The sequence below is a fragment of the Heteronotia binoei genome, chromosome 5 (assembly GCF_032191835.1).
Source record: "Heteronotia binoei isolate CCM8104 ecotype False Entrance Well chromosome 5, APGP_CSIRO_Hbin_v1, whole genome shotgun sequence".
In the NCBI taxonomy this organism is placed as follows: domain Eukaryota; kingdom Metazoa; phylum Chordata; class Lepidosauria; order Squamata; family Gekkonidae; genus Heteronotia; species Heteronotia binoei.
In genome coordinates, this window is record NC_083227.1 from 171,332,033 (window position 1) to 171,601,812 (window position 269,780).

Genomic DNA, 269,780 nt, shown 5'->3' on the forward strand with positions numbered 1-269,780 from the left:
TTGTTTAACTTCAGGGTTTGTGCCTGTCGCACTGTAACATGGAAATCTATGACTTTAGGGGCTAAGAACCCCAGCCTGAGAACCAAGCTGATACTTGACTAAGAAATTGTTCCAGGCTGCAGCTGAGAAAAAGGAACATTTCCAGCTAAAGGAAAGGAAGCCTTATGTGTGAAAACGGTGATTTGTTCAATTGTAGTTAAGAACTGAATAGAGGCAGAATCTGGATTCAGAGGCCAGGTCTACTACCACCCAGTTGTCCACTGAAAAAAATGGGGTGGGAGACCTGGCCTCTGAATCCAGATTCTGCCTCTATTCAGTCTGCTGGGACTGGCCTTATAAACGTGAAAGGGCCATTATATTCTACGAGGGACTCTGGAGCAAGGGCCAGTGCAGACTTCCTCTCTCTGCCTCCCTAACATCATTCCCAAGACCAACATTATCAGGAGTGGAAATATCAGAATTAGCAATTGTTGTGGGAGGGTCTTTCACAAAATTAGATATTGCTAATCCTATCCAATACAGGGAATATTCAGCATTTTATCTAGTTGGCAATATCTGATTTCATATCTCTAGTACCAGCTTTTCCTTGCCATCCCAGTTTCTTCTTTGCCATCCCTGAGAAGACCAGACATATTTTTTACATTTGGCCATCCTGTACTTTCAGTCAGTATCCTTAGTATAAGGTAGTATTTGCTGTTGGTAGTACAGTGTGCTATTGTGTTTAAGAAATGAGTTTGATTAGTAAGCATAACCAATTGTGTGTGTCATGCTATCATGAGAATTCTGAAAATTTATTTATTTATATATATCTCCTTTGGATCCTGCCTTTCCCCTCAGTGGACAGCCAAAGTAGTTTATGATGTCATTCTCTCTTCCATGTTATTCTCACAACAAGGTGTAGGTGAAGCTGAGATTCTGTGGCTTTTCCAAAGTCACCCAGCAAGAGTCCATGGCAGAGTGGGGATTTGAACCTGGGTCTCCCAAGTTGGTTTATTTAAAATATTTATTAGCTGCCTTTCTTCCTACAGAGTTCAAGGTGGCTTACAATATTAATAAAATACATTTTAAAATTTAAAAACTTAACATAAAAATTTAAAACCATAATTTTTAATTATGCCTCAATTAAACATCATCATAAATAAAACAATCTTCAGCTGCCTCCTAAAGATCAGAAGTAAGGATGTGAGGCCCCCTTCTCCTCTTACTGAGACCCCTCAGATCTGATTCTCAGGCTCCTCTTAGATGTTTTTGAAGGGCACTTCCCCCCAAAGCCTAAGCAGTGGTGATCCTGAGAATGAATGCTAAGTGTACACCTGTTCTGCCATGACCGAGGTAAATTTTATCACAGGGTGTCACTGGAATGCATAAAGCATTTACATTCCCCCAGCTCCAAGGCATGCCAACACAATCATATCCCTTGCTCCAAGACAGGCTTTATGAAGGCAATATGAACCATTCCCAGCTAAGCAGTTGGGCAACATTTAAGTATTGCTAATCCAACCCAAGCCATTAATAAAGACAGCCTAATATCCAATCCACCCAGGATGCTCCATCAAAAGAATTATTCGCTCCTGATCCTTTATCAGTTATGCTAGAACTGTCCATGAGTCACCCCACTATGGAATGTCAGGTATTTCCCTCCTAATCTTCCTGCTAGATTTTGACAGCAGTTACATTCAAGCTGCCCAGTTAAATTCAAACGTCATATCTTGGACCAATCCCAACCCTTAGAAAGTGGGGTCTTGTGTCTAGCTATGAGATCCTTCTCCAAAAAAGACCTTCCCAAGTCAGCGGAAAGCGCGTCAGGTCTTGCCATTGTCAGGATACCTCACAGCCACTTTGCTGGCCCCTCTTCTCGATGCTTTATTCCTGGTCTGAAGTGTTTGTTGTTTTGGTTTGCTTCTAGTATTGTGTGTATGTTAGTAAATAAAATTTTCCATTGAATAAGTTGGTCTTTGTCTCTTTGGGAATATTGCTCTGGAATAGGGTTGCCAGGTCCAACTCAGGAAATATCTGGAGACTTTTGGGATGGAACCAGTGTAGGGATAAAGACCCTCCAATATCTCTGCCCAGAGACCAATAATGGACAGGAGCTGAAATCTCAGTCAAAGCAGACATTAGGTTTATTATTGCAATAATAGGAACAGCCTCCCGTATTTTCAGGTGAATAGACTGTTAAAAAAACAGGTTTCCTACCTGTAACTGATGATCTTCGAGTGGTCATCTGTGCATTCACACTCATGGGATGAAGCGCCAGCTCCAATCCCCAATCGGTAACTTCAAAGTCCGGGATTTTTCGCAGCCCTACCCCGGTGGCCATGCGCAACAGCCCCAGTGCACATGCTCACCTGGTGGGCATGAATATCCTGCCAGTTCCTTCCCGCTGTCACCTATCTAGCATACCATGATCGGTAGCAGAGGGGAAGGAGTAGTAGATGACCACTCGAAGATCATCAGTTACAGGTAGAAAACCTGTTTATCTTCTTCGTAGTCTCTGTGCTTCACATTCATGGGAGATTAGCAAGCTAGGCTTACCTGGAGGAGGGAGCTGGCGGTTATGCAGAAGTAGCGGCTTGAAGGACAACGGTACCCAGCTGTGCTCTGGAATGCTTCCGGACATCCAAGGCATAATGTCGCATGAAGACATGAGGAGATGCCCAGGTTGCACCCAACAGATGTCCGCCAAGGAAGCACCCTTCAGAAATGCTGTGGACATAGCCATAGCCGTAGTGGAATGCGAACAGAGCGGCCCTGGCAAGGGACGCTTAGCCAACAGGTAGCAGAGTCTAGTGGCTTCCGTGATCCACTTAGAAAGTCTCTGTGCAGAGGTCTTGAAACCCAACCTTGGGGTCGCATAGGAGACAAACAGATTGGGATTCTTTTGAAACAGCTTGGTGCAATGCACAAAAAACAACAATGCCCTCTTAACATCCAGGGCATGCAGACGCCTCTCTTCCGCAGAAGAAGGAGAAGGGTAAAATGTAGGCAGAACAACTTCCAAATAGAGGTGGAAACTAGACACCACTTTAGGGAGGAACGAGATGTCCGGGGCCAAGGATACCCCATCATCCTGAAAAGAGATGGATGGAGCATCACACCGCAGAGCCACTAACTCACCTGCCCTCCTGGCCATAGTGATGGCCACTAAGAAGGCAGTCTTCCAGGCGAGAAGATGCAGTGGGCAGGTAGCCAAGGGTTCAAAGGGCTGCTTCGATAGCCTTTCTAGGACCAACGGCAGATCCCAAGCAGGAGGAGGAACCTTAGACAGCGGGTGGAGCCGTAGAAGACCTTTTAAAAAACGCTTTGTATGCTGGTGCGTGAAAATTGATGCGCCATCCACGGGATCGTGATGAGCTGAGATTGCAGCCAGATACACTTGAATCGAGGAGTGATTAAGCCCAGCATCAACAAGAGTCAGTAAGAACTCAAACACAAGTTCAAGACTAGCAGTATGGGCACTGATGCCCTTGTCCCCCAGAAAAGTCAGGAACTTAGACCACTTCCCCTCATAGGAGCGGCGAGTTGGCAGCATTCTAGTGTTCAACATCACATGCTTCACTCTGTCAGAGAATTCCAGAAGCTGACCCTCCAAGCTGTCAGTTTGAGATGAGGGATGTCGTGGTGAAACAGGCGACCTCCTTGAGCCAATAGGAGATCCGGCTCCGCAGGAAACTTGTGGTGATACCCCCCTGCCATGGGTAGGAGGATAGGAAACTAGTTCTGCCTCGGCCACCACGGAGCAATTAGGATGCACTCCGTGCGCTCCTGGACCAGTTTGTGAAGCACTCTGGTGAGAAGAGGCAAGGGCAGAAACAAGAAGAGGAACTTGTTCACCCACGGGAGTATAAGACCATCCCCTAGGGACCTTGGGTCCATCCCTCCTCTGGAACAGAATTGTTCGCATTTCCGATTGTCCGCCGTGGCAAATACGTATATTCTGGCATGACCCCAATCCAGGAACAGGGGTTCAAGGTATATCCAGTTCACTTCCCATTTGTGATGGGAAACTGCCCCCCTGCTCAGGGAGTCCGCTTGTACATTGAGTTCTCCCGGCTGGTGGGTGGCTACAACGAAGGTCGAGGAGGCTATGCAGGCCTCCCAAAGCTGCATCACCAATGCACAGTTTCCTGGACACAGTTCCCCCTTGATGGTTTATATAACTTACAGCTGTTGTGTTGTCTGACATCACAGCTACAGTCTGACCGTTGATCAGGGGTAGGAACGACCTCAAGGCTAAGTGAACTGCCATGAGCTCCAAGAAATTGATGTGATGGTGAGCCATTGATGGGGGCCGTGGGCCGCCTATGCAAAGATTGCCTAGGTGCGCTCCCCATCCCCACAGCGAGGCATCTGTTGTTATCCTTACTGAAGGGAGTGGAACATGAAATGGAGCTCCTTCACAGAGATTGGACTTCATCCTCCATCAACCCAGAGAGCGGAGTACCAGTGAAGGAATCTGCAGAATCTTGGATGGGAGATCTCTCACAGGATTGTAATTCCTGATGAACCAGAGCTGAAGGATTCGCATCCTCAGTCTTGCGAAATGCAGGTCATTGGTAGTAGATGCCATGAGGCCCAAGAGACGTTGGATCTGCAGAACAGAAGCGCATCCCACCGCCTGAAGGAGTTGAACCAGGGAGATGATATCCAGTGCTCGCGACTCTGGTAAAAACGCTAGGTGCCAGGTAGTGTCCAGAATCGCTCCTATAAACTGAACTCTTTGTGCTGGGACCAAATGTTCACCAGAAGCCCCAGTGTGCTCAAGAGGTCGAGAATCACTTGTAGATGAGCTCTTAGAGAAGCTTCAGACACAGCAACCACCAACCAATTGTCTATATAAGGAAAAAGGATGATACCCTGGAGACGAAGGTAAGCCACCACAACTACCATGGTCTTTGTGAAGACCCTGGCTTTTTGTCCCAATGGCAAAAAGAAGAAACCTTCTGTGAAGATGCTTATGTGGAAATAGGCATCCTTCAAGATCAGGGTAGCCATTGAATCCCCTTTGTTGATGAGTGGAAGGATGCTCTGTAGAGTCAGCATTCTGAACTTCTGATAAGCGATGAATTCGTTCAGTCCCCTCAGATCCATAATCGGATGAAGTCCCCCGGCCCACATGGGAACCGTGAAGTATTTGGAGTAAAAACCCTGACCCCTGAGATGGTCGGGAACAGGTTCTATTACTTGCGTGCTGAAAAGATTTTGAACTTCCTCCAGTAGAACAGCTGTTGGGTGTGTAATCACAAATCTGGAATGAGAAGGGGGCTGAACAAATTCTATCGCATAACCCTCCTGTATGATGGACAAGAACCACTTATTGGTGGTAATCCGCTGCCATGCTTGCAAAAATCTGTGGAGGCGGGTGGGCCCAGAGGAGGGGGGGAAGGGGGGGTACCAGAGTCAAAGTCCCTGCTTAGGGTTCCTGTTGGTCTTGGACTTTACCATGTGAGAGGAGAAGGAAGAAAACTTGGCTTTTCCTCCTGCAGCTAAAGAGCTTTTGGCATCATGCTGTCCTGCACGCGGCTTCCATGAACTCTCAGGGGATTTGGTCTGGTAGGACTTCTTAGGCCATTGCTTGGACCATGGACGAGACCTGCCTGAGCGAGAGGAAGATGCAGGTACTCCCAGGTTACGAGACGTCTTAATGCTCTTGTCCATTTCTTGTAGGATTGCATCCATAGTAGAGCTAAAGAGACTTTCACCTTCAAAAGGGAGATCCTCAACCCAAGATCTGGTGTCTAACTGGAGGGCGGTGGCACGAAGCCAGGAATGACGAAGCAACGTAATAGCCGAGGTAAGTGTCTTAGCTGCAGTGTCCACCATATGCTTTGAGGCTTGTAGCTGTTGTTTTGCTAGAAGCATCCCCTCCCTCTGAGCCTTTCTGGCCAGTTTACGTTTATCCTCAAGCAGAGTGGCTAACAACGGTGAGAGTTGCTCCCAGAGGGAATACTGGTATCTAGCCATGCAAGCAGAGCAGTTTGAAATTTTTATTCCAAGTGTGCCCACAGAATAAAAGCGCCTGCTGTAAGTATCAATCTTCTTCCCCTCCTTATCTGGAGGTGAGGAGTTGGTCTTCTTAGCCTTGGAAGAGGATGACACCACCACAGAGTTGGGGTATGGATGGTTAAAAAGAAACTCTGCGCCTTGTTCCTGGACTCTATACATATGGTCCATATGCTTGGAAGAAATTGGGGTTGAGGCAGGCTTGGACCAAGAGTCTTTGATGGCTTGCAAGATCACCTTAGTGATAGGAAGGGCTGCAGCTGTAGAAGTGTCCTTCTGCATAATGTCAAAGACTGTGTCATCGATGACCGGTTGAGGCTGGACCACTGGCAGGGGCAAGGAGTCCTTTTAATCAGCTCCCCATAGGATTTTAAATCTTCAGAAGGAGAGATTGGGAGATCTTCAGCTATCCTGGATTCCGATGAGGACCCTTCTTGCTGTTGACCTGATTTGTCCTCCTCCTCGTCATCGGAGGTCGACAGAGAGGATGGGGCGCTCTCCGCAGATAGTAAGCCTGGGGCGTCTGCAGTAAGCCTAGTCGAGGGAGTCTGCTCAATGTTGGGAATGCTGGAACGTGCTGGCTTCCTGACTAACTTCGAAGTCGGCATTGATGAATCCTGTCAACCCGGTGGAGAATGTGCCAAAACTCTGGAGCGGTGCGAGGCTTCAGAACGCCGATCCCAGTCTGGGTCATGAGGAGGGTATCAAGGTAGGGATGGTACCAAGGTAGCGAATGGTACCTTGGTAGGGATTGTACCAAGGTAGCAAATGGTAGGGATAGTCCCCAAACGGATAAGCCCACGAGCGTGGGTCCCAGTTGGACAGAGGATGTGGACGTCGAAAAGGGTCCGAAGTCTCCCCAAACCGATCAGGCTGAAGCATCAGTGGTATTTTCAGCGTCAAGCAGTCCTTCAGTTGCAAAACTTCTAAGTCCGATGCTGAACTCAGATCACCGCCCTCCTTCAAGCATGCCGACCACTCTGTAAGGTCAACCTCCTGATCAGAGCCGGAGAGGGAGGTGTGCGGAACATCCGTCAGACCCGAGGGGTTTTTTGGTCATGTCGGTGAAGCAAGGATCTTTTCTGGAGGCTCCCCCTAAACGATTGCTGGTGGCGGAGAAGGGGTCTGCCGATCTTGGTGCCTCTTCTTCTCCTTCTTATGCTTCCTGGGCTCAGTGGAGCGAGAGTCCCAGATCCCTCTGGCCTTCTTGGCCAGTCGAGGGTTCTGACTGGGATACCGAACCTGCACGCTTGTGGGGGCGGTCGGCTCCCTGGAGTAGTTGAGTCCATTGGCTTGATAATGAGGCCAGAACTGATGTCGATGCCGGAGTGGCCATCGAAGCGCTGGTCAACGCCAATGTCAATATCTGTGGTGCGAGACCCGATTTTAACAGCGCTGCTGATAGTCTTGCCGCTTAGTTTTTTCTGGTCTGTTTAGAAAATTTTGAGCAGTGATGGCAGGATTCCACCCGGTGACCTTCCCTAAAACACAGCAAGCAAAGAGAATGTCTGTCCACACTTAAGGCACCGCTTGAAAAACCCCCAACGCTTTTCCATAGACAAGGAATAGTGGGAGGTGTGGGGAAAACCCCGAAAGGTAATGACAACTAAACTAACAGTCTCCCTCTCTCTCTCTCTCTTTTTTTTTTTTTACAAAGAACAAGAATGAAAGAAAAAACGAGAAACCCGGAGAAGAAAAGGTAAGTAAACTACCAACTGGAGCAACCACGAATGTGTCTATCTGATGCGGCGGTAAAGAAGGAACTGGTGGGATATTCGCACCCACCGGGTGAGCATGTGCACTGGGGCTGTTGCGCATGCCCACCAGGGTCAAATTGCGAAAAATCCCGGACTTTGGAGTTACCGATTGGGGATCGGTGCTGGCGCTTCATCCCATGAGTGTGAAGCACAGAGACCACGAAGATCTTCCTCTTTCCATAGAACATTGTTATAGCATTTCAAGCGCATGTGTTACAAGGTTATTGGCCCATTTTTGCTGTAGTGCAGATAACATGTGTGCACATAACATGCTCTAGGGTCAGTGATTCCCCTTAAATGGTAATTTTCCTGTCGCCTGACCTGTAGGTCCCATCTCTCCTTTGACCCACTTGGGTCTTTTTCCCTTATGTCAGCTTGACCTCTTGCTGGCCTTACTGCATGTTGCCTTCTCAGACATTGTCGTTCACTTTGTGCTAGTCTAGAAGACAAACAAGAGGAAGCATCTGCCCCCTAGACTGGCTACTTGATCTTCTTCTGCTCTCTTGGGTTCAAGTGGAAACTACTTGCCTCAGCAGAAAATACTAATGCAGAGCAAGGCCATAGAATTATTATTTCAGGTTCCAATGACTTTTACTAGGACATTATAGTTTTATTAAGGCATCCATATTGAACCGGTGGTCGGAGTATTTTCAGGTTCTCTTCAGTGCCAACCGCGTAGTTCAAGATTCAGCAATTCACCTCACCCCACTTCAACCAGTGAAAACAGAGTTGGATGAGATCCCCACTCTAGAAGAGACTGTTAAAGCCATCAAGCAACTGAAAAGTGGCAAGGCAGCAGGAGTTGATGGAATTCCACCAGAGATCTGGAAGCATGGGGGCACAGTACTACATAGCTCACTTCACAAAGTACTTGTCACCTGCTGGGAACAAGGCAAATTACCACAGGACTTTCGTGATGCAATCATCATCACCCTATACAAGAACAAAGGGGAAAAGTCAGACTGCTCCAACTACCGGGGGATAACCCTGCTCTCCATCGCAGGCAAAATCCTTGCCAGAATACTCCTGAACAGACTGGTGCCCGCCATTGCAGAAGAACTCCTCCCAGAGAGCCAGTGCGGCTTCAGAGCTAACAGGAGCACCACCGACATGGTATTTGTTCTCAGGCAGCTCCAAGAGAAATGCAGGGAACAGAACAAGGCTCTGTATGTGACTTTTGTCGACCTTACCAAAGCTTTCGATACCGTTAGCAGGAAAGGCCTGTGGCAAATCTTGGAACGTTTAGGATGTCCCCCAAGGTTCCTCAGCATGATCATCCAGCTACACGAAGACCAGCGAGGCCAAGTCAGACACTGCAACAACCTCTCGGAGACCTTCCCAATAGGCACAGGTGTAAAGCAAGGCTGCGTTCTCACGCCAACTCTCTTTACGATCTTCTTTAGCATGATGCTTCAAAGAGCCGCAGTAGATCTAGATGATGACGATGGTGTCTACATCCGCTATCGCACCGATGGCAGCCTGTTCAACCTGAGGCGACTAAAGGCCCACTCCAAGACAATGGAAAAACTCATCCGAGAGCTACTGTTTGCTGATGATGCTGCACTCGTCTCCCACTCGGTATCAGCTCTGCAGCATATGACGTCCTGCTTTGCAGAGGCTGCCAAGCTATTCGGCCTAGAAGTTAGTCTGAAGAAGACAGAAGTTCTCCACCAGCCTGCACCCCAGGAAGATTATCACCCTCCCTGCATCACTGTGGGTGAATCAGTTCTGAAGACAGTCCAGCAGTTCAGCTACCTGGGGTGCATCATCTCCTCAGATGCTAAGATCGACAAGGAGATTGACAACAGGCTGGCAAAGGCAAACCGTGCCTTTGGCCGACTGCACAAAAGAGTGTGGAGCAACAAGCATCTGAAAAAAGGCACAAACATCAATGTTTACAAAGCGGTTGTGATGACAACCCTCATCTACGGCTCTGAATCGTGGGTTTTATACCGTCATCACCTGCGACTCCTTGAGCGCTTTCATCAGCGCTGCCTTCGCACCATCCTCAACATCCACTGGAGTGACTTTGTGACCAACACTGAAGTTCTCAAGAGGGCGGAGGTTACCAGCATCGAGGCACTGCTGTTGAAGACGCAGCTGCGCTGGGCAGGGCATATCTCCAGGATGGAAAACCACCGCCTTCCCAAGATTGCCCTGTATGGCGAACTCTCCACTGGCCATCGAAATAGAGGGGCACCAAAGAAGAGGTACAAGGACTCCTTGAAGAAATCCCTTGGCACCTGTCGCATCAACCATCACCAGTGGTCTGACCTAGCCTCAGATCGCAAAGCATGGAGGCACACCATCCACCAGGCTGTTTCTTCTTTTGAGAACGCACGCATAGCTGGTCTTGAGGACAAAAGGAGATTGAGGAAGAATCGCACTGCTACAGCACCAACCCTATATCAGACTTTTCCCTGCAGCCACTGTGGCCGGACCTGCCTGTCCCGCATTGGTCTTGTCAGCCACCAGCGAGCCTGCAGCAGACGTGGACTATTGCACCCTTCTTAAATCTTCGTTCGTGAAGCCAAGCCGAGAGAGAGAATGGCTTCAGCCTTCTCCCTCACCAGAAGCAAGGTTGTGACAAGCATGATTGAACTCCGAAAGGACTTCTGGCCATCACATTTAAAGGGACTGCACTTTTTTTAATGCTTTCCCTTCATTGGATATAATGGAGGATGGGCTCATAGAATTGGACCCCCTAGTCCAATCATTTTGAAACTTGGGGTGGGGATTGAGGAGAGGCACCAGATGGTGTGTTGAAAAACACACACACATACCCCAGATACTCACAAATTGATTCTCCATTATACCTTATGGAGATGAGTTTCCACAGGGTATAATGGAGTGCCCAGGGGACATTCAAAAACCCCACCCCTGCTTTTTGATCACCCTGAAGTGGGGGGAGGGCCTCCAAACCAGGGGATCCCCTGCCCCTGACTGGGGAATCAAACCTCTGAACACCTCGACAAAAGATCCTTTGTTAACCCTTCTGGAGACCCTTTAACAGCTAATTTCCCCCTCTCGATCCATTTCAGATAATGAGAATGTCAGGCACTCCTCCTTGGGGAGGCTGTTCTATGATTATGAGGCTGGTGTGGGGGGGGAATCCCTACTAAACAAGCATCTTTTATTGCAGGGGTGGCCAACGGTAACTCTCCAGATGTTTTTTGCCTACAACTCCCATCAGCCCCAGCCATTGACAGTCAAGAGGCCCTCTCCCTGTGATCTTAATTCCTGGGCAGGAACATATGAAGGAAAACGGTCCCAAACCATACAGGGCTTTAAAAGTCAAAACCAACATCTTGAATTTAGCTCAGGAGCAGATCGGTAGCCACTGTAATGCTTGTAATATCAGGGTCCTGATAGCTGATCCCAACCAGCAGTCTAACTGCAGCATTCAGCACCAGCTGCAGTTTCTGAACACTCTTCAAAAGTAGAGTGCATGGCACTAGTCCAGTCTGGATATACTGTAACTAAGGCTTGGGATTGCTGTGGCTACATTTGACTGGCCCAGGAACAGATGCAGCTTATACGCCAGCCAAAGCTGGGCCAAGTGCTCCAGGCCGCCACAGCCACCTGGTTTTCTAAGGTGACAACTGTGTCCAGCAGCACTCCCAAGCTGCGAACACAGCTTTTCAGCAACAGCCACCTCATACTTTGCTAGGTCTGTCTATCTGTGGTACTGGTAACTTTGCCTTGGCCAAGATAGATATTCCCCAAAAGATCAAGAAAACTAAAAACCATTTCCTTATCTGCAGCCTCTTTCAGACAATTCCATTTTCAGTTAGGCCAGTGCCTCCGGTGGGAAAACACCTGACTGCACTGTTGAAAAGCTGGGATCACAGTCCCATCTTGCCATTATAACACCCACTTGGTTCCTATCAACAGGTCTAAGTTGAAACTCAACTCACTAAGATGTTCCTGTCACAGGAGGAGCTTGCAGCTAGGTCAGTATCCAAACACAATGCAGGTGGTCTTCACTTCCAGTTCTCACTTGGTGAGCCTCATTGATGGAAACTAGAAAGATGGGACATTTATTGGGAACTCAATTCAGACCCAATTAGAGGGATGCTAATTGGATTGCTCAACTTTTCAAATTGGCCCGTCTTTGGCAGTTGGAAGGTGAGGAAGGTCATTTGTCGATGCTGGTTTCAGGCATAAGACAGAATCTTCTTGGTCTCTGTGCTTCACCCTGATGGGACATAGTGCTTCTATGCCAATCCCAATTGGTACTTCAAAGCTTAGGAAAAAGGATTTTCACGCCCTTCCCAATTGCCATGAGTCTGTTTCAAATCAATTTTGTTTTGAGCAAAAGAGAAATTTGGACAGGAAGAGTCAATGGCACACCTTTTCTCAATAGATTATGTCCTGTGCAAGTCATGCCATCAACAGTATCCCATGTGCTATATTAGAATGCTGTTACTACATCAATGTATGGCATAGCATTTTATCACCAATCCTTGGTAGTATTCCAGATTTACCTGATACACACAAATTGCTTTTTCTGCTAAATAATACTGCAGATTATATTACTGAAACTGTGGCAAAGTTCCTCCAAGCAGCTCTACTTATACGTAGTACTATGGTAATCTAAGCTATTTTATGATAATTTAACTCATAATTTATTTTAGAATGGAACTGAAATATGGATTTTTTTTACACGGGTATGCTTTATTTCTGCATTTCCTTTTATCTATGCTAACACTTTCCAATAAAGGAAACTGCTGTGTGTGAAATTTGACGAGTGTCAGGAAGGTTTTCCTTAGTGTCACTTCCATTCATTAATCACAAGAATTCCATGACAATCCAGCAGAATCTAATGGGATTATGAAATGGAAGGCTGCTGCTGTAGCATCATGCCAAGGGAACCTTGAACTTCTCCACTACCTTGGAGGACAAGAGAAAATTTGGAATGGACTGTGCTTTCATGCAGTAAAGCTACTCTCATGCTAGCTATTATTTGGATCATTTTGTCAACAACCTCAGGAAAAAGCACAGGGGAATGGCTGCTTTTGAAGTCTTCTGAGTACCCCCTCAAAAAAACAACCCTTCCTTCTGATTCCATTTGACAGTTTAGAACACACAGCACTTTGGGCTGTTTCCCAGGCCCTTTCAATAGGGTCTTAGGGATCAGCACAATCTTAAACCATTAATTTCACTGTCCTCTCTCTTCAGATAACCCTCTGTCTCAAGCACTGGACAGTTAAAAGTGGAAGACTGCTTCATCAAGGAATTTGCAGGATCTACTTGCACAGGGAGAATAAGGGGGTGATTCCATCTCCTAGGCCTTTTAGGTAGATCTATTGAGTCCTAAAATGGAGTTGTTATCGGGAGTGGAATTTACTGGTTCCTAAGATGGAGTTGTTATTGGGAGTGGAAGAAGGGCTCTCCTTTGGAGGTTTTAACACAGAGGCTAGATGGCCATCTGACAGTAATGAAGATCCTGTGAATTTAGGGGGCGGTATTTGTGAATTTCCTGCATTGTGCAGGGGGTTGGACTAGATGACCCTGGAGGTCCCTTCCTACTCTGAGATTCTTCTTCTAAAAGCCACTTTTATTAGATCCATTTTATTCTTTTTCTTAAGAATTTTCCTTTCATTTCTCTATGTGTTTTTGTTGCATTTTGTAACTTCAGCTCTTGCACGTTTTTTTTTTTTAAATGTTACACACCACAATGTATAGTTCTAGCAGGATGGCAGAAAGGTTTGGGAAGATGTTGCTTGCCTCTGAGGATTTGCTGAATGAAACTGACATTTTATAGTACTTTCCTTCCTGTCGTTCTTTTCTTCAAATTTCTCTTTTGATCAAAACAAAATTGATTTGAAACAGACTCTGCATTCTAAAGAAGAGGAAAAGAAACAGATTGTTAGGTTTCAGGGAGAAACTGGATAAAGAAGATAATTCCTCTTAAGCAAGGTTGTCCTGAAGGGACAGAGTGTAGTGTATTCTGGCCTGGGAAAGATAGGAGCCCAGGCTAAGTTTAGGAAAATAATCTCTTTCCCTGCTCTTCCCACATTTTACTAAGCTACTGCTAAAACACCTGGGATTACTTACCTTACACTGAGCCCTGCACCGCTTTGGGAATCATCTTAAATGCACCCTTGGGGAGGGACGATGGCTCAGTGGTAGAGCATCTGCTTGGTAAACAGAAGGTCCCAGGTTCAATCCCTGGCATCTCCCAACTATAAAAGGGTCCAGGCAAATAGGCGTGAAAAACCTCAGCTTTAGACCCTAGAGAGCTGCTGCCAGTCTGAGTAGACAATACTGACTTTGATGGACTAAGGGTCTGATTCAGGATAAAGCAGCTTAATAGGTTCATGTGCTCTTCAGGGAAGACATGTGGGCAAGCCATTTTCATGCTCAAATCTGAGAATATGGGGAAATCACTCTCCCTAGGATTCCGAGTTACCAGCTGAAATCTTTTAAGAATCAGTTCCACTCTGGGCTTGGGAGAAGTGAACCCTCCTGCTGATTCCTGCTTTCTGCTTCAAAATGGCAGCTGCAGAACTGCCAAGGAAAGCCATGAACTAGGCCAAGTAACACTAAGGCTGGGTAGCTGTGGAGAAATTGCCACTGGGCATTGTCTCTGGCCTGAACAGGGAGAGAAGAGGCTTGGTCAAGTTTTGCTTCTGGCCTTGTACCCTGCAGTGTGTGTGGGAGGGAAGGAGGACAAAGCACAAGACTGCAGGTGGGGAGGACATGTCCACTAAGCCATGGTTCCCATGCTTCACTTCAGGGTCATTGGTTATTTTTTTCTCTAAAGCATATTAATGAACCCTGATTGGAGAAGGGGAAGGGGATTTAAAACTGAAACTAGAATAGCTGCACTCCAGTAGGATTGAAGCCATATCATACCTCTGCTGTCTGTAAAGGAGGCAGGATTGAGTGGAAGCACTAGTCATTGCCAGTGTTTGCATGAGGACCCTGTGACCAAAAGGATATTTTTCTAGAGGTAAATATTGCCCCAACTGAAGAATAAACAAACAACCAGTTTTGCAGTAAGAACAACTGCATTCTATGACCTGTAACTTTGCAAAATATCTGGTAGATACTAGTTTCTAACGGCCTCATGGCTGCCATTGTATACAACACAACCTGATCTGCATAGCACCAAGGTGTCTGTGTGACACCAACTGCAGAGGGAGATACAAGGGGGAACCAAATAATTACATGGGTTTGACTCTGCCTCCATTTATCAAGTTTCTAGAAACAGGACAGCCGGCAGAAGCAACAGTAGCTTCGAGGGCAGGCAACACTGCTGCCTTGAAGAGAGGCCAACAGGCTGATGTCTTGCTTTGCTCCTCTTCTGATAGTCCCCATAGATCATGGGTGGGGAACTTTTTTTCTGCAAAGGGCCATATGGATATTTTCAACATCATTCGCGGGCCATTAAAAATTATCAACTTAAAAGACAGTGCTCTGCCTGAATACAAATTCAGACCAGCAAAATTAATGCAAATAATGGTTGTTCTATTTGAAGTCATGTGGGGAGAGCCTAATCTGGCCCACACACACACACACACACACATGGCCCGCAGCATAAGTCCAAGGCTTTTTTGTTGAAAAAGCCCAGCAGGAACTCAGTAGCATATTAGACCGCATCCCCTAATATTAGCATATTAGGTCACACACTCATTAGCATATTAGGCCACACCATCTGGGATAATCAAATGCAAACTGAACTGTGACAGTAACTTTTCTAGGCCCTGCAGCAATTCTGGCTGGCCAGCCTGGCCCTGGGGAGGCTGCCGCACAGTACACCTGGGCCCTGTGATCCCTGCCTGGCCCTGGGGAGAATGCTGCACAGCGCAGCTGGGCCCCACGATCCTCGCTGGCCAGCCAGGCCCCAGGGAGGCTGCCACATGGCTCAGTTCAGTCCAGCAATTCCTGAGGGCCACACCTAGTGACCTCGAGGGCCGTATACAGCCCTCAGGGCAGAGGTTCCCCACCCCTGCCACATGTGAAGAATGAAAAATAGGAGGCAATAAGAGCAGTAGCACTGAGTAGCAACTATTACCAGTTTTGACTGATGCTAAACATGCTAGAGGCAAAACCTGCTGCAGGAAGAGCTGCACTGAAAAAACACGTTTTAAAATCAGATAAAGAGCAAAAAATAATAAATCTAGTTTTTTAAAGCATTGTTGGAAAGCGTCCATCTGAGTGCTTTTATACCATTGTGAACAGGGCTGGTCATACATACAGAACAGAGGTCTGAACTTTAAAAGTAGTTTTTCCTTCCAGTTGTTTTGTAGATGCTATTGGTCTTTGTGCAACTTATTTAATCACTTTTTCCATCTGTATTTTGGCGAATGTAGGCCATGCAACCTTTTAAACAAAGACTCCGTACTGCAAAATGGTATGGACAATACACTAGTAATTTGTGCTAGCAGGAGTCAACAATTATTTTCGGATTGTTTGATCTTCTGTAATCAGCCAGGCACTAATTTAGCTACACAACATCAGTGTTAATCATTTCCAAGGTACTTTGCAATGCTCAAGTTGATTTACAGCAACTTTCTCATTCATCTTCCAAATAGCAACATATGTGTTGGCTGTTGAGAAGCCTCAAGACTAAGAAAATGTTAGTAGCCCCCTGGTCAATGTGTGTCTCAGCATCTCAACTTGGTGTCTTTGGGGCAGAATTCAGGATGTAGGTTTTGGTCACAAAGCTCAAGACAACTTGTGCATCTTTTATGATATACAAGCTTCCTTCCTTTAGATAAAAATATGGAGCAGAGGTCCATCAGTGGCTATTAGCCACAGTGTGTGTGTGTGTGTGTATATACGGTATATAATTTTTTTTTGGCCACTGTGTGACACAGAGTGTTGGACTGGATGGGCCATTGGCCTGATCTAACATGGCTTCTCTTATGTTCTTATGTTCTCAATGTCACAGCTTCCTTCTCAATGTCTTCAATTTCAGCTGATAGCACTGGCTTTAGATCTCCATCTGTGTGCAAGGTTTACGTGGAAAGAACAGCCCTGGGAGTGGAAAGCTCCCTTACCCTGAAGATCCAATAGAGCCTTCAGAAGTGCTGCAAATGAAGCTTTTTGTTTGGACTGGCTTTCAGCTGTCATAGGTAAGCTGGTAGGGTGACAAGTTTTAGGTAGGCTAGGGGTTTTATGTCATCAGTACAGTTAGACCATATTGTACCAATCACCAAATTGCTGCCTTTGTAATCTAGCGGAAGACACTGTACCATACTGGCTTCACAGTGATTCAGTCTTCACAGGTGGTAATTATCACTTGGTGATGCATAGGTGCTTACATCAGCTTCCTGGTTTCAGCAGTTTGGAGGATGCACATTTTGATTCTTTGCCTTTAATTTTAGTGCACATTATAGCTTCTTGAACAGGGCAAAAATGGAAAGGGGAAGCGGGGGAACCCAAAATAATTTTTTACAAAAAATTGTTGAAGTAATGGGAATTTAAGTAGATAGGGAGAATGAACTTCAGGATTACAGAAAATGTTTCTAAGATACTAAAAGGGCAATCCTGAGAAGTATTACAGCTCTCCACATGTACTGAAGCCCATGATCTTAGGTGTAACTCTGCTTAGGAAGACATTCTAAATGTGCCAGAAGGGAGCTGATCCTGCTGATGTGCCTGGGCTTCTCGTTCAGCTGCCCTCGCTGCCCCTCCCTGCACGAGAACGGAAGAGTTAACAGAAAAAGGAGGTTACTTCATGGATTCAGTACAAATATTTATTTTTGCAATGAGAACTGCACAAAAAAACCTTTAGTATATAAGTGAAAACTCTATGAATTCCCTTCTACAAATGTCTAAAGTGTTTAATACAAGTTTCAAATTCACTGACATAATTATTTGCCAAGCGTTCCGTGCATTAAGTACAGTGGGATTGTACATTTCTCTTATTTATTTTTACAGGACTGAAGAAGGGGAAAAAGTAACCAAGATTACATCGTTTAGGCCAGGCTCCTACATCTAATGTCCTATAACTGTTAAAATCACACATGGAGGGAAGAAGGGAAAATTAAATATGTCTCAGTTGGAATAACAACCGAATTATAAACACACAAACATTTTGTAAAAACAGAAAAATAAAACACAATAGTAAAAAAAAATCCTTTGGCAGGACCCCCCCCCCCAAATCATTTCTCCAGCTTACAAGACCACTCTATGTTCATCATTCAGAAATGCATAAAAACAAAAGCCCAAGTACAGCTTAACAACAACAAAACAAAACAATATAGGTGCAAGCCTGTAAACATTTCAAGAAGTTTGCAAAAGATAGACATGAGCAGAAGAGGGGACTGATGAAGAGGAACAAGACAGTTATGTAAGCCACCAATCTAAAAAACTCTTATCGCTACATGAAACTCTCAAGTATTGACAAGAAAAGTTTGGCATATGGCAAATGCAAAAGAGGGCTAAACATTAAAAAAAGGACTAACCACACTAGTGACCAGATACAGGGGGTAATTGTTCTCTGCATACATATAAATTATATATTTTTAAAATTGTACAACTGAGGGTGCTCTCTTGGTAGAAGTTTCAGCATCTCCATTTTGTTATGCCTTTATTTTTTGTCAGTGTGGTGTAGGTTTTTCTTTAAATGTACAATTGTGATGACTTCGTGTGTGATCAACTTGTACAGTGGATGTGCACTGAAAGTACCCCAAAAACCCTGAGCTTAAAATTAAAGGAGGGAGATGATCATCCAAAGTGCTTTGTAAAAAGGGGGGGAGGAGACCTTGGGAGCAAGGAATACTGTGAGAAAGGACTGGTGATCGAAGGACATGCTCAGAGAAGCCAAAGCCTCAACTTCCCCATAATGGATCTGAACAGAAAACCAAGAAGAGAAGATTAAGGGCAGTTTATGGACCTGTGGTAAAGAGGACGTGCCAGTGGCACAGGGAAGAGAAAGGGATGCAGAGGGCTCTTTCAACTCAAGCTATGAGGATATGTGAGCCCCCTTTTCTCTCGGCAATTCCTGGGATCCCATTCAAAATCAAAGGCTACTCCATCAACTAAGTCTGCCACAAAGAATCTGTGTGAGCTGGAGAGCCAACATTTCATGCATTTTAGGGGTGATAAGGCCACACACACCAGTAGTTAAAGGGTGGAAGTTAGTTTTGTATACAGTGGAGCTGACTGTAGCTACCTTTCCATTGGTCCTAAAAGAGCAGGGTCATGTTCCTAAGCATACAATGCCTCAAAACCTGAGTGCCACCCTCAGGAACCCAACATCCTTCAGACTGCACCATTGTATTTTAAAGCTAAGGGCAATTATTGGCCTCAGCCAATTATACAAATCCGCTAGGTTTAGAAATTAAGTGCAGGTACTCTTAACTCTCTTAAGACTAGTGCCAGGGAGAATATGAGAGCACAGCAAGATTTTTTTTAGTTCCAGTAACTCTTAGCTGTAGAAAGAAAGCCTCATGAAACACCTGCACAAACATTTTTTTCGAGGGGGAGGTAGGTGACAATCAAGCTATCTTGGGTTCATCCTTTGATCTCCTTCACCACCTCAAAATACCCAGCTCTCTCTCTCTCTCTGCGTAGAAATGCACAAAAGTCTCCTAACAATGTAAAGTTAAAAAGGCACCTTAAGGTAAAACTTCATCATGAAGGCCTGCTGCTTGAAAGAATGCCAAAAATCCTGACCCCTAGATCTAATCAATGTCCTGTCCGTGCATGGCTAGTGCATGGAGTTCCAATGGGGATATATGACCAAGAGAACAGATATCTGACTGTACAATGAAAGGCTGAATCTAAAGTCAAAAGGTCGTTTGCCACACTAACTGACAGTGGCAGTCCACAGTTTGGTCATGGTGCTGTGCAGTAAGCTGAATTACAGACCTGCTGCAAGAGAGTGATGCAAAGACTGAAAGATGCAAGGGTGTGCTACTAACAGTAGAGAACTACCTCCATGTGTCCCCTTTCTAACAACCCTCAGGACATGAAGGGTATGCACATGAGGAATGGGAAGAGTATAGTTCTTTTTGCCCAGGCTGGAAGATAGCTTGGCACAAACTGCATACATTTAGGCCACTTGGGGCCCTGCCCTTTTCATAACATGTGCCCTGTATAGCTCATACTTTACATGGCTCAGTTTATATCCAAACTGGGCTAACAATAATTGAGGTGGATGGGCAGATTCTTTATCAGAATCTGTGTTCTAACATCAAATGAGTGAAGAGATTGTAGTAGGTTGCAAGTGGTCTTTCCAAAATCTAGTTAACAGGGATCTCTCTTTAGCTGAATGTGCACAAGTGTGGCTGACTGAGATGTTCACATACATAGTGAAAGCATCCTCTACAGCAGCTAGCCTGGGAAATCTGAGCCAACAGGAACAAGTACACTGAATAACAGTGCTTGTTTGATTGCCCAGCCCCACCAACCAAGCCAAGTACAGTATCCACTAAAACAGCTGCATTTTGTCAAGAGAAGAGGAAAAGCAAAGGCAATTTTGCAGGTCTGCACTGTCAAATCCTGTGGCCTACAGCCCCTGTAACACAATTTGTTGGCAAAAAGCACAGCAAGGTGATGTGAAGGCCCATTTTCCCTCTCTGTTTTTACAGAATCCTCATAGAGAAAGTTGCAACTGCAGTTAGACCAAATACTGCTAACCTAGCATCTCTAAGGCAGTTTTAACACAATGGCTTTTGATGCCAACATGGTGGGGTCACGACTCACAAGATGAAGGGCAAATTTTTCCTCCTCCTCACTCCAGAAATGAATCAGTTCTTGCTTCTAGAAACAGCATTGCGCTCTCTCTGAAACGTGTCCTCCACAGAGAAAAGTCACTGGGTACTCTGCCCTTACTTTCACAGTTTAGAACTGTGGAATTAAACCAGCCATGGTGGAAATTGCCCTCTGGGTCAGTCTTTGCTGAGAAGGGACCAACTGTTTGCTCCTTGGTCTCAATACTATGGAATTCTGCTGCACTTTTATTGCTGCTTCTATGGTAAGCCTCCCAGGTTGGTAACAAGAAGGAAACCCTGTGGCTTGAGATCTCTTCTCCTCCCTGCTGGAATAAGACAGGTGAGAGGGAGCAAACTGCTGAGTCCTTACTTCCTTTTTACTGGAAGTAGGACTTAAAAGAAATGTCAGTACAACACCAGCTTTTTTTAAAAAAAGAGATGATTTTATTCCATGATCAGTACAGACCAAATGTATATTCACCATATTAAAGTAAAACCAATTTATTACTTCAGAGCTTGGCGAATACTGACACATCAGTATTGTACTGTATAGTGGGTATTTATGGCACATAAACTTGGAACAATGCAATGAATAAAATGAAAAACACGCTAAAGGTGCTGGGACCGCTGCGAAGTGTGAGAGAGAAGGCTCAGCTTGAAGGCAGCAGGAGCACGGCTTCTGTCCTTCTGACCCAAGTTCACTCCCGCCACCTGCCCTCCTGGGAGCTGCTCCTTTGCAGTATAAAAACTAATTTTAACAGACATCATGACATTAAAAAACCCAAAATGTAGCTTTCTGCTATTACAGTTAAAAATATAGACTAAAAGTCTGGAACTGAGCAAAATATAAGCAGTGTCTTTACAGAGTTTGGTGGGCTCACCAGTTAAAACTCAAACAAATATATGCCAACTATATTCACTATACAATACAGCCACAGTCAAACACTATTGACAGGGTGGGAGCTTCCTCTGGTGCTAATGTTTTCCCCACCCACTCTACTCTGCCATGAAGAGACATGAAGACCCACTCAGGAGCTGAGCAGTGCCCATTTGTCTGGAGGAAAAGAAACAGATTAAAAGAAACCGACTTTGGTTGGTAGTCTAGCTCAGATTCCTGGACCTCCACACAATGCTAAAAACAGAAAAACCTCACTCAAATCGCCAGTTACACTTGACACCTCCACTAAATTATTCCCTTTTCACAAGCAAACACTTTACAGAGAATGGCTCCCAGCTAAAGGCTTGTGGGAAGTTTAGTTAAAGGCAAAGCCAGTGACTAAAGGACCAGAAGCAGCTTGTGTCTTCCCTGCTGAAGCCCAGGCAGGGTCTTCATGTACAGAGATTCTTAATGCAGAGTGTCTTGTGCTGCCAGCACAAAGCATTGTAGGGTCACAAACATTCTGCAGCTCAGAACTCTTATGAAGAGAAAAGGGGTGAACAGCATAAAGTCCTGGATATACTGCAAGTAAGTTTGGCATAGAGAATATCAAGTGTTCGGGGGCCCCCTTCCCAGCAACTGCATGTCCACCAACTCAAGCCTAGTATGAAGCTGGTTTGCGTCTTGGTCTCTCTTTCTTCAGTGAGGTGGGGGTGGGGGGTAAGGAAGAAAGTCAAATTGTAAGGCAGACTCTGCTGATTCTTCTGAGGCCGCAACTGTCATGCATGCAGAAGGCTGCAGGAATGCTCTCCTCCCAGCCGCCAACATCACTATGGAGAGCCAAAGATTTGCCGGGAAATTAAGAGTCAAGAGAAGAAAACCAGGTGTTATTAGAAAAGATTCTCTTCAAATATTGCCAACAAATCACTCTGGAAATTCATGTCGATAGTAGCTGCCATCTGGAGGAGAGAAAAGAATGTAACAGTCATCTGAATAATCATATAATGAACAGCTAGAAAAAGGAAGCTTCCACTGTATCTCTCAACCTGGTCTGGAAGGATCAACCACTGCTTCTGTCAACCTTGGCTGGGCTTACTGACCCTTCCGCAAGATGGCAGGCTGGATTCTCAAGTCAATCACAAGAATGACTGTGGGCTCTGTTAAGGAAATCACAGCAGGCTTCCTTAACTAGAATTGCTTTTCAGCATTCTGAGTTACAAGACTCTCTTCCCTGTCTTAATACACTCAGAGGAGAAGGGGAGAAGGCAAAAGACAACTAGGAAGCCATGGGATGCTGAAGTGAATGTACAGACAGAGGTACAGAGAGAAGGGGGAAGGTGAGACAAAAGAGAAAGGGGAATAAGTGAGTAGTGGCCCATGGCGCAGGACAGTGGGGAGCTGGTTGTATGTGGAAGAGTGCTAATGTGGGAAGAGTTGGTTCACAGAGTTTAAAACTTCAGTGGCTGTATGGAGAGTGTTTCTATGTGCTTACAGAAAGTAAACTTTGTGTATCTTTATGCAAAGAATACATTTAAAAAGGCAGGAAGAAGCAAAGGAAAAACAGGGAAGTCACAGAGGTTCAGGAGAAGAACCAAGAGAGCTAGAAAAGTGTAAGGAAAAAAACTTTCTGTGAACTGGCCACAGTTTCTAGGAAAGCTCTGTCAGTGCCATGTGTCTTGCTTCACAGTGGTGGCTCTTCCCTGGTTCAATAATTGGCTTTGTCTCATTTATAGCTTGGGAAACTCAAATGCTTCTTGTCTGGTGTATGGTGATGTTCTGACTTGGACTAATTTGCCAGTCAAGTGAGCTTCTGTCCTTTGTGATCCAAACATCTCCCTCCACCTCCATATCCCCAAAGCAGTTTTGCCCTCTCACTTACTGCCTCCCTCCGCCTTCGTTCCTGCTCTCGTTTTCTGGCCATCTCTCTTTGTTGGTCCAGCATGGACTGAGAAGACTGCGGCTGAGAGCTCTGTGCCTGTGGAGCAGAGACTGCAGCTGGCAGCGGGGGTGGCTGTTGCTGCGGCTGCTGCTGCTGCTGCTCCTGGCGCCTCCGGATGTCTTCATGAGCTCGGCGAGCCTGCTCGAGGGCCTCCTCATCTTCACGACTCCTGTCCACCAAGGCGAGAAGCACCATCAGAACAAGGCGGTTCTTTGCATCCCTTTGACAGCACATCAGTGAAATCACCCACATCACTCAGAAACTGGGTACTGATTTGGAGGCACTGCTGGTTACTATATTATAGGGATGCCTTAATAAAATACAGAACAGTTGAGAAATGGGTTGGAGGAGTGGGTTCTCCTGTATTTCCACTTCTCACGTAGTTTAGATCAGATCTGCATGGGCAACCCAACAAAGTTATTAAGTTATTGTTTGTGCCCTATTATTTTATTGGTTTACTGCTGCTGAGCTAACATGCACACCGTGCTTTCACAGGTTCATGACTTTACAATGAAGGTCCTACTGCTACTAATTCTAGCTTCTGAATGTTAAATTGCAGCATCTCACATTAAAAACAATGGATTCTACTTTGCCTTCCTACTGCCAATTCTCCCTCCCACCAAAAGCTGCTGCAGATTTTAAAAAAGAGGTCCAAACAAATGTTCAGGGACTTCTCCCTCATAGAAGCACCATTTCATCAAATCTAAAACCAAAGTAATGGCCTTTGGCAAAAGGACACCCAGATCACACCATTGGTACATAAATTCTATTCCCATTGAGCAAGTTTCATGCTTTAAGTACCTGCGCGTCATGTTTCAAGCGAATGGAAGAAGAACCACCAATATAAACATGATTACCTCCAAAGCCAAAAGGAGTGCTGGGGTTATCCAAAATTCTACTCAGGCAAAGGGGGTAAATGTGTAATTGCTTAAGGCTGAATCCCTCTTGCCAGCTAACATTTGCCCCAATCAATATCACTACAACTTACAAAAAACTGGAGAGTGTTCAATCAGAAATTTTCAAGAACAGTCCTCCAGGCACCCACGGGCATTCTGAAAGCATTGTTTAGGATAGAAAGTGGCATGAGCATGGGGGATCATGGGTCCTTGTCTCCTGAACATCGTGATTACATGAATTGGTTCCTACATAGAATACAGTGCTGAGATCGGGGTGAGCCTTTCATACACTGTGTGATTTGTGTAAATTTGTATACTGTGTCATATTCCTTGCCGCTGTTACTGTATGCTTTTTGTTTTTGTATTCAGTCCCGTCATCAGCCTAACAGGTTTGAAAAAGAGTCACTCAAAACGCGACATTTCTCATCTGGAGAATGCGTCATTTCCAAGACTCTACATAGCCCACTTTTCTCAGAAGCGCACATCAAGTTGGACATTAGCACATCAGAAATCATTGAAGTGAGACTATTGGAAGTTGGGACTGTCCCTTATTGTGCTTTCATATATTGGATTACTTTAATACTTTTTTTGGTTCTGACCACAAACTATACAAGACAAGGATTGGATTTCTGTATGGAATAAATTGTCTCCTTATGTTCTTAAGGTACATGAGTGACACTCAGTGGTCATAGTCAGCGGTTCTATTCACTTTTCATGCCTGTGCCCACATGCTGGCTTCCCCCTTTTTCTTCCAAACTCTAAGATGTGACAAAAGTTCTACTATTTTTCCCCACAAAAAAATGGGAAAATAACCAAAACATAAAGCAGACAGATGGAAATCATCACACCACTGTGGCCACGCAGGAGAAAGAAATTTAAAAGTATGATGGGAGTAAGGTTTTATTATGACAATTATAATTCAAGAAGCGTTTTCAGGCAATGTTGAGCTGATAAAATTTAGTACACCTTCCGGTGATGTCATGCCTGCGTGGCATATGCAAATCAGTTACACAAATGAGTTGTGCTAATGAGCTCTGGCACCTCTTTTTCTAACTGCTCTCACCTCATTCTCTCTTGCTCTCGCCTCTGCCTCTCCTTCTCTTTCTCTGCTTGTTCTGCCTGAGCTTTCAAAGCCTTCTCACGCTCTTCTTTTTCCCGGGCTGCTCTCTTGAACTGTTCAAAGCTGTCACTACTAGCCTTTACTGTAGAGGACGGCGCAGCGGGATGCTTCTGCACTAAGCTGGCCCAGGAGCCCATATTCTTTATTTTTAGATCCTGTGGAGGGAAAAAAAGATGATCAAAACACAGTAGAGAAGTCTCTGTAATCACCAAGTTAAATGCGAGTAGTCAGCAGACAGAACTGTGGGCTTTTTCCCCTTTTCTTTGTGGATTGTTCAGGTTTCGCTTGAAAAAAAGTATGGCCTCAGCACTGAAAGTGTAACACAATTTGCACAGGAAGTCCAAACTGCACACCGAGGAGTTTAAAAAAAAAAAATGCATGCAGGTCATAGGCTTTAGAATAAGACTGTAAAAAGGGAACTGTCAAATAACTCCGTCTAATTAAGCCTGGAAATAACTATGGTCCATTGTGACCATTCAAGCCTTGTTCAAAAACATCTGTGGTACTTTGAGGACTGTGTGTTGCTTCAAATGGTCTAGAGCAGAGGAACCCAATCTCTCTACCCCTGGGAAACACTTCCGGGATTTTGAGAAATGGTGGTGGGCACCACAAGACAGGGGCAGCCATAAAAATGGCTGCCACAGAACTGGGTGGATCACAAAAAGACTACAAATGGGGGAAAAGCCAATCATGAAATGATGGGAGGGTTCCACAAAATGTTGACAGGTTCCAAGCCAGGTATCCTCACAGGTAACTATTTCCAAATGGGTGGTCCTAAAGAAGACAAAAACGAAGAATAAGGGATTTTTCCCTATCTTATGTCAGGATGTGCTCGATGGTGCGGTCTCATTTGGAGTACTGTGTGCAGTTCTGGTCGCTGCACCTCAAAAAGGATATTATAGCATTGAAGAAAGTCCAGAAAAGGGCAACTAGAATGATTAAAGGGCTGGAACACCTTCCCTATGAAGAAAGGTTGAAACGCTTGGGACTCTTAAGCTTGGAGAAACGTCGACTGCGGGGTGACATGATAGAGGTTTACAAGATAATGCATGGGGTGGAGAAAGTAGAGAAAGAGGTACTTTTCTCCCTTTCTCACAATACAAGAACTCGTGGGCATTCGATGAAATTGCTGAGCAGACAGGTTAAAACGGATAAAAGGAAGTACTTCTTCACCCAAAAGGTGATTAACACGTGGAATTCACTGCCACAGGAGGTGGTGGCGGCCACAAGCATGGCTACCTTGAAGAGGGGTTTAGATAAAAATATGGAGCAGAGATCCATCAGTGGCTATTAGCCACAGTCTGTGTGTGTGTGTGTGTGTGTGTATATATATATAAAAAAATTTTGGCCACTGTGTGACACAGAGTGTTGGACTGGATGGGCCATTGGCCTGATCCAACATGGCTTCTCTTATGTTCTTATGTGACACAGAGTGTTGGACTGGATGGGCCATTGGCCTGATCCAACAGGGCTTCTCTTATGTGACACAGAGTGTTGGACTGGATGGGCCATTGGCCTGATCCAACAGGGCTTCTCTTATGTGACACAGAGTGTTGGACTGGATGGGCCATTGGCCTGATCCAACATGGCTTCTCTTATGTTCTTATGTGACACAGAGTGTTGGACTGGATGGGCCATTGGCCTGATCCAACAGGGCTTCTCTTATGTTCTTATGACAAGGGTTTTCAATGCTAACAGAGAACTTGTACCTGTTTGTTTGACTGATTATTTTCAGTAGTGTTTTCATTGCTTATGAAACATATTCTTAGTTATATTTTATTTGCTTATGAATTATTCATATGCTGTACCTTTTACATAATAGTACACTGTATATCATGAACACCTGGTGTATTTATAATATTTGTATTTAACCAACTGTTAGATTTTATATTTTATCTGTTTATGCAACTAACTTGGAGACTGCTTGGAAGAAGAGGCCCCCAAAAGGGGAAGCTGACAGTGAGAGAAACTGCCTTTTAACACCTCTTGTTGGAAACAGGAGACAGAGGAGGACAACCCAGGAACGGAATGTGTAACCTTGATTTAACCTAAACATCGGGGACCTGAGAACTTTAAAAAATATATTTGGTGCTAGATTTCAATGCCCAGAATTCTGGCACATAAATCTGAGTCCATTAGATATATCTATCTATATATAAATAAGTTAAATTTCATTTTTGCTTTAGTTTTGGCAAAGAAGGCCTCTTTGCCATAAGTGTATGCTTTGCTGATTGATCTCAATAAACACTGTTTCTGCATTCACCTAAAACATCTACTTAAGTGATACTCAGAGCCAAACCTTACACCTTAAGGAGTCTCAAAGTGGCTTACAAGCTCCTTCGCTTCCCTTCACAACAGTCACCTTTTGAGACAGGGAGGCCTGAGAGAGCTCTTAAAGAGAACCGTGACTGACCCAAGGTCACCCAGCAGGCTTCATGTGGAGGAGTGGGGAATCAAACCAGGTTCTCCAGATTAGAGTTTGCCACTTTTAACCACTACACCATGCTTGCTCTTTCATAGAAACTTCTGCAGAGAGGAGATGAAGGACAGCAGGAATGGATCTTTGCTTTGGGGAAGAGATGCTGTTTAATTTCGGTTTTCAAAGCAAAGGGAGGGCCTGGGCCTTAAATAGCCAGAGAAAGAGGTTGTAAAGCTTAGATACACAAGGAAGTCTGTGTCCAAGCCAAGGATGCATGGCTGCGATGCATTTGCCTGAGACAAGCACAATGCTTTTGCTGGTCAGTCAGGTAAAAGAAAGCCTTTGTAACTGTTCTCAGAGGAAAATTAGTACTTTAATGCATATTTCGTTGGGATGTCCTCTTTATATTAGCTTTAGAAGTAGGTTTCTAACAGTACCTAGATAATTCTTTATCTTTGTCCCATCACAAGCTAGTTTTACTTGTAACTGATTTTCTTAGTATCAATATCTGCATTTTGTTTTGATGTTGTACATCACCCAGAGCCAGGCTGGGATGGGGCCAGTCATCAAGATAAACAAACAAACAAACAAAGTTAAATCCCTTAACCTTATCCTTGCTGAAGAAAACTTTCCATTGGTTTAGTACTGTGTGCAAAGCTTTGCCCAGGAACTACCATAAGGCTCCTTGAGAATATGCAGAAGCAGCTTCATTGATAGCTCAGACAGCAACCATTATAAGCATGCTATTCGCAAGGCTGTGTCCTGTCAGACTAATGAGGACAGTTGGCTCCCCCCAAATTATACCTCCCAGAATCACAGTTGCTCCCTTTTCCCAAACTCGCCAAAGTTATTTGAATTGGTTATTATAAAGTCTTTTCTCAGGCCTCGGTGTTGGCTTTCTTCAAAGTTATGTTCCCACAGACTCAACCCAGAAAGACCAGGTTAGAGTTGTCTCCTGTGCTCCCCATTTCACCTGCAAACTGGGAAATCCCCCTACACACCAAGCTCTGAATGTTTAAGAAACACAATGGATGTTAGTAGTCGTGAATACATTTGTAATATGGAGTTAGTACATATGCAAAATGATGAGTTGTTAATGAGCAACGCTTATTGTACCAGCAAAGAGATAACAGTGTCATTCCCAGCTATACTTCTCAGGGGCCTGCTCCTGACATTGTGTCCAGGTGATGCTATTTAACAGAAGGGCTTCTGACTTCTAGTTAAGCAGATTTGGATTTTTTAAAAAAGGAACGCCACCTGAAGTGTCATTTTTTTTTTTGTTCCATTCAAACCCCCAAGACTCAATAAGTAAGCAGGCCCCGTGGCACCCGAGTGTCATGTTGGGGACACCGGCCTGGAGAAAGAGAGTCTGTAGAGCACAAGAGATCCCCTTACAGAGCACCCTTGAGCTGAATGCTGGTTGGGGGTGCTGGGTTTTGCCCATCTACAGGAGGAGGTTTTTGTGAAAAGAACAGCTTCTCATAAGCACACACTCATTTAAAAATTGAGACCAAACTCAGAAGGAGCCATGAAAGCCAGTTTAATGGTTAGAGTGCTGCACTAGGATTTATAAGATCTATTGTCAAATCCGTATTATCTTTTAGCACAGGGTTGCTGTAACAATTAAAAGGAAATGGTGAATCATGTATGCCACCCTGAGATCCTCTGATGAAAGACTATAGAAAAACGTACTAAAAGAAAGAAGAGCAATTACCCAACATTTCCTGTGTCCTAAAGGTGAGTCTGGGGATGGGGGCATTCTGTGTTCCACTTTGTAAGCTAATTAGCATCTTATGTAGAAAACTAGTTTCCTGTAGTTCAGTGCCAAAATGAAGCATGCCCTTGCTTTTCCCTTTCTTCTTCTTCTTTTCTTCTTCTTCTTCTTCCATTCCCTGTTGGACAGTCAGGTGAGCTTAATTTCTAAGGCCTGTAGCAGGCTCTCAAACTTGAAATTTGTACAATAGGAACAAATACAGGTTTGCATTCCTCTCCAAAGGGATTTAAACACAAAACTGAGGAGTATCTAATCTGTTTCAGTGATTCCCAGGGCAAAGCATAATTCTGAGAAATTTATGTGCTATGGAAAAATAGAATCTAGGGCACCTAAGTACATACTCCAGGGAGACACCACAACTGCCAACAAATAGCTAGGAGAGATTAAATAATGAGATTTAAAAAAAACCAAGCCACTTTGGACTGCTACTTCAGTTTACTCAGTTAAGTTAGAAGATACCTCCCCCTAAATTCACAGGATCCTCATTGCTGTCAGATGGCCATCTAGCCTCTGTTTAAAAACTTCCAAAGGAGAGCCCACCTCCTCCTGAGGAAGCCTGTTCCATTGAGGAACCACGCTAACAGTCAGAAACTCTTTTGATTTAAATTCAACCCATTGGTTCTGGTCCTACCTTCTGGGCCCACAAAAATAATACCACACCATCCTCTCTATGACAGCCCTTCAAGTACTTGAAGATGGTGATCATATCACCTCTCAGCCGCCTCTTCTCCAGGCTAAACATGCCTAGCTCCTTCAACCTTTCTTTGTAGGACTTGGTCTCCAGGCACTTCACCATCTTTGTTGTCCTCTGGACCCATTCCAGCTTGTCTGTATCCTTCTTAAAATGTGGTGCCCAAAACTTAACACAGTGCTCCAGATGAGATCTTACCATAGTAGAGTGAAGCGATACCATGATTTCACATGATCTGGACACTACTTCTATTGATAAAGTCCAAAACTGCATTTGCCTTTTTAGCCACCACATCACACTGTTGACTCATGTTCAGCATATGGTTCACTAAGACCCCTAGATCCTTTTTGCATGTACTACTGCTAAGACAAGTCTCCCCCAACCTATAACCATGCATTGGATTCCTATGAGAAGGAAAAATGGGAGGGGCCTAAAGAAGGTTCCATAAACAGCTTTCAAAGGACTTGTGAAATTAAAAAAAAAATCATTTAGGAAATGGAAGGAGGGCCTTATAATCAAGGATGAATATGAACAAATAACCAGAGCTTGTTGAGAGAGAGAGAGAGGGTTAGAGTGGCATGCTAAAAACAACAAAAAAGGGTTCTTTTCTAAGGTTCTAAGAAAGAAAAGGAGCAAGAACATGGTAGGCCCATCGTAGGGAGAGGAAATTAAACTGTAACAGATGATGAAGAGAGAGCCGCCCTGAACTGTGAGCCGCCCTGAGCCTGCTTCGGTGGGAAGGGCGGGATATAAATCAAATAAATAAATAAAAATAAACTGCTCAATTCCTACTTTTCCTCACTCTTCTTTTCTGAGGGAAATGGTTCTCTCAACCTGACAAAACCAGAACACATGATGAGGGAAGGGAGTTGCAGCCAACGATCGGTTTAGCTGCAGTACATCAACACGTAATTTCTTTAAATGAAATGAATTCCTGAGGGCCAGATGAACTGCATCCAAGGGTACTAAAAGAACTTGTGGATGTAATTTCTGAGTCTCTGTCCATTATTGTTGAGAATTCTTGGAGGACAGCTGAAGTGCCCGAAGGCTGGAGGAAAGCAAATATCCCCATCTTCAAGATGGTGCCCTAGTGATAACGTCAGTTGAGGCAGAAAGGTCAGGCAGAATTGATGATACTGTGATGGATCGGACAGTGACTGCCTGAACCCATATAGAAGAATCAGTGTTGATGAGTCTTTTTCGGTCTCTTAGGAGCCGTGGAGGAATCTGTTTCAAAGATTTATCAGCCTTACACTTTTAAACTGCTAAGGCAGATGATGCTACTGAGCCTACCAAACCCCTTTTTTTCTGATGGGGGAGGTGCAGATGGGTGAGATCCTGAGGAGTGAAACATAGCTGGTTTGAGAGAGGGTTCAACAAGATGGTTTCTGAGTCTTGCGGCACAATTTTTCCATGCCTGTTTGGTAAATGCTAGGCAATGGGTGCAGGATTCAGGAGTTTTTTTATTCTTCCAAATAAAAACTGAATAAAATAAATAACTAAATAAATAAAAAACAGTAGGAATGTCCATCTGATGAAGGGATTTTACCCCCACACCTATGACAATGTTTAAACAACTGAGTCCCTTCCATCTAGTTCTCCAAGGGGAGAGGGACTGGGGGGGGGGGGTGTCCACAAGGAAAAGACGAATGAACAGTCAGATTTTGGTGGTGGTGTTATTTCGATAAATAAAGAAAATGGAGGGAACAATACCACAATGAAAAACAATGATAAGAAGATGAGACTGCTGAGAAGAACGAGGAATGCAGCAAGGTAGGTCTTTCCAGTTCAGCCATTAAGAAGAAACTGAGTGGGAGGGAGTGCTTTCCCCCCTTACTCCAGGAATGTGTGGTCGATGCCTGCTCCCAGAGCAAGGAGGAAAGCTTGGTAAAAAGACTGAGGCTAGCTCTTCAATTTCTCTGAGGTTGGGTTTGTGCTACAGAGCAGAATCCTTGTGTGAGACTGCACAGAGACCACGAAGAAGATAAGAGGATCTGGGTAACTACTGGCCTATCAGCTTGACGTCTTGAGAATTTAGAAAGGATGGCTGTAATTACTAAGAACGGAGGCTTTGTTTCACTTACTGTGAAGCTTCTTTCTTAGTGGTCCTGGAATGGGTCAGTCCTTACTACTAGGAATGTAGCTCCTCCTCTCCCAGGACAGGGCCAGTTTAAACGTGATCCTGGAGGGGAGGGGCATATCTCCTGGTTTCCCATTCGTATCTAAGTCTCACCTCACCTCCAATCTCCACTATTTAAAACATGGAAGGAAAAAACATACTCCCCCCCCCCCCCAATGCTTTCCTACATCAGATTATCCCTCTGTAGTCAAAGACCTACATTAGGGGAGCTCTAAAAAGAACCTAGAAAAACAGAGAACTCTGCTCTCAGGAAGAAGAAACTTGCAGGGGGGAAAACACAGCATAATGATCTGTCTGAACCTGGATAGATCTTAAGCAAATTGTCCATATTTGGAAGCTGCCCCATGTCAAAGGTGGGTAGGACTGACCCACTCCAGAATCACCAAGAATAAAGCTTCACAGTAAGTGAAACAAAAGACAGGTTGCTTACCTGTAACTGTAGATCTTCGAGTGGTCATCTGTGCATTCACACTCACTTTCCTAACTTGTGGTATGTATTTTATCTGAGCTTCTAGGATTATAGTTTTAAATAGTCTCCAAGCTTCCCCAAGGGTTTTGACCGTATTTACGTTTCCTTTCAGTTTCCTCCTCACATGCCTCCTCATCTCAGAGAATTTACCCCTTTTAAAGTTAAATGTGGTTGTGGCGGTCTTTTTGGGCAACTCCCTATTTATACAAATGGTGAAATCAATAACATTATGGTCACTGTTCCCAAGCGGCGCAATCACTTTTACATCTCTCACAAAGTCTTGGGCATTACTTAGGACCAGATCCAGGATCGCCCCACCCCTGGTAGGTTCTGAGACCATCTGCTCCATAGCACAGTCATTGAGAGCATCAAGAAACTCAGTCTCTTTCTCTCGACCAGAACACATATTGACCCAATCAATCTGCGGGTAGTTAAAATCACCTATTACGACACAGTTTTTACGTTTAGCCGCTATCTTTAATCCTTCCATCATATTATAATCGTCCTCTCTCTTTTGATTTGGTGGGCGATAACAAACTCCCATAGTTAAATTTCCTTTTGGGCCCTCTATTTCAACCCAAAGCATTTCTAAAAGGGAATCTAATTCTCTGACCTCAGTCTTACTGGACCGTATATCCTCTCTGACATACAGAGCCACCCCACCTCCAACCCTTCCCTCCCTATCCTTCCGATATAACTTATATCCAGGAATAACCGTGTCCCACTGATTCTCCTCATTCCACCAAGTTTCTGAAATTCCCACAATGTCTATGTTTTCTCCCAACACTAAACATTCCAATTCACCAATTTTACTTCGGACACTTCTAGCATTTGCATACAAACATTTATAATTTCCCAGGCAAGCTAGGCCCGCCACCTCCCTCCTGCCGCCTCGAGACTCTGGCAGATAGTCCATACTGTTTGTCACCATCACAGTGGACAACTCTGATCCGTTACCCGGTAGAAAAATAGCAGCCAACCCTTCATCTCTTTGAGACGAGTCCTTCCGAACCAGAGACATTCCATCTCCTGTCGGCTTTCCCCCAAGATTTAGTTTAAAAACTGCTCTGCCACCTTTTTGATTTTAAGCACCAGCAGCCTGGTTCCATCCGGAGACAAGTGGAGACCGTCTCTTTTGTACAGCTCCCGCTTGTTCCAGAAAGCATCCCAGTGCCTAACAAACTTAAACCCTTCCTCCTTACACCATCGTCTCATCCACACATTGAGACTTCTAATTTGCGCCTGTCTCTCCTGCCCTGCACGTGGAACAGGTAGCACTTCCGAGAAGGCTACCTTGGAGGTCCTGGCCTTAAGTCTCCCGCCTAGCAGCCTAAATTTTTCCTCCAGGACCTCACGACTGCATTTCCCCACATCGTTGGTGCCAACATGCACCACGACCACAGGCTCCTCCCCAGCACTGTCTATCAGCCTATCTACTACACGCGTAATGTCACACTGAGTTTGTTTCTTAGTTTCTGAGTTTGTTTCTTAGTTTCTGAGTTTGTTTCTTAGACTCCCCACAAGTGTAGCTTGACCCTGTTTGAGGAGAACAAAGATGACCTATTCTCTCTGGATTTGTGCTGCCACTTCCCTTTAAAGGGTTTGTTGTAACCTGGCCTGAGATCACGTCTGTAAAAAAAAAATCACAAAAAATGGTTAACACCATTGAAACAGACTGTTGCCACTGTAGTTCTTGTTGCTGGGACTGCATCGCCGTATCTGGTGCTGTTCACATTGGCCAGGTCAGAAGCCCAGGAGATGACTGCTCTAGTGAAGGGAGAACATGTGACTGAAGCACTATAGGAATTGCCCAAAGTCTCTCATATCTTTTGGCAAGCCATCTGTGCCTATGGGGAGCACTGAGAAGGATACAAAACAACTGATAGGATCATCCACTGCTGGAAGTCTGATTTTTTTGGAAGCTCCTGGTATGAGAGAATAAAACTTAGCAAAAAGAAGATTTAGCTTTCGCCAGCTGTTCCCATTCGGCTTCATCACTGAGTAAAACCCCTACTGATAGAGGTACCCAAGGTAGATTTACTCCCCGACTTTGGCAGTGATTTTATCAGAGTCCTTGGGAAATTCAGCATCCTCATCTATTATCCCATTTGGGGTATAGGAGAGGTCCAGGGTTGCCAAGAAAGACTTCAATGAGAGTCTAATATAAAGTTCTTTGGGAAGCAGCCTGGCTATTAGGGCAGTAGACAAAATCTCTGCCTCTTCCTCATATAATTCATATAACTTCTTCTTTAATAGAAGAGAAGGCTGAGGACTCAGAACCCCCATTTTGGTCACTAAACAGAGGACTGCAATCTCTGGGGTGCCTGCAATTTGTTTTGTTCAACTCTCACCTTTTCTTAATGGGTGACATGATAGAGGTTTACAAGATAATGCATGGGATGGAGAAAGTAGAGAAAGAAGTCCTTTTCTCCCTTTCACACAATTCAAGAACTCGTGGGCATTCAATGAAATTGCTGAGCAGTCAGGTTAAAATGGATAAAAGGAAGTACTTCTTCACCCAAAGGGTGATTAACATGTGGAATTCACTGCCACAGGAGGTGTGTGTGTGTGCGTATATATATATATATATATTTTGGCCACTGTGTGACTCAGAGTGTTGGACTGGATGGGCCATTGGCCTGATCCATCATGGCTTCTCTTATGTTCTTATGAGTAAAACTGGGGCCCAGGCAGAAGAAAAGAGAAAATGCTGGATCAGTGCTCAGGGCACAACCCTACCTTATTGGCAGGGTGCAGCCAGCTTGGACCTCCACCGGCTCTGAACAAATCATCTACGCTGGGACTGATGAGGTCGCTGCCTTCTGGGCTAGCGCGCTTGGACAATGCAGCTCCAGAGACTGCTGCTGACTCCACCGCTCACTTCTGACTCCCCACAAGTGTAAAATCATGAAGGAACCAGCCAGGAGGGATACTGGTGGCAAAAGTGGGAGTCAGTGAAGCTCCAAGACCACTGAGGGACCAGCTTGTGGTTTCAGTGTCAAAGGAGCCATGCAGCTGGCTGCCACAACAAAGAATGGGATACCAGAGAGGCTTGGATGCCTTCCTGTCTGGTTCCCTGGTTGCCTCAATTTCTTTCTTATCAGGATCTTCAAGTTCAACAGAGCTCAAGCTGACACATCCTGCTTCAAGGGCAGGGCTGGTAGGACTGGGAAACCAGGGGATAAGCCCATTCCCTTCAGGATCAAGTTTAAACTGCTCCTATCCAGGGAGAGGAGGAGCTACATTGCCAGTAGTAAGGACTGACCCACTACCAGGACCACTGGAGAACCAGCATGGGTTTCTCAAGAACAAGCCCTTTCAAACTAACCTCATCTTTTTTTTTTTTTTTTAGAACGTTACTACCTTGCTGGATAAGGAGAATGCTGTAGATATAGATAAAATGTGGTTTGGATCCTGTTACTGTTAGATGGATCTGTTACTGGTAGACAGATCACACCCAAAGAGTGCTTGTGAATGGTTCCTCATCCTCTTGGAGAGGAGTGACAAGTGGAGTAGCTCAAAGTTCTGTTCTGGGGCCTGTTTTATTTAGTATTTTTATAAATGATTTGGATGAAGGAATAAAGGGAATGCTTATTAAATTTGCAGATGATACTACTTGGAAGGGGTAGCAAACACAGTAGAAGACAGGATACAGGATGATCTTGACAGGCTGGAAAACTGGGCTAAAAGAAATAAGATAAATCTTAATGGAGATAAATGTAAAGTTCTGCATTTAGGCAGGAAGTTAAATGCATAATTACAGGACGGGGAGACTTGTCTTGGCAGTAGTATGTGTAAAGGATCTAGGGATCTTAGTGGACCATGCTCTGAAGATGAGTCAGCAGTGCGATGCAGTAACTTAAAAGGCAAATGCGATTTTGAGATGCGTCAATAGAAGTATAGTGTCCAGATCCCATGAAGCGATGGTATCACTTTACTTTGCTCTGGTTAGACTTTACTAGAGTATTGTATTCAGTTTTGGGCACCACAGTTTAAGAAGGATATAGCCAACTGGAACGGGTCCAGAAGAGGGCAATAAAGATGATGAGGGGTATGGAGACTAAGTCCTTTGAGGAAAGGCTGAAGGAGCTGGGTATGTTTAGCCTGGAGAGGAGACAGCTGAGAGGTGATAGGATCACCAACTTCAGATACTGAAGGGCTGTCATATGGTGCAGAATTGTCTTCTGTGGCCCCAGAAGGTTGGACCAGGACAGGTAAATCAAAAGAGTTTCTGGCTCAACATTAGGAAGAACTTCCTGAAAGTTAAGAGTGGTTTCTCAGTGGTACAGGCTTCCTCAGGAGGTGGTGGTCTCTCCTTCTTTGGACATTTTTAAACAAAGGTTAATTGAGCAAACAAAATTTTTTAAATACTTGGGGATCACTTTTAACCACAAGCTAAGCTGGGTACCACATCTTAATAAGACCATCAACTTGGCTAACTGTTCAGTTGCTCAAATCAAACAATTTTTCTTTGCAAGAGGCAACCAATTAGTCCCGACAGCAATTAAAGTGTTCAAAGCTAAAACACTAGCCCAAATACTCTATGGCAGGGGTGGCCAACAGTAGCTCTCCAGATGTTTTTTGCCTACAACTCCCATCAGCCCCAGCCATTGGCCATGCTGGCTGTGGCTGATGGGAGTTGTAGGCAAAAAACATCTGGAGAGCAACTGTTGGCCACACCTGCTCTATGGTATTCCTATATGGATCTCTGCATTTAATAGGAAAGTGGAAGACACTCAAGCCTCATTCTTCAGACAAATTCTTGGTTTGCCAAAATGCATGTCCCACTTTGCTCTCTGCTCTGAAGTGGGCTCAATCTTTGGTGGAGACAATAGCCTGGATTGCAACGTTTATATTCTGGCTCAAAATTCATTTTAATACGTAATTTTTTAAATTAATTTTTCAAAAATATACAACACAATTACAACAACTATCTTCTTCACAGTTATTTGTCACAGTGGTAATAAACATTTTTATAATAAAATAAAAATATAAACTAACTCACAAAGCACTACCATATCTTAACATTATCATTGTTTACCATACACAGAAATGAAACACATATCAATGTCATAGAAGGCGATGTCAGTAAAATGAAAAATTGAGATTTTTTTTAGGGATAGAAGATTTAAATTCCGTACTGGTGTCAATATATTAAAAAAAAGGGGGCCCATTTTTCTACAAAGTTATTCTTTTTAGTAGGGGTTTCTGTTACATAGATCTGTGTTTCTATTTTGTCCATGGCCGCAATTTCCCAAACCTTTGCCTGCCATTGCTGTATCGTGGGATATGACATTGTCTTCCATTGTTTGCCCTTTCAAGGACAACCTCTGCCAGAGCTATGGCTGACCCAAGGCCATGCAAGCAGGTGCAAGTGGAGGAGTAGGGAATCAAACCTGGCTCTCCCAGATAAGAGTCTGCACACTTAACCACTACACCAAACTGGCTCTCCCCTGTTCCCCCCTCTCTTCCGTAGAGAATGTCCCTGCTTTGAAATGGTGATGTGTGAAAAGTCTTATCTGAACCTTCTCAGCTCAGGCTCGGGGGAGACAGGAAGCCTGGGAGTACCAAGGCCGTGGGCCTCTAATCAACATGAGAATGTATTAGTAACATCTATGTGTGAATGTTCCCTTTGCTAGATTCCCCGGCCCGTAGGAATCCCTTTGAAGTGTTCCTTATATGTAATGTATCTATTATATGGTCTTCAGTCTTTTCAAGCTCTGGCCAAGGCCGCAAGTAACCAGCATCAATAAACTAGTTCTTTGTATCTACATCGACTCATTATTGAATCTGCAGACTTGACAGGAAGTACTTGTAAATTTCCTGTTTTGTGAGGGGGGGGGGTTGGACGAGATGACCCTGGAGATCCAACTCTATGATTCTATGATTATTGTAAAGATGCATAGACTGCCTTGGATCCACTGGAAATTTTTGTTGACAGAGGTATGCAGTGGGAGTGGGGGAATTGGCAAAACTCACCACCTTTTTGTCCACAGAAATCTTCCATGGGACCCAAGCCACTGACTGCTAGTTCAGCTCTCAGATGTCTTATACATTTAACCAATAAAACTGACAACACCATGTGGGGACAAAACAGTCTTCTGGGACCCCATAAGCCAAGGGGCTGAGCAACTGTCCCCCAGCACTCCCTTATTACTAATTAATTAACTTAATTTCTATCCCGGCTCAGGGGTAAAAAGGCTCAGGGCAGGTTACAGGATAAAACTGTAACAACAATCACATTAAAACATCAATTCCAATCAGAAAAGCAATAAAGATGGCAATGTAAGAATCGTGTGATACCAGTACTTTTTCAGAGTTTGTTGGTATTCTGACAACGGCAGATCTAGGGCTCCAAGTTTTCTAACTCCGTGCCCGCAACAACCGGAAAACAGTTCGACAGTGTGGTAGGGAGTCTGAGCAGGAGCGGCCAAATAGTATTAGACATCCATAGCCTCAACTAAAAGCTGGGTGGAATAGCTCATTTTACAGGCCCTGCAGAATTGTAAAAGATCCTGTAGGGCCCTGTTCTCTATTGGGAACTCATTCCACCAGGTCAGGGCCAGGGTTGAGAAAGCACTGGCCAGAGTTGAAGATGTCTTTTGGGTGAGAAACTACCAGCAGATGTTGATCAACCGAACTTAAGGCCGTTTGGGGGACATAGGGGTAGAGGCAGTCTCTCAGGTATGTTGGTCCCTGAGCATTCAGGGCCTTAAACACCTTGAAATGGATCTGGAACTCTATTGGCAGCCAGTGCTGGCTGAATGCTTGCACGCAACAACGTTGCAGACAGCAGGCACACTGCTACATTTTGCACTAGCTGCAGTTTCCGGATCAGGTACAAAGGCAAGCCCATGTAGAGTGAGTTACAATAGTATAAACTGGAAGAGACCGCTGCATGGATCAATGTAGCCAAGTTGAAAGTGGAAAAGTAAGGAACGCGATTCCAAATCTACTGAAGATGAAAAAAAGTTGATTTGGCAACCACTGTGACTTGGACCTCCATCAATAGAGAGGCAACCAATATCACTCCTAGGCTACGAACCCTGGGCAACAGTGCCACTAATGCCCCACCCAAGGCTAGGAGCTGGATTTCCCCTGCGGCTGAGGTACAGGACCTACATCTTTGATGGATTCAACTTCAGCTAACTCTGCTGCAACCAGCCACAGGCCTCAGCACCCAGTTCAAACTATCTGGGGCGAAGTCCATCCATTAACAAGATACAGCTGGTGATAATCAAGCCCAAACTCCCAGATCAGTAGGGAGAGAGGGTGCATATAGATATTAAATAACATCAGGGAGAGAATCACTCCCTGAGTGGCCCCGCAATCTAGTGGGAATCAGAGAGACCCTCTCTCGTAGCACCACTCTCTATCCCCAACTCTGGAGGAAGGAGGAGAGCCCTTGCAGGGCAATCCCCCGAATCCCCACATTGGCGAGGCGGTGGGTCAAAAGATCGTGGACAACTGTGTTGAATGCTGCTGTCAAATCAAGAAGCAGCAGCACCGTCACCCAACCTCAATCCAGCTGCCTCTGGAGGTCATCTGCAAGAGTGACTAGCACCGTCTTGGTCCCATGGCTGGGGTGAAAGCCAGACTGGAAGGGGTCCAGGATGGCGGCATCATCCAGAAAAACCTACAGCAGTTTGGCCACCACTGTTTCAACTACCTTTCCCAGGAATTGAAGGTTCAGAATTGGGAGGTAGTTGGCCAGGACTGTGAGGTTCAAAGATGGTTTCTTTAAAAGTTGGACACAACACTGTCTCCTTCAGTCCCCTTGGGAAAACCCCTGGTATCAGGGATAAGTTAATTCCACAGATAGGCATCCATACTCCTTCTCTGCAGGCCTTAACCAACCATGATGGGCACAGAGTGAGGAGGCGGATGGTGGGTCTCACAGCTGCAAGAAGCCTGTCAACTTTCTCCTGGAGAGACAGCTGAATTCATCCATAATAGGGACAGAAGACAGTCAATGAGCTTTTTACGCAATCAATGTGGTAAGAATTATTCAGCAGTGGAATCAGGTACTGAAGGGGGTGGGGAGCTCCCCCTCACTGGCAGTCTTTAAAGCAGCAGCCGGACAAGCACTTGTCAGGGATGCTCTAAGCTGACTGAGCAGGTGGTTGTACTAGATGGCCTGTATAGTCCCTTCCAACTCAGTGATACTATGATTCAAGCTTGAAATCAAACTGGAAAAGATTCTTAACAATGTGCTTCATACTGAAGTTGTCCAGCCATCAGCCATTCAGTCTGGTACTAAACACTGTATTTCAGAAACCATGCCAAATGTAACATTCCAGTAACATACAAGAAGATTATGGTTGAGGCACTTGTTATAATCTGATAAAATGCACTGCAGAATGAGCTGATGAAGAAGCATATGGGATGCTTAGGGAACAAAAGAGCACAGGCTTAGATATCACGGAGTTCAACTTCTTCTGGTTTCCACGGTCACTTGAAATATTACACAATGCAAGTAACACAATTCAGACCAGACCACTAAAACTTTTTCTAGTGTTAGCTACAATGGACTGTTACCTTTTTAGGAGCAACTGGTGTTTTTGGTTCCTGCTTTTGTCTTTCTTTGTCCTGAACTCCAGGTGGTGCATTTTCCTCAGGGGGTCTTATAACAGGCCGTCCACTGTCCACTGGCTTTAATTCTGTTCCTGAAAGAACAATCATTACTGTGTACACAGCTTACACAGCTATGAAAAACTGAGAAGTAGGTAGGCATTGCCCATCATCAATTTCTGTAGACAAATTTCCCAAGAAACACACAAGCTTGACCAACACTGATCAGCTGCCACTCACGTTGTTGGATATGCGCAGGGGGCTTGATACTTTCTGGATGCTTGGGGGGGTCCTGCCGCAAAGTTGGGCTAAATGTCTCATTTCGGATGACTGGGGACTGCATCTTCTCCTCTTTCGCCATAGGCTGTGACTGAACCACAGATGCTGCTCTCAGTTCCTGCCAGTGTAGGCCATCAAAAACCATTAGTTGTGATTTCCTCACATAGCTTTCCTAGAGTAAACCCAGCCCTCCTCCACTTCACCCAGGCCCAACACAAATGTGCAGAAAGGAATGGCTTTTCTATTACGAAAGTGGAGAATGTTGGCAGCCCTCTGAAAGGTGCCTGGCCAAAGTGTGAACTCTGGGAGATCCTTTACACATTAACAATGTACCTTTACCTGTTTTTTTGGCTGGACATTTGGTTGTGGTGGAGAGTGGTGTGGCAGCCCCTGGAACTGTTGCATCTGTGGGGAATGCATCATGAGAGGGGAAGGTGCTTCTCTCAAATGACCTGGAACAGTTCACCATCAGTCAGTTAGCTTCCTGTCGTATTTTAACTTATTTATTGATTTGATTTGATTTATATCCCGCCCTCCCCGCCGAAGCAGGCTCAGGGCAGCTCATAGCATAAAATTCCAACAGCAATTAAAATTAATATTAACTAAAAGCATTAACCAAACATTTGAAAAGAATAATTCCAGAGGAGTAGCCATGTTAGGCTATTTTAGCAACACAAAGCAGACACCTAGTGACACCTTAAATGTTAACAACATTTATTCCAGTATGAGCTCTCATGAGATCATTGATACTACATCTTAGGAAGAGGGTTTAGACCAGGGGTCCTCAAACTTTTTAAATAGGGGGCCAGTTCATTGTCCCTCAGACTGTTGGAGGGCCGGACTGCCGTTACTGTACAAGGCCGCGGGCCGTCAGTTCTCCGTCTTCTGCATCTCTCTCCCTTCCCCACACCACACACCCCGGCCTGGGAACTCACCTCACCTCGGTATCACCTCACACTGTCTCCACCGCCTCAGCCCAGTGCCGGAAGTGTGCGTTGCTAACGCGAGTTTAGGTCGAACGTCACTTCCGGTCTGATTTTGCCATAACCCGGCGGGCCGCATAAACGTCCTCAGTGGGCCGCATCTGGCCCGCGGGCCGTAGTTTGAGGACCCCTGGTTTAGACTCACTGAAAGCTCATGCCGGAATAAATGTTGTTAGCATCTTGATTGTTTGGGGAGAATTAAGCCTGTGATTTGCAGGTCATATCTTATCTAGAGCATGCTACAATGGAAGGAGGTCTAATTTGGGTGCATTTGTACCAAAGCTCTCCACTGTTTGCTACCCAATATGCTAATTTAAGAGCCTCATTGCACTTTAAATTGTTATTTATTAAAATTTATAGCACACCTTTCCTCATGATTCAAGGCAGCTTACATTAATAGTAGTAACATTTTCAGTCTAAAAGCAAAAATAAAATAACAAACCTCTTCCACTTTTTAAAAGATGCCTGCTGATTCAGATTCCCTCAAAAGCTCCAGCTAACGGGCAGGCCTTGCAGCACCTCCCGATGGTCTCTAAATGGAGGGGGGGGGGAGAATCTCTCCAGGAAGCTATTCCACAGAGTTGGAGCCACAATGAAAACAGATGCTGGACTGGCCACTGTAAGTGGCGGGACAGCCAATCAACTGGCTGCCTGATTACCATACTTGGTGCACAAGGGCATATGGAAGGAGATAGTTCTTCAGATATGCAGGTCCCGGGTCATTAAAGGCTTTAAAGGCCATAAAGAGTGTATCAACACAGATCAAATGAATGGAGAAGAGAAACATTTTGCTTCAAACCCTGGTTGGAATTCAGTCCAATGAAGTAATGATCAGACCAGAAGTCAGGTCAAATGAAGGAATTGCATTGTTTGCAGGCAGCACTATGTGGCACAGCTAAAAGCCCAAATATTCTAATCCCAGCTGCGTCTTACAACAGCTTCACTAGTCTGGTCCCTATTTTGCACATACTTCATCTCCTTCCTCTTTCCCCATGTGCTCTTATTTTGCTGATAGAACTTAAGCTTGTTTTAACCTGTCTGCTCAGCAATTTCATCGAATGTCCATGAGTTCTTGTCACAATACAAGAACTCGTGGGCATTCGATGAAATTGCTGAGCAGACAGGTTAAAACGGATAAAAGGAAGTACTTCTTCACTCAAAGGGTGATTAACATGTGGAATTCACTGCCACAGGAGGTGGTGGCGGCCACAAGTATAGCCACCTATAGAGGGGTTTAGATAAAAATATGGAGCACAGGTCCATCAGTGGCTATTAGCCATAGTGTGTGTGTGTATATATATAACATTTTTTGCCACTGTGTGACACAGAGTGTTGGACTGGATGGGACTGGATGGGCCGTTGGCCTGATCCAACATGGCTTCTCTTATGTTCTTAAGCTTCTTTCTCAGCTTGTGAGTAATGCCTTCTATGATGTCTGAAAAGCATCCCTAAAGTCTTTGGTGGCCTTGTTTTCTTCATTTCTTTAAGAAAGCATCCCCAAACAATTCCAGGCTCAGCCTTCTTATTTTTCCATTGCCACTCTGCTTTACCCTATATAATACTGGCAAGTAGCGATGAATGAACCCCTAAAAAGAAACACCATTAGAAAAGCCTTTTTTCCTTCCTGCTTGCCAAGCATGATTCAAAACCTCAACAGATTCTTGTGAGCCACCAATGAAAGGCCAAAGATGGTTACCCACTCATTCAGTGTTCATTTGCTGTGGCAAATTTTGGCAGTCCATCCTTCCACCCCTTATGAAGTTAAGCTCCGTTCATGTCAGGCTACTCACCAGCTGAATATAGGTCTGGCTTGTGATGCCGTGGTGATGGGTGGTGTTGGATGACTTGCTGGGGCTTTGATGACTGCTGAGACGGCTGTGGCTGCTGCTGCGGGGGTAGGTGCTGCTGTGGAGGTGGCTGAGGCGGAGGGACGTGGGAAGGGTACTGCATGGGCTGCATATGTACCGGCCTCTGCTGTGGCTGATGCTGCAACTGTTGCACTGTAGGATGAGTAGGAGGCTGCAGGGATGGCTGAGGTTGCGACTGGACCTTCACTGAAGGGAGGAGAGAAGTCTGTGGCTGCGCTTTCTGCAGCTGCTGTAGGTATAGCTGCATCTGGCTGTTACTCAGAGGCAGGTTGTGGTGAGGGGCGGAAGGTTCTTCATCCTCCAGCAGAACCTGGGGAGGCTGGGGGGGTGGAGGTTGGGGGAGCATGGGTTGTTGGTTCAGAGCTGGTGACACTGCTGGAGGCCGAGAGGGTTTTGGGGGGAGAGCTGCAGCTCGATTACTGGGTCGGGAAGGTTGCTGAGGCAGGGCATTGTGCAAAGCTAGGGAAGAAAAAAGAGCAATCAAAGACTGTGTCACAGAAAGAGAGACCTAAAATGAGTGAAGCCTTTGACTGGGCTTCCATTTGTGAGAGCAAAACAGGTAACTTTTGAGTAAAAGATTGTCTTGGAAGGCTGAATTGCCCCTATATGCACAGAACGTGTAATACTGCCTTGCCATTCTAACATCAAGGGAAATAAACACAGAGTCCAAAGTACACAATCCAGAGATCTTACATTGCTTCCCCTGCCCAACAGGACAATAAAAGAAGCTCCTGTATATCTATCAGGAGCACGGCAGCTCAAACATATAGCTAAAGGCCACAATCCACACAAGAGACTTGGGGTCTGCTCACCTGGAGGGGACACCACTGTATGCTGATTCAAGTGAGGAGGAGTGCTGTGCTCAGGCTGCTGTGGTAGGTGGGGCGGCATCTCTGATTGAGAAAGATGCATCATAGGCTGACTGAAATGTGAGATAGTGTCAAACATGTTCCCTGGGAGCGGATGCTCCAAAACTGGAATCTGCGCTGGAGCAAAAGCTGGAGGAGAGGACTTGATTGGAGGTGCTGCTTGCTGAGGGACAGGGGGTGGGGGCGGCGGCAGCTGCTGGGGTTGCAACTGCTGCTGTTGCACCTGTTGATGGTGGTGATGGTGATGCTGTGGGAAAGAAATGGATCACAAAAGTCAACAGAAAGATTTTTGGGCAGCCAATCGTATTTCTAAGCGGGAAGCTACAGGTTACATATATAGTCCTAAAAATGAAAGCATCTTTGAAGGGGGATTTTTGCATGGAGAAAAACAGGGGCTAGAGATGCCACAGTATCCTCTCCCCACCCAGGATTCTTCAAAAGTTCTTACCCTACAACTGTTGCCCATCTGCTGGTGCAGCTGCCTGTTTGCAGTTCAGAACACTGAACTGGATCTTCATGGGTGGAAAAACAATGACTGGAAAAGAGGTTATGTGCCCCTTTCCTCCCACGGAAACTCTCCTACAGTGGTGTTTGATTAGAATACAACTGGGTGCTAGGACTCCATCATACATGTATGCGTGTAGCTTTCCCGCTGACAAGTGTCACAGAACACTGAACCTCGGGTCTGGGATGGGAAAATTCACGAAGAAGAAAAAACAACTGACCAGTGTTGGCCCTCTAAATCAGGGGTTCCCAACCCCTGGTCCGCGGACCGGTACTGGGAAGGGGTGGTGAAGCGCCTCCTGGGCTCTTTAAAGGCTGACCCCCCCCACTGATCAGCTGATCGACGGGGGAAACCTTGGCAGCAGCGGTGAGTGACCTGCTGAAAAAGTGGTGCTGCCCTTGCCTCCTCCCGATTTCCTTCCATGTGGAAGGAAGTGGGGAGGAGGCAAGGGCAGCGCCGCCTTTTCAGCGGGTTGCTTACTGCTGCTGCTGTGGTTTTCCCTGCCGATCAGGGGTGTCGGCCTTTAAAGAACCTGGGAGGCGCTTCACTGCCCTTTCCCAGGCCTTAACATTGTGAAAAGGGAGGGGGAAGAATGTGCTGCAGGAGGGGCGGGGGGGGGAGGCCAAATTTGGTGCCCCCACGCTGCCGGCCCTGGTGCCAGAAAGTTTCGGGGCCACTGCTATAAATAATCACTGGTTTCAGCAGTCAAAGAGTTGCAAATATATATAAAGACTCATCCAGGAAACAGTAGTACAGAGTAAGGGGAAGGCACAGTTTGCTGCTCAGCTTTCACCCCCAGACAGCTGCAAATTAGTGACTACATTAGCTGAAGAATTTTATGGACTTAGCAGCAGCAGGATTTCTAAGGGCAACTCGGAGAGGAAAAATCTCTAGAGGCAAAAGTCTTTCTCTTTTTTGAACTATTCTTTTCTATTTTCCACCACTTCCAACTGGAAAGAATCATATCTAGGATCAGGGGTCGTTTTGTAGAAAAAAAGGGTGATGGAGCTCATCCAGGGATTGTTATGCAGTCGCACCTACTATTGCATAGACAAGGTGGGAAGGAAGAGGTGGAACTGCCAGGAAGGTTCAGGAGCTGTGCTCCTGTGAGCTCCCACTGAATCTGAGGCCTGTCTAGGATACTAGCTACATCGTGCTTCTCCATGGCCAGGGAAGCAGCCTAACCACTCAAGATGAAAAAAACGAAGTTCAGCTTTTATCTCTCGAACTCAAAGGATTAGGCTTCCGAGTTGAAAGATCTACCTAATGCTAAAGAGATGTACTGTATTTTTCGGTCCATTAGACGCTCCGGACCATTAGACGCAGGTGCCTGGCTGGGAGACAAGTGGCGAGATCGCTCCCTCCGCCCCCACCGCAAACCCAGCACTTCGCAGGGAGCGATCTCGCCGCTTGTCTCCCAGCCAGGCACGCAGGCGCGGGGGAAGCACGCCACCCCCCCCACAGCCAGTACTTGCGAAGCGCTGGGTTTGCGAAGGGGGCGGCTGCTTCCTCTGTGCCTGTCTGCCTGGCTTCAGCTGATGTTTACAGCAAGCACCAGGATCGCTCCCTCCGCCCTCCGATCCCAGCGCTTGCTTTAAGCATCAGCTGAAGCCAGGCAGACAGGCACGGAGGAAGCACCCACCCCCTCTGCAAACCCAGCGCTTCGCGAGTGCCGGCTGTGGAGGGGGCAGTGTGCTTTCTCCGTGCCTGTCTGCCTGGCTTCAGCTCTGATGCTTAAAGCAAGCGCTGGGATCGGAGGGCGGAGGGAGCGATCCTGGCGCTTGCTGTAAGCGTCAGAGCTGGAGCCAGGCAGGCAGGCGTGGGGGAAGCGCTGGGATCAGAGGCGGATGCAGCGGATCGCCCCCCCCCGGAGGAAGGTACATACCTTCGCTCCATAAGATGCACACACTTCCCCCCCACACTTTTTTTTTTGGGGGGGGGGGGAAGTGCGTCTTATGGTGCGAAAAATACAGTATATCACATGGGAGAGCTCATCTCCAAAAATTAAGACCTTACCTTTTTTTGTTCCCGCCCAGAATGTCCTTTTTTCTTAAGCTTTGGGGGCATTTCTGTGAAAAAAAGAACAAACAATTATTATATAGGCACTGCTTTGCAGTTTTTATGGTGCTTTTATGATGATGACATTCAAATCATCATTAATTGTTCTGATGTCCATAGTGAAACTTGGCTTTCTACATGAGCAACTCTCTTCTTTGCAATTTGCAGGAAATGTCTGAGTATACAAAACATATTTTTTTATGCACATGTGGAGAGTAAAGCCAACCAAAAACTCTAAATACTTAGATTCCAATTGAAAGAAACTGGAGAGCCAGTCTGGTGTAGTGGTTAAGTGTGTCGACTCTTATCTGGGAGAACCGGGTTTGATTCCCCACTCCTCCACTTGCACCTGCTAGCATGGCCTTGGGTCAGCCATAGCTCTGGCAGAGGTTGTCCTTGAAAGGGCAGCTGCTGTGGGAGCCCTCTCCAGCCCCACCCACCACACAGGTGTCTGTTGTGGGGGAGGAAGGTAAAGGAGATTGTGAGCCTCTCTGAGACTCTTCGGAGTGGAGGGCGGGATAGAAATCCAATATCTTCATCTACCTCACAGGGTGTCTGTTGTGGGGGAGGAAGGTAAAGGAGATTGTGAGCCGCTCTGAGACTCTTCGGAGTGGAGAGCAGGATATAGATCCAATATCTTCATCTACCTCACAGATTCTGTTGAGGGGGAGAAGGTAAAGGAGATTGTGAGCCACTCTGAGACTCTTCAGAGTGGAGGGCGGGATATAAATCCAATATCTTCATCTACTTCACAGGGTGTCTGTTGTGGGGGAGGAAGGTAAAGGAGATTGTGAGCCACTCTGAGACTCTTCGGAGTGGAGAGCAGGATATAAATCCAATATCTTCATCTACCTCACAGGGTGTCTGTTGAGGGGGAGAAGGTAAAGGAGATTGTGAGCCGCTCTGAGACTCTTCGGAGTGGAGGGCGGGATATAAATGCAATATCTTCATCTACTTCACAGGGTGTCTGTTGTGGGAGAGGAAGGTAAAGGAGACTGTGAGCCGCTCTGAGACTCTTCGGAGTGGAGAGCAGGATATAAATCCAATATCTTCATCTACCTCACAGGGTGTCTGTTGAGGGGGAGAAGGTAAAGGAGATTGTGAGCCACTCTGAGACTCTTCGGAGTGGAGGGCGGGATATAAATGCAATATCTTCATCTACTTCACAGGGTGTCTGTTGTGGGAGAGGAAGGTAAAGGAGACTGTGAGCCGCTCTGAGACTCTTCGGAGTGGAGAGCAGGATATAAATCCAATATCTTCATCTACCTCACAGGGTGTCTGTTGAGGGGGAGAAGGTAAAGGAGATTGTGAGCCACTCTGAGACTCTTCGGAGTGGAGGGCGAGATATAAATGCAATATCTTCATCTACTTCACAGGGTGTCTGTTGTGGGAGAGGAAGGTAAAGGAGACTGTGAGCCGCTCTGAGAGTCTTCGGAGTGGAGGGTGGGATATAAATCCAATATCTTCATCTACCTCACAGGGTGCCTGTTGTGAGGGAGGAAGGTAAAGGAGATTGTGAGCCGCTCTGAGACTCTTCAGAGTGGAGGGCGGGATATAACAGTGCTAAACGACGTAATAAAACACAATCCGCTTGCATTGAATCAAGGGCTACAAATACTGCCCCTGTGCTGCCTGCTAGCCTGTAATCAGAAGTCCTGGATTCTACCTGCACAAGCAACAGTTACAGGAAGGCTCCATACAGTGTTACGAGCACCTTCACATCACCCTTCCCTAAAATTGACAGATTTCTGGTACTAGACGACTTTCTATGTCCAGTGAAGAGAATGAGTCTAACGCTGCTTAGGTCCCCTTTGCATCATTTTTATTTATTTTATTTTATCATATTTATATCCCACCCTCCCCTAACGGACAAATAATAAAAATTATTCTTTCTGAAGAAACTGGGAAGCTGAGATAACCAAGCCATATCTAGCTGGATGTGGGCAAGAAGGGCTGGCTATCCTTGAACAATTCATCATTTGCATAATGGTTTCTGGTTAACTTTATTCTTACGCCTTGTTTAACAAAAGCCAGCCAACTTAAAGCACAGATAAAAGGAAGAGATTTTCTTTTCAAGACAAGGGAATTCAGCTCATTCTATTTGTTTGTTGTGGAAAAGAAAAGCAATGGAAATCCACATCTCTTCTCATGAACGATAGAACAAAATCTTTGGATAGTTTGGTACCATATAAAATGCATCCTAGAAAACCTGAACATGAAATAAGCCAAAAAACATATGAAAACAAGAGAATTTCCCTTACACTTGATGCCATCATATACTGGTCAGCCAGTATCACAACTCTTCTCTGGCTTAATTTGCCTTAGTTCATTTTTTATACATAATGCCAAATAGTATGGATTTATACAAGCCCTTGAATATGCTGTTAAAAGAACTCTTTGGTTTTTAATTTTTATTTGCTCCTTTTTGAATAAAAGTCTATTTTGTCTAGCATGAAAAAATGGAAAACATGTTACTCTCTAATTGAAGTCAGCTTATATCTGAATTTAAGGTTTTAAAATCAGAGTCCTCTGAAGGCACAGTTGATGCTACTCAGACCCAGATTTACTTCTCTTCAATGTAAGATATGCATGTCAAGGGTCCATTGTGACACAACATTTAAAACTGAAATGGAGACTGTTTATCAATAACATCAACTATGCCAATACTACCTCTACTATAAAAGGCTTATAATATAGCGTACATTCTTTTCTTGGAAAAATGGAACCAAAAAAGCTCTGTCAGCTTCCATGACCAGTTTCTGGGGTCCCCAAGGCTTTTTAGTATCAAATCTTGTACTATAGGTAGTGCTTTATAGTGTCAGTTTGTGACACCCAAATTTTATTCCGGTGCAATTTCAAAGAAACAGCATTTCGTAAAACTGAAACCAAGAACTCCTTTATGCAAAGGAAGGAGTCTTGTACTGGCAGAACAAAGACTTCGGTCTTCAAAACAGAATTCCTTGCTTATCAGAAGGGAGTTTTAAGATCCAGCCCATAGAAGCATCCCATAGAAGCTTTCCATCTCCCCACTCTGTACAGCCTCCACCTAGGAAAAGGACAGAATGCCACTTTTATTGGCCAAGTTATTGCTGAGACAATTTTGTTAGTCTGCAGATGTTCACAGTAGCTCAGAATGTGAACGGATTGGAAAACAAGTAAGCACCAGCCACAGAAGACAATGTATAAGCACTGTCATAGAAAGTTACCATTATTCCTCCCAGTTAAACTGGCTTTAGAAAACTTTTGAGAACATAGCTTAATAAAAAGTTAGCAATGTCAATTTCCAGGTAGCCAGTAATGCTGCAATACTCCACTTATTATAAGTGCATTAAAAGCATTGCATAAAATATCTGTGCAACCATGAGGCATGACAGATCAATAACACAAGTAGACATATGTCCACATGTTCATGTGTGGTATAGTGTTATACACAAGCGTAGTATCCCTTTTAGCAATATTACAGAATATTCCTTTTCCAAGGATGAAAAAGAACTATGCAAAAAGAAATGCTGTAATTCAATTTTGCAACTAGAGAACTGAGCAGGTTAAAAACAGCTATGGCAGAAATCCCAACAGTTTTTACTCTGCATTTGCACTTAAACCTGTCTCTACAACTGCCCCAGCATACTGGCTTCCAGACTGATTCACTCAAAGAAACTAAACAACTTGTTAAGCCTCTCCTGAATACACAAATCATGCTGGGAGATGCTGCCAGTAGCTCCTATAGAGAAAGCATAGATGCCTGAGCTAAGCTTGCAATTTTAGTCCATACCCAAGGGCAGCTCCAGTCTTTACATTGAAGAGCTATGCCTTTCAAATTTGGCTTGTGAATGCAAACAGATCACATTTGATGTTTTCATCACAAAGCCTCAAAGACTATAACAAACAAGGATTTATCCAGATGTTTCTGGGCTGCAAAATGACTCTAGCCCAGATATATACACCTTTTTTCGTTTTTTACACACACACACAAGGAATAAGGCCTGTTGAAGAGAAAAATACAACGGGCTCTAGAAAGAGGCTTTGAGTGAGTGCCCCCCCTTTGCTGTCTTCCCACTCACCCAAGTAAAGGCATTCACTCCCCCACCACCACCTCAAGGAGAGATGATCTCTGCCATCCGGGAGCAGTTGTAATTCTGAGTGATCTCCAGCCCTCACCTGGATATTGGCAACAATGGTTTCCCAGGAGGAGATGGCTGGTTTGGGGTGGGAGGTGCAGTGTATGGCATTGTACTTGTATGAGGTCTCACCCCTTCTCAAACCCCACTCTCCAGGCTCCACCCCTTAAATATCCAGGAATTTCCTAACCTTGAGTTGACAACCCTACCTCCTTCCCTTTAACTGCCTCTCTAACTTCAAGCTTTCCATCACCTCCCCCTTCTGTGCAGCCTCCACCTAGGAAGAGGTCAGTCTTTCTACACAGCGGGGGGCGGGGGTGCTAAAGCAACTTACATCATTCTCCTCTCCACCCCCCTTTGATCTGAACAACAACCCTGTGAGGCAGGTTCGACTGAACATCTCTGTGTGGTCTGAAATCACCCAGTCAGCTTCCACAGCAAGAACCTGTGTCTGGCAGACTCTGCTCTGAAGCCCTGACTCCTATGCCCTCAAACTCCAGCACAAAATCTGCAGGAATTTCCCACCAACCTGGAACTAGCATCTCTAGTCAGGACTGGCCCCAGTGAGTTCTCCCTCAGATACCTTTAGTGACAACCTTTTGGATCAACACTCCCTCTCTGATACCGCTGGCTGGTCTTAAGTACAGGACTTCAATTTGTCTCTGTCTCTCACTTTCCCTCCCTGTCTCTCTCTGTATCTGGCCTGGTGGTACAGGATACCATCCCCCCCTCTCCTCTGTTTTTCTTCCAGAGGAGGATAGGAAGTAGTCTTCAGCCAATCAAGGGAGTCCTCAGACAACTGAGAGAAAGCCCTTCCCTCCTCCTCCCTCCACCAGTCATGAGAAGGCTTTCTCTAATGGCTCTTTCCCTTCTCCTCCATCCCTTAGCCAACTGAGGGAAGGCTTGCTTTCTCTCCTCTGCAAAGCAGAGTGACAAGTGGCTTAGCCAATGGGAGAGTAAGGAGAGCCATAAACTGCCAGAACCAAGGTGGGTTGCAGCTTGGCTAGCTAGCTGTCAGTCAAAGACGCAGCTTGGCTAGCTAGCAACAGCCACTTGAGAGGTTGAGAGAAGTGGAGTCAACCAATCAGTTATCCCTCAAAGGCCAAAATAAGAAGGCCTTCCCCTGCCTTTTACTGAGAGAACCAAGCTTGGTTGCTTTTTATTGAGAGAAGCAAAATTATACTTTCCTAGCAGCAGCCACTGCCTAGCAGTTTCTGCAGAGGGCCAATCCTCGTCTGTCCTGGGGCCAGCAGTGGGTGGGGGAGGGCAGAGTCAGCCAATGTCCAATCTCTCACTTTCATAATAGGTATCACTAAGATGACAAAGTAATGAACCAGGAGATTTCTGCTATTAAAATCTCCTACCTACTTATTGTTCAAATTGCTCATATCTAAGTAACAGAACGTGCAAATATTAACAATTCTCACTCTTAAATGCACTGTTTCTCTAAAAACAAGCTAACCTACCTTTACCATATTTGGATCATGTTTCCCAGTCTAGAATCACCAAGCTGTACTGTTGGAAAAGGAAAGCAAACCTCAGGAAGAACACACAGTGTTCTGTTTTACTGGGGCAGAACTAAACCAAATCAAGCCATGGAATGCCAGCATAGGGTTCTAGGATCCAGGCAAAGAAAACAAGTTTTCAACAAACTGAAACACTTTTGTAGGACTTTTCTAAAGCTCCATTCATTTTAGAATACAGTTGCTGTGGACAATGAGTTTTGTGCAGTAGGAGTTTCATGATGCTATGGTAGTATCTTACCATATGGGGGCACCAAATTATGCAATTGATACCTGCCCTAGGCAAGTGCAGCACTGATATCATATTTGCCATGTAAGCATGCATGCCAGGTGTTGCCATAGCTGCATGGAGCACTTACTAGAATGAAGAAATTCTGACAACAAAATATTGCTGAAGTGACTTTTGAATTGGGCCTAACTAGTTGCAGTTTAATCCCAAAAGAAAGGAAAGGTCCCCTGTGCAAGCACCAGTCGTTTCCGACTCTGGGGTGACGTTGCTTTCACGTTTTCACGGCAAACTTTTTACGAGGTGGTTTGCCATTGCCTTCCCCAGTCATCTACACTTTCCCTCCAGCAAGCTCGACTGACCTCAGAAGGATAGATGGCTGAGTCAACCTTGAGCCAGCTACCTGAAAACCCAGCTTTCACCGGGGATCTAACTCAGGTCAGCAGAGTTTAGGACTGCAGTACTGCAGCTTTAACACTCTGCGCTCTTTAATCCCAAAATCTACCAACAAATTCCAGATGAGCTGCAGTTTATCCAACTAAAAAATACTGCAATGGTAATTCGTGTCATTTCTGACAGCGTTGAAGACAAGAAACCACACGGGAGACATCTGAGACACACACATATATGCTATATGTTTTTGTCTGCATGTTGCATGTTTGCATATATGCTATATGTTTTTGTTTGCATGTTCATTAGCTTCCTGTAAGCCAGTTTGGTGTAGTGGTTAAGTGTGCGGACTCTTATCTGGGAGAATCAGGTTTGATTCCCTACTCCTCCACTTGCACCTGCTGGAATGGTCTTGGGTCAGCCATAGCTTTCACAGGAGTTGTCCTTGAAAGGGCAGCTGCTGTAAGAGCTCTCTCAGCCCCACCTACTTCACAGGGTGCTGTTGTGGGGGGTGGAGGGCAGAAGGTAAAGGTTCAGAGTATAGGGCGGAATTTAACTCCAGTATCCAATATCTTTTCACAACTCCATTAAAGTTATCTCTGTGTAAATAAAATCAACATGCTGTTCAAAGGTCTTAATATTTTAAAAAGGTGAACACTCACGAAGAGTAATGATGAACCTAGTGACTGCTTTGGAAAAGCTGATTCTTACATGACTGCTACAGCTATTTGGCTTCAACTTACTGCTTTTACATATATACATATGCAAGCCTACATAACTCTGTGGTGTAATACCTATCCCCAAATTCAGGGGTGGCCAAACTGTGGCTTGGGAGCCACATGTGGCTCTTTCGCACATATTGTGTGGTTCTTGAAGCCCCCACTGCCCCATAGGCTGGCTTGGAGAAGGCATTTAAAGTTCTTTTCTTTCCACTTCTCCCTATTTGCATTCCTACCTTCCTTTTTGCCTGCCTGCCTGCCTGGTGGTTCTCAAACATCTGACGTTCACGTCTTGTTGCTCTCAAACATCTGGCGTTTATTCTATGTGGCTCTTACGTTAAGCAAGTTTGGCCACTCCTGCCATTATTAGACCCTCCCCTTGAAAAAAGGCAGCTTGTATCACTATTTCATGTGTTGATCAGTGTTCCCTTTAAGCTGAGTTAGCGTGAGCTAGCTCACAGATTTTTTGCCTCCAGCTCACACATTTTTGTCTTAGCTCAGGAAAAATAGCCCCAGAGCACACTAATTGATGCAGTAGCTCACAACTTTAATGCCAGTAGCTCACAACTTTAATACCAGCAGCTTACAAAGTAGAATTTTTGCTCACAAGACTCTGCAGCTTAGAGGGAACACTGGTGTTGATTTGTGTTTTAAGTAATCCTTAGTCCAAATGAAATGAATGTTATAAAGTAATGAAAAAAATGACTATCCAGACAAGACCCTTCCATGTCTTCTTACTGCACAGGACATGCAGTCTGCACCATCAAGCAACTCCACCCATAATCCACTGCTCAATTGAACATATGCTAGGTTTGCTTCAAGAAGCGAAGGCTATTAAGTATTTTATCAACAGCACACTAATCTAGGGCAGAGAATGCAAAGCCTTCCTGAAATACTAGAGCATTTTAAAGGAAACCCACAAAGTTATTTTACTGTTACTCCTGAATTTTAATGAATTTGTCACTTTATCTAAATTATTGTTAGAATGACCACTAATAAATTCAAAAGCCCCATTTTCCATGTGTACAAAACCTAGTTTACTCACACTAAAGACCTTGGCTTGAATGAGGGGTTACTATCTCTCATGCAAGGAGGCCACCCCCCCCCCCTTTGCACCTTTTTAGAGGGCATACGGAGCTGCAGTTGGGAGTGAGGAGAAACTGGTAACCACCATTACCCTGTGCACACACTGAAATGCCTCTTGTTCATGCTGGGGCAGAGGAACAGGGCAGACTTTTATTTTAGCACTGCAGAATGGAAACTATCAACAATCACTGGAAAGATCCTAGTTTGATTATTAGAACCTAAGACCAGGGGTTGCTTCGTAGGGGAAAAGGTGGTGGAGCTCATCCAGGGATTGTTAGGCAGCTGCACCTACTAGTCAATGGACAAGGTGGGAAGGAGGAGGCGGAACTGTTGGAAAGGTTCAGGAGCTGTGCTGCTGTGAACTCCCGCTGAATCAGAGGCCTGCCTAAGACATTTCAGTAAAAGAAACTGGTGTGTGAGAAATTGCTTTTATTTTCAACTGAACAGATAAGACTACTTGAAGTACATCAGGAACACACAGTGCTTTCTTAGAAACATTAGGGTCCCGAAAAGTTTATGTGCCATCTTGCTTTACATTGCTACAAACTGATTTCCTTTGGAGAATTAGCTGCTGTGACTGGTAATAATACAAAATGTGATAAAAATAAAGGAGTTTTCCCATTTCAAAATGTTGTTAGAACTACAGTATTAGGTATTATACAACAGGTACATTTTCTGTAGCAAACCAATTTCTTTACTTCTTTTATTATTTTAGAACACAAATAGAGAAACTATACAATCTGTTTTTTGTGATTACATTACTATTAAATCATAAGCATGCAAGTAAAATATAAAAACAGTAAGTTATTTGTCAAGGCAAAATAACTGAAGTGCCTTATAAACAGCTGAATAAAAATGACAGCAGACAGTTCATTGGCAAAACATTTTCAGCAGCTCACACTTATGAATAAGAAGCATAATTATAAGTTTGCTAAAACATAGTTAATTATACATTCCAGCAAAAAAGTAAGCCTTTAGTCCATATCCCTTCACAAAAACTTAATAGCAAACAACAGGAAAAATTCAAAATGGAGAAAACAACATAATAATGCTAAAATTAACAGAATATATATATTTAAAATCCTTAACATTGTATTTTTCTTTATCTTTTGAGATCCACAACATGAGGTTTTTGGGTGTTGAGTGACTTGCTTGTTAGGAAACGTTAAGCTAAATTGTTTTTAAAAATGTTTTAATGGAAGGCTTTGGATCTATTTCATAGAATCACAAAGTAGGAAAGGACCTCGAGGGTCATCTAGTCCAACTCTCCGCACAATGCAGGAAATTCACAATACCTCCCCGTAAATTCAAATTGCTGTCAGATGGCCATCTAGCCTCTGTTTAAAAACCTCCAAGGAAGGAGAGCCCACCACTTCCCAAGAAAGCCTCTTCCACTGAGGAATCGCTCCAACTGTAAGAAAGTTCTTCCTAATGTTGAGCTGGAAAATCTTTTGATTTAATTTCAAACCACTGGTTTTGGTCCTACCTTTAGGGGCCACAGAAAACAATTCCACACCATCCTCTAGATCAGGGGTTCCCAATCCCTGGGCCGTGGACCGGTACTGGTCCATGGCCTGTTAGTAACCTGCTGTGGAGTGAGGCAGAAATCGTTGCCTACTTCTCATTTAAAGACCTCCATGGGGGTAGGGAGGAGCCCTGTGGGGCAGAGTGGTAAAACTGCAGTACTGCAGTCTGAACTCGACCTGAGTTCGATCCCAGCGAAAGCTGGTTCAGGTAGCTGGCTCCAGGTTTACTCAGCCTTCCATCCTTCCAATGTCAGTAAAATGAGTACCCAGCTTGCTGGGGGGAAAGTGTAGATGACTGAGGAAGGCAATGGCAAACCACCCCATAAAAAGTCGGCAGTGAAAACAACATCACCTCAGAGTCGGAAACGACTGGTGCTTGCACAGGGGACTACCGTTACCTTTTTATGGGGGGCAGGGACAGGTTGTGGGCATGGGGGCAGCCAAAAACCCAGCACCCCCACCAGTTCCTGGAAAAATTGTCTTCCACAAAAATGGTCCCCGGTGCCAAAAAGGTTGGGGGCCACTGTTCTAGATGACAGCCGTTCAAATATTTGAAGATGGTGATCATATCACCTCTCAGCTGCCTCCTCTCCAAGCTAAACATGCCCAGCTCCTTCAACCTTTCTTCATAGGACTTGGTCTCCAGACCCCTCACCATCTTCATTGCCTTCCTCTGGACCCGTTCCAGCTTGCCTATATCCTTCTTAAAATGTGGTGCCCAAAACTGAACACAAGACTCCAGGTGAGGTCTTACCAGAGCAGAGTAAAGCCATACCATCAATTCATGTGATCTGGACACTATACTTCTGTTGATACAGCCCAAAATTGCATTTGCCTTTTTAGTCACCACATCACACTGTTGACTCATGTTCAGCGTATGGTCCACTAAGACCCCTAGATCCTTTTCACACATACTACTGCATAAACAAATCTCCCCCATCCTATAGCCATGCATTGGAATTTTCCTATCTAAATGCAGACTTTTACATTTATTCCTGTTAAAATTCATTTTATTGGTTTTAGCCCAGTTTTCCAGCCTATCAAGGTCATCCTGTATCCTGTTTCTGTCTTCTACTATTGTACTTACAACCCCTCCCAATTTAGTATCATTGGCAAATTTAATTAGCATTCCCTCTATTCCTTCATCCAAATCATTGATAAAGATGTTGAACAAAACAGGTCCCAGGACAGATCCTTGAGGCTCTCCACTTGTCACTCCTCCCCAAGATGAGGAACCATTCACAAGCGCTCTTTGGCTGCGACCTGTCAACCAGTTGCAGATCCACCTAACGATAACAGGATCCAAACCACATTTTACCAACTTGTCAACAAGGATATATGTGGAACCTTATCAAAAGCCTTACTGAAATCAAGATAAATGATGTCTACAGCATTTCCCTGATCCAACAAGGTAGTCCCTTTCTCATAAAGAGATCAGGTTAGTCTGACATGACTTGTTCTTGAGAAACCCATGATGGCTCTTAGTAATCACAGCCATCCTTTCTAAATGTCCCAGGACTGACTGACTGATGATTTGTTCTAAAACTTTTCCATGTATAGACGTCAAGCTGACGGGTCGGTAGTTACCTGGATTCTCCTTTTCCCCCTTCTTGAAGATGGGGACAACATTCGCCCGCCTCCAATCTTCCGGAACCTCTCCTGTTCTCCAAAAATTCTCAAAAATAATAGCCAGATGCTCAGAAATTACATCCGCAAACTCTTTTAGAATCCTTGGATGTAGTGCATCTGGCCCTGAGGACTTGGTTTCATTTAAAGAAACTAGGTGTTTATGTATTACCCCATACGCTGATCCTAGGTTGGAACTTCATACCCTCATTATGTGTTCTGTTTTTGCCATGTTGAGCACTGTTTCCCTCAGAAGGGAAGACTGAGGAAAAGTAGGAACTGAGCAGTTCCGCCGTCTCTTCATTACTGGTTACAATTTCACTTTCCTGCCCTCGCAATGGACCTACCATATCCTTGCTCTTTTTCTTACTCTAAACATAAGAACCCTTTTTTGTTGTTTTCAGCAGCTTTGGCCAGCCTAAGCTCATACTGAGCTTTAGCTTTCCTAACTTTTTCTCTTCAAGCACTGGTGATTTGCTTTTCTATTGCATGAAGGTCATTATCCCAAGAACATTAAGTCAGATCAAGTGATAGTCATGTATAATGATGCTTCTCAATATTATTAATCTGAAAATAAATCTTAACATTTAGACTTCAGGTTTGCATGGATATGTGCTGTAGTCAGCATCATGAAAAAGAAGCAACCATGTTCAAAATGTACTTCTAAGACTGCTACTGGTGGTGTTTTGCTTTTAAGAAAATTAAAATACCTTATGAGGGAGAAGTAGAAAGTAAAATAGGTATAAATAATCTCCGTTGAAATTAAATAGTTAATGCTATGCAATGATCTTGCAAGCAATCTAGCTGCTTGCTAACCACCACTCCCATATGGCACAGGCTCTCCCAACTATTTCAACATGTCTGCACTTTGCCATTGTAGGCAGTGCTACACCCTGTTCGAGATGAACACTGGAAGCCCTTGCTCACAGGGAAACTACATAATCTTCTAAGACAGAGGTTTTGAACGCATTTGTTACGAGGGCTGGATCTGACATAAATGGGACTTTGTGGAGCTGGGCCATAAAATGTAATGCCAGGTAGTGGAGATATAAACTTTATAAAGCATACACACAAATACAATCAGAACATTATTTTTTAACTTAAAATACAAACATGCTTAAAACTCTTGCAATGTTTTGTTTAAAATGGAAAGGTGGGGGAATAATTTGGCAACGCATTTTTTAAAATAAAACATCAAGGAAAAAGCACAGGGATCATAGCAGAAACTAAAAATATAAAATGCTCTGAGTCTAGCAAAACTTAAAATGGCTGGGTAATGCAAGCTTCTCCCCCCGCCCCCCAGGGTCAATGCAGATTGGTAATGGCTCTCTAGTATAATATTCCCCCCCCCCCTTTGGCTGTGAGTTCCCAGATTACAGTACTCTATAGGCACCAGTTCTCAGATCCATTCAGCAGAAACAAGCTGGCTCAAAGCATCAACCCTTTATTTACAAGGACACAACTCCAGCAAGCAACAGCTTCTACAGGCCATACAAATGTTGGAAAGTGAAACTACTTGAGCTCCACTCCATTGAAATACATTGCAGCACAAAGTTGCAATGAAAATGCGGAATCAATTTTCAATTAACATCTCTGGGCCCAGACAGACTATTCCCAGAGTAGACTATCTGGATACAGAGACCTTAATGAAAAATCCATTCTGAATTTTTTCCCTTTTTGCAGCTTTTCAAGCTTAGAAGCAGGCAATAACAAGGCAGAATGAGCTGGGAACTTCGGCAGCCTCAGAGCTTCAAAGGGTGAGAACAGGAGTCAGAAGAGGGTGGAGAAAAGAGCTGTAGGGCTGATTAAAGCCCTGGGGTTGGCTGGTAGTGTTCCACAGGCAGTAGGTTTTTGACACTCCTGTTCTAAGGCATGCAAAATTTTAGATTAGGATACATGAAACACACTAGCACAACTCCTTATCATTTAAAAGAAAATTCAGTCTGAAATACAACTCCAAGTGTGTGAGCATGTGCAATGCGTGTGCATGCACACACACACACTTCCATTTTCCTGCAAGTAGAAAGAAGGAAATTATTAAAATAAGACAACACAGAATGAATTCAGGCAGGGTCAACTGTAAACAGTTACTTCCCATAAATAACCATATGGAGAAGTGGGCTATCAGTTACTTGGATAGAATACACTGCTTTCTGACAAGTGGGAGCTTTTCCAGAACAGATGTTAAGTCTAACATAGGGGTGTCAAACCTATGGCCCATGGGCCAGAACCAGTCCACCCAGGGTTTTAATCTGGCCTGTGGCTCTCTTCTCCCCCTTTCCCCTTTCCCACCTTGAGCTGCTGCTGAGCACAGGAAGCAGAGGGCAAGGCTGCCAAACTTCCCAGCTCCTCTTCGCTGGCAGAAGCTCCTACAACACAAAAAAGTTGCAAAGAAAACATGGAATGGATTTTCCACTCCCAGACTAGTCTATCTGGCTCTACAGACCTTAATGGAAAATCCATTCCACATTATCTTTACAAATGTGTGTGTCACAATTCATTTCAATGGAGATCATGCAAATTGATTGGCATTCTTTATCTCCAAAGAGACTTCAAGTCAGTCAGTCAGTCAGTTTATTGCGGCTCTGAGCCAATTGACAGCAACAACACAACTCATCAATAACAGTACAACACAACACCAAGTTGAAATATAACATAACAATATAAAACTAGTACATCCATCAAAGTGGTAATAAAATTAGCTGACGTAGGCAACACTTAACTAAAAGCATCTTCTTTCAAATACAGACAGCATTAAATTTCTTCCTGTCAAGGTCGGTAACATATAGAAACTTAGCAAGATCCAAAGAAAGTTGATCACTCCCATCCCCTAAGAGGAAGTAAATGGTTTGGGCCTGATTTAAAGATTCAGCTAGCATTAGATGGTTCCGCAAAAGTCTGTATCTTGCCTCTGTATGGAAAAGACAGTTCAGAATAAGGTGGGAAACCGTATCGACCTCCTCCAGGCCGCACGGACAGATCCTGTCTTCTAACGGGATCTTGAGGAAACGGCCCCTCAGTACTGCTGTGTCCAGAATGTTCAGGCGTGCCAAGGACAGCATCCGCCTGAGAGACTTCAAGTCTCTCCCATCTCAAACAACCCTGAGGCCCTGCCTGGAGAGCCACTGCCACTGTGAACAGCTGGGGGTGGGGAGAAAGCTTATAATGTCCAGCCAATTCATGTTTTCCTACACTCGGAGCATTTTATATATTTTTTAGTTTATATTTTTAGTTTCTGCCGTGATCTTTGTGCTTCTTCTTCATGTTTTATTTTTAAAAATTGTATTGCCAAATTCCACTATTCTCCCACCTCTCCATTTTAGGAAGCCATCTTATAAGAGCGGGGGAAGATTTGGAAGGTGTCAGATACCAAAGGCTGTTAAATAAACAAAATATCGCTAGAGGGTTACTGCTTTAAGCGTGCTTGTATTTTAAGTTTTAAAATAATATCTTTAATTGTCTTTGTCTTTGTCCTTTATAAAGTTTATAAAGCTACCTGGCATGACATTTTATGGCACAGATGGTCCAGCCTGACAAAGTCCCAATTATGTCAGATCCAGCCCTCATAACAAATGAGTTTGACACACCTGTCTAACTGGTCTCATATTAAAGAATATTTTCTGCAAAGGTTTCCATTAGATAACGCTTAATCTGTTCCATTTCCCCAACTTGTAATGGCCTCTCAGAGCTGCTATTTGCCCTATTGAGGCAAACATACAAGTCCTCTATCCTACCTTGTGGCAGTGAGTTGCACAAGTGAATTCTGCTTTATGTCTGACCTGAATCTACTATCAATAAATTTAATTTGGTAACTTCCAACTTCTAGTATTATTGAAGAGGGATAAATATTGATCTCTATACATTCTGTATATCATTCATTCTTTGATAAACCTTTATATAACCCCTCTTATTCCTTGATTTTTTCTAAAGTAAAGAAACCTACTACTTTAGCTTTTTGTTGTAGGGAAGTTGATCTTATCTCTTGGTCATTTGATTTTCTGCAACCTTAAAGCTACCACTTTTGAGCTGGGGTAACTAAAACAATACAAAATATTACAAATGCAGCTACATTGTATCTTTTATTAAGAAGAAGATGATGATGATATTGGATTTCTATCCCACCCTATACTCTGAATCTCAGAGTGGTCACAATCTCCTTTAACTCCCCCCCCCCCCACAACAGCACCCAGTGAGGTAGGTGGGGTTGAGAGAGCTCTCCCAGAAGCTGCCCTTTCAAAGACAACTCCTGTGAAAGCTATGGCTGATTCAAGGTCATTCCAGCAGGTGCAAATGGAGGAGTGGGGAATCAAACCCGGTTCTCCCAGATAAGAGTCTACACACTTAACCACTACACCAAACTGGCTGTATTATATTGGCTGCATTATTTCCAGCCTTTCCTTAATAATCCCTACCATGTAACCTCTCCTTTTCACCACTGCCAGGAACTGACTTGATGCTTTCACTGAGATATTTCACTAATATGTGCAATGGTGATGAAAATGGCAAAATCTAAGCAAGGATTTAGGAAAGGACTGAAAACGATAGGAATTATAATAGGTATCACAATGGTAAAGGCAGCTTTGTGGCGCAGAGTGGTAAAGCTGCAGTACTGCAGTCCGAACACTCTGTTCATGACCTGAGTTTGATCCCGGCAGAAGATGGGTTCTGTCAGGCTCTGTTCATTGATGTTATTGCTAACTGCTGACTACTAACCACGCAACTGGTCAGTGTGGGACAAGGAAGCGTTTGCAGTGTCATTCATCTTAAAAACCTGGCGGTCTTGGTTGGAGGGAACGTGGGTGCCGTTCGAAATTTGGACGGACCATAAAAACTTGGAAGCGCTCACGGGGCGCCGTAAGCTAACGGGGAAGCAGATCCGGTGGGCAGGCTTCTTTGCCAAATTTGACTTCACCCTATGGCACATCCCTGACTCTAAGAACTTTCTAGCGGACGCCCTCTCGAGGCTCCCTCAGCATGAGAGCCAACGAGAGGAAATAATAAACACCCTGATCCCCCCCCCCCGAGGCGATGGTGGGGGCAGTGCAGACCCGGTCAAAAACAAACTCCAAGAGGCCGGATCCTTTGGGGGGGGGAATAGACTAATAGTGGAGAGCGAAAAGGAGGGAGAGGACCGGCCAGATGGACTGTTAAAGGGTGAGGGAGGCTTCTGGTACTATGAGGGGAGAGTCTACATCCCAAAGACTTTGCGGTTGGAAGTTTTACAGCATTGCCGCACTAATAAACTGTCCGGCCACTTCGGCTATGTAAAGACTCTCCACCTCGTGAACCGGCAATTTTGGTGGCCCCAAATGAAGAAAGACATTTCTGATTTTGTGCAAACGTGCCCAACTTGCCTCATGGCCCAAAGGAGGGGGGGGGCAAAGTGCCAGGACAGCTGCAACCCCTCCCGACGGCTGAGAGGCCCTGGTCGGTGGTGTCAATGGACTTTATTGTAGAATTGCCACCCTCACAGGGGCGGACAGTGATCTTAGTTTTGGTGGACACTTTTTCTAAGCAAGCCCACTTTGTCCCATGCCAAAAATTGCCCACGGCTAAAGAACTGGCGTATTTGTTCTTCTTGCACGTCGTCTGGGTCCACTCGTTCCCCGATAAGGTCATTAGCGACCGTGGGCCACAATCTGTTACCAACTTCTGGCGGGAGTTTTGCAAATTGGCGGGGATGGAATAGGGGCTAAGTTCCGCCTACCACCTGCAAACGGACGGACAGAGTGAGCGGGTGAATGGGCTTCTGGAACAATATCTGAGGTGCTACATAAATTTCCAACAATCTAACTGGGTGGAGCTGCTGCCCTTTGCTGAGTACGGGTATAACAACAACCTTCATAGCTCCACCAAAATGACTCCCTTCCGGGCAGTGAACAGCTATGAGGGGAAACCGTTCCCTTCGTTGCCAGGAGGGGAAAGCGATTCCAAGCCCACAGACTGTCAACAGTGGTGGGGTCGCTTGGAAAAAACTTGGAAAATAATACAGGAGAATCTCGAGGTGGCCAAAAGGGATTACAAAACCCAGTTTGACAAAAAGCATAGCCCAAGCTGGGACTTCAAAGTGGGAGAGACGGTGTTCCTATCGACTTAAAACTTGCCTTTACCTCAGACCTCCAGGAAGTTGTCCTACAAGTTCCTGGGACCTTTTAAATTAAAGAGAGTGATCAACCAAGTGACTGTAGAACTGGACTTGCCCAAACTGTTTAGTAAAGTGCACCCTGTTTTCCACTGCAGCCTTCTCCGTCGAGATCCGGGTGGGTCGAGGTGGCATCCTCGAGGTCCGGAGCCCAGACCCATTTTAGTGAAGGGGCAAAAGCACCACAAAGTCAAGGAAATCCTGGACTCTAAAATCCAAAGGGGGGTGCTATACTATCTAGTACGCTGGCGCTATTTTCCACCTAGCTATGAGGAATGGGTTAAAGCTTCTGATATAAACGCTCCGCAACTGCTTAAGCAATTTTACCTACTGCACCCAGACAAGCCCCAAGCAAGAGCTTGTCAGGCTCTGTTCATTGATGTTATTGCTAACTGCTGACTACTAACCATATTGATCAATATGCACATGTACCCACTAACCTGTAGTCATAGAACAGTGTGGGGGGGGCAATGTAGAGAGTAGCTTCCCAGGAATATCAAAGGCTGCCAGGCCTGCTTTGAAGTAGAGAGTGTCTGCCAGACTCTCACCTCCTCCCTAGAGGCAGCAAGGACATTGCCGCTGGGAATTGTAACCACCAACTGAAAAGATAAGGGTGGAAGCCGTGTGAAACTCTCACAGGGAAGAGCAGCCTTTGTTATGGGAATTGGGGTGTAGATGCTATTGCTTTGATGTTAGATGTTAAATACCAATGATTAGAACTGCTCGCTATCAGTTCCAATACCTATCATGCTGGAGTAACTTTGGAGTATACAATAAATGCAATTTTGTTTCAAACAACAAGTTTGCTAATTTGGAAACTTCAATGAACCTTCGCTGACAGGTTCAGGTAGTCGGCTCCAGGTTGACTCAGCCTTCCATCCTTCCGAGGTCGGTAAAATGAGTACCCAGCTTGCTGGGGAGAAAGTGTAAATGACTGGGGAAGGCAATGGCAAACCACCCTGTAAAGTCTGCTGTGAAAGCATCGTGATGCGATGTCACCCCAGAGTCAGAAACTTGCACAGGGGACTACCTTTACCTTTTTCTTTTATAATCACAATGGTATAAATCTATGGTGTGGCCTCATTTTCCTTCTCTTGTGGATTCAAATTAGTGCTCTTTTATGTGTTCTGAGTTTGAAACTTACACTGCAGCGCTCTCTAGAGTTATACTATTCTAAATCTACTTAAATTAATGGGCTTAAAATGGCATGGCCCTACTTAAAATTACCCTGCAGCTCTTCAAACTGGCATTCAATCAACTGCAGTATGAACAATTTCTTCAAGGAAAGATGTTCCCCTGCTGGATTTACATCATGTCTGCAGAGTACAGTTTCAACATCCTTTTCAGGAAAGTTAGGAAAATATGGGTATGGGCTCCCAGAAAACTGGATAGCCACCTATACATAGATCCCAGCAACAGCAAATGACACAGTAAACCTATTTTTTTACTTTACTATCTGAGACTGCTGATATGATCTCATATGACTGAACAGGCATCTATACAACTCTCTCCCCCACCTGGCACTGTCACACAGCAGGGAACCAGGAAGAGCCTTCTACTGGCTACCACCATTCCGGTAAGGGTCTGCATGGGAGGGCCCAGAGCATCCACCCAACCCCTGTATCTTCCCTATTAGCAAGTATCTTTTAACTGTGACCGGAAAGACATGAGGACCCAGGCAGTTTAACAACAAGTAGTTTATTATAAGTGCTCTAGAACAACAGGTGGGTAGTAAAAATGTGCCCATTTTTGGGAAAGGGCGAACTATAAATTACCTAAATAAATAAATAAAAATAAAACATTTTGTGCACAGTGAATACAGAAAACAGCAAAGAAATAAATAAACAAAAGCCCTGACACATCTAACTAGACCAGGGGTGGCCAAATAGCCATAGAATAAATGTCAGATGTTTGACAGCTGTAAGACATGAACATCAGAGGAAGGAAGGAAGGAAGGAAGGAAGGAAGGAAGGAAGGAAGGAAGGAAGGAAGGAAGGAAGGAAGGAAGGAAGGAAGGAAGGAAGGAAGGAAGGAAGGAAGGAAGGAAGGAAGGAAGGAAGATAAGAAGATGGGGAGAGAGGAAGAAGGGAGAGGTGGAAAGAAAACAGTTTTAATTTTAAATGCATTCTCTAAGTTGCTGGCTGGCTAGGCTTGGAGAAGTGATTTAGAGAGACAAATGCCTTCTCCAAGACAGCCAACAGGGCAGTGGGGGCTTTGAGAGTCTCATAATATGTGTGAAAAAGCCACATGTGGCTCCTGAGCCACTCCTGAACTAGACGTTCCCTTCTTCTAATACCAAACAAACTCACCTCCTTGGGTGAGGGATACCTCCGGTTACCTTCTCTCCAGACTGCAGCCTTTCCTGTGAGAACATCCCTGTCTGCAGCTTGACCTATTTGTGCTTTCCTCCCAGGTCCCATCCCTCTGGGCCAGTTTTCCCTCCAAAACTGCTTTCACCCAATCAGAGGGACAGAAAGGATCCTGAGAGATGTAGGCCCTGTAGCTACTCCTACACAGGCTTCTCTGGAGCCTTTCTTTACAACCCTCTCCATCACATGGCACATACAAACTAGTATGTCAGGGACAGGACAACCTTCTCATTCAACCATGCTAGTCCTCCGTATCCTAGTACGGTAATTGTTTTTTATGGGGGTGTCTTCAGTCCTGTGAGCTCCCACCAACCATCTCAAGCAGAGATATAGTCTGTCATCTGTTGTTCTTCATAACGAAGTCTGTATTATAAAAACAAAATGGTACAATCCACATCCCATCAAAGTTAGTGAAAAAACAAAACAAACTACTCTCATTAATTTGAATAGTTCTAAAATACCATTTAAGTGTGACTAAGGAAAAATTCTAGTTTTTAAAAAAATCAGAAGGAAGACAAGGAGGAGATTGGATTTGTACCCCACCTTTCACTCGGAGTCTCAGAGTGGCTTACAATCTCCTTCCCTTTCCCTCCCCACAACAGACACCCTGTGAGGTAGGTGGGACTGAGAGAGCTCTCCCAGAACTGCTCGAGAGGAACAGCTCTGAGAGAGTTAAAACTGACCCAAGGTTATAGCAGCAGCTGCATGTGGAAAAGTGGGGAATCAAACACAGTTCTCCCAGATTAGACCCCATTCACTTAACCACTACACCAAACTGGCTCTCACATTGTAACATACTGCAGCACCATTTATAAGTGTGTGCATAATGTTGGTCAATGGCCCTACTTTGATACAACCTACCCTCAACATATCTAATTTGTAACAGCCATGAAGAGCTGTCTGGCAGATCAACCCATGTGCAATATGTTCTTATGTTTAAATCAACCCAAGCACCCATGTAATTTATGGCTACCTAAAATAACTTCTTTCAACCTTACAAAATATGCATTGCACAGAAACATCTATATTCCCGAAGAATTAGTAAAAAGCTAGGAAGAAATAAAAATGTAAGATTCCAGATTTTAGAAAAGCTAAGTGCTACTTTAACACTTTTGGTGAGATTTTAATAGTCATTGTATCTCTGCATCAGTAGCATATTAAATACTTATCCATAATATGCCATGTAAATCTTTTGCAACAGAAGCCTTTGCAGCCATCCTGCAGGAAGGAGCAGAAACAGTAACACAGGACCAATGGCAAAAGTATTTTGAACTAACATTATAACACTAGACATATATAGCTCCCGATACCCAATTTTATTAGTGGGGAAATGACCTATTTTGATGAATTTTCTTTGGCTCTGTGAGGCAGCCCAAAAAACGTAGGCTCCAGACTCATTTTTCAGCCTTCAGGGTTTTGTATTTTAATGATAATATTTTCTCACTACTGCTACCAAAACACATACTACTAAGAACTTTGCAGTTTCTCAAAATATTATTCAAGGTATTATTTGAGAAAAGGCATATAATATATAAATAAATATTGGGGTAACCATGGCTATTGTCTTAATTAAAACTAAAAATGGGACCAATTTGGTGTAGTGGTTTGGAGTGCAGACTCTAATCTGGGAGAACCCAGTTTGTTTCCCGACTCCTTCACAGGCACCTGCTAAGTGACCATGGGTCAGTCCCAGTTCTCTCAGAAGCTCTCTCAGCCCCACCTACCTCCGAGGGTGTCTGCTGTGGGGAAAGGAAAGGAGAATTGGAAGCTGCTCTGAGACTCTGAGTGAAGAGGAGACTATACATCTAATCTCTTATTTTTCTCTTTTTATAATAAAATAACTGTTGAAAATATTAGATGCTGAAATTAAATTTATAGGCACCAGGTCACCATGGCACCTGGTATTTCCCTCCCCCCCGATTTATTTGAACATATATGAAGAACATATGAAGCTGCCTTATACTGAATCAGACCCTTGGTCCATCAAAGTCAGTATTGTCTTCTCAGACTGGCAGCAGCTCTCCAGGGTCTCAAGCTGAGGTTTTTCACACCTATTTGCCTGGACTCTTTTTTGGAGATGCCAGGGATTGAACCTGGGACCTTCTGCTTCCCAAGCAGATGCTCTACCACTGAGCCACTGTCCCTCCCCGTGCTATTAGAATAAAATAGTACAGAAACAGCAATAACATTAATGCCATTGTTACAGCACTTAAATGTGAAGAACAAATAATCCAAATACAAGTGTTATAAGGTTTACAAGATAACTCATCATTTCTTATACAAATAGATCTTTAAAAAATCATTTGACTAAAAATAGTGTTCCTTGGAATAATATTGTTTTCAGTCAAATATTCAATAATAGGAACCATATTGCTATAAAATGCGATTGGTAAATTTTTGCAGAACGTAATCGCACATTAACAGAAATTTTATGAATATATGTGGTGTGTGTGTGTATTTTTTTAAAAAAGGCACTTTCAAGGTTATCTTTCTTTTGAGTAAATATGGATAGTGTAACCATCAATATATTCACCTGCACAAGTAATGGCTGGTCCATTCTTCTAAATGAACATTTTATTCATGGCTTGTGTATTTTCCCCCTGTGGGCCTAAATCTCTACGCTGTTCCATATTACAATCATCTGTAAATGTTTTAACTTGGTTCTAAAAAAGGAATGAACATGAAAGAAATAACTGTATATGTTGAAGCTTTATGTTCCTGATTTCACAAGAACAGGTTCCATTATGAAAGAGTACTGGTTTTCCTTTGGGCAATTTTTACACAGTCGAATGCGTTTCTTTGCTGTGGAAACTGCCAATAGGGAAATAAAGAAATAAAGCTCTGAATTGCACGCAAGTCTTTCCCACATATGTCTCTCTCTTCTATGGATCCCAAAACCTTACCACTGAACACTCTAATCAAAGAATTCAGAAGCTGAATTCAGAGCACTTCTATGCGGAGGCATGTGTACATGAAGGTTTTCTACTAATTAAAAACCCATTTTGGTCTGCAATGCTCAGTTGTTATGTACAACTATAGGAAAATTGAAGTAGGATCATAGATTCATAGAGTTGGAAGGGACCTCCAGGGTCATCTAGTCCAACCCCTCGCACAATGCAAGAAACTCACAAATACCTCCCCCTATGTATAGGTGGTATATGACTCCGAAAAAAACTGGCAAAGATGAGTAAAAAGATGTCGGATAGGTGTTGGAAAACTAAAAATCATGAGGGTTCTTTTTTTCATATGTGGTGGACTTGTGAAAAAGCAAAAAAGTTTTGGCAGATGATACAACATAAAATTTTGGGATATGACTTTAAGAAAGTTGCAGAGACTTTTCTGCTAGGATTACAAATGGAAAAATTTCCAAAAGAAGATAGGACTTTAATTTGGTATTTGCTCTCAGCTGCTAGGACATTGTATGCGCTGTTGTGGAAGCAAGAAAAAATACCAGAAAAATGGGATTGGATCGTGAAAGTTTTACCATGGAGTGAGATGGATAAATTAACACGAACTTTAAGAGACTATGATTTGGACGTGTTTAAAAAGGAGTGGAAGAAATTTAAAAGATATATAGAGCAAGAATGGAATGTAAAAAGACATTGGACAATTTTTTAATACAAATGTGAGAAAAGACATTGAACTTTGATTGGTTAAGGGTACCTTTATAATTGAATTTAAGTATATAACCTCGGCGGGAGTCTAGTAACGGAGGGAGGGGGGATTGAAAATATCATATGGGTTAGAGATAGCAAGAATATAATTAGATACTGTAACAATATGTTATCAATAAATTGTCTAAAACCACAAATACCTCCCCCTAAATTCACAGAATCCTCATTGCTGTCAGATGGCCATCTAGCCTCTGTTTAAAAACCTCCAAGGAAGGAGAGACCACCATCTTCCGAGGAAGCCTGTTCCAATGAGGAATCGCTCTAATGGTCAGGAAGTTCTTCCTAATGTTGAGCCGGAAATGCTTTTGATTTAATTTCAATCCACTGGTTCTGGTCCTACCTTCTGGGGCCACAGAAAACAATTCCACACCATCCTCTAAATGACAGCCCTTCAAATACCTGAAGATGGTGATTATATCAACTCTCAGCTGCCTCCTCTCCAAGCTAAACATGCCCAGCTCCTTCAACCTTTCTTCACAGGACTTGGTCTCCAGACCCCTCACCATCTTCGTCGCCCTCCTCTGGACCTGTTCCAGCTTGTCTATATCCTTCTTAAAATGTGGTGCCCAAAACTGAACACAAGACTCCAGGTGAGGTCTTACCAGAGCAGAGTAAAGCCATACCATCAATTCACGTGATCTGGACACTATACTTCTGTTGATACAGCCCAAAATTGCATTTGCCTTTTTAGTCACCATATCACACTGTTGACTCATGTTCAGCGTATGGTCCACTAAGACCCCTAGATCCTTTTCACACATACTACTGCATAAACAAATCTCCCCCATCCTATAGCCATGAATTGGAATTTTCCTATCTAAATGCAGGATTTTACATTTATTCCTGTTAAAATTCATTTTATTGGTTTTAGCCCAGTTTTCTAGCCTATCAAGGTCATCCTGTATCCTGTTTCTGTCTTCTACTATTGTTTACAACCCCTCCCAATTTAGTATCATTGGCAAATTTAATTAGCATTCCCTCTATTCCTTCATCAAATCATTTATAAAGATGTTGAACAAAACAGGTCCCAGGACAGATCCTTGAGGCTCTCCACTTGTCACTCCTCCTCAAGATGAGGAACCATTCACAAGCACTCTTTGGCTGCGACCTGTCAACCAGTTGCAGATCCACCTAACGGTAACAGGATCCAAACCACATTTTACCAACTTGTCAACAAGGATATATGTGGAACCTTATCAAAAGCCTTACTGAAATCAAGATAAATTATGTCTACAGCATTCCCCTGATCCAACAAGGTAGTCCCTTTCTCATAAAAAGAGATCAGGTTAGTCTGACATGACTTGTTCTTGAGAAACACATGATGGCTCTTAGTAATCACAGCCATCCTTTCTAAATGTCCCAGGACTGACTGATGATTTGATGAGTGTTCTTATTTCCAGTTTCTGGCATCATATGAGGCTTTGAATCATTGTCTCGCTCCCCCATACAATTTAGTTTAAAGCCCTCCTTATTACGTTAGCAAGGCTGTTACCAAACACCCTTTTTCCTACCGTTGCAAGGTGCAAACCATCTTCCGATAGAAGATCACCATCTCGAAAGCATAAGCCATGGTCCAAAAATCTGAATCTTTCCTGTAGCCAGTCATTTATTTGAAGTATTCTTCTTTCTCGTCCTATGCCACGGCCTTCAACTGGAAGAACTGACGAGAACACAACCTGTGCTCCTTCACTTTCTGACCCAGAGTCACGTAGTCTTTTCTAATATGTTCAGGGCTGTGACAGGCCGTGTCACTCCATTCCCACGTGGATCAGCAAGAAAGGATAATAACCAGTGGGCTTGATAAGTCTTCCAGTCCTTTCTGTCACATCCTGGATGCATGCACCTGGCAGACAGCAGACCTCCTGGGACAAGTCCGGTTGGCACACTTTGGGCTCCACCCCTCTGAGCAAGGAGTCCAATTACCAGCACCCTCCTCTTCCTATATTGGGGAGCTAACACTCCAGGCTTTTTATTCACAGAATCCTGAGAAACTTCCTTCATGCTTCATGGAGGCTGGGGAAGGAACCCTTGTTCCAATGGTTCAGAATCAGTTACTGTGGGGAGATCCTGGAACCTATTGCTGAGCAGCAGAGGGTCAGAACATCTCTTGATTTTCCTGCTCCTTTGGGTTACATTTTTCTATGAATCCTCCTCCTGTGTTGGGTTCTCTTCCAATTGCTGAGACATCACTTCCTCTTCCAAAGATGCATGAACGTAACTCCATCAGCATGAAAGGGCTTCCATTCCTGTTGCAGCCCCCATGCTCTCACCCTCATAGATATTTCTCATGTCCAGAAGATCCTTTAGAACTGCACAAGATATTGTGCTAACTGGGGACTTCTCTTCCACTCAGGAAAAACCACTCTTTGGATCACAGACACTAACACTAATTTCAGTAATCATTTTTATAGTCAATAAAAACTTTGAGCATGACCAGACATGGAAAAATCAAGAGAAACAGGAGATGACAAATATTTGAAAACTTGCCTACAATCCTCTGAAGTGGATATTTCCCCCATAAAAAAATTGATGCTCAGTCTGACATATACAGCTGTCCTTGCATTACAATGGCAGGCACCATTTATAGACTTTATGCACATGAAACTGCCAGTTTTATAAAATGCAGAAAGAACATGAGAGCTTGGCCATGTTTAGAACTACAACTATCTCTAAGAGTAAATGCAACTGAAGTACAATACAATAGAGATATGAAGCCACCTGGCTTCAAAGAACCCCCAATGATATTCATTATCACATACAGCTTTTAGGCTGAGCAATTCAACCCATTGCTCTGTTAAGACAAACTTGTCCGGTAAAAGATAACTTAACCACAGCCTTTTATTACATTTTTTACTGCATGTGCAAACACATTTACCCAAGATCTCTTTTCTTGGCAACTGCTCCAGATAACCTCTTCTGGTTTCTTTTAAAATATTCTTGTGTTTTGAAAAGATGTTAAAGGATTTGGCACAATATATATATATTTTAAAACTGAAGTCCAGGTTAAAATGTACATTTGCCACAGTTGTCCTTTGAAACACTCTCTCATCAACCCCAGATACATTTTGTATTTAAAAATAGCAGCATAAGCAATAGCTTTACTAAAAGGTAAAGGTAGTCCCCTGTGCAAGCACCAATCATTTTCGACTCTGGGGTGACGTTGCTTTCACAACATTTTCACGGCAGATTTTTTATGGCGTGGTTTGCCATTTCCTTCCCCAGTCATCTACACTTCCCCCCCAGCAAGCTGGGTACTCATTTTACCAACCTCGGAAGGATGGAAGGCTGAGTCAACCTGGAGCCGGCTACCTGAACCACCTTTCGCTGGGATTAAACCCAGGTCGTGAGCAGAGGGTTTTGACTGCAGTAATGCAGCTTTACTACTCTGCACCATGGGGCTTTTTAATAGCTCTTTAACAGCTTTTCTAGGACCAATTAAAAGGCCACAAAGAACAATCTAGCTTTATTAGAACTCCAATGATTTCTCTGAGGTCTTTCAGTACATCCTAATGAAGATACTATCTACTTCTGGATTTTTTTCAGAAGAACCAAGAAGTCTAGTGAAATTTTAAATTCACAAGAGTTTGTGAAGCATTTTGAGGATTCTTAGGTGACAAATGATGAAAGGAAATTTCTTGAAAATTTCAGATATACATGTATCCTTCCATATTCTACCTTCCAAATATATTATGCTCATTAGGCAGCTGGATGCACACAAAAGTATGGCCCGAGCTAACTCAATCTCATCGGCTAAGTAGGGTTGGCTCTGGTCAGCATCTGGACAGGAGACCACCAATGAAGTCTGGGGTTGTTCTGCAGAGGAAGGCAATGGCTAATTACCTGTTAGACTCCTGCCTTGAAAACTCTATGGGATTGCCTGCGGGCTATGATTTGATGGCCCTTTCCACCAGTTCAGAAGTAACATACTTCGGACTATATTCATTGCTAGCAAGCACTGTGACCTTGCAAGAAAGCGGAGAGCAAGTTTCCCACTAAATTTGTTCAAAATTCAGAAACGAACATTTTGGAGGGAGCAATCTTTACACTTCAACATAACGATTTACTCCTGTGCCTCTATTAAGAACTACAGTTATAGTCAATCCAATGTTTCCTGAAAAAAATCAATACAAACTGCAACATGAAATGTTTTTCTTCTGCCAATCAGAGATTTCTACCCCAAGGACTTCCCAACAGCCATAAGACTAGTGTCTATCTATACCAAGAACAGCATTCAGAACTGCTGAAATCTGTGTATTTAAAAGAAACAGAAAAAGGGTGGCACAAAAACTCTGCTATTTAAAATACACGCTTCACATGCATAAAGCAAGATACATATTCATTTATATTTGTACCTCAGAAAACCCAAGCTTACAAATGCCAAATGAAAGAAACTTGCTATTGAAATCCCTCCCATGAGGCAATAAAAAGAATAGTGCTTTAAAAAACAAAATAAAACCATGAGCCCGATTAACAACACAGTAAATATGAACACAATTTTAAATCTAAAAGCAGTTTTTGAACTTTAGTTGCGTATCTAAACTCCTTTCATCTCAGCCAACACAGAGATAAAATCTATTTTTTCCATCTCTAGGCTTAAGCAATTTCTGGAGCCTTTTTGCACAACTAACTACTTATATGGCATTCTTTTTTTGTGATATAAATTTTGAAATATGTTAAATTTTTACACATTCCATTCCCAAATTGCTGAAGTGCAAATCAATTTTGAAACACTGATTTAATGAATAAAACCTCCACAACTTGGTCAGTTTCTGTTTATACTTATAAAACATTTAGTAATATATCTGTTAATTTTAAGAATCTCTGTTGTTTAAAAACACACCATAAACATGCCCCCACCACACTTTTGGGTCTTATATAAAGAATCAATTACAGAAGGCACTTTGACCTGGAGATAATGCATACAAGCAAACATGGAGTACAGTGCTATTATTTAAAATGTAATACATTTGTGAATTACATGAAACCTGCAAAAACTCTCAAAACTAAAACAACTCTGAGGCAGTGTACAGAAAGACACTTTAGAACTCTCCTGCACATAGTTCTGTCTATTTCCCCCCAAGAAATTCAGCCCATTTTTCCCACTAGCCAGAATCCACATCACCGTTTGAGTTGAGAATTTCCCCAAAAAACTTTTTAATCAATGAGATTAGAAGACAGTCAAGGAATGGAAAGTTTTCTAAAGCTGTGAATCTACATCATTAGACACCTAAAGTGTCTCCTCCATCCAAAATTAATACAGTCTTTTAAGTGTACCTTGCAAAAGTCAGATAGAACACACCCATTGTGTTGCTGGGTCCAAACTAAGTTCCATATACAGAATCTATCCCATATATAAGATTGCTTTAATTACAAAGACAAAAAAATTAAAGACCAAGCCAGTACTAAAAACATATTTATTTATACAGGAAACAAGTATAGGACTGAGTCTTTTAAATAATCTGCATCTAACCTGTTTCTGAATCTTCACTGTCGGAGGAGCTGGACTCACTGGTGCTCTCAGACTCTGAGGAGGAGAACCCCTTCATTTTAGAGGAACCAGCAATTACATCCACTTTCTCTGCTGCAACAAAATAATAGCACAATATTGACATTGGATAGAATATAATCCAGAACCGATTCTTGTGCTACGCAGTGCTCCCATTAAATACTGAATGTCTATTACGTTTTCCTCATGGAAGATTTCTTGCACTGGAATGTATTCTATGACATCATTCCCCTCATGCTTCTCTCTGGCACTCTCACTTCCTCAGCTGCATGCCTAAGGGGTTCCTGAAAAACACCGGGAATCTGCAAGTGGAAGCGGTAGTATTAGGAGGAGTAAGCACCGCAGCAAAGGAAAGCTTCCACAGCAGCCCGAAAGAAGTATATGGGGAATGATGACATCATCAACGATGATGGATAAAACGAAACAATCCTCCAACGGGGCAGGGAAATTGTGCTACTCTACTGTCATTTTCTTTCCTAGGTTTGAACAAAAGAAAGTAGAAGGGAATTTTCCTTATCGTTCAATCCTTAGAAACACGAAAATGTAGAATTAAAGTTAATGTAGCATTATATTAAAAAAACTACTAGAACTGCCAAATTAAAGCATACCTTGCTTGCAAGAACTAGTTTGAAATCTTTGCTGCTACTGTACACCTCTCTTTAAAAGCTTTATCCTTTCTTTGAATGCTTATGAGAAAGAAACAAATACAAAACAGACGTAACACTTATAATTCTTTTAAAAACTATGGGAAATTACACAGGGCCTTTGATTTACAAAACACCATCCTGTGCTATCTTGCAAATATTCTTATAGCCAAAAAATACTTTGTCTGGGTAAGGTGAGCCTGCACACCAAATGAAGTTTCAAGGTAAAGAGAAAATAAATAAATTTGAGAAAGCAGTGAAAACTGACTTTAATAGTGCCGAAAGGGGTGCCGAAATTTGATATCTCAAAAAATTGGGGAAAATTCTATAAATGGATGAAGAAACAGTAACTGGTGGGATGTGAAAGCGACTAGGGTGGTGACGACTCTGTCCAGAAGTTTATAACATGTCTTTTTTCTTTTTGTCTGTTTTTGTTTTGTTTTGTTTTTTTGTGGCTTTCTATCCCAATTATGAAAATCTATTATTTGCTGTCTTGTCAGACCACATCCACACTCCCACTGTATACATGGTCTGTAGTTTGTTTTCTTCTTTTTGGTCGATTTAATGATGTAAGTTGTTAAAGGTAGAAGAAATAAAAGAATGACTATTTAAAAAAAAAAAGATGAAGTCCAGTGTAACACCTAACACATCTGCTCTTTCATTATTAATCTAATCCATCATTTTTTTTTTTTGAAAGGCTACAGCCCTGGAGTGAGGACATCTTTTTCCTTCCATGAGTCTAAAGTGTCTGAATATGAATACCTCTTTCACAACAGTAAGAGAGTTAACATACAATGCAGAAACATGAAGCAACTGATCTGAACCTGAAAGGTACCTTGAGGTTTCCTCTTCTTCCGTAGACAAGATGTTACATATCTTTCCAGCTCCCGCAATGTGGATGGCTTTAATGTCTCAAAGTCAATTTCAATCTCATCAGGATTGGAGTTTTTGAGTGAGGGTTCTCTTGACTGGATGATATGGACAACCCGACCTAGTTTTTCACCCGGCAGTTTATTAATGTCCAGGCTCAATTGTCTTTTCTCTTCATAAGACATTGGCTTACATTTGTCTTCCTCCTCAGACTCATAAGCAGGAGGTGGCTTGGTGTTCTTCACAGTCACAGGCTCCTTCTTACTACTTAAACAACAAGTTTAAAGTATTACTATAAGAAACAAAATAATTTTAAGATTTTATAACAAAAAATCACATTATTATAAAATGTGTCATTAATTACATTTAACATTTATAGCTGTATAACATGTAGCTCCAGCAGAAAAGCCTTCTGAAAACCACAAAAGGATTCCCAAACTGTCCTTTGCTTTTGTTCCTGTCTCTCCCCGGCAGCCAGTTTATTCCTGGCAATTTACCTCCTCTCCACTTCAGCCTCCCAATCTATATAATTAGTACTCCACATGGGTCCCATGATCCTAGGAATATGCTTTCTGGGGGTTGGAAATTGGTGCTGGGGGGATGGGAGAACCTGGAAGTTTGAGAATCCTTTTGTGGTTCTCAGAAGGCCCTTCTGTTTATTCTGCAACATTTCCCACTGACAAATCACATGATCCAACCCACATCTAGTTCATTTTGAAAGATACAGTCTAAAGTTCAATGTGAACCAGAAAATGTACAGTTCAACTATTATCTCATTCTCAAATTCACTAAACTGCCTTACACGAGTCTCCATTTCTCTCTCTCTCAATCCGCATCTGCAATATGGGAATAACAACTATGCTGATCAAACTCACAAGGCTCTAGTAAGAGTTACTTGAGATTATATATGTGAAGCACTTTGAACAGTCAAAGGTGCTAAAGATGTAAGGTAGTATTATTTTAGCATGTTAATACTATAGCCATATTGACAAGCATATAAAAAAAGAGGAAAGAATGATGGATAGGCATTTGCAGCCGTGTTAAACAGTATAGGCACAAATGACAAGAACTATGAGAAGAAGGTAAGGAACTGCTAGCTAGTGCAGATAAAAAATTGCATAACAGAATGTGCCACTAAAGGGATTGCAGCAAACTGATTATTTGATCTACCCAGAGAGCGTGGGAATTAGGCCACTGTGGAATGAGTCTGAAGTAATGGGCTCTGTTACTCATATGCAAGGCAGGGGAAATGTGCATGCAACACCATTGTTTCCAGAGAGCAGTCTTCATATGCCATATTAAAGGTACAGGAAAGGAAAGGTCCCCTGTGCAAGCACCAGTCGTTTCCGACTCTGGGGTGACGTTGCTTTCGCAATGTTTTCACGGCACTTTTTTATGGGGTGGTTTGCCATTGCCTTCCCCAATCGTCTACGCTTTCCCCCCAGCAAGCTGGGTACTCATTTGATCGACCTCGAAAGGATGGAAGGTTGAGTCAACCTCGAGCCGGCTACCTGAACCACCTTTCACTGGAATCAAACTCAGGTTGTGAGCAGAGGGTTTTGACTGCAGTAATGCAGCTTTACTACTCTGCATCATGGGGCTTTTTAATAGCTCTTTAATATTTTATGCACATGTGGAGAGTAAAGCCAACCAAAACCTCTAAATACTTAGATTTCAATTGAAAGAAACTGGAGAGCCAGTTTGGTGTAGTGGTTAAGTGTGCGGACTCTTATCTGGGAGAACCGGGTTTGATTCCCCACTCCTCCACTTGGACCTGCTGGAATCGCCTTGGGTCAGCCATAGCTCTGGCAGAGGTTGTCCTTGAAAGGGCAGCTGCTGTGAGAGCCCTCTCCAGCCCCACCCACCTCACAGGGTATCTGTTGTGGGGGAGGAAGGTAAAGGAGATTGTGAGCCGTTCTGAGACTCTTCGGAGTGGAGGGCGGGATATAAATCCAATATCTTCTTCATCTTCATCTTTCTCACAATACAAGAACTCATGGGCATTCAATGAAATTGCTGAGCGGTAGGGTTAGAACAGATAAAAGGAAGTACTTCTTCACCCAAAGGGTGATTAACGTGGAATTCACTGCCACAGGAGGTGATGGCGGCTACAAGCTTAGTCAGATTGAGATCATGGCCCTCTAGCAATAACTGTCTCCTGTCATTCAATAACACCCAGTCTCTCACCCAGGATAGCACTGAAGCTCTGCAGTACAATTGCCAATCCGGAAGTCCCAAACCTGCTCTCAATTTAGAATCTTGTAATGTCTTTAAATTAATTCTTGGGTTTTTTTTCCGCCAAATAAAATCATAGACCATCTTATTCAATTCCTGAAAAAACACATTGGCTAAAAGCACTGGTATAGTTTGAAATAGAAATAGTAGTCTTGGCAAGATATTCATTTTAACTGAAGCTATTCTTCCCATCATAGATAAATTCAAGTCTTGCCACTTTCCCAAGTCTTTTTTTAATCTATTTGAGCAATTTGTCATAGTTATCCATTTTTAAACTACTGCATTTATTTGTAATATAAACACCAAAATAGTTAACTCTTTTCTTGTAAGAAAATCCTGATATTTGTTGAAGAAGGTGGATTTGTTCTGTTGTCATATTCTTTTTCAGGAATTTTGTTTTGTGATCATTTATCTTTAGTTCTGTCCAGTGGCCAAACTGGTTGGTCTTATTTATCAAACAATCAATTGACACTGTTGGCTGCTCTAATATAAAACCAGGTCATCCGCAAAGGCTCTCAATTTATATTGCTCGCCCTTGATCATGGGTCCTTTAATACTTGCATCTTCTCTTATTTGGTTATTCAATATCTCTAGAGACAAGATAAAAACAAGTGGTGACCATGGGCAGCCTTGTCTTGTACCCTTCTGGATAGCAATCGCTTCTGTTAGTTCGCCATTCACCACCACCTTTGCTCTTTGCGTGAAGTATACTGATTGTATTCTCAAAAAGTTCTCACCGCATTCCATACCGTTCAATTTGTTGCAACGTAAAATGCCAACGCACGTTGTCAAAGGTCTTCTCTGCATCTAGGCAAATTAATGCCAATTGTTTCTCTGGATGGTTTTCATGGTATTCTAGTACATACATACTGTTCTGACATTATCTTTCAAATATCTTCTAGGAAGAAATCCAGCCTGATCATGATGTATTGTAGTCTGAAGAACCTTCTTAAAGTGTTGTGGCCAGTTCTGAGGCAAAAATTTTGTAATCCACGTTTAAAAGGGAAGTTCTTTATATCTTTCAGGTCTGCACCCTCTTTTGGGATTAGGGATATTGTCGCTTCTTGACACAAAGCTGGTATTTGCACTTCCTCTTGAATCCTTTCAATAAGACGTTTAAATGGTAGCAGCAAACATTCTTCATAGGCTTTACAGAACTCTGCAGGTAAGCCATCTGGTCCCAGAGACTTACCATTCTTTTGAAATGCCACTGCCTCTCCCACTTCCCACTTTGTTATTGGCTAATTTAAAATTTTCCGTTGCTCCTCTGTAAACGTGTTAAGATTATTGTTTCATATATTCTTCTAAATCTTCCTTTGGAGCTTGTTTATCTTCATATAGTCTTTTATAAAATTATTCCACAATTCGGCATATCTCCTGTCTTTGAAATTTCTCTTTATTATTTTCATCTTTCAGTACCGGTATTATTCTTTTTGCAGTCTCTTTCCTCAGTCTGTAAGCCAACCATCTTCCTGATTTGTTTGCATGCTCAAATAAATTCTGTCTAGCAAATCTTAATCTTTTCTCCGTTTCCTCTATAAGTAGTAGGCTGCCTTCACACCATCCTCAACATCCACTGGAGTGACTTTGTGACCAACACTGAAGTCCTCAAGCGGGCGGAGGTTACAAGCATCGAGGCATTGTTGTTGAAGACGCAGCTGCGCTGGGCAGGACATATCTCCAGGATGGAAAACCACCGCCTTCCCAAGATTGCCCTGTATGGCGAACTTTCCACCGGCCATCGAAATAGAGGGGCACCAAAGAAGAGGTACAAGGATTCCTTGAAGAAATCCCTTGGTACCTGTTGCATTAACCATCACCAGTGGTCTGACCTAGCCTCAGATCGCAAAGCATGGAGGCACACCATCCACCAGGCTGTCTCTTCCTTTGAGAACGCACGCATAGCTGGTCTTGAGGACAAAAGGAGATTGAGGAAGAATCGTATTGCTACAGCACCAACCCCAAATCAGACTTTTCCCTGCAGCCACTGTGGCCGGACCTGCCTGTCCCGCATTGGTCTTGTCAGCCACCAGGGAGCCTGCAGCAGATGTGGACTACTGCACCTTTCTTAAATCTTCGTTCGCGAAGTCAAGCCGAGAGAGAGTAGGTTGAGTTGATGCTGTATTTTTTAAACTTTATTTTGAAACTTTTGTTTTGCAGGTTGTGTTTTTAAATTCTTTTCAGCTTCCCCTGCTTGCAACACTTTTAAAAGTTTTCAGTTCTTTCTTTCTTTTTCTTGGCACTGAATCTAATTGCAAGTTCCCTAAAAAATGCTTTAACTGTATCCCAGACCACTTGCATCTTTATTATATTCTGTTTTAAAAAGGATTCCATTTCTGCTTTAGTTTCTTGAAGCAAATTGTTTGACTTTTAGAATTGAAGTATTTAACCTCCAGGTTCTTCTCATTTGGGTGCCCTTGAGTTTTATCATTAAAGGATTATGATCTGATATAACTCTTGGATGAATTTCAGTCTCAACTAAGTCTTTAACCAGATCTGTGAACAGCCAACACATATCAATTCTTGACCACGTTTGGTGACTGGCAGAGTAGTATGTAAAGTCTCTCAAATTTGGGTATCTTGTCCTCCATGTGTCAACCAACTCCAATTCTTCTGTAAGCTTCCAAAAACTTGTTGGTAGTTGAAAGCCATTAGCTTTAGTATGCTTATGTATTTTTTTATCCAATTCTTTGTCATAGACTGCATTGAAGTCTCCTACTAGACAGTAACCTGGATAGTTCAGGTTTACTAACCTAAGGTGTAAATCTTTAAAAAATCTTTCTTGATGCTCATTTGGAGCATAGATGTTTGCCACTAAATTTTTTTTGCTATCCACTAGTAGGATTCTTCTGTCTTCTGAGGCATACTGTAACTGTGGATTATATTTATCCTTGATATACATCACCAGACCCCTTTTCTTTTAATTGTATCTGCTGCTAGAAACAAATTGCCAAGTTTCTTGTTTCTCAAGAGATGTTGATCTTTTGCCAAAATGTGGGTTTCGTGTAAACAAATTATATCCATTTCCAATTTTGCTAAATATTTGAACGACTTCCTCCTTTTTATAGGAGAATTAAGTCCATTAACATTAATAGAGACTATTGATGCCATTATGGATTTTTCTTATTGCTATCTTTTTTGTCTTTTTTAGTCTGCAGTCTTATTGAGTATTTCCTTGGTCCACTTGCTCCATCTGAATCATCTTCATCTGAAATTTCCTCTTCTTCCTCTTCATCCTCCTCCTCCTTCTTCCCCCCTTTTTTTCAATGTTCTCCAAAAACTTTTTGGCTTCGAAAACAGAATTTATCCTGTACCTGTTCTCTTTATACATGAAAAGTAGGCCTTCCAGCATTAGCCAGGTATAAGGTATTTCTCTTTCTCTCAAAAAGTTTGTCAAAGTTTGATATTCTCTTCTCTTTTGTCTGATTGGCCATGGTAATGTTTCCTGCTATTGTCACTGGTTTGTCCCTCATTTGTTTCAAAATATCATCTCTGGTCTTCTTCCTTGTGAGCTTCAAATGGATCTCACTAGGTAGTTTATTCCATCTTGTGAAACTTGATGGCACCCGCTTGACTTGATCAAACTCCTCCTCCATCTTGTCAGGTGCCACCTGTAGAATTTCTGGTAGAGTTTCGCTTAATATTATCTGTAGATCTTCAGATTTTTCTTCAGGTACATTTTTGAACCGTAGCACATAGGCTGCTCTATCCAGCTCTAGCTGAAGGAATCTACTACCATATAATTTCTGCTCTTTTTCCAGTTGCTCTACCTTTTGGGTGTTCTCTGTCACCTGCGTGTCAAGGACCTTTAAAGCTTTCTGCTGTTTGCTTTCTATTATCTTGGAGTTCTCGTTTGATTTCTGCCATCTGCTCTCCTATGTTGTCTACCTTGCCAGCCAGTTGTGCTACGGCAGTAGAGAGAGTATTTTGCATTTTTTTCATGTCTCCCTGCATAGTTGCAGGTGTAAATTTCCCAAGACCAGATGAAGAGCTAGGTGAGGAAGTCGGTGGTCTACATTCTCGGTTCTCTTTTTTTCTTTGAGCCTCTTTAAAGCCAAAAGCAGCTTTATTGTCCATCCTTATTAGTATATTTGCACTTACACTCACAAACTTTAAGTATTTCCCCTTGACAAACCTGTTTTTGAACGCAATGTTCCTATTTGTATCAACTAACCCAGTATCTAGTAAATAGTATCAATATTATGATAAGATAATGGTTTGTTTGAGAACACAACCTTCTTGCTTATGTCAACAATGTAACCAACCTCAAACAGCAATAAACCATATGATAAACAAAACCTTTTTACTACAACCACCTTTGATATCACCAAGCCTAAACAATTTAGCTCACACAAACAGTTCACTATAATGCGTTCCCAAGGGTAGATAGTTCAGCCCACTCTAGGACTTGCCAAATACAACCAAATACTTCATGATATAAATTGTAATCCAAGGCTGGATGCCCAGTTTGTATAGTCTCCACAGGATAAAATTGAAAATAACCAAGGCAAAATAAAAAATAAAAGATCCATATATTCCCAGCAAAACAGCAACAACAGAGAAGGGAAAAAAAGAAAAAATCCACCATGCAGAGAAAAAGGAGAAATTAAAAATAAATAAATAAAATATTCCAACCATATATTTGTAGGTAAATCCTCCAAAAAGGGCAAAAAGGGCAAACAAAGGACAAACAAAAAAGAAAACAAACAATAAGTCAAAATTCAAAGATTAAAAAGAGATGCAAAAATCACCTTCAGTCAACCAACTCTTTATAATCTATTAAGAAATTAAAAAGAGAAATGAAAAAAATGCTAAGAGCCATATCCACCATCAAAAATTTTGTAATCCACTTAGAAACTTCACAGCTATTCTTCCAACTGCCAACAATATAGCTGCACTTTATAATCCACTGCACCAGCTGCAACCCAGGATGAGTCTTTAAGACCAGCAAAAAAATTATTCAGAATGCTCTTCTTCAGCACAGCCATACGGTTCTTTTCCTTTATATCTTTAAGACCAGCAAAGTTTTATTCAAAATTATATCCAATTGTATCCAATAAATGTCAGCCCTATAAGATGTTCATTAACAGTCTTGTATCAGAGTTCTTACAGCGACTAGTCTTCTCAGCCACGTGAACTTGCTACTAGCCATCTTCTGTAATTCAACAGTGAAATCTTCCTCCCCCCGTTAAATTCAGAACAGATCAGTTCAATTTAGGGGTCGGTTCTTCTTTAAGTTAAGAAGCTGGTGTGGATTAGTCCCAATTTGCAAACATATCCTTGAAAAAAATCTCCAAAATAGGCACCAGACTTTTGGAAGCCTTAGAAAAGAGAAAGTGGGAGCCGGGGATTCCCCCCACCTTCGTACTTGCCTCCGTCTGCGCTCCACTTGACTTTCCACTCTCGTCCTTCCACTAGCCTTAGTTAGAAATTAAGTATAAAAACAACAGAAGACTTACAGTCCATTCCATAAGTAGAAGAATTCGGGCTGATTATGCAGAGAAACTTGGTTGAGGAAAAGAAAAGAGTCTGGCAGTCAACCCCGATGCCGTTTTAAAATGGCGACTGGGACAGCGAGGCTCGCAGCAACGTCAGGCTCAGGAGCCAGCCGCCGTTGGCATTCCTGACCCTCAACGTCAAGCCGCCCGCCTTCTTCAAATTTTCTTGATGGTTGTTAGGAGCATAAATGTTAGCCAACAGAATTTTGATCCCAAAAAACTAATCCAAAAAACAACATTCTGCTATCTTCTGAGGCAAAAAGGAGTTGGGTGTTAAATTTATCTTTGACATAACATGCCACTCCTCTTTTCTTTTGTTTAGAGTATGAGGCCAAAAAAGTTGTACCTAGTTTTTTATTTTGTAGAAGGTGTTGATCTTTTTGAGTTATAGGAGTCTCTTACAGAGTATGTCTGCTTTAAAATTAGTCAGGTAAGCAAAAACTTCTCTTCTTTTGACCAGGAAATTAAGACCATCAACATTAAGAGAAAGTATTTTAATTTGTTCCTTAGCCATTGTTTTAATCTGTTCTTTAGCACCCTCTTCTTATCACTACCTTTTTTATCCTTGGTTGCTTGTGATCGTGTTTTACAACCCATTTGTGACTGAGCTTATTCCTTTTCATCTTCCGACATATCCAATTGACTATTCACTTTTTCCTCCTCTTGTTGTTCTTCCTTTTTATCTTTCTTTTCTTTCCCAGCGTACTTTTCTAGGAAGTGTTCTGCTTTATGGATTGAAGTAATTCTATATCTTCATAAGTGAAGATGAGCCCTTCTGGAGTAAGCCAAGTGTATGCTATTTCATTTGTTCTTAGGAATGAGGTTAAGTCTTGATACTCTTTTCTTTTTTGTTTCATTGGCCAGGGAATCTCTTAAAACTCTTATGTTTTCTCCTTTTCATTATTGAAGAGTCTTTACTCTGTTTAAGAACCAGATCCCTGACCTTCCTTCTAGCAAATACGACATGGACTTCTCTTGGCAATGCTTTTTTCCATACAAATGCAGAGGAGACACGATAGGCGTAGTCAATCTCATATCTGTATCTTCCTCCTGCAACAGTACAGTCAAAGCCCCAGAGATTATTTTAACTATATCTTCTGATTTATCTTTTGGAATATTTTGGAATCTCAGCAAATACGCCTCTCTCTCCATTTCAAGTTGAAATGTCCTAGCTTCCACTATATTTTGGTTTTTTTAATTTTACACTTTAGTATCCGTCTTCACAGCCTTGACGTCCAAAACTTTCATCAATTTATTACTCAGTCATTTCTCTCTTACATTCTTCTACATCACCTTTAACTTGTTGCATTTGCTCCCCTAAGGTTACTACCTTGTCTGTTAAGTCTGACATAGCATTCATCAATGTCATTTATAGCTCTTTAATTTCTTCCTGTAAGCTTGGGGTACCCAGTTTGGAGGGGTCTGATAGGACATTTGGGGAGGGTATAGTACCTCTTTTCCTCATTATTACAACAATCCCCCAATCAATATGCACACAAAGAAAGAAAAAAAGCCTTTACCAAGTTGCCTACATTATATCTTTTAGACTGCTTTCAAGAAGAAAGATATTTACTTTTAAACGTAATTGTAATGGATCACCGTGTACTGAAATTGTCAACAATATCCACATTAAGCAAAAAACGCAGTTCAACAATTCTTGCAAATGATTTGGCTATTAACCCAAATAATCCAACCACAAGTATAACTAAGGTTAAAATCTGCTGATGTTAATAAAATAGAGTTAGAAAGATCTTTGGTATAAACAGCACGTAGACTCAAAATAAGAGACAGTCTCACCCATCAGTTCCCTCTTGAACAAATTCACATTCAATTATAGGAAGAATATCCTCAGGGTAGCAAAAAAAAAGATATTAGTTCCAAAAATATACAATTTCAAAGGGCCAGAGTTCAAGACAGCAAGTACTTTTGCATAGCTGGATAAACGGCTCCAAAAGACCAAAGAATTTTGTCATAAATCCAGATCTATTTAAAGTAGTCTACACTGTTGTAATCCTTAAGTAAAAAATAGAGCTAAAGAGTAAAATTGTAATCCAATGCAAGCAAGCCTGTACTTTCAAGAAGGGAGGAGAAGTCCAAAGAGAAAATGATGCTTATGTCAATAGTTAACACATCCTTTCAGCAAACATACAAATGCCCATCTTCAGTAAAGGAAGAGCTGGGAAAACCCTAATAACCCTTCCTTCATCCCTCTTGTAATCCTTTTCTTTGCCTCTGGGGTACAGCACGAACAGTAGATACAGGGGAATTTCTTCAAGTTATAAACATCCAACATGGGTCTAGATTGAAAGCCGAGGAATTCTCTAGATCTGTTTTGATTAGTCCCTTAAAAAAGCTCCCCCCCTTTAAATTATAGATCCAGTAAGCAAGGATGTTTAAAAAGGCAAAATCTGAAAGAGACCTGAGATTTAGAGTATTTAGAGATTTAGAGTACAGGGAAGCAGATCAGCAAAGTTTAGAAAGTTAGAAAGCAAACTGGGAGTCACCTCTAGTCCCAAAATGGAGATTGGAGCAATGGAGCTTTGTGGCGACTGGAGATCCATGTGTCAAACTGCCATTCAACACACTGCCTTCTGTCCAGCCACCTGCTGGGGGGACCTTTACCAAAGTCTCCCACCGGTCCCCTGAGTTTGGGGAGGGGGGCGTCCAAACGACCGATTCAGGCTGTTCGCTGGAGCAGAACTCCACGAACATGTCCTGCAGTGAGACGCCAATCCCAGAAGAAACTGTTTGCAAAATTTTAAACCATGAGGGCAGGTATCAGTTTGATGGGCTTCCACCAGGCAAAAAAGGCACAGTGAGTGTCCGTCAGAGGGGGTAATTTTGTTTACACAGCGGAAACAATGTTTAAATGTTTAAAACAGACCCAGAGGGGCTGGGTGGGGGCAGGGGAAATTTGGAGGGGGGGCTGGTGAAATTAAACTTGGAGACTTAATGATAACTACACTGATAAACTACATACTAATTAAAAGGAATTTTTTTAAGGAGCTAAGAGGAGAAAGGTGGAAAGGAAGAAATGGCCAACTGGAGCCTAAGGGGAAATGTCCTGCCATTCATGTGGTCAGAAGAAAACTGGCAGGATCCTAGCACCCTCCTCTGGGCTTGCCTGTGGAGTTTCCCAGCATGCTCAGTTAGGGCACAGAAATCCATGATTGGAGCTTGAAGAGTTGGTGCCGGCTCCATAATCCCAAGGGTGTGAAGCACAGAGACCACAAAGATCATCCTGAGGTTCTCCAAGTAGTTTGGATTTAGTAAAGAAGATGCTGATAAGGGAAGAATGTGAGCCTGGGTCTACTCCCCAGCCAGACATTCCACTGATGGTTGTGGTCCTCACAGAGATGTGTACTGCATACAACAAGGAATCTGACAGGAAGGATCACAGAATCATAGAGTTGGAAGGGACCTCCAGGGTCATCTAGTTCAACCCCCTGCACAATGCAGGAAACTCAATACCTCCCCCTAAATTCACAGGATCTTCATTGCTGTCAGTTGGCCATCTAGCCTCTGTTTAAAAACTTCCAAGGAAGGCGAGCCCACCACCTCCCAAGAAAGCCTGTTCAACTGAGGAACTGCTCTAACGGTCAGGAAATTCTTCCTAATGTTGAGCCAGAAACTCTTTTGATTTAATTTCAACCCACTGGTTCTGGTCCTACCTTCTGGGGCCACAGAAAACAATTCCACACCATCCTCTATATGACACCTCTTCAAGTACTAGAAGATGGTGATCGTATCACCTCTCAGCTGCCTTCTCTCCAGGATAAACATGCCCAGCTCCTTCAACCTTTTTTCATAGGACGTGGTCTCCAGACCCTTCACCATCTTCGTCGCTCTTCTCTGGATCCATTCCAACTTGTCTATATCCTTCTTAAAATGTGGTGCCCAAAACTGAACACTCCAGGTGAGGTCTTACCAGAGCAGAGTAAAGCGATACCATCACTTCACGTGATCTGGACACTATACTTCTGTTGATACAGTCCAAAATTGCACTTGCCTTTTTAGCCACCATATCACATTGTTGACTCATGTTCAGCGTATGGTCCACTAAGACCCCTTTAGTGGGTCCAGACAAACCTGGCATAGCCCCCCCCTTTAACTCTTTAGATTCACTGCTTAACAGTTTGTCCACATGCACACAGCCCTGGGAAAAAGTTGCTGATGGAGACCTGCCTTACTGCAAAAAGTTCAAATAATTTTCTAAGTGCCACCTCGCACTTATCGAATTGGTCTCCATGGAGACCATCACAGTCTGTGAAAGAACTGAGATCTGTGGCTGGACTGTCAACTGAGAAAGTTTAAATTATTTTAAGAATAATTTAAACATTATAAGAGAAAACAGAATCAAGACAAATTTTACCCACTCCCTTTCACTATGATGGTAAACCTGGCCTCTGGAGAACAGGTTTATCCACCCTTTCCACTGGCCTCAGATCATCACCCTGTGCTGAGTCTTAGAAAACACACCATGTGGGGTTGTGTGGGGGTGTTTCTTGTAGCCTACTTTCTTCTTTCAAGACTGACTACAGCAACATCTGCTTTGCAATTTCACCAAAAATTACCCCAAGTTACAAACTTCAATTCAAGTAAACTCTGAATGCTAACAAATGACGTAACATTTTTATGCACTAAAGGTGCACCAAAAATTATATAAACCTTCTATCTAAAATGGGTTCTCTGAAGCGACATTACAAAACTTGTTAGAAATTAGAATACAAGTAATCTATTTTTAAAGAATGAAGATTTAAGATATAAGAAGAAGAAGAAGATATTGGATTTATATCCCGCCCTCCACTCCGAAGAGTCATAGAGTGATAGTCAAAACTATCACTTCTACAGTTTCCTTTTAGTTTCTCATCAATTGTTTCCTCTTCCATTTTGGCTTCTTCTCTCAGTCTTTTTTTTTGGCATTCTCAAGATGTTTAATTTGTCCCTCAAATTTCTTGTCTTCTTTCTTCTGAATTTCTTCTTGTTGTATATGGTGTTTAGCCTCAAAGTGCTCTGTGTAGTGTGCATGAGCATGCCCGACTGACTGCAACAAATTCCTATCAATTATAACAGATTCCTGCACAGTTCAAGACAGCATCGTAAACCTGGCATTGAAAGTTCTCAATGAACATTAACATCAACTGAAAATCCACTTTCAACAGAAGCATTACCATGAGACAGGATAAGTCATATTTTGACAACAGTCCACAGGACTGAAAAACTTTTGTTGAACATCAAAATACCACTGTAAAACATATTCTGTCCAACTTCATAATTTTGTTTTGCAACATATGTTTAAAATTGAGCCTTGAACTCATTGTGGGCAGCTGTGGTTAAAGTAGTGTATTGTTGCTTTAATTTTTCTGCCAATGTGTCACAGATTTGATTTGCTGCATGTAGAGCTTCAAGAATAGCCCCTATTCTGGTGATTCCAAGATTTGGCTTGCATAAAATAATAGCAAGATCAAATAATAGCAAGATCACACACCATCTTGTACTTCAAAGGACTTCTCTCAATCAACTTTTCAACAACAGCTACTACCATGTTTCAACACCCAAGGCAAAACTCGGCCACTTGACGTTCACTCAGTTTAGTTTCTTTCAACAGCTTCTTTGCTGCAAAGCTGCTTCTGTCAAGCAAGTTCTCAGACAATTTCATGTCAATTGTTAACAACTGGGAACCAGAAGACACATTTTGCAGCATTTCCGATTTTATGCATCGACTCATTAGCTTCTTGATTAGCTTATAAAGTTCTTCATACAAAACAGGTGCCAATGGTTTTTGGTTTTGAAACCTTTGTAATGGCTCACAATCCCCAGCAATCATTTTCATGAAAGCCATTTTGCACTTCATGAATGGATCTTGCATTGCAGCTTTTATACAAACTGCAGGTTTACTGTGGAGGAGTTTTGCTTCTTCCACATCCTTCTTGATGTTGTCAAAAACAGTCATAGCTCTATCAAGGCACTTACATTCTCCAACCACCTAGTGGAGCAAAACTTCAGGGGAAACTGTGTGCTTCCAGTCATAGCAGTGTCTGACGCCCTCCTAGCTGGGGAATCTTTGAACAGTTAATATACGTTGCACAGGACTGAATTCAGGTCCCATTTCACTGCTTGCAATCCTGTTTTAAAATACCCATGAACAACATGAAGGCTACAAGTTCCAAAGTCAATCCATTCTTTTCCTTCTTCTTTACAGTCCAGGTTGGTTTTAATTTCTTTTAGTTTTCTCAGAAAAAGGTGGTTTACATTTGGCCCATCCATAGATACTTGTAATAATTTTGCAACTGATAAAGAAGACATGCCTTCTTGAAACTTCTGAAGGTCTTCAGCAGTAGCAGCTTGAAGAAAAACACTGGTTAGATACCGTGTGGAAACTTTATGACAGTAATCATCCCAATGTCCTCTATAAAGTTTGTATCTCTGCTATCTGGCATTATGTTTTATCACACACATGGGCCAGGCTGACAAGGTTTCATTTATGTCAGATCTGGCCCTCAAATGCAATGAATTTGACACTCCTGGTAAGGTATGCTCAATAGTAGATAGTGCTCCCCTCTGGGGATTGATGGCATAAAGTGAAGCAAAATATTAAGTATATTTTCTAGCTTGTTGATGAAATTCACAGTATCCCTTATATATGACTGTATTAGTAATACAAATGATTTAAAGAAAACCCTGATATAGACAATGGATCCAGGACAGATTTACTTCCGGTGCCAACAGATCTATCTTGCCCTTTTGTTTTCTATCTATGTAAAAAGCATATGAATTTGAGAACAGGGAACTAGGGAACATCTTGCTCTTAAGATGGCTCCCTGCGGCAAGTACCTGAGGTGCCTTTTTCTCCACCCACTCTTAAAAGAAAAGGACAGGGAGAAAAGAGAGAACGGAAAGTCTCTAACCAAGTCTGCTGTGATGGCTTTTCAGGGACGGGGGAAAGAGAAGGCTAAACTCCAGTGCCCAGGCCAAGTGAGCACACAGTGTCACAACTCCTTAATATACGTAGAAATGGTGTAAGCCCTATTGTCTCTCCACCCACATGGTCTACTTTGCCACCCACCTGTCCTCTGTGCCACATTGCAGGTCAGAGTGGCTAGTATTAGGGTTGTAGATTCAAGCAGATTTAGCCACAGAAGAACTCTCCTGCCCTACTACAGTGCCTTGCCCCTTAGGAGATGGAGGTGATAGTGGAAGCTGAGCGGGTTCTGCAACAAAATTCTTCCCTGATAGCAATCCTGTGTCAGTTCCTTCCACCCATCTCCATCTAAAACGGGAGGGGGAGAGAAACTTTGCTTAAATGTCTAAACCTAACAAAAAAAATGGCGACCAGATAAGAGCTCCGGTGCTAGGGTTCCGAAAACGAAAGCCCTACAACTAGTCTAGCTCTGCGTTACCAATATGCAAAGGTGGGCTTGATAACATGCTTCTGGGGGAAGGCGAGGTATTAACTTCGAGAACGTTACGGACCCTTAGCCCCCCGAAAATACATCTAAAACGCTGCTTACGAGCCAGGCCTGACACTGATGCGGAGGCTGGTACAACCATGGGGAGGATTGCGGGACGAGCCGAGTTGTGGGCAGAGTGTCGGGATACCGGGAGACACCAGCAGCGGCCGGACTGCCAGAGGAAGCGGTGAGGAGCTCCCGAGCCACGGTGGAGGCGGAGTGCGATACAGCAGCTTGGATATCATCGGCAGTCTGGCAGGGTGGTGGCTTCCCCCCCCCCCCCGGAGTTCCATCCCTGTGGACACCCTCTTTGTTTGCTGTCGGTGCCGCTGCAGTGCAGCCATTTACCGACCTGGCCAGCGACTGAGGGCCCCGCGATTGAGAGTCCCTGCTGTGGGGTCAGGAGGCATTTAGAGGCCCTGTGTGTTCGACTGCGGGGACTGTTGGACAGCTTATACAACCCTGTGACGGTTTCAAAACCTACAGGCAGCTCTTAGGCACCTGTTACCAGCTGGGTGCCTGAAGGGCTTGTCTGTGCGGCTGGGGGACGTGGAGGAGGCTTCCACCCACGCCTCACCCGGGTCTCCTAAGCTGTGCACAGCCTGGCACAGAAAATTCCTATGCTGGGAATGACCAGGAGGAGGAATTCAGACAGTACTATCGCACTTTTAAGAACAATTGCATTTAACGCCTTGCACTTCTTTTTATTTCTTATTATTAAGACTTTGCCAAGAAATTAAAAAACACCATTTCTTATTCTTTATTAAAGTCCCACCCAGTTGTTATAATTCATCTTCTTTCTTCTTCTGAAAACCTAAGTGGTATTCTCAAAAATCACCCAGTGTCCTTTTATTTTCCATTCTTTTTCTATGTACTTTCTAAATTTATCCCAATCCCTTTTAAATCCCTCTAACTCATAGTCTCTCAAGATTCTTGTCAGTTTGTCCATTTCACTCCATGACATAACTTTTACAATCCAGTCCCATTTTTCTGGTATTTTATCTTGCTTCCATAACTGTGCATATAATGTCCTAGCAGCTGAAAGCAAGTACCAAATAACAGTTCTATTTTCTTTTGAAAATTTCTCCCAATAGAAAAGTCTCTGGAGTTCTCTTAAATTCATATCCCAAGAGTCTAGAAATTTCTTGTTGAATCATTTGCCAAAACTGTTTCGCTCTTTCACAAGTCCACCACATATGGTAGAAAGAACCTTCATGCTCTTTACATTTCCAACATCTATCTGGCATCTTATTGTTCATTTTTGCTAGCTTTTTAGGAGTCATCATTTTATAACAGTTTCTTTGATACTATAACATGTCAAAATTTTCAAAGAGTTCTTCCACAAATATTCCCATGTTTCCATCTGTATTTCTTTATTAACATTAATTGCCCATTTTATCATTTGAGATTTTACTACTTCATCTTCAGTAGACCATTTCAGTAATAGTTTATATAGTTTTGAAATCAACTTTTCATTGTCTCCAAACAGAACTTTTTCCAATTCGATTTGCTCTTTTCTTATTCCTTCACTTTCAATGTCACTATCCACCAAGTTCTTAATTTGTTGAATTTGAAACCAATCATATTTGTTACTTAATTCTTCCATCTTTAATTCGATTTTACCACCTTGGATTTTCAATATTTGACCATATGATAGCCACTTTCCTTCACCTTCAGCATACATTTTTCTTACTTCCATTGGCACTATCCACAATGGCTTTATCTCATTTCCATATTTTTTATATTTTATCCACGTATTTAACAGATTTCTCCTTATATAATGGTGTGAGAAGAAGACGTCCATTTTACTTTTACCATAATACATATATGCGTGCCACCCAAATTTGTTTCCATGTCCTTCTAATGCTAAAAGTTTTTTATTTAACAACATTATCCATTCTTTTATCCACACCAAGCACACTGCATCATGATATAGTTTTAAATCTGGTAGTTGAAATCCACCTCTTTCTTTAGCATCTGTTAACACTTTAATTTTAATTCTTGGTTTCTTCCCAGCCCACACAAATTCCGAAATCTTCCTTTACCATTTACTAAATTGTTTATTGTCCTTTACAATCGGAATAGTTTGAAACAAGTACATTATTCTCGGTAAAATATTTTTATTGCGGCTATTCTTCCCAATAACGACAAATTGAGTCTATTTCATTTTAACATATCTTTTTCCACTTTGTGCCATAACTTTTCATAATTATTTTTATACAAGTCAATATTTTTCATGGTAATTTCCACACCTAGATATTTTACTTTAGACGTAACTTCACACTCCGTTGAGCTCTGTAATTCTTTCTGTTTTTCGGTTCTCATATTTTTACACAAAATTTTTGATTTCTCTTTATTTATATAAAATCCAGCCAATTCTCCATATTCTTGTATTTTACTCAAGAGCAGTGGCGTTGCTTTTAATGGGTTTTCATTTATGAACATAACATCGTCAGCAAATGCTCTATATTTATAGGAAAATCCCTTCAATTTCAGTCCCTCTATCTCTTTATCGTCCTGTATCTGCATCAGCAAAATTTCTAAAGTCATTATAAACAACAACGGAGATAGAGGGCAACCCTGTCTTGTTCCTTTGCTGATCATCATATACTCCATTAAATCTGTATTACTACAAAGTCTTGCCCATTGTTCAGTATATATTGCTCTCACCATTCTAATAAAATTCTCTCCCAATTTCAATTTTTCCATCACCGCAAACATAAAGTCCCAATTTAAATTATCAAAAGCTTTCTCTGCATCCGCAAAGGATAGCGTCACTTCTTTTTCAGGATGTCTTTCATAATATTCTACAATATTTACAACAGTTCGAATATTATCTATTTGTCTCCTTGGAAGAAATCCTGCTTGCTCTTCTTTAATAAACTTCATCAAAAAATGTTTAAGTCTTTCTGCTAGTATTCTCGTATATATTTTATAATTTAACAATGAAATTGGTCTATAATTTTTTATATCAGCGACATCTCTATCTTCCTTTGGAATCAAAGAAATTACCGCTTCTTTCCACGTATTTGGTACTTTCCCCTCTATTTTTATAATATTCATCAATTTATGCAGTTTGGGTGTTAACCCTTCTCTGAGGACTTTATAAAATTTTGCTGTAAATCCATCTGGACCAGGTGCTTTCCCCATTTTCATTACATTTATTGCTGCTTCAATTTCCATTTTTAAGCATCAGCTGAAGCCAGGCAGACAGGCACGGAGGAAGCACCCCCCCCTGCAAACCCAGCGCTTCGCGAGCGCCAGCTGTGGAGGGGGCGGTGTGCTTTCTCCGTGCCTGTCTGCCTGGCTTCAGCTCTGATGCTTAAAGCAAGCGCTGGGATCAGAGGGCGGAGGGAGCGATCCTGGCGCTTGCTGTAAGCATCAGAGCTGCAGCCAGGCAGGCAGGCGCGGGGGAAGCGCCGGGATCAGAGGCGGAGGCAGCGGATCGCTCCCCCCGGAGGAAGGTACATATCTTCTCTCCATAAGACACACACACTTCCCCCCCCACACACACTTTTTTTGGGTTGGGGGGAAGTGCGTCTTATGGTGCGAAAAATACGGTGATTAAAATATCTCTCATCACTGCTTTATATGCTTCCCATACCATTAAAAAGTCCATGTCCTCAATTTCATCTATTTGAAAAAAAAGCTTCAGTTTCTTTTTCTAGAGATGTCACTATTTCTTTGTTTTGTAGTAGATCATTTAACCTCCACCTTTTGGTTTTTTTAATCGACTTTATTGACCACATTAATGGGTTGTGGTCTGCTCTTAATTTAGGAAGAATCTCTATTTTTTTAGTTATAAGTCCTAAGTCTTTCGTACACCATATCATATCAATTCATGAAAAAGTGTTATGTCTTGCTGAGCAAAAGGTATAGTCCTGTACCTCAGAGTTGAACTTCCTCCATAAATCCTCCAAGTTTTCTTGTTTGACTAATTCAAAGAAAGATTTTGGCAGTTTCCCTTCCTTATTTTTTTTCTTCCCCGATCTATCCAGTGTATTTTTAATTGTACTATTAAAATCTCCCATTATCATAGTTTGTTCATATGACACTTGGTCAAGCTGTTGCATTATTTCTTTAAAGAAAGTCTTTCACACCATTTCGTGCATATAGTCCCAGCAGCAGTGTTTTTTTTGCATTTAATGTTACTTCCACTGCTAAATATCTCCCGTCATTATCTTTAAAAATTTCTTTTGGCTCCAATTCTTGTTTAATATAAAAAAGTACACCTCTCTTTTTTTGTTTAGCCAATGAATGAAATTCCAAACCCAATTGCTTAATCTGTAAAAATTTATAATCCAATTGCTTAATGTGAACTTCTTGTAGACAAATTATGTTGCATTTTTGTTTTGTAATCCACTGCAATGTTGCTTTTCTTTTTTGAGGTGAATTTAGTCCATTTACATTCTAAGATAATAATTTGTAATCCATTACGTTTTCTTCTTTAAGCTGTGTCGCCAAATTCTTTATGTTCTTCCAAAAATCTTCTCAGTTCTTGTACACTTGTAATTGTAATCCTTTTGCCTTGGAGTTCAAAACTCAAACCTGGTAAAATCCATCTATACCTTATATAATTATCCCGTAGTTTTCCTGTTAATTTTTATAAGTCTATCAGACAGTACTTTCTTTGGCAGCTCTCTCACAATCCTCACTACGCTGCCTTCCACCACAAAGTTCTTTTCAAAGTTTTTAGCTATAATTCTTCCCACCATGTCCCATGTCACAAATTTTACTACTATGTCTCTTGGTAATTTATTCTTATTGGCACAAAGGGAATTGACTCTATACACACTCTATATTGGTACTTTGATGTTTCTAAATCATCTTCCAAAAATCCACAATAATTTTTATTATGTAGTCCTTCAGATCATGTTCATTTTCAGGTACCCCTCTCAGACATACCAGGTTTTCCATCAATTTACAGTTCTGCAATGCAGCTTTCTCTTGCACACTTTTTAAGGTGGAATCATATTCTTTTACTTTTTTCTCCACCTCATCCACTTTTTTTGATGTTACTACAGTTTTATTTTTAAGGTCTTCAATTTTTTTCTCTAGAGCTACTGTACTAGCTTCAATGTCCTTTTTAATTTCTTTCTTGAGCTCCTTCATTTCTTTCATCAGCCTTGCTTCCATAGCCTCTAACTGTTTCTGCATCTTTTCCATTCAGATGGCCCTTGTACATATTGGCTTGTGATCTGACATTAAAAAAATGCTCAAAAATTTGGTCTCAAATTGAAAACTATGTGTCAGATTTAAAAGAGCAAGACTTGCCCTTTCCAATGAGCCTAAAATTACCGCTCTACGGGCCCCCAAGCCGAGATATTAATATTTCAATTTTTTAAAAAAATCCAAAATAGCGGTCATGACTTTTCTTACCCCCTTTTTCAAACATTTTTCTTCCTTTTTAGGCCTCTATAGTTGCTTTCAACAGTCCTGTCCAGTAGGATTAATTTTATAATGTTCAAATATACCAGTTCCACCAATTTTCAAAGTCCCAAGCACTTAAAAATATATATTTTATTTTGCCCTTCTTTTAATGGCTGCTGATGTTTTTCAGTGCTAGAGTAGGCTGGCTGACTTGCAATTTGACCTTCTTCCAATGGTTACTTCCTGCTTTTCTTGCCTCCAAATCCCGTTCTCGCTGGTAATCAAATCACACGGTGGTACAAAACGTCACTTCCCGTGGAATTTTACTGACCAGCAATGCTGTGACGATGGGGGTGTTCTTCAGAAACCGCAAGTATTCAAAACATTCTTGTTTTTTTCACTTTTAAACTCTGTTCTTTAATATTAAATAGTTCCAAATTCACCCCTTCTTCTCTTCTTTATATAAGCATGCTAGTCTTTTTGCCACCTTTTAATTATTTTTGTAAATCCTTAGTCCCGGAGTGAAAGATAAAAATCCTGATAGTAATCCAGATGTTATTTGTACTACAGAGGTGCTGGATCCTGGTGAGTTTAAGTCAATTTAATGACTCTGGAGACCCTCTGCAAACGATGTAACACACTCGTCGCCGGAGACTTTTCAAAGCTTCAAAGGAGCCCCCTTTGGAGCTCCCTTTCTGCCAAAGTAAATCTCCTCCAAGTTTCCCAAGCGTGTCTTGGATTATTCTCTGAATGAGAAAAGTAGGTAGTAGGCATTAGATTGCCTTCTCTACCCCCCACACAGAGGTTCCAGCTGCCTCCCTTATGTGAGGCAGTTCAGCTCTCCATTTTCCAGTCCCCGGAAGTCCCATCACCAACTGTTCTCAACCGCTAATCCATAAGGGAACTGAATAGTTGACGGCTAAATTGATTGTTTTTACTGGTTAATTAATTTTGGGTCACTGATTAATTGATTGGCTATAATTTTGTGTTTCTGGCAAATTAAATGGGGGAGTGTTAACTGGTTGGGAGGTTTTTTTGTAATTAAGGAGCCATCAGAATTAACTAAATTACTTTAATTAATTAAAGGGGAGATTTGTGGGGGTTTGGGTTTTAGATTAAATTAACTATTAGATTAAATTAATTAGCAGGCTTAGATTAAATTAGGAAACTGATTGGATTGGTGAGGGAGAAGAGGGTTGGGGAGCTAGCTAGTTGCTTATTATCTTGAGTAGGGTGGTGAGCCGGATCTTTCACAGCTGGTCTGAGGCTGTGGCGGAGACCAGCAGGGGATGACCGGCCTGGGGTTTCCAGTACTCCTGGGGAAGGGATGATGGTGGAAACAGACATTATTATACAGGAAGGAGGCCGAGACATGGTAGTGCTCAGCCACCTTCCAGTCTGTGTCCCATCCCAACGGTGGCAGGTAGAGGGGTCAGGCTGAATTACTCGCCTCCGTCATTGGTGTTATACAATGCCAGGTCCATAAATAATAATAACTCAGCCCTTCGGGATTTCTTGCTTGAGCAGGATGTGGACCTGGCTTGTGTGACTGAGACCTGGGTGCGAGATGGGGAGACTGTAGCTCTCTCCCAGATGGCTTCCCCAGGATACTCAGTCTTTCATCAATCATGGACTAGTGGGCGGGGAGGAGGGGTGGCTCTATTCATACAAGAGGCTTACTCTTTCTGGGGTGTCCTGGCCCCAGAGATCAATGGCATTGAATGTGCCGGTCTGGCGTGGGACGTTGGGAAGGGGTTGGTGATATGGCTGGTGTACCATCTGCCTAACGCACCAGCTGGTGCCTTACTGTCCTTGATGGAGGCTGTAACAGGCTGGGCATTGGAGTACAAGGCTTTTGATCCTGGGTAAAAACAGCTTTCCTACCTGTAACTGATGATCTCTGAGTGGTCATCTGTGCATTCACACTCATGGGATGGAGCGCCAGCGCCAATCCCGATCGATAATTCCAAAGTCCGGGATTTTTCGCTGCCCGACCCCGGTAGGGATGTGCGACAGCCCCAGTGCGCATGCCCACCCAGTGGGCGCGAATATCCCGCCAGTTCCTTCCCGCCGCCACCTATCAAGAGTACCATGACCAGCAGCAGAGGAGGAGGGCAGGTAGTGTTGAATGCACAGATGATCACTCAAAGATCATCAGTTACAGGTAGGAAACCTGTTTATCTTCTTCGTGGTCTCTGTGCTTCACACTCATGGGAGATTAGCAAGCTAGGCTTACCTGGAGGAGGGAGCTGGCGGTTATGCAGAAGTAGCGGCTTGAAGGACTATGGTACCCAGCTGTGCTCTGCGATGCTTCCAGACATCCAGGGCATAATGTCGCATGAAGACATGGGGAGATGCCCAGGTTGCAGCAAAGCAGATGTCCACCAAAGAAGGACCCTTCTTCTGTGGACATAGTCATAGTAGAATGTGCCCTGACAAGGGACGCTTAACAAACAGGTAGCAAAGTTTAATGGCTTCCGTGATCCACTTAGTCTCTGTGCAGAAATCTTGAAACCCAACCTAGGGGCCGCGAAGGAGACAAATAGATTGGATCCTTCCTAAACGGCTTGGTGTGATGCACAAAAAAACCAGGTTGCTTACCTGTAACTGATGATCCTCGAGTGGTCATCTGTGCAGTCACACACATGGGTCTTGCCGCAGGCAACGGATCCGTACCTCGGAGTTCTAATAGCTCGCCTATAGTGCTCTTTGGCACGCTTCCCTCCCGCTCTGGGGAGCAGGCACCGATGGCCAAAGGAGGCGTCCCGTCTAGCACGAACATCCAACGCATAATGGGAGACGAACGTGGATGGCGAGGACCAAGATGCGGCAGCGCAGATGTCCTCTAGGGAGACGCCATGCAGGAAAGCCGAAGATGTTGAGACTGCTCTGGTAGAGTGAGCCTTAAGGCCTTCGGGTAAGGGCTGCTTAGCCAGTTCGTAACACAACCTGATGGCACTAGACACCCACTTAGTCTCTGGGTAGAAATTATGTGCCCCTTGTAAGGGTTACCGTAGGCCACAAACAGGTTAGGGTCCTTACAGAACTGTTGTGTACAAGCAAGGTAGAAGGACAAAGCTCTTCTGACGTCAAGGGCATGCAGAGCTCTTTGTCCAGGGTCCTTTGGATCAGGGAAGAACGTTGGTAATGATGTTGACGTTGATAAATGAAAGTGGGAGACAACTTTGGGAAGGAAGGAGGGGTCCGGTCGAAGGACGACCTTATCCTTATGAAAAACCGTGTAAGGAGCATCATGGCGGAAGGCACATAGGTCACTGGCCCGCTTGCCAGAAGTAAGGGCAACCAGTAGAGCGGTCTTCCAGGAAAGCAAATTGAGATGCACCGTGGCCATGGGTTCAAACGGGGGTTTCATGAGGTATGAAAGCACTAGGGACAAAATCCAAACTGGAACAAAAGGTTTAATCGGAGGATGAAGGTGCAACGTGCCCCTTAAAAATGACTTGGATAACTTATGTGAAGAAACTGATTGTCCATCAACAGGATCGTGGAAGGCCGAGATGGCAGAAAGATGAACTTTTAACGAGGAATAGCAGAGTCCTGATTTCTGTAAGGAGAGTAGATATTGAAGGACTAACTGCAGAGGTACAGACTCTGGTTGTAAGTGCTGGGAAGACGCATAGGAACAGAAACGCTTCCATTTGCAGTGATAGGAGCGTCTGGTGGAAGGCTTCCTTGCGTTAAGGATAACCTCAGCTACCTCTGCGGATAGGGAGATGGACGGATTCTCCACGCTGTGTCAAGACATGGAACTTCAAGCAGAGACGGACCATGTTGTTTTAACAATTAATCCATTTATTGAGAACACACATGCAGTATAGAGGCAGATTGAGTTTGACACTGGCCCAAGATTGGGGCCAGTCTTTTCTAGGTTCCTACAGGTGGGAAACAATACAGTCTTTTCACACCCCCAGAGACAGCCAGCTCTTCTCAGGGTGTTATCTCTCTCCCAGGGGAAGAGTCCTTGAGGATATGCACTTCAAAGCTGCAGCTGGCTTTTCGTATAGGGGTGAGATTTCATTCTTGCGGTTACAATGTGCTAGGGAAAGGCATTTGCTACAGTTCTCAGGGTTAGTAAAGCAGAGTTCATACTAAGGTACATCATGGCGTTAGTCATGTCAAGCATTTTATTCTACATTTCAGTTCCAGTAAGTTACACGTCTGACACGCTGTAAGGGCCAGGACTTGTGGGTTGTGGTGCCACACTTGGCCGTTGGCTTGTGTCAGGAGATCGCCTGTTAGAGGAAGGCGGCGGTAGGTGTGATGAGACATCTGCAGGAGTCTCGTGAACCACGGTTGCCGTGGCCACCATGGAGCAATGAGAATACAATCTGTGCCGTCTTGTGCAATCTTCAGTAACGCCCACGTTATAAGGGGAATCGGAGGAAACAGGTAGTGCAAGGGGCCTCTCCAAATGTGCAGGAATGCATCGTTGGCCCTTCTGGTGTAAAAGCGAGAGAATTTTGCATTGCTCCTCGAGGCAAAAACATCGATCTTGGGCATGTCGAAGCACAGGAAGATGCGATGGAGATAGATCTGATTGATGGACCACTCGTGGTCGTCTATCCGAGTCCTGCTGAGAGAGTCGGCCAGAACATTCTCCACGCCTGGAAGATGAATGGCAGTCAGATAGATGTTGTGCTTGACAAACCATTCCCAGAGCAATATGGCTATGCGGCACAGCCGAAGGGACCTGGTACCACCCTGTTTGTTGACATAGAACACTGTAGCCATATTGTCGGTGGAGATCTGGACGTGCTGACCCTTGATCAGCGGGAAGAACGAATGGAGGGCCCTGTGCACAGCAATCAGTTCTAGGCAGTTTATGTGCATGGCCTTCTCGGACGAAGTCCAAAGCCCTCTAACAGTCTTGTCCTCTAAGTGGGCTCCCCAGCCCCACTTGGAGGCGTCTGTTGTTACGGTGACCGATGGAGGAGGAGGAAGGAACGGCATCCCGGAAAGCAGGTTGTGTGGTATAGTCCACCAAGCAAGGGAATGCAGAGCTCTCTGGGGAACGGTGAGAAGAGTGCTCTGTGGCTGCACGTGTGGATGGTAGGCATGAACAAACCAGAGTTGAAGATGTCGCATACGCAGCCTTGCAAAGCGGAGAACAGATGTGGTTGCAGCCATGAGGCCCAGATGTGGTTGCAGCCATGAGGCCCAGGAGTCGTTGGATGATGAAGGCAGACTGGAGGGGGGTTTGCCGAACTAGGTTGGCTAGAGAAATTATAGTTTGCACACGGTCCTCTAGGAGGAAGGCAAGGTGAGGGGAAGTACATAGACGCACACCTATGAACTGCAAGTCCTGGGTCAGTGTGAGGTGTGATTTGGTGATATTCACACAAAGGCCCAGGGAGGCCAGCAGAGAGAGGGTTGTATCGAGGTTCCTCTTCAGTTGGTGCTGTGTTGGTGCAATCAGGAGCCAATCGTCTATGTACGGGAACACAGGGATATTTCGGAGACGCAGGGCAGCTGCCACCACTGCCATGCACTTGGTGAACACTCTGGGTGCGGTGGAGAGTCCAAATGGCAGGGATTGGTACTGAAAATGATCTTGACCTATGGCGAATCGCAGGTATTTCCGATGCTGAGGCTGGATGGTCACATGGAAGTAAGCGTCCTGAAGATCTAAGGAGGCCATCCAAGAACCCTTGGGAATCAGAGGGAGGATGGATTGCAGGGAGATCATTCTGAATTTTTTGTACGTTATGTGCTCGTTCAGCTTCCGAAGATCTAGGATAGGAAGCTTGCCTCCATCCCTCTTGGGCACCAGAAAGTATCTCGAGTAGATCCCCGTCCTGCGGTATTGAAGAGGAACCGGTTCTATGGCATTTTTCTGGAGCAGGTCCAGAATTTCCTGTTGGAGGTGAGGGGAGGGTGGAGTAACGATAAAGCAATGGCGGTGAGCTGGTGAAACGAACTCGATTGCATAGCCTAGGCAAATGATGGTGAGCACCCAGGAGTCCATGGTGATCGAGGTCCAAGCTGGGTAGAATAGGAGAAGACGTGTGCGATAAAGAGGGTCCATATGTGGAGTGGATAGGAGAGGAAAGTCAAAGAGATTGCTTGGATTGTTCTGCAGGCTTCTTTGTAGGTTGACAGTGGGGCCTTTGCTGGAAGGGCTGCTTGTGTTGTGGAGGCTTCTTCCTCCAATAGTCAGGTTGCCTGGGGGAACGCTGATGACGTTGGAAAGGTGGTCTCCAAGGTTTGGGCCTGTTGAATTGCTGAGAGGTCGGCTGGGAAACACCCAAGCACTTAGCTCTCTTACGACCGTCATCATCTGATGTAAGGACCTCATCTGTTGTGGCATGGAACAGGCCAAGGGCATCAAAAGGCAGGTCTTCGATCTTCTGCTTAATATCAGGCTGCAGATTGGTTGACCGAAGCCAAGCGTGACGGCGTAGGGCCACCGAAGAGGCAAACACTTTTGATGAGCGGGACACAGCATGTCTCAGTGAATTGATTTGCTGTTTCGAAACTCTTGATAACTCAGAGACCAAGTTGGAAACAACCTTCTAGGAAGTATCAGGCAGGGATGGAATATGAGGGGTAATCTGGTTAGCCAAGTTATAAGTATATGCAGCGAAGTATGTCAGATAATTATTAAGCTTTGAATTTGTAGATGCAAGGCTGTAGATTTTCCGAGCCAGAGTGTCCAACTTCCTGCCTTCACGATCAGGTGGAATAGGGTGACGGGATGGCTTCGATTTAGTGGCTGAATGAACTATAATTGAATTGGGAGCAGGGTGGGAGGCTAAAAACTTGGATTCGGGTGCATGGACGCGATAAAGGGAGTCAAGGCGCTTGGAGGTGGGTGGAATAGAAGCTGGTTTGTCCCAGGACTCGCGTAAGCCTTCAAGGTGAACAGGTAACATGGGTAAAATGGAACCAGATGGGAAATCTACTTGAACGAGGTCATGGACGATATCAGAGACTTTAGGGGAATCCGAAGGCACAGGGATATGAAGGGCCTCAGCCATGGTAGTAATAAGGTTAAGGTATGCTTTGGAACTATCAGACGGGGAAAGTCGGGTAGGTTGGATGAAATCTGAAGCAGGAGAGACAGGGGGGTCCTCAGAGTCTGAGGGATCCGATGTGCCCATCTCGGATTGAGAATCTTCTGGAGGGGGTGACGCTTGAGGCTTAGTAGGAGCAGAGGATGACTGCTCTTTAGGAAGCTTCGGAGGAGTAGACTTGGTAGGATGAAAGGATGTATTCGGGGCTACGGATATTGTGGCAGATGGTTTGGAAAGGACTCGGGTTTGAGATGATTCACAGGGTCGGTAGGTTTCACGGGTTCGATGGGAAACATACTCCGGGTCATCATAAGGGTAGTATGGGGATTCAAGATGGTACTGGTATCGGTAGTCAAAGGTCTGGGAGTGATAACGGGGAGAATCACGGAGGTTTTGGATTCGAGGGGTCGATACATCACGGCCAGGGTCGGCATCACGGTAACGGGATCTGTAGGGGCTCAGCTCTGACAGGGAGCGGGAGTAATGTTGGCGGATCCGATGTACATGAGGAGACGGTGACCGGGAAGGAGAGGAGTAGTCGTACCGACCTCTATAGTAATCCTGGTACGGCGACGGGGAGTGACGGCGCCGAATCGGAGAACGAGACCGGACCCATTGGGTAGAGACCTGCGTAGCAGACTCTCGATGTAATGGAGAGACCGCCATGTCCCGAAAAAAGCCAGGCTTAAATCTCGAGCAGGCCGTTTTTGAAGAAGGGTTGGACTCCACGATGTCATCAGGAATCCCACTGTGGATCGAAGGAGAGCGGGATCCGATTGGGATGACCTCCACCGTAGGCGGAGAATGAGGAGTCAGCTGTGGCATCTCTGAAATGACGTCGGACGGAGCTGAGAGCTCTGGCGGGATGATGGGATCCGAAGCCATCCGAGTGGACGCTGAACCCAAGGTAGATGGGGTCGGATCGTGAGGCTTCCTCAGAGCCGAAGCAGACGCAGCGGAAGCTGCCGCAGCCGGATTGCGTGGTCTAGGCGAATCCGGATGACGTGATTTCGGATCCGACTTCGGCGAGCCCAAATGACAAGACTTCTTCGAAGCCTTATGGCTGTCGGAGTGTTTGGACGGCCTCTTGTCGGACTTATGCTTTTTTGCAATGTGCAAAGCAGCCGAAGCAGCTGAATCTCCCGCTCGTTTTTTGGGGGGATGCGGCGAATCCGAGGTGGGCATAGGCCGAAGAGATTTCGCCAGTAAAAAACTCGAGTCTGGCCGCTCGATTTTTCCGCGCCTGTTTCCCGAAGCTGGCACAATGGGGCAGGTATCAACTCTATGCGATTCCCCCAGACAGAAAAGGCAGTAGAAATGCCCGTCAGAAGTAGGGATTTTCGACCCGCACTTCCGACACTTCTTAAACGTAGTTTTCCCTTCCATATGCTCCGGACAGGGGAGGAAGGAAGGGGGGGGGGGCGTAGAGAAAGGATAGTAAGTGCAGAAATCGGTAACACTTTTTTTCTATTTTTGTGGACGAAAAGGGAAGGGAATAAGAAGGATTTAAAGAATTTAAAGAAGAATATGATACCAACAGGAACAGATGAACTAAGAGAGGAGCGCAACAAGGTAGGTGTTGTCCGGGCAGCGGAAAGGAAGAAACTGAGTGGGAATGGCGCCTCCCCCTCGCTCCAGGCACGTGCAGTTGGTGCCTGCTCCCTAGAGTGGGAGGGAAGCGCGCCAAAGAGCGCTATAGGCAAGCTATTAGAACTCCGAGGTACGGATCCGTTGCCTGCAGCAAGACCCATGTGTGGGACTGCACAGAGACCACGAAGAAGATACAACCCTTCTTAACATCCAAGGTGTGCAGACGTCTCTCTTCCGCAGAAGGAGGAAAAGGGTAAAAAGTAGGCAAAAACACTTCCAAATTAAGGTGGAAACTAGACAAGGACACCCCATCATCCTGAAAAGATCATGTATCTAGAAGATCATCATCTAGACAAGGACACCCCCATCATCCTGAGATGTATGGAGCATCACACCATAGAGCCACTAGCTCACCTGCCCTCCTGGCCATAGTGACGGCCACTAAGAAGGCAGTCTTCCAGGCTAGAAGATGCAACGGGCAGGTAGCCAAGGGTTCAAAAGGCTTCCTCGAGAGCCGGTCCACGACCAGCGGCAGATCCCAAGCAGGAGGAGGAAACTTAGACGGCGGGTGAAGTTGCAGAAGACCCTTCAAAAAACGTTTTATATGCTGCTATGTAAAAACCAAAGTGCCATCCACAGGGTTGTGATGAGCCGAGATGGCAGCCAGATATAATCGAACTGAAGAATGATCAAGTCCAGCATCAACAAGAGAAAGTAAAAACTCAAACACAAAGTCAAGACCAGCAGAATGTGCATTGATGTAGAAAAAACAAGAACTTAGACTACTTCCCCACATAGGAGCGGCGAGTTGACAGCTTTCTACTGTTCAACATGACATGTTGCACTCTGTCAGAAAATTCTAGAAGTTGACCCTCCAAGCCATCAATTTGAGGTGAGGGATGTCGTGGTGAAACAGGCAGTCGCCTTGAGCCAAAAGGAGGTCTGGATCCAACAGGAACTTGTGGTGACACCCCCCTGCCATGGTTAAGAGAACAGGAAGCCAAGTCTGGCGAGGTCACCAAGGAGCAATTAGGATACATTTTGGACGCTCCTGGGCCAATTAGTGAAGCACTCTGGTGAGAAGAGGCAAGGGTGGAAACAGGAAGAGGAACTTGTCCACGCATGGAAGCAGAAGACCGTCCCCTAGGGATCTTGGGTCCATTCCCCCCCCCCCTTGAAGCAGAATTGATCGCACTTCCGATTGCTCACCGTGGCAAACACGTCTATTCTGGGATGACTCCACTCCTGGAACAGAGGTTCGCGGTATCTCCAGTTCAGTTCCCATTCGTGATGTGAGACCTCTCCCCTGCTCAGGGAGTCTGCTTGAACATTTAGCTCCCCGGGTAGGTGGGTGGCTACAATGAAAGTCTGCGAAGCTATGCAGGTCTCCAAAAGCTGCATTGCCAAAGCACATGGCCTTCTGGAAACAGTCCCCTCTTGGTGATTTATAGAACTGACAGCTGTCGTGTTGCCCAACATCACAGCGACGGTCTGACCCCTGATTAGGGGTAGAAAAAACCTCAAGGCCAGATGAACTGCCATGAGCTCTAAAAAACTGATATGATGGTGAGCCATTGATGGGAACAATGGGCAGCATATGCAGAGATCTCCGAGATACACTCCCCACCCCCACAACGTAGCATCCGTTGTTACTGTGAGCGAGGGGAGAGAGAGATGAAACAGAGCTCTTCCGCAAAGATTGGACTTCATCTTCCACCAATCCAGAGATTGAAGCACCAGCGAAGGAACTTGCAGAATCTTGGAGGGGAGATCTCTCACCGGATTGTAGTTCCTGATGAACCAGAGCTGGAGGACTCGCATCCTTAGCCTCGCAAAGCACAGAACATTGGTAGTAGCCGCCATGAGGCCCAAGAGATGTTCGATCTGCAGAACAGAAGCGCATCTCACCGTCTGAAGGAGCTGGACCAGGAAGATGATATCCAATGCCCGGGAATCTGGAAGAAACGCCAGATGCTGGGTGGTGTCCAAAATCGCTCCGATAAACTGAACTCTTTGCGTTGGGACCAGGTGAGATTTCTTCTCATTCACCAGAAGTCCTAGTGCACTCAAGAGCCTGAGAACCACCTGTAGAGAGCCATAGAGAGCCCAAAAGGGAGCATCTGATATTGAAAATGGTGCATCCCAATGGCGAACCGAAGAAACCTCCTGTGACTGGGGAGGATGCTGATGTGGAAGTAGGCATTCTTCAAGTCTAGGGTAGCCATCCAATCTCCTTTGTTGATGAGTGGAAGCATGCTTTGCAGACTCAGCATTCTAAACTTCTGATAAGCGATGAATTCGTTCAGGTCCCTCAGATCCATGATCAGACGAAGTCCGCCATCCCGCTTGGGAACCGTGAAGTACCTGGAGTAGAACCCCTGGCACTTGAGATGATCAGAAACGGGTTCTATTGCTCGCTTGCGGAGCAGATTTTGGACTTCCTCCAGCAAAACCGCTGTATGGTTTTTGTATCACCAATCTGGGATACAAAGGGGGCTGAACGAATTCTATCACATAACCCTCCTGTATGATGGACAAGACCCACTTGTCAGTGGTAATCTGCCGCCAGGCTTGCAAGAAACTGTGGGAGCGGGTGGGTCCCGAGGGGGGGGGAGAAAGGGGGATACCAGAGTCAAAGTTCCTACTTGGAATTCCTGCCAGCCTTAGATTTTCCCATGTGAGGAAAAAGAAGAAAACTTGGTTTTCCCTCCCGCTGTGAAGAAACTCTTAGCCTCATGCTGTCCCATATGCGGCTTCCACGAACCCTCAGGGGATTTGACGTGGGAGGGCTTCTTAGGCCATTGTTTGGACCATGGGCGAGACTTACCAATGCGAGAGGAAGATGAAGGTACTCCCAAGTTACAAGATGTCTTTATACTCTTGTCCATCTCCTGTAGGACCGCCTCTGTAGTGGAGCTGAATAGACCTTCACCCTCGAAAGGAAGATCCTCGACCCAGGATCTTGTGTCCAATTGGACAACGGTGGACTGAAGCCAAGAGTGATGATGCAATGTAATGGCCGAGGTAAGAGTTTTAGCTGCAGTGTCCACCATATCTTTGGAAGACAGCAGCTGTTGTTTCGCCAGGAACATTCCCTCCCTCTGAGCCTTCTTGGCCAAAGTGCGCTTATCCTCAGGCAGAGAAGCCAGGAGCGGTGAAAGCTGCTCCCATAGGGAATACTGGTACCTCGCCATGCATGCAGAATAATTAGAAATTTTGATACCCAGAGTGCCCACAGAATACAAGCGCCTGCCAAACGTATCAATCCTCTTCCCCTCTTTATCTGGAGGTGAGGCATGGGTCTTCTTAGCCTTAGAGGAGGATGACACTACTACAGATTTGGAGTGTGGATGGTTGAAGAGGAACACTGCACCCTGCTCCTGGATACTATACATGTGATCCATGCGCTTCGACGAGATAGGGGTTGAGGCAGGCTTGGACCAAAGATCTTTGATAGCTTGCAAGATGACCTTGGTAACTGAAAGGGATACTGCTGTTGAAGTGTCCTTCTGCATAATGTCAAAGACTGTATCATCAATGACTGGTTGAGACTGGACTACAGGCAAAGACAAGGAATTCGCCATCCTTTTAATGAGTTCCCCATAGGACTTCAAATCTTCTGAAGGAGAGATTGGAAGGTCTTTGCCTGTTTTAGATTCTGGGGACAATCCCTCATGATGGCTCGATTGCTCTTCCCCATTGTCATCGGAGGTCGATGGCGAAGACAATACGCTCTCAGCCGATGGTAAACCTGGGGAGTCAATGGCAATTCCAGTTGAGAAAGTTTTCTCGATGTCGGGACCAATGGAGCATACCGGATTCCTGACCAACCTCGGGGTCAAAGTCGGCATTGATGCCTCTCAGCGACCTGGTGGAGAGTGTGCCGAGACTCTAGAGTGGTGCAAAGCCTCCGAGTGCTGATCCCAGTCAGGGTTTTGAGGAGGGTACCATGGGTCTGGAGAATGGTAATGGTAGCTACTGAAAGGGTAAGCCCACGATCGCGGATCCCAGTTGGGCAGAGAATGAGGATGTCTAAAAGGGTCTGAAGGCTCCCCGAATCTTTCGGGCTGGATCAAGGGCATCTTCAGTGTCCAGCGATCCCTCGGCTGCGAAACGTCTAACTCTGATGCTGAGCTAGGATCACCACCCTCTTTTGAGTCTGCCGACCGTTCTATACGATTGACCTCCTGGTCAGAGCTAAAGAGAGAGGTCTGTGGAACATCTGTCGGACCTGAGGGGCTCTTTGGTCAAATCAGAGAAGCAAGGATTTTCTCCGGAGGCTCCCCCGAAACATCGCTGGGTCCTTCAGTGGCAGAGAAGGAGTCTGCCTGTCCTGGCACCTCTTTTTCTCCTTGTGCTTCCTGGGCTCAGCAGAGCGTGAGTCCCAGGCCCCTTTGGCCTTCTTGGCCAGGGTCAATGGTTCTGAATGGGATGTCGAGTCTGCACGCTTGTGGGGGCAATTGACTCCCTGGAATGATTGGATCGGTTGGCTCGAAAATGAGGCCGGAACCAATATTGATGCCGGGGCGGCCATTGAAGTGCTTGTCAACACCGATGTCGACATCTGCTGTGCAAGAGCCGATTTCACCAGCGCCGCCAAAAGTTTCGCAGCACGGTTTTTCATAGTCTGTTTGGAAAATTTTGAGCAGTGATGGCAGAATTCCACCCAATGACCTTCCCCAAGACACAGCAGACAAAGAGAATGTCTGTCCGGAGGAGGGATCTTGCTCCCACACTTAAAGAACCGCTTTAAAAAAAACCCAATGCTTTTCCATAGAGATGGCGGGAGAAGGGCGGGAGGGAAAACCCCAAAGGGGTGAAACAACTAATAGTCTCTAATTATATATAATTACATAATTATATAATTTAAAACAGGAACAAGGAGAAGAGAACCCGGAGAAGGGAAAAGGTAATAACTACCGGGCGGAGTGACGAAAACAAGTCTATCCGACGCGGCGGTAAAGAAGGAACTGGCGGGATATTCGTGCCCACCGGACTTTGGAATTACCAATCGGGGATCGGTGCTGGCGCTTCATCCCATAAGTGTGAAGCACAGAGACCACGAAGAAGATCTTCAATGTCCATACTGACGACGCGACCTCATCCAATTTGTTACAACGCCCACTCACCAGGTGGGACACATGCTAGATATGATCTTTGCGGTGGGAGTTCTAGTGGATGGTATTACTGCTGAAGCAGTGCCATGGTTGGACCAATATGCCCTCAAGGCTCGTGTGGATGTCCCACCCCAAACCCGTTTAGGCAGCGAGCATATTTTAGCTCGCCTGCAGAGCCAGATGGAAACGGAGCAGTTCCTGGCCCCCTGGAGATTCTCTGAATGACCTGGTTGAGTCCTGGCATAGCAGACTCCTCGGTGTCCTCTGTGCCCTCGTTCTAAGCTAGTGCCGTGGTATAACCCGGAATTGCGGCAGATGAAACGAGGGCTCATACGGCTAGAGAGGCAATGGCGGCGTACTCAAGACGAAGTGACTAGAACATCTTATAGAGAGTTTATGAGGTCCTATGAGATGGCAGTCAAAGCCACAAAGAAAACTTATTTTGTGGCCAAGATTGCATCTGCAATTTCGTGCTCGGCACAATTGTTTAATAAAGTTCGGACCCCTACAACACTGTTACTGGGGCTCCCCAGGTGGGAGCACATATAGCCAGGGCTGCGGGAACTGCACTGGTTGCCAATAGTATACCGGATTCGTTACAAGGTGCTGGTTATTACCTTTAAAGCCCTGTATGGCCTAGGACCTGCCTACCTTAGGGACTGTCTCTCCCCAGAGGTTACTTAGATTGGGATCACAAAATCTACTAGTAATCCCCGGGTCGAAGGAGGCCAAATTAAAAACCACTAGAGACGGGGCCTTCTCGATTGCAGCCCCCTGCTGGTGGAATCAACTGCCAGAGGAAGTGAGGGCCTTGTGGAAACTTGCGCAGTTCTCTTCCGGCTGGCGTTTAACTGACATGGTGCCTGTATCTCGGAATTTGAAGAAAGGCCGCTGCCACTAAAATAGCACTAAAATTACTATTCTGTTTTAACTGCTGAATATGTAATTTTTAATATTTATTGATTTTAATTGTCTGTTGTGATTTTATGCTGTAAGGCACCCTGAGCCTGCTCCGGCAGGGAGGGCAGGATATAAACCAAATTAAATCAAATAAAAATAAAATAAAAACCACAAGTGTTTCTGAGCTCAGTTCTGCTAGCCAAGCAAATCTGGTATGGAGCTAAAGGAAAACCCCTCCCCTTGATGTTGATTCTGTCAGAGGTCCTTGTCTGCTGCTGAAGAGCTAAGAAGCTACCCTGTGAGCCAAGACTTCCTTGTCCCAGAACCACCACAGGGAAGTGTAATGCTAAGCTGCAGATGACAAACTGAAATGACCACAATACATTTGGTAAAGATTATTGCGCTCTGGACAAGGGCAAAAATCTAACCTGGAAGCAACAGTTTCACATTGTTAAGACAGAGAGGGAAAGAATATGTGTTGGATTTCTTATACATATATATGATGTTTCTATATGACTGTTTTTATTGAAGGGACCCGAAGTATTTCTCCAATAAAAGGGATGGTTGGCCAATGGATGAACTTATCTGGAAAATACATTTGGTGCTAATTAGCGGCTGGCCGGATATATGTGGAGTCACCCCAATGTGACTGCATGACACAAGAATGTTGTAAACAACTTGGGACACAGAACATCTGGTGTCTGAGGATCTGGGAAAACAAGTCTATTAATCTCATTTTGGAAGAGGACTTGTGACAATGCTCTTAAATGGGGCTCCAATGAGTCCAGCGTGAAGAAATACTGCAAAGCAGCCTGAATCTTATAGAATAATGTTATGGATTTTGTCTATTCCCTATTGGGAAGAGATGGGATTGATAGGAGGCTGAAATGGTCTCCTATAGAGGGGTTTCTATAACAATCATTTCAATACTGTAGTGAAAGGGGTAAGAGAGAGAGATTGCCAAATGGGGAATCAGCCTGTCAGGAGTTCAGGCATGGGACATAGAGGAGAGATTTTTATTAAATGGATTTGTTAGACTTTCCTAATAGGCTAGGGAACTATGGTTGTATAGAATGCATATACACATACATAGCCTTTCCCTTTTCTATATATTCACATATGGCAATATTCCCGGTCTCATATGTGATTTTATTATGCTATATTATGCTACTATGTTTTATTATGACATATGTGTAATGAGGTATTGATTAGAATGAGTGAAATAGGGTTCTCAGGCTTTCATGAGAAAGTCTTTGTTCATTGTTGGTCCCAGATGGGGATTTTTGCCCTTTAGGTCCCGCTGCCTTTGCCCTTTAGGATTCAATGGGCCATTGGTACTAATTAGCAGATGTATTTGGCAACAATAGGTGGTTTCTTATGTAACGGGGGGGTTTGGGGCTTTCTAGCCAAAAGATGATGGACTCTGGCTTTCTGGATTGATTGGATATAAGGAAAGGGGGTACTTTCTGGATTCTGATTGGACAGAAAGGGAAAGGGTGGATGCTATGGAAAAGGTATAATTGGGCTTACCAAGGAGGGTTTGTTAGTCAGCTAGCTAGTTAACAGTGAGTTTAGGAGAAGCCTCTTGGGAAGCAAGACCCCTCCATACTTCTGCATAGACAACCACCCGAAGCCATAGGAGAGGTGAGGTTGAAATGCTTTTTGCTATCTTTACAATGGCTTTGCTTTTACTAAATGTAATAGGCTAAGGAACCTGAGCATAGGAAAGACTATAGCCATGTAACTGAGAAACTATGTAACCATGGGTCTTGTAACCACACACACTCATGAGCCCATGTAGTCATATAATCATGTAATCTTGTAATCCTGATCTTGTCAGAATGCTGCAGTAACTAAGATTTGAATAAATTTCCAATATATATTTTAGAACCTGAAGTCTGGTGTCTTTGTCCCTGAGGGGTGTTCTTCCCAGAGTATTTGAATAAAGTTCCCCTTTTAAGTACAGAATTCTGTATACTTTATCTGTTAACAAAAGCAAGACCAAATATAATTCACTGGGATTTATGGACACCTTGCAAGTCAAGGAAAGGTTAAAGAGGAAAGAACCTAAGTTGCTAAGAAGTTGTATTCTCAATCTCACAGTCTAAAAAAGGTGTAACTTACTTGGGTGTCTGAGACGACACTATCTCCTATAGATGCCACCATGGGAAATGTAGCAATTGTCTCAGTCCTTCTAGTATTGATTTACTAGAGCTAAACTTGATGCATGAACATTTGGGATAAGCTGGCTAGGGACTGAATGCTCAGTGTGAGGGCATGACCTGTCATGCTGAGGATTCAGTATGATGTTTATTCTTTTCCTTAGGTTTCTGCTGAGTATCAGCAGTTGCAGATGGGTCAAAAGTATAATTTCTGTCCTGATTTTAGATCACTTGGGAGACCTTTTCAAACAAGCATCTGTTCCTGGAACAGATTCACAGTAACAGATCCACAGGATCTAACCCAATATTCAAAACATTTAACTTAAGCCAACTACAATTTTCATCACAGCTTTATATTCAAGTATCTAAGAATTTCTGTTACATAGCCAAAGAACCTTTATGATCAAAACCCACAATGATATTTGGTGTTGGAAAAAATATGATATTGCAATTTCCTGCCATGCAGGAAGTGCTCATTGTCTCGCAAAGCCTGTCACAGAAACTAGCAACCACTGGAGGTTTTGCTAAGGAACTGCTGCTTAATAGAAGAGATTTGCTAAAACTGAAATAGTAGTGATAATTATTCAAACTGAGATGCTATCTAACATTTGAATGTTAAATTCAAACAAAGAGCAGTATTAGCGTTAACTACAGTCACACTACCATAATGTGACAAAGCCCAAAATATTATGACCTCAACTAGATGCTTGAAATACATGAGGTAATGAGATTCTGCGGTACTCCTAGTTATGTTCTAAATGTTTCTTATTCTATACTTATTAAGCAAAAAGTACAAGAAGGCACACACAGAGGGCTAACCTTGAGTTACTGTTGCTGTTACTTTTCTTGGCCTTCTTAGGTGGAAGATCCTTGGGTTTATTTTTCTTATTCTCTTCCACTTCTTCTTTCTTTTTGTGCTTCTCTTTTTTCTTTTCTTTTTTGTCTTTTTCTTTCTTCTTTGGTTTGTTCTGTTGGGGCTGGGACAAGGCAGCCAACTGCTCATGTACTGCTTTAAGCTAAGAAGCAGATAAAGATTGAGACAACTTTGCTTGGACTTTCTTCTCCCATTTATTCTTTCTTTACTGCTCTTCTTCCCCCCTTAATGCAATCTAATTGCTATTTACAGATGGAATAAGCATGTGCAAATTTAGTGCAACTTATCAAGGCCTATGGAATAGGAGGGGATGAGACTCAAGACTAAAAAAAAATCTTTGCACCCTTAACAGAGCACAGACCAGAGCAGCAGATTAGAGTCCTCCTTTGGCCCACACCTCTGCCATAGGAAATTTTAAAAGGAGTTCCCTTCTTTTGTGAAAGCCTCTTTTCCCTCAAGATGCAAGACACAGAGCTAAAATAAAGGGCTGTGTGCCATGATCCACAAGTGAACCTGTCTATTACCTTGAACTGAAAACAGAACTGAACTCCACAAAACATGCACTAGTATAAAATAAATTGCTCAACAATCAGGTGCTTAAGTAGTTCTTCAGCAGTAATAAGGGATCATCTCTCTCTGATTTAACCCCAGAGACCTGGGAATGTGGGGCATTCTATATGTTCCAGATCATCAATGGAGAAAAAGAGTATGTGGTCCAGGAAAGGCAATTCTGTCTCTAGGAATGATTTGCTTCTTTCAGATAAGGGATGGGGGAGTGGAATGAACCTAAATCAGAAATAATGAATGTGGGGGGTTGTAGAAAATACCCAACAGGAACTCATTTGCATATTAGGCCACACCCCCTGACACCAAGTCAGCCAGAACTGTGTTCCTGATTAAAAAAAGCCCTGAATGAATGTAATGTGGGTGGGTGGGTCTCTATCTGAAACTTTGATTAGTTCAGATGACCTTAAAATATTCCTGAATATATTTCAAGAAGCAAAGGTGACTTAAAGGCTAAATTAAATGAGATACCAACTGCTGAGGACTCTGGATCCAGATCCAGGATTAACTCGTTCCCACATTTTTGTGATTCTTTTGGACCTATATGTCCTACTGAGGAAGATGTACAGGCACCATTACAACTACCTGTGTGTTTTTCCCAACTAAGTTAACAGCAGCCACAATGACAAGGTAGGGAAAAACCAGAGATCATAAAAACTGCACTGGAAGAAATGCCTCTTCCTATAATACTGCAGTCCAATCTGAAGCATGTGCTTACATAACACATCCAATGGCTATTTACCAGTAAAAACAATGAGGGATGTCCATTCATGGATTTCCCAGCACCTTGTCTATTGTGATCTTTAGTTAAAACAAATCTGGCCAAATATGGTCTCATCTTTCCATTGGGATAAAGCATGTTGATAAAACTGAAAATACTACTTTGGTGCTAGAGCTAGCACTAGTATTATGCCAGTTGTTCCATTGTAAGGCTACAAATTATAGTGGGTTACACATTTCTCCAACTCCATAGATAAGCACTACAATCTGACCAATCTTTAACAATAAATATAAATATGAGGATGAAAAGGAATTCCAGAATATGGGTTGTGATCCTCTACAAGTTAGTCTGTGTGATACAAAACAGAAGAGCCAGAAAGCTAATGTTAAGCAAATTACTGACCTCCAGGTTCACAGCAACATAATAAACATTTTACCTGTTCCTGAAGTTCTGCTAACCGCTGAGCTCGCTCTTCCTCAGAATCATCTGATGAACTGTCACTATCCGAAGAGCTGTCGCTGCTGCTATCACTGGATGAAGGTGGGGGCATTTTGGGTGGGGGTTGCACCACTACTGGAGAGGAAGCTGGAATCATGGGTTCTTCAGGTTCATCTGGCATTTTAGCAAAGCGCATTTCAAAAACATCCTGAGGAAAACATGATGATTATATAAAAGACTGTTACATACTAGGGTGATCAAGAAACTATGCAAATAGCTCAGTGATTTCTATTACATTCTGCAGAGACTAAACAAAGTTGTTGCAAACTGCACACGGATATAGGCCACAAAGGTCTGTCCCTTGTAGTGTGAGCACCATAGAAAGGTTTAGTGTGCAACCAATGTTTCAAGTACATATTTTTTATTTCTCTCACAAAACAGTGGCTGCAATCCACTCCCAAAGAGAAAAGTGAAGTGCTGCAACTTCTAATATTCTCACAGAAATTCCTGAAATATACAGGTAGGAATTACACTATATTCCCTTAAACCACAGAATGAGGAAGTAAAAACCACTCCAACAAATAAATGGTTCAAGATGATATTATTGATTCTTTATAGAAATGATAATATGTTCCAAGATTTTTTCTTGATAAGGCGATTGAAAGCATAATAGTGTCACAAACGGAATTTGAAACTGCAGTATTTGAAACTGCAAACTCCATTTGAAACTGCAAACTTTCACCGTAAAGGGGAGTGTATCTTCTGTCAACAACAAAACTGTATTTCTTAGGGCAGCCTACCATGTCCTCTGTCTTGTTTGAAATAACTTCGAGTGTGTAAACCCTTATTTCCAGATTGCAAACCCTCAGAACCAATGTACTGAGTATAATGCCTGCAGTTCCCAACAGGTACAGCTGATTCAAACAAAATAGTTGATGATTTGTGTCAAATACTACTTGATTATCAAATGGTGACAAGAAACACCTTTTACCCACTTCACCTAAGGGAGCTAAGACAGCAATTATGTCATCTCATGAAGTGATCTCTAGTCCATGAAATCTTATATGCCAAAATATGTCCTCTGTAGGATGCTGATAGGTTTCTGCTTAGTTTAATAACAGCAAACAAACCCTACCCCTCTGGAATTATCATCATGGACGGCTAAACATTAGGTAGCATCTTTAGATCAGTATATTTCCTGCGCTATTTTTCATCCTTCACCAAAGTAGGGCTGGTGAATAGGGTTTAGGACTCTCTCACTGATAGCAGCTACTTGAATATTCTTTGTTTTTAATTGTGAGTACACCTGGCTAATGGATGTGCAATGCAACAATTTTGTGATTCCTTTTAGATTTTAATACTTTCCCATTTCGGTTATGGCTATAACATTATAAAAACAGACAAGAAAGAAACTTGTAAACTCTTAATATCAGAATATAGGTTGGATTCAGATTAACACTTTCATGGACACATGGGGTGCAATTTTCCTGCTTCCCCCTTTCCATGGAAGTCGAAAATGGCCACCTATCCCTCAAGAACGGGATTTTCAGGGGGGGGAGTGCACTGCAGACTGGCGCAGGAGCGGGGAGGGGGAAATCACACTCCATTGTGTGACAGATACCTCAAAAAAACCGAAAGTTGCGGAGAGCACTGGGGAGAAAATTTCATGAAGTGTTTTTCCTATTAGAATTAGTGAGATGTTTTAAGATGTTATTCATTCAAAATGACTATGTAAGAATTTTATCATTACAAATTGTTCATTCTTGGTGTATACTGTTTATACAGTATGTTTTCATAAATATTTTTTAAAATAAAAATATGGATTATAAAATTCAGGAAGAAATTATCAATACATATTGTAACATTTACATAGTATTATCTCAGTTATTTAATATAGAATAAAGTCAAGGTATAGAATAAAGCCCTCTCATGGATCGTTGCCTTTACATGACAAGAGGGCTTGCCCGGTTCAGTGAGGCTGTGGGCTATGCCATGCAAGGCCACCCAAGATGGACAGGCCACAGCTGAGAACCCAGACAAAATGTGATCCACTGGAGAAGGAAATGGCAAACCACTCCAGTATCCTTGCCAAGAAAACCCCATGGACAGTAACAAAAGGCTAAAAGATATGGCGCTGGAAGATGAGCCCCTCAGGTCAGAAGGTGCCCAATCTGCTACTGGGGAAGAGCGGAGGGCAAGTACAAGTAACCACAGAAAGAGTGAAGCGGCTGGGCCAAAGCCAAAAGCCAAAAGGACACTCAGCTGTAGATGTGTCTGATGTTGAAAGAACAGTCTGATGCTGCAAAGAACAATACTGCATTGGAACGTGAAACATAAGATCTATGAATCAAGGTAAGCTGGATGTAGTCAAACAAGAGATGGCAAGATTGAACATCGACATCTTGGGAATCAGTGAACTAAAATGGACGGGAATGGGTGAATTTAACTCAGAGGATCACTACATCTATTATTGTGGGCAAGAGTCCCGTAGAAGAAATGCTGTGGCCTTTATAGTTAGCAAGAGAGTGAGGCAGGCAGTAATGGGATACAATCTCAAAAATGACAGAATGATCTCGGTCCATATCCAAGGCAAACCATTCAATATCACAGTAATCCAAGTCTATGCCCAAACCACTGACGCAGAAAAGGCTGAAGTGGACCAGTTCTATGAAGATCTTCACCACCTTCTAGAATTAACACACATAAAAAAGATATCCTCCTCATTATAGGGGACTGGAATGCCGAAGTAGGAAGTCAAAAGGTAACCGGAACAACTGACAAGTTTGGCCTTGGAGAACAAAATTAACCCGGGCAAAGGCTAATGAGAGTTTTGTCAAGAGAACACCCTCTTCCAACAACCTAAAAGGCAACTCTACACATAGGCATCACCTGATGGGCAACACAGAAATCAGATTGATTATATACTCTGCAGTCAAAGATGGAGAAGCTCCTTACAGTCAGCAAAAACAAGATGACTGAAGATGACTGCGACTCAGATCATGAGCTACTCACTGCAAAATTCAGGCTTAAACTGAAGAAAACTGGGGAAGCCATTAAGGCCATTCAGGTTTGACCTTGATCACATCCCTTATGAATATACAGTGGAGGTGAAGAATAGGTTCAAGAAACTAGAGTTGATAAGAGTGCCTGAAGAACTATGGACGGAGGCTCGTGACATTGTACAGAAGGCAGCAATCAGTACCATCCCAAAGAAAAAGAAATGCAAGAAAGCAAAGTGGCTGTCTGATGAGGCTTTACAAATAGCTGAGGAAAGAAGCAAGGCAAAAGGCAAAGGGGAAAAGGAAAAATTCACCCAACTGAATGTAGATTTTCAGAGAACAGCAAGGAGAGATAAGGAGGCCTTCCTGAAGGAACAATGCAAAGCAATAGAGGAAAATAACAGAATGGGAAGGACAAGAGATCTCTTCAAGAAAATTGGAGAAATCAAGGAAACGTTTCGTGCAAAGATGGCCATGATAAGGGACAAAAATGGTAGGGACCTAAAAGAAGCAGAAGAGATTAGGAAGACGTGGCAAGAATACACAGAAGAATTATACAAGAAGGATCTCAATGTCCTTGACAACCATGATGGTGCAATCCGCTGACCTCGAGCCAGACATCCTGGAGTGTGAAGTAAAATGGGCTTTAGAAAGCACAAAAAAAGTCAAGGTACTTTATTGGAGTAGATGAATTGATAGAGAGTTTCTCATTAATATATGTAAGAAAAGCAAACCATTTTTCAACAAAACTATCAGCTATTAGCGGATTTCCATATCTCAGAATACATGAGCACAGCTTATCTTGGATCATCAGATCCCAAATTTTATCAAACCACTGACGAATAGTAGGACATCTATCAGATTTCCAACATCCAGCTATATTAATTTTGGCTACCATTAACAATAAAGAAAGTAGTTCCTATTTCAGTTTAGAACATGATTTTTTTCTGCCAAATATTTAGTAGGATATTTTCTGGCAGGAACGGGATGTCAAATTCTATTGTTTCCATAGCTATTTCATTCACTGACTTCCAAAATGAGTTGATTTTGAGGCAGTCCCACCAGCAATGTTTTAGAGTGCCTATCTCCCCACATCCTTTCCAACAGTTTGGATTTGAAGTCAACTTGCAACAAAACATCTTATACAGCATGCAATACCAATGAGACCAAAACTTAAAAAGTTTTAATATACAAATTCTAATATACGAGGATTTGGATTTATATAAAGAGCTTTCCACAATTATTTCCATAGTTCGTCTGAAAATACCGTCTCACAGTGCTTGTGCCATTGATTTTGTTGTGAGGTTGGACTTCCAACGGATGTTCGGGTAATTGAAATGTCCCATGATCACTGTATCCCTTCTCTTGGAGAACTCTACAATCTGCTGTAGTATCTCATCCAAGTTCTCTGCCTGACTTAGTGGTCTATAGCAGACCCGCACAATAATATCACTGTTTTTTCTTACTCCTTTTGTTTTTACCCAGAGACTCTCAACTGAGCTGCCATGCTCAGATTCATATATTTCCTCACAAATATATACCTCCTTCACATATATTGCCACGCCTCCGCCTTTTCTCATTTGCCTGTCCCTTTTAAATAAGTTGTACCCCTGAATCCTAATATTCCACTTGTGAGTGTCATCCCACCAAGTTTCAGTAAGGCCTATTATGACATAGTCTCCTTCCTTTATTAGGACTTCAGTTCCTGTTTGTTTCCCATACTTTGTGCATTAGTGTAGAGACATCGGAATCCATGTTTTATGCATCCCGAGGGTTTAGTTTCCGTACATTCCTGCAAGTTACATTACCTAGCGTATGTGCCACTCTTTGCAAATCTTTAACATTCTTATTCCCAGTTTCTGGCATCATACAAGGCTTTGAATTATTGTCTCGCTCCCCCATACAATTTAGTTTAGAGCCCTCCTTATTAGGTTAGCAAGGCTGTTACCAAACACCTTTTTTCCTACTGCTGTAAGGTGCAAACCATCTCCTGATAGAAGACCATCACCTCGAAAGCGTAAGTCGTGGTCCAGAAATCCAAATCCTTCCTGACGACACCATCGACATAGCCAGTCGTTTATATGAAGTATTCTTCTTTCTCGCCCTAAGCCACAGCGTTCAACAGGAAGCACTGACAAGAACACAACCTGTGCACCCAGCTCCTTCACCTTCTGACCCAAAGCCATATAGTCTTTTCTAATACATTCAGGGCTATGACAGGCAGTAACATTCGTTCCCACGTGGATCAGCAAGGAAGGATAGTAATCCATGGGCTTGATAAGTCTTTCAATCCTTTCTGTCACGTGCTGGATGCGTGCACCCGACAGACAGCAGACCTCTCGGGATGACGTCTGGTCGGCACATTTTGGGCTCCACCCCTCTGAGTAAGGAGTCTCCAATCACCACCACCTTCCTCTTCCTATATTGGGGAGCAGAAGTTCCGGGCTTCTTATCCACAGGATCCTGAGAAACTTTCTTCAAGCTTCGTGGAAGCTGGGGAAGTAGCCCTTGTTCCAATGGTTCAGAATCAGTTACTGTGGGGAGATCCTGAAACCTATTGCTAAGCAGCAGGGGCTCAGAACATCTCCTGATTTTCTTTCTCCTTTGCGTTACATTTTTCCAGGAACCCTCCTCCTGTGTTGGGTTCTAATTGCTGAGATACCACTTCCTCTCCCTCCTCTTGTCCTTTCAAGAGTGCCTCATGCGTTTGTCAAAAAAAAAACCCCTCACCTTCCTTTATACACTGCAATGTGGACAATTGTGCCTCCAGTCCCTGTAACTTCTCCTCCAGCAGGGCCACTAACTTACACTTGCTGCAAGTGTAATTTGTGCTGCTCTCAGGTGATGCCAGCCAGTTGGCTTCTGGGGGCAACAGCTTTCAGGGAAAGGCATTGGGGGGGGGGGGTGTCCTCAGGGTCAGGTGGGCAGATTTGTTTTCCAGGAGCACCTGCTGGCAGGTGGGGTAGCCAGTCCCAAGCCCCACCATGCAGGAGTGATCAGGAGAGGGAAATGCTCCCTTCCACCTACGCCCTGATCTGGAGATGTAAAGGGGAAGCTGCAAGGGGGGGAGGGAATGGGGTACAGGAGTAGATGACACTTGCCTCTCCCCACTCCCCCTTTCTGGCTTGCTCCCAGGCATCTAGAAGGCTGAGCATCCTCTCTTTTTCTAGAAGTTTCTTGGTTTTCCTTTCCTAGGTCATCAGTGCATCCTGGCTGAAAGTTCCAGTTGGAGTTTTCTTTGTGAGACTTTTTTACCTCTGCCCCACAGAATGCAAGTAATCTCCACCTCTCCATCCCCCAGCCCCACTCAGGACACAACCCAGCCCAGCAGAGCCCTGCACAGAAACCGACATTCTCCTCCAACCCCCAGAGATTCAGAATGCGGGGAAGCGCTAGGGGCACACCAGTCATCTGTGCAATCACACACTGGGTACTGTGCCTGTGCTGTAGTCCTCACCGGGAATGTTTTAAAGCTTAAGACTCTTGGTGGGCTTTCTCTCAGATCTGGCAAGCAGGCACCAACTGCGCATGCCTGAAACTGAGGGAAACCCTGCCCCCACCTCAGTTCCTTCCTTACACCACAAGGAAACCTTAGACAGAAGGCAAGTCAGGGAGAAAGCCAGCAGTGGGGAAGAATGGGTGGATATGTGTGACTGCACAGATGACCACTGGAAGATCACAAGTTATAGGTAAGCAACCTGTTGATCTTCTTCATGGTCTCTGTAAAGGCCACACACTGGGTGACTAGTGAGCTGTTGAAGTATGGATGGGAGGCGCTGGCAAAAATCACCCCCAAAAGAGACAACAGGCAGATATCAAGTAAATCAGTATGGTTATACTAAGGAACAAGGCAGAACAGGCATATTCAGCAGGTGTGCAGTTAAGACCACAAGCACTCAGTAGTATCAGAACAAATGAATCATTCATCTTCCTTTTTTTTTTTAAGAGGAGAAAAACATTTGAACAAATTAAAACCGAGAAATGGATTTCAGTACCACTTGGCCAAAGCCTTAATGTTTAGGGCACAATGGGTAGCGAAAGTAGATGGTGTGGACCATGTAGCAGCTGTACAAATATCCTGCAAGGATACTCCAGCACAAAGGCTGAAGCTGTAGATAAAGTCCTTGTGAAATGAGCTCTAGGTAAGGAGGGCAGGGGGTTCCCTGATAATTCATAACACAGTGCAATGGCATTGAAATCTATTTTGATAATCTTTGAGGAGAAACAGGATTGCCTTTTGTGGCACTGGGATAACAGACAACCTAAAATCTTGTCTGAAGCCTTTAATATGGTCAATATAAAAAGCAACCCTTCTAATGTTCAGGGCATACAAAGACCATTGACCCTCATCTGACGGGTAAGGGAAGAACACTGGTAGCAGTGCATTGTTGCAGTGGGCTCACCAACCCCAAAGTGACACATTGGTGGAAGGAGTGAGATCTGGAGTCTCCTGATAAAAGGGGGCTCTAGGCAGAAGACTGTCCAGATTTGTCCACCAGACCAGGGACCGGAGGACTGAAGCTGGAACGTCAAGACATAGAAATTGTGGGTCAATTCCCAGTTTGAATGCACGCAGGAACCAACACTGGATGGGTCACATCCAAAGGCATGAGAAGAGAACCATAACAGTGGTCGAATCCATAAGGCCTAAGAGTCTTTGAATCTGTAAAGCAGTCTGAGTTCATGTTGAAAGAAAGATCTGTGACACGTTCAGGATGCTCAGAGCCCTGTCAATTGGGAGAAAGGCATTGTGTTGGATGGTGTCAAGATGCGCACCAATGAATTTTGAAGTCTGTTGGAGTAAGACAGGATTTTTGAAGGTTCATGAAAAGACCAAGAGAGTTTAATAAATGAAGTGCGGTTAGTTGTAAGAGCTTCCATGAGTTGCATCAAGCCACAAAAACCCAGTGGTCAATGTAAGGGAACACCTGAATACCTTTCATATGAAGGTATCTTATCACTACTGCCATGCACTTCGTGAATATACATGGAGCCATTGAGATGCTGAAGGGGAGAGCCTGTTATTGGTAGTCTCCGCGCAGAGGTCTTACAGTTTTGCCATTCTAATAAACTGGCGGGGCATTTTGGGTACGTGAAAACGCTACATTTGATCAATAGACAGTTCTGGCAGCCCTCTATGAAAATAAAGGATATATCCGAATTTGTTGCATCCTGCCCCATATGCCTAATGGCTAAAAAGAGGGGGGGGGGACCTCCCAGGTTATTAAAACCTTTGGAAACGGCAACCCAACCCTGGTCCATGATGTCCATGGACTTTATAGTAGAACCATTCATCTCGCAAGGGAAAACCGTAATTCTGGTAGTAGTGGACACCTTTCCAAAACAAGCGCATTTTATTCCATGTGCACAACTGCCCACAACCAAAACTGGCCTACCTGTTCTTCCATCACATTGTGAAAATCCACTAGTTCCCAGAAAAGATAATTAGTGACTGTGGCCCGCAATTCGTTGCCAACTTCTGGCGGGAATTTTGTAAATTGATGGGTATAGAGCAGGGGTTAAACTCAGTTTACCATCCCCAGACGGACGGCCAGACAGAACAGATAAATGCGCTTCTAGAGCAGTATTTACGGTGTTATGTGAATCACCAACAATCCAACTGGGTAGACCTGTTGCCGTTCGCTGAATATGGATATAATAATAGTGTTCACAGCTCAACCAAGGCTTCACCTTTCCAAATAGTGAATGGGTATGAGGGCAAGACCATCCCATTGCTGCCGGGAGGAGAGGGGCCCAAAGACCCCACAACTTTTGAACAATGGTGGGGAAAATTGGGGAAAAGCTGGAGCTGCATACAAGAAAACTTAGAAGCAGCCAAAGAAGCTTATAAAAAACAGTATGACAAATCACATGTTCCCGTATGGGATTTCAAGGTGGGGGACACAGTGTTTGTATCCACCAAGAACTTACCACTGAATCAGCCTTCCAAGAAACTGGCCTATCGGTTTTTAGGACCGTTCAAAAGCAAGCGGGTAATTAACAAAGTTACTGTGGAATTGGAACTACCCAAACTGTTTAGTAAAATACACCCTGTCTTTCATTGCAGTCTTCTGCGCAGAGACCCGGGTGGTACCCCTTGACACACTAGACCACCAGCTCCACAACCTATCCAGATTGGGAATCAGAGTCATCATGAAGTGCAAGAAATTTTAGATGCAAAAATTAAACGTGGAGTGTTGTATTATCCGATTAAGTGGAAACACTTCCCTGCCAGTCAAAACGAATGGGTGGCAGAGCAGAATGTTTTAGCCCCTGATTTAATCACAAAATTTCATAAAGCGTTTCCCCAAAAACCCCGACACTGAATAAAGGGAGGGCAGTAAGTCAAGCATGGTAAAAATCAATGGTGATCTATGATTTTATGGCCCTCTTTGAAACTAGTTTGTAACACATCATGGAGAGTCAGTATGGTTTGGTTTTGTTATTCCTTCCCTTCCCCCCTCTTGCTTTATTGCCTGGGTTAAAAGAGTAGTGCGAAACGAAACTGGGAGTGAGAGGAGCAGAAGTGTAGGGAGTGTACATGGGAGTGTAGGCCATCTGGGAAAGCAAGGACAAGATACTGATAACGTAGTGGGAATGTAGACATTTATGATAGTTTATGTGTTAGCTGGCATTTTGTACCCCTTCCCGTGAGAACCCTTTGAAGTGTGTCCTAAAAGAAGTGTATGTACTTTTGGTATCACTCTCAAGGTTCTGAACCAAGAGAGCATATCTATTTAGCAATAAACGTAGTTTTGTATCCACTCGACTCGTTCTTTTGAAAATCGCATGCTTGACATTTGGTCCATAAAGCATATTGATACCGCTAAAGCATGCCAGGTAATTCACATTCTTAATGTCCAGTGCCAGCATGGAGTAGAATTTTCTGCCAAACACATCGAGTTTCTTTCCAATTCTATCAGTCAGTGTGAAGGAGGTGTGTTTCCCCTTTGAGGAAGAAGTCACAGAGAGGGAGTTGGGTTTAAGGTGCCAGAAGAGGAACTCGGCCCCTTGTTCCTGTACTTTATACATGTGGTCAAGCTGCCTAGACAACACTACTGTTAAGGCTGGCTTGTCCCATGTAGATTTCGCTGTCTGCATTAAGGGGAGGACCACAGCGGTGGACGTGTCTTTCTGCACAATGTCATAAACTAGGTCAGTGACCTCAGATTGGGGTCGTATGACTGTGAGGCCAAGAGTATTAGCCCTTTTTTAACCATTTCTCCATAGGATTTTAGGTCCTCCAATGGTGAGATTGGCACATCCTCAGTTATAGGAGTCTCTGGTGCTGGCTCCTTCAGGGAATCCTCCCCATGGTCTGGGTCTGATTTTCTGTCTGATGAGGACTGGTCATCTTCAGAAGCCAATTTTTCCAAGCCCAAGGGTACAAGGGGTTGCTTAGGCTTTGGTGTAGGAGGTGTCTTCTCCACTTTACGCTGGTTCTTTTTAGGTTTGGTCGGGCATCTCATCGATCCCGAGGAACGAATGTCCCAATCTCGAGGTGGAACCCAAGGGAAGGATGGGGGATACATTCTGTATGGGTAGCCCCACTGCTTTTGCTCCCAGGGTGGTGCTGGAGACATCAGAGACCAGCAATAGTCTGGCTGTGGATACGGTTGGTACGGATCTGGTGGTCTGTACGGATCCTTAGGTCTATTCAGATCTGGTGGTCTGTACGGATCCATTGGTCTGTTCAACTCAGTCGGGTAACGAAGCAGCTGTTCCTCCAGTCTTTTCACTAGGGCTGGGGCCACTGGTTCCCTCCTAGGGGTGGATGGTCTGCTACCCTGAGCGGAGTCTGAATCGGGGTTGCTCGGCTGGGTATTGGTCAGTATTGACCACACCGGAGTCTGCCATGTCCTCTTGCCCTTCCTCTGGGGAGTCCTCCTGTCTGCTTGGTGTCTGCAATATGCGTAGGGGCATCGATGTTGACAAAGACAGGTCCGGAGTGAGTGTAGATAGTCTCTGTTGAGACAAGCTCCCTATGGGACTCCTATGTCTCTTGAAGGAGGATCAGCCCAATTGCTCATCTCTCTGTCGGGGTTTGTTCTTCTTCCTCTTTTTAGCTGGAGAGGTAGAGGAGAACTGTGAGGACGTTATCATCTGATTCAGTACCGTGGTTCCCGTACTGATCCTGTTTGACCCTGGTTATTCTCAATATGCGGATGACACCCAGCTATATTGTCTGTTGGACGACTGGTCAGCTACAGTTTTGGCTGAGGGTTTGGAGGCCATGGTGGACTGGCTAAGGAAGAGCAGGTTGAAGCTTAACCCATCAAAGACGGAGGTTCTGTGGTTGGGGGGGAGCGGGGTTGGAGATGGGAGCATAGACTGCTGACTCTTGACGGGGTGCTATTAACAAGAGCGCCTACCATCAAGAGCCCAGGAGAGACACTGATACCTTGATTCAATGCAGGCCCAAGTCACGAATATTGCCAAGGTGACATTTTTTCATCTACACCATGTCTAGCACCTAGCTCCCCACCTATCTTGCTCGACCTGCGCACGGTAATCCATGTGATGGTCGCCTCCAGATTAGACTACTGTAACTCTGTCTGTGCTGGCCTACCCCTGAGTCTGACCCAGAAGCTCCAGCAGGTCCAGAATGCAATGGCATGAGTCCTGACAAGAATGCCATGAACGGCACATATTCTACCTGTGCTGCACCAGCTACACTGGCTGGTGGTTGAATATCTGGTCAGATTCAAGGTTTTGGTTATAACCTTTAAGGCCTTGAGCAGTCTGGGACTGACACATCTATGGGACCGCCTCCTCCACTATGTCCCTAGAAGAGTGCTACACTCCATTGGTCGAAATCTGCTAGTGATCCCTAGTCCTAAAGAGGTCCGGCTGTCCTCAATGAGGGCCAGGGCTTTTTCAGTCCTGGCCCCCACATGGTGGAATGCTCCGCCAGAAGACATCAGGCCCTACATAGTCTTTTACAGTTCCACAGGGCCTGTAAGTTCTTTAGTGCCAAGCCTTCGCATGAGGACAGCAACGGTTGCCATGCTGGCACCTTACATAAGAACATAAGAGAAGCCATGTTGGATCAGGCCAACGGCCCATCAAGTCCAACACTCTGTGTCACACAGTGGCAAAAAATTTTGTATACACACATACACTGTGGCTAATAGCCACTGATGGACCTGTGCTCCATATTTTTATCTAAACCCTTCTTGAAGGTGGCTATACTTGTGGCCGCCACCACCTCCTGTGGCAGTGAATTCCACATGTTAATCACCCTTTGGGTGAAGAAGTACTTCATTTTATCCGTTTTAACCTGTCTGCTCAGCAATTTCATCGAATGCCCACGAGTTCTTGTATTGTGAGAAAGGGAGAAAAGTACTTCTTTCTCTACTTTCTCCATCCCATGCATTATCTTGTAAACCTCTATCACGTCACCCCGCAGTCGACGTTTCTCCAAGCTAAAGAGTCCCAAGCGTTTCAACCTTTCTTCATAGGGAAAGTGTTCCAGCCCTTTGATCATTCTAGTTGCCCTTCTCTGGACTTTCTCCAATGCTATAATATCCTTTTTGAGGTGCGGCGACCAGAACTGCACACAATAGACCAGAACTGCACACAGTAACCAGAACTGCACACAGTAACCAGAACTGCACACAGTAACCAGAACTGCACACCTTCTTCTCCCCCCATCCCCGATGTAATGACTGGAAACTGAATAACAGCACTTTAAATGAGACACCATCAGGGTTTGTAATTTCTTTTTAATGTAACTGGTTTTACTGATTTCAATGTATGTATTTTATTCTTATGTTGTACATTGACCAGAGCCTAGCACTGGCTGGGATGGGGTAATTCATTAAGTTAAAAAAAAGAAGTAAAAACAATGCTGACCTAGAAATTGGTTGTGACCACTCCCCCCATAAAGGATCTTCTGAAGGACCCGGGGAATAGAGGAATCCTTAATGGGTGACATCAACTCATAGGGTGAAACCTTCTGTCTTAGCTGCTCCTTCCCCCTACCAGTAGGTACAAGTGACTCAAAGGTTGAGTTAGTAAACATGCAAACAGGAAAAATCCCTGCCCTGCTCTGCGTCCCTTGAAGCCCTCGCCCCCCCGGAGCTGGAACAGGAGAAAGGCCCAGCCTCCTTGCCAGGCAGCGGGTTGAACCTTGTAGTGCCCTCTGCAGGAGCCAAGCTCCGGTGGGCTGGCAGAGCAGGCAGGAAAAGCAGAGCGAGAAGGTAGAGGAGGCGGGGTGGCAACAAACAAACGCGGGAAAGAGCCGGGAAATACTACCTGGGGAAGCCAAACAATGTGTGTGAAAGAGCAGCCGCCGCCAACGTCCCACCCCGGCCCGGAAGCCACCACCGCCTCCCCCCGCCGCCGTCCCACAAGAAAATGGGCAGCCTCTCTGGTTCCAGCCGCCCCAAACAATCCCCCACACGCAGGATATTTTCTGGCGGGGGTGGGGCCAGTCCCTCTCCCCCTCTGCCCGGCCAAGCAGCGAAACCCTTTCCTCCTGCTTAAAGCTCTCTGTATCCACAAAGCCACTCCGGGCGCAGCAGGAGGAGGAGGAAGGGGGTGGCGCCTTCGCTTTCCGCGCTCCAAGGAAGGAGGCTGTGCGGAAGATGGCTGCAGCAGCAGCTGTGGCAGCAGCCCCACCGGGTGCTGGAGTCGGCCTGGAAGCCACCGCCGTCTCCCCCGCCACCGCTGAAGGAAGGAAGGAAGGAAGGAAGGAAGGAAGGAAGGAAGGAAGGAAGGAAGGAAGGAAGGAAGGAAGGAAGGAAGGAAGGAAGGAAGGAAGGAAGGAAGGAAGGAAGGAAGGAAGGAAGGAAGGAAGGAAGGAAGGAAGGAAGGAAGGAAGGAAAAAAAATACGGTAGATGGGGAAGGAGGAAGAAGTAGAAAGAAAGCAACTTTATCTGTAAATGCATTCTCTAAACTGCCAGCTGACTTGGAGAAGAGATTTAAAGAGACAAATGCCTTCTCCAAGCCAGCCAGGGCAGTGGGGGCATTGAGAGCCACACAATGTGTGTGAAAGAGCCATATGTGGCTCCCAAGCCACAGTTTGGCCACCCCTGCCATAGAGGTTTCTATATATCAGCTGTGTAAAATAACAAATGGGTTTATTGGGTAATAAATGGGCGGTGCCTGTGTTTTGAGTTAGGACGGGAAGTGGTGTGTCGTTACTTCGCAAGTACGGTATATCCCTTTTACATTTACGGTATTTTTATTTCATTACCCCTTTTACACTGCTGCAAAGAGCGTGAGACCAGCTGTCACAAATTCTTCCACTATCTTTCCTTCTCTCCCTGGCCCTCCTGTTTGCACAGATCAGCAGCTTTGATAAAGGAAAGGGGTTGATAAAGGTTTTGATAAAGGAAAGCGCAAAGAAGCCCGGGCAGGGGCAGGGGTGGGGGGGAACCACTCCAGGAGCTATGTCAGTCGCTCTGGCCTCGTCGCTGGGCCTAGGCCTCTGGGGTGGGTGGGACTTTGCTAAGCATCATTAGATTCGAAAGGAGTTCTGGCCAACACATTGAAAGGGACTACACAACTTTTAAATGCTTTCCCATCCATTGGAAATAATGAATGATAGGGGCTGGCTCATCCTCATCAATGCAAATAAGGCAACTCCTTACAATCAAAGCCCTGGTGCCCACCAGCCGGCAGGCTCACTGCATGCAAGTGAGTACTTTTTCCCCCGTTTTCCTCCTCTAAAAACTAGGTGCGTCTTATGGAGCGAAAAATACGGTAATCAAAGGCTTTAGCGTAGTCAATGAAGCAGAAATAGATGTTTTTCTGCTACTCCCGTGCTTTCTCCATAATCCAGCAAATGTTGGCAATTTGATCTCTAGTTACTCTACCTCTCTGAAACCAAGATTGAACTTCTGATAGTTTATGATCTACATACTGCTGAAGCCTAGCTTGTAGGATCTTTAACATGGCCTTGCTGGCATGTGAAGTGAGTGCAATGGTGCGATAGTTTGAACATCCCTTGGCATTACCCTTCTTTGGGACTGAAATATAACCTGACCTTTTCCAATCCTGTGGCCACTGTTGCATTTTCCAAATTTGCTGATATAATGTGTGCAGCACTTTACCAGTCACTTCACTGCTTACTCCCAATTCAATATAATTAATGAACTAGTTAAAAAGCATTGGACCCAGTACTGAGCCCGACAGTTCCCCACTGCTTACCACCCTCCATTGAGAAAACTGCCCATTTATAGTCACTTTCCATTTCCTATTAATTTGCCAGTTTTTGATCCATGAGAGAACTTGTCCTTTTACCCCATGACTCTCGAGCTTACTTTTGATGAGAAACTTTTATCAAAAACTTTCTAGAAGTCAAGGTAAACAACATCTATTGGGTCCCCCACAAAAAACTCTTAACAGGTTAGTGAGACAAGATCTTCCCTTACAGAACACATGCTGAATCTTCCTCAATAACTTTTGTTCATCAATGTGCCTACTCATTCTCTCTTTAATAACGGCTTCCACCATCTTTCCTGGTATTGAAGTCAGACTGTTTGGTCTGTAAATTCCCAGATCTCCTTTGGAATCCTTTTTAAAGATGGGGGTGACATGAGCTACCTTCCAGTCCTCAGGAATGGAAAATTTTAATGAAAGATTACATATTTTCGTCAGGAGATCCATAAGTTCACCTTTGAGTTCTTTCAGAACTCTTGGATGTATGCCATCCGGGCCTGGTAACTTATCAGTTTTTAAATTGTCTATCAGTCATAGGACCTCCTCTCTCCTCACCTCAATCTGAATCAGGTCTTTCAACACCCCTCCCAAAATCAGTGATTCTGGAGTGGGTAAACACTTTCACAATGAAGATGGAGCCAAAACTGCATTCAGTTTCTCAGCCATTTCCCTATCCTCCTTCAACAGTCCTTTTACCCCTTGGTCATCCAAGGGCCCCACTGCCTCACTGGCTGGTTTCCTGCTTCTAATGTATTTTCCCAAGCACACCCATCCCCCTCAACCCCACTCCTCATCTCAAAAGATGCTTCAAATGTACAGAAAGAGTCTGTTTATGGCTCCATGGAGGGGTTGACAATGCCCTCATTCCTAGGAAACATAGACAGCCTTTTATGACCCATACTAAGTCACATCCCAAACCAGAAAGGGACAGCTCCCACAATCCAGAGCCTGGCAGGATCACAGATTCTGAATTCTGCTCTCCCAAACATCAATTCCCTCTTTGGTTTACAAAAAAACTACTTGTGGAATTGTTGTATCATATGTTTGGCACTGATGTCAGAGGCTTTAACCCATTCATTGTGTCCTTCTGAGAAATGCTTCCAGCTAATCAAATAGTACAACACCCCATTTAATCTTAAAGAGTCCAAAATCAGTTTGATTTCATATTGTGGTTCACTATCCATGAAAATGGATGAGGGGGGTTGGCTCTGGGTGCCACAGGTCCAGATCAGGGTCTCTCTTGAGCAGACTAATATGGAACACAGGTTGTATATGTTTGAAATTCTTTGGCAGTTTAAATACCACATTACACTGTTAATAAGTCTCTTTACCTTGAAGAGGCCTAAAAATTTCCACCCCAGCCTTTTGTTTGGCAAATGTCCCCTTAAATTATTAGTAGATATATACACAGAGTCCTCAGGTTTAATGTACCAAGTGGGGGACCTCTTTTTATCAGCTTGATGCTTATAATCCAGCTTTGCTTTCTCCAAAGTCTCCTTAGCTACCTCCCATTGTGTGACTAAGTTGTTCCACCACTCAGTTACATCTACCTTGCCTGAGGTAGATTGTTCCCCCAATCCCAGTAATGGTTTGTTCTCAAATTCATGTCCTATGTGGCAGGGGATCACTCCAATAGAGTTGTGTAAACTGTTATCATAACAATGTTCAGCATAGGGTAAAAAGTCCACCCGATCAGATTGCTGATTATTAATATAGCACCTTAAAAACCACTCCAAGATTTTATTTGTTCTGTTTGGCCATCAGTTTCTGGGTGATAGGCAGAGCTCAGTCCTTGTTCCATGCCACCCATCTTTAGAAATTCTCTCCAAAAGCAGAGCACAAACTGGAGGGGGGGGGGCTATCCGAAATAACCTTGTCAGAAAATGAGTGTAATCTCACCACATGCTGCATGAACAACTTGGCTAACTTTTTCACAGGGGGCAGTTAAGTGTATGGCACAAAGTGGGCTTGCTTCGAGAAGATATCTATGATCTCCAGTACAACTGTTTTTCCTTTGCTAGGGGGAAGGTCTATGATAAAATCTGTAAATACTGTTGACCAAACAGATGGGAGAGAGTCTCTAGAGGCTACAAAAGACCCAGCGGTTTTCCTCCCCTACTTTTCACATTATACACATATGCATGAACTCACACATTGGGGGATGTCTTTGTGCATGGCCAGCCAACAGAACTGCTGTTGCACTAGGTATGATATTTTTACAAATCCAAAATGTCTGGCTAGCTTACTATCATGACAATGCTTTAAAATCTCCCACCTTAAAGACTTGGGAATGTAGATCTTGTCCAGCTTGTAGATTCAACCATCTTCCTGGGTGAACAAGGAGTCAATCTCCTCTTCCCTTTTGCTCGTATGTTGGGTGAGGTGAGACAGTGTGTCCACTAAAAAGTCTGACTTCCCCAGGAGATGCTTCAAAGTGAATTGAAACTTAGAGAAAAATTCCACCCACCGGAGGTACTTGGCTCCCAGATTCCAGGGGGACCTGAGGGTTTCTAAATTTTTATGATCTGTCCAGACTACAAAAGGGACTTTTGCATCCTCCAGTTAAATGGTGCCATGCAGTATGTGGCAATTTCACAGCAGACGCTTCTTTGTCCCACGCTGACCAGTGTCTCTCCATGTCAGAGAATTCTGGGAGACATAGGCACAGGGGTGTAATTCCCTCCTCGGCCCTTCCTGTAATATTACCCCCTTCATTGCACTGGCATCAACTTCATCAACTTTTTGTTTTCATCAGAGTGGCAGAATACAGGTTCTGATGTAAACAACCTCTTTAGTTCCTCAAATGTCCTGTTACACTCTTCTGTCTACTGTAGCCTTGTCTTTGGTTGGACCCCTTCATTTTTGATAGCCCTGTAAGGGAAAGGGCCATTTGGGCAAAGTTTTTAATGAAAAGCCTGTAAAAGTTCGCAAAGCCTGAGAAAGACTGGAGGTGCCATCTAGTCCTGGAAGCTTCTCACCCAACACATCTTTGACCTTAGCAGGATCCATTCCATATTCCTTTTGGATACTCGGAAACCCATAAAGTCCAATTCCTCTCTATGGAACTCACATTTGCATAGCTTAGCATACCACTTGTGTTAATGAAGTGTTGTCAGCACTGCCCGTACCAGTTTTATGTGTGACGGTAAGTCCTCTGAGTAAATAAGGGGATCATCGAAATAAACTATGACTCCCTTGCACAAGAACTCATGCAGATCTTATTAATCAGGTGCATGAATACCTCCAGCGGGCCCTAGAGACCAAATGGCATCACTAAGTATTCAAACTGTCCTAAGGGAGTGTTGAACGCAGTCTTCCACTCATCCCTCTCCCAAATGAGTACTCAAAAATAGGCATTCCTTAAATCCAGTTTGGTGAAAATCTTCCCCTCAGACAGCACATTCAATAAGTCTCTGATTAGCAGAATGGGGTAGGCACTGGACATTGAGACTGCATTTATGCCTTATTAAGCTGTGTATAAGCAAAGCCCTCATCCTTCTTTTTCCGAAACAGCATTGGGGCTGTGTGTAGGGAGCCTGCAGGGCATATGAAACCTTTTTCAAGGTTTTTTCAATGAACATATGCAGCCCTACTCTTTTTGCTAGGCTCATAGAGTATAATTTCCTTTTGGGAGTTCCTCGCCCATAATTAATTTGATAGCACAGTCTGTACTCTGGTGGTGGGGGGGGGTGTTAGTCAGCTTTCCCCTCCTCGAACATCTATTTTTGTTGTTCAGTCACACAGTCGAATCCAACTCTTTGCGACCCCATGGACAAAGTCACGCCAGGCCCTGCTATCTTCTATCATCCTCCAAAGTCTGCTCAAATTCATGTTAGTCTCTTGTTTGACCACATCCAGCTTACCTTGATTCACAGATCTTACATTCCACGTTCCAATGCAGTATTGTTCTTTGCAGCATCAGACTGTTCTTTCACCATCAGACACATCCACAGCTGAGCATCCTTTTGGCTTTGGCCCAGCTGCTTCATTCTTTCTGTGATTACTTGCACTAGCCCTCCGCTCTTCCCCAGTAGCAGATTTGGCACCTTCTGATCTGAGGGGCTCATCTTCCAGTGCCACATCTTTTAGCCATTTGTTACTGTCCATGGGGTTTTCTTGGCAAGGATACTAGAGTGGTTTGCCATTTCCTTCTCCAGTGGTTGGTGTTTGGGATCTCAGCTGTGGCCTGTCCATCTTGGGTGGCCCTGCATGGCATAGCCCATAGCCTCACTGAACCGCACAAGCCCTCTCGCCACGTCAAGGCAGCAATCCATGAGAGAGCAAACATCTATACTCTGGGGGTATTTCTTCCATCTCCTCTGAAGTTAAGCATGCTGGTTCAAGGAGGAGCAGAGGACTGGGCCTCCAGTGTGGGTTCTATTTATGCTCCTTGCATTTCTCATCAGGGAAGTACAACTGACCAGCATTCCATTGTATGTATGGGTCATGATCCACCAGCCACCAGATCTCTAATACTACTGGGAACTGGGCTGTGGGTGTTACTATAGATGCCCTCCTTCCTCAGTGGGTCCCCATCCCAACAGGTATCACTTCAGACTCTAAAGTGCAGGGGCCCCCAGTATGGGGGTTTCATCCAACTGCTCAAACTTGATGGCTGACTGTAGCTTCACTATATTTACTCCCAGTCCAGTCACTAAGTCTGATTAAGTCCCTATTGCACCCTGACTCCAGGATGGCCCAAACCCTTATGTGGGTCCCCTGGTTTATGAGGGTCACGGGGATATAGAACAAAGTTCCCTAGGTTCTCAACTGAGGTGGTGCACCAAGCTCCTGGACCTATTTAGCGCCTTTCACAGCAGGCCTCTTCTGTTTTCCTATTGTTGAGGTTCCAATCCTTCCTCTCTCGACAAGTTCTCTGTTCCTGAGTTCTCTAGGTTGTTATAGACTCCCATCACCGCTGTCCCTTCCTTCTGCCTGGCATTTGATCCGCTTTCCTTGAGGGCCACTGGTGTTATCTGCTTGAACTCCTTTTTCTTATTTTCTGAGGTGACTTTCATCTCATCTGTTCGGAGCACGCTGTGATGTAGTAATCATCAGTTCCACATTTTACACATAAGCCTTGCTTCAATCCTTCATTCCTTCTTGGTAGCAAAGTGGCTCCATTTGGAGCGCGGCTTCTCTACATGCTGCGCTTCCATGCTCCCTTTCCCCTGACCCACCCTGGTGCTGCTGCTGGAGTAGGTTCACCACCTACTCCCAGTTCTCCACCTCGCAAGCCAACTGTATCCACCCCAGCAAGATGTGCAGGTCATCCTGCATCATGGTCTTGGTCCTCAGGTTGGGGTTCAAACCAGCACAGTAAAACTCAATTTTTACCAATTCTGGCCAAAAACCTTCTCATCAACTGGACCCCTTGTCTCATATGTGCGTACCATCTCCTCTTCTAAGGAGTCTTCGAACTGCTCTTGCAGTGCCTGCAAAAAACCCTCACGCTTTGCAGCTTGGGGACTCTGGCTTTGTACAGCACACCATACAATTTAGCTGCCATTCCCTCCAGTCTGAAGCCTAAGTAACTTACCTGGCTGCTGTTGTCTGGGAACATATGGCACCATTCACTCAGGAACTCCATTACTAGGACTATGAAGTAACCCAACTCCTTGGGATCCCCCTCAAAATTAGTTTGCAGCTTTCGCTGACCTGTCTGGGGCTACAGTGGGGCTGGCTCTGGCACCCCAGGACCCCTGGCTGAGGCCCCCCAGTGGCGGGGCTTGCAGTTGGGGCTTCAGTGGAAGCTGAGGAGGCGGCAGGGCCTGCAGCAGGTTCCCCAGGAGTGGAGCAGGCCCTGCCTACTGTGCAAATTGGATGGTGTTGCGCATTGTATCTTGCACAAATGTCTTAAGTTCATAATCTGTCTTAGGTTGGCTACCTCCACTGTAGCACTTGCACCAATTTGGCCAGAGTAGGTTCTGTTTGTAGCCCTTCAGCTTCTTCCTCCTCCATTGCTAGGTCGCCCACTGGCACTAAGGTGTCTCTGAAGATGCAGTCAGTTCCTCCACTTCTCCCAGGTTGCTGCATCCTTTTGTGCTGATGACACTTAGGGTGCCAACGCCAGTGGGATCTTGTCAAACCAGTCTGCTGAGTAGGCTCCCCACTGAAAGAACTGGGGCGGGACCCCTGCCTTCTTGTCCACTGCACTCAGCTCATCTTGGTCCGTAGGTTTCACCTCTGCGGGGTCCACACATGGTTCAATCAGGTCTGCTCCCAAGTCCACATTGTCAGTCATGGTCCAGGTCTCAGGTATTCCAAACTCGATTGGTGCAAGGAAGATAACTCTGGCAAAAAGACAGGTTTCTTACCTGTAACTGATGATCTTCGAGTGGTCATCTGTGCAGTCACACATATGGGTTATCCGCCAGGATCGAGCCCGACCTCAGAGAATTCAAAGCAATCTTGAAGTGTTAATTTTAGCGCGCCTTCCTCTCATCCTGGGGAGGAGGCATCGTCTACGCATGCCTAGACGAGGGGGAGGTGCCTAACCCACTCAGTTTCTTCCCGCCGCCGTATAGGTGGACCAATTCTACTAATAATAAGCATCCAGCAGCAGGGAAGGAAGGGTGGGCATGTGTGACTGCACAGATGACCACTCGAAGATCATCAGTTACAGGTAAGAAACCTGTCTATCTTCTTCGTGGTCTCTGTGCAGTCCCACATATGGGTGACTGGCAAGCTATTCCGTCAGGAGGCGGGTGCTGGATCTGTAACCAGAAGGCACGGTTAGTTATGCATAAGAAGAATAGGGTTGTACTCACGATGTGAACGACAGGGAACATCAGTCGAAGATAGATCGCAGCACAGCTTGTCCAAAGGATGTGTCACGCCGAGCACGGATGTCTAAGCCGTAGTGCGAGGCGAATGTGGATGGGGACGACCAGACCGCAGCGGCACAGATGTCCTCCATCGGGACGCCCTTGCAGAAGGCTGTTGAGGTTGTAACGGCTCTGGTAGAGTGAGCTCGTAGATGTTCTGGTATGGGCTGTTTTGCCAGTTCATAACATAATGTAATGGCAGCCGCAATCCACTTTGAAAATATCTGTGTTGAGATTTTAGTGCCTTGGGTTGCGTATGTTATAAAGAGTCTTGTGTCCTTTCGGAACTGTCGTGTCCTTTCAATGTAGAAGGCAAGAGCCCTACGTACATCCAAGTTATGCAGAGTTCGTTGGCCTGCATCCGCAGGGTGCTGGAAAAAAGCAGGTAAAGTCGAGGGTTTTCCTAGATGAAATGCTGAGACCACCTCTGGTAGGAATGCAGGGTCAGGGAGTAGCACTACTCTGTTGTTTTGGAAAACTGTGTATGGCAGGTCCGCTCTAAAAGCGCAGATATCGCTAGCTCTCCTGCCAGTGGTGAGTGCTACCAACAAGGCTGTTTTCCAAGTCAGGAGATATAAGAGGAATAGTTGCCATAGGTTCGAAGGGTGGCTTCATCAACTGACTCAGTACAAGTGACAGACTCCAGGTAGGATGAATTTTCCGGATTGGAGGGTGAAGGTGAAGGATTCCTTTCAGAAAGGCTTTAGTAGCATAGTGGGAGAATGCGGTGGAGCCCTCGATATGTGGGTGGAACGCAGAGATAGCTGCTAAGTGGACCTTTAGGGAGGAGTACGAAAGTCCAGCGTTAGAAAGGGCTAGGGTGTATGTTAGGATTTGAGTGATACTGGAAAGATCAGGTTTAAATTTATGTTGAAATGTGTATTCCAAAAAACGCTTCCATTTAAGAGAGTAAGATTTTCTGGTGGCAGGTTTCCTTGCATTGAGTAGGACATGGCGGACCTCTGGTGGAAAACTCAGAAACTGATTCTCCATGCTGTCAGTCGTAGGAGCGTTGGGTTGTGGTGTAGGACCTTGCCCTGAGCTTGAGGGAACCGGAGGAATGTGTTGTTCGATAGGAGGAGGAGAGTAGTGAACCAGGGTTGACGCGGCCACCAAGGTGTAATCAGAATGCAATTGGTGTGGTCCATCTTTATTTTCTGTAATACCCTCGTGATGAGTGGTATTGGAGGGAATAGGTAGTGCAGTGTCCTGGTCCATGTCTGGAGGAAGGCATCCCCTGCTGACAGTGGGGACGAAGGGCCTCGCTTGTAGAAGCGGGGGCACTGGGCATTGTCTGGGGATGCAAATACATCTATTTTCGGAGTACCAAAGGTCTGGAACAGTGGCTGTAGGTAACGACTGTTGATGATGCATTCGTGGTCGTTGACTAAGTGACAACTCAGTGCGTCTGCTTGGACGTTCTGGACCCCTGGTAGATGTACTGCTGTTAGGAAGATACCTTGGGTGATGCTCCAGTGCCATAGGGCTAGAGCTCGTTTGCATAGTCGAGTAGAGGCAGTGCCTCCCTGTCGATTGATGTAGAAGACAGTGGCCACATTGTCGGAGGTGACTTGAACGTGGCGGTCGTGAAGAGATGGGAGGAAGGATCTTAGGGCTCTGTGGACCACCAGGAGCTCCAAGCAATTGATATGGAGGGATCTTTCATAGTCGGTCCATTGTCCCTGGACTGTGAGTGTTCCCAAGTGGGCTCCCCATCCCCACTTGGAGGCGTCGGTGGTAACAATCACAGAAGGAGGTGTCTGTGCAAATGGCATTCCCGCCAGGAGATGATGTTCCACTGTCCACCATCGCAACGATGGGATAATGTGGGATGGAACAGTTAGCACAGTACTTTGGTGCTGTCGTTGAGGGTGGAATGTTCAGACAAACTACAGTTGGAGGGGGCGCATGTGAAGTTTGGCGAAGCAAAGGACAGAGGTGGTGGCCGCCATGAGGCCTAGCATTCTCTGAAAATTGAGAACTGTTTGGGAGTGATGCGTTATTATCTTGTTGGCCAAGGACTGGATATGTTGCACTCTGTCTGCTGGAAGGTAGGCTTTGCGGGAGATCATTGACAGGTGCGCTCCTATAAATTGTATGGTCTAAGTAGGAGTCAGATTGAATTTCGTCCGATTGACCTGAAGGCCTAGGGTAGCCAAGAGGGAGAGGGTAGCCGAAACGTCCATTTGGAGCTGTTCCTTTGTTTGGGCGATGACCAGCCAATCGTCTATGTAAGGGTAGATGGAAATTTGTTGTCGCAATATTGCTGCCACCACAGCCATACATTTTGTAAATACTCTTGGTGCTGTTGAGAGACCAAAGGGAAGAGCGCGGAATTGATAGTGTTGATCTCCGATAGCGAATCTGAGGAATCTTCTATGATGGTGGTTGATGGTGAGGTGGAAGTAGGCATCTTGCAGGTCTATCGATGCCATCCAAGCCTGCTCTGGAATCAGTGGTACGATAGACTGAAGAGTGACCATGCGGAATTTTTTGTGGCGGATGTGAAGATTGAGCTTTCGCAAATCTAATATGGGGCGTAATCCCCCGTCTCTCTTTGGAACCAGGAAGTAGCCGGAGTAGAATCCCGTGTGATGGTACTGTGGTGGAACTGGTTCTATAGCTCCCTTGTCCAGCAAGGTCGCAATTTCCAATTGCAGAGGTGGGGATGGTGGGGTAGTTATGAACCTGTGATGTTTTGGGGTTGAATTTAACTCTATGGTGTAGCCCCTGTGGATGATCGCCAGGACCCATGAGTCTGATGTTATGGACTCCCAAATGGGGTAAAACGGCTGTCCGAGAGGGGTAAGGGAGTCAAAGAGACTACTTTGTGGTCGGTGTTGTTTTCTTTGATGTTTGAGGGCGTGCTCTCTGCTGGAAGGGTTGTTTTGCCTGGGGGGGCTTGCGCCTCCAGGGTTCAGCCTGTCGTGGGGATCGAGAGCACTTGTAGTAATTTGGCTTCCAAATTCTCTGTCATATGGATTGGGATTGTGGTTGGGTAACCCCCAATCTCTTAGCCCTCTTTCTGCTGTCATCGACATTGGACAGAATGTCGTCCGTAGTGGCATTGAATAGGCCCTGCCCGTCAAAGGGTAAGTCCTCTATTTTAAACTTTATGTCTGGCTGCAGTGATGAAGACCTGAGTCATGCGTGTCGGCGTAAGGCAATTGCCGATGCCAGGGTTCTGGAAGAGCATTGGGCTGCGTAGCGTGCCGTATTAATTTGCTGCTTGCTGACCCTCGCGAGCTCTTGTAGGGCATGTGAGGCTTGTCTTTGTGCTGTCTCTGGCAGAGAGGGTACCAGGGTGTTGAGTTGTGTAGTCAGGTTAAAGGCGTACGCTGAGAAGTATGCCATATAGTTGTGAATTTTCGTAGTGGCGGTGGTGAGGGAGTAGATTTTTCTCCCAATAGTGTCTAGTTTTTTGCCTTCCCTCTCAGGAGGAACGGGGTGTCTTGTTTTGACGTTGGTGGTACTGAGGCTGGTTTGTCCCAAGCCTCTTTCAAAGTTTCCAAATGGACTGGAAGCATTGGAAAGGAGGAACCTGCAGGCAGGTCCGCGTGCACCAGATCATAGACTAAGTCTGAGACTCTAGGCACGTCAGTGGTTAGCTTGACAATGAGGGAGTTCTCCATGTTGGATAACAAATCCAGGTAGGATTTGGGTCCCTCTGATGGAGACAGGTCAGCCGGTTTAGCAATGTCAGATGCTGGTGAGTGAAGATCTGAGGTTGAGGAATGGGATGAGTCCGATTGCTCTGCTTCAGATTCTTCCTGGGTGTCTATGTCCGGAGGTTTGGTTGTTTGTTTAGGTAGTGAGGACTGTGCAGGTGGTTTGGTTAAACAGATCGAGGTCGATCTAGCTGGTGATGATGGTCTCGGCTTCGTGGTGTAATGTGCAGAGGTTTCACGGTACCGGGGGCGGTCCTCGTAGTATGTATGCTCTTGGCACGGAGGAGTCTCACGATACTGCAGACAGTCTTCTTTGTGTGTTCAGTCCTGATAGTAAGGCACCTCACAGTGTTGAGAGTCCTCACGGTACCGAGAGTCCTCATGGATGCGATGTCGATAGGAACCCGTGGATGGCGATCTGTGGTATCTTTGGTACCTACGAGGAGATGGTGACCTGGACCTCGATGGAGTGTAGTAGTAATAGCGTTCCCTGTGACCGCTTCGAGACCTCTTAGCTTGGATACGAATGGGCAGTTCTCTCGGAGTCGATGGCTCACTTTCGAGGGAGGGTGCAGATATTGTCTGTGGAGGTATTGAGACTTCCCGAAATGAGTGTGCGTCTAGGATGTTGAGGCGCTGGCTTTTGGTTGAACCTGGGGACTCGGTGCTCAGTATCTGCTCTGGTAAGGATTCGTGAATTGAAGGTGACCGAGAGTGGGTGCAAATGATCTCGAGGGGCGTAATAGTGGTGGACGTTGAGGCTGCCTTTGAAGCCGGGGTTGTTGGTACCGAAGCCGCGGAGTTGGTAGCCGGGTGCAGCGTGGGAGGCCGTGCCGAAGAGGTTGGATCCAGTGGCCTATGGCTTGCCTTGGGTTTTTTAGGAGATTTCGGACCCATAGGGTCCTTAGAGGTCAATTCCGTGTGCTGCCGCTTTCTGGAATCGTCTGATTTTTTCGGATGTTTCCCAGACTTATGCTTACTCGGAACCAAGGCCACGGAAGTTGCCGGTCAAGCCATTCCCTTCTGAGCTAGGGATGATGGCCAAGTCTGGGAACTCGAAGCGTGGGACATAGCCGGGCGCAGTGACGACTCTAGCAAGTGGCTTCTGAGTCTTGCCGCGTGGTTTTTTCTAGCTTGTTTACCAAACTGGCTGCAGTGCACGCAAGTATCAATGCGGTGTGGCTCGCCGAGGCAGAAAAGACAGAAAGTGGCCATCGGTCGATGGAATTTTTGCAGCACAGCGAACACACCTTTTAAAAGTGATTTTTTCTTCCCTTCCATCTGCCCAGAGGAAGGGGGGGGGGGGGGAACAAAGTCTAAAGAGATAGCAAGAGTTCTTTTTTTTTTAACTATACCAGTGAAGAGAAGATGAACGGTGAAGACGGTGAGAAGTCGGAGGAGGAAGGATTGTGATGAAAGCGGGAGACTCAGCGAGGTAGGTGTATTCCAGACCGCGGTAAACAAGAAACTGAGTGGGTTAGGCGCCTCCCCCTCATCTAGGCATGCGCAGACGATGCCTCCTCCCCGGGACGAGAGGAAGGTGCGCTAAAATTAACGCTTCAAGATTGCTTTGAATTCTCCGAGGTCAGGCGCAATCCTGGCGGATAACCTATATGTGGGACTGCACAGAGACCACGAAGAAGATTGTAAGGTTTGCCAGGGAACACTCAAAAAACTTCCTCTTATGAATTCATAGGTGAAGTTTTATTGAGATGCTACAAGAGTAAGTCCTTCTACCATCACAGAACTTGCCAGAGTGATACCTTTCAATAAATATATTTCCCTAAGCACCCCCCCCCATTCCCCTCAACCCCACCTTCTCATCTCAAAAGATGCTTCAAATGTACTGAAAGAGTCTGTTTCTGTATCTTGGAAGTGTGAAGGCCATTCTGTCTGATGGCTCCAAGCAGGTGCTGGCAGTGCCCTCATTCCCAGGGAACATAGGTAGACTTTTATGACCTGCACTAAACTACAGCCTAAACTACAAAGGGACAACTCCTATATACCAGAGACTGGCAGGATCACAGATCCTGACAATCACCAATGATGCATTAAGAATAAAGTGGACTCATATAAAAGAATATATAAGATAATTTTAGAAGGAGTGCTCCACCCTTTTGCCTGGATCCAGTCCTAGTCCATGAACCCCTGGTCAATACTATCCACCGATGCTATCCAAGCAGGTGACAAAGCTCTGTAAGGATGGGATTGAGGAAAGAGAATAAGAAAAAGATAACTGAGGCCACCAGGCTAATCTAAGCACTGACCTCAAGGGTATCAACTGAGTAACTCCTTTCTCCAAGTCCTGCTTGAACAATTTCTTCTTTGTATTCAAATAAAGGGACTATTTTTCAAGGAGGGAGTAAACTCCCTGCCATTATTTGTGTTCTGGTTGTAGAAGATTACTGAAAATTCCCACACCTCTGAACTTCATGCATATGCCATGCACTACCATCCTTCCAGAGGAACCGCAGATCTATAACTATTGGGTGCAGTTATTATGGATTTCCCCTCTTTGGGTTTCTGAACCTGTGAAAGTTGACGGAGCTGAGGGACCTGTTGAAATGAATAGCTCTGAAGGAATGCACTGAGTAAGGAGGAGGGAAAGGGGGCAAAATCACCCTCTTCTTCTATCAGCCATGAAGTGCTAGGGAGAGGGGAATACAGGAAAATCCACATTCAACAGCATTTGTTGCTAAGGGATTGCTGGATCCAACCCATTGTGGTTCCCAGAAAAAAAAAAGCAATATTAAAATCTTACTAACAGCTGAAAGTCTGCAAGTCCAAATATATAGTGTTTTATATTAATAGCTGTTTTCAGAATTACACTGCAGATTTTGTTGACCTTTTTAGAAATATGAATTTAAAGAAGAAAATTATTCTGAATAAATCTTTTCTTTACCTGCAATTTTCGTGCCATAGCAACCACCTCATGATCGGGAGGGTTGTATTTGTAGCAATTGGAAAACATCAATCGGACATCAGCTGCAAATTCTTGAGCATCTCTATAATCACGGTTCTCCAGTTTGGACTGGAAATGCAAAAGTTCTACCATTAATATTGCAGAAACCACAAGTGAAAAACATGACAAAATGAGACTGCTTTGGCCATCAACCACAACTTAATGTATGGATATGTTTATTGTGAAATTTACTGTAGGAAATTTATTGTACTGGCTCAACTTCAGGGATGTCTGCAGTATCCTCCTAATAAACTATACCCTAGAACAGGGGTGTTGAACTCATTTCTTATGAGGGCCAAATCTGACATAAATGAGACCTTGATGGGCCATGTTGGGCCAGACCATGTGGGTACCTATTTAAGATTAGGTGGCAGAGATATAAACTTTTTAAAGGACACAAACACAACTAAAGATTTTTAAAAAGCCAACTTAAAACATACTTAAACATTAGCATGTGTTGGTCTTAAAGGAGCTTTCTTTATATTTCTCCCATGGGATCCAGGGAACTGGGCAAAGGAAGCTCTGGCTCTTTCCCTCACTCTCCAAGGACCAGGAGGGGGAGGAACCTCAACCAATGGAGAAAATTGAGGTTTTGCTCTATTAGTTCCTGTGCGATTAAGCAAGCCTTGCAAAGCAAGTTCATATTCAGAATTAAGCAAGAGAGAGGGAAAAGGCAGCAGACAAGAGCCAGTTGCTCGGGGTCCTGATGTGGCCCCTGGGCCACATGTTTGACACCCCTGTCCTAGTGTGTTTTAAAATAACTTGGAAAATTTACAGCAGGGTTGTGTGATTACTATGCTTAAATCTCATAAGCAAACTCGTGACAACTGCCTGATGAGTATGGAAAGGAGTCTAGAAATCAATTTACCACAAAATCATATCCTGGCTGATTTAAGACTAATACGGATACCTACCTAAGCACTGTTTCTTGAAAAAACAGGAAGGAGCACTGTGAGAAAACTGACTAGGCCACTGTTCACCCACCCTATGGAGAGAGGGAAAGTCAGGTGCCTATCACCAAGGGCAGGAAGTGGACAGCATCTTCCAGCAGCAAAGACCAGTAACTCTTGGTGAACTCATCAGCCCTGAACTCATCATCTAGAAAGTGAGAATACTGATTCACCACACAGTTGCATGTCCTCATCATCAGGAGAAACAGTTGCAGCATGAAGCTGACAGAAAGATTTTTTTTAACAGAGAAGGGCCTCATCCTCTTGCTTGATGGCAGCATGCTACTGTGTCAAACTGAAGAGAAGCAGTGGCCAGAAGAGTAGTAGCATTCTGTGCTCATTTTATGTAAGTAACACAGCCAATGGAATTAAAAGGAATGTTCCATCAGAAATACAGAGGGAGAGGGGGGAAACTTCTTAATCCACACTGGGGAGAGCAGAGCATGAATTGAGTAGCTGAGCTTTAGAATCTGTGACAATAGACAAAGCACTACAAAAGTAGCATTTACTCTTGCAGTTAAGCTCATGTACCCTCAGGACTGTGGAATGTCTTAAGATGGCTATTTACTGAAAATGGCTACCAATACTGGTGACTGTGAAATTCTTCTCCAAATCTGTACTTTCAGTAACACAGTAATCAACTGTGCCAAGGTTTCATAAGTGATTTACATCATAATCCTATGCAGAGTTATTTTAAACTAAATAAATTGTTTCTATGAGCTGAGACTGGAATAAATGCATATGATGGAATTATAAATGTAGCTTTCCTGCGTGGTGAGGAAGCGACTAATTGTTTTTGCCACAGTTTCTGTAACTGTAACTGGCAGTGCAATCCTGAGCAGAATGACACTCTTCCAAGTACATTGAAGTCAATGGGTTTAGAAGGTTGTATCTGTGCTCAGGATCACAGTGTGAATAGTGCCATCAGTCCTCTGGGCTCCAGTTTATAAAGTTCAGGAAGATCTTAGCCAAGAGGAAGGGAAGAGATGATAGAGAGTGATTTCCATCAGCTCTAGAAACAACTGAATCTTAACTTGAATGGCCACAGAATCAGCTTTTACTGCACAAAGACCACAAAGCAGAACTATTACGATACTGTGCTGAATCAGTACCTGAATGCTTTTTATCCCAATAACCCTATTAACAAACATATGAGCTAAGTCATTAATAATTAAATGTTTCCAGTTGGAGAGTCCAGATACGAAGATATACAGTGATGGTTGTGCTCCACAATGAATTTATGTTGTTTTAAAACAAAAAATAGTTTGCATCTTTATAACAGGTATGAATTGCTAGACAAATCCTCCTCACAAAGAACTGTAAATATTTCACCCGAAAGATATGCCTTCTCCATGGACTCTCATGTGCACTGTAGATAACATTTTAAAGTCCAGAAGCTTAAAAAAATGATTTATGCATATTTTCTCTTAAAGGAAATCAAATCAGATCAAATCAGATGCAAGGAACACTTAGAATACTGCTCTGAAACACTGGAACCTAGAGATGTGAAGCTCAGAAAAAAATGGGAATAAAATAAATGGAGAAAACATACCAGCTTTCTCATCTCTAACTCAGAAAACAAACCTGGCAGATTAACACTAGAAAATGAAGCTGGCAGGTTAATTTAGCCTCCCTGTGCATAGAATAATTATAAACAGACTAGGAATAAGGCCCATTGCAGAAAAAAATACAATGGGATCTAGAAAGAGGCTCTGGGTGAGTGCCCCCCCACCCTTACTGTCTTTCCACCCACCCAAGTGAAGGTATTCACTCCCTTCACCTCAAAGAGAGCTGATCTCTGCCATCTGGAGAGTCATTTTAATTCTGAGTGGTCTCCAGCCCTCGTCTGGAGACTGGCAACACTGATTCCCCAGGAGGAAATGGCATTGTACTTGTCTGAGGCCCCATCCCTCCTCAAACCCCTCCCACTCCAGCTCCACCCCTTAAATCTCCAGGAATTTCTTAACCTGGAGTTTCCTTTAACTGCCCCTCTGACTTCAGCTTTCCATCGCCTTCCCTCTATCTGCAGCCTCTACATAGGAAAAGCACAGTCTTTCTCCACAGTGTGTTTGTGGGGGGAGAATCAGTTTTGCTGCCTAGCAACAGCCACTCAGGCAGGAGAGAGGAATGGACTCAACCAATGACATGCAAGTACTCCCGATTGATAGTTTGACGGGATAAAGGTAGATGCACCACAGTCCCACCCAGTCCCATCTAATCAGAAGAAGAAGATGATATTGGATTTATATCCCACCCTCCACTCCGAAGAGTCTCAGAGCGGCTCACAATCTCCTTTACCTTCCTCCCCCACAACAGACACCCTGTGAGGTGGGTGGGGCTGGAGAGGGCTCTCACAACAGCTGCCCTTTCAAGGACAACCTCTGCCAGAGCTATGGCTGACCCAAGGCCATTCCAGCAGGTGCAAGTGGAGGAGTGGGGAATCAAACCCGGTTCTCCCAGATAAGAGTCTGCACACTTAACCACTACACCAAACTGGCTCTAATCAGGTTGCTAGGCTTTGCCAAGACAAAAGGGCTTTAATTATTTTATAAATCACACGCCTCAACATTCTAAAAAAGGGCTAAAAATTTGAGAAAATCCATTTGTTTTTTAAAAAAATCCTGCTCCAGTGTTCTAAAAATATCATTTTACGTATGAATTGATCAAGAAAACCAAAATAAATACTTGACTGTTGGAAAATGGATGACTATAAGCTTAATTAGTAAAAAAAAAAAAGCATGCAGGAACACACGTGCACAAACCTAATTCTAGCCCTTGAGAAATTTAGCTGCATGCATTTTTGCAAGATGGCATGTTTGCTATGAAACTGCACTTACTTTGATTGTGCTCAGATCCATGGGATGCTTAATGATATCACAATAATCATGAAGTCCCAATGCTTCCACATCCACAGGTTTGTAGAAGGGCCATGCATATGCAGCATGCTTCTTAGCAAACATCTCTTTTATGATGCCACTACAATACTTTAATTGCTCTGACACTTTGTTACTATTACTCTTTTCTACTACATGCTGCTGAGAGTCTGGAACATCCTTCTTTGGAGGTTTCACAGGTCGAGTTTCCCTTCGTGGACCGGTCTTGGCAGACTTGGGTTCAGTGGGCAGCGATGAGGATTCATGAACTGGGTCTATTGTTGTTGGAGTTGTAGTGTCTGCTTTCCTCTTCACACCTTTTTTTGTCTATTAAAAAAAGCATCATGATTAACTTACTGAAAACATTTATATCCCAACTGTGTACTAGAAAACACTCTCAAAGCAGCTCACAACACAAATTAACACTGAATAAAATCCAAACACATATACCTACAACTCAATCTAAAACAACTGAAAATACTAGCAGAAGCTGAGAAACAGATCAGGCATAAAACATGTAAAGTGTGTGTGGGGGGGGGGGGGTGGGGGGAAGTATTAGGTTGATACCTAAAAATCAAAGCTGTTGCCAGTTGAATATTCCTGACAAAGGTCTCCTGGCACTCTCCAGTGTAGGTCCATCAGAATAAACAACCAAGGGATATAATTCAGCGTCCAATGAAGCTTATACTGAATCAAGGTGACTCGTCTACTTGGACTGGCAGAACCTCTCACCTGTTACTTGATCTTTTTAACTAGTGATGCCAGGGACTGAACCTGGAAAAAACCTAAAAACTAGCAGGCACAATAGGAATCTGCACTAGAAAGATTGAAACTATACCATTTTGAACAAAGGAAAATTTCCCTGCCTCTACTTAAACACTTAAAAATAAATTCAATGAGGAAACCTGCATGAAACATTTATCCAATTAAATGTGTCATATGGTGCTCAAATTAATTTATTCTAACACCACCCTTGCTTTTTCTCTCTGCTGCCTTTCCTTGTTCCACAGCACACAAAATATTATTTCCAACCCACATGAGCTATCTGGTTCACAGCAGCAGCCTTAATTTATCCTTATCCTTATATATAATGTAATTTACCTTCTTGCTACAGTGGGAATGCACACATTTATCTGTTACTAGAAGATAAGAAGGCTTACAGTCCTGACTATCGTACATGGAGTGGTTGTGGTTTTCTAAGCCTTAGCCCAAATTGAATTAGGAGACGTTCACCAGACACATGAATAATGGAATGCAGGGTATTATAAAACATGAGAAGTTAAACCCTCATGGAATCAAAGTGAAATAACCCTCAGCGAAGAGAAGATGCAATCATACCTCCGCACTGTTTTTGGCAGAGTACCAATTTATTTTTGCATTAGCACTATCATCCATTTAATAGCTCTGAGTGTTCATCTACTCACCTTCATGGGCTGTGTAGCTGTTGGGATAATTGGTGGGTGTGTTTGAATGGGCTGGGGGACTGGAGCTGAAGGAGCTGAAGATGGAGGTGGAGGGGCTGGAGGCTGGGAAGGCACCACAGTCATTATGGGTGTCTGAACAATAAGGTCAGGGGTCACAGAAGGTAAGGAATGAGTTGTTTGCACTGGCTGAGTATTCTGCTGTGGAGCCTGTATCTGAGCTGGAGATGATGCTTGAGTTGTATTCTGTATTGTTGATGCTCCTGCCTTGGATGGAACTGTCAAAAAGTGAAACCGTATCATATGTTAAAAACCTTTTATCAAAGACTGTTATGAAGCACCATTATATAATCTTATAGCATACATATATAACATGTATACAGAATGCATATATAACATGTATGTATAAAACTTGTTATGAAACACCATTATATAATCTTATAACCTATAATGTGTAGATTTTCCTTCACTGTACTCTTATTTGATTTTTTAACAATATGTAACACATTTCTAAAGAACCATTCCAGTTTTGAGTATATCTAAATGTTATTCCAATCATGGTATCTAATTCTAAAACTGCCCTCAGTGCAGATCAATAAACCCTGACAGCGGGGCCAAGTACAGACAGGAACTATTTTTCTACATAAATATTTTAAGTTTTTAAAAATGGGCGATGGTGGTAAATTTTGCTCTACATGGAGGCATGCAAAGAACCAGGACAATTAGGGATGATGGCGGAACAAAGGTGGCCAGTGAGGAGAAGGTGGATGGGCAAGTGGTGGTGGTTGATAGGGTAGGTGAATGATAGTGTCACTGTCAAGAGAGAAAGTAAGGGATGACACTAGGCTGGGGCAAGCGACAAGGCAGCAGTGCCTTTCTTCCTTCTCTAGTTGCGCCCCCCCCCCCACCCAGAAGAGAAGGCAAAGAGGTGGAGGAACACCTTTGTGGCAGTTTTCTCCATTCTTCTACTCTTCTGGCCATGGGAGGGGGATGTCAGGTACAAGTCCTTGACAAGGATTTGTTTTAAATTTGTGGTCCAAAAACAGTCTATCAATTTTCCTAATAGTAATGCTGATGAGTGGTCAATTATCCAAAGCATATTCGTATACCCATAACTATATTGTTTTATTTATTCATATATGCATTTATATGCATGTATTCATGCCTGCATTAATCCATGTATTATAATATTAATATTTACTAACCTTCATATATATTCATTATATTTTTTTTATGAATGTATGTAGAATAGTGTTGATAACAAATGTGGACACGGTAGAGGCTAGATCAGGGTTTCCCAAACTTTTCCCCTTCCTGGCCCGGTTATTTTTATACTGCTCCTTCCTGGCCCAGTAAAATTTGGGGGTGGAGCCAAGAGACTTCGGGGGTGGAGCTGGGAGACAAGAAATGATATCTTCCCACCTGCTAGGGATACAGCAAAGGCAGACGATCTGCCACATACACCCCATTTAAACACCTTGCCAGGGGTGTTTAAATGGCGGGGGTGGGGACTTGGAGTTCCCTTTGCCATCTCCCTGCCTGGTGGGGAGGCAGCAAAGGCAGGCGATCCCCTCTTCCCTCCTTTTAAAAACCCGGCAGGGTGTTTAAAGGGGGAGGGGAGCCCAGAACTCTCTCTGCCATCTCCCTGCCTGGCAGGGAGACAGCAAAAGCAGGCAATCTTCTCTCCCCCCCACTTCTAAACACCCCGTTGGGGTGTTTAAAAGGGGGGGAGCCTGGAGCTCCATTTGCCATCTCCCTGCCTGGGAGACGGGAAAGGCAGGCGATCTTCTCCCCCGCCATTTAAACACCCCACATGGGTGTTTAAAAGGGGGGGGGGAAGCCCAGAGCTCCCTTTGCCATCTCCCTGCCTGTCGAGGAGACAGGAAAGGCAGGCGATCTCCTCCCCTCCCCCCATTTAAACACCCAGCAGGTGTTTAATTGGGTGGGGGAGCCCGGGAACTGCCTTTGTCATTTTCTTGCCTCGCGGGGAGGCTGCAAAGGCAGGTGAGTTGCCTTTCCCCGCATTTAAACACCCGACGGGTGCTTAAATGGGGGGGGAGCCCGGGCACTGTGTTAGTCTCCCTGTGGACTGGTGGCCCGAGGTCTGGGGCCCGGGGCCCGACCCTGCAGATGGGAAACGCCGGCTAGATCATTGTGGGAAGCTAAGGCTTAATCTTGCCTCCTTGCTAACAGAAGATAAGTACCAATGGAAGATGTCTACAAAGTTGGAATGCAGCCTTGGAGAAAAGCATTCTCCAAGGAATCAATTCAAAGACTTCTGGGCAGGAGAGGTCTAGGTGGGAGAAATGATGAGCCATTAACATGTAACCTATATTTGGACTGTACCTTTCACTTTTATCAGTCTAGCAAAACAAGTAGTGTTGTGTGCACATGCTAAAAGTGTTTGCTTTGCTACCTGATTCTTCATTGAAAGCTTATGTTGCATTCACTCAAGATGTCTTGTTATAGATTCTGGGCAAACCTTACAGGGAGGGCACAGGAGCCTGGGCAAAAGTAGTGACAAGGAAGACAAAGCAAAAATAGTGAACAGGGAGACAAAGCAGTGTAAGCTTCCCTTCCCTCTCTGGCAAGTTCCTCAGCAGACAGAGAGGAGGTGACGGGAGTTGTTGATGCTGCAAGCACTGAACATTTAGGTGTGAAACAGCAGTAGGTGAGATTGTATAGAAGATGGCACAGGTTCCACAAGGTCAGCCCAGCAGAAGACAGAATATGGGCAAGAAAGTAAGAAAAAGTGGGGAGGGTAAAGAACGAGGGAAAGTGCTGGCAGGGGGGTGGGAGAAGAAGACAAAGCAAGATAAAAGTCTGACACTCCCCACCAGTCATGAGTCTCATGCGTCCCTTCTTTTATATAATAAATGCAAGGCATCTATTTTGAAACAGGTCTACTTTCTTTCTCTCTTCTCTTCATCCTTGCCATCTATTTCTTATCTAAGACAACAATGAAAGTATAATTGTAGTCTTTCATAGGTTGTATTCATAACAAAAATTTGCTTGTTTATGATGTTGCAGCAATTGTACATTTCCCCCTGTCCTCCCCTGTCCTTTCGTGCATACAGCACAATTGGTTTGGGAAGCTTTCAATCAAGCTTCAGTTTGCCCTTCCAGGGGTTGGAAAATGGAGAGCTGAACTGCTTCTCACAAGGGGAGCAGCCTGAGACCTCTGTTCGGGGTAGAAAGGGCAAATTAATGCCTACTGCCTACTTCTTCAGTTAGAGAATAGTCCAAGACATGCTCGGGAAACTGAGGAGATTTGCTTTGGCTGAAAAGAAGTTCCTAAGGGGGCTTCTTTGAAGCTTTGAAGGATCTCCGGTAACGGGCTGCAGAGGATCTTCAGAGTCATTCAATTGACTTAAACATTCCAGAATCCAAAACTTCTTTGTTTTACTTAACATCTGAATCGAAACAAGGACGGTGCCTGTCTGGATAACTACAGTAGAAGGTACAGATTGCTATCTATCATTCTGGGACTAAAATAAGAATTATATGAGAAAAAATATAAGGTGGCAAGCGGAGTATATTATGTTATATAAAGAAGAAGAGGAGGGGTGAAGTTGAGAACTTTAAATGTTAAAGGACAGTGCTAGAAATGGAAAAAAACAACTAATGTTTTGAATACTTGCGGTTTTGCAAGAGAAATACCATCGTCACAGAGTTGTTGAGAGGGCTCTCTCAGCAGCTGCCCTTTCAAGGACAACCTCTGCCAGAGCTATGGCTGACCCAAGGCCATTCCAGCAGGTGTAAGTGGAGGAGTGGGGAATCAAACCCGGTTCTCCCAGATAAGAGTCCGCACACTTAATCACTACACCAAACTGGCTTGCTCTTCAAAACCTGATACTTAGAACTTAATTTGGTGAGATCAACTTTTTTGTTATACCTTCATGTCAGACTCAAAACCAGCACATACTAGGGCTGCCTCACTGGAAAAGATGCAGGAGCAGCTGGAAGCAATGGAAGCAAGGATGATGAAAGGGATGAAAGAACTAATAACTGCCTCCAAGAAGGAAATAAAGAAAGCTATTGAAACATGTACAACAGCTTTGAAGAAAGAAATTGAGGACCTTAGAAATGAGACTGTGGCAAAATAAAAAAAAAATGCAAGAAGTGGAAGGGAAAATGAAAGAACAAGATTCCACCTTGAAAAAGGTACAAGAAAAAGTAGTTATGCATGATTGCAAACTGATGGAAAACCAGATACGTCTGAGAGGAGTACCTGAATATGAACAAAATGACTTAAGGGAATGTGTAATAAATATTATTGCTGAATTTTTGGAAGAAGATCCAGAGGTTTCTAGAAATATATATGACTATGCATATAGAGTTAACTCATTCTATGCCACAAAGAACAAACCACCAAGAGATGTGGTAATTAGATTCACAACACGGGATATGGTGGGAAGGATCATCAGCAAAAATTTTGAAAAGACATTAATAGTTGGTGACAGCAGAGCGAGAATTATGAGAGAACTGCCAAGACAAGTTATAACTGATAGAAGAACGTACAAAAAATTAACAGAGAAACTGAGGGAAAATGAAATAAGATACAGATGGATACTACGAGAAGCTTTGAACTTCAAGAGAGGAGGATTACAATTACAAATACACGAGAACTTAGTAGATTCCTGGAAGAACAAAGAATTTGGAGATACAGCATAATATAAAGAACCATGATGGATTACAAATTATTATCTTGGAATGCAAATGGACTGAATTTACCACAAAAAAGAAAGACGTTTCATTGGATTAAAAAGCAAAATTGTAATATAATATGCTTGCAAGAAGTACACATCAAACAAAAAGATTACAAATTTTTATGGAACAAACAATTGGGACTAGAATTCCATTCATTGGCTAACCAGAAAAAGAGAGGTGTGCTTTTTTATATTAAACAAGATTTAGATCCAAAAGTAATTTTTAAGGATAATGATGGGAGATACTTAGCAGTGGAAGTAATATTGAATGCTAAAAAAAATTGTTACTGGGACTGCATGCTCCAAATGGGGCAAATGACTCTTTTTTTAAAGAAATCACACAACAATTAGATCAAGTGACATATGAACAAATCTTGATAATAGGAGATTTTAATGGAACAATAAAGAACGTACTGGACAGGTCTGGGAAAAATAAGAATAATAAAGAAGGAAAACTACCAAAGTCATTCTTTGAGCTAGTTAAACAAGAAAGCCTGGAAGACATATGGAGAAAGTTCAATCCTGAAGTGCGAGATTATACTTTTTACTCAGCAAGACATGGTACTTTTTCAAGAATTGTTGTTGTGGGGTACAAAAAATCTGGGACTTATTACAAAAAAATAGAGATTCTTCCTAATGTAAGAGCAGATCATAACCCATTAATGTGGACAACCAAGTTGACCAAAAAGACAAGGAGATGGAGGTTAAATGAGGAATTACTATAGAATAAAGATATAGTGACGTCTCTAGAAAAAGAAACTAAAGATTTCTTCCAAATAAATGAAAATGAAGACATTACATTTCAAATGGTATGGGACGCATATAAAGCAGTGATGAGAGGTGTTTTGATTATATTTAATAATAAAGACAGAAGAGCTAAAGAAAAACAAATGTTAGACATTCAAAATGATATTAAAAAAAAGGAAGGGGAGCTGAAAAAGAGACCTGGGAAAAAGAAAATTATGAGAGAGATTACAATATTACAAACACAATTGAGACATTTGTTAAATAAAGAATTGGAATGGAACTTGAAAAGGATGCAACAGAAATCTTTTGAAGAAGCAAATAAACCTGGAAAATATTTGGCTTGCCAAATGAAAAAAAAGAAAGTAAAATCATTACTAAAATAATAGTAGCTGGGAAAGAGATTGAGGATCAAGAAGGCATAAAAAGAGAATTCTTTAAATATTATGCCAAATTGTTTAAAGGATTTAAAGTAAACAAAGAAAAGATGGAAAAATATCTGCAAAGGCTAAAAATAACTCCCCTAACAGAGAATATAGAAAAAGTCTTGAATGAACCAATAGAAAAAATAGAAATTGAAGCAGCAATTAATTCAATAAAGTTGGGAAAAGTTCTCGGCCCAGATGGATATACCGCGAAATATAAAGTCTTCAAGGAAGTGCTGATACTGAAACATCAAAAACTGATGAATACTGCAAGAATGGAGGGAATAATACCAAATACATGGAAGGAAGCAGTAATTTCACTGATTCCAAAAGAAGACAGAGATGTCACGAATGTTAAAAACTATAGACCAATTTCATTATTAAATAATAATTACAAAATATATTCAAGAATACTAGCAAAATGACTTAAGAAATACCTGAGGAACTTTATTAAAGAACAAGCAGGATTTCTTCCCAGGAGACAAATTAGAGACAATATCAGAACTGTTATAAATATTGTAGAATATTATGAGAGACATCCAGAAAAAGAAGTTGCATTGTTCTTTGCGGATGCAGAAAAAGCCTTTGACAACTTGAACTGGGAATTTATGTTTGTGGTAATGGAAAAATTGAGATTAGGGGAAAGTTTTATAAAAATGGTGAAATCAGTGTACACTGAACAGTGCGCAAATAAATGCGGATTTAACAGAAACTATGGTAAATAGTAAAGGTACAAGACAAGGTTGCCCCCTATCTCCATTATTGTTTATAATGACTCTGGAAATTTTGCAGATGCAAATTCAGGAAGACAAACAAATAGAAGGACTGAAGATGAAGGGTTTTACTTATAAATACAGAGCATTTGCAGATGATATAATGTTTATAAATGAAAATCCTATACAAGTAACACCATTGTTATTTATGCAAGATACAAGAATATGGAGAACTGGCGGGATTTTACTTTAATAAAGAAAAACAAAAATTTTTATGTAAAAATATGCAAGTGAATAAACAAAATGAACTGCAAAGACTAACAGAGTGTGAAGTCACATTACAATAAAAAATATTGATCTCTACAAAAATAATTATGAAAAAATATGGCGCAAAATAGATGAAGATATACTAAAATGGAACAAGCTCAATTTGTCATTGTTGGGTAGAATAGCTGCAATTAAAATGAATGTACTACCAAGAATTATGTATTTATTTCAAACAATTCCGATAGTGAAGGACAATAAACAATTTAGAAAGTGGCAAAGGAAGATTTCAGAGTTTGTATGGGCTGGGAAGAAACCAAGAATCAAAATGAAAATTTTAACAGATGCAAAAGAAAGAGGATTCCAACTACCAGATTTAAAGCTATACCACGAAGCGTTATGTTTGGTGTGGATAAAAGAATGGGTGACGTTATTAAATAGAAAACTTTTAGTATTGGAAGGTCATGGAAATTTATTTGGTTGGCATGCATATATGTACTATGGAAAGAATAAAATGGATGGCTTTTTCTCTATATTTCCATCACTATATAAGAAGAAATCTGTTAAATATGTAGATGAAATACAAAAAATATGGAGATGAGAGGAAGCCGTTATGAATTGTGCCAACAGAAGTAATAAAAATATCTGCGGAGATGGGTGAAGAAAAGTGGCTACCATATAGCCAATTGTTAAAAATACAAGGTGGTAAGATAGCATTAAAAACGTCCGAAGAGCTAAATAATAAGTTTGACTGGTTTCAAATGCAACAAATTAAGAGCTTAGTGGAAAATTATGTTAAAAATGAAGGAATAAGAAAACATCAAACTGAGTTAGAAAAAGTTCTGCTGGGAGATAACGATAAATTGATTTCAAAAGTATATAAATTATTATTGAAATGGTCTACTGAAGATGTAGTAAAATCTCAAATGATAAAGTGGGCAATTAATGTAAATAAAGAAATACAGATGGAATCTTGGGAATACTTATGGAAGAACTCTATGAAGATTTCGACTTGTTACAATATTAAAGAAAACTGCTTTAAAATGTTTGTTATACAGATGGTATATGACTCCAAAAAAAATCGCAAAAATGAATAACAAGATGTCAGATAGGTGTTGGAAATGTAAAAAGCATGAGGGTTCTTTCTACCATATGTGGTGGACTTGTGAAAAGGCAAAATAATTTTGGCAGATGATTCAACAAGAGATTATAAAAATATTAGGATATGACTTTAAGAGACTTCCAGAGACTTTTTTTATTGGGATTAGAAAGGAAAAGTTTCCAAAGGAAGATAGAACTTTAATTTGGTACTTACTTTCAGCTGCAAGGACATTGTACGCGCAGTTATGGAAGCAAGATAAAATACCAGAAAAATGGGACTGGGTTGTTAAAGTTAATTCATGGAGTGAAATGGATAAACTGTCAAGATCTACTGATTTTGACTAAAGACTGGGGGGAACTTGGCCTAAGTATCAGGCTTGGTTAAAATCATAATGGATCCACTGCTGCTAATGCTTTACCTTTAGCTACTTCCCTTCCCCCCTTTTTCTTATTTTGATTTGCAACTGGTGTGAAGGAAATAGTCGGCGCCTTCTCAGGGCCTGAGGTGGGAGGAAGCCTTGCATGATAATACAAGAACAAACAGCTAGCTATCGCCTGAAAAAGTATCTGGTAGTTATGTGTGAATGTTCCCTCCTGGACCCGCCCCCCCGGTAGGAATGTTTTTGAAATGTATCTTAAAACCCATGTATCAATGTATTGGTTTCATTCTTAGCAAACTAGAGGCTTGCGCCAGAGTACCGGTTATCAATAAATGTAGTCTTAGTATCAACTCTGGCTCATTCTTGAATCCGTCGACTTGACATAAACTTACAAGAATCCTAAAAGACTATGAGTTGGATGGATTTAAAATTGACTGGGGAAAATACAGAAGATATGTAGAAAAAGAATGGAAAATAAAAGGACATTGGGCAATTTTTGATAATAATTAAATGTTAAAAATATTAAAATGAAGAATGAAGGTGTATTATAATAATGAAGTTAGGGTTATGTATTAGTAATATTAGAAATATGTATTTTCTTGAAGAATAACAATTGTATATTTTTCTTTTCTATTTTCATGTTATAAGATTCTTAAGAGATAAGGTTACCTTCTTTTTATAAGTATTTTAATCAAATGACACCGTCAGGAGTCAAGATATAGGGGGGAAGAAAGGGTGGAAAATAGCAATGTATGAGATAGCTAATGAGTTTATTAATGTTTTATTGAATCTGAATATCGTATGTTGCTAAAATAAAAGTGTTTTACATGAAAAAGCTTCAGTTTGCCCTGATTCCCAAATACAGGTGGTCTAAGCAAATGGTTGCTTGTTTCCACCTCATACATCCAGCGTCTAAACCAGAATTAAATGCTGGGTTTCAATTCCAGTTTGTGGGGAGGAAACAAAGTCAGATCTACCCAGGTTCTTGCATTCCAAAGTCATTACAAATCAGAAAGTGTTTGAAAATTTTCAAAACCAGTAAGCTTTCAGCTACAGAATCTGCAGTCACAGCTGTCACAAACAGATGTTTGTGGTGGTGACTGATTGTCTGACAAAGGGAGCTCTGATTCTCAAAAGCTTCTACCCTCTAAATCTTGTTGGTCTCTAAGATGCTAGTGGAGCCAAATCTTCAGAAATTTCTACATTTTCCTACAGAAATTAGCTTACTTCTCCTGCTACAGGAAGTAATCTTTTAACAATACGGAGTCCAGATATTACAATATAAAGAGCTGTTCACCTGATTTCAATAATTTAAATTAGAATGGTTGTATTGTTATTACATGTTTTAACAACATCAACTGGAAATATAATGTTAACATTTTACAGTGATTTACTAGTGATACCATGTATTGCTTATTTTTAAAAATATGTTTTCTCTATGGCTTTTTATCCCCCTACAGACTTCTCATTGCGGAGCAATGCTGTTTACTCAAAAGTCTCAAATGCTTGAAGGATCACATATTCAGGTATCAAAGTTCAGAAGAGTTTTTAATTGCTAAAGAAATTAAGAGAAAACCTCATGACTGCAAAGTTCCTGCTGCAGAAAAGCAGACGCTCATCAGCTTATGGCAGCTGACCAAGTCCTACTCTACAGTGTTGTTTACTTTCACAAAGTACTGGGGTAAAAAGTAATCAAAATGGCACAGATAAACAGTATATGATGCATTTGTACCTGGTTCCTTTCTACCACGTCCTCTTCCTTTTGCTTGGACTATAACGATTTCAGTTTCTTCCTGGGGCATTTCAGAGATTTTCTGGAGGAAAAGCTTTTCAAGAGCTTCTGCCATTAAAACTATGTCATCCCCTGGCTAAATATACAATAAATACAAAAAATTATATCCACTTCAGGAGACAAAGACATCAGGAGAAAATGTATAATTTATTAGTGCTGTGTATACGGAATGTCATAGGCCACTAAGTGTGCTTAACTGAGAGCAACAATGATATCTGCCTATCATTTTAATGAATGTATTATATATGTAAGTTGTGATTATGTTACTGATTACTTTATGTCCAATGTAGTCACATGTTCTGCATCAGTTTCTCCAATCCAAATTCAAACACATTATACGAATAGCCAGTAAACTTTTCTAACATAGTAATGCTGAAAAGCAAAAAAATCCTTGCATATTACATAAAAAATATCTTTAATTCTATGCGTAATTTTACATTAAAACGTGAAAATAATGTGGTATCTCAGCAAATGTATATATTATACGGAGGCAGGTATCCTTAACAGGCTCAGATCCATTAAGTCAACACACCTTATTGTAGATGTAACAATTTGTAAACATTGTATTGAAGTCCTGGATACATTCTTGAGCATTCCAGTAGTAGTTATTCTCCAATCGTCTCTTTATTGTTCCCATATCCATAGGAGTTTTAATAATTTTATAATAATCCTGTGAGAAAATAATCAAATATGACAACTGAAAACTCAATCCTGCTAACATAAACGTTTTTCAAACATGAAAAATTTAAGACAAAACCTCATTTTCAGCAGATTGAAGGGCACTTATTATTATTAAATGGAGGGTGTTTATATAGATTCTACTCTCCCACAGCAAGCCCCCCACATCATATCCAGTGCCGTTTTCTCACACATACTCAACCTGGCACACTGCTGTCATTCAAACAGAGCAGGAAGGAAAGCAAATAAAATGTCAACATGCTAATCCCACTATACTACTACTAAGCATATATTTAATACTAATAGTGTTCTCTGTGCTAGTCAGAGCTCAGAAAAACAGGTTGCTTACATGTAACTGATGATCTTTGTGTGATCACCTGTGCATTTACACCCTTGGGATATACATTGCCTGCACCAACTCCAATTGGTACCTACATAGATCCAATAGAGGGATTTTTGTGCCTGACAGGGACTCCACTGTGGACGCTTGGGGGGCAGGGTGCCAAAATCCCGCCAATTCCTCCTGACCTCTGACTAACCCAATAGAGAGGCGCAACTGGGCTGACAGAAGAGGGGAAGGATGGACAGGGGATGTGAATGTACAGATGACCTCTTGAAGACCATCAATTACAGGTAAGCAATCTGTTTACCTTCTTTGTGGTTTCTGTGCATCACACCCTTGGGAGAATAATAAGCTGAAGCCTACCTGGGGGTGGGAACAGAAACACCAAAAAGAAATACAAAATGTGTAATATATTATATAAAGTTATATATCTTCTAACTTCTAATAACAATAAACTACTAGTAAATACATGAATCACAATCACAATAGCCAGATTCCCAGGGTTGTGTATAGACATCTCTTTTAAGTCCTCCTGCTACTAAGCTCCTTCAGAGTCAGTTTAATGTGCTTACCAGAAGCTCTTAACAGTCAACAGATATCAGGAGCTATCAGTTTAGGAAGATATAACTGAGCCAAGTGCAGATAGTTTGAGATGTGTGAGTTGATCCATATACAAGAATAATATTCTGAGGCTCCCTTAGGAATGAATTTAGATATGAGAGACTGAGCAGAAGAAAAATTGTCTTGAAATTCCCGAAAGAATTAGTTCTCTTTACTTGGGCTTCTGTTATATTTTCCAAGGGGAACACTTCTGAGAAAAGCTGTGGAAGCTGGCAAAGTCCTGGAAAAGTGTGCTCTAATGTGCTCTGGCAAGGTTTCTTGGCTTGTAAATAGCAACGTTTGATGGTCTCAACAATCCATCTTGAAAGACTTTGCGAAGAGGCCTTGTTCCCCTTTTAAGAGCCCAGAGTATGTGACAAAAAGGTGAGAGGAGGAACGAAACTCTTTAGTCCTATCAAGATGGAAGAGTAGAGTCCTCTTAATGTCAAGTGTGTGAAGACAGTACTCCTCAGGAGTTTGAGGAGCAGAGTGGAAAGCGAGTAGCATGATTTCCATGTGCACATGGAACTCCAACAAAGACCACCTTCAGGAGTAATTTTATGTCAGGGGATAGAGCTACCCCCTGAACACAGGTAAGGTGGATCAGAACAGAGTGCTGAAAGCTAGCTGACCCATCCGGCCAATATGATTGCAATGAGGAAATCAGTTTTCCAGGAGAGAAGATGCAAGGGACAAGTTGCCAAGGGTTCAAAGGATTTCCTCATCAAGCCTTGTAGAATTAGTGGTAAATCCCATGCAGGAGTTTGCTCCCTAGTTGGGGTATAGAGATATAGGAGTCCCTTCAAGAAATGTTTTGTATGGATGAGAAAACACAAAGGATCCATCGACCTTTGAGTGGTGGGCTGAAATGGCTGCTAAGTAAACTCGGATAGAAGAGTGGTTAAGGCCCTAGTCCACCAAATGTAGTAGATAGGAGAAGACACTCAGTAGTTCCACCTTGTCTAGGTCAACCTAGGAAGGGGAGGTGAATGCCACAAGTTTACTCTATTTGTAGCCATAAAATTTTCTTGTGGACAGTTTCCTGCTGTTGTTCAGAACATTCTGAACCCTGTCAACAAAGGGGGCTAATCTATCATCCACACCGTCAGTTTTAGGTGCAGGACATTATGATGAACCACTTTGCCCTCTTGAGATATAAGAAGATTGGGTTCTGGTGGAAGAAAAGAACATTAAGTAGTCAGAGAGATGAAGCACCATCTAGAACCATGGCTTCCAAGGCCACCATGACGTAATCAGAAGGCTTTTCTCTTTGCAGCTTGATGATTACTCGGGGGAGCAGGAGGATGGGAGAAAACATGAAGAGGAACCGATAAGACCAGTTCAGGAGAAGGCTATCCCCCATCGAGAGGGGGTCCACGCCCCCTCTGGAGCAGTATTTCGAGTTCTCCTGGGTAATGAAGATGTCCCCTATACAACAAACATGGGAGTCGGGTTGACTGGATTCAGTTCCCATTCATGGAGGACTGCTCCACTTCTGCTTAGGAGGTGTGCCAGGGTGTTCTGGTCATCTGGGAGATGTGTGGTTACTAAAAACACCTCCTGATCCCGACACCACAACCAGAAGTCTATGGCAAAGTTGCAGTTTCCTGGAGACTGTTCCCCCTTGGCAGTTGATGTAGCTGAGTGCAGTTGTGTTGCCCATAAAGAAAGATATCATCTTTCCTTGAAAGATGGGTCAGAAAGATTGCAGAGCAAAGTTTATGACTCAGAGTTTGAGGTAGCTGGTATGGTGGTTGGCATGAGTGGAATCCCAAAGAGCACCTATGGACATAGGTCTCTGAGGGATTGGGGGCTTAGAATGGAGCCCCTGCTAGAAGGTTGTGTTGGTCCTCCCACCACACAAGGGAACAAAGAATGTCCACAGGTATGCTGAAAGTGATGGGTGTGCAGATGTCAGATGGACGGAAGACTTTCAAGAACCATAGCTGTAACAGGAGCATTCATAGTTTCACAACAGTGATGACTGCAGTGGTGGCTGTCATGAGGCCGAGGAGCCTTTGGATGGAGTGTGCTTTGAGATTTTATGAGAGTGATCAGAGATTATGGCTTGGGCCCTCTGAGTGGGGAGGTACACCCTGCAATCCAATGAGTCTATGTTGGCCCCTATGAACTGGACCCATTGATTTGAGACTAAATTGGATTTTTCTCAGATTGACGCAGAGTCCTAGATGTTTCAGTGTTCTGTGTCTGGTGTATGTGCCACAGACATTAACATTGGGAATTGGCTACCAATAACCAGTCATGGATAAGGGCGCTCTAATGTGCCCTGCAGACAGAGGTGAGCTGCAACCACTATTATAGTTTTGGTGAAAACCCTTGGAGTCGTGGAGATCCCCAAAGGGAGTACTGTATATTGGTAGCAGTCATCTCCCACTGTGAAGCAAGGGTACTGCCTGTGGTTGTGCAGGATATTAAAATGTAAATACGCATCCTGCATGTCCAGTGTGTAGCCATCCAGATTCCTGGATTCAGGAGAGGAAGTATATGGGACAGAGTTGTTTATTTAGGGCATGGAAGTCTGTGATGGGACTGAATCTCCCATCCTTCTTCGGGATAGTGAAATAGCAAGAATATAACCTGCTGCCTCTTGAGGTGATGGGGACTCATCTCAGAAAACCTTACAGGATGGAGTGGTGACTGACTCTGGGAATGTGAGGCATCTCCTCAAATTCGTTCGCGCACTCTTAGCCAATGATAGAAAACACCCATTTGTCTGATGTTATGCTTTCCCAAGCAAGGAAACAGGAAGAGAGTTGGGTGGCCAAGGGTGGAAGTGAGGAGGAAGGAGTGGGCTGTTTGGGAGTCCCTGTCACTTTCTGGCAGGATTGGCATTGATTTCCTGAGAATTTAGGCTTGCTGGAGTATGGTCTATTATTCTGACCTTGGAGAGACCCCGCCAGGAGTGTTCAGGCAAGGATCGACTTTGGGATTATCTAAATCAGGATCTTTCATAGGATTTGGATTTAAATTGCTTGGAGAAGGAAGAGACAATCAGTGTTCTAGAGGCCTTGATGTTTTTGTTCATTTAATGGAGACAGGTGTCTGTAGTGGCATGAAATAAACCAATACCATTGAAAGTTAAGCCTTCTATGGCTGTTTTGCTGTCTTGATTGAAGCGGGCAGAATGCAGCCCGGAATGTCTGCGAAGGGCCACAGCTGATAAGACTGATTTTGCAAAGGTGTCAATGTTGTGTTTGGCCAAGTTAACCTGTTGCTTGGCCACTAGCATTCCCTCTTTTTGCATTTTAAGCAGCGTATGGCGGTTCTCCTCTGGAAGAAACTGGAGCAGTGGGGTGATCTGGTCCCAGAGGACGAACTGGTAGCAACCAAGACAAGTAAGGTAATTCATGTTTTTGATCCCTATAGATGCTGTAGAATAAAATTTCCTACCAAAGGAATCAATTTTTCTTTGATGGGGGGTGTAGAGGTGGAGTGTTTTCCACTGGAGGAAGATGTCAAGACTAAGGAGTTCGGTTTTGGGTGTGAGAAAAGGAATTCTGCACCTTTCTTTTGTACCTTGTATATATGGTCCAATCTCTTAAGACACAGCTACTGATGCTGGCTTGTCCCATGGAACTTTGCTTGGAGCATGATGCTTGGAGAGTGATAGCACCGGAGACATCTTTGAGATCCTCTGAAGGGAAAATAGGGTATCCTCCATTACTGATGCCAGCGGTGATGGCAGGGGAGAGTAGTGGTCTGATTTGTTGTTGTCAGAATCCCCTTCAAGCGAACTATGGGTGCCCCCCACCTCTGAAGAGTCTGAGTCTGAGTCTGATCTCGGTTTTGGAATGGACGTTGGCATCGATGTACAATTCAGCGGAGGTGAAATCAGTGCCAATGAAATTGGGCACTTTGGTTTCAATGGAGCATCACATTGCTGGACTCCTTGTGACAAGTGAGAGGAGCAGCAATCCCAGTCTGAATTGTCCCTAGGTGGGAGCCAGAAGTACGGTAGCCAGTAGACTTAAAAATATCCAAGTTGTCTATGGTCTCATGATGCAGACCATGCTGGAGGATGCCAGCAGTAATAGTGATCAACGTTTAACCCATTGCAACAGAGATTGTCTTGATATCTTGGGTGGATTTGGGGTCATTGGAAATCCATGTCCAGTTGTCTGTATTGAGGCGAACTCATTCTGCTGGCTGAAGCCAATCTGGAGGAATGCTGGGTCAAGTCAATGAGCTTGGTGTCGGAGTCGGGAATATGAGATGACTGAGAGATTTGAATCAGTTGTGACAGCTTCAGGGAATCCACCCAATGTGGTGACGTCAAGATTTGTTGGGACACAGACTTTGGAGGTGTCAGGTCTGGCAGGGAAGCAGACAATATTTGATGTGCAAGAGTCAGCGAAGTCAAAGAGGGGCTTGGTGTTGGCTTGCACATGGAAGAGCATGAAATGTGGTCTTTGGTTGACTTGTGCTCTTTCTCTTTTCAAGTGTTTCTTAGTTGAGGACTATTCTGATGCTGATCCCGATTTCAGTACCAGAACACAGTGTCAAATGCCTGTGTGGTGAATAATGGTTTTGATGGAGAAGTAAGAGAGACCGATTGCAAGGAGGTGGCACCCTCCACTGAGGAGCTAGTGTCCATTTTTGGAGGTGCTAACATTGATGTGAACAGCGCAGTTTGAAGGTGGCCTGCTCAGTTTTCCCAGGCCTTTTTATTAAACTTAAGACAATGGATGCAAGTGTCAGTGCAGAGTGTTTCGCCTAAACAATTTGTTGCCACACCGGGAGCACTGCTTGAAGAAATCCCACATGTGCCAGGAGGTCTGAGGGGTTGGGGGAGAGAGGGAAAAAAGGGGTTTATAGAGACTGTTTTCCCCTTCTGCAAGACTCACAGTTCATCTCCTGATATAAAGTGAAAAAACAGGATGAAGAAAGCAGGAATGCAGCTACAAGATGGAGAAATTTTAAAGAAAATCGAAGAAAGGGAGGTTCACTGACCAGAGAGCTGAAGAGGTGAGTCCTGAATGTGCAGCAGAGTCAGAGGAGAACTGGCAGGATCTTGGCACACCGCCCTCTGAGCATGCATGGTGGCAGAGGCAGCCCAACACCCCATGGTGCTCTAGGCAGACTTGCTGCCTGATGTCCCCATAAGTGCCCCCACGCCTCCCCCCAAGCACCCCCGCACCTCCCCCCCACGGCTCTGTGCCTCTCTCCTCCCCGCCGTGCCTCCTCCTCTTCCCACTTCCTGGATGTGGATCCAGGAAGTGGGAGGGGAGGAGTCAGTGGCAGCGGGGTCGTGCTTTCAGGATGCTGATCCTGACAGACTGTAAGCGCCTCCCAGCTTTTACCCGCGACTGAGTGATTGGCCGGGGGGGGGGTCTTTAGATAGCCAGAACGCAGTGCTAGAGCTGGTTCCGACAATGAAATTGACAAGGGGTGGGGAAGGGTCCAAAAGGAGAGGAGGAGGTGCGGCAGGGGGAGGAGGTGAAGGGAAGAGAATGGAGGGGTGGGAGGCAGCAGCGGTGGTGGCCGGCAGCGGTAGCAGCTGGCGGGCGGGGGAGGCAGGCAAACTAGGTGCTTGCCTGGGGTTCTGGGAGGGGTGTGGGGAGCCCAATTTGGCGCCCCCATCCTCCCAGCGCCCTAGGCAACCACTTAGTTTGCCTAGTGGGTGAGCCGACCCTGCATGGTGGCGCTCCTGGGCATGCCAGAAGGCAAGGGCACACAAATCCGCCTATTAGAGCTATGTAGGTACTTCAGGTGCCATAAATCTCAAGGGTGTGATGCACAGAGACCACAAAGAAGATTGATACAATCACTAGCCAGCAGGTATGCAATCTACATTAAACAACAAGGCTCACTGAAGGTTCAGGACTAGCCTTCAGGAGAGTCCTAGAATCACACAGCTGGAAGTGTGCAAAACGCGGGAAACTCACAACCTCTCCACTAAATTCTGCCTAAGTTCACAGAATCAGCATTGCTATCAGATGACCACTTAGCCTCTATTTAGGCAAATTGTATCTTCATTCTACTCCTTGGTCTAACAACCCACCCTTCCATTACTTCTAGAAAGAATATTATCTGCTATTCTTCCTTTACTCTTCACTCACTTTCTTGACCTTACCATCTCTGAGTTCTATTGGATTCTGTCCACATTCAAGATCTCCCTACTGTGGACATGTCTGTTACCTTTCCTCCCATGCTCCTCCAATCCTTGAAACCCTACCATGCTTTCCCTGTTCTTTCTGTTCTCTTTCTGAATATGTTGAACACTTCTGAAGACTGTTTCGACTTTCTCCTCTTTAAACTTGGTTCTCTTTGCTGCCGATTACTGCTTCCCTTCCATTGTTGACTTCCTCACCAGAAAGACTTCCTCACACATGCTTTTCTATCTTTGACTTTCTTCTCAAATCTTCCCTTTCATCTCATTCTACTCCTTGCTCCCTCACCACTGCTACTCTTATTTTTGCTTTGCAATCTATACTTACAGGGAGGTTTAGTTTGACAGCGTCCACAGGCTGCTGGAAAGGCCATGAAAACTGGTGTTTCCATAGTGTCTTGAGCACCACTTTGAGCAAATACTGTAGCTGGTTGGTCATACGCTTGGGTCTATTAGGATTTGAGGTCTCTGGTGGAGGTGGGTTAATGGGTACAGTATTGCCCTGTTGGGGTTGGGCCTGTGCCTGTGTTGTAGACATTTGTGTAGCTTCTAGTCCATCCCCCATTACTGATAAATTTCTCAGTCTCGTCCCAGGACCACTCTCTGCAGACATGCTATTGATCCCATTGCATTCTCCACCAGGCACCCTGTACAGCAAATAAAATGTTAAACGTGAGTCAGGAGTTTGTGTACTCAATATAAATAGGAAATCCATACACATTTTAATATGCACAGTCAACAATGGGGCCACATAAACAGCATGCAGCTCAGCCTACACTCATTTGTCATAATCATAGCAGGCCAAATGACTGTCATATTTGCATACTGTAAACAAATATGGGACTTTCTAGTCTAAACCAGTTGTCTTGTTTTGCAAATAGTAATTCTCACTGCCCAATATCTTTTACATTTCTAACTGGTCTGGCATTTCAGATCAATAACATACCAACAAATACAAATAAATGGACACAAATCTGACATCAGGAATTACAGAACTGAGAAACCTGTGGGAGAACACTTTAACCTTCAAGAGCATTCAATGGGTGACCTCAAAGTAGCTGTTTTACTGCAAAGGAACTTCAAGAACAGAATGAAGAGAGAAATTGCTGAATTACAAATTATTATGAAACTTGGAACAAACAGCTCCCCAGGACTGAACAGGGATATTGGTTTTTTATCTCATTACATATGCTATACTCTCACTGAGTACAGCTATACATCCACAGTATTCCAATGCATTTCTCTTTTAGAATAGTGTACCAGAATAATTTTTTGTATTGACATATTCAAAATAGGGATATTAGCTATTTATCTCATTACATATACTTAACGCATTTTCACTACATTTTATTGTATTCTTTTTTCCTTTTTTCTAATGGCAAGAACATCACTATCCAATGTATTTCTCTTTTAACCGTATTGACATACTCAAATAAGGGATACTGGCTGTTTATCTCATTACATATACTTAACCCGTCTTCACTATATTTTATTTTATTATATTATACATTTTTTTCTAATGACAAACTAGAATGATGTTTACATGTTAAAAAGTAAATTAGGTGGACAAGAACATCTCTATCCAATGTATTTCTCTTTTAGCTGAATTGACATATTCAAATAAGGGATATTGGTTGTCTATCTCATTACATATACTAAGCCCATCTTCCATTATATTTTAACGTATTTTTCTTCTAATGGCAAACTATATGTACGTTACACGTTGAAAGGTAAATTAGTTGGATGGGAAAAACTTCCGAGAAAGAAATGCCCTCATTTTGGCCCAGGGTTATAACAATAGATTAGCAGACATTCTCACATTTTGACATGATACTGTTTTATTAGTTTCTCACGCTCATGCTACCCAGATCAAAGGTTTGCTCCATTTGTTAATTTTATTATTCTGTCACTGGGTTTTAAATTTGTACCACTTTGCATTCTAAACCACTGCCTACCAGCTATATTTAGCTCTGCTCACTGTATTTGATTCCTCGTCTGAAGAAGCGTGCATGCACACATGAAAGCTTACATTCTGAATAAAACTTTGTTGCTCTTAAAGGTACACCTTGACTCCTATTTTGCTCTACTGCTTCAGACCAACACAGCTGCCCGCTTTATTCTTTATCAACTGATTCTAACTCTTCAATGCCCAAACACTGGTCTTTGAATAAGCCCTTGATGTACAATGATGATTGTGCACAACAAACTGAAGTACAGAATATCTACAGGAAAACACCACAACTGATATTAATCCTACGTTATGGGAACCTCTTAAAGCCATCCTAGGGAGTAATTTAATATTCTTGTCCTATTCCCTAAAGAAGCATAAGGAAGCATTTAAACTGGAAGTATTATCACGTATTAAAGCACTGGAACAACTACATAAAGATAGAGGTGGCAAAAACTATAAAAAACTCACTATGGAAAGGAAGATACTGGAATCACTTGAGAGTACCCAAATCCAAAGAAATTTACATAAAACAAAGGCACTGGATTAACTCCCCCCGCTCTCTTAAGTTTCTATCATGGAGAGTCAAAGACAAACCCTCTAGATTTATCAATGCCTCCCACGATGCAAATGGCCATCTACACACCAACTCTTCAGCCATTACCAAGATACTTAATGACTTTTACAAGTCTCTATAGTCTTCTCAGAAACTTTCATCTAGCTCAATCTCCAAATTTCTTATGCAACATCCTCAAATCAAGAAGCTGTCCGAAGACCATAGACTGTTCCTCAACAGAACTTATGACCCACTGGAAATCATGGATACTATCAAATGCCTCAAAAACAATAAAGCGCAGGGGACAGTTACTCTTTGGAATTTTATAAGAAATTTGCACATTTCTTGTCACACCCTTAACAGAAGCTTGCAATGAAGTGCTTCAAACTGCAACTTTGCCTCCCACCTGGAATAAGGCCTCCATCATAGTCCTTCCCAAACAAGGTAAAGACCCCACTTTATGTTGGGTTCATTCGCCCCCATGTGGTTGGGGTCGCTGCATCGAAAATGAATGTACTGCCTAGGATACTATTTTTATTCCAGATGGTACCAATTATCTTGTCGCAAACCTTTTTTCAGCAACTAAATAAAATGGTTACAATATTTATCTGGCCAAACAAGAAACCGAGAATTAAATTAAAGGTTTTGCAAGATAGCACATCAAGAGGCGGTCTAGCTTTACCTGATTGGAGAATTTATCATAAAGCATGCTGTTTAGCATGGTTAAAAGATTGGTTCATGTTAGAAAATAAAAGATTATTGGTACTGAAAGGTATAGGACTGGCAAGAGGTTGGCATTCCTATATTTGGTACGAGCCCCCGACAAGGAAAAATATCTTCCACAGACATGAAATAAGAAAGTCGCTATATAAAGTGTGGGACGAAGTTAAAAACATGATCTACACATATGTACCATTTTGGCTTTCACCAGTAGAAGCTTCCAGTCAGCCCACTTTATATTGCTGGGAAAATAATTATAATTATGGTGCGTTACTGGACAAACAGAACAACTTATATTTGGATGTCAGTGTGAAATTGGATTGGTGGTTGAAGAATCAAGTAAAATCCAAATATCAATCAGATAAGGAAGTAGGATTTAGTAAAAAAAAAAACAAATGAATTTGATATGATAATTCATGATAATCAGAATCTTATTTCAAAAATTTGCAATTGGTTGTTACAAATTAAAATGCAAAATTAAGTGGTTAAAGAAAGCTGGATAAAATGGTTGAAGGATTTTTGATATAGTATCAATTTAGAGGAATGGGAAAAAATTTGGAATCAAAATTTAAAACTTACCAAACCATCAGTGTTTATTTATATAAAATGATATATAGGTGGTATTTAACACCTGAAAGATTGAGCAAAATATATCCTATGTACTCGAATAAATGTTGGAAATGTAGGAGAGTAAAAGGGTCCCTTTATCACATCTGGTGGCAGTGTGAGTAAGCTAAGAAATACTGGACCCAGGTCAATATCTGGATTAAAAAAATATCAGGAATAAGATGTCATCATACTCCGGAATTATATTTGTTGAATATGAGTAAAGGAAATATCTCCAGACCCAAAAAGAAACTTTTGTTGCATACATTAACAGTTGCGAGAATATTATATGTGAAATATTGGAAAGTCTCTAAGATACCGGATAGGGACGAATTTCTACAAAAACTGTTAGATGCAGCTGAAATGGACACATTAACTATTAGATTAAGAGGTGGGAATTTACAGGAGTGTAGAAAGACTTGGGATGATGTATATGTTTGGATAAGAAGTATGGGAATTTCTATGAAAAATTCGGAATTGTGTTTTGGTAAAACCCTCTAACTCCTTAGTGTGGATGGGTGGGTGGTGGTTGGTTTGGTTGTGTGTATGTATTTCTTTTTTGTATATGAAATCTGTAAAATAAAGAGAAGAGGACATTTTAAAAAAAAGAAGAAAGCAGCGTCTGGGGGTGGTTGGTTTAGTTGTTCCCCCAGGCTGACCTGCTTTCCGCCCTTCTGCATTTGCCCCTGGCCAAGACTCACGGACTCCCCCTTACCTTTGGCCATCTCTAACCTCACTGTTTGGAGGAAGTCCCTCGGGTCGGGGTTTTGTTCTTCCACCTCCTCGTCTGGAATCGGATCGGGGCCATCCCGACCATCTCCTCCAAGGTGCCTTGGTCGCTGTTGTCCCCCATCCATGTGCATGGGGGGGGGGGCAGCGCTAGGATCGCCTCTCTCCAAGCGGGTGCTTCGTCCATTAGGCTAGTGGACCTTCTGGGGTCCCAATTAGTTGGGGTTATGAATAGTCGCTGTATGTGCAGCGGAGACCCTTGCCCTGCCGGTCTGGTGTCGAGTACATGTCTCGGGGCTGTGTTGGATCCTTGATCCTCATCAATCGGTCGTTCTGCATTTTGGGGGGCTTCTCCGTTATCTGGGGCTTTTTTTTAAGAGGGTGGTCTGAGATGGAGTGGCCATGGGCACTTTTCTCACTCTCAGTGGGCTTAAGCGTCAATGTTGATGGGTGGGCCAGTGAGTTGCACTGGGTTGAGGATGTCAATGCCATATGAGTTGGTGAAAGGGCAGAAATGAGAAGGGCTGAGGACAGGTGAACAGCTCGGTTTTTCCTTAGTGCAGTGCGGGCACGAGTCTACCAATGAGTTTCTCCAAGACAGAGCAGAAAAAGGGAGTGGCCATCCAGAGGTGGAATTTTACTCCCATGCTTTGAGCAATGTTTGATACACCCCCAACGTCTTTCTATAAGCAGTCCAAGATGGCAAAGGCAAAAAGGGTGGGGGGGAGAGACTTGAAGGGTTGAGGAAAGTCAGAAGGAAAGTCTTGTTTTGTTTTTCAGAAGAGGAGGAAATCGAAGAACAACAAACAGGAAATAGAAGAGATGGCTATCCAGAGAAGGAGAAAACGAAAGTGCTAACTAGAGCAAAGGAGACTGACTGGTCAGCATGGCAGTAAGAGAACTGGTGGGATGTCTGTGCCCACCTCATTGGGCATGCATGGTGGAGTTTCTGCACATGCCCACTGGGGTTTGGATGCAAAAATCCTTTGGTTTGTTAGGTACCAATCAGGGTCAGTGCACTCCATCCCATGGGTGTGATGCACAGAAGACACAAAGATTAAAAAGCCATGACAGCAGTACCTGGTGGTGAAAAGAATTAGTCACTCTTTTGTCCAAGGATCTAAAAATAAGACAATTACCAGAATATCTACACTATAAAAAAACTGTCTTAGATCTCATGGAAAATTTCCAGACAAAAGGTATCATCTCATCGCATCTACTACAGTCTAAAATACTATTTAGATGCTGCTCCTGGGGGTCAGGGGGACCCCAGAAACAGCTGGGGGGTGGTGGTCAAATGCCTGCAGTGTATGGAGGGAATTATCACTCCTCACAGGACCCAACCCACTAACTGGCTATTTAAGAATCATGGCAGAATAATGAAGCATAGTGTTTTTCAACAGCACTAACTAGAAATTGCAGCTTACCTTCTAATGAGTGAAGAAGTTCAAAGGAGCCTCAGGGTTGTTTGTAGAGGGCCTTCATTTTTAATCATGCTTAGAAGAACAGAATGACTTGCAAGAAGTCATAATGCTAAACTCGATATAAAAAGGTTGGCAATCGGATCAAACTCATTTAGATTCCAACTATTTATCTTTCCTATCTATTCTGATATAGGAATAAAGGGGAGAGGGAGAGAGGAGCTGCAAAGCAAAGCTGAGCAGGAGCTCCCACCACTCAGCTGTTTCTGATCTTTTCTGCAACCTCTTTAAACCACCCTGGTTTAAATGGACTACAGAAGAAGGGGGAAGGGGGACAGCTGACAGGCAGGCAGCAGTCTTTCCAGCCTGTCAGATATTTCCCCAATCTTCCAGGGTACCAAAAATATCCAGGATTCCCCCTCCCCCAAGTTTTCCTGAAAACCCCCCCCCCAATACTGTTGAGTTGTAAAAAAATACCTGAAAAAATACCTTATCCTGCCATTCAAGCCTACCCTTCAAACCCCCTCAAAAGCCCTGACAAACAGGCAGGCCTTGCAGAGCCTCATGAAGATCTCCAAGGAGGGATCTCTTCAGGGATCCAATTCCACTACAGTGGACTTAAACAAACTGCACTTTGCAAAGGAGGAGAATTACAACTGCCTTCTCTTCCTCTCCACACACCAGGCACTCTAAGAGAGCTTTGAGAGAATTGCAACTGACCCAAGGTCACCTAGCTGGTTTCATGGCGAGGGGAATCAAACCCAGTTCTCTAGAGATGGGTACATGTTAGGTGATACTTGCATGGTGATACCATGAAGGTTGTGGACGTTATGTCCCACGAATGGAAAATATTAACTACTGCAAGTGACAAGGCAGCAGTTACAACAAATGGACTGCTCCAGTTATGATAAATATTAGCTTTCAAGGTCATTGGAAAATGTATTTTTCAGTTCACAGAAGAAAAAACTGGTTCACTAAGTAGAACGCGGAAATAAAGAGCCTCCAAAAACAACATTTTCAGCAAAACTACCTGTATCACATGCTACGCCAGCTGAACAGGCATAGCTGCAACATTTCTGCATGTAGATAGCATCAAAGATAAGGGTTTACGCTTCTTAAGCTGCGGCAGACTTTCTGAGCTCAGTCAAGCCTGTACAAAAGATGTGAACTCCACTTGAGCCACAATGATAAATTCCAAAGGGTAGCCATATTGGTCTGCAGCAGCCAAAATACAAGGTATCCTACGGCACTTTAAAAACTTATTAAATTAACATGGCATAAACTTTTCATAATGTATATGACAAAGTAGGCTTTGAATCACAAAAGCTTATGCCCCAACAAATTTGTTACTCTCTAGAATTTAACAAAATTGTTTTAAACCATAACGAAAACATACAGGAAAAAAAGACCAGAACGATTAAAGGAGTGGTGGTTTATATAAGAGCCCTGTGCAGCGAGCTGCGGTACTGCAGTCCACACTCTGCTCACGACCTGAGTTTGATCCCAGCGGAAGCTGGGTTCAGGTAGCCGGCTCAAGGTTGATTTAGCCTTCCATCCTTCCAAGGTCAATAAAATGAGTACTGAGCTTGCAGGCGGTAAAGTGTAGATGACTGGGGAAGGCAATGGCAAACCACCCTGTTATAAAGTCTGCCAGGAAAACATCATGATGTGACATCATCCCATGGGTTGGTAACAACTCGGCGCTTGTACAGGGGACTACCTTTACCTTTAAATTTATAGCAAAGCCCCCCCACCCAACCCCTATTTTATTCTACTTTTTAAGGTGCTTTCAGTTATACTGAGCCCCCGACCATTTAAACCTAATAGCTGAGAAGTGGAGCTGCCCATCAGCTGCTCAGTTTAAATGCCTGGCAGTCATTTCAGGGCTCCCTTTCCCCCTCCCCCCATTCCAGAGCAAAAGGAGCACTGATATGGCTTCTTTTAAACCCCTCTGCAAAATGGACAAGTTATACAGCTTTCTCTAGGGGAAACTGATTAGGTTGCCGAGTTGCTGGCCCAATCGGCTTCCCTGGGAGGAAGCCAAGAAGCCTCTGATTTGCTTCCCCTGCTCTGAAGATGGAGCAAAACTGAAGAGTTAAATGGCTTCTTCCAAAGGGAAGCTGATCAGCCCAGCAGGTAGCCATTTAAACATTAAATCAGGGCTGTCAAACTCCCAGCCCATGGGCCACACCCAGCCTACCCAGGGTTTCAATCAGAGAGGTAGGAGTGGGTAGAAGTCTAGGAAGCGTTGCTGCAAGTCAGCCATAAATCCCCCCAACCCAACAATGAACAAGATTTTTGCCTACCTCTGTTATACCTGTGTTACACTGATGACATTTTTATTGTATGGACACATGCATTCCACCAGGCATTCAATGACTTTCACCCTACCATCAACCTGACAATGAACCAGTCTAAGTAACAAATAAATTTTCTGGACACCACTGTAAAAATACATAATAGACACATAGACACTACCTTATACAGGAAACCTACCGACCACCAAACATACCTGCACGCCTCCAGCTACCATCCTGAACATACCAAATGATCCACTATTTACAGCCAGGCTCTACGCTACAGTCGCATTTGCTCCAATCCTACTGACAGAGATTCCCACCTAAGGGATCTACAACAAACCTTTTTGGAGCTAAGGTACCCACCTGATGAAGTCAGGAAACAGATTAACAAAGCCAAATTAACAAAGCCTAGAGAAAACCTGTTACAAGACAGACCCAAAAAAGACAATAACAGAACACCACTAGGGCCACACACAACTCTCAATTGAAAACAGTTCAATGTATCATCAATGACTTACAACCTCTATTGGACAGTGACAGCTCTCTTTAAAAAGTACTGGAGGGTAAACCTTTTCTTGCACACAGACAACCCCCTAATTTCAAACAACTCCTCACATACAACAATACAATATCTCACATGAGCATGGACACCGGTACCAGAGCTTGCAATAAACCCAAGTGCCAGCTTTGCTGCCACATACATCCAGATGACACAATCACTGGACCTTACAGCATTAACTACACCAAGTGAGGTTCATTCACTTGTTCATCTTCCAACATATATACGCCAATGTGTTTCAGTTCTCCACATAGGGCAAACAGGACCACCCCTACGACGAAGAATAAATGGACACATCAGAAATCACAAAGGAACAGGTTGCTTACCTGTAACTGATGATCTTCAAGTGGTCATCTGTGCATTCACACTGATGGGATATAGTGTGCCTGCGCCGATCCCGATCGGTACTTCAAAGCCTAAGAAAAAAGGATTTTCACGCCCACCACACCGAGCATGCGTGACTCCCCACTGCGCATGCCCACTGGGCCAGGCACAAGGATTCCACCAGTTCCTTCTGACCGCTGTAAGCTCACAAGAACCGACACCGGCGGGTAGTGGGAATGCACAGATTACCACTCAAAGATCATCAGTTACAAGTAAGCAACCTGTTTATCTTCTTCGTGGTTTATCTTCAGCTTATGAACTTTCATACACTAACTTAGATTCTCTACTCATGCTTTCAGTCTAAGTACCTGATATTAGCAATATTAATGCATGACAGTGCTGAATAGCTTAGAACTCTTGTTGTCACTTTATGGCTACTTTCATAAAGATTATGGTTAATTGTATAAAAAGTACGGTTAATTTCATAAAGAGGGCCAACCCAAAATAATTCCTGCCACATTATGAAACTTGGAGCAAACACCTCCCCAGGACTGAACACGGATAATGGCTTTTTTATCTCATTACATATACTAAACCCATTTTCACCAAGTATAGTTATATATCCATAGTATCTCTTTTAGAATAGTGCATCAGAATGTTTTTTGCATTGCAATAGTCAAATAAGGGATACTGGCTGTTTATCTCATTACATATACTAAACCATCTTCCACTATATTTTAATGTATTATTTTTTTCTAATGGCAAACTAGAATGATGTTTGTATGTGTGTTACATGTTTAAATTAAACCTCTGAGAAACTAATGCCCTCATTTTAACCCAGAGCTAACATTACAACAGACTCTTATTTATTGCACTTCACACACAGGATACCTAATGACATAGACATCAATCTGTTATTCCAACGTATATTGGCTTTGTTGTTTTTTTCAGTCCAGTCAACACAAACTAGCAATCACCAGACCTCAACTTGTGATTCTTTTAATCTGCTAAAAAAAACACTTCCATGGTTTTGCATACTAATTCAGCTTGCCATTCCATCCTACTGTCTGACGAAGTGTGCTTTTAGTACACAAAAACTTACATTCTGAATAAAAATTTGTTGGTCTTAAAGGTGCAACTTGACTCCTGCTTTGTCCTCCAGCCCAAAAACAGCCAAGGATTGAGCCACTGATTCACAGAGGAGAGAAAGAAACCCTTCTCTCAACTGGCTGAGGGAGGGAGGAGGAGGGAAAAAGCCAGGGAAAGCCTTCCCTAGATTGGCTGAAGGCTCCTCCCTCTCCTTTGCGAAGGAAACGGCCAGAGATTGGAAGGGAGGGATGGCATCCCATACCAATAAAACAAATACAAATGGGGGGGGGGAGGGAAAGCCAGAGAGAGAGAATGAACTCCTATGTTTAAGACTATCAACATTATCAGAGAGAGTGTTGGTCTGAAAGATATCACTAAAGACCTCTGAGGGAAAACTCAATGGGCCCTGTCATCTAGGGCTGCCACTTCAAGGTTGGTAGGAAATTCCTGGATTTTGTGGTGAAGTTTGAGAATGGCAGGGTTTGGGGAGGGGAAAGGCCTCAGCTGAATATAATGCCATAGAGTCCACTCTCCAAAGCAGTTATTTTATCCAGGGAGAGAGAGATCTGTTCCGGAGTTCACTTGTGGTCCCAGGACTCCACCTGGAGGCTGGCTACTCTAGGCCTCACTGCTTGCTACTGTTCAGCAGCAGCCCCCCTATCACAACCAGAGTGGCAAAGGAGTTAGGGCTTCAGAGTGGGATCTGCCACACCCAGGTTCTTGCTGTGGAAGCTGACTGGGTGATTTTGGACCACTCACAGACTTTCTGTCAAGCATGGCTAATTCTGCTCAATATGGGTTTATGGCCTGACAAAAGCAGGCCTGGGTAAGATCCCAGAGAACCAAATGTTGTTAGTTTATTATTCTTTCCTGGCTCCTCTTTGCTTTATGACTGTTAATTAGACGGAACAAAGCAATCAGCACCTTCCCTTGAATCCTTCTACAGGAGAATGAGCCATCTGGGCAATGCAAGGCCGAATGCTTGATAACGCCCTGGGAATGTATGTACTTTTGATATTCTATGTGTGAACGCTCCCCTGCTTCCCCTCCCTGTAGGAATCCCTTTGAAGTGTATCTTAAAAGTTGTGTATCCATGTATTGGTTTCATTCTTCTTAAGCAATGGCTTGAGCCAAAGTATCGGTCTGTCAATAAATGTAGCCTTTGTATCAACTTCGACTCGTCATTGAACCCGCATGCTTGACACTTTCAGCCTAACCTACTTCATAGCATGGTTGTGCAGATCAAAGGACAGGAGAGAATGATGTAAGCTGCTTTGGTTCCTCCCTTTCTTCCCTTAATAGGAAGCAAACAGTGAGTATAAATGGGCAGTCTTCGCAGTGGAGGACGGTAAGCAGTGGGGTGCCACAGAGCTCAGTACTGGGTCCCACGCTCTTTAACTTGTTTATAAATGATTTGGAGTTGGGAGTGAGCAGTGAAGTGGCCAAGTTTGCAGATGACACTAAATTGTTCAGGGTGGTGAGAACCAGAGAGGATTGTGAGGCACTCCAAAGAGATCTGTTGAGGCTGGGTGAGTGGGCGTCAACGTGGCAGATGCGGTTCAATGTGGCCAAGTGCAAAGAAATGCACATTGGGGCCAAGAATTCCAGCTACAAATACAAGCTGATGGGGTGTGAACTGGCAGAGACTGACCAAGAGAGAGATCTTGGGGTCGTGGTAGATAACTCACTGAAAATGTCAAGACAGTGTGCGATTGCAATAAAAAAGGCCAATGCCATGCTGGGAATTATTAGGAAGGGAACTGAAAACAAATCAGCCAGTATCATAATGCCCCTATATAAATCGATGGTGCAGTCTCATTTGGAATACTGTGTGCAAATCTGGTCACTGCACCTCAAAAAGGATATTAGAGTATTGGAAAAGTCCAGAAAAGAGCAACTAGAATGATTTAAGGGTTGGAACACTTTCCTTATGAAAAAAGGTTAAAACTCTTGGGGCTCTTCAGCTTGGAGAAACGTCGACTGCGGGGTGACATGATAGAGGCTTACAAGATAATGCATGGGATGGAGAAAGTAAAGAAAGAAGTATTTTTCTCCCTTTCTCACAATACAAGAACTCGTGGGCATTCAATTAAATTGCTGAGCAGGTTAAAACGGATAAAAGGAAGTACTTCTTCACCCAAAGGGTGATTAACATGTGGAATTCACTGCCACAGGAGGTGGTGGCAGCTACAAGCATAGACAGCTTCAAGAGGGGGTTAGATAAAGATATGGAGCAGATTTCAATGAAAGATTACAGATTTTGGTCAGAAGATCCACAAGTTCAACTTTGAGTTCTTTCAGAGCTCTTGGATGTATGCCATCCGGACCTGGTGACTTCTTAGTTTTTAATTCGTCTATCAGTTGTAGGACCTCCTCTCTTGTCACCTCAATCTGACTCAGGTCTTTCAACACCCCTTCCAAAATTAGTGCTTCTGGAGCAGGCAAACACTTCTCATCTTCCACAGTGAAGACGGAGGCAAAAAATGCATTCAGCTTCTCAGCCATTTCCCTATCCTCCTTCAGTAATCCTTTTACCCCTTAGTCATCCAAGGGCCCCACTGCCTCCCTGGCTGGTTTCCTGCTTCTAATATATTTGAAGAAATTTTTGTTGTTGGTCTTTATGTTTTTTGCAATATGTTCCTCATAGTCCCTTTTTGCCTGCCTGATCACAGTCTTGCATTTGATTTGCCACAGCCTGTGTTCCCTTTTATTAATCTCACTTGGACTGGTTTTCCACCGCTTAAAGGAGTCATTCTTACCTTTTACAGCTTCCATTACTTCCAGATAGCAGAGATCAATTCCCCCTGGAGAAAATGGCTGCTCTGCAGGATGGACTCTGTGTCATCATACCCTGGTAATATCACTTCCCTCCTGCTTTGCTCCACACAGTGATTTCAGACCAGTCACAGACTTTAACCTACTTCAACACGTTTATTGTGCATATCAAAAAGGAGAAGGGAGAATGATGCAACCTGCTTTGGTCCACACTGTGAGGAAAGATTGTACTTTTCCTAGGTAGAGGCTGCAGAAAGGGAGGAGATGGAATGCTGAAGTCAGATCAATTCCCCTACAGAAAACAGGCCTAGGACCTGCCTACCTGAAGGACCGTCTCTCCCCACATGTTCCCCAGAGAGTACTGAGATCAGGAACCCCAAATCTTCTCGTTATCCCTGGGCCAAAAGAAGCCCGCCTAAAATCTACTAGGGACAGGGCCTTCTCTGTTATGGCCCCTTCATGGTGGAACCAGGTGCCGGAAGAGGTGAGGGCCCTGCGGGACCTTACTCAGTTCCGCAGGGCCTGTAAAACAACCCTCTTCCGGCTGGCTTACACCTAACTGACATAGGAAATTAAATGTAGCCCTATCAGATTCTTGTTATGCATACTGCTGCAATGCTTAAATGTTTTTAAATGTTTTGAATGTTTTGAATGTTTTAATGTTTAAATATCTTAGATACCTAACTTAACATTTTATGTTTGATTTAGCTGTTGTAAGCCGCCCTGAGCCACCTTGGTGGGAAGGGCAGGATATAAATTATAAATAAATAAATAAATAAATAAATAAATAAATAAATAAATAAAACAGCTGCCTTGGGTGGGTGGGCGCTCACTGAGAGCGTCTTTCTAGAGCCCATTGTATTTTCCCCACAACGGGCCTCAGTCCTAGTATTCTAAATATATATAAAGGCTCAGGCTCACCCAATGAAATTGACCATAGATTTAGAATGGACAAAATAAAGTACTGCATCAAATAAATAATGATGATATTGGCCAGCAGATGGTGCAGAGATGGTCTTGGTTCAGATTTAACACAAGATCAGGCACACTCCTCTCCCTCTATAAAGAAACTGTGACTATGGCTCACTGCTTGTAAACCAAAGAAACGGATAAGACTACCACCACTCTGAGAGCCGAGAATTACACATACAGCTGAAGGATGGGACTATCAATGTCTATTAACATCTATATATTCAAAGACATTTTACTTTGGAATACCGATTCCAAGTATACAAACAGGGGAATACGATCATCTTGGTGCCTTGTTTGTGGATGGAACTAGATGGGCCCTTGGTTTGATAAAGTCAAGCTCATATGCACTCCCTCCCCAAACCAATTTCCTTCAAAAGAATAACATAAGGATGCAAATTGAGTTGAAGGTTCAAAGGCTACTCGCTAGTATCTCTTTTATGACTAAGGAATGTTAACATCTCCATTTCTCACACATTCTCTGCTAGCTGATAAGACATGGCTGTGTGAATCTGGGGGAGAGGCACTTTACACCATTAATACAAGGTTACACTAAACATCCTGGATTCAGAGGGATTTATTATGCATCCACAGGGGGGAAGGGAGAGAAGGGGGGAAGGGAGAGAAGGGGGGAGAAGAGAAAAAAGGTATGGATAAAACCAGCACTTAGAAATAGCATGCTTGACAAAGAGATCTAGTCTGGTGACCAAGCCTTCAGCAAAATGCGGCTTTACTGAAGCTAGCAAGTCCATCCTGGACTGTGTGTTTGGAATGACTTCAGCACCTATGAATATATTGGACTATTTATGGTGGAAACAGAAATATTATAAAGTGTAGTGATATGCAGAGTCGGGACTTTTTGTTTCTTGGTGATTACTGATATACTGATTGATGGAACGTTTAAGTTATTCTGTTACCATCTTTTGGTGACTTGTTATGGAGTAGAAATTAAACCCAAGCTCCTCTACCTGTGCTTCATGCTCAAGGCAACTCTGGCCAACCAGAGACCTATCAAAAAGAAATGAAAAGTCAATTTCTGTCTTAAAACAGAAAAAGTATTCAAAATGTATATAAAATAGAAAAACTTGCCTACTTTTTATTTGCTATTTGGAATTGCATGGAAAAAAGGGTTGTGCTCATCTATAACTGATGTTCATTGAGTATCTTCTGTGCAAGCACACACAGGACAAACAATAGCAAAAATTGGCTCCTGTGTTGAGACAGTACACAACTATAAGACAGCTAAAAGACAGAAAGGCTTGAGCTTGTCAGAGTGACCACTTGTGCAATTGTAGAAGGCTTTACCGTTCCATTCTAGGGAATGAACTGAAACTGAAAGGATTTTTAAATTGTACAAAATTGAATGAAATGTTTTTAATGTTTTACTGTTATTTTATTTTAGCAATATATGTCGTTTTTACTGTTTTTAGCTGTCCTGAGCCCATCAGGGTGGGTGGGATACAAATGCAATGCAATAAAATAAAAATATAAATAAATGAATGAGTGAGTGAATAATTGATGAGTAGGAAATCCCAGCCCTTGAAAAAAAACTTCTTTCCAGTGGAAAAGATCATCGGGCAAGGGACCCCAGGAGCAAGAGACTTCAGCATCTTTCTAAGAGTTTTATTGTCTTCCAGAGTTTTTTGTCTTGTTAAATAATTCCTAGAGCACTCTGTCTGAAGTAGAGTGGACTTGTTTAATGAGATGTGGACTGAGTAACTTGCCAGTACTATACTACTGCTGGAGACATATTTGAACGTTTTGTATTAATAGAGCAATTGCGTATAACTTCACATTTACTACTGTATAATACATATAAAGTTCACTGCGACATAAGATAATGAACTGTATGAGGGGCACACATAGGACTGCATTGTAGGCCTGCTGCTGGGGAGTAACTTCTAGCTTAAACTAGTGAGCCAGAGCCAAGGGCCATTCCCACCTAAATGTTTACATGTACACATCTCCTTCCCTCAGTTCCCCCTGAGCCACTGCAAGCCTGAACAAGCTCACAGCAAGGCAGTAGGAAGGGAATGTGCACATGCACAGAAGACACTTTATGAACATCAGTTACAAGTAAATGCAACCCTGTTTTCATCTTTGGTCTTCAGTGCAGTCCCACATAGAATATTAGCAAGCTACTTATTGGAGGTGGGTGTGATGCTCCACATGTAGTTATTGGAACAAAGAATGTAACACTGCTTTTCTCACTTGCGACTCTGTTATGGCTTGCAGATTCAGCATGTCATGCTTCATGAACATATCAACTGAAGACCAAGTCAGTATCTGCAGATCGCAAGGAGAGGAATTTCACTGGTAAATGCTAGGGAAGAAGCCTGTGCCTTAATGGAATAAATGTGGACATCAAATGGACAAGGGAGGCTAGCAGAACTTTATTGCTGAAACAATCCTCCTAGCAACTATCTGAGGAGAAGCCCCCTTGTCTATATTTGGACCCACACAGCAGATAAAAAGAGCAGGGTCACTTCTGAACAACTTTGATGTTTCCAAATAAAACAATAAAGCTTGCCTTAAATCCAGAGAGTGCAACACAGTTTCATTTTCTGAAGTCTGGGATAGTAAAAATACTGGCAATATAATTTTCTAGGCCAAGTGAAATCTAGAAATTAGCTTGGGTAAGGATTCCAGGCTAGGCCACAAGACCATCCTATCCTTGAAAAACTTTAATATGCAACCCAGACCCTCCAATGCAATTTTCCCTAAGACCCTGGAGATGGGGGGAAAGGAATAGAAAAGCACTTCTTGTGTATCCAAGGTCCATGCAAGGATACAATCACTAGGGAACAGAAAGTCTTGGTGTTGGGAGAGGGTAATGAAAAAGCTATAATGAGCAAACCCCACATAGCAAAGATAGGGTCCAAGCAGATATCCTTAAGGGATGACTTGTGGCTGGCAGAACCAGTATGGTTCAGAGAGTCCACCTCTATGTTCTGAGTTCCTGCTATGTGAGTTTTCTGCAAATTGCTGCAATGAACTACCATCCATTTCCAGATCAGCTTGGCTTCACAATAGACATACTGAACCACCAGTATACAACAACCAGTATACTGAAAAACTCACCCCTGCCAGTGAAACTGGAGGAACCTGCAAAAATCTAAATGAGCTGATATATTGAAATAAACGTTTTTTAAAAAAAAAATCAAGCACTTTTTTTTTAAAAAGCACTATAACCAAGAATTAGATTTTCATAACTGTAACAATGAAATAATAGAAACCATACAAAATTTTGAAATCATCAAGGTCTCGCAAATCCATGCTTGCTTCGGCAGCATATATACTAAAATTGGAATGATACAGAGAAAGTTAAAAGGTAAAAGTAGTCCCCTGTGCAAGCACCGAGTCATTACCGACCCATGGGGTGATGTCACATCATGACATTTTCTTGGCAGAGTTTTTACGGGGTGTTTTGCTATTGCCTTCTCCAATCATCTACACTTTACCCCCAGCAAGCTCAGTAGTCATTTTACCTACCTCAGAAGAATGGAAGGCTGAGTCAACCTTGAGTCAGCTATCTAAACCCAGCTTCTGCCAGGATCAAACTCGGGTCATGAGCAGAGTTTGGACTACAGTACTGCATCTCACCACTTGTGCCACAGAGCTCCTCAAGGGAGAAGGTTAAAGGCTTTCAAATCTAATTCCTCCATCCTTTTTCTGTACAACAAACATCCTAGAAAGGAAGCCCTCCACAGGGTGACGCTTGGTAACCTGCTCAATACCACCCTTCTGCAGGAAAACACCTAGAGCTTGCTGAAGTCCGGGTCCTGTCACTCCATCCTTTTTCTGTACAACAAACATCCTAGAAAGGAAGCCCTCCACAGGGTGACGCTTGGTGACCTGCTCAATACCACCCTTCTGCAGGAGAACATCTAGAGCTTTCAGAAGTCTGGGTCCTGTCACCTTGGTAAAGGGAGCAAGAAGGAACAGGAGGAAACTCCAAATGGACTCCAGGAGCCCAGAAAAGGAGCCCAACTACCACCTTCTCTAGTTATTGCACTTTGTGTGGCTGGGTTGGTTCCCCAGCCAGCACCATCTGTGCCAAGGGCTGGGTGTCACGACTGGGGCCGGGTCAGGCAAAGTCCAGGGGCAGTCCGAGGTCTGTAGCCAGTAAGCAGGAGGGTACGAGGCGCCAAATCCGAATCACTGTACAAGTATCGCAGGTCCGAGGTCCAGAAGCCGAGGTCAGGGAGTCCAGAAGTCACAAGCCAAAGTCAGGGAGTCCAGAAACCAAAGTCAAGCCGGAGTGGATGCTAGAACGTCAGGGAGATGACTAGTTGCTTCCACAAAGCCTCCTCCCAAAGCCTACAGCTATATAGCCCTCTGCTGGCTGTTGCCCATTTGGGCTAATTGCTGGCTCAGAGAGGCAGCCAGGATCCTGTTGCAACTCAAGCATCCTTGCTCTTAGAAGGGCCAGAATCCTCTCAAAACTCAGGGCTCAGGGAGCGTCTTGCTTGTGAGCGTGCCGCCCTCCTCCGATCCCTGAGGTCCTGACGGAGGTGGTCATGCACACGCGCCACCTGAGAGGGCGAGGCAGGGGGGCTGGGATCTTCTCCAGCAGGAGGCAGGGGCACTGGTGCAGATGGCAGGGGCACAGTTTCTTCTGCAGGCTCAACTTCCTCTGCAGAGTCCCCAGCACCCATGACACTGGGACCTGATTGCTCCCTTGCCAGTTGGGTGTCGAAGCATTTCGATGTTGGGAGAACTGAAGCAGGCTTGTCCCAGGCTTCACACAACCTTTCAAGGTGGACAGGTAAGATAGGCAGAAGAGAACTGTAAGGAAGATCCGCTTGAACCAAGTCATGGACCACATCAGAGACTTTAGGAGAATCGTATGGGAGAGCAAGATGAAGAGCCTTAGCCATGCTGGTAATCAGATCAATAATAATAATAATAAATTTTATTTATATCCCGCCCTCCCCGCCTAGGTAGGCTTTGGACATTGCAGCCTGGAGAACCTACAGGAGACACTGGGTGTTTGGTGTCCGAAACCAAGGGATTAGATCGCTCAGAATCTGAGGTGTTTGGAACTCAAGGAGGCATCTTAGGACGTTCAAATCCTTGCAACAAGTCATCTTGGAGAGACTGCAAAATGAGCTGTTGATCAGCAGGTGAGAATCAGAGCCTTGGGAGGTGACGGGCAAGGAAGAGAAACAATAGCTGCAGAGGTAACAGCTATCTTCTAATATCAAGAGGAGTGAACGATGCCGTTCGTAAGCGTGATGAGACGGAGAGCAGCATTGGAATTAAGAGGACAAGAAAGGCAAATGGGGCTCTCTGTACCGAGACAGTCTATAGTCATCATATGATGGAGATCAAAAATACCAATGGAAATAACGCCGATCATGGGCAAAGGGGACCGGGAGACAGAGGAAACATTATAGCATCCACAACGACATCGAGATGGTTGATACACTTAAGTGGATGTCTCTTGATACAGGAGAGAAACCGCAATGTGCCTGAAGGTACCTGGGTTCAAGACATTTTTGTGTCAAATCTGAGACTGGAAGCCAGAGTCAGTGTGCTGATCCGATTCGAGAATTTCCAAAGCAAAGCCATTGTGCACAGAGGGTGGTCGAGACAATACGAATGATGTCCATGGGAGCAGTATGAGCCAGTAGAGACATGTTAGAGATCACATCAGTAGGAATCGTGAGCTCAGGTGGCAAAATTAGTGGTTTCGAAACCGAATCCACTTGGTCACTGGTGCAGTCAGGGTCGATTTCAAAGTGGAGGGCTGTGCTACCATCAAACCTGAGGAACCTCAAGTTTTCTTGGAGATGACAAGTGAAGATTCAGAGTGGTACTGAGCCTTCTTTGAGGACTTTCTATCTGACTTAGAACGGCGCGTAGAGCTCTTGTCGGTCTTAGGCTTTTCGGAAGCTGGAGCCCAAATAGCAGCTGACACGGCTGAATCTTCCACTCCTGAGGGGAGAGGCAGCGAAAAATGGGAGCCAGACATTCCCAAGAGGGATTTTTCCAAGAGAAAACTCTGGAGCCTAGCAGGCCTATTTTTACGCACCTGCTTTCCAAAGTTCACACAGTTAGCACAGGAATCCACCTGATGAGCTTCACCCTGGCAGAAAAGACAGTAGGAATGTCTGTCAGTTGCTGAAATTTTGGCTCCGCACCTCCAGCACTTTTTGAATGTGGTTTTCCCTTCCATACGCTCCAGACAAGGAGAGATGGGTAGAGGTGGTGGGAAGCGAGGGAAGAACGTGCAGAATGAAAGTCTTTTGTTGTTTGCTTGTTTGTTTTTCTAGGACGAAAGGATAGACAAAGAATGAACAATACCACAGAAGAATTCCATGAAGCTAAAGAGAAGGATGAAGTTTGAGGAGAAGAAGGAACACGAGGTAGGTGTTGTCCGAGCGGCGGATAGGAAGAAACTGAGTGGGAGGGGCGCCTTTCCCTCACTCCAGGCAAATGCAGTCGATGCCTGCTCCCCAGAGTAAGCTGGAAAGTGCACCAAAAATGCCTATGGTTAGATACTGGAGTCTCCAAGGTAGGGATCGTGGATGAGCACAGAACCCATGTGTGGGATTGCACAGGGACCACGATGAAGATCCTGCTGTTTATAGGGAGGATACTGTGTACCTGACGAGGGTGCATATCTATATTCCTTTGGTAGGGATGCCAGTACTGATTACCATAGGGACACTGGAAGGAAGACACTACAGAGACACTATAAGGACAAACTTTGGTGTATGCTTTCAATGGTTTTGCCGTTTATTTGTTTTTTTATTGTAGTCAAAAGTCTTTTGCCCATCTTAACAGAAGTGTGGATAAGTCAAAAGATAAGTCCTCCACCTTCTGATTAGTCTCATTTGGTAAGGCTGTAAATCACAACTATGTGTGGACGAAATGCCACTGTTGTCCCCATGGCATGTGCAGCAGCATCTGCCAAGTGCCTCCCAGCATTTATCTGTTTCAACAAATGAACGTCTGTCTGGAGTACATTAATTAAAGAACATTTCTTTTCCAGTAGCGGCTCAGTAAAGGGTAACTTACACTTCTAAATACTTGGCAGCCAGCCACAGTAGCCTCATAGTTGAATCCCACAGATGCAGCAGCGTAGATTTTAAAGACCACCACCACATCTAACTTCCAAACTTCCTTGTCCATCACAGCACCATGGTATAATTGCTGCCCCCTAGACCACATTTCCTGAATAACCAGGGACAATGTAGGGCAGTGCATTGAGAAGCACTGGTTATTTCTTTATATTCATCCTTGGTTATAAGGTCCTCCCCTTCCATTTCCTAAAGGAATTTAAAGCCCTATATGGCCTGGGACCTGCCTACCTGAAGGACCATCTCTCCCCACATGTTTCCCAGAGAGTACTGAGATCGGGAACCCAAAATCTTCTCGTTATCCCTGGGCCAAAAGAAGCCCGCTTAAAATCTACTAGGGACAGGGCCTTCTCTGTTATGGCCCCTACATGGTGGAATCAGCTGCCGGAGGAGGTGAGGGCTCTGAGGGACCTTGATCAGTTCCGCAGGGCCTGTAAGACAACCCTCTTCCGGCTAGCTTACACCTAACTGATATGAGAAACTAATGTAGCTTTTCCAGACTCCTGTTATACATACTGTTGTAATGTTTAATGTTTTTAAGGTTTTAAATGTTTTAAATGCTTATATATTTAAATGCTAGTTTGATTTTGTGTTTGACTATCTGTTGTGAGCCGCCCTGAGCCACTTCTTGGGAAGGGCGGGATATAAATCATAAATAAAAATAATAAATAAATAAATAAATAAATGAGGGGTTTTTTATTTCTCACGTCTTTAGAGAGCTGTTTATGGAGCCACCTCAACTTCTTTAGGTTTCTCCCATTTTTTCTTCTCATAGGAATTGTCTGTGATTGTGCTTTCGATATTTCGCTTTTAAGAAACTCCCACCCCTCTTGAACTCCCTTAAGTATTTCCGACCATGGGATTTTACCCAGCATAACTAAGTTTGTCTAAGTTTGCCTTTCTGAAGTCCAACCGATATATCTAACTCCCTAAGAGAAGAATTGCAGATTTATACCCCGCCCTTCTCTCTGAATCAGAGACTCAGAGTGGCTTACAATCTCCTATATCTTCTTCCCCCACAACAGAAACTCTGTGAGGTGGGTGGGGCTGAGAGGGCTCTCACAGCAGCTGCCCTTTCAAGGACAACCTCTGCTAGAGCTATGGCTAACCCAAGGCCATTCCAGCAGGTGCAAGTGGAGGAGTGGGGAATCAAACCCAGTTCTCCCAGATCCATGCACTTAACCACCACACCAAACTGGCTCTTAGAATGCTAAGGCTGTAAATTCCAGAATCACATGGTCACTACTGCCCAAGGTGCCCATTATTTCCACCTCATCAACCAGTCCTTCCTTGTTGGTGAAGATCAAGTCCAAGATAGCAGATCCCTTTGTTTCCTTCTCCAATTTCTGTAAAAGGAAATTATCAACAAGACAAGTCAGGAATTTATTTGATAGATGCTGCAAACCTAGGTCCTCTAGAATTGGGAACATGATCATTCCCGGTGAGTCTGAATATAGACAGCTGAGAATTTTGTCTTTGGGCTTGTGTTCTCTCATGGAGATCTCTATCTTTAGAGCCTATGCCAATTCTGGTCATTTGTTCTCTGTACATTCTGAAATCCTCAATGGGTGACGCAGACAAAGAATCTGCCATGTGTTCATTGGAGCTAGGATCTGATTCAGAGTCCTCTGCCTCAATAGCTCTATTGCCTTGCACCTCAGACTGGGGGGGGGGGGAGTGGTTGAAGATGATGGATAATGGTAGGAGAGGTGTCCATACATATAGCTATTCGATCCACATCCCATTCCTCCAAGTACTGAGGAGACCAGGTAGGGATTCACAGGCCATTGAGTTGGTGATGAATGGCAAGACCAGGGGACAACTATTCTGTTTCAGCACTAGCCAGAGGCTAACACGCTGGCAGTTCAAGTTCGACCTCTCCCTTGGAATGTGAGGTGGGTTAAGAGTTTGGATCTGCAGGCACCGCGAGTGTCCATTATAATGACAGACCTGGCTCCAAGTTGTGAACGCTCAGTTTCATCTGGAGGTCTTCCTTAAGATTTTGTCATCCACTTTCAAAGCTTTTTGTTTCAGCAGCTCTGAAGAGTCCCACCACCACGTTGGGGAGTGTGAGCCAGACCAGGTTCTTCTGAGATCTGGAGCGGGGGGGGGGGGGAGGTGCGGAACTGAATGGGTCAAACCCTCTGTCGGAGCCAACTTGTCCTTAGACTTCAAAGTGGGGGGGTTGAGGCCCTGAGCAACTTCTCTCACAACACTGCTGCTTTCAGTTTTAGGAATCTCTCCTTGTGAGCCTTAGGGGTAAGCATTAAATAGGCCTTTCAGGCAGACATCAAGTGGCCTTCCCACAGGCAGAAGAGACACAGCTCGTGGTCATCCATCTATGTCATCTTTGCACCACACTATGTGCACGTCTCAAACAATGCCTTCTGTCCACTGTGGGATCAGAAGCCCTGAAGATGAAGAATTCTTCACATGAAGAGCAGGAGACTCGAAGAAGTGACCTACACTGTTGGCAGCAAAAGAGGTATTGAGGGTTAGTGGTGCTGCTGTGCAGGAGCATATGGCTGGGGGCAGCGACGGGCTTCCGTCTTGAGTGTACAGCATCCCCTGGAGGCTCAAAGCTATAAAACCCTTGTGGTACAGCACAGAAGACAGACAATGAACACAATTTTGGTTAAAAATAACTTTAGTTTTGTAATACAAATTCAAGTTCAACACAAACTTCCAGCTTCCATGAGTTAAGGCTCACTTTGCCCAATAGAAATGAGAATGGAAATCCAGCAGCTCTTATATTGAGGTGGAAAAGCGGGAGGAATGTTATGAAGGGAGGCCCAGTTGGAATCAGGTGCAGAAATATAATGCAAAATGTAATCAGCTTAATTAGAGCAAGGAGGTATGCACAGCAGAAAAAAATGCAGGAAACTAACACCTGTAACTGAGTAATTTAAATACAGTTGAACACTAGAATGTGCAAAAGTGAATGGTTTTATTGGATTACCTCTAGTAAATTTCTATTATATTGTTGTCAATGAACTGTTGCTTGTGCTACACTACTGTTTTGCTTCCCATTCAGTAATTTTTATTTTGCTTATGCCAGTGGAAGTATCCTCTGTTTAACAGTCCTTTTCTTTCAGAGCACACCCCACTCCAAAGATCTCTGGAATTTATTGTGTTGGTCTGATGTGTGATGCTGAGGAGAGTCTGGCTGTCTGGCTGGTGCCTAGTGCACCAGCAGATAGCCTAACAAACCTGCTAAGGGTGGCAGCAGGCTAAGCCTTGAAGTTCCCAAGACTAATAGTTCTTGGGGACTTCAACATCCATGCTGATGAGGCAGATTATGGACCTAGTGTCTTCCATGGCAGCTCTCAGACTCTCCCAGATTGTATCAGGTCCCACACATCAAGCAGTTAACACACTGCATCTGATCACTGACATGGGGATACAGATGGATCTGACTGCCAGTGACAGGGTGCCATGGTCAGATCATCATGCCCTGAAGGTCCAATTTAGTGTCTCAGTTCCTCATTGTCTAGGCAGCGAGCTGATTTATGCTTCCCCACAGAGACTAATGGATCCAATTGGTTTCCAAAATCCTGTGTCAGATGTGATGATTACCAGTGACTCATTAGATGCACTGATAGAGAACAGGAAAACCAATATCTCAGAAGCCATCAATGAAATCACCCCTTGACGCCCACTTCACTCCAAACTAGCCCCATGGTACACCATGGACCTTAGGCAATTAAGCAGGAACTTGAGATAGCTAGAGCAAGTTCAGTTTTGGTTTTGTGACAAAGCCTCAAAAACATCTCATAGAATTTTTATGAAATCACATGAGACGGCAGTGAAGACTGCTAAAAGGGAATTTTATACAGCTGCCATTGCATCCACCAGCTCTCACCCAGCATAATTGTTTAGGACACCTAGGTCTTTAACTTCTCTTATAGAGAGAATGACCATTACTATGAGGGGTCATTCTCCTCTGAGGACAGGAGGACATATTGGGTGTTCTTCCTCTTCCTGTGATGCTGGAACACCCATCTCTTCAGTTCGGGTAACTCCAATAATCAGTTAAACTAGTAACCTTACTCAGAAATAATAAACAGTACAATCAACAAGAAAAAACTGTAATAAGGGAAATAACGCCAATCTAACTCTACAAGCAGCGTAGGATAGAGGCAAAAAAGAAAAGAATTAAGATAGGTAAGAGTGATATAGCATGGTGGGCAAGATGTCCCTCTGTTCTCAGAGGAGAATGACCCTTCACGGTAAGTACCAATGGTCATTCTCCCTGTGAGCCAAAGGACATCTTGGGTGCTCCTAGAGCAGTAGATTAGTGACTGGGTGGGACATTGCTCTCTTCTGCCAACACATTCTGTAAGGCTCTTCTACCAAATGCTGCGTCTGCTGAAATATAGATATCCAGTTTGTAGTGGCATATAAAGGTCAAAATAAAAGACCACGTTGCCACCCTGCATACTTCTTCTACCAAAGTTTCCTTGTCAAATGCCGTGTTGGTTGCTGCATTCCTGACAGAATGTGTGGTGATTCCTTTTTGTTGTTCAGTCGCACAGTCAAGTCCGACTCTTTGCAACCCCATGGACAAAATCACGCCAGGCCCTCCTGTCTTCCACCATCCTCCGAAGTCTGCTCAAATTCGTGTTTGTTACATCAGTAACACTGTCCAGCCATCTCATTTTTTGCCGTTCCCTTCTTCTTTTGCCTTCTGTCTTTCCTAGCATCAGGATCTTCTCCAGAGAGTACTCCCTTCTCATTTGGTGGCCAAAGTATTTGAGCTTCAGCTTCAGCATCTGACATTCCAGTGAACAATCTGGGTTGATTTCCCTTAGGACTGACTGATTTGATCTTCTTGCAGTCCAAGGGACTCTCAGGAGTCTTTAGGCACGTCTATTTGAGCTTCAGCTTCAGCATCTGACCTTCCAGTGAACAATCTGGGTTGATTTCCCTTAGGACTGACTGATTTGATCTTCTTGCAGTCCAAGAGACTCTCAAGAGTCTTTAGGCACGTCTAACTTCATGGCTCCATATGCCTCCAAGATGCACTGTCTAATCATAGCTGAAACTGACATTTTCAGTCCCACATTCAGAGGGGAGATATTTATAAACATAGAATTCATCTTCCGAATCAACTCAGTCCTAATCAGATATGCCTTGAGACAGTGACGTACATCCAAGGTATGCCATGTCTTTTCCCTAGGATGTTTAGGGTCCAAGCAGAATGAAGGTAGGCAAAATCCTTGAGATCTGTGAAATTTGGAAATTATCTTTGGGTAGGAAAGGTAGGGGCTGTACGAAGGATCACTCTGTCTTTGTGAAAAATACAGAGGCCCTTCTTAAAAGAGTGTGCATTAATTTCTGATACTCACCTTGCTGAAGTAATAGCTATTAGGAAAATAGTCCTCAACCGCAGCCAATTCTGAGATGTCCTAAATTGGCTCAAAAGGAGTTTTAGTAAGAGCTGAGAGGACAGTGTGTAGTCACCACACTGGGAATCTATGAATTTGTGGAGGACACTTTAGCGTAGCTCCCCTCAGGAACCTCTGAATGCGTGGATAGTTGGAAACATCGACTCTGACGAAAAAACTTGTTAGAGGTGCCGTGCCACCTGTCTTTGCAGTGTCACCTGCTTCAAACCTGACTTCAAACCGCCTTGTAAACATTCAAGAATGGAGTGAACGGATGAGCTTAAAGGGCCTTTGGATTTTCTGCAACACCACCTGTGAAAGGCCTTCCAGGAAGCTTTATAAATTCTGGTTGTTGAACTTTTTCTGGATGCCAGTAATGTGTCCGTAACCTTGAACGAGTAGCCCAGTCAATTACAGCCATTCTGGATGAGGATGCCAGATGGGGCCTTGAGTCAGCATGTCAGACATTACCTCCAACTGGTGGGTCTGTTTCCAGTCTCTGAATGGTGGAAAACCATGGATGCCAAGGTTTGGCATAGTAGAATCTGTGCATCCTGTTGCTGTACCTGTCAAAGGAGTCTTGATATGACTGGTATTGGAGGAAAGATATATAGTAGCCCTTGGGATCAGACAACTGATAACGCATCCACCGCTGAGGCTTTTGGGTGAAAGAACCTGGTGCAAAACTGGGGTAGTTAATAAACTGTATGAGAGGTGAAAAGGTCCATGATCAGCTGTCCGAAGTGGTTGACTATCTGTTGGAATAGAGACGTCTTCAGCCTCCATTCCCCAGACTAAATGACTGTCCGGCTGAGCCAGTCTGCCTGCACATTGCTCGTACTGTCACGGACTCATGACACATACCTTTGATATGTTCTGCCCTGATGGACAACAGGTGGTGTTCTGCCTAGTTGAACAAAGTCCTCACCTCCTTGGACAGGGTGGAAGATCGGGAGCCCTCCTGATAATTCAGGTAGGTCTTGGCAGCTACGTTGTCCATTCGGACAAGAATGTGCTGATCCTTCATCTGGCTGCTGAAGTAACATAGGGCTAGACATATGGCTCTCACTTCCAAGATGTTGACTGGGAGTTGCGTTTCTGCCTGAGCCCAGAAGCCCTGTGTTGGCATATTGTCAAGAGTGGTTTCCCCATCCCGATAGTCTAGCATCTGTGAACAAATGTATATCCCTGGGCAGATAATAAATCTTCCCCCTGCAAAGACTGACCTCCCTGATCCACCACTTCAGACTTTGTTTGACCGATAGAAGCAGCTTGATCAAAGAGTTCTGTTTCTGCATGATCTGTAATTGGTAGGGGCAAAGCAAGGTCTGCAGAGGCCTGGTATAGAGTCTGCCCCATTGAACTGCATCGATGTTCGAAATATGCAATCCCATCAACTTGGCTAAGGTCAGTATGAGCCTGTTGTGAATAACTTCCTCGGCAAGATGTTTGAGCTTCTAAAACTTGTCATTGGTGAGGAAAAGAGAGTTCTTTTTGGTGTCTATTATTATCCTCAGGTGTTCCAACTCTTGGGTTGACACCATCAAACTTTTGGCCAGATTGATAAGAAACCCATGTTTCTGGAGGCACAGGATCATCTATAAGTGATTTCTCTTTGGATGGAGACTGCATTAACAGATCATCTAATTACAGGTATACGTGGACTCCCTGTTGTCGGAGGTGAACTACAAGGTTCACCACCATCTTCGTAAAGACTCTCGGTACTATGGCCAAGCCGAAGGGTAGAGCTCTGAACTAGTAATGAACGTGACCCACACAGAAGCGATGGGCAGGTAGAATTGATATATGTAAGTACGCTTCTGTGATATCTAGAGACGCAAGGAATTCTCCTGGCTGAAGTGCTTCTGTAATTGTCCTGAGAGTCTACAAACAAAAAGTGATGTTGTATGAACCTGTTCACAAATTTAAGATTGAGGATCACTCTCCAATCTCCATTCTTTTTGGGGACAGTGAAGAATATTGAGTATACGCCCTGGCCCCTCTGAAGCAATGGAACAGGTTCTATGGTGTGAATTTTGAGATGATTGATAGCTTTGTTCATCACTGATCTTTTTGTGACATTCTGACAAAGAGGAGATATTACGAAGCATTCCGGTGGGGTCTTTTTGAATTCTACGGCATAACTGCGCAATACAATCTTTAATGTCCAACAGTCTGCCTTGGAATCCACCCATGTTGACTGGAAGTGGAATAGTCATCCCCCCACCAGAATTGAATGCCAGTCACACCTTGTTGGACTTGGACTCAAGTTCCTGCTTATCTGACCACAGTCAGTGTTTCATCTGGAGAATCTGGAACCAGTGAAATCCTTCCTGAAGGTCTGTTGAGGTTGATTCCAGGAAAACTTTCTGTTGTCCTCTCTGGATCTGGCCAATGTGGGAGAGGACCGAAAGGGCTGCAATGAGAAACCTCTTCTATCAGGTCTACAAATGTTCTTGGGCATGGCTTTCTTCTTGACCTTTGTCTCCACTAGAATTTTTTAGAGAGCTGTCAAAGAGCTTCTCCCCTTGGAAAGCATAAAATATTACTACGTGTTTAGAGGGATAGCTCGCTTGCCATGCCCGAAGCCAAACGCCTCTTCTGGCTACAGCCCCAGAAAAGATACCTCTGGCACAGAAGGTGAGTGCATATAATGACACATCAGTTGAGTATTCTGCAGCTTTGAACAGTCTGGTGGTTCCATCTAAAAGCTTTTTATTGTTCTCTGGTAATAACTGAATGAGTTTTCTAGGCCAAACAAAGGCTGCTCAGGAAACAATAGAGGATGCTGCATAGGCTTTGATTGCCATGGCGCTGGCCTCATGAGACCTAGTGAGTGAAAAGTCAATTTTTCTGTCCCAGTTGTCCTGAAGAGAACTGGGGCCATCTTGCGATACAAGTCCTGAAGTTTGAAGAGCTGTCACTGGGGCATCCACCACAGGGATCTGTAACATCTCATTTGAAAAGGCAGGTAAATGCAGTTTTTTCACAAAACTAGGGAATTGGTGGTTGGGATTAGGTTTCACCCACTCAGCCTTGAGCTGCCTCTCAAAGACCTGGAGAAAGGAAAAACCTTTGCAGCCACATGAGACCCTGGGAAGAACTCTTTGTCCCTGGTAGTGTTATTTCTAGGATTAATATCAGAATTGGAGGGATCTGAGGAAGAGTCCTGGGATGCTAATACTGTCATAACTCTAGCCAATAGGTACCGATAGTCATCAGGTTTAAAGCAGCAAACTGACTGGTTTGGGGGGGAGGGGTTGGTGAAGAGGGAACAAGAATATGGAAGTATTTTATTGATCACCATTCACGAGTATTTACAATAAGATAAACAATATACAGTCTGCACCTTCAACTTACTACAATGTTTTCACTTGGTCCTCCTAGAACCAAAGAGCCAGAAATACTAAAAAGAACGGCCTTAAAGATTTACTGTGCAATCCTGAACTTCAGTGGTCTTTAAAAAGGATACCTCCACTTGCACTGATAAAGGACTAAGTTAATAAGATGCATGCATGTCAATCAAAATACAGAACTACAAAAACATTTGTGAGTTTGTTCAAACTGCCATCAAGAGTCACTTAACCATTAACTTTATAAAATACTTTACCTAATATCAGGTCTTTAATTCAGCAGGAGCTCACAGGAGCACAGCTCCTGAACCTTTCTGAGGGTTTCCCCTCTTCCTCCTCACCTACCTAACTTGTCCACTGAATATTAGGTGCAGTTGCATAACAATCCCTGGATGAGCTCCACCACCTATTTTTCTACAAAAGACCCCTGTCTAATATGCAGGAAGCAGTATCAAATGCTCTCCCATAATAAACAAAGTAAATAGCACAAACCCTTTTTTCTGCTTATGCAAAACACATTGCTTCAAAAATAATTAAACTCAAATTAGAATGCAGACATTTTCAACATTCTGGTAAGTCAAAATCAAATAGCTGTTAATATTCTTTTTATACATATATAAAAAGAAAATCCAAACAATTATTGTGCCTCATCATCTGGGCATGAGTGCTAAATTAGCCACTCTTCACAGAAACCAATTACAATTTGGGGACATTTCACATTAGCTTCTCTGGCCAGCACTAAGTTCACTTCATCCAAGTCCTTCCATTTCATTAGAAACATTAGCTCCCCACTACTGTCTGTGGCTCCAATTATTTTCTCAGGATCAAGACCTCTCACAAATCCTCTTGGTTTTATCAATGTCTGACAGAGGTTTTCTTTTGGCACCATTTGTCTTCTCTTTGCCACCTTTCTGAGAATTCAGAAAAGCTTCTATTAACCCTGGACAATCCAAATTCTCTTCAGGTTTCCAAGTATTATCAGCATCAGTAAGTCCCTTCCATTTCAAAAAGTATTCAACCTTTCCATTAACTGCACATTAATCCAAGACTTTCTTCACAGCAAATTCTTCAGGTTCTGCTCCTTCAACTTTTTTGCCTTTGCCATTCTGCTTCTTCCCCATTTGCTGCAATGTAGATTGGTGGCCATATTTATTGCAGACTTGCTGAGCTTTTATTCTGAGGAAAGATGCAGACGTTTTCAGGCTGCTCCAACCTGTGTATCCAAACTGACTGTTCAGAAATTCTAACATCCTCCACCTCTTCATCAGGGAGAAAGCCTGTGATTCAGAGGGAATCTCCTCTAACTCATCCCCTGGGTCCCTGTATTCTGGGACTTGTTTCCTGGCTGCCTTCGTTGGCCAACTGCCCTCTCTAGGATTATGCTATTGTGGACGCTGAAGGGAACGGGGAGGGAGGAGATCTGGACCCCATTGAACCTGCTCCTATAGCTCCGGTGTGACAGGCATTAAATATCTCAGCCCTGATGGTTTGCTGCAGCATATCCATAAACTCTCTGGAGACCGGCCCCTGCAGATTAGGTATGTTACCAGGCAGTTGGCCCTGATTCAGGCTAGAAGGAGATAAGAACATAAGAACATAAGCCATGTTAGATCAGGCCAATGGCCCATCCAGTCCAACACTCTGTTTCACACAGCGGCCAAAAAAAATTATATACACACACACACACACACACACACACATATACATATACACATACACACACTGTGGCTAATAGCCACTGATGGACCTCTGCTCCATATTTTTATCTAACCCCCTCTTGAAGGTGGCCATGCTTGTGGCCGCCACCACCTCCTGTGGCAGTGAATTCCACATGTTAATCACCCTTTGGGTGAAGAAGTACTTCCTTTTATCCGTTTTTAACCTGTCTGCTCAGCAATTTCATCGAATGCCCATGAGTTCTTGTATTGTGAGAAAGGGAGAAAAGTACTTCTTTCTCTACTTTCTCCATCCCATGCATTATCTTGTAAACCTCTATCATGTCACCCTGCAGTCGATGTTTCTCCAAGCTAAAGAGCCCCAAGCGTTTCAACTTTTCTTCAAAGGGAAAGTGTTCCAGCCCTTTAATCATTCTAGTTGCCCTTTTCTGGACTTTCTCCAATGCTATAATATCCTTTTTGAAGTGTAGCGACCAGAACTGCACACAGTACTCCAAATGAGACCGCACCATCGATTTATACAGGGGCATTATGATACTGGCTGATTTGTTTTCAATTCCCTTCCTAATAATTCCCAGCATGGCGTTGGCCTTTTTTTATTGCAAACGCACACTGTCTTGACATTTTCAGTGAGTTATCTACCACGACCCCAAGATCTCTCTCTTGGGCAGTCTCTGCCAGTTCACACCCCATCAACTTGTATTTGTAGCTCCTGTACTTGTATCTCCTGTCAGAGTCTGACATCTCCCCCACATACACACTGGAAAGCACAGCCATGTGAGAAGAGTCGGCCAGAGGTGGACGGCCATAGTGGCTCTTTTTTGCATTTTAAAAAAATGTAATGTCACGTTGGGCTCCATGGGCCCCCCTCACCTAAAATTTTACCCCCCCCCCCCTAGGCTCCCCACCACCTAAAATTTTCTGGCTACAGGCCTGCATAGAGCTCCTTTACTATCTCATCTTCCTTTAGCAATCCCTTTATTCCATTGTCATCCAAAGACCTTGCTGCTTCTTTGGCTGGTTTCCTGCTCCATAGATATTTTTTAAAAATGATTACTGTTTGTTTTGATACTTTTAGCAACCCACTCCTCAAAAAAAAAAATTCTGTATACCTATTGACTTATAATTCTTTTGTCAGAGTCTGTGGTTTCTCCTGTTCAATTCATTGGGGCAGACCTTCCTCTTTTTAAAAGAAACCTCTTTACTTTTTACAGCTTTCTTAACTCGTAGTTAACCGTGTAGGCCTTCTTTTTGACTTGGACTCCCTTGTGTTTCCCCTTCAGCTTCCTCTTGGTTTACTCCCCCTCATTTTTGTTAAGTTCCCTCTTTTGAAATAAAATATTACAGTTTTGGACTTTAGCCTGCCTTGGCGGGGAGGGCGGGGTATAAATAAATAAATATTATTATTATTATTATTATTATTATTATTATTATTATTATTATTATTATATTGACCTGAATGCTGAACTTAAAAGCATTGTGGTCACTGTTTCCAACTGGTGCAGGATATGTGGAATGGACAAACTGCACTGCCTGTACATGATCCAGGTACATAGCATATTTGCCTGCTTTTACCAACATCTAAATATTTACATTAATTAAATCAGAATTTTTTCCTGGAAAACCTACATCACCACCCACAACACAAAAGCCATTCACTAAAATCATTCACATGCTTCATTATATCTTGAGATGTGAAGGCCTGGGAAAAATGGAAAAACCTGTAATAATCCCTTCTCCCTCCGCCAGTTTCTTCTTTTTCTTTTTCCTACTAGAAAAACTGCAAACTATGGGGAACAATTAAAGATTTGTGGAATACATTCACTCTTCTGGAATGAGTAAAATGTGCTAAGATAATACAGGGTGCACCAGCTGCAGTTCCCTTGTGCTTTAGTATTGGGTGTATTTCTTACATTGGGTGTATTTGACTTGAATTACAGAAACCTAAGACATCTATACTTTAAAATTCCATAAATACACCAAAAATTCAATAAATACACCAGTTAATACAATTTTTGTATGTTAGGTTTTAAGGGATGCAGTTGTTGTTAAATCAACAAAAAGGGCTTAAGTCTGATACAAAGCAGGTATTGCAGGTATTTTAATTTTCCCTAAAATTTCAGTTTTAGGGAATTTCATGGCTTCAAAAATTCCAGAAACTCTACATTTCTTGGTAAAACGCAGTTAAGCACAAAAAAGATGACCACACAAAAGCAGAGTCAGAGCAGGGAAGGGAAGGGGGGAAAATGGGGAAAATATTCTTTTTTATGATTCACACAGAGATCCCCTAACAGGTGAAATATGGAAACCACAGCCTGTTCCTGCTTCCCCATGAGCTCTTTCAGTCCACAATTTTTAGACATTCAATGTTAATTTCCATATTTTATTTGATTTATATCCCGCCCTCCCCACCGAGGCAGGCTAAGGGCGGCTTACAACATAAGATTCTAACAATAAGTTTAATAAATATTAAAATGCATTAAATAATTTACAACAGCTGAAACAATAAAACAAAATGATCTAACAGTGTGGTGCTATTCTACAACCTTCCTTCACAGTTTTTAGACACCAGTCAGTTATATGCCAACCGGAAGAGGAATGTCTTACAGGCCTTGGGGACCTGCCCAGGTTCCGCAAGGCCCTCACCTCTTCCGGTAGCTGGTTCCACCAGCAGGGGGCTGTAATCGAAAAGGCCCTATCTCTGGTTGACTTTAGACGGACCTCCTTTGGCCTGGGGATTACTAGCAGATTTTGAGGACCAGATCTAAGCACTCTCTGGGGAACATGTGGGGAGAGATGGTCCCTAAGGTAGAAAGGTCCTAGGCCATATAGGGCTTTAAAGGTGATAACCAGCACCTTGTACCGAACCGGGTATGTTATTGGCAGCCAGTGTAGTCCCCAGAGCCCCGGCTGAATGTGCTCCCACCTGGGGAGCCCTAATAACAGCCGGGCAGCAGCATTCTGCACTAGCTGCAACTTCTGGGTTCGGCACAGGGGCAGCCCCATATAGAGGGCATTACAGTAGTCCAACCATGAGGTGACTGTTACATGGATCACTGTTGCCAGATTGCCAGATTGCTTATAATGTTTAATGTAATTTTATTCATTTGTATAATTTAACCCTGAACTATGTTGTTAGCCGCCCTGAGCCTGCTCCGGCGGGGAGGGCGGGATACAAATAAAATTTGTTGTTGTTGTTGTTGTTGTTGCTCCAGGAAAGGGGCCAGCTGCCTCACCCGCCTAAGATGAAAGGATGCGGACTTAGCAGTGGCTGCTATTTGGACCTCCATTGTCAGGGCAGGCTCCAATAGTATCCCCAAGCTCCTGACCCTGTGTGCCATTGTCAGTGGCACACTGTCAAAGGCTGGTAGGGAAATTTCCCTTCCCGGGCCACGTCGACCCTAGCAAAGGACGTCTGTCTTCGTTGGATTTAGTTTCAATCTACTCAGCCTAAGCCATCTAGCCACGGCTTGTAACGCCAGGTCCAGATTTTCTGGGACACAGTCAGGCCGGCCGTCCATGAGTAGACAGAGCTGGGTGTCATCAGAATACAGGTGACAATCCAACCCATACCTCCCGGCATCTGGGCAAGGGGGTGCATGTAGATGTTGAACAACATCGGGGAAAGCACCACCCCCTGAGGCACCCCGCAGTCAAGCGTGTGTCTCCGGGACGGTTCACCGCCAATCGCCACCCTTTATCCCCGACCATGGAGGGAAGAGGAAAGCCATTGTAAGGCCAGCCCCTGAATCCCCACATCGGCGAGACGGCAAGTCAGCAACCACATCGAACACTGCCGATAGATCTAACAACATTAGCACAGCCAAGCCGCCTCGGTCCAGATGCCACTTTATGCTAAACCTTGGTCAATTTCCTGTTTTTATTTTTTTATTGTATGCCACCTCTACAGGAATATGCCTGAGGAGGCTTACAAAATAAAAATATAACATTAAGAGATACTAAATTCCTTTTAGAACCTTGTCCAGGGTTCTTCCATTCCTCCATTGTCAATATGACAGTATAACAGTATGCCTGGCAACTACAAGCTTGAAGTGGTTCAGTTACAACATGAAATGTATTCCCATGTGAATTGTCTGCAGTCTGAAAACACTCGTGTTAACCCCTTATCTACTATCTGGGCACAGCCTTTGACAGCCCTTGTCGCCTTTGAAATATGTAGTATTTTGCTTTAAAGTGAAAGTACTATTTTATTGCTTTGACTAAGAACTGGGAAGTGATGGGGGAAGGGAATGTTGGAGTATTTTAGGAAGGTTTGCCTAACGTAAGTAATTCCCGGCTGTGTCCCAACAGGAGCCAGAACGCTTCTAACAAATCATAATAAAGCTTCATCTATCTTCAAGAAAGAGATGCCTACCCGAGTATTACTTCCAATTATGACAAAAACCCAGCACAGCATAAAAACACAGACCATAAAAACAGATCACTGACAGCTTAAAATAACAGTCTAAAGACTAAAGCAGTGTTAAAAAATGAAGGAGCAGAGAGAGCAAGGTTCATAACTGGTAGACTGGACAATATGGGAGGGGACAGTTATTCAAATTAGCAATTCCAGTAACTATGTCCTCGCATCTTATTCTCTACTTGCAAGACTACTGAATAACAATAAGAGAACTGATCAACAGACACACCCAGAAACGGAGATTACAGTAACGATGCCAAAGAACATCAGGACTCATACAGGAAGGGAACCAGGATAAAGTTAGTTTCCACTAATTTAAAAGAAAGTAAGAAATTACTACATTCCACAATATACTTATTAGAGGATAAATTGAAAATTTAAAAACTGGTGGTGTTGGCACCAAGGAAGATGGCCGCCTAATTGAGCAGCTCTTTTCCCCGATCTTCCCTGAACCTTCTCTACGGCATTCAAAATCAGAACTAAACCTCCTGTACAATGGGCAAAGGTAGCGTTGAGAAAGCAGCTTCCAACCCAGACAATGGTAAGGCCATTTCAGCCTTCTTTCCAAAAACTCCTGCTGATAAAATATTCAGAGCCTGACCTGGCAGACAACAACAACATGGCAACAGAAGATTGGGCCGCAGGCTTTTCACCTTCGCCTACTGCCGATCCTGTTCTAGCATCTTTCCTTGCCTCAATGGAGATCTGCTTAAAAGAAACAATGACTGCTCTAATACAACCTTTAACAGACCAATTCAATGACTTTAAACAAACTCTTAATATTGTCAAGCAAATGGCTGAGGGGGCGAGAGATCTCGGGCTCACCTTAAAGCATGCTACAAACGTTAATGGCGCTCTCCATGATCGAGTATTGCAAATAAAATCGGCAACACACCAGAACAATATCAAATTTTATGGTTTTAATGAGCAACTTACAATGAATGCAGACCTTGCCCTCTTCATATCAGAATGGCTAAAATGCGAACTAGATTTTAATAATGTACCACTGCTGTTTATCTCCAACGGTTTTCATATGGGGCAACTTAATAACCTGGCACAATGCAGTCCATGGGATATAGCAGCCGTCATCCCTGATGTGCTAATGGCCACCTGAACTAAAAAAGGGGATCCAATCTCAATCTATCAAGATCTGCCCTCTGAAGTCCTCCGTCAGTGCAGAAGCCTTAAGCTCATCACAGACACTACAGCAAGCTCATATTCACTACAAATGGAAGGGATTATTGCGTCTCCAGATAGCCTTTAGAAACAAACATTATGTCAAGATTCCATAGTCCCAATAACAATATCCTTTGTTTATTTCAAATAGATTCATTTATTAAGACCTAGAGATGCTTACACGGCAGGTGACTGAAAGAACTGGAGAATTAAGGCATACACAGATATATATAATGGGGGTTCACAGCCGACTGAAAGAACTGGAGAATCAAGGCATACACAGAGATATATAATGGGGGTTCACAGCCGTTACTATTTGGTGGGCACTTCTACCTTAAGGGTAAAATGTTACAATAATAAACAACAGAGAAGAAGAACTGTATATCAAAGAGATAAGGATGTCTGAAGTTGCCAGGGCACTTCTTCTCACACTGGTGAGACATAACAAAACTTCATGAGAAGCTAACCCCCACCACCTTTGCCAGATGGCACTGGCTATTAGGTAGTAAATACCACAACCCAGCTTCTAAGAGAAATAGATATGCAAGAGCTTGACATACTGCCCCCTCTCAGGTGGGCCCTCGGGATTTGGGGGGGAAATTGTTTGTAAAATTATTTGATTAGCAGCGGAGCTTTTGCGTCCATTTCTATTATCCATGCACCCCCGCTTCAGTTTAGTGTCCAGGATCTCTCCCACTTTGTAATGGTTCTGATCCCCCACGGGGATTGTGCCCGGCGCCTCGGGTCGGGGGTGCCATTTCGTCCCCCCAGGGTCCTGGCAAAGTAAACTGTAATGGAAAATTTTACTAAACATTTTAGGCAGTTCTAATTCCAGTCACTTTATCACCCTTTTGATTTTAAAAGGCCCCACATATTTGTCACTTTGAAATGGTAAGTTCTTTGTGGATAGAAACACGGTGTCACCCACTTTAAAGTTTTAGGTGGGAGAATGATACTTGTCATAGTGTTTTTAATATGTCTCTTTGGCAGTATCTAGGTTATCCTGGATTGCCTCCCAGGCTTCGCTCCATTGGGCCCACCACTGTTCAAAAGTGGGGGGAGATTACTCCCGTTCTCCCCCAGGCAGGAGAGGGAACTGTTTCCCTTCATAACCATTTACCACCAGGAAAGGGGTTGCTTTTGTGGAGCTATGCATACTGTTGTTGTATCCATACTCTGCAAATGACAGCAATTCTACCCAGTTTGATTGCTGATGGTTTACAAAACACTGTAAATATTGTTCTAGCAAGGCATTCATTCATTTCGTCTGACCGTCAGTCTGGGGATGGTAAGCTGAACTTAACCCCTGTTCAATGTTAGTCAATTTGCAAAACTCCCACCAGAAGTTGACAACGAACTGAACTCTGCAGTCACTCACTAGCTTATCGGGAAATGAGTGGAGTTTCACCACGTGTTGGAAAAATAACTCTGCTAGTTACTTAGCTGTGGCTATTTTTGAACAAGGAATGAAATGGGCTTGCTTGGAAAAGGTATCCACTACTGCCAATATCACCATTTTTCCTTGGGGGGGGGGGTAACTCCACTATAAAGTCCAGTGAGACTACTGACCATGGCCGGCTAGCTGTTTCCAGGGGTTGTAATAGTTCTGGAGGTTCCCCTCCCCCCCTTCGTTTGGCTATCACACAGATTGGGCAAAAAGCGACATACTCAGAGATGTCCCTTTTCATGAATGGCCACCAAAACTGCCGATTTACTAAATGTAGTGTCTTGATGTACCCAAAATGACCAGCAGTCTTATTATCATGGCAATGTTGTAAAATTTCTTTGCATAGACTCTCGGGTACATTCAGTTTCTCGTCTTTTTTTTACCAAAAACCCCCTTCTCCGAAGCACACTTCCTTGGGTCGACTCTTGCCTTCCGCCCAATTGCCGCTTTTAGCCTCTCTCCCCAATGTTCCTCTGCATGTAAACGGAGTTTCTGAGATCTTGTCATCAGCCTCTCTGAGGTGGGAAGGAGAGATCAAGGCATCTATTACTTCTTCCTTTTGGCTATTGTATTCAAAGTGGCCGAGGGAGGTGTTGAACGCCGTCTTCCACTCATCTCTTATGCGTACTCAGAAGTAGGCATCCCTCAAATCTAACTTTGTGAAGATCTTCCCCTGAGACACCATATTCAATAGATCCTTTATAAGCGGAATCGGGTAGGCATTCGATGCCGAAATCGCGCTAATGCCCCTAAAGTCAGTGCAAAATCTCATCCCCCCGTTTTTTTTCTTGTGGAATAACACTGGTGCAGCATTAGGTGCCATGGCTGGTCGTATGAACCCCCCTGGGCTAAGTTCTTATCCAAAAATTTCCGGAGCTCCATTTTCTCTGCCCATCTCGTCGGGTAGATTTTGGCTTTGGGCAGGTCTTGCCCCGGGATCAGCTCTATGGAGCAGTCAGTGTTTCGGTGGGGAGGGAGCTCATTAGCCTCTTCCTCGCTAAGCACCGTCTTGAGATCTCTGTACTCTTTGGGTATGGATCTCACTTCCTCTATGGTCAGGTATAATTTCTCATTTGCTGGGGGTGGATCAGAACCCCAGTCATCTCGCCACATGGCTGTCACAGGCTGGGCCTTGAAAGTCTATAATTTGGTCACCCCACGTAATGTTCGGCTCGTGTTTGTCCGGCCAGCCCACCCCTAGCACCAAGTCAAACGAGGACAAGGGGCCTCTACAAAAATCTCCATGTCCCAGTGGTCCTCTATCCCCACTGGTACCAACTGGGTTTGCTCAGTGCAGGGTTCCCCCTTCATTATCGTCCCATCCATCTGTTCAAACTGGATGGGGTGGTGTAAAGGGCTCTTGGCTAGTCCTAGAACCTCTACCATTTGGGGGGTAATTATGTCTCTGGTACACCCCGAGTCCAGCAAAGCCCTTGCATTCATGAAGCGTTTTAGGGCAGGGTTCAATTAAATTAGTGGGTTGATCTTTTAGCCTATGTACTTTTGTGCCTTGCCATGTTACCTCACAGTTCTGCCCAAAATTGCTGTTCTTAATTTTCTTCATATTAGCCTTATAAATTCTAATATTTATTTTCTGTGTGCTTTGATATTGCGGTTTGGGAGGCAGGGGAGGAGGGCTTCTGTTCAAGTTTACCTCTGTGGTGTCAGGAGTCTCTTAGTTGGATTCAGTTCCTGTAACTGTTGGGCGGGAGATACCCTTGCTTCTCTCTCTGTTATTACATGAGACTTCTTGATTTATTACTGCTTCTCTTATACATAAATTCACATCCATCATAGAGTTACCTTTTATCTTTATAGCATTGCTAACTGTGCCTGCATAGTTTATTAACTTTTACAACTTAACCACTGTACTATTAATCTTTCTTGAAGAATAGTTTGTATATAGTTATTTCACTACCAATGATAAGCTTCACTCCTACCATTTGTTATTGGTCGCTCGTCTTAGTAGTTTTTTTTATTTATTCATACACTTTGCAGTTCATAGCAATTGAAAATTTATATTAGCTTAATTCATGATGACATTTTAATATCATTCTATCTTATAGTATGTAGGATTTTATTCAAATTAATTGTTCTACTGTGGTGATTAATTCAATTTTAATAACTTAGGAATCTATTTTAATACATCATTGGAAATTAATTCATTATTAGCAGCTTGATTTACCTCAGATAAACTTTCTCTCTGGTTTTTTAAATTTTTTACTGTGTATCTTTCTTTGCTTATTTCCATCAGTGGGTACGTCGCTTATTTAAAATTAATTTTTAACATTCTAATTAATTTTTATTGCCATAGATCTCTTACATTTTTATCTTCTTAGTCTTGCGGAGGTGTTACAAATCACAAAATTAACTGTTGTTTAATTTTGATTGCTCTTTACACTCCTTATTCCTATAGTATTTGTCATATTTTTTGCTATTTATTGATGGAGGACTCAGCTTGTCTGTCTGTCTGCCTCTCTCAATAAATATATATAAATATATCTCCTCTCCTTTTGTTTCTTGTTTTAGAAGACTTATTGCTTTTCTTCTCTCCTTCAATTTCTTTTTTGTTTATCTTTTTTTGTTCCACTCCTGTGCTTTTTATTTCTTCAATCTTAGCCCCTTTGTGTATAGTGCTTTCCCTTTCTTCTAGGTTGCTCTCTCATTGTGTGTCTATTTTTCTGGCTATACTTCTCCCTCTCACCCTATCATGGGCTTTACTTGGAATATCACCTCACTAAATGTGAGAGGTCTTCATAACCCTGTCAGAAAACAAATTTTAACCAACCTTTTAAAACTGCACTCTGGTGTTATTTTACTTCAGGAGACCCACCTAAGACATCCAACTAATGATTCTCTGAAAGCTTCATGGATTCTGTTCCAATTTCATGCTCCAAGCAGTTCTAACTCTTGTGGTGTCTCCATTCTGTTAACTAAGAGGGTGAAGTTCCAGCTGTGATCAGTACAAAAGGACCCTAGGGATCGCTTTATCTTTGCAAAAGGTCTGTTGGCTGACTCTCAGGCCACCATTGCATCGATTTATGCACCAAACAATGACCAAAAGACTTTCCTGGAAGAGACTTTAACACTGCAGGATTTCCAAGCGGGCAAATTCCTTGTAGCAGGACTTTAACCTCATTAATGACTATACTCTGGATCGCTCACAGAGCTCTACTAAACATTCCCGGTTCCGTAATCAATCAACAGATCTGTCTGACCTCTTCAGGAGGCATCATATTTCAGATGTATGGCATACACAACATGGTAATGAACGGAACTACACATACTATTCATCACAATTTGAACGGAACTACACATACTATTCACGGAACTACACATACTATTCATCACATTAGAATCGATTACATCCTTCTTTCGGACTCTCTTATGGACAAAGTAACTGAACCTGACATTGGCCCCATAGTGTGGTCAGACCAATCTTGAGTCTGCTGCTCCCTGGACTATGGCGGCTCCTGACCAACACCCAAACACTTGTCTCTAAATAAATCCGTATTGCTTAATGATGACTGTTCCCAACAAATTGAAACGCATATTCAGCATTACCTGGATGACAACATAGCTTCTGACATCTCAGCTTCAACAAGATGGGAGGCTCTTAAAGCTGTGATCAGAGGTAATTTGATCTCGTCATCATCTTTGAAAAGAAGCAAAGAAGCTCTTAGACTTTAGGGGTTAAACAGAATTAGGGATTTGGAAGTTCTTCAGAAGGAGCATGGAGGCAAAAAAAAAAATTACAAGAAATTGATCATGGAAAGAAAAATTTTGAGATTTCTGGAGGGTTCCCAAATTCAAAGGAATCTTCTATACAACAAACAAAAGCATTTGTTCAGCTCTTCAAGGTCTCTGAAATTACCTTCTTGGCAGGTCAAAGACAAATTTGCGTCTAGGTATATTCATGCTTCCCAAGACACTGCTGGCTGTCTCTTCAACAAATCCTCAGACATCATAAAAATTTTCTTGGATTACTACAAAAAACTATGCTCTTGTAAGAATTTTGCTTTTCTCTCAATCTCGAATTTTTCCCCCAACACCCTCAGATTCAGAGGCTATCAGACAATCATAGAGAGTTCTTGGATCAACCTTTTGATTCTTCGGTAATTAGAGACATAATTAAAAATGTGAAAACCAACGAATTCCCAGGCACAGATGGTTTTCCAGCGGAATTTTACAAGAAGTATGTTCATATACTTGCTGAACCTCTAACTGATGCCTATAATGAGGTACTTCGAACAGGATTCCTTCCTCCTACATGGAATGATGTTGCAATTATTGTGTTGCCCAAACCAGATAAAGATCTTACAAACCCGGCTTCTTTTTGTCCCATTTCATTAATAAATTTGAACTACAAAATCTTCATAGCATCCTTCGTCAAAAGGTTCAACTCTCTAATAACTAGCTACATTCACCGGGATCATGCGGGATTTATGCCTGACAGGGAGATCACGGACAATATCCACAAAACTCTACACATCATCTCCTACTGTAAACAAGCCAAATCAGCAGCACTGTTCCTCTCCCCTGACATCGAAAAGGCCTTCGACTTCTTGGAACCATACTACCTGCTTGCACTCCTGGAATGTATGTCCTTCAGAACTAACTTCATCCAAGCTATCAAGGTGGTATACTCACATCCTTTAGCCCAGCTCAACATCAATGGCCAATCATCTGACAAATTTGCTATACAAAGGGGAATGAGACAAGATTGTCCTCTGCCTCCTGGTTTGTTTGCATTGACAATCGAACCCTTGGCAGCTCCTATCTGCAACAACAATGACATAAAGGGAGTTACCTGTGGATCCCATACTTTAAAACTGAGTATTTTTGTGGATGATGTGATGCTCTGTATCTCCAAACCAGAATCTTCCATTCCCCATCTGCAAGCCTTGCTGTCATCCTTCAGCTCAATATCGGGCTTACAAATCAATTAATCAAAATCAAATGTTGTTCTTATCAATCTCTCTGCTGACGAGAATTCTCTCAAGCAATGTTACTCCTTCAAGTGGTCTCAATCCTCCATCCCATACCTGGGGATTCAAGTACCAAATGATCTCTCTCAACTAATTCCTCTCAATTTCACAATGAAATTTAAAACTATTTGTTCAGATCTCATCAAATGGGATAAATTGGCGGTCTTCCTGGCTGACAGATTACATCCGCTGAAATTTTTTGCAGTTCCAAAGCTTTTATATCTGTTCCATACTATTCCAATCGTTATTCCCTTAAACATGTTTTAATTCCTTTCTGTGGAATCACAAGAAGCTGAGGGTTGGGTTCCAAGTCATTCGCTGTCGTTGTCAAGCAGGAAGACTGAACTTCCCAGATCTATCACTTTACTATAAAACTGCTCTCTTGGCATCTGTGGTCAAACTGGCACACCTAGACAACTCTGCGGAATGGTCCAAATCATTCAGTTCGCTGTTCCTTCCAAGCTCCCCACAGGATGCTATCTGGACTACTTCTAATATGCATCCTTCTGGGATCTATCAGAGCCCTTTGCTTAATGCAATTTTCAAGACCTGGGACTCTGTCTGCAAACAGGTACCAGAATTCTCTTGCTTCTCTTCAATATCCAACCAACACTAGTTTCCCCCTGGACAATCTCCCTCGATTCTTCAATTGTGGAAAGTAGCAATGGTGTGCCACATCAAAGATGTTTCTTCCACAAGTTTCTGCCGAAAGATGTCCCAGAGTGAAAAGTTGGCTGTTCCATTCCTTGGTTCTTCTACCTGCAATTGAATCATGCTCTTACTAAACTAGATCTACATAGAAATTTTAGCTCTCCCCCTACCAAGTTTGAACAGTTGCTTCACTCTTCACCCTCTGACAATAAAGGTCTTATATCCAAGATATACGAGTTACTACTCTGTCTTGAAAGCTTGAAACCCTTAGGTCACCAATTAGTATGGAACCTAGAATGCAACTTGTCCCTTTCTCCAGAACAATGGAATGATCTATATTCCTCCTCTCTTCACTCTTCGTCGATTATTAATACCAGATTGCAGACTTTTAAAATTTTATGTCTATTCATCTGGCATCATTTTCAAAATCCTCCTCTACCTCTTCTTGGAAAAAAATGTGGCCAACGAGGTACTTTCTCTCATTGTTGGTGGGACTGCCTGGTGGTCTCAAAATTTTGGACAGATGTTCTTCAACTGATTTTCCTCATTACAACCTACTGCATACCTCTCAATCTTGCTCTGATATTCCTGAACTTTTGGGATTCACTTGTTATCCCCAAAATATGACAAGATCTGATCATTAGTATTTTAGTTGCTGCCAAAGCCTCAGTAGTCTCATTCTGGAAGGCCTCAACTGCTCCCACCGTCACCACATGGCTTTCCAAAGTACAGAAACATTTTATTATGGACAAAATTAACTTCAATCTTCAAAATTCTTTTGTGGAATATGTCCTTTTTCAAGAAATACCTCCTTACAACCCCTCTCAATTGTCACTACCTAGTTTCTGAATCCTTTTTTTATGTTTTTAAATTCTCTTCTCTTCTACTGGGCACAGAATGTCTTCATTCTGTTTATATGTTGTTTTGAACCACTTTTTCACAAACTCACACTTCTATTATCTTTCTACTTTAACTTTTTTCTTCAGTATGAGCACTGTGATTATCCCATTTTTTAAATATCTTTTCTCTTCTTTTCTTGTGGCCTCTTTTGAATCTAATACTACTTAAAGCAGTGCTGTATAAATTACAGTTATGATTTGGAGTTCATAGCCTTATAATTCCATTTACATTTATAGCCTGACATGCTTTTACCAGTCAGTTTAGTCCTTTGTACCTTTATGCTTGGTGACTCTCACGTGTTTCTGTATCCTTCTGAATGTTCTTAATAAAATTTTGTGAATTTTTTTTAATTAAAGACTAGGGAAGTCCCACTTTGCCACCTTTATTCTGCTGATATGATTTATTCCCCATATCCTCATTCTCTACATCAAAGACGACCAGTTTTCTGAAGTCTCAGAAGCCACTTAATTCTCCTCAATAGACTTGCTTTCACAATTATTGTTTTGTCATACAAATCAACCTTTTCACAGTTATAAATCCTGTAGCACTATCAAGCAATAGGAGTTTTGTAGTTAAAGAACACAGGCACATAAGCACAATACATACAAAATCCAAGAGTAAGTAATGTTAACATTTTATTTTCCTTACACTTCAATCATACATCTTATTATACCTTGATTAAATGTTCATAAGGCTATCAGAGAACATAAAAGTGCTTTCTGGAAAAATTTACACTGGAGAAAATTCAGTGGTAAATCAGAACAACTCTTTAAACCATTACAGCTCAATGATCACCACAAAAATTAAAGAATGGATGAAATTTTGATCAGAATTTAAGCAGCAAGCATGTGTTTTTGTTCACATCCCAAAATGTTACAGCTAAATGACCTGAATAATGCCAGTGAACATTTTTAAAAAGCAGAGATGCTGCATTAGTTAAAACCATTACAATCTAACAGGCCAATTAATTAAAAATTACTCTAGAAGCCACTTTGAGCAGCATCTACTTAAAAATGTATCCAACCTAGAGAAACAGATAAACTTTAAGTACAAGATCAGGTGGCTACTCCACAGACATCCAGATTTATCCTAACCAAAATGAAGTAACAATATACAGTTACTCCATGCAAGCACATAGATTTTGCACCATAGGAAGGACTACCTGAGCACCCCAAAGTAAAGTTCTAAACCAGTGGTGCAGAACATGTGGGCCATCAACTTCCAGGGTGTGACCTCCAGCCCCTACCATAAAGTTGGTCACTTAACAGAAGAAGAAGAAGATATTGGATTTATATCCCACCCTCCACTCCGAAGAGTCTCAGAGTGGCTTACAATCTCCTTTAACTTCCTCCCCCACAACAGACACCCTGTGAGGTGGGTGGGGCTGGAGAGGGCTCTCCCAGCAGCTGCCCTTTCAAGGACAACCTCTGCCAGAGCTATGGCTGACCCAAGGCCATGCTAGCAGGTGCAAGTGGAGGAGTGGGGAATCAAACCCGGTTCTCCCAGATAAGAGTCCACACACTTAACCACTACACCAAACTGGCTTAACAGATGTTCAACTCCATACCTTTGCCTGGCTGGAGTTCTGAGCAAGGGACAGCTCAGCAGCATCAGGATAACTGATTCATAATGCAACATTCCCACAGGAGATGAGTGGCAAATCTTAGGGAAGCTACCACCTGGAACATTTTTTTCTTTGAACCACTAACAAAGCAGGGAGACGGATTTCAAATTATGAACTCATGTGGAAACTTGAGGGTTTAAACCATTTCTCCCTTTCTTGCTTAGTCCTGAAGCATGAGGCTGCATGAGCCTACAATTTACCTACAGAATGAGATGATCTTCATCTTGTCTCTTTAAGCCAAGATCAGCCACTGTATGAAATTCATACAGCGGGGCTTAGTGATGCTGTATTTCCACAACACAGCCTGCTTAGTTCCAATGTAGATGAGATATTCATCCCTGTTCTAAAACTGGTAAAGACAGAAATTTCTCCAAAAATGATTTGATTGTGGTCAAGACCAAAGCGCTGAAGCTCTATTATGCCAATTTCTGTTTTTCAATTTTTTTTTTTTCAAAATAAATTCTTCATGAGCACACACAGCTTCTAGAATCTGACTGAGACAACATACATTGTGGCCTCCTGGGCTCTTGCCTAGTGCTTTAACTGTGGATAGGAGCTGTGCCAGTTGAGGACTTGCTTGATCCGGCCAGAGGTACTCCAGATGCTGGAATGGAACTTGAAATTCTTCTCTCAATTTATTGTGAACGTAATGGGAGAAATGCATAACTTTAAGCCACAGCTTCCATTTACAACCAGTGACAGTACCATCTGAATAAGGCAAACTATTTATAATATCTTTGTGTAGACAAGCCTCTAGGTTCAGGATTTGAATAAAGAACCCTGGGCAAAGTCAAAAGTCTAGTGTGCAGCAACAGTGGTAACATATGCAGAAACAGCCAGCAGCTGGTGTGTGGATGGATCTGAATCCCTCAGGTTTAAATGAATGAAAATACTGACAAGATCCATTGTGATTCTTAATCCTAAATTAGAGTTGTCAAGTAAAAAAAAAAATCTGAAGACTTAAAGATATGTAAAACATAGATTTAGGTGGGTAGTCGTGTTGGTTTGAAGCAACAGAACAAAGTTTAAGACCAACAAAGTCTTATTCAAAGTATAATATGCATGCACACTTCTTCAGATATCTTCGGGTAAGTAAAACATAGTTCAGCATCATGTATTGATAGCAGTAAACAGTTTGATTTCTTCACATTTCTATTTTAAAGGGCAATAGTTTAATTTTCCTACCACCTTTAAGAAAACCCAGAAGACAAACTTAAATCCAGAAAAATAAATCAGAGATACGATATATTCCATATCCTAATGTACACAAAAAGAGCCAGCATGTTACCTTGATGCAGATACTTCTCTATTTTCTTCCAGTTATTACTCTTTAACTTCCATTTTTGACAGTTCACTGCAAAATCTGTAAGAGAATAAGACACGTTATTACCAAAGATATCTGGAAAAATGAAACTCATCCTCAACATTCCAGTTTCTGAAATTGTGCTCTCATTTCCAACCTTCTATTCAGTCATATAAATGCGCTTTAATACTAACTGCCTAGGATCTGTGTGCGCTGAGAAAAGAAAATATTATATGATCTGCCTAAAGTAAATAAATAAATAAATAAAATTTAAGAATCCATCTCTAACTTGATCTCTAACTAGATATTTCACACATCTAACATTCAAACATTATAAATAATTCAAACATTATAAATGGCTTAGTTTTATACAAGCTGAATTGTAAATAAACCTAATACTCAAGAAACAACTGCAAGCGAATGCACCCTATACTGTCAGCACATGTACCTTAATATTCACGTGAGAGATCTTGGAAGCTAAGCAGAGTTGGCCCTGGCCAATATTTGGATGGGAGACCTCCAAGGAACAGCAGGGGCATGACAAGGAGGCAGGCAATAGCAAACCACCTCTGAAGAGAAAGAAGTACTTTTCTCCCTTTCTCACAATACAAGAACTTGTGGGCATTCGATGAAATTGCTGAGCAGACAGGTTAAAACGGATAAAAGGAAGTACTTCTTCACCCAAAGGGTGATTAACATGTGGAATTCACTGCCACAGGAGGTGGTGGCGGCCACAAGTATAGCCACCTTCAAGAGGGGTTTAGATAAAAATATGGAGCAGAGGTCCATCAGTGGCTATTAGCCACAGTGTCTGTGTGTATATAAAATTTTTTGCCACTGTGTGACACAGAGTGTTGGACTGGATGCGCCGTTGGCCTGATCCAACATGGCTTCTCTTATGTTCTTATGAACACCACTCGTCTTGGAAACCTTATGGGTTCACCATAGGTCAGCTGTGACTTGACAAGAGGGTGGATAATTATTAATGTTTTTTAAGCAAAAAAGCATGTTTTAAAAAATTCAAATCGGTTTTTAATTTAAATTGGATTTTTAAAAACAAAATGGTTTTTCAGTTAAAATCTATCTAGTTTTCAATTTAAGATACATTAAAGTCCAAAGGTTATTAATTCTATCCAAAATACATAAACCAGGTAACCCGGGACATCCCATTGTGTCGGGGATAGCACTATCACTGAGGGGAAATCTGGATATATGGACTCTATTCTAATACCCTATGCCAACAATGCCCCATTTATGCTCATGACACTACAGATTTTCTGAGGAAAACACAATCTTTGAACAACCTTCCAGAGAATACTATCTCAACCACCATGGATGTGGAATCTTTGTATACCAACCTCCCACACCGAGATGGATTACAAACTATAAGTAATCTGATAAAAACAGCTGATTTTGCTACCAAACTGTGCCATTTTGTTCTCACCCATAACTACTACAGATTTGGCAATGAACTTTTCTACAGATCAATGGTACAGCCACAGGCACCCGCATGGCCCCACAATATGCTAACATCTTTATGGCTGACTTGGAGCAGCGCTTCCTAGACTCCCACCCACTCATACCTACCTTATACCTTTGTTACATTGATGACATCTTTATGGTCTGGACATATAGTAAAGAACCCCTGAAAGCATTCCATCAGGCTTTCAATGACTTTCACCCTACCATCAACCTGACAATGAACCAGTCTATGCAAGAAATACATTTTCTGGACACCACTGTAAAAATAAACAATGGACGCATTGACACCACTTTATACCGGAAACCTACTGACCGACAAACATACCTGCATGCCTCCAGCTACCACCCCAAACGATCCATTGTATACTGCCAGGTTCTACGCTACAGCCGCATTTGCTCCAATCCTGTTGACAGAGATTCTCACCTGAGAGATCTACAACAAACCTTTTTGGAACTAAAGTACCCACCTGATGAAATCAGGACACAGATCAACGAAGACAGAATGATACCCAGAGAAAACCTGTTACAAGACAGACTCAAAAGAGAAAATAACAGAATACCACTAGTGGTCACACACAACTCTCAACTTAAAACAGTTCAGTGTATCATCAACAACTTGCAACCTCTTTTGGACAGTGACAGCTCTCTTTCAAAAGCACTGGGGGGGTAAATATTTTCTTGCACAAAGACAGCCCCCCCAACCTCAAACAACTCCTCACCCACAACAATACAGCATCTCATCTGAGCATGGACATTGGTACCAGACCTTGCAATAAACCCAAGTGCCAACTTTGCTGCCACATACACCCAGACAACACAATCACTGGGCCTAACAACATTAACTATACCATCTCAGGCTCATTCACTTGTTCATCTTCCAACATTACATATGCCATTAAATGCCAACAATGCCCTTCAGTTCTCTACATAGGGCAAACAGGACAAACCCTCCGCCAAAGGAGAAATGGACACAAATCTGACATCAGGAATCACAGAACTGAGAAACCAGTCGGAGAACACTTTAACCTTCCTGAGCATTCAATGGGTGACCTCAAGGCAGCTGTTTTACTGCAAAGGAACTTCAAGAACAGAATGGAGAGAGAAATTGCTGAATTACAAATTATTATGAAACTTGGTACAACTCCCCAGGACTGAACAGGGATATTGGTTTTTTATCTCATTACAGATGCTAAACCCACTCTCAGTGAGTATAGCTATACATCCACATGTGTTTCTCTGTGTATTCCAATGTGTTTCTCTTTTAGAACTGTGTATCAGTATAATTATTTGTATTGACATACTCAAAATGGGGATATTGACTGTATATCTCATTACATATACTTTACCCATTTTCACTATATTTTATTGTATTCCTTTTTCCTATGGCAAACTAGAATGATGTTTACAAGTTAAAAAGTAAATTAGGCGGACAAGAACATCACTATCCAATGTATTTCTCTTTTAGCTATATTGACACACTCAAACAGGGACTTTGGTTGCTTATCCCATTACATATATTGAACCCATCTCCCATTGTCACTGACAGACAATCTCACATTCTGACATACTACTGACTTGTTGCTTTCACATGCTCATGCTACTCAGATCAAAGGTTTGCTCAATTTGTTAATTTTACTATTCTGTTATTGTACCATTTTACATTCTAAACCACTGCCTACCAGATAATTTTACTTTACTGTCATTGGTTCTTAAATCTGTACCATGTTGCATTCTGGCCCACTGCCTACCAGCTATGTATCGCTCTGCTCAGCAATGTATGGCTTTGCTCACTGTGCTGGATTCCTCATCTGATGAATTGTGCTTAAGAGCACACGAAAGCTTACATTCTAAATAAAAATTGTTTGGTCTTAAAGGTACACTTGACTCCTGCTTTGTGGAGAAGTTACTGTCACAGTTCAGTTTGCATTTGATTACCCCAGATGGTGTGGCCTAATATGCTAATGAGTGTGTGACCTAATATGCTAATATTAGGGGATGTGGTCTAATATGCTACTGAGTTCCTGCTGGGCTTTTTCTACAAAAAAGCCCTGGACCTATGCATTTGCTTAGGGCAGCGGGCCATGTATGTGGTATGTGCCAGATTAGGCTCTCCCCACAGGACTTCAAATAGAAAAAACAATTATTTGCTTTAATTTTGCTGGCCTGAATCATTCTCCCTTGGCAGAGCACTGTTTTTTAACTTGATTTTTTATGGCCTGTGAATAATGTTATAAATATCCAAATGGCCCCTGGCAGAAAAAAGGTTCCCCATCCCTGGTCTACAGCATGTCCACCCTGTCTTTGCAAGCATTTTGCTCATTCTAAAAAAGAAAATATTTCACAGGTAGGTTTTTTCCCCAGTACTTCCCAAAATTTACAATTTTTCTATCAGAAAAATGGAGGGGAGTCTTTGGGGGGGGGGGGGAACAGTTTTCCCTATGAGCGTTCACATCTCTAGAAATGATCCTCCTATAAATTTATGAAAAGCAGCTTTTTTTGGAACATAACTTCAGTCGTCACAGTACTATGGTCTAAGTACTTTTATCATGGCTTGATACAGGGGGGAGGAACTTGTTAGTAATCCCTGGTGTTACCCACTGGTCCACATGGGTGACTTTTTACCTCCTATTTATGCCTAGGTACTAAGTGATACCTGCAATTAGCTCAGTTCTCTAATTATATATATTTATGAGTTTACCTGTCAAAATATGGACAATAACATTCCAACCAATTGAAAACAATGACCAGTAACTACCATCACTATCTAATTATATTTTTGTGAAACTGGGAACAACACACAAAAGGTTATCATGACAGAAAAGAGTCAGACTAACATGGAAAAGTACAGTGGAAAACAGCAGCACTAGCTAATGCTGATAAGAACAGGTACCTGTCTACAATTGCTGAATTACAAATTATTATGAAACTTGGAACAAACACCTCCCCGGGACTGAACAGGGACATTGGTTTTTTTTATCTCATTACATATGCTAAATCCATTCTCACTAAGTATAGCTATATATCGGCAGTATTTTAATATATTTCTCTTTTAGAATAGTGTTTCAGAATGTTTTTTGTATCGACAGACTCAAATAAGGGATATATATACTCATTACATATATACTAAACCCATCTTCCACTATATTTTAAAGTATTATTTTTTTCTAATGGCAAACTAGAATGTTTATAATGTACGTTACATCTTAAAAAGTAAATTAGGTGAACAGATACACCTCTGAGAAAAACATGTCCTTAGTTTAACCCAGACTTCTTAGCAATAGAGCAATTAACAGACAGTTATTACCTCATTCTGACACGTTACTGTTGCCTCATTCTGACATGTTACTATTTTATTGATTTCACACATAAATGCTATCCAGACCAAATGTTCTTTAAATTTGTCAATTTCACTGTTTTGGCACTGGATTCTAAATTTGTACCACTTTGCATTCTTAACCACTGCTCACCAGCTGTAAGTAGCTTTGCTCACTGTTCCCCATTCCATTGTCTGATGAAGTAAGCGTGCATACGGAAGCTTCTATTCTAAACAAAACATTGTTGGTCTTTAAAGGTGCTACTGGACTCCTACTTTGTTTTACCTTGCTCTTTCTACAAAAACCATGTTATGGCTGTAGACATTAAAAAGTAAAGGTAGTCCCCTGTGCAAGCACTAGTCATTTTCGACTCTGGGTGATGCTGCTTTCACGATGTTTTCACGGCAGACTTTTTACAGGGTGGTTTGCCATTGCCTTCCCCAGTCCTCTACACTTCCCCCCAGCAAGCTGGGTCCTCGTTTTACCAACCTTGGAAGGATGAAAGGCTGAGTCAACCTCGAGCCAGCTACCTGAACCCAAGCTTCCGCTGGGATCGAACTCAGGTCGTGAGCAGAGGGCTCCGACTGCAGTACTGCAGCTTCACCACTCTGCACCATGGGGCTCTTAGGCAATAAAAGGAACCTATTATACGCCAAGGGTAATTTAAACATAAGCATATTTAAATGTAAGTACATCATATACTAAAGGGTCAGTTGCCTGGTGGCCCTTCACTGTTTGCATTCTGTAAAGAAGTGCCTAGTCTAAAGATAGTGTTGCACACATAGGATAAAATCCACAAGACCAGCAGTGCTCACTCTGCATCTTGTGGAGAGCTAAGTTTAATTCAAGACTTGCACCTCAGGGTAGCACAGAGTTTGCCTGTTCTACCAGGGGTACCAGTTTCAAAGTGGCAACCACATGCCAATCACAAGCCTCCTCTAGACAAGGGCTCTGATCATTTCCTTGAAATGGGGCAGGCACCACAGTGGCTAACAGCGCGCTGAAAAGCAATAGGTGACATTTTTAGAAAGCTACTAAGCATCACTAAATAAAACAGGTGTGGAGAATGTCTGTCCCAAGGGCCGTAACCTTGAGATCACTTGGTCTGGCCCTCAGGGATTGCTGGGCCGAGCCAAGACACATCAGCTTCCCTTGGTCCCGGCTGGCTGGTGAGGATCACAGGGTTCAGTCACACTATACAGCAGCCTCCCTGCCCCCCAGCTGGTTGGCAGGGATCATGAGCCCAGCTGCACTGTACAGCAGCCTCCCTGGGGCCTGGCTGGCCAGCCATGATTGCTGCGGGGCCTGGAAAAGTCACTGTCACAGTTCAGGTAAGTCTCCCCCTGATTTCTTTATTTCCCTTTCTTTCCATTTCTTCCCCACATTTCTTTATTTCTCTTTATTCCCCCTTTATGTTTATTTCCCTTTCTTTATTTTCCTTTATTCCCCTTTTCCCATTTCTTCTTTATTTCCCTTTCTTCCCCACATTTCTTTCTTTCCCTTTCTCCCCCCCTCTCTCTGTGGCGCCTGCATGGTGGACATTGTGAAGGACTGTTGCTAGGGAGGGGTGGGAAGGGGGGGGGGAAACCAGCTATCACCATTTTGCACTTGTTTATCCCAGATGGTGTGGTCTAACGAATGTGTGACCTAATATGCTAATATTAGGAGATGGGGTCTAATTTGCTAATGAGTCCCTGGCGGGCTTTTTCTACAAAAAAAGCCCTGAACCTAGGCATTTGCCTAGGGCAGTGGGAGGGGAGAGTGAGTGCCAAATTAGGCTCTCCCCACATGACTTCAAATAGAAAAACAATTATTTACATTAATTTTGCCAGCCTGAAACATTCTCCCTAGGCGGAGCATTGTTTTTAAAGTCTATAATTTTGTATGGCCCGCAAATGATGTTATAAATATTCAAATGACCTTGGCAGAAAAAAGGTTTTCCACCCCCGAAATAAAGCATAGGGTGATGATAAAACATTGTATTTGCTGAATTTTATTTTTCTGCCCAATATGTTGCAGCTGTTCCATTCCTGTAGTGTCAAAAAGAAATCCTAAATAAAACATATTCTTAGCAGCTAGTGACATGTTCAGTGCAACCTACCCCGCAAAAAACACTTTTATTGGTATGACTTCCAACCCAAAACAAAAATCCAGTCATAGTCCAAAGACTAACACTTATTCCAGTACAAGCTTCTGTAAGTCAGAGCTCTGCTTCCTCAGACCCAGGACCTCGGGGAGGGGGGGGGGGAGTAGGGCCATTTGGCCTGGGCCTCACATTCTCAAGGTGCCTCAAATTTACACTTTTGATGTTAACTCTTAATTTGTTTCTAATTAGGTACAGAAATGCTTCCACCCTCCCATTTTCAGCTGGATCTTTCCCACTGGAGCCTGGGGCTCTCTCCTCCTGGAATAACAGGGTCAGCCAGCAACCGGGAAATAAAATGGTGGCTCCCATTTCATGCACACCTGCTCAGATGGCAAAACAGGCCAGTCTGGGAACTGATCTGGTTTCCATAGAGCTATCTGCCATTACCAGAGTGGCCATGAAGGCGTGGTTGCAGCAGAAGCAGGAACAGCAAAGGGAGAAGGAAGTGTAGGCTCAGCTCTCCCCTTCTATCCCTGAGCAGCAGCATAACAATATAAGAGGAGCGCCTCCTGCTAGCTGCCTGGTCTGGAGGAAGGAAGAGGAGCATGTCAGCACCTGCTTCCCCTGGTGGATGAAACACACGGATATGCCTGCCATGCCAACAGCTGAAATTAGATCTTGGCAGCTTAACCATTCTAACCAACCAAAATACAGCAGGGAACTATATTCGGCTCCCTTCAATTATGTGTTGAAACAGACAACAATATATTTTTTCATCTTGTAAGCAGCTGAAAAATAATGTTGGGAGTTCTAACCTACAGGAATGCAGGACTGGAGTTCTGAAACCATCAAAATGTATGTTAATGTTTTTCTAGTAAAGCTACAAACAATTATAAAAAAAGTTTCAACTGACCCATTTTTATATTATTTCTCAAAATGTTCTGGTTATTTAATATTGTTTTTATTGCAAATTTTAATGTTTAATTTCATATATTAATAGATGCTAGGAGTAGAGGAACCTTTCCTAGGACTCCCATCCCTCCCGGCTCAACAGGGGATGGCGTTGATAAAGCTGCCAAGATAAAAGTTTTGGTTTCGCCCCTGGGTCCTTGAAATACATCGCATTGGTTCATAAGCAACCTGTATTAGAGTTTTATTTACATTTTCAAGGTGGTTCCTTCATGAAGCCTTCGTGCTTGTATCCAATTTGTAGGAAGAGTATTGTGGCCAGCGATGGAGTGGAGGGCTTTGCTATGCTTCTAGTAAAAGGAACTGGCTTCCTCTCTTGTAATATACAGGACAAGTGGAAGAAATCGTAATACTGATGAAATGGCAACATGAAGCGCGTCTATTATATTATTAACTAGTTACGCGTATGCTGTATCAGTTGATCACTACGGGCTCTGTTTATAAGGATTCAAATGCATTTTATGGTTGTCAATGTGAACTTTTGTGTCAAATACATTAAGTCTGAAGCAGTTTTATATTTAAAAAGCATGTAAACATATTTTAAAAATATTTTAAAATTATTAAAGTCTGGTAGCCTATTTATATTACAGCAATGTATTTTGTTTTTCGTATGTAACTTCTTAGTGGTAGGCAACTGGTTGCATGGAACAAAGTGTGCTTGTTTGGAGAATGTGTCCACTACGACCCAAATCACTGATTTGCCTTGAGACGGGGGCAAGTCTGTAATAAAGTCCATGGAAATACATTCCCACGGTCGAGCAGCTGTCTCAATAGGTTGCAGCTTGCCTGGGGTTTCCCTTCTCTCTTCTCGGCCATGATGCAAGTTGGGCACCCTGTTACATATAGAGACACCTTTTGGAGCCCAAGCCACCAAAATTGTCTTTGGATGAGATGGAGGGTTTTTACTAATCCAAAGTGCCCCCCCCACCACAACTTGGCATCATGTGACCACTCTAGTACCATTCGGTGGAAGGGCTCAGGCATGTAAATTTTAGTCTTTGTACCACAGCCCATCATCTGCCCACTTCACTCCACAGCCCACATTCTCCCCACTGACCCTTCTTCTGGGGGGTTGCAGGTTTACTCTTCCCTAAGGGTGGAGTAAAACAAGTCCATTGGGGAGGGCCCTTGCGCCACGTCTCGTGCTTGTTGGTGTGTAGTGACCATCTCTCCCAACTGGGTCAGGGTGAACAAGGAATCTATTATGACTTCCCTCTTACTTTCACACTGAGGGAGGCGGGACGTGTCTGTCAGGAAGTTTTGTTTCCCAGGGATATGCCCAAGAGTGAAGTGGAATTTTGAAAAGAACCCAGGCCACTGAATTTGTTTTGTACTCAATTTTTGAGTGGCTACTAAGGACTCAAGATTTTTGTGGTTTGTCTAGAGTCTGAAAGCCACTTTAACCCCCTTGAGGAAGTGGCGCCATGTTTCTAGGGCCAGTTTAATGGCAGAAGCCTCTTTGTCCCACATCGACCAATTGCACTCAGTAGAACTGAATTTCTTTGATAGATATAATTTGATAGATGTAATTTCCCGTCTTCCCCTCCTGCAATACGACCCCTGCTTGGGCAACATTGTTTGCATCACATTGTACCACAATTTTTTTTATTTTCATCAGGGTGGACTAGGATAGGTTCCAAAGCAAACAGGTGTTTTAACTTTTCAAATGCCTCTTAGTCTATGTGCACTCGAAGACTTTTAGCTTCTGGCCTCTTCCCTTTAGTTTTCAGTAGGTCAGTAAGGAGGAGCACCACCTCTGCAAAGTTATCAATGAAATTTCTGTAGAAACTTGCAAATCCAAGGAAGCTTTGTAGCTTCTTCCTGGTTTTGGGGGGGGGGGCAGTCCACTACCTCCTGGACTTACACAGTAGCCTAGGAAGTCTAATTCGGTTTTGTGGAACTTGCACTTTGATAGTTTGGCAAACAGTTTGTTGTCATAGAGGGTCTTCAACATCTCTCTCACCAGTTCCACAAGGGAGGGAAAGTCCTCCAAATAAATTAACACGTCATCTTGATAACACACCACTTCCTTAAACAAGTGTAAGACCTCATTGATCAGATTCATTAACACCCCCGGGGCGCCCAGAAGCCCGAACGGCATCACTAAGTACTCAAACTGCCAGAGGGGGGTGTTGAACGCGGTTTTCCACTTGTCCCCCTCTTTAATGTGTACTCTAAAGTAAGCATCTCTCAAATCTAGTTTTGTGAAGATTCTCTCCCAAGACACTTTGCTAAGGAGGTCTTTTATGAGAGGGAGGGGGTACACGTTATTCATCAAGATTGCACTGAGCCCTTTGTAGTCAGTACACAACCTTAGGCTCCCATCTTTCTTCTTGCCGAACAGTATGGGAGCCACATGGGGTGATTGGGCGGACCTTATGAAACCCCTTTGTTAGTTTCAATGAATTTCTTTAACTCCTCCTGTTCTTGGCAGCTCATGGAGTACAGTTTCGCCTTCAGGAGAACCTTCCTCTCAATCAATTCAATGGCACAGTTCGTAGTCCAGTGAGGGGGAAGCTCATCTACCTCTGAGACCTCGAAAACCTTTTTTAAGTCCCGGTACTCGATGGGGATGGTGGCCACCTCTTCCCTCATCAGACACAGCCTCTCCATTTGAGGCAGAGGTTCTGGGTCCCATTTCTCCCTCCATTTATGGTTATTGCACTTTTCATTGTTAAAATAGATGGCATGACCGCTCCAGTGAATTATAGGGTTGTGATCAGCCAGCCACAAGATCCCTAGGACTTCTTGGAAACAGGCGTAGGGGGCAATGACAAATGGTCTCTATTCCCAATGTGCTCCCACCCCCATGGCGCAAGAGACAGTCTTGTGTATGCACGAGTCCCCTTTCATGGGTTCTCCATGCATTTGTTCAAATACTAGGGGGGCGGGTAGCTTCCTCCAGTTTAGCTCCAAGGCATCTGCTAGGGCCCGGGGAAAGTAAATCTCAGGAGAACCCCAAGTTCAGCAATGCCCTCACTTGTATGAATCTTTTTGCTAGGGTGACTGGTATAAAATACAAAGTTCCAGAGACTCTCACCCTTAGTGGTGCAGCGAAGTTCGCAACTTGCTGTGTTGCACCTTTCACAACATGTAGTTGGGAGTTTTCCACCAGCTGGTCCCCTTCTCTGGCTTCAGTGCAGAGCCTTTCTTCTTCAGTTTCCCCCTTTTTTGGAGCTAAGAGGATTCCACTCTGAGAGGCGTTTGGCCAATCACTTGCCATGTGGTTCTCCCACACGCACACACTTGAAACACAGGTGGTTCTTGATCCATTTCTTCTCCCCTTGGGAAATTGTCAACTTCTTGGGGCCTCCTTTGCTCTCGCTCTTCAGTCCCTTGAGGGTCCTGCCATCCTGTTGTCGCCAGTGCAAGATCACCATGCACTGCCGGTTCTCGATCTTGCAGGCCAGATGGACCCACCCAACCAGGGTTAGAGGGTTGTCCATAGCCACTGCTTGAGTGAACAAAGATGAGCTGAGCCCCCTTTTCTTTTGCTCAATTTTCATTCGTTCATTCCAACCATGCACCTTGCTTAGGTGCATTTGGAACTCGGCAGTATACTCCCTCATCGACTTCTGCCCATTTGAGTTCTTGGAGTACAGTAATTACCTCCGTCTCTTGGAGGGGGTCTTCTGTCTTGAGACCTGTTTATTCAACATCTTTATAAATGATCCGGATGAAGGAACAGAGGGAATGCTTATTAAATTTGCAGATGATACTAAATTGGAAGGGGTAGCAAATACAGTAGAAAACAGAAACAGGATGCAGGATGATCTTGACAGACTGGAACTCTGGGCTAAAACAAATAAAATGTATTTTAACAGCGATAAATATAAAATTATGCATTTTGGTGGAAAAAAATAAATACATCATTATAGGATGGGAGAGACTTGCCTTGGCAATAGCATGTGCGAAAAGGACCTACGGGTCTTAGTGAGCGTACACTGAACATGAGTCAGCAGTGTGATGCAGTAGCTAAAAAGACAAATGTGATTTGGGGCTGTATCAACAAAAGTATAGTGTCCAGATCACATGGAGTGATGGTATCGCTTTACTCTGCTCTGGTTAGAACTCACCTAGAGTACTGTGTTCAGTTTTGGGTACCACGGTTTAAGAAGGATATAGACAAGCTGGAATGGGTCCAGAGGAGGGCAACGAAGATGGTGAGGAGTCCGGAGACCAAGTCCTATGAGGAAAGATTGAAGGAGCTGAATAAGCTCCTGAACAGGAGACAACTGAGAACTGATATGATCACCATCTTCAAGTACTTGAAGGGCTGTCATATAGAGGATGGTGCAGAATTGTTTTCTGTGGCCCCAGAAGATCGGATCAGAACCAACGGGTTGAAATTAAATCAAAGGAGTTTCTGGCTAAAGATTAGGAAGAACTTCCTGACAAAGTGGTTCCTCAGTAAAACAGGCTTCCTTGGGAGGTGGTGGGCTCTCCTTCTGTAGAAGTTTTTAAACAGAGGCTAGATAGCCATCTGACAGCAATGCTGAGTCCGTGAATTTACATATTATTACTTCACATTTATATCCTGCCCTTCCTGAACAGGCTCAGGACGGGTCACATCAATAAAAGGATCACATAAGAAGCGTTTACTCAACCTAGCCTACTTGACCCTAAGAAAATAGTTATGAAGAACTACTGGGAAAAGATAGTACCTTGAAGTCCAATGATGTGCTGAAGAAACAAAATATAAGTTTGGATTGGTGGTCGAGAATGCAAATCAAATCTAGATGTGCTAAAGATAAACCTCACAGATTTTATATAGAGCAGTCTCCCTTTGATATGCTTTTATGTGATTCAAATGAAAAATTAAGAAAATGTACTCCCTTTTGTTGCAGATAAAAATGGAAGATTAAGTAAAAAAGATTGTATGGTCAAATGGGCACAAAATATAGGTTATACCAGGGGTGGCCAAACTTGCTTAAGAGCCACAAAGAATAAAGCTCAGATGCTTGAAAGCCACAAGACATGAACGTCATATGTTTAAGAGCCACAAGACATGAATGTTAGATGTTTGAGAGCAGGCAGGCAGGGAAATGGTGGGAGAGGTGGAAAGAAAGCAACGGTAAATGCATTCTCCATGTTGCCAGCTGGCTTTGTTTGGAGAAGTGATTTAAAGAGACAAATGCCTTCTTCCAAGCTAGGTGACGGGATTGGGGGGGGGGGCTTGGAGAGCCACACAATATGTGTGAAAGAGCCTCATGTGGCTCCTGAGCCACAGTTTGGCCACCTCTCGGTTATACATACAGCTTGATCAATATGAAAATAACAGTCCGATGCATTTAAAGAAAATCTGTATAAAAATGGTTATAGATGGTATATGACTACAGAGAAATTAGCTAAAATGTATCCAGGAATATCTGAGTGTTGGAAATGTAAATACTATATGGGCAGCTTTTTTCATGCTTGGTGGTCTTATAAAAAATGTATGACTTATTGGAAAATGGTACATGAATTGCTTCAGAAAATACTGTCGATTTCAATACCTTTTAAACCAGAATTCTTTTGAATACTATGTCTCAATAGATAAAAAAGTCAAGCATCTGATTTTACATGTAGTCATGGCACCCAGAATATTATATGCCAAATATCGGAAGAGGTCAGAAGCACTGACAAAAGAAAAACTTTTAGAAACATTTTTGGAAATAGCAGAAATGGACACACTGACTGGTATCTCAAAAGAACAAAGTAAACAAAACATAAAGGAACTTTGCGTACCACTTTATGGACTAAAGTAACATACTGAATTTACATATATAGCTATTGTGTGCTAGTCTCTAGATCAGGGGTGGGGAACATCCATCTTGAGGGCCATTTATGGCCCTCGAGATCACTTGGTGAGGCCCTCGGGGATGGCTGGGCTGAGCCAAGCCACATGGCAGCCTCCCTGGGGCCCGGCTGACCAGTGAGGATCGTGAGGCCCAGCCACACTGTGCAGCGGCCTCCCCGGGGCCGGCCAAGATCACTGCCGGGCCTGAAAAAGTTACTGTCACAGTTCAGGTAAGTTTCCCCCTCATTTCTTTATTTTGCTTTCTTCCCCCATTTTTTTATTACCCTTTCTTCCCACTTTTTTATTTCCCTTTCTTTCCATTTCTTCTCCACATTTCTTTATTTCCCTTTCTTCTCACCATTATTTTTATTTCTTCTCCCTTTACCTTTCTTCCCCTTTCTTCATCCCATTTCATTTCCATCTATTCCTCTTTCTACCCCCATTTCTTTATTTCCCTTTCTATCCCCCCTTTCTCCCTCCCTCCCTCTCTCTTTCTTTCTCTCTGTGGAGCCTGTGTGGTGGGCATTGTGAAGGACTGCTGCTGGGATATGTGGGTGCCTTTAAAGGTCTGCTAAGAGCAGCTGCAGTTTCTGCATGAAGGGAGGGGGGAGGAGCCAGGTACCACCAATTTGCACTAAATTATAACAGATGGTGTGGCCTAATATGCTAATGAGTGTGTGACCTAATATAATATTAGGGGATTTAGTCTAATATGCTAATGAGTTCCTGCTGGGCCCTGGACCTATACATTTGCCTACGGCGGTGGGCCGTGTGTATGTGTGTATATGTGCCAGATTAGGCTCTCCCCACATGACTGCAAATAGAAAAACAATTATTTGCATTAATTTTGCTGGCCTGAATTGTTCTCCCTCAGCGGAGCACTGTTTTTTAAGCAGATAATTTTGTATGGCCTGCGAATGATGTTATATCTATATGGCCCTTGGCAGAAAAAAGGTTCCCCACCCCTGCTCAAGATTCTAGAACAAGTAAATTGTAATTACAAATGGTAAATGCTATGGACATCAAGAAAACATAAGTATTATAAGTATTATGATAAGTATTGTAGTATTTTATTGAAAAATTGGCTGTATAAAATGAGAAAGTGTAGTAGTAGAGATGCTTATAGAGCTCAATAAATTATGTTATAAAAATGAAATAATCACATGATTACAAAACAACTAGCTAAAACAACCAGATAAACAAATTCCAAATTAACAAATTCAAAAATTCAGGTAACAGCCTTAGGTCAAAAACCTAAGGCTTGGCTGGCACAAAACAAATAGCAGTAGTCAAGAACAATTCCTGCTCAATTGGAATTCACAAATGGGCTTGCATGGGGCAGGAAGGCCATGTTGATGTTTAATGATGTCCGCCGCCTCAACTAAAGGCCTGGTAGAACAGCTCTGTTTTATGGGCCCTGCTGAACTGCAGCAAACTCCACAGGGCCCAGATGTCCAATGGAACCTGATTCCACCAGGTAGGAGCCAAGATAGAGCTCTCCAGGGGAGGGGGGGTATAAGGCAGATCTTGAGAATGGAAGCAGGAAGGGCTGCATCAGTGCTTAGTTCTTGTGGCCCCTTCTTACCCACCCAGGGAAATACTGAATGACACTTTTTTTTTTCTAGGCCAGATTGGCAAGGGTTCTTGGAGATTTTTACCAACTTCTGGGCATGGAGCAGGGATCACTGGGGATGTATGTGTGGGTGGGTGGGAGGTATTTATGAAATTCCTGCATCGTGCAGTAGGTTGGACTACATGACCCTGGAGGGCCCTTCCAACTCTATTATTCTATTGTATGAAATATTTTTCAGTAATTGTTGATGCTATGCCAGATAGTTCTAACAAGGAGCACACCGCTATCGTCATTCGATATAAAGATTTTCAACAATAGCTCAGAATTTTCAATTGAACCGAGGTTTTGTGTTTTGCCAATTTCACAAAAAAAGACTGAAGGAGAAACTGCTGCTCAAGTTCTAACACTTCTAGAAGAGCTGGGGTTAGATTTTCAATACTGCATCAGCCAAGGCATCAGCCATGGATCAAACACGACTGGTAAATATAATGGTGTACAATCAATTCTTCTTGAGCATAACCCAAGATGCATTTCTCTAGCTGTGGAAACCACACATTAAAGCTTGTAGGTGCTGTGCTGAATCATGCAAAGCAGCCATCAAGCACGTTTGAAAAATACAGTAAATGTACAATTTATTCAATAGCAGTCCTCAAAGGTGGGAAACATTAAAGCAACATCTTCCTGTTTCACTGCATGGGATGACAAAAATCTAGATGATCTGCAAGGATTGATGGAGTAAGACCAAGTGCGCAACATATGGGTAAAGAAAGAAAGGATGGAGTATCTCAGCCTTGAACTGAACTTACTTCTATCCAGAAATACATGTCAAAAATTGAATTTGTTCTAATGACATCCCTGAGGGTTAAGTTGCTTACAATGACCCACCAGACTAATTGATAATTGAAGCATGTAATGCTACACTTTATGTTGAGAGGGGTAACACTGAAAGCCTCGTAGCTGGCATTTAGCTGGTTCGTGAACTGTGGGGATGCAATCTTGAATGAGGCCAAACTGGTAGCACAGAGTCAGAATATTCTCAGTTGACCTGCAGCTGCAAACTTTGTAATGATGCTGAGCCACATTACAGAACCAATGTCTTCTTTGTTATTGTTGACTCGATAACATCGGGTCCTGGAAGGTGGTTTGAGTCACTCAATATAATCTGTAACCTGTTTGAGTTTCTCTAGAAATTTTATGACCTCAGTATTGGAGATCTATATTCATCAGCAAAAAAATTCCAAAGGAAGTACACAAAAGAGATATCACTGGTTCTGTTTGATATGATTTTCCTCAAGCAAATACATTCCATAAACTTTAAACGGAATTTTAAGCCAAACAAATTACTCCAAGAAATACTCTGGTGTTTTTCCTAAAGTCACTGTGGTATTGAGGATTTTTCTGAGTTTATCCACATCAGCAGCTTCGGGTAAAAGGTCATTCAATGTGCTAAAACATGTCAAGAATTACTACCATTCAGCTATGGGACAAGATTGTTTGAATGGCCTTGCTATGCTTAACATAAATTATGACACTGCAAGAAATTTTAATTGGTGAATGTGCACAAAAAAACTAAAACATATTTTAAATAAAAACTGAAATGTTTATTACAAAGTGTTACAACATTCTTTTTCTTATTGTATTCAATGTAAACTCTTAAAATATAATACTACTAGTTTTGCATAACTGTTTTTGCACTTCTTCATTTTTTAAAATTACTGAGAGGGCCTCAAAAATGGAGGCGGCCCAGTCCTCTCTTGACCTCTATGACGACCTGCTCAGACATAATGGGAAGAAAATTATTTTCCTTTTTTAAATAGAACATTACTGACCAGAAGGGTGAAAAGGCAATGACTTGAGCAGAGAGAGACCTGGTATGATAAATCTGTTAAGATTCCCTTTGTGAGGACTTGCCACACAGAGATATCACACGATGTACTGTAGCATGCCTTCCTGCTGAATTCCTCCTTTCTTTCCCCTCCCATTCTATAGTTTCCTGTAAAAAAAATGAGGAAAATGCTTTTATTCCCATTGTGTCTGGGGAAGCTGGGCTCTAATTCACAAATGCTTGTATTAGAATAAACATTCATCCTTTAAGGTGCCACTGAACTTTTGTTATGCTTCAACAAACTAACAGGACTTGCTTTCCACTTCATGGTAGATCAGTGAATTACACTTTTTATCTGGTAAGGATTTTAAAAAGCTTGATCAATCTATCCTGAATTGATGATTTGAACAAGCTCATCCCAGTCCCCAAAAGGAGTGATCCCCAGTACCACAAAACTACTACTGAAGAACTACACTGTTGCATTTAAGAACTACACACCTGCAAAAAAGGAAAACATTAAAGTACCCCTTCCAACCATACAACCGACACCTAATTAGAAAGGGGGTGAGAAAAATTATTTACAAGCTATCATCTCAATTGAGCAGTTTAGCACAGGATCCATGTAAAATCACAACACCCCTTCCACAAAGATAGCTTTGTGGAAGACCACAATTTTATTTCTGAGTGAGTCCCTGGCTGTCACTTCACATTGTTTACATATGTACATTTTTAGCACAAATTAGCCACAGATCTAAGAGAACTGTCTTGGAGAAATGCTGTTTCAGGTATCCATTTGAGAAGTTCATATACTAATAGGTACCATTTCTTTCACCTTGCAAGAGAACTGGATAGTCACTGAGGAATGAAAATCGACATGACTTACCAGATGCCCACTGCAAGGAAGTACCTAGCTTATTTCTCTGATTTAGGCATTTCTTGACTAATCTGTAAGGCAGGGGTAGAAAAATCCCAGGTCCTGTGTCTATTCTCCATGTCTTACAAGTAAAAACTAACAGAAGAAAGAATGTTCCTTTCATGTGGAGTGGGGAGAGAAAGACTGCAAACATACGTAGCTCTGGGAGGCCCAGTGGCAAATTTAGGTTCTCCTCTTCACAGTCCAAAACAGCCAGAGAAGCCAGCAAGTTGCTCAATAATACTCTTCTGTACAAGTTTTTAAAATGAAAAATAGAATATAACCACATTCAATATTTGATATTATGAGATCCTTGTGTTTTCTAATGGAAAGGAAGGGAATAGCATGGAGTTTACAAATGGGTCCCAAAAATTAAAGTTTATAAGTGGATCCCACTCTATAAAGTCTGAGAACCACTGCTTTACAATGTTCCTCATTAATACTCACATGCACCATGAAGGTCCAAATAACTGTTTCAAGCATCTATGGCACAAAGATTACCACTGGTGAATCCAGATGTTACATATGGAATAGCACTGGTCATGGAACCAGGTCAACAGAAGCTTGGACACAGACATACTTATGACAATTGCATACCCTATAAAGATAAGCACTTCCAAACTTTAATTATGCAATCTAGGGAGTGAGAACTTCTTTCAGCAAGTGGTACTACTGCAAATCAATTCCACTCTTAACATGGCTCAAACCTCAGCAAGTGCCACTAGCATAAGAACATAAGAGAAGCCATGTTGGATCAGGCCAACGGCCCATCAAGTCCAACACTCTGTGTCACACAGTGGCAAAAAAAATTATATACACACATACACTGTGGCTAATAGCCACTGATGGACCTGTGCTCCATATATTTATCTAAACCCTTCTTGAAGGTGGCTATACTTGTGGCCGCCACCACCTCCTGTGGCAGTGAATTCCACATGTTAATCACCCTTTGGGTGAAGAAGTACTTCCTTTTATCCGTTTTAACCTGTCTGCTCAGCAATTTCATCGAATGCCCACGAGTTCTTGTATTGTGAGAAAGGGAGAAAAGTACTTCTTTCTCTACTTTCTCCATCCCATGCATTATCTTGTAAACCTCTATCATGTCACCCCACAGTCGACGTTTCTCCAAGCTAAAGAGCCCCAAGCGTTTCAACCTTTCTTCATAGGGAAAGTGCTCCAAGCCCTTTAATCATTCTAGTTGCCCTTCTCTGGACTTTCTCCAATGCATCAGTGACTCACCCATTTGGTTGCCCGTTTACAATAATTTATGCCTTCTGGTATTACAATTACTGCTGGGGATGAAAAATGAAAGGAAAATCTAGGAAGCACTACTTGACAGTTGGGGAGGGGGGTCACTATACAAGAACAGGCGGCTTGCTTCTAGAGCACATCTGAACTCAAATCTCCTGCAAAGTGGAACTGTGGCAATTGTGAAAACGTGACTTTAAGACTGCAGGCTAAGGATAGGAAGGCTAACAGGCACGAGGGTGGCAAACACACGAGGGACATAAGGGAAGGCAAGCATTTTTCGCAGTTGCGGCTGAGGCAACACCTGGACGCCTGCTCCGAGCCTAGTGCTGCCTTTTCTGCACTAGCTTCAGCCTTGCAGGCAGGCCCAGCAGCAGGAGGGACAGGCAGACCACCATTGATCTCTCTTGCAACCACCATTTCCCAAAAGCGACGGAGGCCGCCGCCTGCCAGAGTTGCAGTGAAGCCGGCCAGGCCTCCCAAACCCAAGGAGCGCCCAGGCCTGCTCCTGCACGACTAGCGGCCGGGTGACCCTCCCGCCCCCCTCCCCTCCTGGCGGCGACAAAATGGCGGCGGCAGGAAGTGCGATCAGCTGCCGCCCCGCCCCGCCCCGCCCCGGCCGCTCACTGCGCAACCCGCGCACCCCGGACCCAGGCACCGCTATGCACGGCGAATATACTCCCTTCAAGCCGCCGCATACCCCGGATGGTCGCAGGCCCGAGAAAGGCACGCCGAGCGCCCGCCGCTTTCTCAGCAGCGCACGCAGAGGACGCGAGAACACTTACGCCAATCACGTACCCTACAAGAATCAGCGACGGCTCTCGTGCGCAAACTCCGCAGCCGCCGTAAGCCTTCCACACACTCGCCGCAATTCGCGTAACCGTGCAAAAACAGCAAGATACACCGAACACACACACACACACACACACAAAAACCCGGCGCAGAATTTAGCCGCGAAACGCGCGTCAGCATCAAAAGGAGAAAGATACTCGGTTCACCAGGCGCGGGGCGGTAAGGAGCTTCTGACAGTAGACAATGCATTCAGGAAAGTTGTCGTAAGACCTTTGCGCAATAGGCCTCCGCGCAAAATGCGTAGTCCGCCTGACGCAACGACAACATTACGCAATGCGGGTTACGCAGGCAAGGCGGCGTAAGTGGCGAACGAGAATACAACCCCCCGCAGCCTCTCCCGGCCCGGCCCGGCCCAGCCCTTACCTGACGCCGAAAGAGAAGCCGGAGAGCAGGCCGTGATGTCACCAGCCTCCTACCGCACCAGACCCCACGAAGCCCCGAGTGAAGAGGCCGCGCCGCGCTCCGCAAGGAGCGGGGGGAACCACACCAATCCCACCAGGTAGACAGAGCGACGGGCAGCGGGACCAGCAAGAGAGGCGCGCGCTGACCTCACCACGCAGCGCAGACGTCAGCGCGCAGCAAGCCCCGCCTTGCGTCAAAGCCAGGTTCCCTCACTTCGCGGCCACGCCCCCTTAAGGAAGACCGAGGAGAAGGTCCGCGGGGCTCTCGGGCCGGAGGAAGCTGCGCCTCGGGGTGGGCGGTGCTTGAAGGCCGCATCTCTTTATGGCATTTAGGAATTTCGGCCGCAGCGCAACCAAATGCAGCGTTCCGCTCGCCCCCTCCCCTTAAAAGAGGCGCAGACTCCGCTCCAGAAACGGGACCCTCTGCGCGAGCCTAAGGACCATTCCCAGGGAGTCAGCCTCGGGAGCAGACGTCCTCTGTGAACCATTGCTTGCCTCCGAGAAAGCCGAGCGGCTCCCGAAAGTTCAAGCTGAAATCAATGGTAGCATGTCCTGGAATCAGAATGCATGTCGGGTTCTCGCCATGTGTGGAATTCCTCCCGGCTTCAGATGGTCCTTGCGTGCAAAAATATGTGGCAAAGGCTACGCTTGTGCTACAGCCCCTCTACGTTGTTAAAGCCCATTGAGCACGCTGTCACTTTTGAGCTCACTGCATGCTGTTAATGTTCACTAATCACAGAGCAATTGCTTGGCAGGGAGTCTGGGTAAAAGTCGGATCTACGGAGGGGGTGGGGGAGCCAGTTTGGTGTAGTGGTTAAGTGTGCAGATTCTTATCTGGGAGAACCAGGTTGGATTCCCCACTCCTCCACTTGCAGCTGCTGGCATGGCCTTGGGTCAGCCAGAGCTCTCTTATCTGGGAGAACCGGGTTGGATTCCCCACTCCTCCACTTGCAGCTGCTGGAATGGCCTTGGGTCAGCCAGAGCTCTCTTATCTGGGAGAACCGGGTTTGATTCCCCACTCCTCCACTTGCACCTGCTGGGATGGCCTTGGATCAGCCAGAGCTCTCTTATCTGGGAAAACTGGGTTTGATTCCCCACTCCTCCACTTGCAGCTGCTGGAATGGCCTTGGGTCAGCCAGAGCTCTCTTATCTGGGAGAACCGGGTTTGATTCCCCACTCCTCCACTTGCAGCTGCTGGAATGGCCTTGGGTCAGCCAGAGCTCTCTTATCTGGGAGAACCGGGTTGGATTCCCCACTCCTCCACTTGCAGCTGCTGGAATGGCCTTGGGTCAGCCAGAGCTCTCTTATCTGGGAGAACCGGGTTGGATTCCCCACTCCTCCACTTGCAGCTGCTGGAATGGCCTTGGGTCAGCCAGAGCTCTCTTATCTGGGAGAACCCGGTTTGATTCCCCACTCCTCCACTTGCAGCTGCTGGAATGGCCTTGGGTCAGCCAGAGCTCTCTTATCTGGGAGAACCGGGTTTGACTACCTCCTCCTCCACTTGCAGCTGCTGGAATGGCCTTGGGTCAGCCATGGCTCTCTTATCTGGGAGAACCAGGTTTGATTCCCCACTCCTCCACTTGCAGCTGCTAGCATGGCCTTGAGTCAACCATAGCTCTGGCAGAGGTTGTCCTTGAAAGGGCAGCTGCTGCGAGAGCCCTCTCCAGCCCCACTCACCTCACAGGGTGTCTGTTGTGGGGGAGGAAGGTAAAGGAGATTGTGAGCCGCTCTGAGACTCTTCGGAGTGGAGGGCGGGATATAAATCCAATATCATCTTCATGAATTCATATGATTTTTACATTGAAATGAAATCAAACCACTATTATTCTGTCTTAGACTATAGGCAGGACCACAAAGATCATGCCTCCATGGATCCGTGGCGTCTCACGCAAGCAAAAATGGTTCCAAAGCACGGATCCTCATGAATTCATATGATTTTTATGGTGAAATAAAATGAAACCACCATCGTGCTCTAGATCCTGTCTTAGACTATAGGTAGCACCAGAAAAATCATGCCTCCACGAATCTGTGGTGCCACAACAGTGGAAAAACATGTTTCCAAACCACAGATCCTCATGGATCCTCATGATTTTTGCATTGGAACCCACAAAGCTCACCATCAGTTCTTATATCATGTCAATGGGCAGAGTTTACACCACAGAAATCATGGATCCACAGATTCGTGGCAGCACCATGGATCAAAAACTTGGTTTTGAACCATGGAGCCTCATGGATTCCAATGATTTTTGCTTAGGGTCACCCCAAGCTCATTATGCAATCACACATCATGTCCCTGGGCAGAGTTTGCACCACAGAAATCATAGATCCATGGCTTCTTGGCAGCACCATGAACTAAAAACTTGGTTTTGGACCACGGATCCTCATGGATTTCCATGATTTTTGCTTTGGATCCCCCCAAGCTCACCATCCAATCACATATAATGTCCATGGGCAGAGTTTACACCACAGAAATCACGCATCCACAGTTTCATGGCAGCACCATGGATCAAAAACTTGGTTTTGGACCATGGAGCCTCATGTTTTCTGCTTTGGATCCCCTCAAGCTCACCATCCAATCACATATCATGTCCATGGGCAGAGCTTGCACCACAGAAAACATGGATCCACTGCTTTGTGGCAGCACCATAGACCAAAAACTTGGTTTTGAACCATGGAGCCTCATAATTTTTGCATTGGATCCCCCCACGTTCACCATCCAATCACATATCATGTCAATGGGCAGAGTTTGCACCACAGAAATCGTGGATCCACTGCTTTGTGGCAGCACCATAGACCAAAAACTTGGTTTTGAACCATGGAGCCTCATAATTTTTGCATTGGATCCCCCCACGTTCACCATCCAATCACATATCATGTCAATGGGCAGAGTTTGCACCACAGAAATCGTGGATCCACTGCTTTGTGGCAGCACCATAGACCAAAAACTTGGTTTTGAACCATGGAGCCTCATAATTTTTGCATTGGATCCCCCCACGTTCACCATCCAATCACATATCATGTCAATGGGCAGAGTTTGCACCACAGAAATCGTGGATCCACATCTTCATGGCAGCACCACAGACCCAAAACATGGTTTTGAACAATGGATCCTCATGGATTCCAATGATTTTTGCTTTGGATTCCCCAAGCTCACTATCCAATCACATATCATGTCCATGGGCAGAGTTTGCACCACAGAAATCGTGGATCCACGGCTTCGTGGCAGCACCATGGACCAAAAACTTGGTTTTGAACCATGGATTCTCATGATTTTTGCTTTGGATCCTCCCAAGCTCACCATCCAATCACATATCATGTCCATGGGCAGAGCTTGCACCACAGAAATCACTGATCCACAACTTTGTGGCGACACCATCAGGCAGAACTAAGATTCTGGAACATGGATCTGAATGCTGCCTCATGATTTTTGCTGTGGGTCAACCCAAGCTCACCATCAGATCACAGATCGTCCATGGGTAGTGCTCCTACCTCAGAAATCACAGATTTCTACTTGGTGTTGCCTGTCTTTGTGGCAACACCAAATAGGAAAAACAAGGTTCTGAACCAGGCATCCTCATGGATCCTTATGATTTTTGCTTTGGATTTACCCAAGTTCAACATCAAATCAAATATCATGGCCATGTGTAAAGCCTGCACCAAAGAAATCACAGATCCACGGCTTCGTGGTGACACCATTCTGCAAAAACATAGTTCCAAAGCACATATTATCATGGTTCCTCATGGTTTTTGCTTTGGGTCAAGCCACATTCACAATCAAATCATGTATCATGTCCATAGGCAAAGCTTACACCACAGAAATCATGGATTTGTGCTTTGGGTTACCCCAACATCACCATTAAATCACACATCCTGTTTATGGGCAGAGTTTGCAACACAGAGAACATGGATCCTCAACTTTGTGGCAACACCATGGAGCAAAAAAATGGTTCCAGACCATGAATTCTAATGATTTTCGCTTTGGGCCACCACACAGCTTACACCACAGAAATCACGGATGCGTGGCTTTATGACAACACCAGGGAGGCAAAACATGGTTTTGAAGCACGTTTTTCACGGCTCCTCATGATTTTTGCTTTGCATCACCACAAGCTCACCATCCATGGGCTGAGCTTGCAACCCAGAAATCATGATCCCATACCTTCGTGGCAACACCATGGAGCCAAAACATGGTTTAGAAACGTGAATCCCTATGGATCCTCTGGGGTTTTACCAAAACATCACCATCAAATCACTAATAATAATAATAATAATAATACTTTTTATTTGTATCCCGCCCTCCCCGCCAGGGCAGGCTCAGGGCAGCTCACAACATATGAATATAATATACAATAAAACCATACATAGTAAATACAATTACAATTATAAAATCAGCATTAAAACATTAGCAACTAACATTAAAATTAACATTGTGGTGCTATAACTTAGGTCTTTAGTAAAATTCAGTGACTAAAATATGTCCAGCAAGACTTTCTTGACTCGGCATTAGGTGAAGGCTATTTTGAAGAGGTAGGTCTTACAGGCCCTGCGGAATTGGTCTAAGCATCTCAGGGCCCGTACCTCCTCCGGGAGTTGATTCCACAGCAATGGGGCTGCAATGGAGAAGGCCCGATCCCGGGTGGTCTTCAATCTGGCCTCTCTTGGCCCAGGGATATTCAGCTGGTTCTTTCCAGCTGACCTCAGCGCTCTCTGGGGTTCATATGGGGAGAGACGGTCCCTCAAGTAGGCAGGGCTTTAAAGGTGATAACCAGCACTTTGTAATGGACTCGGTACACCACTGGCAGCCAGTGCAGTCTGCGTAGACCCGGCTGTATGTGCTCCCATCTTGGGAGCCCTAACAACAGCCTAGCTGCCGCGTTCTGCACCAGCTGCAGTCGCCGAGTTCGGCACAAGGGCAGCCCCATGTAGAGGGCGTTACAGTAGTCCAGTCTCGAGTTGACCGTAGCGTGGATCACCATTGCTAGGTCCCGGCGCTCCAGGAAGGAAGCCAACTGCTTCACCCGTTGAAGATGAAAGAACGCGGACTTGGCAGTGGCCGCTATCTGTGCCTCCATTGATAGTGAAGGCTCCAGAAGAACCCCCAAGCTCTTGACCCTGTGGGCCGCTTTCAGCAGCACACCGTCAAAAACCGGAAGGGGGATTTCCCTTCCCGGAGCACCGCGGCCCAAGCAAAGGACCTCTGTCTTCGTTGGATTCAACTTCAGCCCACTCAGCCTGAGCCAACCTGCCACGGCCCTCAATGCTAGGTCCAGGTTTTCTGGGACGCAGTCAGGTCGGCCGTCCATTAGTAGATAGAGCTGGGTATCATCTGCATATTGGTGGCACCCAAGCCCAAACCTCCGAGCAATCTGGGCAAGGGGGCGCATGGATATCATATCCATGGCACAACTTGCACCATAGAAATCATACATCCACACTCTCTTTGAGAAGCCATGCTGTAAAAACATGTTTTACCATGGATCCTCATTGATCTTTGGGGGTTTTGCATTGAATCACCCCAGTACCCCCATCATATCACATATCATACCCATGGTCATGGTTTACATCAGGAATGTCTTGAATCTATGAGTTCATGATGACACCATTCTGCCAAAAGATGGTTCTGAAGCACAAATTCTCTTGGATCCTCAGAGTCTTTGCATTCGGTCACCAAAACATACCATAAAAAACACCATAAGATACGATGTCCATGGGCATAACTTGCTCCACGGCTTTGCAACAGCACCATGGAGCAAATGCATGGTTCCAGACCATGAATCCTCATAGATGCTTATGATGTTTGCATTGGTTCAGAATAAATACACCATTAGATCACATAGTGGGTCCCCCAAATTGAATTTTAGTTCTGTATAGGAGATGGTGAATTAATTAATTGAATACCGATTGATTACATCATGGCTTTGAATTGATTGGATTATCTTTATATTATTCTTTCATTAATCAAATTGGGCTATTAGTATCATAGAATCAAAGAGTTGGAAGGGACCTTCAGGGTCATCTAGTCCAACACCCTGCACAATGCAGGAAACTCACAAATACCTCTCTCTAAATTCACAGGATCTTCATTGCTGTCAGATGGCCATCTAGCCTCTGTTTAAAAACCTCCAAGGAAGGAGAGCTCACCATCTCCCAAGGAAGCCTATTCCACTGAGGAACCCCTCTAACGGTCAGGAAGTTCTTCCTAACATTGAGCCAGAAACTCTTTTGATTTAATTTTAACCTATTGGTTCTGGTCCTACCTTCTGGGGCCACAGAAAACAATTCCACACCATCCTCTATATGACAGCCCTTCAAGTACTTGAAGATGGTGATCCTATTACCTCCCAGCCTCCTCCTCTTGAACCTGGGACCTTCTGCTTCCCAAGCAGATGCTCTACCACTGAGCCACCGTCCTTCTGGGTAAGAACAAAATGAGTATGTTGATGTTTTTCCCGGCAATCTTAATTCCGGCTTCTGCTTCATTTCTGGGATCCAAGATCACTGCAGATGGTGATTGTAGCCATGAAATTAAAAGTCGTTTGTTCCTTGGGAGAACAGCTATGGTGAACCTGGGCTGCATAATAAAAAGTAGAGACATCACCCTGCCAACAAAAGTCCATATAGTCAAAGTGATGGTATTCCCAGTAGTAATGTATGGCTGTGAGAGCTCGACCATAAGGAAGACCGAGCGCAGAAGAATAGATGCTTCTGAGATGTGGTGCTGGAGAAGACTCTTGAGAGTTCCTTGGACTGCAAGAAGATCAATCAGGGAAATCAAGGGAAATCAACCCTGACTGTTCTCTGGAAGGTCAGATGCTGAAGCTGTCCATAAAAAATACAAAGAAATGAAATGGATAATGGATGGGGTCAGGGTAGATCAGGTTAAAAATTTTAAATATCTGGGATTAACCTTTACATTTAACAGCAGGACTTCCAGTCATATTCAATATACAGCATGTTCAGCACAAAAGAGCGCAAATGCTATATTGCGCTTCTTTAGGAAAGAGGGAGCCCAGTATGTGCCGGCTGCTCTCAAACTTTATTTGAGCAAAGTTCTCCCTCAGATGATTTATGGAATGCAAATATTGTCTGTGAGTAAAATTAAAGAATTGGAGTTAGTGCAATCGAAATTTCTTAGAGCACTTTTTTATACCCCGAAAGGTACGCCAAGTTTGATATTGAGACAGGAAGCTGGTTTATCTACAGTTACATTGAATGTCTGGATTCAGAGGTGTAACTATTGGGTTAAGACTCATCTGAACCCGTTGGGGCTTATCCCTGTTTTTCTGACATCAACTCCTTGTCCCCAATGGTCTCATAGAGTAGTTGATAAACTGAAATCAATTGGGTTAGACCCTGAACATTTATTAGAGGGAGGGCAGAAGTATGCAAGGAGTTTGATTTCTCAATGATTTAAGGATATCAAAGCACAAAATGATTATGCAGCCCTACCTTTTTATTACAAGAAACTGAAATTGGGACCAAGCCTAAGAGCTGCATCTTATTTTGGATTTATAAAAAATCCTAATTATAGATGGGCATTTACTAGAGCCCATTTCGATGCGCTCCCATCAGCAGTCCTTTTTGGTAGATATACCCGGACTCCCAGGCACCAGAGAATTTGTTTTTGTGCGTCGAATCAGGTGGAGTCAGCTGCCCATATTTTTCTTCATTGTCCTATGTATGATGAAGAGAGACAGCAGCTGCTGATACCCCTTCTCTCACATTTTAAACCATTGGCAAATTATTGTAAATATGCCAAGGAACAATTGATGAAGTTTTTATTGGCTGACAATTATGAATCCATCTCATGCAAGTTTGCTTAAGTATTGTTATCTGGTAATTAAAAAGCGTAGATCGTACTGTAAGTTGATCGTACTGTAAGTGAAGGATTAGTTCGGTCCAGAATTTTAGGAATTATGGCTGTGTCTATTGCCATGTTCTTATATTGTATTATCTTATATTATTTTGTATGGGCCTCAGATTATGTGAGAGGAAGGCAACCATTCCTTCTCTCTCAGCTCAGCAGTAACACACCAGCATCACTGTCCCATTAGAGGGACCTCAGCATTGGTATGGCTGCTGGCTGCCTGTCATCATCACTGGCACCTCCCTCTTTCTTCCTCCTGCCCCTGAAAAAAAACTGGGTGGGTTATCCTGGCTGGGCCTGTGGGTGCTGTCGGTTACAGTTGGGGGCTGCAATGGCCCTTTCAGTATTATTAGGCATGTGTGGATGGAGGACTGGAGAAATTTGGATCACTTTGCAGTTTTTAAACCAGCATTCACTTTTGGTTTGGGGAGGGATGAGGGGGGGGAGATGCACTGCCAATCAATTTGTGAGTGAGTTTTTGGGCTGTCTTTGGACTCTAGTCAATTTTTATTGGAGGAGCGTTTTACAACCATCTTCCAAGCGCGGGAAGCAACCCCCGCACCCCAGGATTCTCAACCACTGAAAACGGAAGCCCATGGGCGACCGACCTGGCAAGGTGCCAGGCGATCACCCTCCTGCCGTGCCTGATTCCCCCTCTTGGCACAGAGGTGCCCCTACCAAACATCTCAGGCAGAGATGCCTGGCGTCCCTGTTCTCCCACGGAACGCTCCTGGAGAGCGGGGGTAGTCACGATGGGACGGACACCCTGGCTGGGTGGTGTTGTTGTCCGCTTGGACAACACAGCACCAGCCTGCTTTTCCCCCTTAAGAAGCACCCCGGGTGGTGCTTCCGCAGGTGATTCCGCATCCCCCCCGGAGTCAGGTGGGCAGGGTCCCGCCCACAACTGATCCGGACCCTGCACAGCTTGCACTGCGCATAACGTGGATCTTCCATAAGTTGGAAATTCTTCCATACTTCAGAGGTGACTGGCAGGTTGGGTGTCTGGAGCCACCTCCTTTGAGGTGCTCAGGGGAGACACATCGTGCCTCGGGGTGGCAGGAGGGGCTGGCCGCCGGGGGGAAGTGGGCGGAGATGGAGGCACCTTGTGTGTCTCCATCTCTTCCCCCTCCACCCCATGCGGCCTCCCCTCCTGGCCATCCCCTGAAGGTCTGCTGGTGCCCGAAGGAACCGAAGAAGGGGGCTGGTCCTCCTCAACCAGCTAATCCTCCAGCTCCTGCACGACACTCTCCACCCTCCTTGGGGTGATCGTTTTGGACAGAAAACTGTCCCCAAAGCTCATCTCCAAGGAGGGCTGCTCTTGCTGCCCCTCCTCCGGCTGCTGAGGCCGAGCGACATCAGCTGGAGGAGAGACTGCTCGAGCAGCAGACCCCTGCGCAGTGCCAGCACCTAATGGCACCTTTGCTGGGGGCGCCCCAGCAGCAGCCTTGATGAAGGGCCCAAGGCGGGCCTTCTTCTTCATCACACTCTGGCCAGAGGTCGGAGTGCTGGAAAGCGGCTGTGGAGTGGCCCCACGCACAGGTGAGGGGGAGACCTGGGTCCTCCCCCTCCCCTCCACCCCTCTAGTCTTCTCCTTGGCCTTGCCCCCAGGGCCCCTCTTCTGCTGCCTGTCACTCATGTCACCCTTGGCCAGTCTCACAGAACCTGAACTGAGAGTGGGGTTTTTTACAAACCTAACTCACTGCACTGTACCCTGAACCAACAGGTGCCCTGACTTCTTTTTAAAAACCCTCCCACCAAAGCTTGTTTATTTGTTTTTTTGGTCCCTAACCTGTCCTTCTTTGGGTTGGGGTAGTAGTCTGGTAAAGTTTAGGAGACTAGGTGATCCTGCCTCTACCTGGCTGCAGTTTTTAAAAGGCTACCTCGAGATGAAGGCAATCCTTGTTATATCCTCCTAGTTAAACTTCTCCTAACTAGATCCTGGGACAAACCTGCTTTCCTTGCAAACTAGAAATCAGGTGTCCCCTATAACGTGAGAGAAGCTGTGGTTTACCCTGTGGAAATCTAAGGATGCACCAGCTTTCAGTGGCTGAAAGCCAGATGCACCGCTGCTGCAACCCTAGTCTCTTTAAAAGGGAGCCTGATGTGGCCTAGTAGTCACGCTGCCTTTTATGAGAAACCTAAAAACTTTTTAAAGCACCCCTATCTGGCCTACTTGAATTGTGAAAGGAGATAAAGCCCTAAACTGGATTAATTTTGTTTTAAATTTCAAAAAAAACACAATCCCTAAAAACTCCCCCCCCCCAAAAAAAACCCTTCACCCTAACCCCCCAAAATCCAAGCCATCCAAATCAGGAGAAGTAAAAGGACACTGCACTTTTAAAAGTCCTCTCACTAAATTAAGATATGGGCAAATTAGCAACCCCCCACCCCAGGCCCCCACCCCCAGCAGAACCTAACCCCAACCCCAAATAGGCTACCCACCCAATACTCACCCACCCAAATCTGGACAAGTAAAGGGACTCTAGTCCTTTTACCAACAAAAACTAAAACAAGAACCCCAAAACTGTCTTACCTTGTCTTCTCTGAGTCCAGGGAAGTCTGGTAAGGCTGAGTGAGAGAGCAGCAGGCAGCAGCTGAAGCCAAGGGCCAGCCAGCAGCAGCCCAATCTCTCTCACACCAACCCACATACACCAACACAGCAATGGAGGAGTCCAGCCAGGAAGACTCCTTAAAAACGTTCTCTTAAAAACAAGCTCAGCCTACCACCCGCAGACCAACGGACAAAGTGAGCGGGTGAATGGACTTCTAGAGCAGTACCTAAGGTGCCATATAAACTTCCAAAAGTCAAACTGGGTAGAGCTGCTACCGTTTGCAGAGTATGGATATAACAACAGCCTTCACAGTTCCACTAAAATGACTCCCTTTCAGGCGGTTAATGGCTATGAGGGGAAGCCGTTCCCTTTGCTGCCAGGAGGGGCAGACGATTCTAAGCCCACAGACTGTCAGCAGTGGTGGGGCCGCCTGGAAAAGACTTGGAAAGTAATCCAGGAAAACCTGGAGGTGGCCAAAAGGGATTACAAAGCCCAGTTTGACAAAAAGCACAGCCCAAGCTGGGATTTCAAAGTGGGGGAGACAGTGTTTCTTTCAACTAAGAACTTGCCGTTGCCGCAGACCTCCAAGAAACTAGCCTACAAGTTCCTGGGACCTTTTAAAATAAAGAGGGTGATCAACCAAGTGACTGTAGAACTGGACTTGCCCAGACTGTTTAGTAAAGTGCACCCTGTTTTCCATTGCAGCCTTTTGCGTCGAGATCCGGGTGGGTCGAGGTGGCACCCTCGTGGTCCGGAGCCCAAGCCCATCTTGGTGAAAGGGCAGAAGCACCACGAAGTCAAGGAAATCCTGGACTCTAAGATCCAAAGGCGGGTGCTTTACTACTTGGTGCGCTGGCGCTATTTCCCGCCCAGCTGCGACGAATGGGTTAAAGCCTCTGATCTAAATGCTCCGCAACTGCTTAAGTGATTTTACCTACTGCACCCAGACAAACCCCGAGCAAGAGCTTAGGGGGGGCAGTATGTCAGGCTCTGTTCATATACAATATTGCTAAACGCTGTTACTAACCATATTGATCAATGCCTAGAAACGCTCACTAACACAGGGACCGGGATAGTAACGAGGGAGGGGGGGGAAGTAGAGAGTAGCTTCCCAGGAATATCAAAGATTGCCAAGGTCTCTTTGAAGTAGACAGTATGTGCCAGATTCTCACCTCCTCCTCAGAGGCAGCAAAGACATTGCCTCCGGGAAATGTAACAACCAACTGAAAAGATAAGGGGGGAGCGTGGGGAAAATTCTCACATGCAAAAGCAACCTTTTGTTTTGGGAAATGAGTGGTAGAAGCAATTGCTTTGATGTAGAATGTTAAATGCCAGTGATTCGAACTGATCTCCATCAGTTCCAATGCCTGCCAAGCCTGGAGTAACTCTGAAGTATCCAATAAATGCAACTTTGTTTCAAAATACCAAGTCTGCTTGTGAGCTTCAATGAACCCCCGCCTGACAGCAGGGCTCAGTACTGGGTCCCATGCTCTTTAACATGTTCATTAATGATTTGGCGTTGGGAGTAAGCAATTAAGCAGCTAATTTTGCAGATGACACTAAATTGTTCGGGGTGGTGAGAACCAGAGAGGATTGTGAGGAACTCCAAAGGGATCTGTTGAGGCTGGGTGAGTGGGCGTCAACGTGGCAGATGAGGTTCAATGTGGCCAAGTGCAAAGTAATGCACATTGGGGCCAAAAATCCTATCTATAAATACAAGTTGATGGGGTGCGAACTGGCAGAGACTGACCAGTCTTGGGGTCGTGGTAGATAACTCACCGAAAATGTCAAGACAGTGTGCGATTGCAATAAAAAAGGCCAACGCCATGCTAGGAATTATTAGGAAGGGAATTGAAAACAAATCAGCCAGTATCATAATGCCCCTGTATAAATGGATGGTGTGGCCTCATTTCGAGTACTGTGTACAATTCTGGTCACCACACCTCATAAAAGCATTGGAAAAAGTGCAGAAAAGAGCAGCTAGAATGATTAAAAGGGTTCAAACATTTTCCCTATGAAGAAAGGTTAAAACACTTGGGGCTCTTTAGCTTGGAGAAACGTCGACTGTGGGGTGACATGATAGAGGTTTACAAGATTATGCATGGGATAGAGAAGGGAGAAAAACAAGTACTTTTCTCCCTTTTTCACAATACGAGAATTTGTGGACATTCAATTAAATTGCTGAGCAGTCGGGTTAGAACTGATAAAAGGAAGCCGGTATCACCAAGACCTGCAGATCTTTTTCATAATAGCTTCAATTGCATAAACTCTGAAATTAAATCCACACACACACACACAAAATGGAAGTCACATTTTTAACCTGGTCAGATAGACTACAGCTAATAAAATATATCTTGCCCAAGTATCTATTCCTTTTCAGAGTTCTTCCGATTTATATTCCCTCTAAGACTTTCAAACAATGGCATAATGAATTAAATTTTTTTATGGAATTACAAAAAGCCTTGAATAAACTTTAAAACTAACTAGACCTTCAAGACTAGGAGGCATAGATTTACCTAATCTAAAACTTTACTATGATGCATCAAATATCTCTAATGTATTTTCAGGAAAGGATGGAGCACTGCCTCTTTCAGAGGCATTGGAAAAAGCCATTCGGAGAGGGATCTATTTACTGTGTCCTGTATAGAATATCATAGCTCCATCTGGCAAGCTTTAATCAGCCAGGATGGGCAGGGGTCCAGATCGCATGTTGTTGGGCACACAGTGGAGAGAATTCTGTCAACTTCCTCCAGGCTGAGTGTTGTAAAACAATCCAAAACTGTTCCAGAAGACAGGCACAGAGCCTCAAGTTCACATAATAATAATAATAATAATAATAATAATAATAATAATAATAATAATAATAATAATAATAATAATAATAATAATAATAATAATAATAATAATAATAAGTTTTTATTTATATCCCGCCCTCCCCGCCAAGGCAGGCTCAGGGTGGCTTACAGAACATGAGGCTCAGGGCGGCTTATAGAACATGAACATACTGTTTCAAAGGTGGCAAGGAGGTCATGATGGAGCAATGAGATCTTATCTGCGAAAAAAGTTGCAAAGGCCGTGCAGCCAATATCCAATTCCCTACTATTTGGTCTGCCTTGTGGCAGAGTTGTCAGAGTCCAAATTGTGCTAAACAATTGTGCTGGGCACGACGTTGCAGATGCAATCTGGGCTGCAAAGTAAGCTTTATTTGTGGCTTTGACTGCCATCTCATAGGACCTCATAAACTCTCTATAACATGTTCTAGTTGCTTCATCTTGGGTCTGTCACCACTGCCTCTCTTGATGTCTGAGCCTTTGCTTCATCAGCCGCAATTCTGGGCTATACCATGGCGCTAGCTTAGAACGAGGCCGCAGAGGGCACTGGGGTGCAATCTTGTCAATGGCCTTAGAGAGCTGACCATGTCAGGTCTCAACTAGGCCATCCAGAGAATTGCCAGGGGGCCAGGGATCCCACTAAGCCATCTAGAACCATGTTGGGTCCATCAGGTTCTGCGGGCGAACTAAAATATGCTCACCATCTAAACAGGCTTAGGGTGGAACATCCATACGAGCCTTCAGGACATAGTGGTCCAACCATGGCACTGCTTTCGCAGTAATCCGATCCACTAAAACTCCTGTTGCAAAGATCAGATCCAGCATGTGGGTGGGTGGCCGTTGTTATAAATTGGGAGAGTCCCAGTGTCACCATGGATGACACTAGGTCTGCCACCTGATTGGAAGTTGCGTCATCGGCATGCACACTGAAGTCACCCAGGATCAAAAGCCTTGGGTACTCCAATGCCCAGCCTGATATGGCCTCCATCGGGGACAGTAAGGCGCTGGCCGGTGCGTTAGGCAGACGGTACACCAGCCATATCGCCAAACCCTCCCCAACATCCCATGCCAGACAAGCACATCCAATGCCATCAATCTCTGGAGATGGAAGAGCCCAGAAGGAGTAAGCCTCCTGTACGAACATAAGAGAAGCCATGTTGGATCAGGCCAATGGCCCACCCAGTCCAACACTCTGTGTCATAGAAAAACATAAGAGAAGCCATGTTGGATCAGGCCAATGGCCCACCCAGTCCAACACTCTGTGTCACACAGTGGCCAAATTTTTTTTTTATATATATTGAATTCTGATTGCTTTTCCTTTGGTCATTCTTTCCTTTCCCATAGCTGCATATCAAAGCTAAGAACCCCCTTTACTTTCTCACTTCCCTTTCCCTTTTCCCACCTTTGAGTAGCAAATGTAGGAATGCCGTAACTTTGATGATAGAGGGAAAGGAGACGCCTCCCTTGAGCAGTTCCCATTCATTGCTTATCAACTGTAACAAGCGTGCATGGGACCGAGGGAAGTTTCAACCGCAAGATAGTACTTTGCATAGTTGCAGTAGTTCACACATCCTTGTTATGTCTTTAAGCTGTCTTCCTTATGCTCTTTGATGTAATCCTTAAAACCCCATACTATGGGCAAATCTGTATCACTTTCAAGGTGTTCCACCTTGAAGCAACAATGGATTATCAATAAACTGAGACTTTGTATTCAACAACTGCTTGGTTACTTGAAACTCCCATGCTTGACATATATATACACACTGTGGCTAATAGCCACTGATGGACCTCTGCTCCATATTTTTATCTAACCCTCTCTTGAAGCTGTCTATGCTTGTAGCCACCACCACCTCCTGTGGCAGTAAATTCCACATGTTAATCACCCTTTAGGTGAAGAAGTACTTCCTTTTATCCGTTTTAACCTGACTGCTCAGCAATTTCATTGAATGCCTACGAGTTCTTGTATTGTGAGAAAGGGAGAAAAGGACTTCTTTCTCTATTCTCTCCATCCCATGAATAAGCCCACCCCTCCCTCGCCCGCTGGTCCATGATTGGTGAAAGACTTAGTATCCTGGGGGGGCTACTTGGGAGAGAGCTAACGTCTCCCTGTCTCGCACCCAGGTTTCAGGCATGCAAGCCAAGTCTATATCCTGCTCACACAGGAAGTCCTGAAGGACTGAGGTCTTATTGTTTATGGACCTGGCATTGCATAATACCAATGACAGAGTCAACCTGGCCTCACTACCTGCTACCGTTGGGATGGGATACAGACTGGAAGGGGGCCGAGCACCTCCATGTCTCAGCTGCCTTCCCTTACACCCATGTCTGCTCCCGCCGTCATACCTTCCCCTCCCCAGGAGTACCGGGATCCCCAGGCCTGCCATCCCCCAATGGTCTTCGCCACAACCTCAGACTGATATGTGTGCACAGCTCACAGTCCTGTGTTGTTCTGTAGTCTTTCACTCTCAAACCTTGCTAGCTAAGATCGCCCTCCCAGCCTAACCCACTATCTCCCTCAGCCAAATCCGTCCTAACTAGTTAACATAAATCTACTCAACCTACTTAATTAATTCGCTAAAAACAATCAATTTTCTAATGGCACATTTAATTCTAAAAACGCCACCCACCCACAGTTTAATACTCCTTTAATTAATTTGCCAGAACCCACTTTTTAAATTCAGTTCTCAGTTAATTTACTAACACAATTATTTAGCAGGAAATAATCTCCATTTTTTAATTAATTAGCCTAGGCAAAATTCCAGTTCATATAAACTAGCAATTGGAGGTAGGAACGTGGAACAAAACTAAGTGCTGTAGTGGATTAGTGCAAAGATGTTAAAGTGCAGCAGTGTTTAATACAAAGTGCCGACTTAGTGCAGAAACCTTCACCAACCAAGTTCTTCCCAGGGCTACTGGCCCCTTTTTTGTCCAGACTCTGGGGGCTTAATGGTGTCCAATCCAGAGCTTTTTTGTCACCCCTCCTAGTCCACTTTCCAGCCTTCGCTTATTTGGCGGGCTTAGGAGACTCAAAGGAGGCAAAGACCTTCCCTGCGTTTCCCAGCTATTCTACCGAGCTCTTCTAGGCAGCAGGCTGGGCAGTAGTATGGAAACCACAGACTGGGCAGCCATGTCAAGCACAGCAGCTGCGCCAAAGCAACAGCAGCCATGCCAGAACAATAGCAACGGGCTGTCCAAGCAACCACCAAATGAGGGCTCGCTGGGGCAGCAAGTTGACGCCAATCCAATCCAGCAGCCGCCAGTCAAAAACTCACACTGGGCACCAGTTCAGGGAAAACGTAACAGTTCGTTTGCAAGCTGTGAAAGATGTTGTGGGTGAGGAGCTGCACAACAGCCAATGGCACTGGCCCAGGTATCAGTCTAAACTCACTGCCGCAGCACTCCTCTTGCGTGGCTCAAGTCGCTTTGTTTTATTAGTTCCCCAGTCATCCCTGTCCTCCGTAGCCCGACCACCACTGTCGCTGCCACTCTCCACCTATCATCCAGGCAGTCCCACACTCCACCCCACGGTCGCACCTGTCCTCTACGCCAGAGCCAGGCCAATTCCACCAGGGCCATGAGTGTTTCTTTCCGTATAATTTCGGAGGGTTAGGGTCTGCGAAGTTTGCAAAATACCTTCCTGCAATCGCCCACAGCAGCATGTTATCAAGCCCACCATTAATTGTAGTAAATACAGGGTAGGCAAGCCGTAAAATTTATCTCTGCAGGAGCCTTGGCACCAGAACTCCAAATGCATCGCCATCTTATACGCATCAAACACAATTATACATTACTTTAAAATTCATATAAGGATCTTTCTAGGTTTGTTATATATAAAATCATGTAATTTGCGTATAAAGCCAAGAGTGATAGAATTAGTTTTAATGCCTTCAATTTTGGCGTTGAGTCCTATGATTTCTGCTTGGGGTTCCATTACTAAAATAAATAAAAGTGGGGCAAGGGGACAGCCCTGCCTAGTTCCTCTCTGTAATGGTATCATTCCTGATGTTTTATTATTGGCTTTGATTACTGCAGTTGGATTGGAGTATAAAGCCTATTATCCTTTTAAAGTTATTTCCAAACCCCATCAAATCTAAAATTGTATTTAAATATGTTAGGTCAATGCTATCAAGAGCTTTCTCTACATCGAGAAATAAAATTAAAGCTTCTGTTTTGTATTCTTCATAATAATTTATTAAATTGAGCATCTTTCTAATGTTATCAATCATGTTGAGTTTGGAAGGAATCATGATTGATCACGTCTTTAAATCTTTCAGCCATTTTTTTGGCAAAAATGTTGGCATCTCTGTTTAGGAGAGCTATGGGGCAGTAGGTCTGCATTTTGTTTTGGGATTAGAATGATTTCTGACTGTAACCATGAGTAAGGAACCCCACCTGTTTCAAAAATATTATGACAGTTCCATAAATGGTTTACTAAGTTCTAGTTTGAAGGCTTTAAAAATTCTGGTGGGAATCCATCACTTCCCACTGCTGTGTTGTTTTTACGTTGTCCAATAGTTCTTAATATTTCTGATTCAGTAATTTTTTGGTCTGTAAATGTCTTATGCATCTCTAAAATTTGGTGAACTAACTTCTTTTTTTGAATGTAATTTCTTATTTCTGCTCCATTTAAGTGCTTGGATGTATACAAATTTTTATAAAACTGTTCTAACATCTGTGCTATGCTTTTAGAATCTGTATGTTTTGTACCTTTTGTGTCTTTGATACGGTAAATGTGGTGAGAAGATTTTTGTTCTTTAACCTTCCAACACAAGATTTTTAAAGTTTGGGGCATTTTTATCCAGTGTTGTTGACAAATGTAAATTAAGTATTTTGATTTTTCTTCAGTGATTATAGTTTCCAAAATATGTTTTTCTGCCACTAACCTTTTGTACATATTTTTTCTTCTGCTTTCTTATGAGTCATTTCCAATTGTTTAATGTTGTTTCAATTTAATAATTTCTTTTGTTCTTTTTTCAGTGCTGATGTAATTGATATTGACCCCGGATTACAGCCTTCATTGCATCCCAAGTTACTTGATGCGATGTATCTTCCACTTTATTTTACTTAAAATAGTTGTGTATGTTTTTAGCTATTTGTTCCTTTAGATGTTGTTGCAATAAAATGGACTTATTTAGCACCCATTTGTTGTGTGTTGTTTGCTGATCAAGAGTTTGAATTGTGCATGATGTAGGACGGTGATCATACCATAATTTCAGTTAAATATCTGTGCATTGGACCTTATCTAATAAAGAATATGAAGTTAAAATTAAGTCTATGCATGTGTATGAGTGAGATCACTGTGAAAAATAGTGTCATGGTCTGACTGCAGGCATGAGCAAAGTCTGAGTCCAGTTTGGGGTCAAGACAAAAGTTCCAATGAAAACTGAGTCAAAAAGCCAAGTCAGAGAGCAGAAAGCGAGGTCATCTGGAGCTGGGAGTCAGGAAACCGAAGAGTCTATGCAAGAGCCAAGGTGGACACATCATGCCAAAGTGACTAGTTGCTTCCACGGAGCGCCCAGTTCCAAGTAGGGGCTAAACGGGCCACTGGTGGTGCTCCAATTAACAGTGGGGAAGCTCCTGCTAATACTCAGGTTTTAACAACCGCCTTCCACTTAGCCAATGGACCCTCCACTGGCCTCCTAAGTCACGGCTCATCTTTCAATTCAAAGTGTAATTTTTTTTATATTAACACTGCAGTTCCTCTGGCTTTTGAGGAGCCAGGGGATGCACATTGTGTGACATACCAATTTGCATTCAATATAGGTTGTGAGGAATTTCTCAAATGTATTTCTTGAATAAACACTATATCTGGTTTTGATTTTTTAATGTGTTGTGCTGCTCTCTTGGCCTTAATTTTGTTGTTAAATTCCCTGATGTTCCAGGACCATACTGTGTACATCCTACAATATATTAGACAATATCTGTATGGTATTGTAAGCTACAAACAAAAGTCTATCAAAATTTTTAATTTTCCCAAGTTCTTTCTTGTTTACCCTTTAATTTGTTTCTTTGATAATACCCTGTTAGCAATCTTTACAATCTTGAACCTATCCTATAAAATCTAACTACTTCTGATTTTACTTAAACATTAATCTAACATTCTTAAATCCTAAAAATCTCTAATCCTAAAAAACGTATAAAACTATCCTATATTGTAAACCCAGAGCTAATGTAACTTATTTTATTTCTTACAATCCTAAAATTCTACAGTTATCTAATTTATAGCTATCTATAGTTGTTGAGGTGTCTTAAATATCAAATAGTACATGGAACCATACTAGAGTCTGCTATTTCCCCTTGAGCCACCTTGTTTTTTCATCAGCTTCTTTTAAAACCCAAGTGCCCCAGTTTCAGTGACAAACAAGTGGAGTGTTGAGGGATTCCACACAGGTATTTCTTCTGTGAGGCTGTGGTTCAGTGGGCAGATGTTTGACATGCAGGAGGTTCGTGCCCCATCTTTGCTGCATGGCAGTAGTGCATTCAATGCACTGGTTCTGTGCAGCAGTCCTTGCAGAGAGCCTGCACCCCAATTTTGAATGAGAAGGATTCTCTAGTTTGATCTAATGTGCTGTTTGTGCCAATGGCAGTAGTATGGTGGCACTGGTTCTGCTCAGGGACATGGCACTGCCTGTGGGGGAGAGGCCCCTGCAGCTGCTCTGCAGATCTGGGGGCTCTCCCTCAAATGCTCTGCTCCCCAGAATCAGTTTCCCCACTGTTATTAGTGGGAAAACTGACTGCTTTTCCCCCACCATTGGGAGAAATGGCCCTTTTTGGGTGCCCCTAGAATGGGAACCCCTGGTCCAATCTTTTTAAAACTTGGGGGTTATGTAGGGGAGAGGCCCTTGCAGCTGCCCTGCAAAATGGGGGCCTCTACCTCAGACCCCTGCCTCCCCCAGCCACACTTCATTATACCCTATTTTGCCATTGATTTCAATGGCCCACAGAGTATAATGGGGCTGAATGGCTGCTGAATTTTGGCGGCAATTCACAACTGCAGTATATGGCTCCCAAATCAGAGAATCTGATTCGGCCTTGTAGTGCTTTAAAACAGCCGAATCAGTTGTTTTTCGGGGGTCTATTCGGTTCGACTGAACCGAATGCACGCCCCTAGTATGGATAGGTCGGAACAAGGAGAAACATGTAAGTGTACAATTAAAGAAATGGGCAAGCTGTCTGGGAGGGCTTATGAATACCAGAGGGATCTAGTACCAGGCTACCATTGAAGCACCATCTAGCGGCTTTAAGCGGTATAAAATGGAACTCTATGAGTGGTGGTGGTGGGAGGGAGCAGAAGGAAATAAATACATTACGAGTCTGGGAGGGCATAGGATACATCCCTGAAATCTGGGTAGGGGTTTTGTGTGTAACCTGAATATAGATATAGTATATATGACATAGTTGGACTGAAAACTACGTTCTCACCATCATGAACGTACAAATACTATTTTTGGGAATTGGAGGGTTTGTAGGGGAGAGTCCCTTGAAGGTCCCCTGAAAATTTGGGGGCTCTCCCTCAAACCCCCTCCCCTCCAGGCGGCTTCCAATATACCCTATTTTGCCATTGATTTCAGTGGCCATAGGGTATAATGGGGCCGTATATTCGGAAATAGCCGCGCATCTACCGTATATGCAGCTATTCCGAGTACGGTAATAGGAAATACACGGTATTCCGTATCTTTTTGGCCCCGTGTATTTCTGAATCCATGTAATTCCATTTTTTTTTTTTGCACACCCCTACAAGACACCTCAACACCCAGGTTTATACCAATGTTAAAGATACTATGCATTGTTAATCTCTATATTGAAACTGCATCAAGGATGCGTATGGTTTACAATACTCAATGATTAAGTCGAAGTTAATGTAGACAGCATAGGCAGTAGTAAGAAAACCACACTAAAAGTGGGAAGTAGACTGTATAATAGAATTCTAAGCGACACCTTTGTCCTCCTACAGGTAAACTATCTTTTCCAGAAAGGGAAGGTAGATTTTTGCTTCTCTCATTCTTTCCTCTAAGGCAGTGTTTCCCATTTTCAAGGTCGTTACCCGGTACCGGGCCACAGAAAACTCACTACCGGGTCACAAGAAAAGCCAAAACTAGCCCCACCCCCAGCAAAGCATGACCTCTGCTCTGCTTCCTTCCTTCCCCCGTCTCTCTGTTGTGCAGAGAAAAGCTAGGCTTGAAGACACAGGCTGCAAAGCATGAGCTCTGTTTGGCTTCCTTCCTTCCCCTGTCTCTGTGGTGTGCAGAGAGGAGCTGGGTTGCCTCTCCTTCCCTCTCCTTCCCTCTTAATGTTTGAGAGAAATGCTGGCATCCACTGGTACTTTTAGACCCATGAAGTGCTCTTCAGGGGGGGTGGGGGGCGACATGGAGTATGGCGGTCGCCTGAGGAATCGGCTCCCGACGAACAGTCCCCTCAACGCAATCCCGTTCCCTCCACTCGCGGACTTTTCACCTGGGCATAGGCAAGAAATACGTCAGGGGACCTAAAGCTCCTGCTAGAGCCTCCCTGAAGTCTCAAAAGACCCTTACCTTCTCTCCGGTAAGTCCGGACGTGTCTGGCTTTCCCCCCCGGCCCTATTAGACCTATTAGAAACCTATTAGACCTATTAGAAACATTCCACATTCAAAAAGCCCTTCTAGAACTTAAACAAAAACACTTTATCAAAACCCCGAGATCACTCAAAATATTTAAGTTTAGAGCCACAATAAATGAATCTTCCTATTTTATTCACAATATACAAAACCCAAAAGGACAACTTTTCTCAACCTCAAAAGATATTACAAATATCATTTATAACTATAATCAACAACTCTACAACTCTGGCCATCCAGGCCAAACCAAAATCCAAGAATATTTAAACTCTATTAAATATAAAGTAAAATTAATTTCCGACCACCTCCAATTCTTAGAGGAAGCTATAACCCCTTTAGAGCTCACCCAAGTCTTAATGAACATTAAAAATAATAAGGCACCAGGGCGAGATGGCATTCCCATTGAATTTTACAAAAAGTTTAAGATCTCCTTGGTGACCCATTAGTCCAAACTTGTAACTCTATTATGGGATTGGGGGACATGCCCAAAACATGGTCTGAAGCTAATATAACAGTCATACCTAAACCAGATAAAGACAAGCAAAATCCTGCCTCCTACAGACCAATATCAGTACTAAATCACGACTTCAAAATCTTTTCCTCTATATTAGCAAACAGATTGAATAAAATTATTGCAAACTATATACATATTGACCAATCAGGATTCATATCAGCTAGAAAAATCACTGACAATATCTGTAAAACATTAAATTTAATCCACTTTGGCAAACAAAAATCTATAGAATTGATACTCCTAGCAACTGATGCAAAGAAGATGTTTGACAAGGTGGAAATCCCATTTTTGCTAACAGTCCTACAACATGGAGTTTGGACCTAGGTTCTTAGCATCCATTTCCTCTATATATGCAGAATCTAAGGCACAAATCTATATAAATAACTATAGATCTAATGGACTACACCTGTACAGGGGGACCAGACAAGGTTGTCCCCTCTCTCCTTTTCTATTCTTCCTTGGCATACGCCATTAGAAAGGATAAAGCAATTACCAGTCTTCAGGTGGGGCAGGAAGAACAGAAATTAAGTCTCTTCGCAGATGACAGTCTTTTAGTTAGCTAACCCATATCAGCCTGTAACTTCTTTACTAGGTCAGATTCAAAACTTCAGTGCCACATTGGGATTCTCCATTAACTACTCAAAGCCAGAAGTATGCCCAATCTGTATATCAATCCCAGTTAAATCACAATTAATGAATGCCATTTCGTTTAAATGGGTGCAAAAGGCTATGCGACATTTAGGAGTCTACATATCTCTACAACTGCAGGACCTTGTGGCTTATAATTACAAGCTCCTGGATGACTACAAAACTCAGTATAGAACAGTGGAGTAGTAGACTTAACTTTACACTTTTAGAGAAAGTAAATATGATTAAGACCTTTGTCTTTCCCAAATACCTATTCCTGTGCTACGACATTCCATGTCTTACCCCGGCTAAAGATTTTAGGGCACGACAGGTCGTAATTTCTAAATTTCTGTGGTCTCAGAAAAAAACCTGATTTAAATTCTCCCTAATGACCTGACCAACAACACTGGGGGGTCTTGGCCTCCCCAATTTTGAAATGTACTACATAGCAGCAAACCTAAAGAATATAATCTACTATGCAACCCAAACTTCTGAAAAGGCCTGGGTACACACTGAGGCCTCCTATTTGGAAGAAGACAATCTATTCAAAGCAATTTGAAACTCACCAAAAGATAGACATTTTTCAACAGTTCAGAACCCCTTCTTAGCACTAACATTACATGGGATAACTACAGAAAAGTTTTGATCCCATCAACTTCCCCCTTTACAAGTTTCTTGGGTCAATCCTGGTTTAGCCCAGAGCGGGAGCACAATGCATTTAAAAGATGGAGGGAGCCTGGGCTCTTTAGGCTGAAGGACCTCATTGCTAATAAAAAAAAAAATGCTAACTAAATCCCACTCTTAAGATTGCTGGCCTCCTCTGTAGACCCTTATCTTCCTTTGAAGTAGTATTACAAAAAAGCCCTAAACAAGTTAGAGGCTTAACTTCCCTCATCTATCAGACTCAACCAAAGGGCTGCAATGAAATCACAACTCAACAGAAAGCATGGCAAAAAGACTGTCGTCTCAAACTCAGTTTAGATCAATGGAAAATCCTGTGGTCATCACCACTTTATACCACTTATTCACAAAATATAAGGCTACAAAACTACAAGATCTTCGCTAGGTGGTACCTAACCCCTAAAATACTCTTCCTTTCCCGAATGAAAGCCTCCCCAGATAGTTGGAAAACCTGTAAACAATTTGGTTCCTTTTTACATTGTTGGTGGCTTTGCCCAAGAGTAAACACTTTTTGGAGTACAATTTAATGACTATAAATAACATTTTGGAATGTGAAATTCCCTTCACCTCAGAGTCAATTCTCTTAAATTACTGGCCAAAGCTTGACCTTACACAACAGAAAAAAGAACTGGCTCTCCTGCTACTTATGGCAGCTAGGCTTTTGGAAGCACAATTTTGGAAACAGGCTATGATGCCAACTAAACAACAATGGATGGCTAAGGTCTGGGAGGTGGCTGCTCTAGATAAATTAGCCATACAAATTTATGTTAACAAAGTTCCAACAAAGGAGAATAACTTTGTAGAGAAATGGTTTCCCTTTTTTAATTATCTGACTAAGGATCCAGACTTTCAAACGTCTATTAAAAAATTAATTTCCCATACTATTAAAGTTATTATTTATAGTCTTGAATGGCTTTAAATAAGAAAACTGACAAGCAATGTGAATCTTTCTTGTAATGGTATAATGCTAATAGTTTGATGCTAACTGAATGTATCTATGAAGCTTCATGAATGTTACTAACCATGAACTAAGCTGGGCACATCAAAGCAGGGAATAGCCAGAGTGTAGCCAGAGTGTAGTTTGCGCCTCTTTTGTCTCTGTCGCTCTTACTAACAAATGCAGGAATTTACTCTTTGAAGATAAGCGCCTCCAGGGACAGGTTCTCAGGCCTGGTCCCAGGAAAAGAAACCACAGGGGAGATAAGAAGTTGACCGTATGAAGATTCACACGTGAATACAGCATTGTTTAGAGAATGTAGCTTTGTTTAGGAAACCTTTGATGTGCCACCTTTAAGTATGCCTTCCACTGTTACTATGTATCAATTCCAATACCTAGCTCAATAGAAGCATCTTGGATTATCAATAAATCAAGGACTGATTCAAATCAAGGACTGATTACTTTGAGATCTAATTGCTTGAGATTTTGGAACTGATCCATATTTGGAGTTTATCTGAACCGGCCACTTTTAAGCCAGATGGCTGAAAAAGTTCCAGATAACAGAGAACCTACTGAACCCTTTGGACTAGCAGAAGTAAGAACTCCTCCCTGGCACATCGTCGGGGCACGGAGAGTAGGGGGTTGTGGATCCCCTCCTGCACATCCAGGAGCTGTTCATCACCCCGTGGAAGTGGGAGCCGCGAACCTCCACCACCCTGATGGACGAGGCCCCAGCACACCATGAGATCCTCTTGACGAGGCCAATCCAAGGGGGAAAGAGTGGTAACCCTGGTGAGAGGAGGGATGACTGCCTGATTCGGGAGGATGATGAACGGGAAAAACTGAGGTCAGACGACGACCGCGGGCGCGGATCGGAGTCGAAGGACAGGAGCACTCCCAAGGAAACGAATATTCTGAAGAAAGTGAGGGGAGAGATGGCGACCATGGCCCAGGAGCTGCGGGACGAGATCCAAGCGAATGCCACGTTCATGGCCCAGGAAATGCAGAGGCAGATTGACCGGGTACTGCTATGGGACTTCGGAAGGGGCCCACCGGCTCCCCCCGCAGCAGCGCCACCTGCACTGGCACCGGCTCCCCCCGCAGCAGCGCCACCTGCACTGGCCCCAGCTGCCCCGCCGGCGGGCCCACCAGCAGCACCAGCTCCCCCAGTGGCACCAGCGGTCCCAGTACCACTCGGAATCCCGGCGCCAGGGCCAGGGTTCCCAGGACCTTGAGATTTCGGGTGAGGTCGGGAGCTGGATGCCGCTTTCGATGGTGACCTCGAGGAGGTGGAATACTTCACCATACAAGCTAATAGCTACATGCACTACTGGGGGAATACCTTCCCCGACAACCCAAGTCGAGTGGACTATCTCGGGTCCAAGCTAAGAAAGGCAGCCAGGCGTTGGTATGTGAGCTTGTACGAAACCCGGGGCCCAGAGCTGGACAGTGTGGCCGGATTCCTACAAGCCCTAATGCTCCAATATGAAGACCCTCTCCAGGAGACCCGGGCCTTTGCAGCCCTATGGGACATGCAACAGGGCTCAAAATCGGTGAGGGAGTACACAGCCAACTTCAGGGCACACTGCGCCAAAGTCCGGGGCTGGAGCGAAATGATGAAGATTGAGGCATACCAACGCAGCCTCAATGCCAGCCTCTTCGATCGGGCCCTCCAGCAGGCCCGCCCCACGACTCTAGTAGGATGGGTGCAACTGGCAGGAGAGGTAGAAACCAACATGAAATGCGTGGCCCTCCAACGTCAATTGCAGCAAGGGGGAAAGGGGGGATGTGAGGCTCGGCCAGGGGGCAAAGCCGAGGGGAAAAAGGGAGCAACCCAAGGGGGAACGCCCAAGTCTACCACGAGCTGCAAGTACTTCCGCTGCGGCGACCTAGGCCATCTTGCTGCCAACTGCCCAGAGAAGCCTCGAGCCCCCCCCCCCTTTACCCGAAGCCGACCGTGGTGGGACCGAAGACACCGGCCAAGCTGAAGGAATCGAGTTGCAGCAGCACCGCAACCCCAATGGTGCTTGACCAGGATACTATAATTCTAGACAACCTGAGCGAGGAGACGTGAGGAACCGAGCCGGCGGAAAACGAGAGCGACCTGCACTGAAAGGTGCCGGGAGGCAGGTCGTGGATCTAATGGCACCATTAAGGGTGAGAATAACTGGATCCTTATTCTTTGTCCCATTGACATTATTAAACCCAGAGCTCAAACGCTTCATGCACGCCCGGGCTGATTGACTCAGGGTGCATGCGGGAAATTATCACCCCAAAACTAGTGGACACCCTTGGACTCTCCTGATCGCCCCTACCCCACCCTATCCAGTTTGAGCAAATGGATGGCTCAATAATGCGAGGGGAGCCCTACACAGAGGAGACCCAAGGGCTACCAGTGGGGATAGACAAACACTGGGACGTGGAGGTTTTCGTGATCGCTCCCTCCTCGTCCTTTGATGTGGTGCTAGAGGTTGGTTGGCTGGCCAGACACCAGCTGGACATACAGTGGGGGGTGCAGACCATAGACTTCACCGACAATAATAATAATAATAATAATAATAATAATAATAATAATAATAATAATAATAATAATAATAATAATAATAATAATAATAATAATATTTTATTTTTGTATCCCGCCCTCCCCGCCAGGCGGGCTCAGGGCGGCTAACAGACATGGGAGTCCCATGATTCATATAAAACAACATAAACAATTTTAAATATATCAATTACAAATAAATTATTTAAATAGATAAAATATATAAAATAGGTGCTAAAATACTGTAATCATAATGTACACAAGATGGCTAGATGTCCGCTCATTGGATTAATCAGGTTCTATCTCGAAAGCCAGCTGGAAAAGAAATGTTTTGCAAGCCCTGCGGAATTGGTTCAGGTCCCGCAGGGCTCGCACCATCTCTGGAAGGTCGTTCCACCAGCGAGGGGCTATCACCGAGAAGGCCTGCTCCCTAGTAGCCTTCAACCTAACTTCTCTTGGCCCAGGGATTGTTAGTAAGTTCTGAGAACTAGATCTCAGTGCTCTCTGGGGCACATATGGGGAGAGGCGGTCCTTTAGGTAGGCAGGTCCTCGGCCATATAGGGCTTTAAAGGTGATAACCAGCACCTTATAGCGAACACGGTATACAACCGGCAGCCAATGCAGATTCCGCAGCCCAGGCCGCGCAGGTTCCCACCGTGGTAGTCCCTCCAGCAGCCTGGCCGCCGCGTTCTGGACTACCTGAAGTCTCCGTGTTCGGTACAAGGGCAGCCCCATGTAGAGGGCATTGCAGTAGTCTAATCTCGAAGTGACCGTTGCGTGGATCACAGTTGCTAGGTCGGTGCGCTCCAAGAAGGGAGCCAACTGCCTCGCCCTCTTAAGATGAAAGAAGGCGGATCCAGCAGTGGCGGTCACCTGGGCCTCCATTGATAAGGAGGATTCCAGTAGCACTCCCAGGCTCTTGACTTTGCGCACTGGTACCAGTGGCGCACCGTCAAAGGCCGGTAAAGTAATCTCCCCTCCCGGTCCGCCGCGGCCCACGCAAAGGACCTCAGTCTTCGCCGGATTCAACTTCAGCCCGCTCAGCCTGAGCCAGTCAGCCACGGCTTGTAATGCCCGGTCCAAATTTGTAGGGACATCACCAGCCCGGCCGTCCATCAATAGATAGAGCTGGGTGTCATCTGCGTATTGATGACAACCCAGCCCGTACCTCCGTGCAATCTGGGCAAGGGGGCGCACAAAGATGTTAAACAGCATCGGGGAGAGAACTGCTCCCTGGGGCACTCCACAATGAAGTGGGTACCTCTGAGACAGCTCCCCCCCAATTGCCACCCTTTGTCCCCGACCATCAAGAAAGGAGGAGAGCCACTGTAAGGCTAGCCCCCGAATTCCTGCGTCGGCGAGGCGGCGGGTCAGCAGCCGATGGTCGACCATATCGAACGCGGCCGATAGGTCTAGCAACAGCAATACCGCCGAGCCGCCTCGATCCAGTTGTCGTCGGAGGTCATCCATGAGGGCGACCAGGACTGTTTCTGTCCCGTGCCATGGCCCGGGCGGAAGCCGGACTGGCATAGGTCTAGGACGGAAGCGTCCTCCAAAAATTCCTGTAACTGCACCGCCACGGCCCTCTCGATAATTTTGCCCAAAAAGGGCAGATTTGAGACCGGCCGGTAGTGTGCCAATTCGGCCGGGTCTGATGATGGTTTTTTCAAGAGAGGGCGGACCAGTGCCTCTTTCAGGGGTGTTGGAAAAACACCCTCTGAAAGAGATCGATTTATAATATCCCGTATAGGATATCTTAATTCCTCCTGGCAGGCCTTAATTAGCCAGGAGGGGCATGGGTCCAGGTCACAAGTCGTGGATCGTGCAGTGCCACTGGTCGGGGAAGTGGGGACCTAATCTGCTCCCCACGAACAAAAAGATGTGCGTGTCGGTGGAAGAGATCCAATCAATTCCCCGAGAATACTGAGATTTGCGTAGGGTATTTAGCGAGGAGGAGGCAAATGAGTTGCCCCTGCATCGGAGCACTGACTGCGCCATTGAACTCATCCCCGGTCAAGAGCTACCCAAAGCTAAGCTGTACTCCATGGGGTGGGCAGAAAAGGCCGAACGACGAAAGTTCATAGACAAAAACTTAAAGAGGGGCTTCATTAGGCTGGCCACCGCGCCGCATGCCGCACCAGTCCTATTCCGGAAAAAGGACGGGAGCCTTAGACTTTGTACAGATTTTCACGGGATAAAAGGGATTTTGATGTCCAACGTCTATCCCATCCCCCTAATCAAGGACCTACTAAGCACCGTGTCGGAAGGGTCCATCTTCACCAAATTGGACCCGAGAGACGCTTACTTTAGAGTGTGGATCAAGGAGGGGGATGAGTGGAAGACTGCCTTTAACACTCCAGTGGGGCAGTTCAAGTACTTAGTAATGCCTTTTGGACTACAAGGGGCCCTGGGGGTGTTCATGAACTTTATCAACGAGGTCCTGAGGGAGTACCTGTACAAGGGGGTGGTGGTGTACCTGGATGACATCATTATTTATTCCAAGGACCTGCCTTCTCATATCCAATTAGTGAGAAAAGTGCTCACCACCCTGTAAAAGCACAAGCTGTATGCTAAATTGTCAAAATGCGAGTTTCACCAAATGGAACTCGACTACCTGGGGTTCCATGTCTCAGGAAAGGGATTGGCGATGGACCCTGCGAAAATACAAGCATTGCTGGATTGAGAACCCCTGAGGACACGTAGACAGCTACAATTCTTTCTCAGGTTCGCAAATTTTTATAGGGGGTTCATTCAGGGGTTCACCCAGGTGATGCTGCCATTAACAGACTTATTAAAAACCAAAGGGAAGGGCCCCGAAGCAAAAAAGCCGGGGGCCAAACTAAGGTGGTCCCCAACTTGCCAGGAAGCCTTTGACAAACTCAAGCGCTTATTTACGAGTGAACCGGTCTTAGCCCACCCCAACGAGCTTAAGCCCTTTGTGGTTCAATGTGACGCTTCCGACATGGCCACAGGAGCAATATTAATGCAGAGAGACTCAGAAGGGAGGCTGAGGCCATGTGCCTACATTTCCAAAAAGTTCTCACACAAACAGCGCAATTGGTCAGTGTGGGACAAGGAAGCGTTTGCAGTAACCTTCGCATTAAAAACATGGCGGTCTTGGCTAGAAGGGGCCAGGGTACCATTCGAGATTTGGACTGACCACAAAAACTTGGAGGCACTCACCGGGTGTAGAAAACTGACTGAAAAACAAATCTGGTGGGCTGGGTTCTTTGCCAAGTTTGATTTTACTCTTAAACATATCCCGGGGTTGAAAAACTTCTTAGCAGATGTCCTGTCCAGGCTGCCGCAGCACGAGAGCCAAAAAGAGGAGGTGGTGGACTCCATCATTCTCCCCTCGGCTGTGGCGGGAGCGGTGACCACACGCTCCAGGAAAAAACCTCAAGCGCCAGGACCGTGGGAGGGCAATAGACTGATCAAAGAAACAGAGAGCAAGGGAGAAGGGAGACCGGAAGGGCTCATAAAAGGGACAGGTGGGTTTTGGTACTATGATGGAAAGTTATACGTCCCGAAAGCCCTCCGTAAAGAAGTTCTACAGCACTGCCATAGCAGTAAAATATCTGGCCACTTTGGATACGTAAAAACACTACATTTGGTCAATAGACAGTTTTGGTGGCCACACATGAAAAAAGACATCTCCGAATTTGTGGCTACCTGTCCAGTCTGCATAATGGCGAAAAACAGAGGGGGAGCCGCCCGGTCTCCTCCAGCCGACCCCTATGGCCAAATGGCCTTGGTCAGTGGTGTCCATGGACTTCATAGTGGAAATACCGGTGTCCCAGGGCCGGACTGTGATTTTGGTGGTGGTGGACACATTCTCGAAGCAAGCACATTTTATTCCTTGTAAAAAACTTCCCACAGCAAAAAAGTTTGCATACTTGTTTTTTCAACACGTGGTAAAAGTACACTCGTTCCCGGACAAGGTCATTAGCGACCGCGGGCCACAGTTAATTGCCAACTTCTGGCGGGAGTTATGTAAATTGACAGGCATGGAGCAAGGATTGAGCTCCGCCTATCACCCGCAGACGGATGGTCAGACGGAACGAGTGAACGCCGTTCTAGAACAGTATTTACGGTGCTATGTGAACTATCAACAGTCTAATTGGGTGGAGCTACTCCCATTCGTTGAATGCGGGTACAACAACAGCCTCCATAG

At 43.8% G+C, this 269,780-nt stretch overlaps 1 protein-coding gene and 1 pseudogene across 1 annotated transcript; both read right to left on the reverse strand.

The window, feature by feature from the left end:
- Positions 1-20,855: 20,855 nt before the first annotated feature.
- On the reverse strand, positions 20,856-238,650 carry BRD4 (bromodomain containing 4). Its single transcript, XM_060240745.1, has 23 exons — positions 238,427-238,650; positions 218,008-218,082; positions 213,207-213,336; positions 212,121-212,211; positions 170,342-170,660; positions 162,795-162,932; positions 162,203-162,338; positions 152,138-152,412; positions 150,678-151,040; positions 146,831-146,959; positions 118,264-118,473; positions 116,488-116,684; positions 78,277-78,578; positions 76,762-76,872; positions 47,851-47,903; positions 45,273-45,576; positions 44,383-44,919; positions 41,949-42,061; positions 41,571-41,727; positions 41,298-41,425; positions 25,210-25,421; positions 23,191-23,419; positions 20,856-22,270 (listed from the first exon to the last, which is right to left on the reverse strand). The coding sequence occupies exons 3-23, from the start codon at positions 213,226-213,228 to the stop codon at positions 22,202-22,204; spliced, it is 4,095 nt and encodes a 1,364-aa protein (XP_060096728.1). The 5' UTR covers positions 213,229-213,336; positions 218,008-218,082; positions 238,427-238,650; the 3' UTR covers positions 20,856-22,201.
- LOC132571557 (chromobox protein homolog 3-like) lies at positions 200,411-201,020 on the reverse strand (annotated as a pseudogene).
- Positions 238,651-269,780: the final 31,130 nt, after the last annotated feature.

Coding starts and splice junctions, on each gene's coding strand:
- BRD4 (XM_060240745.1), bottom strand. CDS start 213,228: ATGTTGAGCTGGGCTAAAGGAT. Junction 44,920..45,272: donor TACAGTGGTGTCCCCTCCAG/GTGAGCAGACCC, acceptor TTTCTTCCCTAG/CTTTGCACAATGCCCTGCCT. Junction 22,271..23,190: donor AACGAAGGCGGAGGGAGGCA/GTAAGTGAGAGG, acceptor TCTCTCCTCCAG/ATGGCAGCTACTATCGACAT.